Here is a 288,358-nt window from a genome sequence, read left to right as displayed (position 1 = left end):
GTGTACAATTAACAATCAAATGTATCAGCACCTAGAAACAGAGCCAGCAGGCAGCAAGGAGGGACTAGGACCACTAGGAATGCTGGATTTCCAAATAACATATTTGCAGATGCATGAAAGCAGTGGAAACAAGAACTGAATCTGCATCCAGAGCTGACCATGGGGGATAAAAAGGAGAACATGAAGGCAAAATCTTTTTTTACTATTTCAGTGGGAGCAAGGAGAGGATGAGAAGTGAATGAGACACTATTTCCAGGAATAATGGCTGAAACACTGGAACAGCTGATAAAGGAGATGGATGAGTACTGTAACCCCAGACAGAGTGAGACTGCAGAGAGATACTGGATTTTTTTATCCTGAAACCAAGAAGCAGAAACGTACTTACATTACAGAGCTGTGAACCCTGGTGTTCACATGTAACTTAGGAGACATTAAAGATTCCCTATTATAGACAGGGTTGTTTGTGGGACATATTATCACACTTTACAGGAGAGATTATTGAGACACACAGATCTCACCCTAGAGAAATGCCTCCAAATAGCTAGGGCAGCTGAACTGTCCAGGGAAAGGATCAAAACAACAACAGCCATTAGTACAGAACAAGAACGGGATCAAGTTCAGGGAACCCAGGAAGTAGGATAGAGACAGACTGACTGAGAATGCAGGTATCATAGTCTAGTGCATGTATTGTGGAAAGCAATATGAAAGGCATAAAGAAAACTGCCAGCAATGGTATAAAGGGTGGGGAAAACAGAACCACTTTCAAGCGCTGCAGCTATCCCAGAAAGAAAAAAGCAGTAGTCCATGCACTGATGAAGGATATAGATACTTCCAGTGAAGAGGAGAATATCTACAGTGTGACTTTAGCAGATTCAAAGACTCTCAGATTAAACACGCTGCAGAAGGCTGCCAGTCATTCAAGTGCCATATTTGCAACTATGCTATTGGATCAATGACCAATTCAGTTCCAGATGAGTTGTGGGGCCAGCCACAAAATAATCCCAAAAACACTGATACACAGACTAGAGAAAGGTACAAAGTGCTGGTAATGGACAATAAAACCATTTTGAGGCCAACTGGCAAATGCAGACTATTGATAAGACTATATGAAACGAGCTGTGATCGCTTGGAGTTTATAGTAGTTAACACATAGAAGTAACACCTACTGCTGGACAGCAGGGCAGTGCAAGCCATGGAATTGATCACAGTACAACACCAGAATACCCTCAGTGTGGGAGAGGAAGGAGAACAGGTACCAGGGGCCCTGTGCAGCATTCTAACAGAATTTAAGAAGATATTTAAAGGAAATGGACATTTAGAGGTCAAGCCGAAGTTGGAAATAGATCCCCATACGCAGCCTGTGAGACTGCCAAAGCAGAGTTCTATTAGCTCTGATGGATCCACTGAAGAAGAACCTGGCAAGCCTGCGAAGAGAAGGCATCATTACACCCATTGAAACTAGAACAGCGTGAATCAGCAGCCTGCTTCTGGTGAGAAAACCTTCCGGTAAAATGAGAACCTACACTGAACCAAAACCACTTAACAGAGCAGTGAAAAGAAGTTACTACCCATTACCAACAACTGAGGACATACTACCTGACCGTCAAGGGCAAAAGTGTTCACTGTTTGTGATGTCAAGACAGGGGTTCTGGGAGACTGATCTATCCAGACACCTCACAACCCTTGCTACACCTTTCACCAGGACAGCCAGGTACAAATGCCTATGTCCATCTGCCCGACCCCAGAGATGTTTGTTTGTGGCATTTGATCCTTGAAATCTGGCTAACTGTGGAGTATTAACCATTTTACTGCCTGTAGCCCATTCTGGTTTTTGTGTAAACTGAAGCAGGCACTAGAGAGGGACTCCCAGATATCAAGATTGTAGCTGATGACATTCTTATTGCAGGAGGAAATGACAATGAAGAAGCAATCTGCAATCATTATGCCAACCTGCTAAACAAGCCTCTGAATACTTGAGACAGTTAACACACAACAATGTAGCATGGGAATGGTCAGAGACCCAAGAACATGCATTTGAAAGAGTAAAGAAAATAATAAATGAGACACCAATCCTAACATACTACAGCCCTGTAAAGCAGCTGAAGCTGCAACGTGATGCCTCAGGAGGTGAACTAGGAGCAATGCTGATGTAAAGCCAGCAGCCTATTGCATTTGCACATAGAGCCCTGACAGGCTCAGAGAGGGGATACGACTCAGATAGAAAAGTTGCAGCTGGGTGTGCTATTTAGAATGGAACGATTCCATCAGTTCACTTGTGAGCACAAGGTGGAGATGCAGTCAGATTACAAACCATGAGAAAGCATCATGAACAAGCCACTGTTGAGTGCGCCCCAGTGACTACCATGCATGTTACTGACACTCCAGGGTTATGATGTGAGGATAAGGCACCGGGAGGGCAGATACAATGAGCAGTGTATACCTTCCAGAATACCACACAGGCTGCTGTATGGAATAGGAGATAGAGCCTATCAATATGCTACAATACCTTTTCATTTCTAATGGGAGGCTCCAGGCAACCCAACAAAGCACCTAATAGGAGGGGGTGCTACTGGCTGTACAACAGTTCACGCCCCTGGGCTGGCCAGTTTACCAATGCCACAGGAGGTCATCCCTCCTCCTCAGAGGGTGAGGGATGAGCTGTGAGTGCAAGATGGGATTTTGTCTGAAGCAGAGGCCCCAGGGCCAGCCTTATGGGTCGGTGACCGCCCAGGGCACTGTGGTAAGGAAGGCGCTGTGGTCAAAAGACAAGGAGCAGGGCAGGTCTGGGGTGCAAGGCCACGGAAGAGAGTTTGGGGTGATGGGGGGGGAAGGCATGGGAGCCCAGGGGTGATAGGGGGTGCGGAGTCTGGGGAGGCAGCAGGGGCAAAGAGCAATGGAGGGACAGGTGTGGAGCCCGGGAAGGCAGCAGGATCCAGGGGCAATGGGGAGAGCCCAGGAAGGCAGCAGGACCTGGGTTCAGTGGGGGAAGGGTGGGGAGCCCAGGGAGGCAGCAGGGGCCTGGGGTGATGGGGGAATGGATGTGGAGGCAGTGGGGGCCGGGGCAATGGGGGGAGGGCCAGGGGTGGCAGTGGGGGTTGGGGCAATGGGTGGGTAGCTCAGGGAGGAGCAGGGGCCTGGGGTACCAAAATACAAGTTTGCCCAAGGCACCATTTTCCCTAAGGCCAGCCCTGGGAGGCCCAGTATGACACCACTCAACAGATCAAAGACAGCAACATGGTGGAAGCAAGTCCCCCACCAACAGTGATGACACAGAAGTGGGAGATAGGCTTGAAGACTAGCGTACTTGAAGGACTATAAGGCCAAATAAACCACAAGAAGCTTGGTGGTAATAGCCACACCCAGGGGTTGGCTATGTACTAGTAACCTCTGGCCCCAGCAAGTCAGCAAACACCGGCACAAGAGACACAGCAACAAAAATTGTTCAATGGGACATTGTAGCAGCCTGCCATGGAACTTCAAGGGAGCAGCACAGGTTGCAGGAGGGATGGGTTTGGAGCAGGCATGAGGAAGTCAGTCAGTGCGCTCATGGCACAATCGCTAGCTGCGAAGGCAGCATCTCTGTGAATAGTTCTCTTAATAAAGAGCCAGTTTAGTGGCTGGTTTAGTGGTTTAGAAACCTGGAGTCCTCTCATGTTATTACCTTGCAGGCAAAACATAAAAACACTTTTCACTGTATATCTATGTGCAATAACATGAATTTGCAGGTGCTTTGTAAACACGTTCCAATCACATGTGGAGTTGTCTGGTGCTGTAAATCCTATCATAACACATTGTACACAACAGTAATCTGAGCTGTCCACTTATGTGAGCAGCAGCAGCCCAGCAGATCACAACATACTAAGCCAGAAAGAGACAGTCTCTTGACAAGCAGACACAAACAGTAAGCTTGATCCCGCAACTACTGAAGTCAGTTGCAAAACCCTCACTGGCTTCAATGTGTGCAGAATCAGACCCAAAGCTACAATCTACCATGTATCATATTAGCTGAGATCTGGTTAGCATTAATATCCAGCTTATGGGTCAAACTCTACCTTCAGATTAGTTCTCATTCACTTTAATAAGACCTGTGTGCATAAATCCAAGGGCAGAGGTTGACATTATGTGTTGCCCTCTTTAGGTTTGCTGTGTGGCAGTGATGAAGACTATTAACCTTCCCCCATATGCAGGGATTCCTCTAGCATCACATGAATTCAGCTGTGAAAAATCTTAAATGGATGAATGTAGGGAAGGTATGACTGTAGGTTACCAGTGGTCCTGAGTGTTGTAGCCAAAGGTTTCCACAAACAAAGTTCAGTTTAGGACTCATGAAAGCCAATAACAACAATACATAGCTCTTATATAGCTTTTTTAATCTGCAGAATGCAAAGAATTTTACAACAGAGGTCAGTATCATTATCCCAGTTCTTGAGATGGGAAAACTAAGGCATAGAAGGGGTGAAGTGACTTGCCTAATGTCATCCAGTAGGCCAGTGCCACAGCTGGAGGTAGAATGCAGGTCTCCTGAGTCCCAGTCCAGTGCTCTAGCCACTATACCACACTACCTCTAAGCAACAAAAATCCAAGCCACAAAAGCCCCAGGAGAGCACATAACTGCAGCTCTGGAATTGAATATTTACTCAGTACAACCCTAAGTGCAATTTCCTTCAATACATAAAAACCTAGATTATACCAGCCCTCACTAACATATTTTGCATTATGTATTAACTTCAGAAACATATAAATTAATTCCTCAGAAATCTGGCTTAATTTAATTGCATTTCTTTTTGACAGAAGTCATTTTAAAAACACTGCATGCTACATTTCATGTTTAATGTCACGTCATCATTCAACATGTATTTTACTGAAAGAGAAATTAAAACAAGAATATTAACAGAAAATTATTTCAAATTTTACCATAGGCAACTTAAAGATAGCATTAGTCACTCTTCATGAAAAAGCAGTTGGGTGGTATATGTCATTAAAATAAAGAGCCGAATTCTGCTTTCAGTTACACTGGTGTAACTCTGCTGGCTCTTTAACATAAGAACAGCCATATTGGGTCAGACCAAAGCTCCATCTAGCCCAGTATCCTGTCTTCCGACAGTGGCCAATGCCTGGTGCCCCAGAGGGAATGAACAGAACAGTTAATCAACAAATGATCCATCCCCTGTCACCCATTCCCAGCTTCTGGCAAACAGAGGCTAGGGACACCATCTCTGCCCGTCCTGGCTAATAGCCATTGATGGACCTATCCTCCATGAATTTATCTAGTTATTTTTTGAACCCTGTTATAGTCCTGGCTTTCACAACATCCTCTGGCAAGGAGTTCCACAGTAATCAAGAACAACCAATCTCCTTGATCATTCTTTGATTATTAAGTGATCCAATGATAAAAAATGTTTCACAATAGCTCTGGCTACATTAAAAGCATTACATTACACACAGTGGAGTCCCTTAAAATCTTCAGGTGAAATCTTGGCTCCATTACAGTCAATAGAAGTTTTGCCATTTACTTCAATAGGGTCAGGATTTGACCTTTGGTATTAAACATATTTATGCTATTTGTAATATTTACTGTACTTAGATTATGGTATTATCTCAAATGTCATGCACCTGCTTAAATCGTTAAATGAGATAAATGAAAAAAATTTAAATGCCTTCTGTAGGAAGCTATTTGGGCAAAATAAATGGATTTCTTCTTCCAAACAGTCTGAAAGAATGTCCAGAAAACAATTCTAGGTTCTGTTAGACTCCCATGTAAACAGTATGCCCTGCAACTTTTTAATAGTTCCTTAAAAATCTATATTCTATATACAGATGGGTTTTCTATTTCCATCCAATAAGGATATTTTCACCAAAGGAGAAACTGACTGACTGTGCAGTGAGATAGTGAAACTGACTGTATTGAAAGGGCTGTCAAATGTGTCAAGTAAAAACAAAAATAAAAAAACACAGAGTAAAATATTGTTTCCCCACTAACTTCCTTCCACTATAACAATCTAAGTGTTACTTGTAACTGTCGATCTAGGCCTGAGGAGCAGCATAGTCCAATGGAGAGGTTACTGGATCGGGAGTCAGGAAACCTGAGTCCACTTCCAACTCTACCACCGACCTGCTGCATGACTTTGGCAAGCCATTTCACCGCTCTATGCCCACTCCTCCTCTCACCCTTGGTCTGCCCTGTCTCTATAGATTGTAAGCTATTTGGGGCAGGGCATGTTTCTTGCTATAGTGTTTGCACAGTACCTAACACAATGAGGCTCTGATCTCAGTTAGGGCGTCTAGGTGTTACCACAGTATAAGTGATAATATGAAGTACACATTTTGCAGACATTCAGTATGCAATGTTCAAGTTAACTGTGTCCCTTTAGCAGCATGCCAAATAAGCAGACACAATTTGGCTGCTTGTAAAATTGCCCCAATAAGAGCATGATTGTGCTCTTATTTAAGTCCATGGTAAAACCCTTCTTTGATTTCAGCTGAAGTAAGGGGGCAGGTCCATTACTGTTAGTGACAAAATTGTCTCAATTTATAAGTATTTAGCTAATACTCAGCGGAAAAAATGCTCTGTTGTGATGCCCACCAAATCTGTGATTAATTTCTCTTTTCCCTCACAGTGATTATGTCAGGCTCTTGTAATTTTTTGCACAAGTATTTAGCTTTTATGAGCCACTTCTTTATTCTAAAATCTCAGACAGTTATGAGAGCCATTCTAAAGCAAATAGCTGCAATAATGCAAACAATTCACATCCATGTAATTTTATGGCTGCTCAGCATACTAGTCAATATGTTTGTTACTTAGAACCTTGCAAAATAGACAATGTTTATTTCCTCATGTCAGGTACTACTCCCATTGACTTCAGTGACAGTTTTGCATAAGAAAGGACTACAATATTTGGAAGATAGTATCAAACCTACACAGTACTTATGAAAATGGTGACTAGTGTTATTTCAAAACTAAATTTAAAGTTTTTAAAAAGTCCCTTACCGTAAATCTTTTTATGTAATCAGACACACAAAATCCTCCCGTGCTCAAACAAAGGGATCTGTGCAGTGAAGATTCCTGATACAAAGCTCCCATTTTTTTTTAGCCTGCGTGGCAGTAACCCAGGTAGCCTGAAGCCTTTTACTGAATTAAGCAAAGCCTAGTTAGATCTTAATAGAATTCTCTGTGTGTGATAAACTTAGCATTTCAACTTATCTGACACTACACCAGGCATTTCAATCATTTCACTTCCTTATCTGTAGTACTAGGTTCTATCTGTATCCTTGCAGCTCATTTCCTGCATCACCGATAAGAGAGGAAACAAACTCAGCAGAAGACGATGGCCAAATCACTTGAAGTCAATCAAGAGTCCTCTGCTTTATTGTTTTTGCCCAATTTAACTTTTTGTGCTTATATTTAAAAAATGCAACTTTGGTTGTAGCTGTCATTCACTAGCGTTGTTCCGACATGCAGTGACAGACATTAATGCAGTATTCACATCACTACGATTGTATCAGTACAGGTGACCTTTAGAGGGCAACAATGTCATAGGAATTGAGGAGATAAAGGTAAATTGTCAGCCTCCATATATGCATTCTAGAGAATTCCTCACACAGGTACATCCACCTGCATACATGGTTTAGATAATTTAATACCTGTGCTCAGACAAGTATTAATTTGCACCTGCAAAATCCTCCATGGTCAAGTGGTTTTACAGGTGTAAATTAACATTTAAGTACACACAGGTGATGAACTATTTCAAGTGCATTGCACCCATAAAGCAAGGACATGTATGTGTCAAGCAATTTTGTGAACACACGGCTGGTGGCCCGTAAAGGCTCGTTTAAACATTTTCCCCAAAATTGAAGTGAAAAGCACATTTATGCCAATATGCATACAAACTGAGCCCCCAGTAAATTACTGCACCTTTATTTTGTTTTAGTAAGAATTTAATAAGTTTTTAGACGGTAAGTTCTTTGGAGCAGGGACCATATCTTTTCATATTTTTGGACAGTGCCCAGCACAATGATCCTCATGGGGCCTATGGACATTATTGTCATATAAATATTAAAATAAGACCACCAGCACATTTTCACAAAAAGAAAAAAAGACATTGGAAGACCTGAGAAGAGAAGTAAGTTTTGCAGAAGTAATGACTGAAATCTACTTGCAGTTCTGTGCTGTGGCTTCATTTTGCCTCTGTTAACACAATAAATGATAGTAACTAATAGTTTTAGCTCTTTGCAGGTGTGACATTATCTGATTAAAATATGACCAGATAGATCATTGTTGCAACCACTGTTATATATTTGCAACAAATCTTGACAAAATGTGGCATGTAAGATGTCTACAAAAAGGTTATGATTTGCTGGTTATGATTATGCTATTTGTATGCATGGACCATTTTTGTATTTGAAGTTATGAATATTGGCCCTATACCTGGATTTCAAATGTTTGCTCCTGGGGTAACACCTACAAGGTAGCTAGCCAGCACATCATGAAGGGACTATTCAAATTGAGTGGCCCATCAAAGGAACATTTAACTAACAATGGACCATGGGAGACACCCGTCTACACTTAATGGAATTTCCTGCTGTGACTAGGTGAAATGCACGGACATGGGACTTGCCCATGTGCCTCCAAACTCCATCTTGTTGCTATAATTTTTCACAGTAAGAACAATGGGATTCCCTCCACATGGCAGAAGATATAAAAGGTCCTGGAAATCCTTCCATTTTGCCTCTCTCCTGCTCCAGCCTCTGGAATGTGGACTTATACTAAGGTGAGCATTCTAACCAATGGACTAAGGGCCTTCCAAGGATTTGGAAGCAACTAGAGACTTATTAAGCCAGCAGTTTATTCCATCACTGTTACAAGCCCTGAACCAAGAACTTTGCAATTACTGTATGTATTTGATTCCTTTATCCAATTTTAACTCACCTTTCTTTCTTTTTATGAATAAACCTTTAGATTTTAGATACTAAAGGATGGGTATTAGTGTGATTTTTGGGTAAAATCTAAGTTGTATAATGAGCTGGGTGTGTGATTAGTCCTTTGTGATCAGAAGAACCTTTCATTTGATGAGACTGGTTGTAAAGAACCACTCATCTCTCAATCCAGTGGTTCTGGAGGGAAATAAGAACTGGAATGCCCAAGGGGAAACTGCTTTTATGACTTCTTGTTAGCCAGTGTAGTAAAACAGGAGTTTACTTTTTGGCTGGTTTGGTATATCTTATGAAAGAATAACCACCAGTTTTGGGTTGTGTTTGCCCTATTTCTCAGCAGTTCATCCTGAATTTGGCATCCTCAGTGGTCACCCACTGAGGCACGATTACCACAAGCAATTATGTCTGCTTGGATGAGTGCATTGTAAGAAACTACTTACCTTAGATCAGTGGTTTTCAAACTTTTTTTCCTGGGGACCCAGTTGAAAAAAATTGTTGATGCCCATGACCCAGCAGAGCTGGGGATGAGGGGTTTGGGGTGTGGGAGGGGCTCAGGGCTGGGGCAGAGGATTGGGGTGCAGGAGTGACAGCTGTGGGGTGGGGCCAGGAATGAGGGGTTATGGGTGTGGGAGGGGGCTCTGGGCTGGGGGAGGGGGTTGGGGTGTGGGAGGGGGTCAGGGGTCTGGGCTGGGGGTGCGGGGTTTGGGGTGCAAGAGGGGCTTCAGGTTGGGGTGGGGGCTCAGGACTGGGGCAAGGGTGTGGGAGGGGGTCAGGGCTCTGGGCTGGGGATGAGGGGTTTGGAGTGTAGGAGGGCCTCTGGGTTTGCAGGAGGCTCTGGGCTGGGGCAGGGGATTGGGGTGCGGGGTTGGGGTGCGGACTTACCTCCAGCGGCTCCCTGTCAGCAGCGCAGCCGGGGTACAGAGGCAGGCTTCCTGCCCTGGCACCGCGGACCGCACTGCGCCCCAGAAGCAGCCAGCAGCAGGTCCGGCTCCTAGGCAGAGGCACACAAGCAGCTCCGCATGGCTCTCGCCCTCAGGCACTGCCACCCCAGCATTCCCAGCCAATGGGAATGCGGAGCCGGGGCTCGGGGCGGGGGCAGCGTACGGAGCCCTGTGGCCGCCCTGCCTAGAAGCCGTACCTGCTGCTGGCTGCTTCTAGGGTGCAACACGGTGTCGGAACTGGTAGGAAAGAGCTTGCCTTAGCTGGGCAGCACCACTGATGGGACTTCTAACGTCCAGTCGGTGGTGCTGACTAGAGCCGCTAGGGTCCTTGGGTGCTGAGCAAGGTGACCCAGTGCCTTACATGCCATGACCCAGAACTGGGTCACAACCCGAACTTTGAAAAACACTGCCTTAGATTACATTGGGAAAGAGTAAAGTAGGATCCTGATATACAAAGTGATAGTCCTTTATTAGGGCCAGTGACTACAGTGGAGATGCATGAGTGTCACTGAAGACAGCTTTTGGAATTAGCACAGGCTATGTCTTCACTGATGAAAAAAGATGTGTTTTACTGTGGGGTAACTAATGAGCATTAGCTATCCTGCAGTAAAAACATAGTGGAGACAAGGCACTGTACTTTTATCATGAGGAAAAGCTGGTGAGGTTAACCAGGGGTGGTGGGTGTCACCTATCTCTCTTGTGGTAAATTCTACAAATGTCTTGTCTTTACTTAGGATTTTCCAGCGAGGTAACTATTGCCATTCGTTATCTCACTGTATAAAAAGTCACCTTTGTGTCAGTGCAGACACAGCCAAAGAACTAACAGGTAAGGGAATGATCGTCGTGTGGTTAAAACCAAGGGACGGACTGGTCCAGGACACTTGATGTGCTGAAACAATCACGGCCTGTCTTGCAAATGGTCTGTATTTTGACCTTGCTAGGCATGTTTTTCAATTATGCTAACCTACATCAGAATAGAGGCCATTTTAACGTTCAGGTGAAGGGGATGGAGGAGACCTGCAAATGGAGAAATCGGCTTAGGGCTTTGGATGGTGCAATATAAGCTCTTGGGGGGGGGGGGGGGAGCATATCTATTGTGCAATATTTACAGTACATCTGGACTTGTGATCTATACAGCTTACTCCTGACTAAATCACATGCCCTAAGAGTCAGGAAAGATGGGCTCTGGATCTGGTCATAGACTTCCTATGTGACTTTGTACTTTATCTCTGTGCATCGTTTTTCTCATCTGTAATACTGGGTTATTAATACTTTCCTATCTCACAAAGCTTTACAAAGTTTACAAAGCTTTTGGAGATCCCAGGATTTACTATCTATTAATATTCTATATTATTCTTGTTACTATTATTAAAGATAGCACTAGACTAAAATCTCAGACCCAAAACACCACCAAAATTCAGGAGCTTCAAAACCCAAATCAGTACCTAGGTGCATATTTTGCAATCTAGGCAAAATCCAGCCCTTAGTCCTCTGCTATATGGACAGGAGAATTAGCCACCAAGAGAAGGGCTCCTAAGCTATTCTGCCTGCACAGGACAATATAGTTCGGGGGCCCTAGTACCGCACACTCAGCAACATTCCTTACATCTGCTCAAATGAAGCTCAATGTATGCTTCCCTACCCCAAATGTCTGCTGCCAGACAACACCAGGAACTCAGGAACCAAGAGGTTGAACACGGCCCCTGTCCTAGGTCTTAGGGAAGTCATAGATTGCAACCCTCACAACCTTAAAGGTGCCCTGTGCAGGTTCTCATTTGATAGGGGCCCAGTTTCCTGATAAATAGGAATTGGATGTGGATTTAGGAGAAGGCATCCCATAAAGAAGTTCGGGGACAGGATTGAGGCTCCCAATGTCTGGTTCAGTGAGGAGACACCCCCTTTTCAACTCCCCCTAGTCCTCATATTAAGAGGGGGCCGTTGGATCCAAGCAATGGGCTGGAAACAAGCTGTGGAGAGGTGAGGGGCAGGGGGCCGATGGCAGACCCCTACCAAATAGAAATGACTGTGGAAGGAATGATAACCTGCACTGTATGAGGTTATGTTGGGTAGTTCCCAGAGGAGTTAAGTTAATTAAATAACATCCTAGTTTAAACCACATCCCTTGAATCTTGTGTTTCTTCCCGGATGTCCAGGACAAATGCATCATGCTTTTTTCCTGCCTGGGTGCAGCACTGAGGAAAGAGAAAAGGCTCCCTGCATCCATACAAGATAGGACAAGGTTTTTATTCATACAAGGCAGAGTGTGTTTTATAGTGTCACAAATGATACACAATGAAAATTAAAATGCAGCTAATTTTGAGAGGGTACAAACAATTGCACTGTTGTTTTGTATTTTACAAAGATATTATATTACTTAATGTGGCACCAAAAGCATGTAAGCATCAAGCCAACTGGGCAAGCTTGCACGACAAAGAGAATCCGTTAGGAAATTTGGCAGAGAGACTGGAACAAGCAATGTTCAGCCTGCAACCTTCCATTATCTGATCTAAATACAGAAGGGTAGCGTAAAATGATACTTTACTGCAGTATTATTAATAATTAAGCATATAATTATGATGCTCAGATCCACCAGCTTTTCCACTCTCTCCTTTTTAACATTTGTAAAGACTGAACATGAAGCTTACTTTTTACCTTCTATTTGGCTCCTGTAGTTCAGACAGTTGGATACTTTACACAAAGATGCTAAAAGCAACTAACAAAAGCGGTCATATAACAATAAGAAAAGGAGTACTTGTGGCACCTTAGAGACTAACCAATTTATTTGAGCATGAGCTTTCGTGAGCTACAGCTCATGCTCAAATAAATTGGTTAGTCTCTAAGGTGCCACAAGTACTCCTTTTCTTTTTGCGAATACAGACTAACACGGCTGTTACTCTGAAACCTGTCATATAACAATGACATTCAGTTTGCAACAGAAGAAAATCAAATGATCCAGTTTGTTGTACTAGATCAGCAAACAGAATAACAGACATAAGGCCATATTTTCCTCTCAAATGCACCTATATAAATCCAGACTAATTTGTCTGGATTTACACCAGTGTAAATGAGAGCAGAATTTAGTCCTCAGCATTCATATGTAGATATTCTAAGAGTTAATTACAAAAAGCCCCATTTTAAATGTAATATTCAATGTGCAGCCAGACAGTATGTCTAGAATAAATGCAAAGCTATTATAAAAATGACAGGGGACTGAAACCTTGACAAGTTGCTTACAAATTCCTACTACTGTGTGAAATATGAAAACAAAAGTGACACAGAAAAATCAAGTTACTGCTCTAAAACAAAATATGGCCTTCACCTTTCAGAGACGCACATAGAGTCTGCTATCCTTAAACTGAAGTTTCTTTCTTTCATACAAGATATCTGATATTTCCATTAGTCACTGAAGTATGCGGACATTGGTCAACAGGGTTACGATATGCAGAGTGAAGATTAATACAGGACAAAAAAGTAGATTAAGAGGTTTGGGTTTTTTAGAACCAGATGCTGTGAGGTGCTTAGCAAGCAACTCCCACTAAAGTCAATGCGAAATGAGGGAGAATTCAGTCCTTGTAGATGACTTCCCTCACCTCCCAGGATCAGGCCCTTACCAAGCGCTGACAATGTGCTCAATGCTCTATAGACTGAGTGGGAGCTATGGTCCCTGCCTCAAGGAATTTATCATCTATTATCGTTCTTTATCTACAGCAGGTTTCAACTATGTGTAGTTCAGAGCAGACGTGACGTAACTTGCTTGCAAAGAAATATACAAGAAGAAGCTTCAGTTCTTTTGCCCATGTTCTCTCCCATAATTCAGGATACAGACCATAGGAAGGTTAGCACTCCCTGCCCAAAAACTCAAGCTCTGATTAAATATTCTGAAGCCCATATCAAACTCAAACTCAGCTTCCAAATTCTACCAACACTTACCCTTTCATTCCGCTTCCATCCACACAGACTAGAACTGGATATCAGCATATAGCAGCGTTCCCAGGACAGACACAAGGACACTCAGATGGATGCAACAAATCACTGTGTATGAGAAAACTTAAAAAAAAAAAAAAAGAGAGAGAGAGAATCAGTATCTGATCAGAGCAAGTACTCAAGGGTTTCTGAAAAGTTTTTGCAGATGAGACATCCTCTAAGAACAAGTGATTCCTGGATGTCAGAGTCTCACTATGAGTGAGCATATTTCTATAGCTGCTTCACTCAGAATGGATTAATATTAAAGGTCAGGTCTGAAAGCCTCCCCACCTAATTAATATTTATTTTACACTGTGGATCCCCTTACATAAGGAATCTTCCCTGAGGCCATAAGACTCTCACATTTTATTCCATTGTTAAACCTTCAGTATCCTGCTCTCACTATTTGCTTCACAAAGGAAACACATTAGCAATAACAGCTTCAGTGGGACTGCTTCTATTTAAGTAACTGATACCGGGACAGATTCCTCCCTGAGGTAACTATTAGCTCATGCAACTTTACACCAGGGATGAATTTGCCCTGTAGACTACGAATAGTTATAATTGTTGGCAGTTTTCTCATTCTTGAATTACTCTGCCAGTGCTCTGTATGCCAAAATGGGTGGGCATTATGTCTACAGCTGAGTAAATTAGGGAAAGCCCATCCAGCTAGCAAACACTTTAAAAAATTAACTGCAAGCATGCAAGCCATAAAAGCAGATTAAAAGCATCATAAAGGCCATATTTTCACATCTTGCTCCCGTCAAACATTTGCAGCTAATTATACATGCAAAGCAGACTTTACAAAGCAATTCCAGCCCTTATGGCCAGGGAGAGGCTTCTGGAAGCAGACCTGGTGCAATTTCACTGAGCGAGGATAGAGGGCAGAATTGGGGAAACCAGGCGGCAGTTCTGTACCACCAAATGGCACACAGCCCTACTCCATGGGAGCAATCCTCACAGCAGCAGGCAGAGGATTAAAGGCAAGTGAGATCAGGGCAGCCCAGGGAAACAGATGTGAATGGGGAGGTGTAAGGCCAGATATTATGCCACTGCACGAATCTAGTTCTCCACTCTATGACAGAAACACAAATATAATCAGGTAGAAAAGGAGTACTTGTGGCACCTTAGAGACGAACCAATTTATTTGAGCATGAGCTTTCGTGAGCTACAGCTCACTTCATCGGATGCATACCGTGGAAACTGCAGCAGACATTATATACACACAGAGATCATGAAACAATACCTCCTCCCACCCCACTGTCCTGCTGGTAATAGCTTATCTAAAGTGATCATCAAGTTGGGCCATTTCCAGCACAAATCCAGGTTTTCTCACCCTCCGCCCCCCCCCCCCCCACACACACACACAAACTCACTCTCCTGCTGGTAATAGCCCATCCAAAGTGACAACTCTCTTCACAATGTGTATGATAATCAAGGTGGGCCATTTCCAGCACAAATCCAGGTTCTCTCACCCCCTCACCCCCCTCCAAAAACCACACACACAAACTCACTCTCCTGCTGGTAATAGCTTATCCAAAGTGACCACTCTCCCTACAATGTGCATGATAATCAAGGTGGGCCATTTCCAGCACAAATCCAGGCTTTCTCACCCCCCCACCCCTATACACACACAAACTCACTCTCCTGCTGGTAATAGCTCATCCAAAGTGACCACTCTCCCTACAATGTGCATGGTAATCAAGGTGAGCCATTTCCAGCACAAATCCAGGCTTTCTCACCACCCCCGCCTTTTTTTTTCCCCCAGGGACACACACACAAACTCACTCTCCTGCTGGCAATAGCTCATCCAGCAGGAGAGTGAGTTTGTGTGTGTGTGTGTGTGTCCCCGGGGGGAAAAAAAAAGGGGGGGGGTGAGAAAACCTGGATTTGTGCTGGAAATGGCCCACCTTGATTATCATGCACATTGTAGGGAGAGTGGTCACTTTGGATAAGCTATTACCAGCAGGAGAGTGAGTTTGTGTGTGTGGTTTTTGGAGGGGGGTGAGGGGGTGAGAGAACCTGGATTTGTGCAGGAAATGGCCCACCTTGATTATCATACACATTGTGAAGAGAGTTGTCACTTTGGATGGGCTATTACCAGCAGGAGAGTGAGTTTGTGGGGTGGGGGGAGGCGGAGGGTGAGAAAACCTGGATTTGTGCTGGAAATGGCCCAACTTGATGATCACTTTAGATAAGCTATTACCAGCAGGACAGTGGGGTGGGAGGAGGTATTGTTTCATGATCTCTGTGTGTATATAATGTCTGCTGCAGTTTCCACGGTATGCATCCGATGAAGTGAGCTGTAGCTCACGAAAGCTCATGCTCAAATAAATTGGTTAGTCTCTAAGGTGCCACAAGTCCTCCTTTTCTTTTTGCGAATACAGACTAACACGGCTGTTACTCTGAAACCTGTCAAAATAATCAGGTAGGTATATTTTAGGGGGTGGAGGGGTTTTCTTGGTTTGTTTATTAATTCAGGCCATAATTTGTGGCTGCTGAAAAATTTTATTTAAAAAATATATTTTTCCCCTTTCCACGAGTGCTGTTCCTCCATTTTAGAGAAATGACTTCATTAGATCAACAAGTGTAAACTCTGAATAGTGCTATGTTCAAAAACACATACAATAAATGCTGTGCCTTGACATCAGAATACAAGCAGCAGGCCACCTAATCATGTACAGATCCCAGAATGCACATGGGTCCAACCAGTCGCATTACATTTATCAATGAAACACAATAGGAAGTAATTTGTTTTGCTTTTAAATATGCTTCCAACATGGGAGAGGCCTGATTGTAAGCACAGAGCAAAGGGGATTTGTACTGCAGAACCTGGAGTCCATTGTTTCTTACCGGCCTCAGGCTCTGATTCCTGCTGAGGCTCGGAGCCCTCCTCAGACTCATCAGGGGAGGGGTTCTTCAACCATCTCCTCTGGCTAGAGGTGCAGGATCACATGTGCCACTTCAGGCTCTGAACTGGGAGCCCTTGACTTCACCCAGTCAAGCTGCACACAGAAGGGCAATCTACAACACGCCCTCCTCGAGAAACTGTTGGAGTCTTTTCAGCTCCTGTACAGGAGCCTTAAGTGCTTTATGCCTTCCCAGCTCTGGGCTGGAGTCCGCTGAACATCCACCTGCTCCAGCCACTGTGAAATTTCCTGGCAGACATGAATGTTCCTGCCGCTGCAGGTGAAATCATGGAGCACAGTGTACTCTGACTACACATTGATCAGCACCCAGGTACAATAGGCAGGTCAGGCAGCTGCTTTCAGAGCTGGATCCATTGTCACCTGTACTGAGCTGTAAAGAGTGCAGCGGAAAGCTGTTGTGATGTAGTCAGCACAGCACACTACTATCAGTGAAAAGGGGCAGAGACCTTTATAGATTAGGTAAGGGTTAGTTGAAAGGGTTCAGGGAATGGGGGTAGAGGACTATTGAAACCTGAGACCCCGCACACGTCCCTTACCCCCATTCACACTGCAAACTGGCCACAGCCTAAGGCGTGTACTTACCTACACCCCTCAGGCGTTCTAGCTAACTCACCCTTTACTTGCCTCCAGACACAGGCCTCTGGGGTTTAGGTTTGGATAATGGGGGGTTATGGTACAACCACATGCATGGACATGCACAGTCACTAGTGTGGATGTGGTGAAGTATGTCGTTTTCTGTAATGCTCGTAACCGGAACAAGTTATTCAATAGCTGGTTATTTTTGAATGGGGAATGTCACAAGCTGTGTAAACTTCACTTGACTCTGTAAACACCTGAAATTAAACAAAATCTGTGATACTCCAAAAATAAAACAAAATGCCCCACAGTGAAAGTGTGGACACTGACCTTCTCACATGTAGTAATATTTTAGCTCATATACTACAGCAGCTCTTCTTGGTCTTGTAACAGGTTTTTCCAATGATGGGAAAGAAGAAAGGGAAATTAATTGGCTGTCATTGATGTTGTATAATAGATTTTGTATAATATCTATAGATGTTGTATAATAGATTGGGGGAGGTTTAGATTGGATATTAGGAAAAACTTTTTCACTAAGAGGGTGGTGAAACACTGGAATGCGTTGCCTAGGGAGGTGGTGGAATCTCCTTCCTTGGAAGTTTCTAAGGTCAGGCTTGACAAAGCCCTGGCTGGGATGATTTAACTGGGAATTGGTCCTGCTTCGAGCAGGGGGTTGGACTAGATGACCTTCAGGGGTCCCTTCCAACCCTGATATTCTATGATTCTATGATTTTCTCAGGCTCTCAGCTCTCGCTTGGTCTACCCTGTTCCGCATTAGGTATTCATTTCATTAACACAATCTTCTTCTGTGACTCTAGCCAGAACAACAGCAGCCACAGCAGTACACTTGGTAATGAGTTCCTCTAACTCAAATGGTCAATCGACCACAGAAGCTGTGGTTTCTGTGAATGAGATGCACAGAAGAACATGTGAAATGTCGAAGCTTGTGGAATGCTGTACGTATGGGTGGAATTAGCTTCATTAATCTCTTTACATTTGGAGCTGGAATACGGAGGCATACATACTAGGTGTTCAGTAGCACACACACACTCTCACATCCTTGACTTCCAGTTCCACGGTACTTAAATTAGTGAGAAGATGTTCTGTTGGGAGACACTAATGAGGAAAGCTGGCTGTCTTTCCTGTCACATTACAGCCTCCTCACCAATCTAGCACCCACACAATTGCTGTTGGGATTATTCTAGGGCTGGACAGCTGAAATGAGAAATCACATCTCCTCAGAATGGATCAAGGCAGTAGAAGAGGTGACATTTCATTTTCCTGGCTCTGCATCCACAGCGGGAGGTGTAAACTAATTTAGTTTGCTAGGTGGGCTATAGGAGAAGGTATGATACCCAATGTTATGGCTGGGGGTAGTGTGTAATTGATTTTGGTACTGTAGGGCTGCTGGATATCTAGTCAAAGGAGAACATCACTAACTTTGTTCAGTCTAGCCCTTGGAAAGCTTCCTAGTAAGATGTGGTTCCTCACTCTGAATAAACTGTGAGAATTATTTGAGGATCTATTTTAATTAAGATGAGCACTTCTGAGCCCCCCTACTGGTGGGTGCATGGTCATCCTAACAACCTGTGAGATGCTGAAGATGCATTAACTTCTCTGTAGCCATCTCCACACAGGGAAAATCCCCTTTTGGGGCAGAGGATGCCCAAAAGATAACAGTACCAGGGGACGCCTAGGCAGTTCATTGCCTGGGAGCCAGCAAACGGGGGAACCCCAGAGGCATCAGGAAGAAATAGCACCTCCATCCAGATGGCCTGTGTCTCACTCAGCTCACACAGGGTTTGGGGAAGGAACTGCTGCCCATTCTACAGGGGAGAATCCTGCCCCTCCTTCCAACCCATTCTATCCTGCCCTCCCTGAATGCAGCCTAATTATCTCTTCTCCAATCCCCCAGGCTTTCCTCTCTCCCCAAATATCCCCCTTCTGTTTGTCCTTCCAAGTTCCTTCTGACACCCCTGCCCCAATCTCGCCAAACATACTTCTGCCACAGAGATCTCTGAAATGTACACAAGATGGCCCCCCTCTACTCTACCCAACCCAAAATCCCCACTTGTCTCAGTCTCCTTCCCATCTTTTCCCCCTTAAATTCTCCTGTTATCCCATCCTCTGCCTCCCCACTGCCAGTTCACCCTAGCTCTGGTGTCTACCTTCCCCAAATCACCTCTTATAACCCCAGACTGATTCCCTCAGCTCTCCATATCAATACATCCTTGATCTCACCTTGCATCCCCAAGTTTCTGACTACTGTCTGGTTCCCTCCTCTCCCCAGCTCTCATTCATCCCCCACACAGCTCTCCCTTTGTGTCCTGTCCCTCCAACCCCAGTTCCCCTGAGGCCCTTGCTACATAAGCAAATTCCACAGCAAGTCATGCTGGCTAACAATGAGAACTGACCAATTAAACCCTAAAAATTACTTATTTTCCTTAGACACAAAGATATCTCAGTAAGCTGTTACACAGTTTTAATCTCTCCATGGCCCTTTAAGTCAAAGTGTTTGCCTTAAGAGTTGCTGTAGTCATAAAAACAGAACTGAGAACAAACCACTAACATCGCCTTAAAAATACCATAAACTCATGCAAAGAAACCCTGAAACTAATCATTGAACAACAACAAAGAAAATGAACAACTAGAAATAGGAAGAAAGTAAGCATGGAGAGAAAGGTGGTTGGAACATGACAAATAGCAGAAGGTAATAATTTCACCTCAGGAAAAACAAATTTGTATTATACCTCACACTTCCATTAATCACTCCAGATATATGCTCAGTGCCCCATTTTTGTGATTTTTCCCAAATTCTAAATTTTCAAGGTAATTTGGAAACCAACATGTTTAAGTGATCTCAGATGTTCAAAATGAAATATTTCCCCTCATCCTTTCCATTTACTGTGTATTTTTACTTTTGATATTTTTAAAATTGGATTTTTTTTCTGCAAAGTTCTCTCATATCAAATTTCACACATCCAATAAAGTTACTGGAAACTAACAATTTCACACGCCACATTCTCCAGTGTGTAACTGCCACCTGTTTTGAAATCATGACTACTGAACATTATAACCAATATTGATATTAAAATATGTCTTTCCTGTTCTGAAATCTGGGTATAACTTGTACTTCCTTAACCTTCACTGAACTACATTTAGCTGCACATTCATCAGCTGTGTGTGAATGCCAACATCCCTGCTTCTAAGTAACAGAGTCTCTCTCTAGCTGGTAGATAGCACAGTGAATGTTGTAAGCAATACAACACGAGTTGCCAGCTTCATAATCTGGCCGGTGCCAAGACATGTAAGCTAAACATTTTGGATAGGATGCCTTTTAGATCTTTGTAAAACAAATGGGAGCGACAATGACAGACAAATATATTGGCTAGTGATCAAACTTCTGGATAATCCTGCACCCTCTGGGACACACTTCTTCCATATCAGGACTGCTACTGAGCATTTCTGTGGATTAACATATCCCTGAATATTTATCTTAAGTTATGTTTACTACATTTCCCCTAATTTTCACCTTCCAACCAAACTCTCCATCATCGCTTCCTAGCTACCAATTTTAGATACTTCTATCTATTTAAACTGTAAGGTCATATCACTAAAAAAATACAGTTACAGGGTTATGTTTCAATGTACTCTTTGAAAAATTAAAAAGTTAACTCGTCTATGTGTAAGGCCCCCCTGACAAACCAGAAAATATATTTCCCTGCCAATTTTCGTCAATTTTTTTTTAAACTAGTTTTCAACAGATTAGCATTCACCCTGAGTAAAACTACAGGCTCAGACCCTCGAACAATCCTGGCACAGATTAAGTCCATTACACAGTCAGCCAAAAAGGGGCTTAATGACAGCTTTAAGAAGGGAAGATGCAGTTAGTAGATGCAACCAAAAATCTACCCCAGGGCCCAGTGGGAGACTAATTTGGAATCAATAAACTGGCTTGATCAAAGTTAAAGAAACTAAGGTTAGTCCCATCCAAAAAATCACAAGCGGCTTTTCTGGATAAACAACAGCTCCTTGGGGCACCAACACAGGAGAATTCAGATGTAAAGAAATCTAACATATCTTCTCATGTCTAAAATGCCACATCCAGAAAGTGGGCACTTGCTTCTCTAGGTAAATTAGAGGTCCCAAAGTGTGGGGAACGCCCCCTTAAGGGGGCATGGAGGAACATCCGGGGGGGCTGCGGCATAACCCGGGGAGGGAGCGCTACTCAGCCCCTCCCCGCCCCCAGCTACATCCCTGACTCCTGGCTTCAGCCCCAGCCTATGTGCAGCTCCACTCCCAGCCCAGGGCCAAGGCTGAGCGCAAGGCTGGAGTGGAGCTGCACCTGACGGAGGGCTTGGCTGCCAGCCCCCACCACAACCTGGCTGCGGTTCCACTCCCACCCCAGCCTTGGCCCTGGCCATGCCCAGCTCTCGGCCCTAGACCCATCCCCAGCCTCAGCCCCCTTATCCCTGTCTGCACCCCGTCCCCCAGAGCTGCAGCCCCACTCACGACCCTGGCTCGGGGGGCAGGGGAGGCAGACAGGGATAAGGGGGGTGCGACCCTCAAAAGTTTGGGGACCACTGAGGTAAAGACTCTCCTTTAATATTGAAAGCTCTCTGTATCACCAGAAATAAAGGAGACAATAATAGAACTTCATCACTTTCTGAGAAGTTAACTGATCTGACAGTTTTGGCATAGCAGGAATTCTGCTAAGAATCCAATAGACTTCCCTCACTTGAAAACCAATAGACATTTGAACAAAGCCTGCATATTAGCTATTACTTCTTTATCATTCACCCCATCTTTAATGCTGAGTGATCCTGGGTTTCCATAGCCTCAGTTTTGTGACTTTGTTTTCCATAACTGTGAAGTGACAAGGTGCAAAAACTCAACGTAGTGCATGTGTAGCAAGTTCTCTCAACCAGAAAGCATCTAATCAATCTCATTGTAACAAAAAATAGAAGTCTAATGCCCAGTTGTGTGTGTGTGTGACGTACCCTGCAATGTATTCCTGGTATTTCCAAAATCTATTCTAGCACCTACCAAAGGTATCTAAGGCAGTGAAAGAGTTCTAGTGGGACTTCTACAGACACGTCTTTCCCCAGAAAATGCAAGAGGGATCCCTAAAAGGAAGGCCATTTTCTTTGAATAGCCGCATTGTTAAGAACCAGCTTTGTCTACTTACAGTTTGGATTAGCACTAACAGAAATTGCCATCCTCTTTAGAGTCCCCAACATGCAGATTCTTCAAACATGGTACCAAGCCTCAAATGCTTTAAGGGTCTGAAGTGACTTCAGCAAGAGTTAGATCAGGCCCCAATTGCAAGCAATACAGTGTATAAGACTTCGCCTCTGGGAACGAGACCCTCCAGTGAGACAGTGTACACCTATAGGTCTTCCCCCATTAGGTGACAGTAACAGATGTTAGGAACCTTTCGAATTGCAGGTGGGCTGGTACCAGGCTCTTAAATCTGTGCCCCTTCAAATTTCAGAGACATGGTAACTGGATTCAAATCCCTGAGCCCACATGCTAATGTTTTGGTCCTACATCAGGAAACCAGTTTTGAATATAGTTGCACACCAGGTGAGCTGATTTCATTAGATTAAAAACTCTTAAGACTAATTCTGAAGATCTTGGTACCATCTAGTCTAAACCTAAACCCTAACTGGTCTGGAATCTGAAAGCTGAACCATTGCTAAAACCTAATCTGAATTCACATCTGAATTCAACTTCCTTGTCTCACCCATAACTGTAATGTCTGCATTTTTTCTGCTGTTGTCCAAAGCATAGAAATCAGTGAGGTAAAAGCAACAACATCATCACTCTGTAATTTGCAAGCCTAAACTGATGTTGTTAGGGAAGAAAGGCAGCCAAACTGCTTGAAAAAAAAAAAGCTGCCTTCTCGCCAGCATCTAGTCAAATTGACACAGCCATCGCATAGCAATCACACATCAAGATGTAGCAAAATAATCATTGTTTGAATATGATATATTCTATTTTTTAATTCATTTTCTATTTGACATATAGCAGTGTGTGTATGTTCCGGTAAGGATCAGGAGTGGTTTCCTGGGAAAACAGAGAGTACTCATATATGCAGGATCTTCACTTTACTACATTAAAAAGATACTAAAATACCCTCAGTTTAATTTCACTTATTTCTAAGTTGTTGACTTTCATTCTGCCCAAGTTGCTTAGCGGGTTTTAAAAAAAACAGCGTAGTATTTCAAACTTCATTCCTTTAGGAAGTTTAACTGTAGACACTGAGTAATTTTAATGAAAGCCCCAGCTGTCGCTAAACTATGTACAATAGACAGCTGTTCTTTCTTTCAACAGTTTCCTATGTTCATGTGTTATAATTTCAGTGACCGCTTGTGTGTTAAAGAAACAAACTATTAACATTATGAGTATGACACATGGTGCAGCTACTCAATAGAGATTACATTCTCCTGTCACCCAGTGTATCTTTTGTGAGAAAGCTATAGCTGTAATTCATGAACAATGCTATCAGTGAGAATAAAACTAACTTATCCCTTTAGAAAGCTTGATAATAAAAACATATTTTAGCACATCAAGAATTTTAAACTTTTAAGAAAACCAAACTCCTTTTAAAAAAATGTTACCTTCCAATTTAGTGTAACCTGGCACAGTGCAGCGAGGGCCATAAGTACCTAACAGTAGCACATTACCATTCATCTTAAGGAGTGATGTTACAAGATAGCCCAAAGAAATAAATGTTTGGCCCCAGAGTATAAGAGAGACAAGGTAGGTGAGGTAATATCTTTTAAGTTGGTCCAATAAATGATATTATCTCATCTGCCTTGTGTCTCTCAAAGAACTATATGGCATTGAGAATGAACTCCCTTCTCATTCCTTGGGTTGGAGAAGCACGGAGAGAGTTTACACTACCATTCTCCACCCATGCTGTACGTGCTCTGCAGGTCAAATAAAACTGTGTACTAGTGCTGTCAACTGGCACCTTTCACAAGCACTATAATGCATGTGTTTAGATAATTTTTTCTCTCACAGTGGGCCGGCTTCCGGAAGTGCTGATTACAGCTAGTTGGAACGTTTTCAACAAAATGAATTTTTGCCAAAATATGCAGTTTCATCAAAGCTGAAGCTTTTCACTGAGACAGAGCAGTTTTAATGAAGTTTTCAATGGGCAGGTTGAAAGCAAGCAGACACAGCTGGGATGTGGGAGGCTCAGGTTCAAATCCCTGCTTTGCTTGATTCAGTGATCTGGTATGAAAAACTCTTCTCAAAACCAGGCAGCAGAACAGGGAGTAAAACCTGGGTCTCCCACATCCCAGGCTAATGTCCTAACCCCACGCTACAGCTACACACTCACACATATATGCACACCCTTACCTCCCTGAATTGAAAAGCTCAGGGTTTGAGCCAGAGAGAGAAACTGACACAATTCCATTTTTGCAAAAACATTCAACAAATTTTGTTTTTGTTCCACTGCAGAACAATAACTAATTTCAACCCCCCCCCCCCCCCAAATTGCCATGAAATAGGATCATCATCCACGGGTCAGCTCTAGCACTGAGCACATGGAATGGCCGTTGTTCTCAATAGAAGTTGTGGGTGTTCAGCACTTTCCAGGATAAGGCACGAAAGGAGGATGCCAAGCCACACCAAAAAATTAATTTAAAATATTTAACAATAAGGCTTTGAAGGGTAAGGAGAAGTGAGACACAGAAATAATTGCAGAAGAGTATGACACTAAAGGCAGCAAAGGGGCCTCTGCAAGGAAAACAGCACTCACTTCTGGTTCCTAATTATCAGCTGCAGTAGCACAAGCCCTAGCTCAGAAGATTGTGGCCCTCTCCCTACTGGTGGATACACCAAATAGGTGGCAGAGAAGAATATGTAACTGGTGAAATGCTCCCAGCTCAGAAGAAGCTGAAGGAGATTGAAAAGGAAACCAGTGATGATAGTACAATTTCAAATTCAAATCTGCACACAAATATGTTTGCTCAAATAAGAGCTCTCATTTTTCCAACCACTTCAATCTTTGGGAGGTGGGAAGGGGTAAGGAATGCACACACTACTGTGCCATGCCTTTCGTGTGAGTGACATTGCTTACCTTCCATTTAGGTTCCACATCTAGTTTCATCAACTAGCAGCTACAAGCAACACTTCGTAGCAGCAGGAAAAAATCTGACTTTTTCTAATGGTAATTATTTTATTTACTGATTGTAGTCAGCTCCATCTATATTTCATAAAGCTAGACACAAAATATGGTGCATATTCCTGGGGTGCCTAAGAATTATTGGAGTACATTAGTTAAGTCAATGTGTTCTGCTTCAAAATAATGGAAGCAAACGACAAGTCATTGGAATAGTCAGTCAGAAGCCATGTTCAAAGTAGACAAGTCAAAGTAAGACAGAAACAAAATCCTCCTCTTGGCTCTCATCTCTGATGTTCTGCCCTCCCTATATTCTTGAATCATCCCTGGATGTTTAATATGAGTTCTGAAGAGGTAGGGAGAGCGGAATACTGAAGTCAAATTCAGCTGACTGGATCTGCAGGGAGAATTTGCCCTAAAATAGCTTGAAAACTTAAGAGAAATGATGAACCTATACAGTCTAAAATAAAAGTACTTACAGAGGATTAATAGTGGAAGAACAATTTCACACACTGAGAGAGTGAAACAACTTGCTTTAATATTCTGTATACTAGTTTAGTGAAAGGAATCCCTCTCATTGTGATGAAAGGCATAATTCACTGAAGTAGGAGAATATGAAGTGACCAGCCATATAAGTTCCATCAGCCTCAGTGGAGGGATCGTAGGAAAAGCTAGTACTGTTGTGCTCACTTGGGAAAGGGGAGAATTTTTTTTCTGTTTGTTCTGTTTTTTAAAAGAGGACGTTAATCTAAAAACCCTGAAGTTAAAAGTGAGGAAGTTAAAACCCTCAGACTCAGTGTACAGAAAACTTAATGAATCACAACTGAGTCACAGAAAGCAAACAAAGCAGGAAGGCAAGAAAAAGTAGCATTGTTAAATGGTGAAGTGATACAAGATTTAGACTAGAAAGGACAATGCGGGACTTCAGAGGCACCTAGTAAAACTAGGAAAATGGCCAGCATGCCAGATGAAATCAGCACGGATAAAAGCAAGGTATTACATCTTGACAGGAACCGTTTGAACTACTTACAGATTCCTGGATTCTAAGTTATTTGAAACTACAATAATGCCCATGTCTTTTTCCTGAGTGGACAGTTCATTAAAAGTTTCTGCTCAATGCACAGTAACTGTCATAACATTTGGTTTACTTTTAAGTGTAAACAATGGGATAAAAAATATGCCATTGCAACAAATATGGCAATTTCCTGCAATATTTTTGGGAGATTTACTGTATTATGTTTATGTATCATTGTGGGCCAGGGATTGTATCTAATTCCATGGGGTAGATGACCAGGAATGAAGAACAGTGATGAGGTGATGAGGCAAATTCACCCTGGTTATAACACCTCCAGAGAAGTACCACCATCATCCCGAGGGGCTCACCTATACTTGTTCAAACTGGATTCAAGAGATCAACAGACAAAGAAAGAACTTTTGAATAAATAGCCTGAGTTTAAACAGACTCAGGGCCTGCTTTCCAACCCAACAAACGAACTGGACCTTCTGTCCAAGGGGTGTCCCAATCCTTCCTGGGAAGGGTTGGAAGGACTTGGACCTACTGAGGTCCCATAAGATTGACAGGTGACCTCTGATAAGCTTTTAGCGCACATATAGAAACTTTTATTTTTATATATATTTTCTCTATAATGCTTTTACCATAAGAATAAACGTGCTTGTGTCTAAAGGCTGTGTAATAACTTATAACTGCTGGCAGTTACATTGTTCATAGCCTTTGAAGAGAAACAAAAAGTACATACTGACCTGTTCAGGCAGTCTGGCTTGCTGAGGATATCACAATGGAGGCAGGGAACTTGCAGCCTGGAAAACCCAGTCAGGAGGAAGAGAGATGTGAGTCTCCACCCAAGAGAGGTGATGGCTGAGAAGCCAAGACCTAGAGTTAGTGCCCTTGTGGGACCATAGGGAGAGAATATAGGTGCAGTTGCCCTGAAGCGTGACAGTCATTATATAGATCAGTGGTACGCTCTCATCTAGAATACTGTGTTCATTTCTGTGCACTCTATTGACAACGATATAGCAGAAATGGAACTAAAACAGAGATAGGCAACAAAGGTTACAGTCTTAGAAATATTTCCAAATTAGGAGAAACTAAAAAAAGTGGGACTATTTAGTTTAAAGGAGAGAAAAATAAAAGTGTGATTCTATTTATTCACAGTACAAGAATACGGTAACATTCAGAGAAAGTAATTTTTTTAAATGTATGAGAGAAAATGTATGTATTTTTATACTACACATAATTTGCCTGTGAAAATCATTGCCACATAGTAAGGAGGCCAAGAGTTTAGGATTCAACAAGGGATTTGACAGTTGTATGGATAATAAAAACACCTACATAAGAATGGCCATACCGGTCAAACCAATGATCCATCTAGCCAGTATCCTGTTTTACGACAGTGGAAAATGCCACAGTTACATTCTAGGCTAAAAGATTCATAAGTAATAATGATTAGCTCGTATATTAAAGGGACATAAACCCTCATCTTGCAGGGCAGAAACCAGCCATCAACTGATAGGATTGGGAAAAAAGATCCTCTATGAGCTAATTACTTAACAGCTGCCCACTACAGGATTTCTTGCACCTTTTTCTGAAACATGTAGTAGTGGCCACTACTGAAGAGTGGATTGTGGATTAGATGGACCTATGGTATGATAATCCCTAAATCATACAATAACATGCCCCTCCCATGTGGAATTTAATCTAATCACATTCAGTACCGTGATTGGGCTTGCTATATGGAAAATAACTCTCCTTAAAACGAAGGCTGCAGAGTTCTTATGTGGACTTCTTCCTCTGCCTCCTTCAGTGTTATCCAGACTACTGTTGTGTTAATACCTCCCTGAGACAGGTATGTATTATCACTGTGGTTGGAGTGGAACTGCTCTGGAGTAATTTATCAATATTATAAATTGACCTAGTTATTGGATTGTTAAATCAACAGGGCTCTTGGGAAACAAACAGGAAGATGAAACAATGATTCTAGGTAAGACAGCACCCTAGCAAACTGTTAAGGGGCAATGCAAGATAACTTTGATGCTCTACCTCTGAGCCCCTGGGGAGCTCACAAAGTGGTTTTGGGCAGCGGTACAAAAGGACCCAAGAAACTGACAAAGGACTGCTGTCTGTCTGGAAAGTGATAAACTCTCCAGGGAAGGAGCAGCAGTTTGGGAGACAGTTAAGGGAAACAGACTAACATCCAGATGCCAGAAGTTGGGGTGACTGAAGAAACTGAGGCTGCTTAGGGTCTCTATCAAAGGATGGCAAGACTCTAGGTAAGATAGACATGTGTAGACCTTTTGTTGTTTTAAAATCCTATTTTCTTATGCTTTATTCCTACTGGTATGATTAAACAATACTTTGGTTTAAGCAGGTTGTCTGAGCATTATAGTCACACTGGTCACAGACTGCTGCAAAGAACCAGCACAGGTACCGAATCCAGTTGAACCTGCTGGATAAGCATGGTTGATAGACCAGATCATGGGCTAGAGTATCTTGTGTAAAAGTATGATTCCATCCCAGAGACGTTAAAGGCACAAGGCCAGTCAGCTGGAGGGGGTGCAGTCAAAATAGACCAGAGAGGGGACATAGGTGCAGCTGTAGCCGTTACAGTGACAATCACCATTTTACAAATGAAGAATGTGAAGCATAAACTGGTTAAGTAGTTTTCTTTGGGACCTACACCAAGTTTGTGGCAACATCACATAATCTACATCTCTTGATTTTAAATCTTGTCCCCTCCCCACAGGACCATCCTAACATGTCAAACACATTTTCCTTTCTTGTTTTCAGGATCTGTCCTATATTCAACTCCTTTCCTATTAGCACAGGAAAATGAGTAGATGTTTCTGAGAATAAAACAAAATAATTCTTAAGCATTTGCACTTTTTTAAGCCATATTTGAAAGTTAGAATTGCTCTCCTTTTATCTGTGATATTGATGGACAACAGATGGTAGAAATGAGCAATGATTCAGGTATTTCTGCACTGCAATAAAACACCAGTGGCTGGCCCATGTCAGCTCATTCAGGCTCATGCTGCAGGGCTATAAAATTGCAAGATACATGTCTGGGCTTGGGCTGGGGGGGTCCTAAAGCAGGGTCCCTGAGCCCAGTTCCAGCCTGAATCCAAACAGCTACACTGCAATTTTATAGCTTTGCAGCCCAAGCCCTGTGAGCCAGAGTCAGCTGATACAGGCCAGCTGCAAGTGTTTTATTGCAGTGTAGACAGACCCTCTGTGACATAACATCACAGAAACAGTTGATGACAGTCACGCATTTTCAGTTTGGAAAGCCACTAATAACTCCCATTAACAGCATTTCCATCTCTAAACTTACAGCTAAGATAACCAAGTGCTTTTTTAAAAAAAACATGAACATCTTTGATGCACTTGCACTGAAAAAGCAAGCAAGCTAAAATGATTATTTCTAGTTCCAGTAGCAAGTACCCATGGATTTGCATTACTTTTCTAGAATTATGCTGCCATCTAGCAACAGAATAGGGCATATGCAAAGAAACCGTGAACTAGAATTTGAGTTATGCATCCATTCTATTTTATATTCTGACCCAGTAATACTGTATTGTAATATCTCTTGCAATATAAGGCACAAAGGCCAGATTTTTCAAAGGTAATTAGGCATTCTTCCACTCAATATTGCAATGCCTGACTTAAGTGCCTGAGCCACATCTGAAAATAGGGCAGAGCAGCGCAATGCCTCACTCAACACCTTTATAAATCTAAGCCAAAATGTCTTGTTTTAAAGCACATAAAGGTGTAATGATGGTTTTGGATTTCAGGGTTTGGCATAAATTTACAATTACACCGCAATAGTTTGGGACAGAAACAAGATCAATAACTGAGTAATGGTAAGTGAAGGAATTAAAGCAGATGTTAAAACAAAGTTTTCCACGACACGTTTGGCAAAGACTACAGCTCAGGGGTCTCAAACTCCCGGCCCAGGGGCCATCCTTGGCCCAACAACATCCCCAATGTGGCCCGCGGGGCTCCATCAATTTTGGGGCCGGGTCTCTGCCTTGGCCCCGCCTGCCGCCCCCGGGCGCTCCCCCACCTACGTCCCCTGGGCGATTTACAAGGGCCCGGGCCCCGCCCACCACCGGCAGCGCAGCGCAGCTGAGCAGCTTCCCGCGCACTCACTCCACGTGTCTGCTGGCCCTGCTCTGCCAGGGCCTCCATGCACTGCCCCACCCCGAGCGCCCCTGCGGGCAATGGGAAGCTGCGGGGGCGGTGCCTGGGGGCAGTAGCGCGCGGAGGTGCCCCGGCCCACCGCGCCTGAGAGCCCCAGGGGAGCCCCGCAGCCCCTGACCCCGTCCCAGAGCCTGCACCGCCACATACCCCCTTCTGCCCCCAAACACCCTCCCAGAGCCTGCACCCCAATCCCCTACCCCAGACCTCCTCCCTCACCCAAACTCCCACCCAGAGCCTTAGGGAGGTGGGAAGCGGAGTTGGGGGGGGGGCGCTTCTGGGCATCATGAGTGACATTATTGGCCCACTGGGAGGATTTGAGGACTGGCCCTGACCCTAAGCTAAACTGAGTTTGAGACCCCTGGTATAGCTACTCAAATTGGCTCAGTTAAATGTCACAGCAAAAGGGAGGTAATCAATAGGAACATGTTAAACCAATATTATTAGTTGCATAATAGGATATTATACTAGAATACTTTTGGAGTTTGCCAGCTGGAATGGTGTTTAAAAAAAAGTTTCCATTCCTGTTAATACATACCTCTTACCACAGGAATACTTACTGCTGTAATACTGTACTAATAGCAAGGGTTGATGTTACAACGTTACAGTTGTTTGTATGCCTACTTTGTTACAATATGCATTTATTATCTTATGTGAATATAACATTGAAGTCAAAAAGAATTCTATGAAGGTTAATAAGAACTATCCATTTTGAAGGGAAAAAACAAAGTAACTTAATTGAATAATGTTAGCACATTACAAGAAAATAAATATTTGTTTTACTCTCAGTGGGAATTAGGACCATGGTACCATAAAGGAGAATTAACTCAAACTGGGCCCAAAATGTGGGTATTATAAAATAAACAAGTCCAACAGAAGTGCTTCCATTTTTTAAATTCAAATTAAAACTTATTTTTTATGTTAAGACTCTCCTGTAGCGATTGCAACTTAAGTATAGAATCTGAAAGTGAAATGCACTGTAATCAAAAGTGAAACTGATTTCACTAGAATGAGTTGTCCAAACTAAGACAAAAAAAGTTAAAAGTAATGAAAAATAAATTGAACATACAAAATTCCAGATTTAATGATTTACAGGGGGATTAGTAACTTAGCTAAAGACATTTGTTAGTTTGCAGTATATTATTTAAGATGACTGTGTCAAAATATGAGAAGGGTGTGATTTAGTGGTTTGAACATAGGACTGGAAGACAAGATCTTAATCTAAATTCTTGACAATGAACTGCTGTGTGACCTTGGGCAAATTACTTAATCTCTGTGCCTGTTTCCCCATTTGTAAAGTTGTACTATCTACTTCAGAGGGGTACCCTAAGGATTAATTTGCATTCTGTAAAGTGTTTTGCCTATGAAAAGCACTATATATTATTTTCATCCTTATTATGAAATAAATACAAGTGCATGGATAGACAAGCTGTTGGCTTAAAAATCAGTCTCTGAAAGATGCTCAGTGGAAATAGGCAAGTTCTTAAATTAGTGCTGTCCCCATTAACCTGTCCTGAAGATGGATTTATTTTGAAAGCTATGATTTAAATTCCAGATCACTGCTGATTCTTTGCGCAATAACACTCTCCACTGAACTGTTGGTGAAGACTGAACATTTATTTAGTAATTGTATATAGATAAGAAACAAAACAGTCCAAAAAGGCAAAGTGTCTTAGATTTCAAACAGAACATTTAAAAGTCTGGAAAGATGGTTCTTTATGTACTTTGCTTACTGATATGATCAATACCACTGACATCAAGATAAGAATGTATAGCACTATACTATAACCCAAGAATTAGCAAGTGTCTGAAACTAATGTATGTGAAATAACAACAGTGATTAAAAGGTCTCATATGAGCTCACTCAGATATGCCTTTGTATCAAAATAATCTAAATCTAACGAAGAGGTAGGTTAAAGTAAAGGCAAAGCAAATAGAGTATTTCCTGCTTTCTGCCCCTAACTATAATTGTATTCTAAGTATCTTTTGCAGTAGCAGTAGAAAAATCGGTCACACTCTTTAAAAGAGTCAAATCAACTCATTAAATGATCTGGAAAAAGTGTGAAAACAAAGGAACAAATTTCTTGCAAGCCTGAGAGGCTCAGAAATCAGCCAAATGACTTGCCCAAAGTCCAGCGATATAACCACGTGAACAGATTAAAAAAGGGATAAAGGGTGTGAACTTCTGCTTTCATAATATACCCCACATCATGTGTCTCTTAATAATTTTATTCATTACAATGTAACAAAAACACACCAGAAGTAATCACAGAATGACAGCATCAGTAAACAATTCTGGAATTCTTAGACATTCAAATAATTTTCCAGAATGAAAAAATATTGCATACGAAATACAACTCTAAATGAGCTTTTATGCCAAGCTATTCAAACAGATTATTGACTTAGCTGTTATAGATGTGGTGAGATTTCATGAGCAACTTCACAATGCATAATTTAACAGACTAACTTCCTCCACTTTGAAATTAAACAGTTTTCTTTTTAATTTCTTAATTATGAATAGTTTTGTGAGCATCTTATATACACTACATGTACTGTCCGTTAGTCTGTCTGGTCAGGTAAATAACATGGCATTGCTATGGCTTTCCAATTAGATGAGTATATAACCATTGATGGCAGGAATACTCTCAAATAAATAAAATAAATAACTATTTTCCATGAGTATGTGTAGGAGGAACAGTAATAGACTGTTAAGCTCTTTAATATTTTCTCTTGTGCACATATGCTCTTTTAATATATCCTCTTGAGCTATTCATATGAATGATTCCTATAATTTTAAGATTTGGAAATTTTTCATTTTGGTTTTGAAGGACATTTGTAGGATGGATTAAGACTTTGCTCTAAAAGTGTTGCAGCTGAAACCTGATATTGACATTAACGATAACCAATTCAAACCAAACACTATGCTGCAGTATTTCAGCACATGCGAACTAGGCTTACATGCACAAACACAATCCAGTATGCAATCTTTGGTTAAAGCTATGTTCTGTTGTCTGTATGTGTCCAAAACCCTTAACCATGACCTAAGCTTAGCTTCTCACTTTATAAAATTAAAAATTAAAAAACTGACATATGCCACAAATCAAAGGCTTAAAAGTTTCAGCTTTGGCCTCTTAAATTCTCAAGAATCCTCAATAAGATTAGTTAGTATAGGTATCACCCCAGCTGCAAATATAGGTTAAGGTATGTGTGCTTATACTCAAACCTCTGATGGAGACATAGATTTGTCCATCTTTCATGCATCATTGGCATCTAACAGATTAGCGAGTAATCCAAAAAGAGCTGCAAGAATGCATGCATTTCTCCTTCTCATTCCAAAATTTTACCTACCAGAATCTGTGGTCTCCATTCACTGGCCACAGCAAGGTGAGACATAACGGTGCATGTCTGTCAGATTGCACAGATCAAGTTTGTCCACATACTACCAAATGTAGGAAGAGTTTAAATGAACGCAGAATGCCAGCTGTTTAATTTCAACTGATTTCATAAGTCTACAACACTAATTAGTATTAACTTTGTATGCTTTGGAAAATAAATATGACCTCCCTTGAATTATACTCTGGGGATGGGAAATGAGAAAGGAACATTGCCAGGTACTGGACAGACTGACACAAGTCTAACCTCCATGATTATCTGTAAATTGGTGGGCCAACCCACCAGCCAGGTAAGTGAAACAACACGCTTTATTTTGCTCAGGGCTTTAATAATTTAGAAACAGATTTTAAAAAATAAAACAAAGCAACTAACAACAGCCTCACTGCCTTTTAGGGTACTGTCATAGGGCTTGCCTCCAAGGCTTCACAGTCCTTTCAGTTTTCCATGCAGGACTTCCAACCATCCCAAGTGGAGACTTCCAGCTCCTCCCAGCCAGCTCCTGCTTCTTAAAAGGTGTCCTCCTCTCAGACCTTCTACTGGCAGGTGTAGAGCCCCCATTACCTTGTCCTTTTTTGACCTTCAATCTCTCCTAAGAGACAGGAAGCCTTGTGTGTATCTGTAAGGCACATGTCTAGGAAAAGATGGGTGAGGTCATATCTTTTATTGGACCAACTTCTGTTGGTGAGACAGACAAGTTTTCGAGCTACACAAAGCTCTTCCGAGGATGTGAAGAACTCTGTGTAAACCAAAAAACTTGTCTGTCTCACCAACAGAAGTTGGTCCAATAAAAGATATTACCTCACCCACCTTGTGTCTCAACTGTCCTGGGACTAATACAGCTACAACCACACTGCACAGGTGATTAGGAAAGGTTATGTGACCTGCAACTGTAGCTCCCAGTTTTAAAGGGTCCAAGAGGCTCACTGGAATCCAGGCACATGTGAACCACAACCTAGTGCCCTGCTGTTTCAGATATGGAAGTCAGAAGGCAAGATTAATTTTGTAGAATAACACACTTGGTTATGTAACAATGTGCAGGGGAGAAAGGGAGGTACCTATTCTCAAGATGCTGCTAAGGCAACAAATGCCAACTAAATGATTCAGTCCTCGAGATTTCTTTTTTACTCAGCAAAGTAATGTAGCAACATATCAGACAGTATTAAATGAGTGAATACTTTTATCTTAATTGCCCTGAATCAACTGAAAGGATAATTCACTTTCTCGTTTACATGCTGCTATTTATAAACTGTAAAAGATTAAATGAAGCTCTGAGGAAAATTTTAGACTCCCAGATTAATCCTGAGAATTCTGCCTCCAGAACCTTATTGTTCCTCTAATTATTTTAGAAGGAACAATTGTGACCTAACACTTCCATTTACTTTCATCTGAAAAAATCTGATTTTTTATATGAAGATGGGAGCTAAAATACCCATAATTGAAGAACGCAAGAAATACAAATCTGGCTACTAAGTATTTTCAGAAGATTCAGAGGGAGGGCCTAGAACTCCGCACTAAAATAAGAGGTGTACAAAAGACAGAGTTGCATCTGAAAATGTTACACACTGTAGTCTTGCTTCTCAGAAAGTAAATGTTTTCCACTGAAGGCAGCTATTTTAAACAGGCGCAGCTACATTTAAAAGACATTGCATTCCCACCCTCCCACCCACCCCATAATTTAGCAGTCATTAGCTTTAGGTTACTGCTTTGTTGATAAGTACATGGATTACTGCAGTGCATTTATTTAGATTTCAATGCACTTTAAAGTGCATTCATTTACAATGATTTGCTTCAGCTACCAACCCTAGCAGTCATCATATCATATGGAATTCCACTCAGCTAGTCTGTCTTCCCTTACTACTTGCCACTGTGGCCATACACAGATTTGGAAAGCAGAAAACGTATATGTTAAAGTGAAGAAAACTGTCTTGTTTGTGATTCCTGTATAGATCAGCAGGTTAAGTGTTGTTTCTTTAAAAGGACACCATTTTGTAATAAACAGTTTAAAATTAAAGTAATTTTCCATACATTTTACTTTTCCACTTGACAAATTTCCATTTCCTCTCCCCCTTGTGGTTCAATGGAACTGATATTAACATACCTTTTTCCTTTTAATCGTGTACCAGTATTGAAAATATCAGCAGGGTTTGGGAATTTTTTTGTTAGTAAATCTTTGTTCCCCTCTATTGGCTAGTTCTGCAGCAAGGCCTCATTAGCTATTCTTCACCATAAAAGAATATTGCAATCTTTTAAAAAAGCATTTTGATAAGGCTTTCTCCGAGACTAACAATATTAAGGGAGGTCTAACCTGAGATCTAAGATACTTGCCTGTATCCCTTGAAAATAGCCTCATCTTGAATAACACTGAGTGAAAGGTGCAAAAAATGTGAAGTGTCATTTAATGTTTCACAAAGACTTTATCATAGCTAGGAGAGAGTCAATTTAGTAGCTATGTTACTCCTGGGGGAATTCTTCACCAAAAAGTTAAAAATTCTGCACACAATATTTTCAGATTCTGCAAAATTCTGCATATTTTATTTGTCAAACTAACAAAATATAATCACACCAGTTTCAATTATTTTGGTCATTTATTTCAAAATACCTGTCAGCAAGTATGTTTGTAACAATACAGACAACAAAAAAGATTCAGGAAATGTTTTTTGCAAAGATTCCTTTTTTTGACAAAGATTCCTTACTGGGCATATTTATACAGAACTCTGAGTAATAATTCATTTAAACTACAATACAGAACCATATTTCCTGCATCCCTCAGCAGCAGTGCAAAGGCTTGGGGGAGTCAGGAGTAATGGAGGAGATGAGGGAGAGGGAAGTAATTGCTGGGAAGGAGTCTAGATTTGAACTTGGAGGGTCGTTGGGTATGAGTGGGAAAAGTATGGAACAGTTTTTTTGGGGGGAGCAGGGAGGGATTGTTATGGAGCTTCCCCCATGCAGACCCTGGCTGACCCCTAGCCTCTCCCATTCAGTCATGCACATCTGCCCTTGTCCCCGTGTGTTCCTGCCACTCCTGTCTACGTGTCCCTCCACCCCCACTCAGACATCGACTCCCTCATCCCCCTGTGGCCATCCCCATGTGTCTTTGTTCCTCCATTCAACCATCCCCGCATCCCCATGTGGCCCTGCACCCCCTCCCCCATCATCATGTGGCCCTGCACCTCCCTCCCTCCTGCCTGGTGGCCCTGTGCCTCCACTCCCATTCAGCCCCTGCCCCAGTCTGTCCTCCCCCACTAGCCTTTATGAATCTGTCTGACCCCCCAGCAGTCCCATGCTGTCTCCCCACCTGGCCCGACAGGCACTGTGAAGAAGGCAAGCTCTCTCTCTTCCACAGCTGGCTGGGAGCTGCTGCTGTTTTACTGCCACAGCACCCTTTGGTAGGCAAAAGGCAGAACCACAGCAACTTTCCAGCAGCAGCTTTTTTCTTCAAAAAAAATTTAAAATATGCACAGCTCTTTAATTATGCACACGCAGTGGCACAGAATTCCCCCAGGAATACTACTAGGTGTAAAATGAGCTGCAGCTACTCAAGTAGCACTGTAGTATTTAGAGAAACACTCTGTACTCTGTTTAACAAATGAGTATCAATATAATTAGGATGTTTTTCCAAAATCTATTTTTGACCCATAAGTTCATAGACTTTAAGGCCAGAATAGACCACCATAATCATCTAGTCTGACCTTGTGTGACCTCAGCCACCCACTCCTGTGACAGACCCCTAATCTCTGGCTTAGTTACTGAAGTCCTCAAAGATTTTAAATTACAAAGAATCCACCGTTTACACTAGTTTAATCTGAAAGTGACCCAGACCCCATGCTGCAGAGGAAGGCAAAAAATCCCAAGGGTCTTCCCAGATCTGACCCAGGGCCAAATTATTTCCTAAGCCCAGATATGGTGATCTGTTAGACCCTGAGCATGCATGCAAGACCCACCAGCCAGACACCTGGGAAATAATTCTCTGTAGTAACTAAGAGCCCTCCCCACCTAGTGTCCATCACCAGTCATTGGAGATACTTGCTGCTAGCAGTCGCAGATCGGCTACACGCCATTTCTAGGTGATCTCATCATACAGTCTACCTCCCATAAAGTTATCAAGCTCAGTCTTGAAGCCAGTTAGGTTTTTGCCCCCACTACTTCCCTTGGAAGACTCTTCCAGAACTTCACTCCTCTGACAGTTTGAAACCTTTGTCTAACTTGAAGCCTAAACTTATTGATAGCTAGTTTATATCTCATTGTTCTTGTGTCAACACTGGCACTTAACTTGACAAGTTTCTACGGATTCATATTGATCAACATCCACATGTGAATGTTACTGCTAGAAACTGAACACTCAAATGACTGACTACAAAAATATAATTTAGACTCGGTAACAGGTACCAGCTTAAGATAACAGAGTGACTGTTCATTCTAGTCCTTAGTGTTGTTGTAGCTGTGTTCGTCCCAGGATATTAAGACATACAAGGTGAGTGAGGTAACAGATGTTGGTCCAATAGAAGATAACCTCACCCACCTTGTCTCTGTTCTTTCTAGAAATACAAACTAAAGAGAATCTAGTGGTTTGCCTGCACCATAGAAAAACCTATGTTCTCTCCTTAGAAATAATAAGAAAAGGGAAAGGCTGGGAAGATCCTTATAGTGGTGCTGAAACGGGGGAGTGGAGGAGACCTGGGGGCTGTAGCCCTCCCACTTTTTAAAAGTTGACAGGTCTGGCCTGTTCACTTTTCCCCCATGGCAGACCCTGCCTGCTTCCCTTGCCCCTCCCCCTCCCCCGAGGCCTCACCCCCTGACCAGGCCAGCAGCTGATGGAGCCTGGCTGGGAAGCCCGGGCAGTTGTGGGAGCCACAAGGACCCTCTATCTCCTTGCGGTGCAAGGGGACTGAAAGCAACCCCTGGCCCATGTCCCTGTCCTCAGGGCTCCCCGCCTGGTCCAGGGCAGGTGTAGATGGAGGGTCTGCAACTCCACACTGGCTCCCCTCAGTTACCTGTGCAGCTCTTACAGCCAGGCTGCGGCTCCAAGGCCCTGTGCTGCAGCCAGAGCCGGGTCAAGGAGAACCACACAGGCACCTGTGGGGAGCCTGGGTCTCTCCACCTGCCCTGGGGCGGGGGTCTTGGAGGGCTGGGACACGAGCAGTGGACTGCTTTTGGCCCCACCCCGGGCAGTGGAGGCTTCCTGGTCCCACTGTGGTCTCTGGGAGAAGAGGAGGGGCGGGGTGAGGCCTCAGGTGGGGGCAGGGCCTCCAGGGCACCTGGCCCTTTGTCCCCTCATTTTTGGGAAGGCTCTGATGGATCATTACTAACTGAAGGAGATGCAGCTGGCAGCTACCAGGTGCAAAATGGTTACTTTAGGACTTCAGCTGTTTGACTCTGCTAAATTTAAGGAGTCTGGCTCAGAAAGGCATATCTGGGATAAAAAGAGAATACTATATAAAGCGAACTCCGTACTAAGAAGAGTTCCCATGGAACATGAGTCACCACGCAAGGTGATCCTAAAAAAGGAACTGCTTTGCTTCCATGCTTATCCCCACTATATCACGTCTATAAAATGAAGAACCAGAACCACTGATCAAAATACTGTCCACAACCATCTTCAAAATGAATAACCGTTCTTAAATTAAAAGGAAAATAAGGTCAAGACACCTTAAATAAGTCCTGTTACAAATGTACTTAATTTCCAGTTCAATAAAATATCAGAATATCAATTTATTAAAAGGTTAGATGAACTATACATATGTAAACTGTAATATAGTTGAAAAATCTGAAATATATTTAGTTCTAAAAGAAAATCATTCTTTCAGAAAGTATTTAAAATATTGCATTTCTGGGCAGCAAATCTAACGAAGTGCTCTGGAAATGGTGCATTCTCTCTGTGCGTTCATCGAGCATTAGTCTCCAAAGCATAAAGAACTCAAACGTTGACAACGTTGCTTCTTGCTGATGTGTAGACACACAAAAGTCTGTGAGCTCCAAAACAGCAGCACAGTTTTAACAGGGAAAAGCTATGGTCCTGGTTGATGAAGACAATATGCCTCCTGGGAGTCCATGACACCTTGAAAATATGCTAGCCACACTGCATACAACAAAGTCAGTTGTATGTGGTGAGTTAGAGAATAAGTCTTTGATTGATAATTTTTCTGTTTATTTCTGCCAAGGCCACTGAAAACACGAAAGCCTTTTCATCTGAAAGGTTAGCATACATGTCAACTTCTTTTTCTTGTTTCTCTGTAGAAGAAGAAGAAAAGTCACTATGAAACAAAAGCTTTTCTCCAGCTCCTGTATCAGAAGTTTGTATATAAATTACACAGATACTAAATTACTGTTATATGGGACAACATATTAGTATTGAAAAGTGGTATTAAAGATAAGCAGCTCCCGTCAGGGAAAAGAAGTCACTGAATCAACAGTCTGAAAATATATGACACAAATGCCTATTCTTCAGTGACAAGAAAAGATGACTCAGCCTAACATCATATGAATGATTCCTAACACACAAATGAGAGAGTAGTTAATGCTGCCTAATGCTTCTTCCTCCAGGTGAAAGACAACTCCCTACACGTTACATTTAAATAGCACCTTTCTGAGAGGACATAAATGATGTATTACAAAATGAAGGTTTCAACACCTGTAAGAAGTAGGGTAGTCCTTTCCCTATAGTATAGGTAGGAGAGTGAGATTCTGAAAGGTTAAGTAAATTGTCCAAGATCACTGAGCAGATTAGTGGCAGAGCCAAGAGAAGAACCCAGAACTCATGACTCAAAGCCCCATTAGGGGTTTCAGACTTCTAGTACTTCAGGAACACTAGCCTTTTCCTGACATGGGACATGTTAATACCCCAGGGAGCCTGCTTCATCCAGACAAGCCAACTGAGAGTGGAGGGGGCTGCAGGTGGGTCACTTAAGTGCAAGAGTGAGCCATCAAGGAGCTCACCTGCTGCAGCACTCCAACCTTGCAAGGCTCTCCTGTGGCACACATAAGGTCCATAAAACGAAGCTTTGTCACAGCCACCTCTTTTAATTCAGCACTCCACCCACCCAGTCTATCCCCTGAACTCCTCCCTGATAACTGCCCAGCATTACAGAAGCTCTTTCGTCAGCTTCTTTTTGTCAACTAGCCAGAAACGGCTAAGTGAGGCTGAGCAGGGGCTAACATGCATTGCAGGAAGGAGAGCATACTTGGGTAGTCTAGCACTCCATGAGGGAATCTGCACAGATCCCCTATCTTCACCCCCTCAAAGCACTCCCTCACCTGGGTCTTTCCAGAGGACTGGGAATGGGGCTCACAGCTAAGGGGGACCACCACCGCATGGGCTTAAAGTTTGGCTTATTTTAACCTATCAGTGTCCCTGTAAGTATATAATGGTGTCCAGACACACTCAGTATTTAGATTTCAGTCTGGGACCATTTGCTGATTTAAGGTCTTTTCTCCCCACTCAATGTCTCAACATTAAAGTCTGTTGAAAGCTATTTAGCAACCTCAAAGCACCTACACAACTATGCTTCCCACGTTTCACTACACAGCAGCTTGCTTAGTGAGGTACTTGGAATATCAAAAGACAGCACAGATGTTCTAATGCAAAGCTATAAGAAGGTTGTTTTAGTTAAGTACTAGCATTCAAAACACATTCAATCTTGGGAATACAAGTCACTGTAGCTGGATCCCTGGTGAGGTGAGATGCAGTACCATCTGCTGCATTCAGCTTGAAGTCAGGAACTAAGAACCAGAGTGAAGTGAGCTGTAGCTCACGAAAGCTTATGCTCAAATAAATTTGTTAGTCTCTAAGGTGCCACAAATACTCCTTTTCTTTTTGCAAATACAGACTAACTGGCTGCTACTCTGAAACCTAACAAATTTATTTGAGCATAAGCTTTCACTTCCAATGAAGTGAGCTGTAGCTCACGAAAGCTTATGCTCAAATAAATCTGTTCGTCTCTAAGGTGCCACAAGTACTCCTTTTCTTTTTGTTTCAGAAGAAAGCATTGTAAGTGCTAATTATTCTGTATGAAATACTTCTAGCTTGCAGTCATCTTTTTTCCTGTTTCACACTACTCTAACCCAAACAAGCTCAGCCATCCAAAATTGTTAACATCTTCAAAGAAGGGTTTCTGAGTTTCCTCCAACTCCTTTTTGCTAAGCATGGCAGGAGATTCAATGTATTCAAAATAAAATGTATTTGAAGTACTTCCTTTTCACCATGAACATTCACTTGGAATTCAAATGATTGTAAAATTAATTTTACAAAATTACTCTCATTTATTTACAGGCTTCTTAACCAAGTGAACATTTTTTCCAAGATGTTTTCAAATGAATAGCTATTCCAATGGAAATACAATTTTGAAGAACATAGTGAAAAACACTGCCAGATGATTCTACTATGAAGCAGTACCAATCAATGTAGAACTTGTAAGTTATAGCCATTCTTACTACAGTTTCATCCTTCTCACCAGCAACTATTGAACATTTTATAGTTGGTTGACCTTTTCCTACCTGCTACGTACAGCCTCTGATTTAGAAAAAACAATCTGATATCCTATTAAAACCTTCCTCATCTGAAGACAGTCTGACTCAGTTCTCTATTATTCACACTTGAGACTTCTCTGCAGGTATGCACAACTATTTTTGTAAGACACCAGAAATGAGAAGAAATCCTTTGCTGCCAAAATGGAAAATTACACACATCAAAATTTCAGCACACCAAAATAAAGAGAACTCTATCCTAGCTAACAGTGATCTTATAGTGAAGGGTCAAAACTGTGTAGGGCCTAGCACACTACCTCTGCAGCAATCAGAAAAGATTTTTTAAATGCTCAAGAAATATATATAAAAGAAACAGCAACACACACTCTTTGCAGGGTCTAGCAATGTGTTCTCCTCAAACACAATAAATGGCCCTGTCATTTCTAGAACCCAAATTCCAGTGAGTTTTGGATAAGGAATTTTAAAAAAAAAACAACAAAAAAACTCTAGTGAAATCACTATGAAAAAAGTTCTTTTGTTTTTACAGTGAAGACAAAATATTTAAGTTTCAAAAGACCTAAAAGGGCCTATTGCATAATATGGACTAATATCCACGTTTTTCCCCCACAGATGACATAAGATTTTGAAGTTACAACAGCACAGAAGAACAGCCCCAGCATGGTAAGCTTCCAAGAGTGCTTTTTACACTCCAGTAATGTTAAATGAAAGTTCTGGATGTTCTAAAACATGTAAGGGGAAACTTGCTCTTTCTTCCCAAATCCTCATATTTGTACGCCAAGCTTCGGGATGAAGTGTTTATGGCCCAATTGAAATCCTCTAAAAATAAAAGGTAAATGAAACGCCAACAGGCTCTTGGTACCAGCAGTTCCAAGAGGCACAGCCACAAAGCTGCACAGTAAAGGGCTGAGAAGTACTTAGAGATGTGCATATTTGATGTCTTACAGTGGTGTTAAGCATCGAGACCGGGACAGATCCAACAAGATAAATTGAGGGTGGTTTTTTCAAAGCTGCATAAGTTACTTAGGAGCATTAATTTCATTAGAAGACAACAGGACTTGTGCTCCCAAGTGACCACTTTTGAAAACCCCCACCCTCTATTACTATTATTACCAGAAATATAATATAAGACAGGTCATAAGTTTGTCAAGAAGCTCTTGCTATTTCTGTCCAATTGCTCCTTAGCAATCCTGACTGTATTAATTATTTTCTTTGACAATTAATCAGAGCACCCTAGTTTGTGACTGCAGTGAATAAGGAGTTGGAATGTGTTTTCCTCAAACGCAAGAAAACTATAAAATCGTAACACCAATTCCTTTGGCACCCTCATTTGGAGCATCCCTATCTTGTCTGAAGTACCATGTGAACCAAGAGCATCTGAAAACTAGTTGTGAGATACTTAACATACACTCTCATCATTAAGGAGAGTGTGAATCTCTGACATAGCCCAGTATCTTACTTCTAGCAGTGACTTACACTGGCTGCTTCAGAGAAAAATGAATCCATGTGGTCAGCTGTGTAAAGGTTCATCATGGAGACAGCAGGAAGAAGGAAATCCTCTCTGACCCCTGCAGACAATCTGCTTAAGCCTAGAAGCCTATGAAGGACCACTGGATCTTATCAGAAGCAGATGTTTGCAACAGTTCTTGCTTCTCTGAAGGAAATGAGTTAGCCTTGCCATAAATAACATTACCCAAGTGTTGGTCTGGATAGGAAAACTAACAAGTCACTACAGCATGAGACATTTTTTCTTCCTTCTCATAGACGTTAAGGTCACAAGGGACTATCACGATCATCTAGTTTGACCTGCTGCACATTGCAGCAGGCCACAGAACCCCACCCACCCACTCCTGTAATAGATCCCAACCCCAATTGAGTTACTGAAGTCCTCAAATCATGATTTAAAGACTTCAAGTTTCAGAGACTCCACTATTTAACTATGGCTATGTCTACACTGCACATCTGATAACGGCATGGCTGTGCAACTGCAGCCACGCCATTGTAAGGTGAGCAGTGTAGCCACTCTTTTTTGCTCCCAGCGACAAAATAAAACCACCCCAAGAGAGGGGCAGTAGCTTTGAAACCAGGAGAGTGTCTCTTGCTGCCGAAGCACTGTCCATACCAAAGCTTTTAGTTGTTAAAGCTTTTGTCGTGCGGGGTCGGGTTTTTTTTCACACCTCTGAGTGACAAAAGTTTTAACAATGAAAGTGCAGTGTAGACAAAGCCTAAAACAGGTCGCCAGTTGGATTAATGACAGCACGCCATTAAAAAAAAAACCCCAAAACCAAAAATAACTTTCCCCAAATAGGTTTTCTAATTCTCATACCTCTTTCTTCCTCACATTTTTTGGCTGAGGCACTCTTAGGTCTTCCTCGTCCCCGTCTGCTATGATCTGAATGGCTGTTAGATCTGGACCTTTTTCTGTTTTCTAAGTCTTTATTTACTGCAGAATTTATCTTCTCTCGCTTAACTCTCTCTGTTCGTCTCCTTTTGGCCTCACTCTTGTTTTCTGTATAAATGAATAAAGAAAATGTTTGCTTTTATGTCTTTGTAGTTATTCAATCTCAGCACTTTCCCCACCCCACCTCTTCCCTTAGATCTCTTAACAAGAATGATTAGTTGCCTGCACAGTAGTAACCTCTCAAGCAGTTCACAACACTCGACTGCATCTGCACACCATCCGCTGAGCTGAGAGTTGAGCAAGTTGTTCTAGGCAAAGGCACAGACATACCCCATTTTTTTTTTCATCACAAAGATCAAGTCTTAATTATGACGACATTTATGTAGCATTTTGCAATAAATAAGGAGCATCTATTAGCAATACAGTGCATAGGAAATGCTTAGTTCTTAAGTCAGTGAAACTAACTGCACAGATCACAATTTTAAAATGTTCCTGATGTATCACTTCTGATGTACTGAAAGTCACTGCTTTCATTCCAGGTGTTCCCAATTACTATTAAGAAATGGATAAAGAGGCAAACACTAAATCTTCATTTTTTGTTTTGTTTTGCCATCACTCCTGAAACCATTCTCATATTATACAATTCAACATAAGACACCAATTCAACTGTACACTCAGTATGTACGACAGCAGCACCTAGAGGCTCCAACTACCATCAGGACCCATTGTGTTAGGGGCTGTACAGACACGGGCTATGGCTACACTTCAGAGCTTACAGCAGCACTTCTAGTGCAGACGCTCTCAGCGGACGGGAGAGAGCTCTCCTGTCAACTTAACTACTCCAGCCTCCGTGAGTGGCGGTAACTATGTTGGCGGGAGAAGCTCTCCCGCCAACATAGCGCTGTCCACACTGGTGCTTAGGTCAGTGTAACTTACGTCACTCATGGGGGTGGCTTATTCACACCTCTTAGTGACAGAACTTACACCGACTTAAGCTGTAGTGTGTACACAGCCTTAATCAAGCTGCCTTCACACTTTTCACATGCTAGTTTTGGGAAAAAACTTCCAAATTTTGCACCCGAGAGCTTTTGGTATTTACCTGTTGGATGTCATTCTACTACTTTCCTTTCGTCCCACCTCCCAATTTACTGTAGACTGGACATATGCCACAACTAGATGGCAGGACATAGCTTGTGAATATATTAGACAGGAGAGCCAGATATATTCACTTTCCCACTGTAATTACACAAGAGCCTTGCATAATCATAATAAACCCTTTAACGTATCTAATTGGGTTGGTAACTAGTTTCATTTATCAACCACTAGCTAAACAATGGAAAAAACACCAATCACACCTTCCAAAACAAGTTCCACAGCCATTCCCACACTGCCTCCAGCTTGCAAGAATCAACATGTCTGACATCACCACTTTATATTTTCCTAAAGCTCACAATTGGAACATTTTCTCTTCAGATTAAATTAAAAAAACTCTCTAATCAGATCATGTAAACCTTGTAAGTGAAGAACTTCTACAATTCTAAATCAGATTCTTTGGGGATCTTCCCTGAAGGGGATTTATTCTAATGTCCTATTAGTGGTAGACAAACCATTAATAAAGAACATAAAGGAGAACATGAATCATGCTAGAACGCACATCCAACTGATTCCTTTGCATATACATCAACAGAAAACCTCGAATTTGAGAAAATACATTTTTTTATTTTACTGCATACTTTAAAAATAACATCTTAAGTAGCTTTTAGTTTAAGAGCTTCCAAAATACATTTGTTATACAAAGCATTAAATGACATTCTGCTATTTCAGGACTGATTTAATAAATTCAATGCAGCTCATTAAAAAAAATAGGAATTTACTTTTGAATAAAACAACTTCGGTCATCGAGTGCTATGAAATCTGGCTTCTCTAGACATTTATCTTCTAAGTAGGATTAACAGAAAGCTTTCCGTAGGGAGTATATTTGCATGGTGAATAAGTAAGCAGCTAACAGATAAACAATGAATAAAATGGCACGTTTCAGAGTAGCAGCCGTATTAGTCTGTATTCGCAAAAAGAAAAGGAGTACTTGTGGCACCTTAGAGACTAACCAATTTATTTGAGCATAAGCTTTCGTGAGCTACAGCTCACTTCATCGGATGAAGTGAGCTGTAGCTCACGAAAGCTTATGCTCAAATAAACTGGTGAGCTGTAGCTCACGAAAGCTTAGAGACTAACCAATTTATTTGAGCATAAGCTTTCGTGAGCTACAGCTCACTTCATTGGATGAAGTGAGCTGTAGCTCACGAAAGCTTATGCTCAAATAAACTGGTGAGCTGTAGCTCACGAAAGCTTATGCTCAAATAAATTGGTTAGTCTCTAAGGTGCCACAAGTACTCCTTTTCTTTTTAATGAATAAAATGTCACTACCACCCGTACACAGGAAGGAAGGCTGCAAAAACACCACCTTTTGTCTTTCACAGTTTGTGAAAGATGAACTTATATTCAAAGTCTGCCTTGCCCCAGTGTAAAGGAAAGAAGAACGGACAAAAGTCCAAGTTTATAATACAGGAGGCCACACGCTCTTCATTGTTTTTTTTTTTTTCCAAAGCAGAAATATGAAAGGGAAAGCCCCTCAGTAAGGTTTACCTGCAGTGGGTGGTGATTTCTCAGCACGTTTGGCATGCAAGAGCTTTCGACTAATAAATATGTAGCCACAAGGGCACGATTTGCATGCAACAGGAACCTGAAAGAAAGTGGGGAAAATAAGGTTTTGAAATATCACAAGAGTTCCTCTGTTAAGAAAAAAAATCCCAAATACAAGGCACATGTGACCTCCAAGATATTCTTCACATTTTGTTTATACCCCAAACAGTATTCCGTGTTATTGTGCATTTCATAAAGTTTCATAACAGGGTGGATTTGATTTAAATCAATAGTCAGGAAGACTTGATTTAATAATGGATTTCTACATAAAAGTGCATTCTTGTTGGTAGTTATAACTTTAATACATATTCTTCACAACTCAGAGATAGATGTGGTTTCATTTGTAGAAGGTACACACTATACATTTTTAAAGTGATTTATTTTGAAAACTTTTCAGATTAGTTTTACAGCAATATCAGAAAATGAATGATTGTTTGGTTATTTCATTTACCAAAGGTAACTGAAGCAGATATTTATGAAGTCATTGGGAGGTGAACTATTCAACAGGTTAATCATTAATATTTGGAGGATTTTCTTGCCATGCTGTATTAGGAGGAGAACATCACCAGACAGACATTTAAATTGTTTCATTTAACTAAAACAACATTATGTATTCTGAATTTTTTTCTTCCACAGCAAACATATAATATTTTAACAAACCAAGCATATGAATGTTTGAATTTAGTTAAACATTCAAGTTTTTTAAAATCAGGTTTGTATTTGTTAAAATTGTTTTTAACTAAAAGAGTTAAATGAAATATTAAAAAAAATTAAATCAACTATGTAAGCCAGGTCAACATGAAAAACGTAAAATATTGGCTTCCGCAGCTAACTCAGTTGTCTTCACCTTCATTTTTCTGTTTGGTCATAATCTGGAAAAGAAAAACGAGCTTTCCTGCTTTTTCAGGTCCCAAATGATTTCTCAATTTGGAATGAATGAATTAGTCCAAAGGAAGAAAATATTCTCTCTTTGTACACTGGCAGAAGACACTACTGCTGTTAAATGTGAGATCACCACTTCAACCGTCTCTGAATCCACTGCTTAAGTGACTTCCACCAGTTCACTGGTGTGACTTTTTTTAAAAGATCATCAGCAAACATATATTTCTTGAATGGTTCTTATTCCCAAACTGGGTCTCTTTTACGGCCTGCTGCCATTATAGGTTTATCCTTCTAGAGAGAGAATGGTATGGTAGATCTCAAATCATATGAAGACTACACTCAGAAAGACCTCAAGACTTCTGGAATATGCTGTTCAAACAGTTTCACTTTTGTTTCTACTGCCTGTCCCTCCCTTCTCACATTTATCTTCTCCTTGTCCAGATCTATTCCGCCCCCAACAATCTTCTATTCATTGAACTTTGAAATTTAGCACTTTTAGAGAGAGGTAGGGGATTGAATCTGTGTACACAAATTTGCAGAGAGACAACAGGGTTGAGGTCTGTTATTTCTCACCTCTATATATTATTTATTTCAAAACATTTTTTCTGTTAACAAGCATGTTATCTCTGGAGACACAAATCCAGTTTGAGAACTGCAAAACTAAGCATCTCTGATGGTATCTTCTAGACTGAGCACTGAGTCCCATTGGGTAGATAGAAAGATTAACCTAAATAATCTATACAGAAGCCCCTGGAGCCCCATAAGATTGGGTCCCTAATCCATGAACTATTGGAACTCATTTACAAAACTTTTCTTAAACATTACATGATTATATTGCCTGGTACTATAGTATTAGAATTTATGATCCCTATTCTATGATTAGATACCTTTGCACTATAATGTATTTTAATTAAAACTATGTTTAGATAGGTTTTTTCCTCAAAAAGTATTTTATCAAAAAATTGGATTTACATAAAAAAATCTGATTTTTTTTTTTTTAAAAAAAACACTGATTTTTATCCACGCTGTTTCATAGTAAGTAGAGGAAACCCAGCACTACCCCATCTGGCTGAATACTTGCAATATGGAAGAATTTAGAACGATATGGGAAAATTCTAGAATGCTTACAGCTACAAGGACAGTAGCGTATTCCTTCCTTATTAAAACAATGTTAACAAAAATTCTTTCCTTCAACAATTAAAAAAGAACAGAAAAAGTTACCAAAGCACATCATCTACATTAAACATGTTGCAAATCATGGCTTTAGGAGTCAATCAGGAGTGCATTGTGCTGCTTTGATTAGATCTGTATCAAGACAAAGTTATGCAAAGGACTAAAAAACACAGAGGAAACTAAAAAGATTTGGAAGAAATTAACGTTCAAATAAAACAGTGTTAACGCAGGATACCACACAAAAGAAAAAAACAAAAACATGAACATGTCAAAAACATCGAGACAAATCTCTTCAGGTTCGCTGCTGCTTCTTAAAACCATCAATAATGAAAGTATTTACTGTTTATACTTTACCCGATGCACAGGAAACCAATTTCAGTGTGCTTCTAACAGAAGAACAAAATGCCATAACCAAACTGCTGGTCCATACAAAGGAGAATTCTCCCGCTACACAGGCCACACAAACTGTGTTATTGCTTTCTGCAGCACAGCTACATTTTCTGTGCTTTGCTTCACACGTTTATAAGGACGTCACATTTAAGAAAGGTTTCAGAACAACAGCCGTGTTAGTCTGTATTCGCAAAAAGAAAAGGAGTACTTGTGGCACCTTAGAGACTAAATAAATTGGTTAGTCTCTAAGGTGCCACAAGTACTCCTTTACATTTAAGAAAAGCATTTTTTCATTACCAAACTTGAAGCATGCAGTGCAATTCTACAAACAGTTCACTTAACTAGTAAGCCATGCAGCTCATTCAAAATGTAGTTGGTTATGTTTTTAAATTAAAAAAGTGTGGAACGGAGGAATACCTCAGAATCAATGGCATGCATTATTTTTACATACAACTCACATATTTTTCTGAGTAAACCTGGCAATTATTTAAGTTTTTTATTCTTTGAAAGAAACAATTCTAGCAGGTACTTTTTCTTTTCTTTGTTTTTTTTTTTTAAATTTAACCCACCCACACAGTTTTAAAAAGCTGCATTCTTTGTAAAGCTGTCCCAGAAGTTTACAAATAAATTTTCATACAAATTTTAATCCTCTTCTATTGTGCAACATCTGATCTCATCCAGACAACTGTGAGGCAGTTCTATTAAAACTTAAAAGGGAAATTCAGGAAGTCCTTGTTTTGCTTACTTGTTCATGTGCCACATCAAAGGGGAACACATCTCTTGGAATAGCTGCAAATGTTGCAGAACCAGTACAGGGAGCACAAGATTTGATCTTTTCGTAGAGCCTACATAAATAGCTATTTTTAAACAATAACTTTTTTAGTCTAAGCTTGTTAGAGGCCAAGTGGCAGTTGGTTTCCTTTGCTGTACTCTTAGGCATCATCATCCTCATGTAATTTAGACTTAATAACTGATCACTTCTGTTTATACCTCACACTTTGATCAGGAGAAACCTCATATGAAATTTAAAAAAAATGTACATTCAAAGTATTCAAGAATACCATCCTTCTAGAGACCACTGAGCCAATACTATTTCACCAGCCCAAAAAATAATTCTCAAAACTTGCTTTCACCAAGTCTTTGGTATTAGGATATAGCTGGCTATAATTGTTGTTTTGCACATGTAACCAAATTTTGAGAAGGCGGCATCAGATGGTTATTGAAAATTAGAATTTTTTTCTATTGTATCTAGCGGTTATACTGCCTAAGAGTGGTAAAATGGACAACTTGAAACCTAAACAATTTCAAAAGAGTGAAGTAGTTTCAGTTGCTGCTTCTACCACCAGTACCTCTGCCAATTTTTGTAATTTTCCAATCATTTTTACAAAAATGTCTCTCACAAATTATTGCATAAAAGACCCACACAAACAAAAGGAAACTGATTACACAAAAGATATACTGACCATACTGAAAATGCTGTCAAATGCATAAAATTTAAAAATAATTTCTATAATTGTTCAATTATAGTAATCTTAAGTGTCACAATTAAGGGAAATAGGCAAAAAAATTCAGAGCAAGTGTGATTTTTAGATTGATGATTTAACTTTAATGGAAAGACTTTTTGTACACAAGGTTTGGCCCGCCCCAAAATCAGACTAACCTACCAGAGATTGCGTTCGCATTTAATAAGCCGATTGTCTGATAACTGTGCTGCAATATCAAGAACCAAAATAATATATTTATTTTTAGATATAGCTGAATGATTGATATCTGAAGTTAATTAAGGTGGCACAGGATTTCTATTCTACTCTGCTTTTGATCACTCCAATCTCTCTGATATTCACCTTTTCAGACTTAATCTCTGCCTAAAGGACTTTTTTTGGGGGGGGGAGGCAGGGAGTTGAGCTTAAAGGGAAAATGATACTAGATGATTTTGAATATAAGTACAGGTTGAATTTTTACATAGTTGCTTTTCAGAGAAATGCTGGGCTCCAACATCTTTGAAAGGAAAGTGCTATAAAAGTGCAAAATATGGGTTAAAATTCTGTGAATGCTTACTAATAATACATAGTGAATCTATCCCACAATAATAGTCAGAGTTTGCTGGACCATACCCTACCTACTATTCTATGCCAAATTTTCATTTAATTCATTTGCATAACAAATATTAAAAAATAATCTGTTCTTTGTTTCACCCTATTAACGCCATTTGTCTTGGGCTCCCTGATTTACTCAACTATGTGGGTTTGATTTTGTTTTAACACCACATATGGTGAGTGGTTCTAAGCAAGCTCTTACACTTAAGGTGTATGCAGTCAATATACTAAATCGCCTCGAGAGTTTGAATTTAAACTATTTCCATGAAAAGTTCCACACACACATTACTGGCAGCACAGAATTCTGGGCACGTACCTCAACACCCCTGTTCTGAGAGTAGCTGAGAACTGGTAGCACAGACTGACTGCCCAAGATGAGAACTTCCTCTATGGAAGGACTGACAGATAGCTATGGGTGACTATTCTGGGGAATATATAACCTAGCCACTTACATATAAAGCTGTGGGTTCCATTGGTGCGAAGGCAAGAATTTAGCTTCTTCTACTGTGTGCACAAGGGCTCCGGAGCATTGAGAAACAATCAGGCCACACTAGCAGCCTTTGGGCTGGGACAGCACATATGCATGTAATTCCAGGCTAGCAGCAGGAAGAGCCTAGCACAGAAATTCAATTTGGACATGCATACCATTTACTTTAAGCAGAATGAAATTAGATTAGCAGGACCTTTAAAAAAACAAAAACAAATTAATTACTTGCTCTTATAGCATCATAAGCCCCCAACAATATTAGACTGCAAAAAGTCTTACACTGAAATACCTTTATTCATTTTAATTTCTTCTTTTATCACCCAGGATGACAATTGAGCATGTTACTTGCTTCTCCCAGAAACAAAATATAATGCCAAATTGAACATGTCAGCATATTTGCAAGCAATGCTCATATTAAAATTTTGTATTAAAGCTAATGTTAAAATTATACAATACACAGGTTAAGGAAACAGTGTCTGTACATCTGGGTGTAGTGCTTAGATTAGTACAAAATCTAGTTTAAAAGTCATAAAATATATAATCTTATATAGTCATAAGTATATAATCTGCAGTAACCCAAATTTAGGTGAATAAATTTAACGATAGAGTTTAGCTATTATGCTCCAAATATTCAGGTACATCACTCATGAAAAATTATATAGAGTTGGTTGTAGAAAGCAAATATAGGAATCAGTGTAGATTGTCCCTCAGTAATTGAGCATTTAGGATAGGTTGTCCTTTAGTAGATATAATCCATCAGAGAAGTATTTCAGTTACTTTCTGATTTCACCTCTCATGACCCATAGAATCATAGGACTGGAGGGGACCTCGAGAGGTCATCTAGTCCAGTCTCCCACACTTTTTTTTTTTTAAAAGTTGAAGTTTCATTTATTAGGCAGACCATACAAAGAGATTCACTTAGATTTCTGACTCTGTGCTTGTGCCTTCAACACTTTCACAACAATCTTCCGCTCCTCAATAAGGAAAGCTTGTTTGATTCTGTCACAGACACATTTAGCACACATAGCAGAGCCTATGGCGGTTCCAATATGCTTCTGTGTTTTTGACAGCCTCATAAGGTCTTAAGGGCGCACAGCACAAACACCGCAAAGTCTTCCTGGACACACACCACATGCAGACTTTGGCGCCTTGCCAACTTTCTTAGTGTAAAGGTAAACAATCCTGTTACTTGGTGTCCGGGACAGCCTGGTCTTCTTAGAGGCTGTGTTGTAGGACAACCTACAATGGTATGTCAGATGCTGAACCATTTTTTATATCGGGTGCCAGGACTAAGTATTATTCTAGCCCATTCCTGAGAGATGTTTGTCTAACCTGCTCTTAAAAATCTCCAATGATGGAGATTCCACAACCTCCCTGGGCAATTTATTCCAGTGCTTAACCACCCTGATAATTAGGAAGTTTTTCCTAATGTCCAACCTAAACCTCCCTTGCTTCAGTTTAAGACCACTGCTTCTTCTCCTATCCTCAGAGGTTAAGAAGAAAAATTCTTCTCTCTCCTCCTTGTAGGAACCTTTTATGTACTTGAAAACTGTTATGTCCCCTCTGTCTTCTCTTTTCCAGACTAAACAAACCCAGTTTCTTCAATCTTCCCTCACAGGTGATGTTTTCTAGACCTTTAATCATTTTTGTTGCTCTTTGTGGACTTTCTCCAATTTGTCCACATTTTTCCTGAAATGTGGCGCCCAGAACTGGACACAATACTCAAGTTGAGGCCTAATCAGCATGGAGTAGAGCGGAAGAATTACTTATTTTGTCTTGCTTACAAAAATCCTGCTAATGCATCCGAGAACGATGTTTGCTTTTTTTTTTTTTTTTTTGGCGCAACAGTGTTACACTGCTGACTCATATTTAGCTTGTGGACCACAATGACCCCCAGATCCCTTTCTGCAGTACTCCTTCCTAGGCAATCATTTCCCATTTTGTATGTGTGCAACTGATTGTTACTTCCTAAATGGAGTGCTTTGCTTATTGTGCTTATTGAATTTCATCCTATTTACTTCAGACCATTTCTCCACTTTGTCCAGATCATTTTGAATTTTAATCCTATCTTCCAAAGCACTTGCAACTCCTCTCATCTTGGTAGCGTCCGCAAACTTTGTAAGTATACTCCCTATGTCATTATTTAAATCACTGATGAAGGCATTGAACAGAACCAGACCCAGATCTGATCCCTGCGGGACCCCACTTGTTATGCCTTTCCAGCACGACCGTGACCCATGGATAACTACTTTCTGGGAACTGTTTTCCAACCAGTTTTGCACCCACCTTATAGTAGCTCCATCTAGGTTGCATTTCCCTAGTTTGAGAAGGTCATGCGAGACAGTATCAAAAGCTTTACTAAAAAGTCAAGATAGAAATATGAAAGCATATCCCAAAAAGCCTAGCCTCCCAAACAAGACTTGAGGATGAACTGAAATGCCTTAAAACTAATGTAAGTCTATTGCAAGTAGAAGCCAGGCAAGAATAAGCAAATCAACAGTTAACTGTCATACAATTTAAAATTTTTCTTTATTTTTCTTTATAAAAATAGGACACTGTCTGATACAGGCCTAAAAATAAATTGGTTAGAGTTTTATAGGATCTAATATGAAATAGAAACATTTTTCAGTAAGTTAAAAAAAATTATTTTTATTTAAACATTCTCTTGTAGTGCTGTACCATTCTGCCAGTGGATTACAAAAGAGTGAAACTGAATAGTCATTTCCATTGTTCAAAATTAGTACTATGTAAACAGTAAATAGCAAAGACAAGTTAGTTAGAAATAAAATGGTAATAATCCAATTTGATTATTTTTGCTATGTAATTTTTAATGCTGTTGCAATACAATTCATCCCCAGGGCAATACATCAGTAAGAGATGATCAACTTGTGGAGCAGTAGCTCACAAAACTCCCTACAGATTTGAGTCACACTACACTAGAAATCCTTCTGATTAAGGTCTCAAACTGGTAAACTGCAGCAAAGGGAAAGAAAACTACTGAATCAGTATCACACATTTGAGAGTATTAATCATCCAAAGGCAAAATTGTATTTGTACAGTTAATAAATTGTTTAAAAGTTACTAATATCTTAAGTGTAAATAATTATATATTCTTCACAAAAACCTTCTGCATAAGACAACTCTATAATGCTAATCAATATTTCCAAACGTTCAGATTATATTCCAGATAAAGACTAGAAAGGCAAAGGCTATATTGCACTAGAACACTGGCTCAGAATTAAGCACCATTTAGAAGTGAGTTTATTTTAAACTCAGGAAGCTAGCTCATCTTTTTCATAACTGAATGCATCTGGGCCACAAACTTCCTGAATTAACTTTGCAAAGGTTCAACACCCAGTCAACGTTTTAACTCAGAAAGTCAAGAGATGACTACTCTAACTATCAAGAGCTGGAGAGTGGACAGAAGCAACAGAGAACATTAAAAACATTATATTTAGTGAGGAAGTCCTTGTTGTGGAACACATCACACAAAGCGACCAGCCTTAAGACAAGTGGAAGCAGTGTGGAAAAGGGCTGTGACCTTCTGAACTCTGTGCAACTAAATAAGAGGTAAGTCAGGATAAGCACATTGAACATGCCCTGTGCCATGCAAGGAGAGGGCAAAGCAGACTTTTAATGGGATTCTTGAATGATGATGAATTATGAGGTTAGAAGCAATTACTGAATAATAAATCAGACTTCCATTAAGAAAGGTGAACCAGGTTCTTGTGAAAACAACAAGGAGTCCTTGTGGCACCTTACAGACTAACAACTTTATTTGGGCGTAAGCTTTCGTGGGCTAGAACCCACTTCATCAGATGCATGGAGTATCAGAATCCCTTTTCCTACCACCTAAGCTGCACTGTGTTACTAACTTTTTCATACTGAGTGACTTGGACCTCATCAGACAAACAGAATCCCATTTTTGATGCACAGTGCAAAAAAAAAAAAAAAAAAAAAAAGTTCTGGGTTATTTTTAAAAGCTCTGTTCTCCGACCTCACTCTGTGTCCCCCAGCTCTCCTCGGGTCTCCTCAGAGGCACTTTTCTCAGCTTCCGGAGCACAACACTCCAGATAAATAGCAAAGTAGCAGCATGCCCCTTCCCAAAACAACCTTGTAAATCCTAAAGTGCTGCAGTTATAAACGCATCTGTCCTGAAGGGCGTTTTATTAAATAATGGAGGCGAGCGGGGATTGCAAAGGTGAGTCTCTCTCTTCCCCTGCCAACCCCTGATGGACATGTGCAGGGTGCTGCAGAGGTTTGGGATGAGGAAAGCAGCACTACGCGGGCTTCTCCCTTACAGGGGGGCTGAACGGGGCAGGCTCAGTTAATGGGTGGAAGGGGGCAGGCTCGGTGCCCCTTGCCCAGCCGAGGTCTCACCTGCTGGTCGCACTCCGGGCAGGACTTGGTGGCCATCTTCACTTTCTTGGCCCTACTCGAGGACATGCTCTTTGCTGCTGCTGCGGCTGGGTGGGAAAGTGGCCGCCCCACCCCCAAGGGACGCGATGGAAAGCGGGGCTGGCCGGCACGGCGCGCGCCACACACCTCACGCGGCCGCCCGGGCAAGTGCACTCTCGCCCGCGCGACCTTAGGACCCAGCTCGCGCCCGAGCCCGCGCCCACTGCCGCGAACTCTCGGGCCCAAGCGCTCCCGCGTTACTCTCCTCCCTGCCGTCACAAGCCACGCCCCCGACGACCGCAGCTGCAGGGCGGGATTTAACGAGACCCCGCCCCGTCAAGGGATTGGCCCGGGCCCGGACGGCAGTCTCAGGCAAGCGGGCTAATGGGGAGTGGGTACGGCGGCGCGCGACTCTTCTTGCTCTGAGGGAAGGCGAAGCCGCGGGCGGGGGGCGCGGAACCGGCCGGGGCCGTGGGTTCAGATACAGCCCATTCCCATGCCACAGTGGTTCCGCGCAGGGCGCTGCAGCGTGGCCGCTCCGGTGCCGGGGAGAAGGGCGGACGCTTAGCCGCCCGTCCAGTTCTCTCAGCGCCCGCGGCTCCCGGCCGTTGCCCCCGGCTCAGCCAGCGGGAGAGGACGGAGCGCTGGGGCTGTGGGTGTAGGCAAAGAAGAGAAATTCAGTGCTGACAAATAGCAGGGCCTGTAACCAGGGAGAACAAAGAAATCGCGTACTTGCAACACCCATTGCGCTAACGCGAGTTTAATCTTGTCTCATGAGTACCGTTGCAAAATTCCTTTTGTGTGGAGCCCGGCCAGCTCCTGTCGTTGCTTCAGGGAAGGTGTGGAATTGGGAGTCGGAAAGTGGGTCTCCAGGAAGATGGTTTTCTGAAGTGGTTGAAACTAGAAGAAAAACATTTTGAAAATCACTGCGCTGTTCGTTTTTATAACGCTCTCAGCGCTAAGGGTTATCTCCCCCGATCCTTCAATTTCGATCTTACACAAGTAACACGTCATTCAAGGATGGTCACTTTAGGCATCTTCCTTTCCCAGTTGACTGTCCGTCCCATAACTATTAGCAGCAATCATAATATGAGGGAAATTAAAAGACAAGTTTACTCTTATTTCCAGTATTAAAGTATAGGCTAAGTATGAATAAGAATAGGGGTAGTAAAACAGGAGTGGAATTAAATACACATCTCACTGAATTAAAATCTTTTATATACAACAAAAACATTTTTTAAGATTTTAAAACAGACTATACAAGTCCTTTGTACCAAGAAATCCAGAACAAGAAAACTCTGGGGGTGAGAAGTGAATTTTTATTTTGCTCTATTCTGTTTTACTTTGATGTTTCTTTCTTTATTTTTGGGTGCCTAGTGCTTCAGCCTGGGTTATGCACATACATGCCATTATACACTTGCAAATTCAAAATCGTTTCTTTTAATCCATTTCAGTCTTTTTTCTAAATATTGTGCCCGGTATCTGTAGCAAAAAATCAGTAAAATTGTCCGGTAGATTGTTTTTATATATTAGTATTTTTGAGGGGGAAAGTATAGAGAATAAGTGTTTATACCATAATATAAATTTATTGCTGACCAAATTTCTTTTTGAATAAGCTTTCTAAAACAATTTGAGAACATAATTTAAATGTTTTTTTTCACATTTGAAAACTAGGTCAAGAAATAGCTCTTAGTCTGAAACTGTTGAATTGTAAAGGGCATTTTTTCCCCTAAAAAAAGTGTTTATAGAGGAGCTCAATCTCTGGAGAGAAAAAAGGGTGATAGTGACAGTGCTGACAACCTTAACCATAGCCTTGGATGACTTTTCTATATATTGTAAAGGGTGTAATGAGGAAAGAGGAGGGAAAGTCTCCATGGAAAATTCACGTTGAACATTATTGTTTAAGTTCTACTGAAGTAGAACTGCCAACAGTATTATCGAGCTGTACTGGGACTGCAATGCTTCCACATGGGTGGCAATCCATGTATTGTAAGGCTGGCTCTGCACACAATGCAACACAGGAAATTTGGAGTTACATCTCTATTTTGGACTTTAATTCACTTTGCGTTGTCTAGATATTGAAGAAAATCTTAGGATAAAGGTGCTCTTACTAAGAATCTTATCTGTGTTTTCCTTCAGGCAGAGAAATATAGGGACACACTGGAGGATACATTTTTAAAAGCTGATCTTTTTTTGTTATTGCTAGTTTATTGCTCAGTTAAAGTAATACATTGATAAGATGGCTTGATGCAGTCATTTAGTTCCTGGTGGAAAGGAATCAATACAGGGAGTGAGGTATTTAATTATTTACCAGGACAGTGCAGCTTGTTTTTTCCACTGGTCAGATTAAAAAGACACTGTTCTTTCCTCAGACCAATCCAAACAGAAAAGGATTAGAGCTTCTGTTAACTCCTTATAGGATAGATCTTCCTACAGTTCACAGGCCTACCATCCTATCTCCTTGCTGCCATTTATGCACAGACTAGTGCAGGGAGTCGGGTGCCTGGTGCAGTTAAGCTAGTACACCATCCTATAAGGATCCCTGTTGATTCACTAAACCTAATTGTTGAATTGCTGGCAACGGTTTCAGAGTTTCTTTCTTGGGGGAACGGGAGTAGGAAGAAAAAACAAAGAAACACCTACCCTGGACTGTTAACCACAACTTCCAGACAAAAAAGAACCAACCGTAATGGTCTTCTGCTGGAAGCTCATGGATCCAGTCAAGTTCTAAAAAACCCTTTGTAGGTACTTCCATCTGCTTTGTATCTTCCTTTGCCCATGTTGTCTTTTTGGAAAGCAGATGGGCATTGCGCAGGCCAGGCGCAATGCTAAAATGGAGAGAGCAGGTATAACGGAAGGCAGGTATTCTGCTGAAGAGAGCTGTGTTCTGAGCTCAAAACTGTGAGTCTCCTGAGTTCTGATCCCAGCAATGACACTTATGCCCTTTGTGGCCTTGGGCAAGTTACTGAAAACTCCCTGCCTCAGTTTACCTATCTGTAATGGTGATGATATTCAGAGTGTTGTGAATATTAATGAATTAATGTTTATAAGGCATTTTAAATGTGAAAAGAGTTAAGAATTATTCTAATAAAAAAGGGAAGGATAACCCTTGTAGGTGGAGGCAGGGAAACTAATTAAAATTGGAACATATACTCTCGAGTAATTAAAAGAACATACATACTGTAGGTCAGCAACATATTCTTTATTGTGCATTTCTGCTAAGTACAGACTTAAAATGGCTGTGCTTACTTTTTAAGGCAGACTGTGAAAATTTACTATATGTCCTATGAAGAGCTACGCTGAATACAAGACGTATAATACTCACTCTCATAAGCAGTTTACTACTGGGTGACCTTCTCCTGTTTATTCTAAGGGAGTCCACATACTGGCTAGTTAGTACAAAGAAGATATAAAATGAAATGCAAACTATGGCTCAGGAAATAGATGGCTATCCCCACCCTTAGCAGTTATTTGAAACACAGGCCCAGATAGTCTCCTGTAACAAAGTCCACAGGAGGATTTTGGAAAATATCTGCGGGGACCCCCTTGGGGAGATTCTCTTTCCTCCCACTCACACATATACTGTTGGGGGAAGAAATTGCCCGCCCTTGTGGAGGGAAAGCTGCTGTCCTGCCCCCAAACACAGTGGGTCCATGTCCACTTTTGACCCAGCATGCCAGTCCCTGCTTCTTGAATGCATGACTCCAGTGGAGCCACACTGCCAGAGACTGAGCACAAATGTCCTGCCTGAGGGCTCTTAAAAAAAGATAATATAGCCCCCAGGTGGCCATATGGGACTGGAAATGGGGGATGACTTCTATGACTGGACTTGTTACTAGCCTGCCCAGCACCTCACCTCATCCCACCCCACCCCTTCGCTCTCCAGCCCTTCCCTCAATACAGTCCCGAAATCATGGAGAGCCTTTTATATTATCTAGAGAAGAGGGGCACATGGTGCCATGGAGGCAATTGAACCCCTCTCCCACACAGGGGAAGGGAGAGAGTTCCATACAGCCGGTAATTTCTTTTTATGTATCTTCATTGTTTACAAGGGATCTATCATAATCTGCAAGCAGTCTACAATAATGAAGTCAATGTCAAACTGAATATGTGAGTGGTATGATAAGTGACATAATACTGACAAACTGATGAATCTATTCATATTTTGTAAGATGTATGGTATAAGGTAAAATAACATAAGAACATTATAAAACCCTAAATGTTAACGTACCCAGGACCGGAATTGACTGATCTCTAGGATTAAAACACAGATTAGGGTGTGCCATAGCTATTCTAGGTCATAGTGAAGTTTTGAATCTACATTTAAAAACAGAATAGACAAAGTTTTTATGCTGATGCTGAAAATCTAGGTGATAAGCTCTTACATTATACCCAAAATACCCAGTTCAGATCCAGACAGGTTGTCAGGTCAATTGAAATCTCCGCATTGTTGCTGTCATTCCTTTAGGGATTAGTAACACTAATTTCATGGCCCACTTTGTCCATGGTTGCTGGTGTTAACAGAGACCCCTATCAGAGGTTTTCTATTCTTTCCTATTGCTTCTAGTTTTACTCAGTCTTTCCTCCTCATTCACTACCCATTTCTTATCCTTGCCTGTTAGTTGTTTTGGAGAGATGCCATGGCTTCTCCACCTCTTCCCTTTCTCGCATTGCTGAATAAATTTACCTATCCATATTAACTATCAAGTCATGGTTTTGATTATTCCCAGGTTTCAGGTCTATTAGATCATACTCTTCCATGTTTGCTAACATCTGTCTGCTGTGCTTCATGTACTGATATAAAGTTACTGAATTGCCTACCCATTCCTTGTTATTCCCTTCCTTGAGAGTACACTGAAGCACAGATTTTCAAAGGTATTTAGGCAGCTAGAAGTTAGGTGCCTAAATGTCTTTGAGGATCTGGGTCCAGGTCTCTGAGATTGACTGTTCTCACAATGCATTCAGATTCAGCCTGTAGCACGTTATTACTAGCGTAGGCCTTTCTCCATACCTGCATAAAAGGAAAAGCATGTTTATCTTTGCTATAAACTGGGATTGTAACCAAAGGCACAAATCCATGCTATGCAGACAAGAAATTTCAGAGTTTTGTTTCTGAATCAAGATTAGGTTCAATGAGCCAGGAGTCTTATGCTGCTTCTGTTACAAGAGAGATGATTATTTATTTCTTTATTTACATGAATAGAGAATACATAGCGGAAACTGTTTTGTCACACAAGATTTCAGAGTCTTTAACAAAAACAGTAGTGTCCTGCTTTGCATGAAACATTATCTACTGGAGAATGAAAGTAATACATAAATCAATATAAATCTATTGAAATATCATTTATATCAAAACAAAGCATTAATGAATGATATACAGGATGCTGATAACGTTCAGTTTACAGTTCAAAAATATCAATTCAACTATACTGTTACAAACGAAACAAAAAAACGGTTCCCTTACTCCATGTAAAGCTGCTGGTATTCATTCTTTAGGCAATTAATTATTCATTACTGAGACCTTCTGAATAATGCATGTGGTTTTCAAATGCTTTCATTACTTTCTGGCTTTCTTCCCTTTTTATGATTGTGTTCCTTAATATATTCAACTGTTTCACATTCAAATGGAGTTACATTTGTTTAATACATGGTCTAGTAGATTCTGTCTACGGAGAAAACAAATCTAAGCTCTGAAAGTCAAATACTAGCACCATTTCAGACAGCAGCCCTGGGCCCTGTCCAGCATCCAGAAAGACACTAAGCGTAACTGAACCCTTTGGCTTCAACAGGAATTAATGGTACTCAGCATATCAGTGGAAATGCTGAGCACCTTGATGAACTGAGACCCATATGAAATGTGCCTCACAAGAACTTGAAATAACAAGCAAAAAAGTGATGACACTATTTCCATCTCATTTTAGATCTCGTATGAAAAGTCTTTTCTTGTCCTTGTCTGTTCTTCTTTGTGTCTCTCTTTTATTATGTCATGTAATCTGAACACTGAAGTGTTTTGGGATTTAGAGTTTTTCCTTCCTTTGATTTATTGGAATGCTTTTATATAGAAATTTACGAAAAGAAGCCTCTGTTACACTACAGAATCTCCAAGTGTAAAAGTACTAAGAACAACACAAATCTAATAATTATAATATTAAATTATCTAATCTACAGATTAGTAAAAAGAACCACTGTATAAGTTTAAGTAAAAAATGCCTCTTTTCCCTTCCCATCCCACCTCAGCTTCGTCCCTCCAGATGAAAGAATTATTTATTATGTGCAAGACACTCCAACTGGAAACTGGCAGTTTCTCCCTCTCTCTGTGTGTTATCCCTGCCTGAGGGGAAATGATGAAGGCCTTACATTTCTGGGGTAACTTTCATAAAATATATTTCAAAAATACTCTGAAACCTTTCATAAAATATGTATACAATAAGTTCAGTTTCACTTCCTCTCAGCAGCTTTAGTCAATCTAAAAGAATTCTGTTCTTTAATACTGGTTTTCCTTAGTCCAGAGAGGGGCCTGTGGACCCATGGGATGAAAGAGTTTTAGGTTACATCTACACTACAAATTTTGGTCAACACGAGTTAGGTTGGTGTACAGCCGCTGAAGTATATATATCACTCAGCTGTGTGCATACTCAGCTGCTTGTGTTGACAGTGTGCACTAGGAGAGTTTGTTGATGGACATAGTGAAAAAAACCTCCAGGTTGCTGGTAGTATTCACAGAGCAGCTGCAGAAGGTGGAGCAGTGCTTCTGGGCCCAAGAATCAAGCACTGACTGGTGAGATCACATCATAATTCAAGTTTGGGATGAAGAGTAATGGCTGCAGAACTTTTGAATGAAAAGGTCACATGCATGGATCTGTGTGCTGAGTTTGCCCCAGCCCTCCCTCACAGCAACACCAGAATTCACAGAGGAGAAGCAAGTGGTGGTCATGCTCTATACGCTTCCAGTGCCAGATTGCTATCGGTCGGTGGGAAATTATTTTCGAGTTGGAAAATCCACAGTGGGGGCCTGTGATTGGATGTCCATCCTACACAAGGCTTGCATAGGTAAAAGGAGCAAATAACCCTTTGACAGGCTGCACTGGGAGAAGAGTCAGGGCTGATAAGTTCTAATTGATGATGAACCCTAGCTGCACAGGGGCAAGCTGAGCTAGTATAAGACCAGGAATTAGAGGACAAGAACTCCGCAGTCATCCCTGAGAGAGGAGGAGGAGGAAGAAGTCTAGGGGGCAGGGGCATGGGCCCTACCAATAATTGGCAGGGGTACAGAGCTCCACCGGGGTTGGGGTGGGGAGAGCGAGTTCCTTCAGCCCTGGGACTGCAGTGAGGGTACAGAATGTGCCCCTCCAAAAGTGGTCACATTTTTATTCCTGCACAAACCCCTGCTAGGGGGAAAGTAAGCCCTGGGATCCTGTGTTGGACAGTTGGACTATACACTCTGGCAAGAGTCTGAGGCGCGTGAAACAGCCACAGGGAGCAAATATAGCTTTGATGGTAACCTAGAGGCGGACTGGACCTAGCGAAGAAAGGGAGAAAGCAGCCCAGAGAAACAGCAACGGGGTCTGGGATTGCATAGACTGTGGCTGGTAGTCACAGCCTGTTCCCTAGGCTGGAACCTGGCATAGAGGGTGGTCCAGGATTCCCTTACCAAGCCACTGGAGAAGAGGAATAGTCTGGGCAGTGGAACAGAAGACAGCCTGAGACAGATCATCCAGTGGGACTTTGATACCCTGGAAGGGGAAGTCTACCAGAGGGCCAAGCCACAAAGAGAGAGCAATTGAATTCAGAGAGAGACAGGGTGAGCAACCAAAGGAGGAGGCATAGACTGGTCCAGAGCTAATCCCCAGATGTGGCCACAGAGAGGTGCCACAGTGGTGAGTAGTAAACCCTTTGACAGGGCCCTCCCTTGTCGTGAAAATGTGTAAGGCTATTAATGGTCTCCTGCTAAGCAAGACTGAGTTTCAGTAGTGTGCAAGAAATACCAGTGGATTTGCACCAGTGGGGTTCCCAAGTTGTGATGGGGCAATAAACAAAACACATATCCCTATTTTGGCACCAGCCCAAATTGCTACATCAACAAAAAAGATACTTTTCCATGGTTATGCATGTGCTAGTGGATCACTGGGGTTGCTTCAAAAAGTGCATGATGCTTGCACCTTTAAGAACAGAGGGGCCGTTCAGAAAGCTGCATGCAGGGACATTAATTCCCAAACAGTAGATTACCAATAACGATGCAGAAATGCCAAATAGTGATTCACAGCCCACCTCTTGCTCCCCTAGGTCATGAAGCCATAGATTGGCTATCTGGACAGTGCCAAGGAAAGATTCAACTTCTAGCTCAGTAGGTGCAGAATGACTGTGGAATGTACTTCTGGTCAACTGAAGGGACACTGGTGGTATTTACTCACTAGCTTAGATCTCAGTGAGAAAAACATCCCAATGGTTATAGCTGGATGTTGTGTACTGCGTAATATATGTGAGGTAAAGAGCAAAAAGCTGCTGTTGGGGTGGAGGTACAAGGTGAAGTGGCTGTCCGCTAAATATGAGCAGTCAGACACCTGGGCTAGTAGAAGAACCCAACATAGAGCTATGTGTTTGAAGCAGGCTTTAAAGGTTCATTTGCATTGTCTGCCACAGTAGCATTCTCTCTTGCTGGCTTGAGATAGTGTCTGTCTTGGATAATTTAAATAATGTATTTTGTGGGGGTTTTGCCTGCTGGTGTCTGTTGTGTTGTGCCTTCTGCAAATGATAAATACTGCTGGGCCTGGGGCTTTGCTTACTGCTATGAATTGTGTGGACCTTGCTGTAAGTTTATAAATATGGCTGGGTGTTTTCCTGACACTGAATACTGTGGTGCATGGTGTGTGTTTATAGATACCGGGGTGATGGGGCGGGGGATTGTTTTATGACTACTGCTGTGCATTCTGTAATATCTGTTGTGACCTAATAAAGATACTTTGATTTTCCAAAAATACCGCTTTGAGGGCAAAAATTTGGTATAAAAAATCAAAGTGCAAACACATACAATGTTATACAAACTTCTAACATAACAGGATGAAACTTTTGAAATCCCTATTGAAAAAAGAAGTAAACATTTATGTCCATTTGTGTTAACAAAAAGGTGATTTAGTATAGTACATTGTGGCTACACATACACCAATCTGGTTTTCACAGGTCAGCTAATGTGACACTTTGGTTTTCCTTGTCCACTGGCATGGAGTGGTAGGGTAAAGATTCATTCCATAATACCACGTGGTATGGCAAGGGCTGTAGGGAGCAGCGACCATGGAGTTCTCCAAGTAGTGCAAAGGACAAGCTTTGGACATGTTTTGGACAAAAGTTTTAAGATTCTACTGTATGACATTGCTGAGACATGCTCCAAGTTTAGAAAAACAAGCACAGACCAGTTCCTCAGAGATAAAAGGCAAACTGACATGTCAGCCAGGTGTCAACAAAGTCAAATGGATTATCGCCTCGTTAAGCAGCTATTCTTTGGCAGGAAGAAAGGTGTGAGTAAGAAATGTACATCTTGTCAGACAGATTTGCTGTCACCTGAACCCCAGCTGGAGATGATTCTCAACAAGGAGGAAAAGATATAAAAATAAAGAACAGAGACCCTAAATTTCCTCTCTTCCCTCATTTCTACTCACAGCATCAACAACGTTTGAAAGACTAAAGAAGGCTCATTGAACTGGGGTATTGGTCCTGGCTGAAAGAATCTAGCCAGACTGCTGTAAGCATATGGTGAGAGAAACCTTTTGCTTTAAATTCACTTAGCTTGTTAAGCGAGATATTAGTTTGTGTTTTACCTTTTCTTTCTTTGTAACCAATTCTGACATTTATGCCTCATTACTTCTAATCTCTTATAATCTATCTTTCCATAAAATACCAGGTTTACAATGGTGCCAGTGACACCATGGCACCTGGCCCGCTCCAGTTGAGGCCCCAGGCCCCACCAGTTTTTCTCTTCCCCCAGTCCCTGCCCACTGGCAGCCCCTATTGGCTCACTGGCTGGCTGAGGGCTCCTTTCCACCCCCTGGCTGGATCCCAGTGCAGCTCCAGCTCCTGGCGGTTTCTGCTGCCTGCCACTTGTGGGGGAGGGGGGCCACCTGCCTCTGACCTCAGAGCCAGGCTGCCTGGGACCAGTGGAGAAGCTGGGCCAGTCTCAGCCAGTGCTAGGGGTGGGGGGGCTTGGCTTGGCCCCTCCAGGTAGGGTAGAGTGACCATACTTCCTTACGGGATGGCCAGGGGTTCACCTGAGCCCCCCTTACCCTCCCGCCCACAGAGCTCGCCAGAGCCACTGCACCTAGGGCTGACTCCCTGCAGCTCCATGCCCTGTGCTGCCTGCAGCTGGGGCTGAGAGTCGGAACTCCGAGCCAGGCACTGGGGCTGACCCGTCCTGCTCCCAAGCTCTGCGAACTGCTGTCGGGACTGGAGCTGACCCCTCCTCCCCAAGCTCTGTGTGCTGCAGCCAGGGGCTGTGGCTGACACTACCCCTCCCCAGCCGAGTTCTGTGTGCTGCAGCCAGGGGCTGACTCCCCCAGCTCTGTGCTGCCCATAGCAAGAAAACTGCAAGAAAACCAAATTCTCTCTCTTACCACTATCGTGAGGACATGGAATATGGGAATTAATGTAGAACTGCCCTTTGCTAAACACCACTTGCTCCCCTATGTGCTCTACCATGGAAACTTGTGTTCATATGATTTGCACAGAGTACACAGACTGCTGGTTGCTCATGACAGTTGATCACATATTGACCAGTTTGCAAAAAGCAACCACCATTGACATCTATACATCATGAGCTTGTAATGAATGTATGCCATGGGTAGTTTGGTTCTGTACGACAAAAGTTTTGTATGGAGGACCAGCTACATAAGGATATTTTGCCGTCCTGTAGGGGATCACAAAACATTTTACAAATATTCATTAACTGAACATCACAAAAATCTTTGTTGGGGAGATGACGGTTATCCTCACCTTACAGGTGCATACACTGAGTTTGAGTGACTTGCCCAAGATCGCAAAGCAAGTCAGTGTTTACTTTTGGGGTGAAAACCTGACTCAACTAATGTCAATGGAGTTTTGTCATTAACATCAACAAGGCCAGGATTTCAACCCAGGACTCCAACTCCACCATATTGTCTGATAGGCACCCCTAGTTCCCCTCAGATAAAATATTTATATTTAAAAGTACATTAAGAGGGATGTACTATAGGTAGATGAAGGTATATTTATAATTATGATTATAAAACCAGCACTTATTTACCTATACTATTAAAAAAAATTACACCTAAAAGAAATTTAAGATCTTTTCATTATTCCTTCTATTTTTTTATCGTTTACTTTTTGCATTTTTCAGCTTGGAGAATAAAATGAAGCGATTCATTTTCATGTCATGTACATTTAATTACAAGTCATTTGCACTTTCATGTTAACAAGTCCTATTCCAATGCTATAGTGCATGTGTTACAAACACAGAGGATAGTATTTATTCTTAAAAACATCTACTGGAATTTTAAACAATTGAAACATTTCTATTTGTTTGATAAAAGCTTATTTTAAATCACTTATTATTGTGCAACAAATTTGACCTTAGTGTCCCTCTAATTCAATTTGAAACCTTTTATTTTAGAATGTTATATTGATCCAGCAATAAACTATTAATACTTTGATCTATTTCATTAGTAGTCAAAAGCAGGCTTCAATAAATGTTCATTTTTGGATATGTTAGTGAGGTATTGCTTTAAAGGAATGTTGTCAAAGTCAACAGGCCCCAAATGTGATCTCTCCCCTTTCAAACGATAAAAAAGTAGCATTACCGTAGTCTTAAAATCCATTTTCCACTATGGAAGAGGTCATCAGCCTGTACAAGACAGGCTACAAATATCTTAAAACATGAATGTTTGTTTGAACTGCAACCAAACAAATCCTTCTTCCCAGGAACCTGAATTCCTAACACATGGTGCTCCCCAGTGTCTCTTGTTGTTGATTTTGGTTTTTGTGGGGGGAAGGGAGAACTGTGTTGTTAACCCTAACAGCATAGAAAGTGTAGTATACAACAACAAACAGATTACAACATAGTTACAAAAGAACATAGCTAAAGAAGGTTGTGGGAGGGAGTTTATTGTAGGGACCTAATAAGCATCTCAAGGAAGAGAGTAAAAATACCAGGAGAGTCTTTGCAGCACATAAAGAAGGAACCCAAAAGAAATTTAAAGCTTACAACATTATACTGCACAGAACAGAAGACTAAATAGCCTGGTGATGTGGTCAAAGAGAGAATGAACCAACAAAGATCTCTATCCTATGGGACAGGGAGAGCAAGTGCAGCTAAAACAGAAAACCTCCTGTCTTCCCCAACAGCTTTCCTTCTATGCATCAGCTTGGAAAGAAGAACACAATCCCTACCTCCGAGCCAGGACAAATGAGAAAGGGCCTCCTCCCACATAATAGCCTGGAGAGGAACCATAGAGACCACATGCACCTGTCCACCTCCCCCTAGAAACCTCTCTTTCCTGCTCTTGCTCCCAGTCCCCCTGAAGTAAGTGGCCAAACTCCAGCTGATTTTAATGAAAATACGAATGAACCACCAAGAGAAGAAAAGAGCCTTGCCCTTCCCATCAGCTAGTAAGAATAAGCAGAAAGAGAGGAAAACCTTTCATTTTCTGAAGGGGGAGCTAGTCTAGGAGAACATGCTGGAATGGGAAAATGAGTGCCAGAAATTGCTACTGTTTCCTTGAGCACTTATTGTAATTTAACGTCCGTCCAACCTATGAGCTGGCTAATCATCATCAGCACGCGACAGATGCGGTGATATATAGATGAAACAAGAAATAAACTAGAAAGTCAAGTTAAAATTTAAACTCCAAGGAGATAGGAAGCAAGGGCTGGAGAGAGGGGATCGGTTTTTGCCAAATGGACAGGGACAAACATCAGCAGAGAAAAGAGATCATAATGTTTCTAATACGTTAAAACAACAGCATACAAAAAATGAAATTGAAACAAAAGGAGTATGATCTAATACTTTAAGTGGGGTTTTGGAAGCCAGACTTGCTTTGTAATCCTAGGGAAAGCATTTTAACCTCTCTATATCTCAGTTTTCATATCCGTGAACTGGGAATGACACTATTACTTACCCCAAATGTCTGCGTAGTTTAACGAACATCTGTAAGGGGCTTTGAGACTTTCAGATGACAAATGCAAAGTAATCGTGTTTCTAAAATGTAAGTGTCCTTTTAAAGTACTGCCTTACTCGGTCCTAGCTCCAAGATGATGCAGCAAAGGCTCGTACCAGTCTCCAAACCTACTGCTAGCTCTCATGGAGGATACCGGATATCTATGCTGTTTTTTTCTCTAAAGACGGGTGGTAGCAGGGAAATAGCTACATTATTTATTCGGCAGTCGCCACCTTTATTTAATACCATACGGCATCTTTAATGTGCATCGGCTCCCTCCACCCCACGATTCCTTTTCAGCCTACAGCCGACACAAGGAAGATACATGACGTACGCAGCCGTGCTTTGAAGAGAGTCTGGATAGGGTAGTTTGTTGCCTCATCACCTGATGCTGTGGGCAGGCGCTGTGGAGAGCTTGTAAGAACTACAAACCCCACCAAGCAGTGCGACGGGTAGTCAGGCTGGTGCAAGCTCTGTTACTTTTTGCATGCTTGGGAAGCAGGCTACTAGTAGCAGAGGGTTTGGGCGTGTGGTGGTTTGCAGTTGTGAGCTAAATGGCTTTCCCCGGGACAATGTATTAATGCAGAGATCTTTTTTGCTTTTATTTTATTTTTTTCTCCAACGCTAAACTATTGCAATGGTGGGATTTATTGATAATCTGGTGGCACTGCAAGATCAATTGTGCCTTGCAATTAAGTTCCAAGAATCTGGATGTGGGGGAGACTGCAGAGAACTGAGCATGCACTTGTAACTGTGCCTGTCCACCGGAATCTCTTGTCGTTGCACCTTTTACTTGTCTGTGTAGATTTTTAATATTTCCAATTTGTAAAAATAATATATTATTATTTGGAAGCGACTACCCGCCAGGAGCATGCATCGGTTTGCAGTGCTTGCCAAGCAAACTGCGGCAAGCCCGGGCTGTAAAGGGCCACCCTGCAGGAATGGAAGGAGAGACGTGGCTTTGCGGTGTATTGCCTCGCTGGTGAAGGGAAAACAGCACCAGCAGCGCTTTACGCAGCGCACTTGTCCGGGGAGAGAAAGACTGGTGCGTTGGAACAGCGCTGCCAAGGCCTCTGCGGTGAAAATCAACGAGAAGACGAGCCGGGAGAAAATCCTGACGCTGGAGTCCATGAACCCCCAGGTGAAAGCGGTGGAGTACGCCGTGAGGGGCCCCATTGTCCTGAAAGCTGGCGAGATCGAGAAGGAGCTGCGGAAGGTGAGGCGCGTGGCGCGGCTGGGATGAGCGCTCGCGCTGGTTCCCGGACCACTTCCCTCCAGTCCTGGGTGCCCGGCAGAGGGCGATGGGCCAGGTGTTGCTCTCTATCTGCCGGGGGCCGTGCTGGGCCAGCCCCTGGCCCCTCCTCCGATGCCGCAGCTCCTGATTGGGGCTGGGGGAACCCTGGAAGGAAGGCACGTTCCTGCACGTTGATAACCAGCGGCAGAATTAGCAAAAGAAAACGTGGTAAATATCAGACACAGCCTTTGAAGATCTCAGCGCTTTCTCAAGCCCCCTACTTCCCCCACGCTTGCTTCTCCTAACATTTTAGGAAATGGCTTTGTAACCACTTCTAGATAAGGCATTGACAGGGTGAAAATGCGGTGCGGTGAAGTTCTATATAAATGGACGGGCAGGTTAAAAATTAATACTTAAAACAATTTTCTTACCTTTGTTAGACTCTTACATTAGAACTTAACTAATTTTCGCCCCTTACCACTTTTTATTTGAAGTTGAGTGAGGGTGCTGCTGAATGAAAGCATGTTTTTGTTATCACCCATTTTTGTTAATGGATTTTGTGGGAAATGTCTTGTCATTTTATGTAACTTCACAATACCTAGAGTAATATAGCCCTCATCCTGATTGGTGACATGGATGCTAGGGCAGAAGAAATAAATAATATCAATACTTCCCCCTCTCCACTCCCCCCAAAAAATATTCAGTTAACTGTCCTTGTTCTTTTAAAATCTTAATCTAATGTAGTGTAGCACTATATGTACAAGAAGTGTTGTTATAGTTACAAAACTAGCCAGGCCTCTTTGGAGGTGGAAGAGGAAAAAGACAATAAACAAATGCTCTCTCCAGTAACATTTGTTACTGTCTCCAGCATAATTGAACAGGTCAGCTGACAAATACACTGTGAAAGTAGTATTATTTTTCTTTTTCTGCCTTGGCCCTCTAACTCTCTTTGGTGTAATCCAGTGCCCCTTTGTGTTTACACAAAAAGGTGAGTGATTAGTTTTCCCTATACAGTGGATGCATTTAAAATATTCACTCTGATTTTATGGCTACTATATGTTTAAGTGGTGTTCCCAGTTTTAAATATCGGGAATATCTCTGAAACATGTATTATCACTAGAACTGAAAAGATCTTAATCACATCCACTATACCCACCGTAGTTTTGAATACTTCAGGTCCCTGCTACTCCCTTCTTCTTTTTTCAAGCTGAAGTCATTAAGGCTATGTCTACACTACAGTTTATGTCAGATTAATTTGTCACTGTGGGGTGTGAGTAAACCAACTCCGTGAGCAACATAAGTTACACCAACATAAGTGTTGATGTGGACAGCGCTGTGTTGGTGGGAGAGTTTCAGCTACTGCTGCTCACAAGGGTTGAACTAGTTAAGCCAACCGGAGAGCTCTCTCCTGTGGGCTTAGAACAGTGGTTCCCAAATTGGGGGTTCTCGGGGAGGGAAAAATTCCCTAATGGCAGACAGAGCTGTCCCTAGGGACCCTGGGCAGCACAGGGCCAGCAGCCCGGAGCCCCTGGACTTCCAAGAGCTAAGCAGATCAAAGCAAGCATATCTCTCACACTGAGGAGATTTGAAATTCAAGACTCCTTATAAGAAATCGAAAGGGAGGTGGATATTTTTTGCTGTTTCTAAAATTAAATAGGCAGCTAGTATTGTTTTTAAAAATTATTATGAAGAACAAGTTAAGCTTTGTTGTAATGTGCGTTCTTTGCTTGGACTTCTCAAGACCTGAATGCTTGTGTAGGAGGAATACTTGTGTAGGATTTCTCTGCCTCTTATGCAGTTTGCTCCCTCTGTGCTATCCCTGCCATGCATTACATTCCAAAACATTTCTTGGGGATTGGCCTCTAAAACTTGCTTGCAGGATTCTCACCGTCACTCTGTCATACAATGGAACTCTGTGCGATCTCTGGTTTTAGGAACAAAATATAAACACTTCCAGCATATTTGGTGAGTGTATGTTTCTTTTGCTAACTAGTGTTGTCCCCTACCTTGATTATGGTTGGAAAAAGCCTTTTTATGTAACCTGGAAAACAAATGAATATATTTTCCCAGTTCTTCCATCCTTCTCTCTGTAAGCATATGCATCCATGATACACAAACTACCTGAGAGTTCCTTGTTAACATAGGAAAAAGTCATTGCTAATGGTTTTTATAAAATGTAATTTTCACCTGTTTGGTTTCTGCTTATGTGGCAGATTTTTCCATGTAAAAAAACAAGTTTTTTTTCTTTCTCAAAACAGCACAATGGAATATTATCAATGACCATCTGTATTTAGGTCCACATGACTATGCATCGGCTGAAGACAGATAAAACAAACATAGTTTACTGAGCCAACTAGTGCCTAGTGGGAAGGGGAAGGAGCAGGATATGTGAAAAAGCTGAGTAAGTGTATCTGCAAAGAACGTTGTGATCCACCTAAATATGCAAAAGCAGCTGCAGTCAACACTTTCCTCTCTTGCTGTTGTGCTCAAGTTGGTCACTTCTTTCCTTGAATCCTTAACAGCATTCTGAGAGGCACAGTTATGCACTTTTAACATCTATTTCTTAAACAAACCCCCAGCTAGTAGAATGCTGTTCTATACAAGCAGTGGGTGGCTTTTTATGAACAGAATGATAAAATCCAAGTACGATAATTTATAGTTGAAATATCTTATGTCATCAGATGCCTACTCTAAGACTATATTTGGTGTAGTGCCTTCAGTATGTGATTGGATGACTCTCAGTTCTGTTTCCTTTTCACAAAAAACACTGTGTGTGCTCTGGCCTTTTGCAAGTTTAGGGACATGGCTGAGAAGGAGCTTGGCTGATCCTCACTGCAGACAGAAGTGATGCTGGTGGGTGAGGAGAAGAAGCTTGGAGGATGTGGCAGATGGAGTGTCTTCCCCTTCTCTCTGTGTTGAGAAGGGATGCCAACCCCTTTTCAGTGAGGTTCATACCCCCCAGGCACCTCCATATTAATGACAGGTTTCAGAGTAGCAGCCGTGGCACCTTAGAGACTAACAAATTTATTTGAGCATAAGCTTTCATGAGCTACAGCTCACTTCATCGGATGCATGCAGTGGAAAATACAGTGGGGATATTTTAAATACACAGAGAACATGAAATACACCACACACACTGTAATGAGAGTGATCAGGTAAGGTGAGCTATTACCAGCAGGAGAGAGAAAAGAAACCTTTTGTCGTGATAATCAAGGTGGGCCATTTCCAGCAGTTGACAAGAACGTCTGAGGAACAGTGGGGGGGAATAAACATGGGGAAATAGTTTTACTTTGTGTAATAACACATCCACTCCCAGTCTTTATTCAAGCCTAAGTTAATTGTATCCAATTTGCAAATTAATTCCAATTCAGCAGTCTCTCCTTGGAGTCTGTTTTTAAAGTTTTTTTTATTGAAGAATTGCAACTTTTAGGTCTGTAATCGAGTGACCAAAGAGATTGAAGTGTTCTCCGACTGGTTTTTGAATATTATAATTCCTGATATCTGATTTGTGTCCATTTATTCTTTTACGTAGAGACTGTCCAGTTTGGCCAATGTACATGGCAGAGAGGTGTTGCTGGCACATGCTGGCATATATCACGTTGGTAGATGTGCAGGTGAACGAGCCTCTGATAGTGTGGCTGATGTGATTAGGCCCTATGATGATGTCCCCTGAATAGATATGTGGACACAGTTGGCAACGGGCTTTGTTGCAAGGATAGGTTCCTGGGTTAGTGGTTCTGTTGTGTGGTTGCCAGTGAGTATTTGCTTCAGGTTGGGGAACTGTCTGTAAGCAAGGACTGGCCTGTCTCCCAAGATCTGTGAGAGTGATGGGTCGTCCTTCAGGATAGGTTGTAGATTCTTGATGATGCGTTGGAGAGGTTTTAGTTGGGGGCTGAAAGTGATGGCTAGTGGCGTTCTGTTATTTTCTTTGTTAGGCCTGTCCTGTAGTAGGTAACTTCTGGGTACTCTTCTGGCTCTGTCAGTCAGTCCTGTTAATGACTGCTCCTCATTCTTAGGAAGTGCATGTGTTCAAAGTTGCCTTTTTCCCCTCCCCATCTTCTTTTGCATAAGAGGTTGAAACTCTCTGTTTAATATAAACTGTGCCATAGTTATTAAGAAGTGACCAACAGTCTCATTAATTTTTTTCAGTCCAATTACATTTCATATTGGCATGTCAAGCTGAACACATTACCAAAGTATTAAATAAAAAGCCTCTCCCTCAGGCAGTCTGTCCTGGATAGGTGTCCACTGCGTTTTGGGAGTTTTAGCCTGGTGTCTTCATCATTTTATTGTACTTTTCTGAAATGGTGGCCAGTAGTGTCCTATTCACTTTGCAGTATCATTCTTTCATTTCAAGGTTACACGCAGTTTTTCCTCCTCACTTTTTGACTGAAGAGGTTTTGATTATTTTTGATAATTTAAGAAAATGTTTTTTCTTGAACTCCCTCCTATTTTGGACATTGGAGTTCGCTTATTTTTTTTTAAGTTTCTCTTGAAATGTAATGTATGTGGGTCTAATCCTGAAGACCACTTTGAAATTCCAGCTAGAATAGAATAAGATTGCTTGCTTAGTTGTGCAGGTGGAGCACATTGTATGTGAACTGCATGGATTTCACTGGATTCCAGCTTACACCAATGTGAAAAAAAATGAAGTTTTTAATCTGTAGATAATGGGCTGTCTGAAATGTTAATTTGGTTTTTGACTAAATGGAAATATATAAAATTTTTTGCAAAAAGTGTCAGCTTTCTGCAAAAGATTTTTACTTTTGTTGAAAAACCAAACACCCCCAAAACTTTGGCTGAAAACTGATTTTTTTATTGGGAGATGCCACCAGTTTTCTATTGTCTGGGCTCCCCAGCTGGGCTGTGTCTCCCTTGATGCACCATGGTGGCTTAGCAAGCAGGAGAAAACTGTGTTGTATCATGGGAAATGTGGTCCAGCCAGGAGGACTGGGCCATTGAGAAGAGGTGGGCCATGAGGCACATGAAATGGAGCTCTCATGAGACATTGCAGTGGCATTTTCAAATAGAAATTTTTCAGATTTTGACCAAAATTTTCCGCAGGAAAAAAGTCACTTTCTGACCAACTGCAAGATAAAATTTCCATGCTTTGGGTCACGGCTACCATGTAGACCCTTTCCGTGTTTGAGCACCATTGTGATAGTGAGAGTAACTCTGCTACTTCTGGTAGTAGTCCCTTTTGTAGGAGTAGGTTTGAATTTCAGAAGGGCTCGAGGCAGTGTGCTTTCAGGGGAGGGCCTTCAACATCTACAATTTGCTTCTCCCAACTGCTAGAAATTGCTGACTTTCGAGGCCTGGTGCAAAGTTCATCTCCTCACTTTGACTTTTTCCGAGAAGACTAAGCAGCACATGGTGGTGGTATAGTGATTGGAAGAGGCAGGGTAGGGGGATTCTGTTTTGTTGACCCTTTTTAGTGCTGAGTTAGAAATGGATTTTTTAAAATAAGAGATATGATGGTCATATTTTTAAATTAAAAATTAAACAGAATATATTGAAGAGCAAAATATTTGTTGTAGAAATGCATGCTCATTGTTGACCTCTCCTACTTTTCAAATCAACACATTCTTGGAATGGAATTTTCTTTGATCTATTGTTACAAAAGTTAATTTAATACAAATCACCATTGTATTCTGAAGGATTGAGCTCAAAATACTCCCAGTGCTGAGATAGTTTCATCACTGCCACCATCCCAGAAGTCTTATTTGCAATATATGTAGGAAGCATTTTCAGACCAGGGTGAGTAAAGTTCATCCCGTTGAACTCCACAATAGGGTCTGCAGTCACTCACCTTTAAGGAGACAGCGGTGTCCCATCTGATTCTAAGCACCCAATGCAACGTACTCCATTTTAATGCTGTTTTATTGTCACCTCCCAGCAATTGCCAGTATGTGTCCCCCAGCCTCAAATACATTCCCCCTAGTTTAGACAAAGTTTCAGTGCCCCTTTCCAGAGTAACAGCCGTGTTAGTCTGTATTCGCAAAAAGAAAAGGAGTACTTGTGGCACCTTAGAGACTAACCAATTTATTTGAGCATAAGCTTTCGTGAGCTACAGCTCACTTCATCGGCTGCATACTGTGGAAAATACAGAAGATGTTTTTATACACACAAACCATGAAAAAATGGGTGTTTATCACTACAAAAGGTTTTCTCTCCCCCCACCCCACTCTCCTGCTGGTAATAGCTTATCTAAAGTGATCACTCTCCTTACAATGTGTATGATAATCAAGGTGGGCCATTTCCAGCACAAATCCAGGTTTTCTCCGCACCCTCCCCAACAAACCCAAATATTCATTAAAAATGTTATTTCAGTTCAGGAATTAAGTACCAACTTCCCTCCCTTGCTCATGTCATTCACTGATTTTTTTCTCATGAATTCACCATCTTGCTATTTGTTTAAACCCCAACTTTTCTCTTATTCTAGCTACTGAAATGTGAGGTATTATACCTAAGCCTATGTACATTGGTTTTCAGAATGTGGGGATGGGATTTCTACCACTAACCCAACATCACTGGTGTTCTGTTAATTGTGCGAAAGCAGTAACATTTTAGTGTCTAACCAATTAAAAACATTTCAAGTCATAATCTCTTGAGTCCACAGAACATGTTCCTTTTGATTTATAATTCTGAAGAGTGATTATGACAAAACTCCAGGTTTCATCTCTATTGTGCCTTAATGATGATGTATCAAAGGGGCTGAAGAAAAAATATTCTGTCTTTTTAATGATTGAATAGGTATCTTCTTCTTCCCCCCTCCCATTCCCAAATCATGCTTGATCAACAACAAAGTTTTGGGATGGGGACTACATGGCTCAAGAGATTGGTAATGGGTCCTAAAGCTTTTCACCTGTGGGATGCTGGTTTGGGTTGGTAGTGACTGTAAGTGGCTGCCTTCTGATTGCTGCTTATTGGCTAATATGATATAGGAGGGATTGAGCAAGTCCATATCCCAGTAAACATGTGTCCTCGTCACAAAAAGCACCAACCTCTTGACACTAACTGGTAGGCCAAGGGTGGGGAAACTCTTGCCAGCATTATGCATCTGGCCTGCAGATTCATTTTGTCCGGCTCGCAGCAAGTCTCCGCGCCGCAAGCCTGAAGCCTCGGTGTCGTCCTCCCCCCCCAAGGCTGGAGCCACAAGCGCCGGCTCGCCAGCATGTCTCTGCAGCCCCTAGGTGGAGGGGCGATCAGGGAAGCTCCATGTGCCGCCCCCACTGCCAGCTACGCAGCTCCCATTACCCAGGAACTATGGTCAGTGGGAGCTGTGGGAGTGGCACACACGGGCAGCGTGCACTGCGCAGAGCCGCCTGGCCCCTCCGCCTAGCGGCCGGACATGCCAGCCACTTCCGGGAGCAGCACAGAGCCAGGGCAGGCAGGGAGCCTGCCTTAGCCCCACTGCACCGCTGACTGGGAGCTGCCTGAGGTAAGCACTGTCCAGCCGGAGCCTGCACCCCAAACTCCCTCCTGCAGGTCTGAACCCCCTCCTACATCCTAACTCCCTCCCAGAGCCCGCACTCCCTCCCACACGCCAACCCTCTGCTATAGCCCTGAGCCTGCTCCTGCACTTCAAACCCCTTGGCCCCAGCCCGGAGCCCCCTCCTGCACCGCAAGCCCCTCATCCCCAGCCCCACTCCAGAGCCCTCACCTCCAGCCAGAGCCTTCAGTCCCTCCATTACCGGAGCCCCCTCCCACACCCCAACTCCTCATTTTTGGCTCCACCCCAGAGCCTAAGGGGAAGACCTGAACCTCCATGACCCACCCGCGGGGCTGGAGCTGGAAGCACCTGCTTGCCCTGCTGCAAGGGGAAGCCCCGAGCCTCTGCCCGCTGTGGGTCTGTGTGTGGCTCCCGGCTGATTTTTTTTTTTTTTTTTTTTTTCTGTGGGTCAATGGCCCCGGTAGAAAAAAGATTCCCCACCTCTATGGTAGGGAAAGAACTGAGTGGGCCTGGAGATTGAAGTATGTTTGAGGGGTAAGAGCTACAGCTCAGAATTGAAATGTGCAATCTGACAGTAGTAGCTTCTAAAGTGAAACTGTCAAATTAAGTCACACGTTGTATACAAATAGTTCTTTATTCAGTTGTCAGTAACAACTTATATTGGTTCAAGTGAAAAAATTTATATTCATTTTACTCTTCACTATTTAAGCCGTTGGTTTACTTTCTGCACTTAACTCTGTTTGGACAATGGTAGTAATGAAATCACTTCGACTTTAATAGTCCTAATTTCAGGTTTCATGTGCTGTAATGTTTGGGTTAAAAGTACTGGTGTGAATGTTTGTTTGGTAACTCCTTTTCTTTTTTTTTTTCTTTTTTCCTTTTGAGGTTTTTAAATTGCATGGAAACGTCTCTTCTGACTTACTAGCCTAATTTAAGGCTAAATGTGGGTTGACAGTGTCCTGGAGCTGTGGAAAGGTACAACAACAAACAGTTTAGACACTGACATGCAGATATATGATTTGACATTCAGAAAAAACCACAAATGAAATGAATTATTGATCACACTCAAACACAGGATGGCTAATTTAATATGAAAATTGATGTTTAGCCTAATATGTCCTGAGCAGGGGGAGAAAGCGATAGAGAAACCTCTCCCGGAGATAGCTGTTGACCTCATCAAGACAGTCAGAACTGTTCTTCCTCATTTGCCTGCACATGTTATGTAAAAGGAAGATACAGTAGTGCAGTGGTCTCCAACCTATTTACGCCCACTTTTTGAATTTAAGGGCAACCCAGGATCTACCCAGCTCACTCCATCTCCCCCCTGCCCCGTTACTCACTCTCCCCCACCGTCACTTGCTTTCACCAGGCTGGGACAGGGGTTGGGGTGCAGGAGGGGATTTAGGGTGCTGGTTCTGGGAGGGGGGTCAGGGCTGGGGCAGGGGCTTAGGGTGCAAGAGGGGTGAGGGGTGCAAGCTCTAGGAGGGTGTTTGGGTGCAAGAGGGGGCTCCGAGCTGGGGCAGAGCATTGGGAGCCGGGGGGGGGTGCAGGGTGCTGGCTCTGGGAGGGGGGTCAGGGCTGGGGCAGGGGGTTGGAGTGCAGGAGGGGACTGCAGGCTGGGGCAGGGCGTTGGGAACCAGGAGGGGGTTTGGGGTACTGGCTCTGGGAGGGGATCAGGGCTGGGGGTTGGGGTTGGCCGCTGGCCGGCACTTATCTTGGTCGGCGGCGCAGCGAAGCTAAGGCAGGCTTCGTGCCTGCCTTGGCCCCATGCCACTCCTGGAAGGGGCTAACGCACCCCTGCAGTCCCTGCGGGGGCAGGGTGCACATGGCTCTGCACACTGTCCTTCTCTGCAGACACCACCTCTAAAGCTCCCATTGGCCACAGTTCCTCGTTCACAGCCTGCGGTGCTTGCAGGCAGGAGCAGTGTGCGGAGACCCCTGCTCCCTCGCACTCCTGGGGCTGTGCGGCCATGCTCTCCGCTTCTGAGAGCGGCGTGGGGCTGTGGAAAGCAGGAAGATCGCAGTTTTCTGGGAGAGTCCCCGGGATTGACCAGTCGATCAAGATTGATGGGATTGACCACTGGAGTAGTGAAATCTTGCTTTCTGTAACACTGGTGCAAACTGATGCAGGTTAGGATGAGAAAGTTGAATCGTTTTATGATTTTGGTAAACGTTACTTGTTTGATGTTTTTCTGCATAAAATCACGTTGTGAACAAAGAGAATGTTATGCGATATGCTGTTAGTTTTACAATTTGCACAGAGACCTTATTTCCACTGCTTTGATAGTTAAATGGAAAAACGTTCTTCAGAAGAACGTGCAACTTTTAAAAATGTTCCCCAAACTTCTAATTTATTTTTCCAGGGTAATTACACCATGCCCTGATAAACACTGCTATATGTGTTCAGCAGAATGCAATCCACAAGACACAATAATTCAGTCTTCTCATGAAATATAATGGCAAAATCTTTTCCAAGTTATTCCACTATAATTTAGGAGTTTCTTTAATGGAAGGCCTAATCACATGTCCTGAGTATTGTGTTATTCCTTTATTTAAAAAATGTTATAATTAAATCTTACATATTTTTTTTTTTTATGTTCATAGACATTCCTCTGACTGGAATCTCACTGGTACATTTAAATAAAAATAATCATCTTTTGCAACATACTCCTGTTGTTTGTAGCGTAGCCACTGGCTTTTAGTACCACCAATTACCTCATCCTACTCCAGGGGACATTAAAGCTCAGCACTGCTATTTCAAGTCAGAATCCAGACTCCTCATTCTCTTTCCCCATCAATTACAGTTTTTGTCAGCTTGAATTACACATGCATAACACAAACTCAAAGCCATGCTCTGTGGTAAGCAGGTCAGGTTTTTTTGCTTTTGAGAGCTGGTTTAATAACAGAAGATTAGAATGCTAATTCAGGCCTTGAAGTTCCTATTAGTTAGGTGCCCGAGGGTGGTGCTTTTTAGGTCTTTTTTTTTTTTTTTTTTAAATACTTGGCCTCTGGGGTACCCAGCTCAGTCGTGGTGAAAATTTTTTGTCTTCTCTTCCCATTAGTTATGTAGCCTTCTCTTATTTGTGCAATCCACAACACAGACAGGCCTGGTTTATGTAAGGAATTAAAAAAAGAAATGGTTCTCTAATGTGGCACCGCTAGAGAGCTGAGACCTGTGAGAGGAGCGAGGAAGAGATGGTGATGAAGGTGAAACAATGAGAGAGACAAGAATGGGCAAAGACTGAAAAGAAGAAGCATTTGCTGATCTGGCTTCTTAAGAGATAGTGGGGATTTCAATAAAAGGAGGAGTGCTGCAGCGGTAGAAGAGGCAAACTGAACCTATTCCCAAGGAGATGACCCACAGACTGGGGAAAGGGAATGTTAATGGGGATGATGGAACCTTTTGTTTCCAGGTTGCCTGTTGAAATCCAGCCCAAGAAGGTAGCAACTGAAAGTTATTGCCTGTCATAACTTCAGTCCAGTTCCAGTCAAAACCCACCATCCCTGCAATTATCCCTCTTGTTGACAATCTCAGCAGAAGGGCTAAAGAGCAAGCCTTTCATCCCCAGATTTGAGGTGAAGCACTTGGACACTTGCACAACAGCTTATTGTGTTCACTGGTTCTTAATCTCCCCTTCACCCGCCTCTTCTCCCCCTCCCCCAAAATACCTCTTCAGTATACAGAGCTGTCAATGCAGCTTCTATTTCAAGACCCAGACTTGCACAACTTCTGGCCCTTTCTTCATTTAAAAAAAAAGGGGGGTGGGACCTTGAAGCAGAAATGGAAAAAATTACAGTTGTGTTATGCATAAATTTATTCCTGTTTCCTACATTCCTCTGAAAGGTTTCCACAGCTAACTGTTAACTCCAGAATGAGGAAAGGTGAGGGCATGTGTGGCAGACGGGGTTCCAAGGAATTGATGTTTTTTGTTGGTTAACTAACTAGGGCTCTCTCTTTACTGCTAAAGAAAGGTAGGATTTTACTGTTAGATAACTAGTGTGCATTAGCCATCCAAGTGCAAAATCACAGTGGAGGCAAGGCACTGTAGTTTTACCATGAAGTAAGTTAGGTGAGGTCAGTCATCGTCGGGGGGGGGAGGGGGGGTATAGTTGACCTTGCCTAGCTACCTCATGGTAAAAACTTCAGGTATCTTGTCTCTACTGGGATTTTACAGTGAGATACTTACTGTGCTTTTAAAAAACCACAAACCAACTCCTGCATACACTTTTTGGCAGGGAAGTCATAGCCTAGATTTAAGGAGCAGGTAATATATTTACTTTTCTGCGATTCAGACGCTAACTGCTATGAGGTTGGCTAGACCTCATTAAACTAATCTCTTCCCCTCCCTCCTGTGAAAGGTTAACCTGGGAGCTCCGCCTTATGTGAGGAAAGGCTAGTCTCTTGCACTTCACTAGATGAAGAAGTGGCTTCTGTAGGCCTCCTTTTAAAAAAAAAAAAACAAAAACCAAGGAATGCTATAGCATTCATGGATGAAAAGTGAGAAGATGGAGGGGTCTCTAGCTTGTTTGTGTTGGTCATTTGTCTTGTTTGTCAAGATGTTTCTGTTCCAGTTTTGTTAATATATGGCTCGGGAACTGTCATGTGGTCCCTTTGAAATGTGTTTTACAGCTCAGAACAAGCATAATATAGTATCTTACTCTAAGGCAAAATTCCACCTCTTACACAGTGAACCAAATCCAGCCTCATTGTAAGCAAGAGCAACTGCCATTACTGTCAGTAGGAATTTTGGCTACATTTTCCAGAGTTGATTTTGACCATTTCTTTGAGCCTTTTTATTTGTAATTTTAAACTTAAAATCAAATGAAGATGGTCTTTGTTCTCCGTAGACCTCCAGCTTATTTGAAGAAAGCAACATATTACCAATCCATTATTTTATTAGTCAGAAATGATACTGGATGCTGAGGAGCAGGAATGGATGTAATACAGATTCAGTAAAACTGCTGAACCCTAAAAATCAGATTTTGAATTATGAAGGATCTGTAATTCATTCCAAGCACTTCTCCTGTCAGCATTAAACCCAGAACGCTCTGTCTTGACAAGCAAAAAGGGTGTGTCTTTTAAATTGTGTTGACTTAAAATTTTGAAAAATGTATTCTTTGAGTCTATTGAATCGGGATAAGTTAAGACCTTCAGCTGCGTCTTCCCTCTCTACCTGTTCCATTTCAAAGGAAGCTTGAATGTTATCGTTTTCCTGTCTCTGAATGGCATCATCTGCAGTAACAGAAATCGACTAAGATCTTAAGAATTCACATGCCCATGGGGACCATTATTACCTTCACCACATCTAGTCTCTATGCTAATACCCACTGGCTTCTTGATAAAGAAATGTAACCGTAACGGTCCCGTTCATAACACTTGATGCAGATAAAAGAAGACAGTCGCATTGCCTGGTCCTACAAACCAGTGCACTTAAAGCTTTATTTTCTATTCTTTTTATCCTTTTAAAGAGAGCTCTGATTACAAGCTAGTGTTCAAGTGCTTTCCTTCTATTCTCGTAATGGATTCAATTCCTCATAGGAGAAGTATGGCTAGAAAAAGTAGCCAGCTGTTTAGATTTCACAGATCAAGCATTTTAAATGCTAGTGTTTTTACTATTAACTTTTACATTAGTTAACACCTAAAATCTCCAATCCTAGTATCTCTGCAAACACATAATATAGTACGACACATTTTCTAGCCATTGAGCTTGCAGTCTAATGAGACAAGACACAAACGTTAATTAGGCAGACAGTGCATAAATAAATAGTCAAAAGAACTAAACTTGTTTACATTTTTCCCTGTTTTTTATTTTCCTCAAGTCATCCTGCTTCCCCTCCCTTCCCTTTCTCCTGTTTGGGTACCCCAGCCAACCTGCTCCACCACTGATGACCCCAAATGCTCTCCTTTCATCCTGCCCACCTCACAGATGTAGTTTCAGGTCCAGTCTGGAGAGGAAGAAGGCGGGGGAGGGGGGCGGGAATAAGTTACAGAATGGCCAGAAATGTATAAAGGCCTTGTGGAGGATCTCTAGGGTAGATAGAGGCATTATGATCTCCATTGCATCATCTGTTGACATTTCCTGACTGGCTTCTCTTTCCCCATGGCCCGCCAGCAGGTTCTATAACTATTCTTTTACCTGAGATAATATTATGGGGCAGGTGTGTAAGACACTTGTTGCTTTTGGGCAGGATGAGTAATGCATGTGATTATGTGCAATTTAAGATTTTTATCTTTCCACAAAACTGTGTTCTGGTATGTTGGACTGCTTGTCTCTGGTCATTTGCAGTATGCCCGTGCAAACAAAACTGTCATAGAATCAAAACTCTCTGAACCCAAAGGCTCAGTCTACAGTGGGGCTTTCAGCTGCGTTATAACACTGCTTTATGAGACCTGTTTAAAGTTGGCTGTGGCTGAGCTGGGTTCTGATTATGACCTCATGCTTCGCTGCTTATTCAGACAAAACTGTTAGACTAAGAAGTATGTGGTTGGGCTCATGATTGAGCTGGCTAGTGTGGACAGGGGCCTGATGGATGTGAAATCCATTTTAAAAGTGTATTGTAGGCTTGGTGTCTACCAAGGCCACCATTTAAACTTGATTTCACCATAGTTTAGCCCTGTCAACAGAAGCTGGATCAAACTTTATCTAAAACCCAGTTGGGCCATAATAGAATCTAGCAACTAGCTATTGCTAAATTCTGTTTGTTTCGTAGTGCAGGAAACGTTCTCTTTAACTTCTAGGCATTGTTGGCAGCATGGTTCTTTAAACTTGGGTCAATACCTGTGTAGACTAGGCCTAAAAATACTTGTAAAATATTTCTAAACTCTTCCTAAACTGGCATGTAACGACTTCAGATATGTGCTTTAAAATACATTTATTTTACTAGAGTTTGTTACTCATTATGCAAGTGTAACGCTATGGAGGTTCACCCAAACCAGTAAGAGGTTGTCACCACCTGCTGTGTGACCCAGAGTCCTTGTGTGCCTGCAGCATTGGCTCAGAGCCCCGAGACCATGCTCCCAGCACAATGGCCTCAACCTGGCTTCCACCAGCCTGATCACTCCTTAGGGTGAGACCAGCCGCCTTTCCAGTCTTGATCTCCCCTGTAGTGTCCAGTCTCTCCTACTGGACCCTCACAGAAGTTAACGTTACTGCCTCCACAGAGACAGATCATACAGCCTGTTAATTTAGCTGAGGACTTTATCTTTCAGTTTGATACACAGAACTGAGATGATTTTGTAATAAAACAAGAATATGTTTATTAACAAAGAACAGATGTTTATGTGATAAGCAGGGATCCTAGTTTTCTATGATAAAAAAACCCCAAATTCTCCAATAGAAAAACATAAAAATCTGTGTTTTTCTGCGATTAAAATAAAACACTGAACTTTAGTTTCCCTAGCCACAATATATGTAGGTATCAGTAGAACAAAATGTTTTATTGTTATATTTACAATTTTTAAGCAAGTTCGAAGCCTACCACCAATGTGAAATTTGTCCTTACCAAACTCAGTGACATGGTCTTATAGGGTGATTTTTTTTTAATGTTTTCGGCATCTTTTCATAACTTCAGTTACAATTACAACAGTAACGGAGGCTGAAGTGAAAAATGAGTTGCATTAAAACACGAATCCCTATACGCCATTGAATAACCACTGTACGCCGGAAGTGGTTTATTGGAGTATGTTTAGCTATGTAAACTTAAAGCACAATCAAAATTGATCACAAGAGGGGGAGGTAGCACCCATTGTATAAGTGACACTGGAACTTTCAGTAAAATTTAGTTAATATATGTTTTTATTTTTTTCACAAAATGTAAAAACTAAAGATTCTCTGTAAAAATGCAAATTCCTTGTTTTTCCATCGCAAACAGATTTCTAGGATCCCTGGTGATAAGTAAGAACAAAAGACATAGATATGGTTAAAAGTAAAATAAAAGAAAACATGCTTTCTAGTGACTAAAACTTAACTTCAGCACGTTGCAGTCTTTGTTTAAGCCGGTTTCTCAGTTCCAGATACTCTTGGTTTTCAGGCCAAGAGGATCCACTTTTCATTAGCTCAATGGGAACTACTTTGTCCCCTAGACCAGTGATTCCCAAACTTTGACAACCTGTGAACCCCTTTCACTAAAATGTTAAGTCTCACAAACCCCCTCCTAAAAATGAATATTTCCAGGGATTTTCTCCTTTACCTCAGTATAAATTATAAAAGCAGTGATCTTGGAAATATAAAATTTGTTTTTATGACATGCTTATTACACGCTATTTATTATTAATTATTTTTTATCGTTACAGTATTTTTATTACATTATGAAAATGGCAACACTCTTCCAAGATCTCACTTTCGTAGCTTGTATCACTTTGAATAAGCCTGTTATCAGACAAGGCTCCTATGTTTCATCAAGGAGTATCAGATGTGAAACAGCATGGTGGTATTTAAGAAGCCAACTCATAAAGAGTTCCTCCTACACAAGCATTCAGGTCTTGAGCAGTCCAGGCAAAGAATGCAGTTTACAGCAATGCTTAAACTTGTTCTTCATAATAATTTTAAAAAACAATACTAGCTACCTATTTAATTTTAAAAACAGCAAAAGATATCCACCTCCCTTTCCATTTCTTATAAGGAGTCTTAAAGTTTAAATCTCCTCAGTGTGAGAGATATGCTTGCTTTCATCTGCTTAGCTCTTGGAAGTCCAGGGCTGCTGGCTCCGTGCTCCCTAGGGACAGCTATGTCCACCGTTAGGGAATTTTTCCCTGAGAACCCCCTATAACATTTCATGAACCCCCGTTTGGGAACCACTGCCCTAGACAATAGATGCTAACATGGCTCTTTGCCCTTGTTTATACTTCCCAAAGTCTACTGTCTCCGTTTCAAGAGCCAGGAAGGTTTTCTAGGGGTGCAGGCTCCATCTTCAATCATGATTATTAAAATGTTTTTTCCTGCTCATTTAGCTCTATGACTTTGTTTACCTTCTATGCAAATGTATTTTTCATTGTCCTCTGAGGTATTACCTGGCTCAGTTTACATTGTAGACACAGGAAAAGAGGCAAAATAACTTTCCTTTGTCTAGGACAGGCAGGGCTTATGCATTGCTTGCAGAGTATCTTTAAAAAAAATTTTCAGCATACATTTATAATTCTTTATACATCACCTGTACATATATTACGTGATAATACTAATAACCTGCAAGTTACTGGTTTGCGTATGATACCTTATGCAACACCTTTTATGACAATAAGGTGTTGATTCAATGAATGTGCCCAGCCTAATGGGAGTTGTGATATGGTGTGCCCTCTGCCAGTTAGTACTGAAGGGCAACTAGGGTCACAGCAGGATAGGGACATCGTTCCTTAACTAAGCACAACCACTGTTCTAGCTTAATAATAATAACAACAATTAATAAACAATAATAATTATTAGTATTAGCGGGGAAAGAGGGAAAATTTTTCCAAGGACATCAAAGTGCACCTTTTTTCTTTGAGTCTGTGCCCAGAACTACACACACATATAATTCAAATCCATCTTTTGTATTGCAAATGTGTGAGTAAAACTAGAGGCCGTGCTTTGAAAATGTGTCCTGTTTTTCTTTTGTAAGGTGCTTTGAGATCTGTTGATGAAAAATGCAGTGAAAAAGATATTACTAATTATTGTTATTGTATTATAATAAATAAGAAATAAATAAGCTATACCAGTTAAGTGGTAAAATAAATTATAGAAAAACTTGGTGTACTTTAGAACTAACAGCGCATTGTGAATTGTCTCACTTCAGGGAATCAAAAAGCCTTTTACTGAGGTCATTAAGGCCAACATTGGTGATGCACATGCAATGGGACAACAGCCCATCACTTTCCTTCGTCAGGTAATAATTTTATAAAATAATATTGTTTCTAATTCTGTTTCCTCTATAGAATATCAAAAAATTTCAGACACCGTGATTTGCTAGAAAAATTTCTTGTAGCTAGACATTTGATTCCCCCAATATGACTGTAATGCACACCTACTCAATTGTTTTTTCACTATGTTACCAGTTGTGCTTTATAGCCTATGCATGTTGCATGCTTAATTGTTTGTTTGCTTGTGTGAATGGACGTTACTTCCATACATACAAGGGATGTGACACATGGAGCTACCAGTTCAGCTTTTCCAGTAGTGCCTCTACCATCAAAACTCCAATAGTTTGCCTTCTAATAGTCCCCACTGTGGCCCTCTTTTGCATGGGTCCCTCTACAGTATTCTCCCTCTTTTATGCCCCTGAAATGTCCACCTACTGGCCCTTTGCTCACATCCTCTTCCAGCAAACCAGTTATTGGTAATATAGGTAAGGAAAACATAGACTGTGATATACATACATGCATTAATTCTGCTACCATCTCTGACCAGCCAGGATACTATGGCCCATCCATATCATCCTGGTGAATGCATGCAAAATGAGGCAGAGATTGAGACAAATGAAAGCTGCTCTCAGTAGGGACCTCTTGATTTCCCTCACTGTGGCTTAAATTTCTTCATCATAGTTTATTTCCTTTAGAGCATGGTTCCACTTCTACCTGCTGTTCTCCCTTCATTTCTTATTTAAATACCTTTAGCAATTCAAATTAGTAAAATAAAGACTGCAAAAGTTATTTCAGAGAAGTATGACTAGGGCTGGGAGACTGGGGTTCATTTCCCACTTCTTCCATAGACTTGCTGAGTGATCTTGGGCAAGTCCTCTTATCCTCACCTGTAAAATGGTGCTAGAAATAGCTATTCCTTTATCCCTTTTTCTGTTGAGATTGTACGTTTTTCAGGGCAGGAATGATCCCTTACTATATGATTGTACAGTGCTTAGCCCAGTGGGGCCCCAATCTCAATCAACTGTAATACAAATAAGGAAAAAGGAATTTGCTGCTCTTAGCATTATTAATTAGGTTCCAAATTCTGATGACAAATATGTACACTTTTTATGTTTTTTGGGGTGGGGGGGGGATTTATTTTTTATTGGTTTGAGACCTAATCTATTGATATCCTTCACCTCAAAGGAGCTAACTTTCATATTAACAACTTAAACATAACCAGTGCCATTGAGCAACTGATAGCAATAGTCAGTTTACAAAGTTTGTCTTGGTACTGTAGGTGGTTGCACTTTGTACATACCCAAACCTGTTGGACAGCCCAAGCTTCCCAGAAGACTCAAAGAAGAGAGCGAGACGGATCTTGCAGGGGTGTGGAGGAAATAGCTTAGGTAAGATTTTTATCTAGCCTCATTTGTTTTTAATTATAGGTCTGTTATTTTCTGTTTTAATATCTTAAGCTTGTGTAGTGATGGGCCTTTTAGAAAGGATGTAATTAGATGAACTTGGGTGGGGAGGAAGTGGCCCAAGAATCGTGAACGCGGAGTGTTTACAAGACTCTCTACTAACAAGATGGGGTTGATGCAGAAGATGGTAGGCAACCACTGGTGCGTAGGCACCGACTTCTACTGTTCCCGGTGGGTGCTCGTCCCTGCCCCTGCCTGCCTCTTTTCCGCCTCCTCCCTTGAGCGTGCCGCGTCCCTGCTCCTCCCCCCTCCCTCCTGAAAAGTCCTAAGTGCCACCAAACAGCTGTTTGGTGGCGGGAAGCACTGGGAGGTAGGTGGAGGAGCAGGGATGCAGCACACTCAGGGAGGGAGGAGGAGGTGGGACAGGGGGTGAGAGGAGCTTGGCTGCTCATGTGTTCAGAGCACCCACTGATTTTTCCCCGTGGGTGCTCCAGTCCCAGAGCAGCCACAGAGTCCGCGCCTGTGCACTGGTGCATGCTGTTGAGAGGTCAAGCAGTAAGCAGACTTCTCAGCAAGATGGTTATTGTATACACATTTCTGGATAACCCATTATCATAGTATATGGGCACTCAGAAAAACGACCCAAATTCTGTTCATTTGTCTAAGGCAGAGGTTCCCAAACTGTGGGCTGTGGTCCCAAGGTGCGCCACCAGTGCAACTGCATTCTCCAGTCAAACTGTTTGGTTTCAAAGATCTTGAAGCATTTCTTTGAGTGCACATTACTAGGGCTTTCTATCATTATGATTTTTTACATTAAAAGGAAAAGGAAAAGTACATACTTTATTTACAGTGTTATAGTTTATATGAATATAATAATTAGTAATTTTCCTCGAGGTGTTAATAGTGAGGCGCAGTGCCTACTGGAAAAATGTTTGGGAGCCCCTGGTCTAAGGTATATAAATTGCACATACACCTGGTTGTAAAATGTATTCTACCATTGTCCTTGTAGTCATTCTAATGACAGCTGAAATCAACCATGTTTACAAGACAAAATAACCCTAAAAGAACATGTTGAAGCTCCAAAACTGTTGTCTTGAACCTCATGTCCTCCCAAAGGCCCATGTGTGTATTTAGAAATAAATAAAAACAACTTGGGCTGTCGATTAATCACAGTTAATTCCCGCTATTAACTCAAAAAAATTAATCGCACTGTTAAACAGAATACCAATTGAAGTTTATTAAATATTTGTGGATGTTTTTCTACATTTTCAAATATATGGATTTCAACACAGAATACATAGTGTACAGTGCTCACTTTTATTATTATTTTTGATTACAAATATTTGCACTGTAAAAATGATAAACAAAAGAAATAGTATTTTTCAATTCACCTCATACAAGTACTGTAGTGAAAGTATAACTTATAAATATAGAATTTGTTGGTTACATAACTGCACTCAAAAACAGAACAATGTAAAACTTTAGAGCCTGCAAGTCCACTCAGTCCTACTTCTTGTTCAGGCAATCGCTGAGACAAACAAGTTTCTTTACATTTACAGGAGATAATGCTGCCTGCTTCTTAGTTACAATGTCACCTGAAAGTGAGAACAGGCGTTCGCATGGCACTTTTGTAGCCAGCGTTGCAAAGTACTTACATGCCAGATATGCGAAACATTTGTATGCCCCTTCATGCTTCGGACAACATTCCAGAGGACATGCTTCCATGCTGATGATGCTTGTTTAAAAAAAAAATGTGTTAATTAAATTTGTGACCGAACTCCTTGGGGGAGAATTGCATGCATGTCTCCTGTTCTGTTTTACCTGCATTCTGCCGTATATAGCAGTCTCGGATGATGACCCAGCAGAACATGTTCGTTTTAAGAACACTTTCACAGTAGATTTGATAAAACGCAAAGAAGGTACCAATGTGAGATGTCTAAAAATAGCTACAGCTCTCGACCCAAGGTTTAAGAATCTGAAGTGCCATCCAAAATCTCAGAGAGACGTCGTGTGGAGCATGCTTTCAGAAGTCTTAAAAGAGCAACACTCTGATGCAGAAACTACAGAACCCAAACCACCAAAACGGAAAATCAACCTTCTTCTGGTGGCATCCGACTCAGATGATGAAAGTAAACCTGCGTCGGTCTCCTCTTTGGATCATTATTGAGCAGAACGCGTCATCAGCATGGCCCCATGTCCTCTGGAATGGGTGTTGAAGCATGAAGGGACATATGAATGTTTAGTGCATCTGGCACATAAATATCTTGTGACGCCAGCTACCACCATACAATGCGAATGCCTGTTCTTCTTTTCAGGTGACATTGGTTACAATTGACAGGAGATAATGCCCGCTTCTTGTTTACAAACTTTTTGTCTGAGCAATTGGCTGAAGTAAGGCTGTGTGGATTGGTAAGCTCTAAAATTTTACATTGTATTATTTTTGAATGCAGTTTTTTTTTGTACATAATTCTACATTTGTACAGTTCAACTTTCATGATAAAGAGATTGCATTACAATACTTGTATTAAGTGAATTGAAAAATACTTTTTTTTTGCAGTGCAAATATTTGTAATCAAAAATAAAGTGAGCTCAAAACACCCAAAATATTTAAATGGTATTCTATTATTGTTTAACAGTGCAATTAGTCATGCAATTAATCACAATTTTTTTAATCACTTGACAGCCCTAAAAACAACCTTTACCTACTTGCGGTGCCAGTTCATTTTTGGCCATCTAGAAGCTCAGCCCACTGCTTGTATCTGGGAGGTCATATTTGAGTTACTATTTTAAATATAGGTTTCAGAGTAGCAGTCATGTTAGTCTGTATTCGCAAAAAGAAAAGGAGTACTTGTGGCACCTTAGAGACGAACAAATTTATTTGAGTCTCTAAGGTGCCACAAGTACTCCTTTTCTTTTACTCTAAATATAGTGCTCTAGCCAGGGCACAGAATCTGAAGAATCTGACAGACCCGATAAACTCCTTTCCAGTATGAAAAGAGACTAAGGGTGACATTTCAAAGTACATATTAGAGTAACTGATGTGTCTATTAATTTTTGTGATTGTAGTGCCTCATTTTTTTATTATTTTATAGCACCTACTACGATAGCAAACAGAATATAATTAGTGATTTGATTAGCAGTCAGGCACATTCAGAGAATGTCAAACAGTTCATCCAGTGTCAGTTCAGCTTTCATTTTTGTCTTTTTGTTTACATGTAGTTCATAATTTCATCTTTTTTTGTGTTGGTTTTTATGTGGTCTTCTGAACTCCTCTCCTAGTTCAATTTAGCAGATTTTTTGCTTAATGTTTTTACATTTTATGGAATTTGTTATAATCCCATATACTAAACCAGGGATTCCCATCGTGGTCTGTTGAGCACTTCTGGTGGTTCATGGAGAAGAGTTTAGACACATGGTGCCAGCTCGCCTCACTTCCAGCTGCTAAATTGCATTAAAAAATAAAAATACTTGAGTCCTTTCCTATTAGGGGTCTCTTGTGATCTCATGCTATGAAACAGTGAGCCATGCTATGAAAAATAATATGAATCCGTCTGTGGATTAAACTGACCTTTTGTACAGCATGCCTATGCCTAAACTACAAGCTGGGGAAATGTTTTGTTTTGTGGCTCATAGGTGGTTAGTCACCGAGGTCGTGGAGGTCATGGAATCCGTGATTTCCAGAGATCTCTGTGACTTCAGTCTGTGGTCGTTGGGAGCTGCAGGGTCCCACGCCGCCCACGGGGGCAGGGAGGAGGTGGCGGGGGCACCCCACAGCTCCTGGCCACTGTGAGGAGCGGGGGAACCCAGCAGCTCCCGGCCATCGAGGGCTGCAGGGGAACCCCCAAGCTCTGGGCTGCCAGGGGCCCCCGGAATTGTAGGCAGCAGGGGTGCCGTGCTGCACCACTCCCGGCCGCTGCAGGAGGCAGGGGTACCCCACAGCTCCTGGCCACCACAGGCAGCAGGAGAGACCTGGGAGCTGCGGGCGGCAGGGGTACCCCACAGCTCCCAGCTGCTGCAGGTGGTGGGGGCCCCCACAGCTCCCAGCCTTGGCCAGTGGGGGACCTTGGAGTTCCAACACCCAACCCGTGGTGGAAGCACCCAGAGCTCCCAGCCTCTGCGCAGATGCCCTGCTGCTGAGGTGTGGAGACCTGCAGATCCCCTATTATGTCACAGATATTTTTAGTAAAAGTCACGGACAGGTCACGGCTTCTGTTAATTTTTCTTTATTGTCTGTCACCTGTCCGTGACTTTTACCAAAAATATCCATGACAAAATCTTAGCCTTACTCCTAGGTAAGGCTACAATTTAGTCACAGGTATTTTTAGTAAAAGTCAATGACAGGTCATGGGCAATAACCAAAAAGTCACGGCCAGTGACCTGTCTCTGACTTTTACTAAAAGTAACCCTAACTAAATCTTACATGCTGAGGGGGGGGGTGTTGCAGCAGATGCTGCTGCTCCTAGGGGTCGGGGACAGCCTGGGGCCCTGCTTCCGCTGGTGCTCCTGGGGGTGGGGAGGCAGCCCAGGGCCCTGCCGCCACCGCTGCTGCTGCTCCTGGGGGTCGGGGGCAGCCCAGGGCCCTGCCGCCACCGCTGCTGCTGCTGCTGCTCCTGCTCCTGGAGGTGGGGGGCGGGCCGGAGCCCTATCGCCGCCACCGCTTCTCCAGGCTGGGGGCGGGCCGGAGCCCTATCGCCGCCACTGCTCTGGGTGGGGGCAGCCTGGGGTGCTGCTGCTGCTCCTGGACCGCTGTTCTGGGGCACCGTCCGAGACAAGTTGCCTGCAGAACAGTGGCTGGCCCAGGGCCTCCCCAGCTGCTCAGGTGGCCCTGGGGTTAGCCACACCAGCGGCTGCAGGAGGCCTGGAGGTCCTGGAAAGTCATGGACTCTGTGACCTCCATAAAAGACTTGCAGCCTTACTCATAGGTAGTAACAGGCACAGTGCGGCCTCTATATACTGCAGGGGCAGCTGATGCAGCTCTTAGATAATACTTCACATGTTTTGAGGAGTGTTGCAGACGCTAACTATTAAATCCTCCGAAAATCTTTGTTTTCTGCCTTCTCTTGGAGGTCTCTCTATTTGTAGAGCAGTGGTCTCCAACCTTTTTATTCCACTTGATCACTTTTTGAATTAAGGGCAACCCAGGAACTGCCCCGCTCCCTCTCCCCCCCCCCCGCCCAATCTCTCACTCTCCCCCACTCTCTCTCACTCTCACCGAGCTGGGGTCACGGGTCGAGAGGGGGTGCAGGCTCTGGGCTGGGGCAGAGGCATTTGCAGTCTGGGAGGGGGCTCTGGACTGAGCCTGGGGCAGGAGGTGTGGGCTCTGGGAGGGAGTTGGGGTGCAGGAGGGGGTGCTGGGCTGGGGCAGAGTGTTGGAGTGCAGGAGGGATTGGGCTCTGGGAGGGAGTTGGGGTGCAGGAAGGGGTGTGGGCTCCGGGAAGGAGTTTGGGTGCAGGAGGGGGCTCCAGGGTAGGGCACAGTGTTGGGGTGCAGGAGGGGGTATGCAGTGCTGGCTCTGGGAGGGGGGTCAAGGCTAGGGCAGGGGGTTGGCATGCAGGAAGGGGTATGGGATGCTGGCTCTGAGTGGGGGGCAGGGCTGGGGTTGGGGTGCAGGAGGGCGGTATGGGGTACTGGCTCTGGGAGGCGTGCTGGCCGCTTCCTGGAGCGGCATGGGGCCAGGGCAGGCAGGGAGCAAGCCTGCCATTACGGCAGCCCCACTGCACCACCGGAGATTGCACTCAGCTGGGAGATTCTCTAGGATCGACCAGTTGATTGCGATCAACCGGTTGGTGACCACTATTGTAGAGTGACCTGCCCAAAATTAGTGGTAGCATCAGGATTAGAATTCATTGTCTCCTGATATCAGTCCCATGTTAGGTCTATTAGCCTGTGCAACCTGCATGTGAAATTCTTTGTGTTTCACAGAGTATGGATGATCTTTGAAAAATGTATAGACTCTGCAGGAATCTTTTCCCAGAATAAGTGTATTTCAAAGTATTTGCAGCTTGTCAGTGTAAGCAGGGTTCTGATTAAGATTGCTGAAAGCAAGAAAGCCATCTTCAGACAAATGATCATTCTGAACATTAGCATTTTAAAAAATATAAATGACTAAGCTTGCAAAACTTACACAAATGTCAATGGATAAACAAACATTTTGTATGTTAGTGACTGGAATGTGATTCTATAGTATGGTGTGAGTTAAAGAGCAACTGACCCTCTGATTTAACTGTAACAACAAATATTTAAAAACTGGCAGCGCAGATAGAAAAATTCCAATATTCATTTTTAGGTTTTCAGAATAGTGTGTCAGTCACCAATCTCACTTGGCTGATTAGCCCACTCTAAGTACTTGTCTAAAATGAGGTGTGTACATTTGTCTGACTGGGAGCTGCCCCGCCATAGTGCTGAGGGTTCAACATTTCCTTTTTTGCTGCTTCTTCCTCTTATTTTTTGTGAATATGGCCCTTCCACACATACCTTTATGGTCTGAGGAACTGTGCTCAAATTACAGCTACAATAAAACTGGCTTCTTGAACAGGTTTGGCAGTCCAACGTGGATGTGGCCAAACTTTATTTCAAAATCAGCTTTATCTGGGCCAACCCATTCTAACTAACACTTTCCACTGTTGCTACCATTGAGGGGAAACTTTAGGGCTGCTGGTATTTTAACAGCTGTTGACTTACCTTGCTTAGAGCAGGTGTAAATGAAATGGTAGTTAAAAATGTTGTGTTTACAGTGTTTTGGGTGAAACCAGATAATCACTATACTCTTGAATGAACTGTTGCAGAAAAATGATTAAAAACAAAAAAAACCCCACGATATTACTCCTGGGGGAAACTTTTCACAAAATGATCATTCCATATGTGACCTCTCAGTCCTCATCCTCAAAGAAAACCTGCACCACACCTTCAGATGAGCCGAATCCAATTACCCCACTCCATCCAACAATCTACTTAAAGCCAAGAAGGTCTTGCAGCTTCATGGCATTGTGCTAAATTAGCTGTGCACTTACCACTTCAGCCTCCATCAGCTCTGGGCCTTATACCTTGAATTCATCTTTCAGTCTGCTGCAGGTTTATTTTTTCCGCATACTTAGCAATGGTGTATTTAGGACCCAATAAACTGCCTTTATTTAAGACAGTTACAGCTGTGATTATAAACTTCATCAGAAGCTTGTGTACCATAACCTTACACAGTACTTTTGGTTAGCCTAGCTGCTTCCCCTACAGATAATTGAAAAGCGATTTAGATTGGAAGGCAGGATGGTTCTCTGTTGTCACATGGTAATCTGAAATTAAAAGTCTTAAAAGTTTCAGCATGTTTTAAAAAACCTTTATTTTATTATTCCATTCACACAGGTTTCCTCCATTCCTTCCTCTTGTTATTTAAACAGCAGGTCATTTTAAAAATTAAATTGGTTGACCTTTTAGGTGTCGTTCAGTGAAATGGCTGGGTGATTGTCAGAGGGAAGAATTGGGTTTTTGTCCATATGGCAAGGCAAACTTCAGATAATTCATATGGGCAATCCAATATCTCCATATTTGTTTTGTCTTTCAGAGATGCTTATTTCAGGTTTACAGCCATGGCCGTGTTCCTCTTGCAGCCCTGTGAGTGTATTACCTCATTTCCTCTTTCAGAAAACTGCTGTGCTGGGGAAATAATAAAGCTCTCCTACATCCAAACTATCTCATAGACACCACTGCACGGCCCAAACCTGGGCATTTAAGATTTGCAGATTGTGTACATATGAATATCTTCTCATGTTCTCTGTTTCTCACAGGGTCTTACAGTGCCAGTCAAGGTGTAAATTGCATCCGTGAAGATGTTGCTGCGTACATTGAAAGACGAGATGGAGGAGTTCCTGCAGATCCAGATAATATATACCTTACCACAGGGGCTAGTGATGGAATTGCTGTAAGTGTTAAAAGTTTGTGTGTACATGTATATATTGTGTGGTACATTAGACAGATCCCTTAAGAAATACAGACTATAGAGCATGATTCTCATCTTCTTTGCACAGTTGTATGTCTGATCTCTCATATACGCCACGCCAGTGATCCTGATCTGATTTATGTTGAAGTCAGTTACGTTATGTGTGAGCAAAAGAGAGGAGTTCTGAAACAGGCCCATGGATACTAAAATCTTCATATGGCCGTCTAAAGCTTTTTAAGCGTCTAAATATGGATTATTAGCCATCTTGGCTTGAAGATTTTGCTGTACATGACTAAGGGCTTGGCTATACTTGAAATGCGTTGCTGTAATGCTTCAGTTAAGATGCTACTTCTGCTGATGGGAGGGGTGTCCCATCAGTGTACATAACCTACCTCCACAAGAGACAGTAGCTAGTAGCTGTATACTCTGGCTGCTAGATCAGCTTAACTGCACCACTCGGGTATGAATTTTTCACACTCCTGAACAATGTAGGTAAGCCAACTTAATTTTCCAGCGTAGACCAGGCCTAAAATGTGGAGACACTAAAGCTTAGAAGAGGATGTTATTCACTGGAGAAACCAGACCCCACAGACTGAGAATTCTTGGAGAGCTTTAAGGAAACCATGTGTTACGTAGATTCAGTGGAACCCGCACCAAGGGCCACCTTCAGTAGCCAGCCTTCTTACATTAAGCGATTCACTTTAAAGTATCCCCAAAGTTTCCAAGGCAGTTTTTGTTTGTTCTTTAGCTGAAGATCATCTCTACTAGGTAACGAGTATATGTTGATCCTTTGCATGGTTGCTGAAGATAGATTTCCTTGTATTTGCTTTGCTGTAGTGCATATTTTAATTTTTTTAATTAGTTTGCAAAACTTTTAAAATGACATCTTGTGGCACAGTTTGGTATTACAGTACTCTGATTTATAGCAGCTTCATTGATTCATCCAGTGTAATGGGTTTCCCAGACTTTGCAATTCCAGGGGCTCTACTGGCAGTGTGACAGGAGTGTGAGCATCACATGTTTTTCCATAAAACTTTATCAGATATAAATGCATATAACTATATTTGATTATACCGATACTGCCTTTGTTGCTTGTTTGAATTTGCCAGTGATAAGCCTGCAGTTGATGAGTTTCAACTTCAGCTGGCAGTTACAGCAAGAGGGCAGCTGTTGATTGTTTTTAAAGGACTCTCTATGTTGTGTTCGGCCATTGTTATGTGCTATGTAATTTTTGTTATAAAACACCTTAGCATTCTCCATCTAACAGTTGGTGTGAAATGTTTTTTGACTTAAAAGATAAACATCCTTCAGTATTCATAACTAGTAGTGTCACTGTCATGAAGGCTGGTAACTTTGTGCCTCTGTAACTGAAATTTGTCTAAGGCTTTGCGTCCCATAGAGCGGGAGAAAGTCACACAGCAAGTTGTTCCAGAATATACTGTGAATTCCGCTGTCACCTGTTTTTTTGTTTTGGTTTGGTTTTTTTTTTTCCTTTAAATTCCTAAACTTTTCCAGACTATTCTAAAGATCTTGGTCTCAGGAGGAGGGAAATCCCGAACTGGAGTGATGATCCCAATCCCACAGTACCCCTTGTATTCAGCAGCCATATCTGAACTAGATGCCATCCAGGTGAACTATTACCTGGATGAAGAGAATTGCTGGGCACTAGATGTGAATGAACTTCGTCGTTCCTTGAATGAAGCCAAAGCATACTGTAATCCAAAGGTCCTTTGCATCATCAACCCAGGAAATCCCACTGGTTTGTAATGGTTTCATTTAAACGTTTCAGAGTTTGTTTTGTTCACCCGTTTTTTCTTTTTGCTGTACATGCTTAGGACTTGCTTGTGACTTATCATTGCACATGTATAGCTGGACTTTAATGATAAAATTAGCGATTCCACTCTGAAACTTAGTTAAGCGGTTTTTAATTTACTGAGATAATTTACCAGCTAAGCAAGCAAGCCTGGGTTCAAAGAACATATAAACCCAGGTTTAAGTGTTTTGTGTGTGCATGCTAAAGAGGTTTGGGCTTACCCATGTAAGAGCATGTGTAAACTGCAATGAAAAACATATCCAAAGAAGACTAGTCTTACCCTCAGCTGACTTGTTGACAGGGGTCTAAAAATTAATGTCTCACAAATTCACTGTTTCCTATAATTTAGACAATACATCTCAATTGTGAATGGAGGCTCCCCACCCACCGCCCCCAGACATATTGTATAGAGTATATATAAGTGATTGTAATGAGTTTTATGTACCAACTTCCATAGCTTTTTTTTTTTTTTAAGGTAAGAGGGACAGCTTATTGAAGAGGTAGCAGCCTTCCTGGTTCTAGACTGAAAGACTGTGTACATGTTCTCTACTAATTAACCTGAATTGCAACTTTTCTTCTCTCACTTTAAATTATAGGTCAGGTTCAAAGTAGAAAGTGCATTGAAGATGTTATACATTTTGCTTGGGAGGAGCAACTCTTTCTTCTGGCTGATGAGGTAGTAGAGCATTAAGACTACATACCTTTCTGTGGTGAACACACCTGTAGTGCAACAGAAGCACTAGGTGCTCGGTTCTCTTCCTTTGTGCCCAATAAGTGTGATTGTTGATTTCTAACATGGAGCATGGATTCTCCCAGTGTTACCAGGCTAAAAGTTGTGAACAAAAAAGCCAGCTTCTCGGTCCTAAAGAGTTAATTTGAAAAATTTAGTGTGCTGGACTTGACCTAAGCAAAAAGGGTAGTGGCTCCAATAAGGATGTAACTCCAGAAAGAAACTGGAACAACATCCGAGTCTTGACCTACATAATATAGGGTGACATTAGCCATTGGTTTAGATAATTAAAAGGAGGGAAACTGAAGCCAGGGGTGGGGTGGAGATTGGGAATTGAGTACACAGATGAAAAACATAAAAGTTAAGAAATAATATACAAAATCAAAGTTCAATACTCTTCTTGCAAGGGATACTCAGTTAAATATACTGTAAGCTATACATTTGTTATGCTTGAAGTAACTGTAACTCCTCTTTTGTAAAAGCTTTCAAGCATTCGTACATCCCAAACTTTCTTCAGCAGCTTACATTCTGTGTAATATGCTGTCATTTATTCACATTTGGGCAGAGTGCATAATGTTTCCTCTGATTGTGTAGGTTTATCAAGATAACATTTACTCAGAAGAATGTCAGTTTCATTCCTTCAAAAAGGTTCTGTATGAGATGGGACCAGAGTACTACAGCAATGTAGAGCTAGCATCCTTCCATTCCACCTCCAAGGGATACATGGGCGAGTATGTCCATCTTCATTTCTTTATTGTATAACCTCTTGCACAGTATTTAGTAGAATAGCTTCCCCTTGCTTCTTGTCAAGCAGGATGATTTTTTCACATTAGTGAGCTGAGTGTCATCTTGTATCTTCTGGTACTGTTACCTAAAAACTAGTAAACAAGGAAAATGCATGAGTTTATATATGGAACATTGTATAACTTATGGGCTGGCCCAGTGGTTTTGCAAACTTTTTATTTAATGGAGTAGTTTTTAAAAAAGAGAGCACCTATCACAGACCTGGAAAAGAATGTGAACCAGGCACTCCTTGATCTGCACAAGCTGGCAACTGACAAGAATGACCCTCATTTGTGTGACTATCACAGACCTGCCTCCCATCCCAACACCCCAGTCCTACATTAATAGGTTCCTAAAATAGTTATGTGTGCAGCCTACCAGGGATGGCACAGTGAACCTCTGGACTACTGCCTAGTTCAAGATTCACTGGATCAGCCTGATTTTATAGAGGGGTGGATGTGTGTGTGTTCGTTTCTTTTATGGGGGGATCAGGGGAGGGAAATGGCAGCTTCCTGATCAAATGGATTCTGTTTCTGCTGTACACGTTTGCTCTGAGGAATAAATATCCATGTTAATAGCTAGACTAACCTCGTATTGAAGCTGCATATGTTAATGTCTAAACGTCACACCCAATATTTTCTTTGATGGTACTTAGCTACCATTATACCTTACCCAATACAGAAGAAGATATTTAAAAATGTAGGTTACATGTATTGATGCTAAGCAAAATGCTCATGATTAATATAAAGTTCAGCTGGATGCTCCCTCTTTTTCCTCTCTTGGGGTTCTTTTCAGTAATAAACATTCCAAATTATATTCATTTTTTTCCTCTCTCTCTCGCTCTCTATCTACTGTATTCTCAGGTGCGGCTACCGAGGGGGTTATATGGAGGTGATTAACTTGCATCCAGAGATTAAAGGACAGCTTGTTAAACTTCTCTCTGTTCGTCTCTGTCCTCCAGTCTCTGGACAGGCAGCTATGGATATTGTAGTGAATCCTCCAGTACCAGGGGAAGAATCTTATGCACAGTTCATTAAGGTCAGCTTTAATATTGTTTGTGTATTTCTTAACCCTATCCCATACATCACCAGGGTGTGATGAGAAGATACAGAAAGATCCATCTCAGCTTTTCTTATGGTAGAGCCCTGTAATAACACTGGCCAACAGGACTACAGAGTAATTTCTAATACTCTTTGTACTAGTAGCTTCAACATCTTGGTGGAGCCACAGCTCTTCCATCACACGTTTGTGGCTTTTCATTGAGTTCATCTGCTTTTAAATATAATTTCTTTCCCCTGTGGCTTCCATGGTAAATGAGGGTAGCTACTCAACAAAGCTGGCTTCTCTGAAAACTGCACAGGAAAAATGAAGCTACTAAGTGAGGGTGACTTTGTAAGTGAAACCATATGGTACCCTTATATATTGAATGCTTATTTGAACAAAGAATAGTAGCTTCTCATTTGTACAAATGCTCTACCAAAGTCAGCTCTAGTGTATAAATGGACTTAAAAATGGATAAATGTGGCCCATTATTTTAAAAAGAAGAGTTTTTACATTACATGCAAAATCAATCCCATTGTAGTAGAGATCTGTCAAACAGAAAATGCTTAGCTGGTTTTAATTGTGTGTTTTGGTGTGTGTGTGTTTTTCTTTTTAAAGACAGCTCTTTTTATCTTGTAACTATAGCCTGGTGAGCAGCCTGGATAGCTTAAGATATTGTTAATTAGACATCACTGATTTGTCTTAGGATCACCAGCCCAGATTGATGGTGACCGAAAGTCATCATCATCTGAAGAATGCTATTCTGTGACCTTTTGAAAGGAGTTTCTCAGTACTGTTCCAAATGAACAAGTGTTCCTCTCACAAAAGCCCCAGCTGGTATCCTGGTAGGTAGTCTCAGCAGAAATCCTACAAACTGAATGAGTATGGAGACTGAACTACTCTCTCATCCCTGGAAATTGGTCCTGCCAAGTCAAGCTTGAGGCATATTGAAAATACAATTTGAGAAGGCTGACCTGCTGTACCTATTCTGTGGTTAAATAGAGAATTCCAGGAATGTTGTTCTAGAACCATTGTTCCAGAACCTTTCACAAATGCTAAATTCAGAAATGTGCTTCCTTAAAAATGATACCATCTCCCCTCTACACACAGCCTGTGGACTAGGGCTCCCACTTGAATTCAGGGCCTTTCAAGGGTAGTGTCTGCAGCAGTGACTCGGCATCGGCTTTGCTACACATGCAGAACTTCCTCTTGGCCACAGAACCCCAGAAGCTCCGTTCCAGCGGTTTGGGGTGTTATACCAATTAAATAAAAACCAGCAGGATCTTATTAAAGGGAATAAGGCAAAATGCCACATTTATTGTGAATACAGAAAGAATCATAGTAAGCAGTTAGTTATAGCTATAACATGCCATTCAATTTCATATTCATTCACACACACACACAGGTTCTGCAAGGTTGTTATCATAGTTACCAGCCTTAGAGTTGCTCGTGCCAAGTCACTGGCCAGGTGGCCTGGACACGAGGAGGGAGAAGGGCCTTGTCAGATGCTCATCTGATGCTCCTGGAAGTTGCTTTGCAGAATCAGACCCCAAAGTTCTCCGTTTCTAGAGTCCATTTTTATAGGAATTTATTCCTATGCCAATCTATAGGAATTGCTTCATCATGCTGTTGCTGAATCAATCAGCAGATGGCACATTCCTGACGGCTCCATGCTGCCAGATGTTATCTTGTTCTTTGGTTCTCCCATTCTTGAGGCTGTTGGGTGGATTCCAGTCTGCCCTCGGGGGTCCTCTGGTTGTTTCCACTTGACGCCTTCTTTGGCCCGATGGACACTGGATTCTTAGGCTGGCACCTCCCTGATCATTCATTTATTATCCACACCAAGCATCCATCCACATACATCCTCTATCTCTATTTTAATCACAATTGTTAACAAAGCAAGATGAATACAACAAAACGGCAAGGAGTCTGTGTGTGCTGTTTCTGTTGTTACAAAGTATCGCTTTGAGAACAGACTCTGTCTTAGGATGTACTAACACAATTAACAGCTTGAAAGTTTCACACAGAGAGGGAGAGAAACAGTAAAAATAAGAGACCAAAAACCAAGAGATCTCTTAATTAGTAATACCCTGGAATTTAAACTATGGGGAATCAAACTTGTTAGGGGGCTTATTCCTTCACCCGCTTACTTCCCTGGTCCTTCTCGCATGAACAGAGAGCAACAATACCCGAAATCCAAAGGTGCAAACAATTCGATGTTTATTGGGGTGAACTTCCAGCAAGCATGATTCCAGTTTCCTTCCTTAGTATCCTCCTTCCCAGCTCTGACACCACAGAGCCTTACACCTGTGTCCCTGTTCCCATTCCTGCCCTTAGCCAAACATTATTCCAATTTCCTTAGCCCCATTCCCTGTTCCCATTTCCCCCTTTAGCAAAACATGATTGCAATTTCCTTACCCCCATTTCCCCTCTTTAGCAAAACATGATTCCAATTTCCCCACCCCCATTCCCTGTTCCCATCTCCCACACCCACCCACTCACTTCCTGATTGACTGCAGGCTATATAGTAAAACTTGAGTTCTGCTTTGCTATACCTTAACCAATCATTTTCCTGAAATTTAACTAACCAATCCTAACATATTGTAACATGATTATGTAACCAATTATATCCCACCACCTTAATTAGTTTACACCCAGCAAAATTAATTATACAGCAGACAGGAACAATCACAGAACCAGACAGAGATTATACAGACAAACAATAGTAAAGTGGGAACTATAATGACAAAACAATACAGAAGTTAGGATTTCACATCCCAGCTATTGATAAGTGGGTTCTTGCCAGACAGGATGCTATCAAACTAAGTTTCCTTTTACGTTTTCTAGGCACTTCCCTTTCTCTGGAGGTGATAGGCACTATCAGGACAGGATTATATTCCTAAAAGCCCAATAGCACCTTATTTCAATGTGACTAGTCTGGAATGTGAGGAGGTGACCGGTCGCTTCCCAGTTTATAGAAAAGGAGTACTTGTGGCACCTTAGAGACTAACCAATTTATTTGAGCATGAGCTTTCGTGAGCTACAGCTCACTTCATCGGATGCATACTGTGGAAACTGCAGAAGACATTATATATACACAGAGACCATGAAACAATACCTCCCCCCACCCCACTCTCCTGCTGGTAATAGCTTATCTAAAGTGATCATCAAGTTGGGCCATTTCCAGCACAAATCCAGGTTTTCTCACCCTCCGCCCCCCCACACACTTATGGCTGCCTCTGCTGCTTAGCCAAAGGCCTTAGCCTAAGAACAGGGCCTCAGACTGTCACAGTAAGAGAAGGCCCTTACACCAGCAGACAGTGATTTTGATTCTTTCTTTTATACCTCTAGAACTAGCCAAGTGATAAGAATACACCTCAATTCTTAAAGTACAGGCCTTTGCAGATAGGCCTGAATATCTACATCCTAACAAAACTCATTTGTGATTTTAATACAGAACTTCTTTAATATGATCCAGCATAACAGGGGCACTTTGATTGTATAGCACACGTCTGCAGAAAAGGCACTGAAATTACAATGATTTTATTCAGTGGGGGAAAAAACTGCAAGTCACAAAACTTGCCAAGACCAGAACAATGTTAAACCTTTGGGTTTGCATTCAGTGTTACACCAGTGTTACAGGAAATATATGCCTTTTGTCATCTTCCAGCAGAGGGTATTTAAAATGGAAGACTTAGATTTGACTAGTGAGTGACTGTTGCATTATGATTGACATCACTTTTGGTCCATTGCCATTTGTCTTGGGTATTTGTTATTGCTAATCTTTGATATATTCTATTTACCTCTTACCTAGTAAGGAGTGTTATTGCTAATCTTTGATATATTCTATTTACCTCTTACCTAGTAAGGAGTGAATGTAAGGAAACATTTTGTTTTACCAACTGCAAAACTATTGAACCAACCTACAATTCATCATCTAAGGAGAAATTCAACTGTTTTCTATTCTCCCTCCCCTCCTTTTCTTTTCAACAGGAAAAGGAGTCTGTTTTGGACAATCTTGCCCAAAAAGCCAAGCTAACAGAAGACATGTTTAATAAAGTGCCAGGAATTCACTGCAATCCACTTCAAGGAGCTATGTATGCCTTCCCAAGGATATTTATCCCTTCCAAAGCCATTGAGGCAGCAAAGGTCAGTCAGCCATTGTCCGTCTAACCTCCCCACATTGTTATTGGTTGTTATCCATGAGGGAATTTTATGCCCTGGAGTAGAACAAGTGCTTTCCAGCTACAAACAAAGACTGGCAATTGCTAAGAGATTATATCACTAATAAACAAGTGGCAGGCAGTCCTTTCATTTTCCAGTTCATTTCTGATTGGGGCTCAGTTATACCTGTGTTACTGAGACCAAAAGTGGGGTCCTTTGTGAATTTTCTGAGCTGAAATAATGCCTCTGAATGACGTAGTATATAGACTGGGCATGTTGATTTGACTAACTTAAAATATAAGAACTTCCTCCAAATTATTATTCAGGTGATTTACTACTCAGCAGATGTTTTGGGAAAATCCAGTAGGAATGTCTAATTATTTGTGCTCTGGGCAATATTGTAAGGATAGGCATGTAGGAGTTAATTCATCAAATATTTTTAATACCTTTAATCTGTTAGACACTTCAGTGAAATTGGGTTTAGAACACCAAAAAACTCTGTTGCTAGAAGTTTCTATGTCTCAGTCAATCAAAGAAGGGAGTAGTTACGTAAAGACAGAGCGACTGGCTAATTCTGTTCTGTTGAGCTGGACTGATTGAGAGCCTGCAGTGTGGAGTGGATCCATTTCACCACCAACGGGAGTTGCTGTGCATCCATGTAGTGAAGAAAATGAAAGTGCAGGAGAAACGTTTGCAAAGAAAAATGACCATAAAACTGTATTTTTTGCATTATGATTTCATGTTATGATCTGGAGATGAAAAATTACTCCAAAAATTCAGTCTCTTTTCTCAGGCTCATAAAATGGCCCCTGACTTGTTCTACTGTATGAAACTTTTGGAAGAAACTGGAATCTGTGTTGTACCTGGCAGTGGATTTGGCCAAAGAGAAGGAAGTTACCACTTCAGGTGCAGTATCTGTTTAATAGCAAATTACAGTGTATTATAAGAATCCAGTTGTTATAATCTTTCTCTTTACTAAATAAATAAAACTGTTAGGGTTCTTATGGCATGTCCTGTATAAAAACAGACTTGGACTAATTCACATTGTTTGTGATACCAGCCTCTTTTTTTTTTTCTCGGGCATACTCTATGTAGCTAATAATTATATCTAGAACAGTAGGACTGGTTTTTGCCGTGTCATTCGGCTTCATACAGTATTTCCCCAATTTGCTGACATCAGTTCCAAATATACAGAACAGAGCACAGTGAGGTGTCTAAGTGAACCCTCAAGGGATCAGAAAATACTGGTTCTTAGAAGAAGTGATCTTTAATTCTGCTGAAACCGTGGTCTACTTTTAAAATGGTTATCTTACGGTATGGCTCTATACTGAAAAGTGATAGTGAAAATTGCACCACCTCACTCAACAGTTGCAGTTCCTGTGTACCTTGAGTAATGTGTGCTCACTTTAATGAAATAAGGTGTGGGGTTTTTTTAGCTATTTTTGGGCCTGACTGCCGCCAATACTTGCACTAAGCAGCACCTTACTCTGCAAGAAGTATAGTTATCTTTTGGGAACTACTTGGGGAATACGGTGTTGCTGAATGTAAGTGTTGTAGAATCCAGACCTTTGTTAGCATTGCATAATTAGTATAACGGGGAAAATGAGCTGGACTGTATTTTGACTTGCCTGGCTCCAACAAAACTGTTAACTGAATTCCAATTGCAGGGCCAAATTTTGCCCTTCATTATACCTGTGGAAGCCCATGAAAACAATAGGGTTGCTGTGACCCAAGGATCTCTTGATGTCAAACATATGGCACAAGAGTGCATAAGGGTTACAGTTATCCCCTAGGTCTGGTATTTACATTCTAGTTTGTCAAAGAGTGTCATGTAAAATTTCTACTGAAAGCCTGTGTCACACTGGTGGTCATAATCTTAGTGAAATGTATGTGTGGATATATATTGGAAACTATATTTGTAAGGCCTTTTAGTTAAAGGCAGGTCACCCAGAAGTGTAGCATGCCTTGAGACAGATTCCACCAAACAGGAGATGGGAGACACTTATCTCCTTAGCTGATCATTGTGTATTGTATGTCTTACAATAGAAGTCTATTTGCATACTGACAGGTTTCAGAGTAACAGCCCTGTTAGTCTGTATTTGCAAAAAGAAAAGGAGTACTTGTGGCACCTTAGAGACTAACCAATTTATTTGAGCATGAGCTTTCGTGAGCCACAGCTCACTTCATCAGATGCATACCGTGGAAACTGCAGCAGACTTTATATATACACAGAGAATATGAAACAATACCTCCTCCCACCCCACTGTCCTGCTGGTAATAGCTTATCTAAAGTAATCGTCAGATTAGGCCATTTCCAGCACAAATCCAGGTTTTCTCACCCTCCACCCCCCCACACAAATTCACTCTCCTGCTGGTGATAGCCCATCCAAAGATTTAAACTTGGAGAGTGGTCAGTTTGGATGAGCTATTACCAGCAGGAGAGTGAGTTTGTGTGTGTATGGGGGTGGTTTTTGGAGGGGGGTGAGGGAGTGAGAGAACCTGGATTTGTGCAGGAAATGGCCTAACTTCATTATCATGCACATTGTGTAAAGAGTTGTCACTTTGGATGGGCTATCACCAGCAGGAGAGTGAATTTGTGTGGGGGGGTGGAGGGTGAGAAAACCTGGATTTGTGCTGGAAATGGCCTAACCTGACGATTACTTTAGATAAGCTATTACCAGCAGGACAGTGGGGTGGGAGGAGGTATTGTTTCATATTCTCTGTGTATATATAAAGTCTGCTGCAGTTTCCACGGTATGCATCTGATGAAGTGAGCTGTGGCTCACGAAAGCTCATGCTCAAATAAATTGGTTAGTCTCTAAGGTGCCACAAGTACTCCTTTTCTATTTGCATACTGAGTCAAATGCTAATGAAGAGATTGCTGGGACTTCAGAAGGCAAATTAACAGAAAGAGATAAACAGTGGGGGATGAGAGGACCCTGTTTTAGAGGTGAAGAACAAAAGACTGGGCTAGTATATCTAGGGGTGCAGAAAGATGTGTTGGGGGAGACAAGTTGCCAGCAGGCTTGATCTCATGAAAGGAGAGTCTCAGCCATGCTGGTTGAAAAACACTGTGAGAAGGAGTTGGGGTAAGCAGTACCATATTAGACATAAGAATGGCTATACTGGGTCAGACCGAATGGCCATACGGAGTCAGACCAAAGCCCAGTATCCAGCCCAGTATCCTGTCTGCCCACAGTGGCTAATGCCAGGTGCCCCAGAGAGAGTGAACCTAACAGGTAATGATCAAGTGATCTCTTACCTGCCATCCTTCTCCACCCTCTGACAAACAGAGGCTAGGAACACCATTCCTTACCCATCCTGGATAATAGCCATTAATGGGCTTAACCTCCATGAATTTACGCAGTCTCTATGCAAAAGAATAAATGGACACAAACCTGACATCAGGAATCATAACATTCAAAAACCGGTTGGCGAACACTTCAACCTCTCTGGCCACTCAGTAAAAGATGTAAGGGTGGCAATTTTGCAACAGAAAAGCTTCAAAAACAGACTCCAACGAGAAACTGCTGAGCTTGAATTAATATGCAAACTAGATACAATTAACTTGAGTTTGAATAGAGACTGGGAGTGGCTGGGTCTATTTCCCTAAGTTAAGTATCCTCACACCTTCTTGTCAACTGTCTAAATGGGTCATCTTGATTATCACTACAAAAGTTTTTTTCTCCTGCTGATAATAGCTCATCTTAACTAATTAGTCTCTTACAGTTTGTATGGCAATTTCCAACTTATCTGTATGTATATATGTATCTTCTTACTATATGTTCCATTCTATGCATCTGATGAAGGGGCTATAGCCCACGAAAGCTTATGCTGTAATAAATTTGTTAGACTCTAAGGTGCCACAAGTACTCCTGTTCTTTTTATGAATTTATCTAGTTCTCTTTTAAATCCTGTTATAGTCCTAGCCTTCACAACCTCCTCAGGCAAGGAGTTCCACAGGTTGACTGTGCGCTGCGTGAAGAAGAACTTCCTTTTATTTGTTTTAAATCTGCTGCCCATTAATTTCATTTGATGGCCCCTAGTTCTTATATTATGGGAACAAGTAAATAACTTTTCCTTATTCACTTTCTCCACACCACTCATGATTTTATATACCTCTATCATATCCTCCCTTAGTCTCCTCTTTTCCACGATGAAAAGTCCTAGTCTCTTTAATCTCTCCTCATATGGGACCCATTCCAAACCCCTAATCATTTTAGTTGCCCTTCTCTGAACCTTTTCTAATGCCAGTATATCTTTTTTGAGATGAGGAGACCACATGTATATGCAGTATTCAAGATGTGGGCATATCATGGATTTATATAAGGGCAATAAGATATTCTCTGTCTTATTCTCTGTCCCCTTTTTAATGATTCCTAACATTCTGTTTGCTTTTTTGACTGCCACTGCACACTGCATGGACATCTTCAGAGAACTATCCACGATGACTCCAAGATCTCTTTCCTGATTAGTTCTAGCTAAATTAGCCCCCATCATATTGTATGTCTAGTTGGGGTTATTCTTTCCTGATTAGTTGTAGCTAAATTAGCCCCCATCATATTGTATGTCTAGTTGGGGTTATTTTTTTCCAATGTGCATTACTTTACATTTATCCACATTAAATTTCATTTGCCATTTTGTTGCCCAATCACTTAGTTTTGTGAGATCTTTTTGAAGTGCTTCACAGTCTGCTTTGGTCTTAACTATTTTGAGCAGTTTAGTATCATCTGCAAACTGCCACCTCACTGTTTACCCCTTTTTCCAGATCATTTATGAATAAGTTGAATAGGATTGGTCCTAGGACTGACCCTTGGGCAACACCACTAGTTACCCCTCTCCATTCTGAAAATTTAGCATTTATTCCTACCCTTTATTCCCTGTCTTTTAACCAGTTCTCAATCCATGAAAGGATCTTCCCTCTTATCCCATGACAACTTAATTTACGTAAGAGCCTTTGGTGAGGGACTTTGTCAAAGGCTTTCTGGAAATCTAAGTACACTATGTCCACTGGATCCCCCTTGTCCACATGTTTGTTGACCCCTTCAGAGAACTCTAATAGATTAGTAAGACATGATTTCCCTTTACAGAAACCATGTTGACTTTTGCCCAACAATTTATGTTCTTCTGTGTGTCTGACAATTTTATTATTTACTGTTGTTTCAACTGATTTGCCCGGTACGGACATTAGACTTACCGGTCTGTAATTGCCGAGATCAACTCTAGAGCCCTTTGTAAATATTGGCGTTACATCAGTTATCTTCCAGTCATTGGGTACAGAATTTACCTGATTTAAATTGTCCTGATTTAAAGGACAGGTTACAAACCATAGTTAATAGTTTTGCAATTTCACATTTGAGTTTTTTCAGAAGTCTTGGGTGAATGCGATCTGGTCCCAGTGACTTGTTACTGTTAAGTTTATCAGTTAATTCCAAAACCTCCTCCAATGACACTTCAGTCTGTGACAATTCCTCAGATTTGTCACCTACAAAAGATGGCTCAGGTTTGGGAATCTTCCTAACATCGTCAGCCGTGAAGACTGAAGCAAAGAATTCATTTAGTTTCTCCGCAATGATTTTATCATCTTTAAGTGCTCCTTTTTTATCTCGATAGACAAGAAGACAGCTTGTTAGCTGAGTTTAAGCTTTAGAATTTGTGTTATGATTTTGTTTTATATGTAACCCTTTGTTTCTAATATTTCTGTTTTTACTATCCTATGAATCTCTGTGTTACATACATTAACTTGCATTCTCTATAAACAAATCTAAGTGCTGTGAGTTAAGTGGAGCTGTGATCTGAGGTGTAACTAGTAAGCTGTGATGTGCTGTTCCTGTGGGAACAAAGGATCTGGTCATTCTATGAGAGTCCAGTGGATAAGTGGCTGGACATTATACAGGGACGTTCTGAGGACTCAGGGGTTAGATTGTGGCTATCGCTAGCCTGGATGAGGGACAGCAGAGCCCAGGTGGACTGAGAGGGGAGTGCTTGTGTTGCCTATGGCTGGGAGAATCAGCCCTGGCAGGTACAGACAAAGTTTCCTCATTCTAAGGGCAGGTGTCCGGGGTGACTCACAAACCTGGCAAGTGTCACAGTTGTACCTGTGTAACTGAGAGCAGAATTTGTTTTGTAGAATTTTTTTACTGGTGAGAATACAAGAGCTGGAAGGAACCAACTCCACTTGCAGATAGCTGAGTTTGCAAGGCTGGCTGTTAGAAAAAACAGATTTCACATGTAAACTGAACAAGCTTGGTACAGAAACGTTAAAATAATAAACATAGTACCCCACAATGTAATTTTTGTAGTCTCTTTCCAGAAGTTAAGATTCACAAATGAAAAGTAGACTGTCTATTGGAGGCGGCACTTAATGAGGTTTTGCTCTATTTAAAAAAACTGAGATGACAAGCCCCTGAATTTTAATACACAGGTTAATCAAAACCAGGTGTTCTATGTACAGTACCTGTAGCTGTAACATAAATTCAGAAAATAAGGGAATCTTTTTAAAAGCAGGTTGCAGGAAGTTAAAAGTTCTACTTTCTGTGCACCGTTTGGGAAATATATCTCTGGGGGGGTTGGGGTGTCTGTTTCTGGTTTCCATTTCTTTAATGTTTATTACAATGTATCTTATCAATTGTTTTGCAATAGTGTTTCTTCTCTTTCCCAGAATGACCATTCTCCCTCCAGTAGAGAAGCTGAAGATTGTGCTGGAGAAAGTGAAAGACTTCCACATACAGTTTCTTGAAGAATATGCATGAAAGAGATGCAGACTCCCCCCCCCCCCAAAGCAAATGCAAAAAATGAACAATATGTGCTGAGAATGGGCTGTTCATCTAGTTAACTGCATTTACAATAGATAGAGCCCATATGTGGGTAAAACTTACACTTACCTGAACAATTAAACCTAATGTCTGGTGTGGGAGATATTGCTATACAGAGGTGGGTTGGAGGGGGAACATGAAGAGGGAAGGTGAAGAGAGAGTCTAGTAGACTATTTTGTGCCTTGATTGGAAGTTTATATTCTTGACTGACGCTTCTGGCCTAATTGGTTATGGAGGAAAGTCACGTATGAAAACTATTGATATCGTCTTCTACAAAGCAGAAATGCAGATGGCCAATATATTTGCTCAGAAACATCCATTTCCTGTTTGAGATTTTACCCCAAAAAAATCCTAAAATCTATATTCTGGGTGTGGTTGATTTATTATTGTTTGAGTATAAAGTGTTACCCACATCTGATCAAACTGGCAGTTGTTAGAATGTTCATAAAAATCTCTGGCAGATTATTTTGTGTGACTAAGTTCTATTGCATCTGAACTTTACATTATTTCTAAATAAAATCTGAGTGGAGACAGGCAGTTCTGAGGGCAGAGATAGTACATATGATGTGTTTAGAGTCTTAAGAAATTGAAACTCAGTGAATTATGACCACAAACTAGTTTAACCACACACAATTCAAGCTAGAGTAGACTAGTACGAGAGAACAATAGCATTGAGCTTTTCATCTCATAGCCACTTTGTTAAAAATATAGAAAAGCTGAGGAGTCTCCTGTTCATATATGCCATTTGTGTATATTGATTATTACAAGCAACCAACTTCAAAGCAAATGTGAACACTGTTAAGGCTTAAAAATAATAAGGTCCAACACAAAAACTTAAAATTGCAGCACCTCTTGATCCTCTGAGAATGACTCTTTGGAACTTGATGATTAGGATATTAGTTATGGGAGAATAGTCTTTCGCTTTTCTGGTTACTGGTTTGACTCTAGCCCAACTCTGTAAAGACTGAAAGATGCTTCCATCAGACAAATGTTTGTATGTAGCTTAAAGGAAATTAATTGGTGATTTCAGTCTTGTTCCCAGTGAAAGTGACTGTATTGCACAAACTACTATGTATGGCATTCTTGGCAGGGAGGTTAACGGCCAAATGGACATGCAGGATTGGGCACTCTGAATTCGAGAGGGCTCTTCCAGAACAGGATAAGGTATTGTATAGATGCTTGTACCACCTGTGCCATTCTTATTTTGTGGAGGAACAAAAAAATTTAGTCTCGAGGTAGGCTGTCAATTTGGCACCTTTTTCCAGCACAAACACAGAACTGAAAACTCCCACTACCAATCACGGAGGTACCAAGTAACTTCATCAAGTTTTGTCTGAGTAGTTTGTGCAGATTACTGTTTAGCGACAGCATCTCATTTATTCACATATTAACTTAGATCTTATTCTTTAGAAATAAATTAGAAATCTTGTTTGTTTACTGACATTATTTTGTTAGTAATACCTGGCTCAGCATGTGGTGCTAATAAGGAAGTTAAAATCTTGGGAGTTGATTCAAGTACAGGGACTAGTGAATTAACACATTGGATAAAAGGATGCGGCAGTCTAGTGTGTTAAGAATAAAGATGATTATTGGCCACATCTCTTACAACAGCATCAACTGGAACAGACTGCAGTTAGAAACTATGAAAATATCAAAAGGATGCCCTATAGGGAATTAATCAGTGACTTCCTTTCAATTGCTAGTGGACAGATATCCAAAACACAACCTCAACTGAAAACGGGACACTGGGGAGTAGTGTTATTATGGAGGCCTGGAGACTGAACTAAACTTTTAACTTTGAAGAGATGGGTCTCATCTCATCAGTTGTATCTCACTGGGAGGGTAGTCTGGAAAAGCTCGTGTTGCTGCCACCCATAGATAAACAGAACGCTTCATTTGGCATCTTTCATAAGCACTAATATAACTACAGAAATTTAAAAGTAAAAAAATGTAATAAGAGGTCAAAACATTCACATTTAAATAAAAAATTATCCAAGTAATTACATTTTTTCTTGCTGTTGAAATTAGTCCCCAAGTCAAATCTGGTTTGGGGCTCACTGCTTGGAAGTGGCTGCCATAACGGACATGTAGTTTGAAAATTCTACAATCTAATAAGGAAGTTAGTATATTTTTTTACACTTTTGTAACAGCAGCTTTTTTTCATGGGGTAGTATTTGTAGTCTAACAAACCAATAGATTTTATATTTACCTTGTGTTTACACCTGATATTCCTGAAAACAGTCCAAGGTTTACAACATACGAGAGACATTCTATATGCATGTTGAAAGCTGCTTTTTTTCCCCCAGTCAGAGCAGCAATCCTTATAGGTAAATTTTAAATCTAGGATAGTGACCTAATTTTAGTTTTCTAAACATTATATGATGGTGCCTTTTATGTTTCTGACATTGCAAGGGAGAACATTTATTTTGATGTATCTCCTAGAGAAGGGTTAGGGCTTTCTACTGTTCATCCACAATATTAGTATGTACTGTGGCAAGCTACAGTATGCAGGTACGTTTTTGTGGGACATAACTGAAAAACTGAGAAACAAAGACTTACATTTTCATTGTCTTCAATGTTTAACAGACCATCTCTATCTTTTAATGCATGTTTCTAGGTTTCATTTACCTACAGGTGCTCCTTAATACTGTACTTAGATTAACTTAGATGTATCAAAGATTTCAGAACAATAAAATAGATGTCAAAGATGTGGTAGTATTTAATCTTCTGGGTTGTTTGAAACCAAATGTTCAGTTTGTATGGTGAAATATTTATTAACTCCGTGGTCTCTCACAATAATAAATAATTTGATCAACATAATGTATGGTTGATTTCATACTTCCTCAGATACATCATTCAGTACACTTGTCAAACTTCTGTTAGCAGAGTTCCCTCTTTCCCATGCTGTAGATGGCCTTAATTAAGAATTAATTCAAAATTGAAGGGGGCTGATGTCAGAAGATAGTACTGAAGTCAATTGGCAGGAAGCAAAATTCAGCCCATTGATAGAAGAAAAGAAATCGATACAATAATTAATTTAAAAAAACCCTTAAGTATCTTTTTGAAATACAAGACCTGGGCTGCATTATACTACATATGAAACTGAGAGCAGCAGTTAATCTCCAGAGCTGTTCCTGGAGCCAAAGAAGAAAAGGGGGCTAGATCCTTGCAAGTTGGAAGAGGAATCTAAATGTGCTACTTAAGCAAAAAGCTAGCCCTTATTTCCCTAAATACCTACATGTAAGCCAGCAAGCTACAAAGTCCTTGCCTATCATCATCTATAGAAGCTCTTCAGGGAAATGTGGCAAGGGCTTTTGGAGCAGGAATTATGTTTATCATCTGTTTGTAGTGGATTTAGCATAATACCATCCTGATCCTAATGAATGATTTACTGAATAAACCATTTAAACCATCAGTTAAAGAGATGAGTCATCCTAGTACCACTTACAAATTAACTATATGCTGTAAAAGACAGAAAAAGTTCTCTGCCTTGATCATGCAGTGCAATGAGATAGACCCAGTGCATGAGAAGGAAATCCATCCATCCAGCCCTTTAAATGGATTCCTTTCTAAATCCCTGCTCCAAAGAGTGTAGGACCAAGCTGTTAATATCATGGTATACTCCAGTCTCCTAAACCAAAACAATTACTTATCTTCCTTTATTCTTATTGCTGAATAAAGAAGAAGGTGCCCTTATTTCTGCAGTTTGAAGTCTATGTTTGTAAGCTGATATTAAGTCAAAGAGGGTAGGAGGAAAAAGTCTGGCAAAAGAATTAGGTAAACAAATGTATTAATGGTATCATTGCCTGGACACCCAAACTCATAATTTTAAATGAACAAGTGCCCAATCACACACTCTTCTTTACATTATTATGTTTTCTGATTAAAAAATGAAGGTGAGGTGGGTTTATCCCTCCTAGCCCTGGGGAGGTGGGTAGAATCCCAGAGTGCCCCCCTCCTCTCGGCCCAGGCAGGGGGCGCTCCCTGGTGTGACCCCCTGCTCTCGGCCCAGGCAGGGGGCGCCCCCCGGTGTGACCCCCTCCTCTCGGCCCAGGCAGGGGGCGCCCCCCGGTGTGACCCCCTCCTCTCGGCCCAGGCAGGGGGCGCCCCCCGGTGTGACCCCCTCCTCTCGGCCCAGGCAGGGGGCGCTCCCCGGTGTGACCCCTCCTCTCGGCCCAGGCAGGGGGCGCTCTCCGGTGTGACCCCCTGCTCTCGGCCCAGGCAGGGGGCGCCCCCCGGTGTGACCCCCTCCTCTCGGCCCAGGCAGGGGGCGCTCCCCGGTGTGACCCCTCCTCTCGGCCCAGGCAGGGGGCGCTCTCCGGTGTGACCCCTGCTCTCGGCCCAGGCCGTGTGGAGCCCTGCGGGGGCGGGTCCGGCCGCTGCCCCCGCGGCGGAGGAGGGGGAGCCCCGCGGCTATAAGCGCTCCCCGGGCCGGCGGGCGCGGAGCGGAGTGGAGGTTGCGGCTTTCGCTCGCTCAGCCATGCCGCCGAAGAAGTACTTTGCCGCGGGTAAGAAGCGCAGCGCCGACTCCGGTGTGGAGACAGAGCGGGGCGCGCTGACCCAGGAGCAGAAGGACCAGCGGATCAGCCTCTTCCTCAGGGGCTTCAACCAGCAGGGTGAGGCGCTGCCCCGGACCGGGCCCCTCCCCGCGCGGAGGCTCTGGCCGGAGCAACGGGCAGCTTGGGGCTGTCCCCAGCCAGCCACTCGGGAGGGGGGCCGAGGCCGGGGTGGTGGCTGCTGGGCCTTCTCCGTTCCAGGCCCGCGCATCTTCCTCTCTCCCGTCCCGCCCGCTGTCTCTGGGGCCTCAGCCCGGGGCGGTCGGCAGGTGAGTCTCCGTGCGGAGCGGGCTCGGCGGGAGGCCGCTCTCCCGCCACGCGAGGGCTGGCCCAGGGTCTGGGGCTACCGCTGCTGGCCAGATGATTCGCCTTCCTGGGTATCGGGTCAAATCCGATCCCTCCCGCTGCAGGGCCAAACCGGAGCAAGTGGCTTCCCCTGAGCAGCGTTACTCGGGGGGGCGCCGGCCTCGGCCCGCTCGGCATGGTGAGGTGGGCGCTGTGAGGGACAGTCACGGTGACTGATGCCAGTTAATTGGTAGCGTGAGGGAGGAAGGGGGATATTGATCACACTGAGCAAGTGCATCCTTGCTCTTGTGGGGGGTGCTGCCCGTTGTATTAGTACAGAGTGGCCCACTTCCTATCCTCCGCTAGAAAAGGAGGCAGGTAGCTGAGAACAACAGCACAACTTCCAGTTAGAAAATACGACTTAAATGTTTGGTTTGTTTTCTTTACAATCCCTTCCTAGATTTCGTTCACTAAGGCTGATGCCTTTAAAGCGGAAATGGCGAAACACTTGAAAGAAAGAGACAATGACAAATGGAAACGCATTCATTTTTAAAAAATGAACAAACATGTGAGCACTAGTAGATAAAGTTTGGATTTGTGCAAACAGGATGTAGATAAAGGGAGTTAGCATCTTCGTAGAATTCATGGGTCTGTTCATGTTCTTATGAATGTGGAAACTTTGCATCTGCACTTTCAACTTAAGCATTGGGGCACAGAACTACCCTGTACAACTTCTGTTGGGATGACTATTGTCTGCAGAACGAATAAATACATGTATTTACATTTGATTTCTAACTACATAATCCATGTCTAGTTAAAAAAAAAATACATGTGACATCAGTCCTGATATGTTTCAGAGTAGCAGCTGTGTGATGAAGTGAGCTGTGGCTCACGAAAGCTTATGCTCAAATAAATTGGTTAGTCACTACGGTGCCACAAGTACTCCTTTTCTTTTTTCAGTCCTGATATGTAAGCTTGATGTTATCAGAGGCAACAAGCTGACTTATTATGCTCTAAGGATTTCTAATGAAATTAGTTGAACTAGACTTCTTGGAACTATTCCAGTAAAATCAACAGAGGCCTTCTAATATTTACTGACCATCTGCACTGAAACTAATGGGAAATGGCTACTGAAGTCTACATTTGATCAGATCAGTCTGGCAATTCAAACAACATGCAATACAAGGGTAAAGAAATATAGCTTTGGCAAATGCACAACTTACTAAATGTTAACATTTGATATTATAAACTGCCTGTCAAGGCACTTAATGACTAACCACCATTGAACAATAGCCTTCAAAAGAGGCCAAACTACTAGTTTAAGTTGCTAAACAACCATAGATTTGTTCAGCACCTTTGAAAAATCAACCCTTAGACTTTTCCTACTAGGTGTGACGCTACAAATTGGTTTGCTAACTCGTATGCAGGCAATAATAGCTTTATCATCACTCTCTTTAAATAAAGAAATACACTTTATTTACCTAAAATGTTGTTAAACTTAATTTTATGCAGTCTCTTTCCTTCCCTCCACTTAATGGCTAATGGCTTTGTAACCTTGGGCAAACTGGATAATCTATCCTTCTCTCATCTATCTGTAAAAAATGGGATGGCATTTCCATATTTTCCAGGAGTGTCCTGAGGCTTAATTAATAGTGGTGAGACACTTGACGACTAAGGTGATGAGGACATATAAGTACCTCAATAAGGACAATGCTAGTTTTAAAATGTTGAATTGTTTACCAGTTTGAGGCCAGCCAGATACTAGGAACATGTAGCATTGCATAACTTAAAATCTGCATGCTACAAGGGGCCACAACAATGGTTCCCTCAACCCACCCAGCAATATTGTTAACCTATCCAGCTATATTCTCAGCCCAGCAGAAGCAGCTGTCCTATCTTGGGGGCCTCTTCTTCTGCCCCTCCACCCCCACGAACATGATACAGTTCTGTGGTGACCTAGAATCCTATTTTCGACGTCTCTGACTCAAGGGATATTTCCAAAATACCTCTGAACAACATACTAATCCACAGAGGCCTCCCTACCAACATTACAAAAAGAAGGATTCTAGGTGGACTCCTCCTGAAGGTCGAAACAGCAGACCGGACTTCTACATAGAGTGCTTCCGCCGACGTGCATGGGCTGAAATTGTGGAAAAGCAGCATCACTTGCCCCATAACCTCAGCCGTGCAGAACACAATGCCATCCACAGCCTCAGAAACAACTCTGACATCATAATCAAAAAGGCTGACAAAGGAGGTGCTGTTGTCATCATGAATAGGTCGGAATATGAACAAGAGGCTGCTCGGCAGCTCTCCAACACCACTTTCTACAAGCCATTACCCTCTGATCCCACTGAGAGTTACCAAAAGCAACTACAGCATTTGCTCAAGAAACTTCCTGAAAAAGTACAAGATCAAATCTGCACAGACACACCCCTGGAACCCCGACCTGGGATATTCTATCTGCTACCCAAGATCCATAAACCTGGAAATCCTGGGAGCCCCATCATCTCAGGCATTGGCACCCTGACAGCAGGATTGTCTGGCTATGTAGACGGAGACAAACACCTACAAGATCTCTATCAAGCATTCTTACAACTACAATACCCACCTCCGGAAGTGAAGAAACAGATTGATAGAGCCAGAAGAGTTCCCAGAAGTCACCTACTACAAGACAGGCCTAAAAAAGAAAATAACAGAACGCCACTAGCTGTCACCTTCAGCCCCCAACTAAAACCCCTCCAACGCATTATTAAGGATCTACAACCTATCCTGAAGGATGACCCAACACTCTCACAAATCTTGGGAGACAGGCCAGTCCTTGCCTACAGACAGCCCCCCCAACCTGAAGCAAATACTCACCAGCAACCACATACCACACAACAGAACCACTAACGCAGGAACTTATCCTTGCAACAAAGCCCGTTGCCAACTGTGCCCACATATGTATTCAGGGGACACCATCACAGGGCCTAATAACATCAGCCACACTATCAGAGGCTCGTTCACCTGCACATCCACCAATGTGATATATGCCATCATGTGCCAGCAATGCCCCTCTGCCATGTACATTGGTCAAACTGGACAGTCGCTACGTAAAAGAATAAATGGACACAAATCAGATGTCAAGAATTATAACATTCATAACCCAGTCGGAGAACACTTCAATCTCTCTGGTCACGCAATTACAAACATGAAGGTCGCTATCTTACAACAAAAAAACTTCAAATCCAGACTCCAGCGAGAAACTGCTGAATTGGAATTCATTTGCAAATTGGATACTATTAATTTAGGCTTAAATAGAGACTGGGAGTGGCTAAGTCATTATGCAACATAACCTATTTCCCCTTGTTTTTTCCTACCCCGCCCCCCCCCCCCCCAGACGTTCTGGTTAAACTTGGATTTATGCTGGAAATGGCCCACCTTGATTATCATACACATTGTAAGGAGAGTGGTCACTTTGGATAAGCTATTACCAGCAGGAGAGTGAGTTTGTGTGTGTGTGTTTTTTGCGGGGGGGTGAGAATGCCCACCTTGATTTTCATATACATTGTAAAGAGAGTGGTCACTTTGGATGGGCTTTTACCAGCAGGAGAGTGGGGTGGGAGGAGGTATTGTTTCATGGTCTCTGTGTATATGTCTTCTGCAGTTTCCACAGTATGCATCCGATGAAGTGAGCTGTAGCTCACGAAAGCTTATGCTCAAATAAATTGGTTAGTCTCTAAGGTGCCACAAGTACTCCTTTTCTTTTTTGAATTAAGCTGAACTTCTAGTCAAACTGACTGACCCCTGTAAATACATGATCTTAACTCTTTAACTGGAACAAAGGTACTACCCAACATGCAAACTATTAATGCACTTGGAAGTGTATTGTACACTTAGCAACAGGTCTGTTTTTTTTTTTATTTGAAGCCAAAGACAATCTTCAAGAAATGAAGAAAGAAATTGATTCACTTATGCAAACAGCTGAGAAAGCTTTTAGAGTGGAGTTACTGAAGATGCCCGTTGCTGTCAGAAAAATGAAAAGAAAAGACTTGCTTAGTAAGTGTGGTTTTCTTGGAATGCATGCTTGTAGACAGCATGGATAATGCTATCTACTTTCATGTCTTAAGGGTAGCGCTAAACCTCCCTGTAGACCACAGTTTCTCAAATGGGTTCGTGGACCTCTCGGGGTCCCCAACGGTACTCCAGGGCTTCTGTGGGCCCTGCTCGTCTACACATCCCCTTTCCTTCCTCCCTCAACTCCTCTCCCTCCCTCCCAGCACCTACACACTGGGGAACTGCTGTATCTCCCAGAGGCTACTGAAGTGAAACCGGGAGATTTTAGGCGCCAAAAGTCCAGAGGCGCAGTGGGGGCAAGGCAGGCTCCCTTCCTGCCCTGGCTGTGTGTTGCTCCCGGAAGCGGCCAGCATGTCCCTGCGGCCCCTGAGGGAGGGCCAGAGGGTCTCCGTGCGCTGCTCCCATCCCGAGTGCTGACTCTGCAGCTCCTATTGGCAGGGAACTGCAGCCAATGGGAGCTGCAGGGGCAGTGCCTGCAGGCAGGGGTAGTGTTTGGAGACCCCCTGACCCCCCTGCTAAGTAACCGCTGTCAGAGAGATGTGCTGGTCGCTTTTGGGAGCAACCTGAGGTAAGCGCTGCCTGGCTGGAGCCCGCACCACTCACCCCCTCCTGCACACCAACCCCCTGCCCCAGCCTGGTGAAAGTGAGTGAGCGTGGGGGAGCGCAAACAACACAGGGAGGGGGGATGGAGTGAGCGGGGGGTGGGAAGAGGTGCAGTGGGGCCTGGGGGGAAGGGGTGGGGCCTGAAGCTGAGTGGAGGAGCTTGAGGGTCCCTGAAAATGTTTGTATCAAAATGGGGGTCCTCAGGTTGCTGAAGTTTGAGAACTGCTGAGTAGACTGTTATTTGCTTATTACTTTTTGATAGCTACTTCCTTGGTTGAGTTAATTTTATTAAATTTTAATTGTGATGCAATCATACATAAAGTCTAGAAATTATTATTCTGGTCAGCTAGTCTGACCTGTATAAAACAGGCCATAGAACTTCACCCAAAAACTCCCGCATCAAACCTAGAACTTCTGTGTGAGCTTCTATATATTAGAAAGACACTTTGTCTAGATTTAAAGACTCCAAGCAATAGAGCCCTGTACTATCAAATCTTCTCACCATGTAAGTGTCAAGGTTCCTCCCCCACTCTGAACTCTAGGGTACAGATGTGGGGACCTGCATGAAAAACCTCCTAAGCTTATCTTTACTAGCTTAGGTCAAAACTTCCCCCAAGGTACAAAATATTCCACCCGTTGTCCTTGGACTGGCCGCTACCACCACCAAACTAATACTGGTTACTGGGGAAGAGCTGTTTGGACGCATCCTTCCCCCCAAAATACTTCCCAAAACCTTGCACCTCACTTCCTGGACAAGGTTTGGTAAAAAGCCTCACCAATTTGCCGAGGTGACTACAGACCCAGACCCTTGGATCTTAAGATCAATGAACAATCCTCCCAACACTTGCACCCCCCCCTTTCCTGGGAAATGTTGGATAAAAAGCCTCACCAATTTGCATAGGTGACCACAGACCCAAACCCTTGGATCTGAGAACAATGAAAAAGCATTCAGTTTTCTTACAAGAAGACTTTTAATAAAAATAGGAGTAAATAGAAATAAAGAAATCCCCCCTGTAAAATCAGGATGGTAGATATCTTACAGGGAATTAGATTCAAAAACATAGAGAACCCCTCTAGGCAAAACCTTAAGTTACAAAAAAGATACACAGACAGAAATAGTTACTCTATTCAGCACAATCCTTTTCTCAGCCATTAAAAGAAATCATAATCTAACACATACCTAGCTAGATTACTTACTAAAAGTTCTAAGACTCCATTCCTGGTCTTTCCCTGACAAAGATAGACTATAGACAGACACACAGACCCTTTGTTTCTCTCCCTCCTCCCAGCTTTTGAAAGTATCTTGTCTCCTCATTGGTCATTTTGGTCAGGTGCCAGCGAGGTTACCTTTAGCTTCTTAACCCTTTACAGGTGAGAGGAGCTTTCCCCTGGCCAGGAGGGATTTCAAAGGGGTTTACCCTTCCCTTTATATTTATGACAGTAAGTAACTAGGCTTCAGACAGTTTTGATTCCAACTTCTACTTATGAAATAATAGAATCAATTCAATCTGTGATAGACAGCAGCAGTAATTTGCTGCTACAGGAATATTGGTTTCAGAAGTTTCTCTTCCCAAGTGACAGGTTTCAGAGTGTTCTCTTCCCAAGTGAAACTCTCATATGGGACCAAATAAAGACCAAATCAGGATATGCTTATGGAATCTAGGGTTAATCAAAGTGGATCTGGATGCCTAGCTTCTGCTAAAATCCCAGTCTAAAGTAGTTACAACTGTGACTAGTGCCTTAAATGTAAACTTTCCTTCCCTTTCTTTCAGTTACAAACCATGTTTTGTGAGAATATACGTAGCTCCTTTAGAGGTATCAGCACCCTAGAATAGTGGGGAAAGCTGGTATCTGAGCTGTTGGCCTTCAGAATTCAAGGAATTATGAAATGAAGGGCTTGTCCAGATATTGAATTAGTGTATGACATATTGGGGTGTAAATCTACAGTGCACAAGCTTTCCGCACACTAACTGTCCATGTGGACCCTGTTGATCTGCACCATAAGTTCCCACATGCACTGTGACCTACTCCAAAGTAGCAGCAAGGTCCACATGGATGGTTAGGGCATGGAATGTTAATGCTTTGTAGATTCACACCCCAGCTTGCTGTGCATTCTCTCCATCAAGACAAGCCCTAAAACTCTCTTTTCGGGCTTGAAATTGTACAAATGACATACCAACCCAGTCAATGTCAATTTCTTGCATCAGTTGTGCATCACAGCTTTCTCCCCAGCTGCATAACTTGTTCTCTTCCAGGCTCTCGCCTTCATCTAGAACAGGTGTGGGCAAACTACGGCCCAGGGGCCACATCCAGCTCACCAGACATTTTAATCCAGCCCTCGAGCTCCTGCCGGGGAGCAGGATCCAGGGCTTGCCCCACTCCAGCCGGGGAACAGGGTTGGGGGCTTGCCCCACTCTGCACAGCTTCCAGAAGCAGCAACATGTCCCCCCTCTAGCTCCTACACATAGGGGAAGCCAGGGATCTCTGCACACTGCCCCTGCCCCAAGCGCTGCCCATGCAGCTCCCAATGGCTGGAGACTGCGGCCAATGGGAGCTGCAGGGGCGGTGCGTGTGGACAGGGCAGCATACTGAGTCAGCTGGCCATGCCTCTGCATAGGAGCCAGAGGGGGAACATGCTGCTGCTGCTGCTTCTGGGAGCCGCTTGAGGTAAGCGCCGCCCGGAGCCTGCGCCCCCAGCCCCCTCCCGTGCCCCAACCCCCTTCCCCAGCCCTGATCCCCCTCCAAACCCCTCCGACGCAGGCCAGAGTAACCTCCTGCATCCCCAGCTGAAGCCTTCCTCCCTGCCCCAGCCCAGAGCCCCCTCCCACACCGTGAACCTCATTTCTGGCCATACCCCAGAGCCTGCACCCAACCCCCAATTTCATGAGCATTCATGGCTTGTCATACAATTTCCATACCCAGATGTGGCCCTTGAGCCAAAAAGTTTGCCCACCCCGATCCAGTTAAGCAAATAGTAGTTACTGTAAACAAGGTATGTTTGTTTGTTTTGTGTTTTTTTCCCTTGTGTAACAGACCTGCAAGGAGGAGAGGAAGCTGCTGTTGTAGCTGCTGCTGTTGTAGAGGTAAGTGTTTGTAAATTGTAGCAGAACTTTAAATATGGAAAATTTTAAATTCTTACTGACAACATAAAGGAACTTTAAAGGGAACATTCTTTGCTATTAGCTTAATTTAAGGGAAAAAAAAGTGCCAAACAAAAATACGTGGCAGGACACAATGGCCTATAATAGTGTGAAACTACTGCACATTGTATCTGACTCTTTTAGGGTAACTTACAGATATTGTTGCCACAACTTCAAGTTTAGTTATTCACTCCCATCCTGTCTTGTGCATGTGACTGAAAATGGATTTGCTGAAAGTTTCCAGCATGAGGTAAAGATTACGATCTCTGAAAACACGTTGTATAACTTCACTTTACAAACTTAGTCACCCTCTCCACTAGGCTAACATAAATGTGCATCTTGGGGAAATTTACTGATTGTACAGATTTCACTTTGTTCTTTAAATATCTTCTAGAATGACTGCTCTGTAGAGGACATTCCAAATAGCAGGCTGGTGAGGAATTGCAGCAAAAGAGGTGAATGATTTCATGGCATGGATTACCAGTATCTGATTTTATTTTTTTATTATTAATGGTATGAATTTAGTGACTGCAAAAGCAGTATTGTTATTAAGACTCCCTTTGGTACTCTGAATGTATAATTTATTACAGTAAAGCCTACATAAGAACAGCCATACCGGGTCAGACCAAAGGTCTATCTAGCCTAGTTTCCTGTCTTCTGACAGTGGCCAACGCCAGGTGCCCCAGAGGGAATGAACAGAACAGGTAATCATCAAGTGGTCTATTTCCTGTCACCCATTCCCAGCTTCTGGCATACAGAGGCTGAGGACACCATCCCTATCCATCCTGGCTAATAGCCATTGATGGACTGATCCTCCATGAACTTACCTAGTTCTTTTTTGAACGCTGTTAGCCTTGGCCTTAACAACACCCTTTGGCAAAGAGTTCCACAGGTTGACTGTGTGTGTGAAGAAATACTTCCTTTTGTTGTTTTTTTTTTTTTAAACCTGCTGCCTATTAATTTCATTTGGTGACCCCTAGTTCTTGTGTTATGAGAAGGAGTAAATAGCACTTCCTTATTTAGTTTCTCCACACCAGGCATGACTTTATAGACCTCTGTCATATTCCCACCTTAGTCGTCTCTTTTTTCCAAGCTGAAAAGTCCCAGTCTTATTAATTGCTCCTCATATGGTAGCAGTTCCATACCCCTAATCATTTTTGTTGCCCTCTTCTGAACCTTTTCCAATTCCAATATATCCTTCCCCTTAGTTGTCTCTTTTCCAAGCTGAAAAGTTCCAGTCTTATTAGAAGTCCCAACAGATATTTGGGATTGCAGGAAGGGGGAAGCAGAGTGGTGCAGCATTGTGTTGGGCACTGTAAAAATATCTGCTAAGAGATTACAATCTGAATAAAGGGTGGAAGGGAACATAGGTGAAGTGAGTTTCCCAAGGTCACAAAAGTCAGTGGCAGAGCTGGGAGTAGAATGCAAGTCTCCTGGGGAGTCCCATTCCAGTTACCTATCTGATGGACTACTCTGTCTGTAAAAGAATAAGTGATCACTCTGTATCTGACCTATCAGTCCTCATCCTTAAAGGAAACCTACACACTTAAAAGATGAGTTTGGGAGTTTACATTCATAACTTTATTAAAACCATGGTTTTTAGTCTCTAGCAAAGACACTGGATTTATGGCTTATTACAACAATCTGAACCCCACTAATCCCCTTTAGTCCTCTGACTATAAGGGTGTTAATGGGCCACTTCACCTTGAATAGTCCCTTAGAATGTGTGCTAACTACTTTTGCTAAACTGTCTGACCTTGTATTTAGCTGTGACACTCAGTACCTTTCTCAGACCTGAGCTCTGTGTAGCTTGAAACCTTGTCTCTCTCTGCAACAGAAGTTGGTCCACCTCATCTCTGTAAAAGAGTTTTTTTTCTTTAATCTCAGAACAGGTGCAGTAGAAATGTTGCACCTCTGTCAGTGTCTGAACCTACTCTGGAGGGGGGGTTCACCTCTAAGGGTGAGAGAGTCGCTTGGTATCCTTGGCATCCCAGATATGTCAATGAGGGTGGAGATCCATATACAGTAGTTATGATGTTGGGCACACTTGCAATCCACCTAAGCATTGAACTGAGTGCCAAATGGCCATCAAATGGTGCAATCAATTGCTATTTGTCTACTAACAGTCAATGTAGAGCTAAATGGGGTTGTTGTGGTGCCCATCGCTGGAGCTGTTAATATTCCATGTATTTCTAATCCACTTTGAATTCTTTTTTTTGTTTGTTTGTTTTTAGTTAAGGTAACTACAATTGTTGAATATAAAGATGAGGAGAATGTGCCTGCCAAGAAAGCATCTCAAAAGGTATGTGTTAAAGGAAAATAACCAGGGCTAGAGCTGTCCTGAAACCTGAGACTACCTCAGTTGGTCCCTGGTCAGTTGCCTGCTTGTCATCTTAAAATAAACTATTTTAAAAAAAAGAAAAAAAAGCAACTTAATTCAAAATTAGTTGTGGTCCAATATGCTTATTTTAATTAAATTTAATATAAAATCCTATTGTGAGCTTGTTTGGTAATCAACGGATGATGAATTAATAAAAGTATGTACAACAATCACCGGCTGTAAATTCAGTACTATTTAAGTCTCCTCCTGAAATTGAATAACTTTCTGGTAAGGGTCCATCCTGCTGAATCATTAGGGGATATGATGGGACTCTAAAGTCCCTAACTTGATTTTTCTGTTAAAACATAACTGTTTGATGCCCACTTTATGTTCAGTAGATACCTCCTCATATTTGAATGGGTTGTTTTTAGAGACCAACAGTGATAAAAAGCATTGCATCTGCATCAACTTATCCAATCTAACTCTGTCCCACAACTCAGGGACTTGGTTTTGCTCAATGACTTGCAAGTTTCAACTGGGCATTATGACATGGGTCTTCTCCCCCATATCCAGCAAAAAGACTTGATCTAGTGGTACAAGCATGTGTGTAGATGTGCCAAAATGGCTCATTCGAAAACAGTGTTATGTGGTGTACTGAACTGTCAAGACAAGCAAGACAGTAAACCGTTCTGTACAATGAAGCTATAGCATAGGGATTTCATGTGCCTCAGTTTACTCATCTATAAAGTGGGTATAATTCCCTATTCAACAAGGGTTTTAGGAGGTTTAAGTCTTCATCTGAAAGTCTCAGTCCTATTACATTTAATGTAATTTATTCTAACAATGCTTTATTTATTTGTTTTAAGGTGTCTAAAACAAAATCACTGGTTTCCTTAGCTTCTGGCATACATCTCAAAGAAAACCACTCTCTTTCTCGGTAAGACCATGATCTTCAGTAGTTTTTGTAATTTATTTGGACTGAGTGGCTTTTCAAAGAAGCAGCAGTGTGGATTTTTTTTTTTAACTCTGCTAAGGAGAAAGAATTTAATGAACATTACACAAGCTGGATCAGATTTTGTGATGTACTCTGCTGAAGTAAATTTGAATCAGATGACCCCCCCCCACTCCCCAAAATGGGGTGGCTGCTAAAGGGTTATAGTGCAATCCATTTGAATGTATACACTTGTGCATACAATTGTGTGTTTAATATAAAAATGTCTGGTTTCAGAGTAGTAGCCATGTTAGTCTGTATCCACAAAAAGAGCAGGAGTACTTGTGGCACCTTAGAGACTAACAAATTTATTTGAGCATAAGCTTTTGTGAGCTTCAGCTCACTTCATTGGATGCATGCAGTGGAAAATACAGTGGGGAGATTTTATATACACAGAGGACATGGAACAGTGGGTGTTACCATACACACTGCAGTGAGAGTGATCAGGTAAGGTGAACTATTACCAGCAGGAGAGGAAAAAAAACCTTTTGTAGTGATGATCAAGGTGGGCAATTTCCAGCCATTGATAAGAATGTCTGAGGAACAGTAGGGGGCAGGAAATAGTTTTATGTTGTGTAATGACACATCCACTCCCAGTCTTTATTCAAGCCTAATGTAATGGTGTCCAGTTTGCAAATTAATTCCAATTCAGCAGTCTCTTGTTGGAGTCTGTTTCTGAAGTTTTTTTTGTTGAAGAATTGTGCCTTTTAGGTCTGTAATCGAGTGACCAGAGAGATTGAAATTTCCATCCCATGATCAACCTCCGTCTGGACCAGTCCACACAAGAGATCTACTTCCTGGACCTTACAGTGCTAATAAGCGATGGTCACATAAACACCACCCTATACCGAAAACCTACTGATGGCTATACTTACCTACATGCCTCCAGCTTTCATCCAGACCACACCACACGATCCATTGTCTACAGCCAAGCTCTAAGATACAACCGCATTTGCTCCAACCCCTCAGACAGAGACAAACATCTACAAGAGCTCTTACAACTACAATACCCACCTGCTGAAGTGAAGAAACAGACTGACAGAGCCAGAAGAGTACCCAGAAGTTACCGACTACAGGACATGCCCAACAAAGAAAGTAATGGAACACCACTAACCGTCACCTTCAACCCCCCCAACTAAAACCTCTCCAGCATATCATCAAGAATCTACAACCTATCCTGAAGGACAATCCATCACTCTCACAGATCTTGGGAGACAGGCCAGTCCTTGCTTACAGACAGCCCCCCAACCTGAAGCAAATACTCACCAGCAACCACATAACAAAAACACTAACCCAGGAACCTATCCTTGCAATGAAGCCCATTGCCAGCTGTGCCCACATATCTATTCAGGGGACACCATCATAGGGCCTAATTACATCAGCCACACTATCAAAGGTTTGTTCACCTGCACATCTACCAATGTGATATATGCCAGCATGTGCCAGCAATGTCCCTCTGCCATGTACATTGGCCAGACTGGACAGTATCTATGTAAAAGAATAAATGGACACAAATCAGACGTCAAGAATTATAACATTCGAAAACCAGTCGGAGAACACTTCAATCTCTTTGGTTGCTCGATTACAGACCTAAAAGTGGCAATTCTTCAACAAAAAAACTTCAAAAACAGACTCCAAGGAGAGACTGCTGAATTGGAATTTAATTTGCAAACTGGACACCATTACATTAGGCTTGAATAAAGACTGGGAGTGGATCTGTCATTACACAAAGTAAAACTATTTCCCACCCCCTACTGTTCCTCAGACGTTCTTGTCAACTGCTGGAAATGGCCCATCTTGATTATCACTACAAAAGGTGTTTTTTTTTCTCTCCTGCTACTAATAGCTCACCTTACCTGATCACTCTTGTTACAGTGTGTCTGGTAACACCCATTGTTTCATGTTCTGTGTATATAAAATCTCCCCACTGTATTTTTCCACTGCATGTATCCAACAAAGTGAGCTGTAGCTCACGAAAACTTATGCTCAAATAAATTTGTTAGTCTCTAAGGTGCCACAAGTACTCATTTTTATAATAAATAAAAAAAAGGTCTACAATTTAAAGATTAACTAGATAACATTTAATGGAGGAAAGTAGCCTTTTAAGTAACTTGAAATGTTACAGTTAATAAGAATAACAATCTGTACGGTAATACTTTTTGCTGATTTTTACTGCTGAAAGTGATTTGCATGAATATCAGTAGTGGAATATCTATTTGAGCTACTTACAGCAAAAATGAGCCGAAGTCTACCCTACTCTTCTTTGGTTTGCGAATCGGAGGGACTGATGTCTCCAGTCAAATTGGCATAAAAATCTGTGCAATTACGTATTGCAACTGTTCACTTTTTAAAAATCTGAACGTGTCTACTAGTTCAACATACACCTTCTGTCCTCTTTTAAAGTGTACTCTAGATGCTGAATCAACTCCTACTATACATGAGAAGAAAACTAGAAAGCCTTAACTAGGTTTAGTTATTCAGATTCCTAATTTAGTATTACAGATAATCTTCAAATCCGTAAAACTAGTCAGCTCCTCAGGCAGGCAAAACCTGTTGTGTCAGTCTCTGGTGTATGGTTTTTCCCTAATGTTCAGTAGCATTTTGCTCACACCAGGTCCTGAAGCAAACTCGCTCAATTCTGTGTGTGGGGAGGGCTTCAATCCCTCGCTCCAAAATCATTTTTATGGGCCCATTAGGATCCAAAACTAGAAGTGGCTGTTCTCTGACTGTGGTTCAGATGTGGCTTCTCAAGAATTCTTGTGAGAACTGATTTTAGGAATACTTCCTCCACTTTTGATTAAAACTGCCAGGAGACTGAATTGGAACCTTCACTTAACTATGTCCAGAAACTGTGCTCTCTCAGCCAGTTTCTAATACAAATAAGCCTATATTGCTTCTAGCCCCCTCGACTTAAATAGGCTAGATTCTGGTGGATTATATCTTGCTGTGTAAAGAACTTCACGTTTGCTGTGCCCCCCCAAACCCCCCCCCTTTTTTTTAAAGCAACATTAAGTAGATAACTACAGAGTACTGTAACATTGTCTGATTTACCAGTCTTCTGCTTAGAGAATTTAAAATATCTGTTTCATAACTGGAACTCTCTAGACTAAAAGCACTGTACTGTGTAAAAGCAAATGCTCTTTTTCTGACAGATCTGCATGCTCTACTCCAAATGTGAGGCATTTTAAGGCTCCTACATCTGATCGCACAGCTGCAAACTATAAATCTGCTCCACGGGTTTCTAGAAGGTAAGCCTTTCAGGTCATAGCACAACGGATCTTTTTTTTTTTTTTCTTTTTAAACTCTCTTACAACCATATATATCTGGATACCAAATAAGGAATACTCCTTTGAACCAGACAATGTGAAGATCTCTGTAAGTACAGTGTCTGTCACTGCAGGATTTTAGGAAAGGTAGGTGGCTTTTATCTATAAAAGGGCTCCTGTTCATGGAGGAGGATGGGGGAAGAGACTGAAGTGGATACAGTTTACACTTGTGTTGAAATTCTGGAGGTACTGGCTATGTTTTCATCGTTAAGGTTACATTCTGAAGCTGGCTTAATGGGGCACAAACTACTCGCTTTCTCTACATGTGTTGACTATAGTTTACGGAAACACAACAGTTTAGAAACAAATTTTCAGTACTCTAATTTTAGCTGAAATAATTCACTCTTGGTTGAAAATACTTGCAACATTTTGTTTAAATTCATACAAATACTTCCAGTCAGTTAAACTATACATTGTAGCTTGAAATGTTCTTAAAACTGGTAATTCTGAACTTGCTTCTGGCAGAAACAACCTTCTGAAATGAAATCTTTTACAGTAAGATAGCTAAAATCAGCCTTGAAGCAACAAAGTGGTTCACAGCATTACCCTGGCCTGCTATTATTATGTCATTGTATCTAGAGTCTGTCTCCATCAGGTTAAAGATGCCTGAAACATTATACTTGCTCTCAAGTATTGGAGTCTGCCTTTGACTACAGTACAAAATAATGTTAAATACAAGGGAAATATAGGAATTCCATGACAGACCTGTCAATCACTTACTCCAGTCTCCTGCCTCTGAAAGTAGCCAACATTAGATGCTTCAGAGGAAGGTGTAAGAAACCCTGCAGTAGTCGAGTCCTGGATAATCTGTTGCTAATGTGTCTTTTCCTACTCCCTAATAATTAGATTGGCTTAAAAACTGATGCTTTACGGTGAGTGTTAGTGTTTACTGTGATAACTGGAGACTGTTCTTCTCTATATAAAATGTCCAGTCCCAACTGAAGGTTGATCATTGGCCTAGAATTTCTCAGTTGTATTGCACCCTGCCAGAATGGCAAAACATTACCTGGTGGTGCCAATAAACACTACTACTTCAAGATGTTTGCATTTTCTTTAGTGTTAGTTCTAAACAGTTTGTAGAACAAAGTAGAAAATGAGCACCCAGTAAGTGCACACATCACAAAGCTGGCTGTTACTGAATCACATTGGCTCTTATGGCTCTCTCTGTAGGACATGAAAATGCAATTTATTAGAGGTGAAACTCTGTTCTTGTATTCCACTTCTAGACTACCACAAATAGTTGTCTCAAGAACTGTACCTGTGAGAGAAAAAGTCCAAGCCATGTCACTAAGAAGTAACTCAGTGCCTCGGGAAAAAGCTGTTCCATTTGTAAATATACCTCTGGCTGATGGAAAGGTAGTAAACCTTAACTTTTCAATTTCACCTGCTTTAAATGAATCTTTCTGGCAGATACATAAACAAAGGGTATCTGGAAATTTTTTTTTCCTGTCTTTGGTAGCAGTAGTAGTTGCTAGAGTTAAGTGAGCAGCTTGTAAACAAAACGGCATTTCAAAATGGTCACTTTCTGAAATGACCATTTCTATTAACTTTCCATATTATAACAACGTAAGAATGGCCATATTGGGTCTGACCAAAGGTCCATCTAGCCCAGTATCCTGTTTCCTGACAGTCGCCAATGTGAGGTGCCCCAGAGGGGATGAACAGAACAGGTAATCAAGTAATCCATCCCTTGTCACCCATTCCCAGCTTCTGGCAAACAGAGGTTAGGGACACCATCCCTGCCTATCCTGGCTAATAGCCATTGATGGACCTTTCCTCCATGAACTTACCTAGTTCTTTTTTGAACGCTATTAGTCTTCACAACATCTTCTGGCAAAGAGTTCCACAGGTTGACTGTGCTTTGTGTGAAGAAATACTTCCTTTTGTTTGTGTTTTTTTTTTAAAACCTGCTGCCTATTAATTTCATTTAGTGACCCCTGGTTCTTGTGTTATGAGAGAGTAAATAGCACTTCCTTGTTTAATTTCTCCACACCAGGCATGATTTTATAGACCTCTATCATCCCTCCCCTTAGTTATCTCTTTTTTTCCAAACTGAAAAGTCTGAGTCTTATTAATTGCATCTCATATGGCAGCAGTTCCATACCCCTAATCATTTTTGTTTTCTCTTCTGTACCTTTTTCAATTCCAATATATCTTTTTTGAGATGGGACGACCACATCTGCATGCAGTATTCAAGATGTAGGCATTCCATGGATTTATAGAGAGGCAATATGGTATTTTCTGTCTTATTAGCTATCCCTTTCTTAATGATTCCCGACATTGTGTTAGCTTTTTTGACTGCTGCTGCACATTGAGTGGATGTTTTCAGAGAACAATCCACAATGACTCCAAGATCTTTTTCTTGAGTGGTAACAGCTAAATACTGCATTAGTGTCTGTCTAGTAAATGAGTTAGATTCTTGTCTGAACACTTGGACCTATGATGAAGGTTTCTAGGTATCATACCAATGACTATACTGACCAGGATTAGTGATGTGAAATAAGCATTTGATGTATTTCCCCTACACCTTCACAGAGCTGTACAGTCTAAAATAACTGAACACTTGGACTAAAGAAACTCTCTGTGAATAACTTGTTTCAGTCTGCACTACTGCTGACTTTGAAAGATGGGATTCTGGTTGTGAAAGTTGATGGATATTGGTTAGCTAACAAAACTGACATCTCACTGTGCCCTGGGTGTGCTGAGAACTCTTGTTCCTTGAATTATTTCCACTTAGATTTGGCTCCCTGACCAGCAGCAGCCCTAGTTTAGTGGCCCATTAACTTGTGTTCATAATGTCAGTCATAACTAAAGCCAGTGATAAGTTGGAAAGAGACATGTACAGACTAACTTTTTGGGCAGAATGTTCTTTTGAGCCAATAAAGCTGTTCACTGAAGTTGAGTTAAGGCATATGTTTATGGTTGTAAGAAAAACTGATATGGTGATTCATGTGAAACATGCTGAATAGTTTTATCTCAAAATTAATAACTTTGTGATTATGCTCAGACTCTCTGTTCTGCTGGTGAAGACCTCCGTAACATCGATGTCGAGTTGCTTAATGATGACACAGTTCAGCATATTCATAATCTAGTGGTAAGTTTACAGAACCACTATCTTGTAAATAGTCTAAGATTGCACAGCAGTCCTGGCACTTCGTCTTCAAATCACCTATGCAAGGAGCAAACTATTTCTAGTAAGGGAGAAATGTTGCTGCAACATTTTCCCCTTACTAGAAAGAGACAGGCTTTGTATAGGTCTATTATATTGAGTCCTGTCGGTGACATTGCTCCTAAAGAAAGGGCAGAATTTTTCTTCTCCTCATGTCTGCCTGCCTGTCATGTGAAGAAACTCTGCTTTTCTCACTAATATCAATGTGTCAATTTGCAAATCAAAACAAAGACAGCTGAGTTTCACATCATGTATACTGATGGAGTACATCACTCTCTGAATAAGAACTATAAGGGTCCCATCAAATCTGTACTAAGCTTGGACAGTAACTCCTCCCCCAACATTCTGACGGTGTGCTTATATACCTCTCTCCAGGAGAGAAATTGTACTCTGCTGCTAACCACCACTACTAATTTTATGCCAACTAGTGGCCATCCTCCAAGAGGTTTTTGTAATGGGGACTCTAAGACCTGGCTAGTATGTAATATTAGAAATACAGTGAAATATCCATAGGTAATGAGTACTATATGGAAAAGTGAGCCACCCTTATAGATGGTGGGACCTTACTTTAAATTATATGAATTATAGCAGACTGAAGATTTGACAGCTACAGTATTGGCATGCCTCTGTCTCTATTGCAAGCACAGGGTGGGGAGGTGTCTTTAAAAAGCTAAATACTGGGCAGCAGCTAGATGGTTCTGCCCTCTCTGCTAATCTGTACATTATCCTACTACTCTACTGCTGAAGATTTGCTCCTCAGTTTAGCTGTCTTGCAGAGTTTAATCAACTCTAGTTTTAATGTCTGCCAATAAAGTTGGTCTAAAATGGCTTTCTTTCCCCCCAGAGCCAGTTGACTGTTTTATGTGGAAAAGCAACAGTTAAACCAAGTTAATGGAGTCTACATGTGTATCTCTTGTTCTCTCAGTTGTGTATTATATAAATATTCTGTGCAATTACTGCTTGTCTGTTTTAAATGTTTACATAGAACTGAATATCTTTTTAATAAAGTTTTATACTGCATATTAAACTTTCTATGTATAGAAAGACTTAATGATCACATTGCTGTAAAATTAGTATGTTTTTACAACCTCAAAGCCATGTTACTAGTTGCTTCCTTAACTGAAAGATGAGGCTGCTTCCTATTTATGTTAGTTTAATGAAGGGACAATTTTGTATCCTTTCCAGATTGTTCATCTCTATTCTTGACCACTTGCGCTCAGTAAATTTTATACATAGGAATATATAGTAAAATACATCTGTTACATCAGAAGCTAGTTCCCATCATTCTGAAGTTATGCAGCATTAGTGCTAAGCACCAATTCAAGGTTATGTAAGGTGATATAAATTCACTCTTTTAGAACTGCTTAGACCTACCTATGTGCAAGTCTCAATTTGTAACTTGTATGCTGGGACATGCATGGAGGGTGTAATGTAAATTAAAGAAGGGTGGATGTCACTCTAAGCTCCTATTAGGCTGTCTTGGTATTTCTCTAGTCTAGCCCATAGTCATGTGACTAAGACCAGGCTACACTCAGAGTAAAACCCTAAGTTAAATGAAAGGCATTTGGGCTCAACTGTATCGATCAGTTTCTCACTAGGCTTCCCTAAATTCATTTTTGCAACTGTTCTAAAGTTTTCAGTTTCAAAACTCCTTGATACAGCACCCTGAAGCTTTACTTGTGTGTACTGTGTTGACATGAGCTGCCAGTTCTTTATCTTGTAACCCTTATTGGGTTAATGAGCCTGGAATTCGATTATCATCAACAGGATGTCATCAACCATTTCAGGTTTCCCTCTTGATCCAAAGAACAGTTGTCCCTTGCAGTCTTGATTATAAGAAGCCTCCATATTAGAGGAAGCTTTTCTTTCTGACATCAAACTGTTGGATAACTAGGAGGACAATAGTGTAAAATTAGCAGTGGATTGTTTAGCAGTTGAAGAATAAAAATTAGCAATCTTCTGAACAGTTACTTTGACAATCTATATCTGATAAAACCTTCCACTTGAGTTGACTTTCAACCAAAATTTTTTTGCATAGTAGGCCGTCCTGTAAACTTCCATTCAAGTTTGGAGCATAACTTACAGAAGCATGTTCCACTAGCTAAACTTTAGTGTTGCTTCTCACAACAACCTCGCTTGGGTGCAAAGATGAACTGGGCCTCAACACAAGGGTCTGTGTTGAAATAAGAGCGGGACTGCAGCCTGATCAGTCTTACGAGAACTCTAGTAGCTCAAAGAAAAGGAGTACTTGTGGCACCTTAGAAACTAACAAATGTATTTGAGTGTAAGCTTTCGTGAGCTACAGTGGTCCTGTAGTGGCTTTTTACGTGGGTTTCCCTTAAATGTACACTTATTATTCTGCATATTTCCTAGAGTAATTCCTTCACTGGAAATAGGTATATATTTAAGTATGGTGAGAGGCAAAGGTGTGCTGCTGGAGTAGCTTTTTAAAACTAAGGGACTTCCCTAGTACTTTGCCTCTGTTACAGATCTAGTGCTGCTCATGGCAATCTCTGTCCTCTATTGGTAGAGGATTAGCAGTGGAAAGGCTGAGCTAATTTCTCTAACTTCAGTAGCCATTCTTATGATCCTTTATTTCTGTTAAGAGCATAGGAATCTTTGTCACATTACCTCTACTTAATGCAGCTTTTGACACTTCTGCATCACTGGTGACCCTTTCCCACTAGAATCTTTACTTAAAAGGCATCTGCCTTGTCTGTCATAAAACTACATACATAACAGCTTCCCTTTCTGGTTACATGTTCCAGTTAATGAAACTAGCCTTATTTTCATCTCTCTTTTTTGCAGTGTAAAATTGCCAATTATAATCAAAGGGAAACAGTCCTTGCAGACTCTCAAACATTAACAAAGGAGAATGTTATGTTGGGAAGTTGAGAATATTAAAAAAAAATAATGGTTCTCTTGGTTAGGTTGGGTGGGATTACCATGGCATTGGGGGAAGAGTTAGTTAATTTATTATCAGGGTTTATGTTCTCCTCCTGAGTCTCAGTAAAGTTTGCAAGAGCTTCAACCTTGGCCATAGAGTTCCTATAGTTAGTGGTAATAGACTCTTTGTGTTACTATTTCACTCCTTTTAAGGGTAGTTTTCTCACACCTTTTGTATTTCCACTCTCTGAGGGCTTTTCTAAACATGGAGATTTTCCTGATTAACCCTGTAGGTGGACACACTCTGGGAATAAATGAGGAACAAGTCAACTTGCAGACAAGACCTAAGGTAAAAGGGGGGGAACTCCTTTGGAAGTCAGAATTTTGGTACTTGTGATCTGTCAAAACAATCCTACAGCTCTTGACTGCCCCATTCAATACCAGTACAAACCAAATGTCCATGTCCTAATTTGCAATACCCCCCAATAAGATGATCCAAGCCATGTCAATAATGCCATCTCCACCACCTCAAGAAGCATATAACTGTCCAAAGATGATGTATAGAACTAGGATTGCAGCTGTTCTACAGCTGTGGAAGTCCTGAGAAGATATTACCACACATCTTGCCATTAATTTCAGAAATGCAAGATCTCCTTTTTCTTAAGTTACCTATTTCAGAAATTGAAGCTATACTATGTGATGGTGGTAGGGCAATGCAGTAGGGGGAAGAGGAAAATGGATTAGAAAAAATCCTTATGCTCACAGAGGGATTGGAAAGGAGGTACAGTGAGTAGCTAGAACAGCTCAATTTTGATCAGTCTTAGTAACCTCCTAGGTGCTCAAATAGAGCAGTAATATACAGTGTACATAAGTAAAATAACTGTACCCCATTTCCCAGAATATTCTTGAAAATGTTTCTTTAGGGTTGAAAGAAGCTTTTAATCCCTCTGTATGAGGTAGCAACACGCTAAACCCTGATCTGCACTAAGAACTTAAATCAGTATAGTTTTATCTCTTAAGCATGTGAAAAATCTGAGCTGTATAAGTATACTGTTGTAAATTCCTAATGCAGACAAGAGGTCAATAGAATTCTTCTGTTGGAATAGGTGCTGCCTATTGGGGAAGTGGATTACTTATGCTTATGGGAAAATCTTGGTGTTGGCGTAGGTGTAGTTAATGTCTACGCTGAAGGGCTATCAAGGTGCAGCTGCAGCATTTTTAAGTGTAGACATACACTTATAGTCTAGGCTTACGGAGGGTGAGTTTGTGACAGCTGGGCAAGATAAAGATAAATAACTTGGCATAAATGGTGAGTAGGTCCTCAAGGTTGACACACTGTCTATGCTCTTTAATCCCAGTGGACCCTAATAAGTAATTCAGAAGAACCAAATTACTGTCAAGTGACATCATCAAGCTTGTTAGGACAGTATCCTACAACACTTATCTTCAACTTGTTTCTTTTGCAAGTCATTACCCAAAACCATATAATCAAAATGCTGCACAATTGTTGCTAGGGAAGTATATGTTTACATTTTTAAACTTGATATACTTAAACAAGCCTAAGCAAGTATTATGAACTTAAGCACTGATGTGGGAGAAGAAGTCATGTGCAGGTCAGTTCATTCTACAAAAATAGACTGCTCCTTTAAACATAAGTATCATAAGTACTACTTACTTCCCTGCATACCTCAGCACCTGGAGCTGATCAATACCCTTTTCAGTGCCTGGGTGGGAATCTAGACTCTTAAATAGCAATCATGTTCTATTTCCCTATGCTGAGTACTTGTAATGATGCTGCATTATCGTGGTTCCACTGTGTAAGCATAACATCACTAACCTAAAATAAGCAGTAAGATCATCTACACCAGGGGTTCTCAAACTTCATTGCACCACCACCCCTTTGTGGAGCCTGAGCCCTGATGCCCTGGGTGGGAGGGAAAAGGGGCCACAGGCCAAGCCCTGCTGGGGGGGAAAGGGGCTTGCAGCTTGAGCCCCATTGCTCCAGGTTGGGGTGGAGCTTGGGCTTTAGCTTCAGCTCTGGGTCCTAGGAAGTCTAATGCTAGCCCTGATGACCCCATTAAAATGGGGTCATGACTCAGTTTGAGAACCACTGATCTATATTTTTAGAATTAGGGAGATGAGTATTACAACTCAACATAAATATCTTGATGGAAGTACAAGAATTCAGTGGGGACTGGTAAAGCTAGTCTGTCCTGTCCTAGTTCTCTAATCACTCCTTCAGTATGTACTTTGGAGGATCCTCTTCATCCTTCCCCCAGTGCTTTTGGGGGAGGCATTGTGCTGTTTATCCCTTCTCTTGTCCCTTTACAGGTTCTCAAAGTAATCTCATTCAGAAACACCAATTCAACCACCATCTCTGCCTCCTGTCCAAAGTAAAATTGCACCCTGCTATCTTAATCTTTCTCTCCCCTCCCTGCTGCTACTTTCTTAATCGCTGTGGACAACACCATACTCCTGTCTGTCACCCAGGCTTATCACATAGGTGTCTTTCACTTGAACCGCTCTAGCCCCTTGCATCTAAGTCTTATTTCTTTCTGCATAACCTCTCTAAGAGATGTCCTTTTTAAATCATTCACGCAGCTAAAACTCTTCTCTAAGATCTCATCTCATAGCTTGATTACTACAACATCCTCGTTTCTGGCCTTGACAACATCCAACTCTGCTCATATTCATTCAGAATGATACTGCAAAGATCATTTTCTTAGGCTGACATTTTGAGCATGTCATCTCTCTGCATTTCTCCACTGCTTTCCTCATCTCTGTTGCATAAAAGAAGCTGCTTGTCTTTACTTTGAAGGCCCACCCTACCTATCATCTTGCCTTTGCTGTTTAGATGTTGACTCCTGCCTCTGATTAGCCTGTTGTACCAGCCTCCATTACACACACTAAATTTTCAAATGAGCATGTTCATGTTTTCTCTTATATTGACATCCTAGGTGGGAGGAGCTCCCTGTGAACATCTGTAAAACTAATTATTGTCCTTTATCCTTCTCACTGCTGTCTACAACTCAAGAACAGTTTGATGCTATGCTGGGGCCCTGTCACATTGTCTTGTGTTTTTTTTTTTTTTGTACTCCTGTGTCTGTCTAGCTGTTGTTACTACTTGTTTTGAACTTAGTCTCTGCTCCAAGGAACAAACAGTGTTTGGTTTGTACAGTGCCTCACACAGTTCAGCCCAGGTCTTAGTGTAGGACTCCTAGCTACTGGGGGAATATAAATAAATGGATCTCCCACAAACCTAGTTTTATACCACTGTATTTATATTAAGTAGGCATATTTTTGAAGATAGTTTAATCCCTGATCCTTGAATTTTATTTGGACTTCTGCCTACATGAAGACAGTTCTACAAAAAAAAATGCAATGAAAATTGAAAGTAATGATATAGTGATGGAATTGTTCTAATTCCCATCTGGTGGTTTACATACTATTCCCCTCCCCCCGGCCGCCTTACAGAAATAGGGAATGCAGTGTAGTTGTAGCTGTGTCAGTCCCAGGATATTAGAGAGACAAGATGGGTGAGGTAATATCGTTTATTGGATCACTTTCTGTTGGGGAGAATACAAGCTTTGGAGCCCTACAGAGCTCTTCTTCAGGTCTGGGAAAGGTGCATTTAGCTGTGATGCTCAAAGTAAGGTGGAACAGACTGTTTAGCCTTTAAAGTAAGTAGAACATAGTTAAGGGTCTGTTTATGCCAAGGGTTAGGCTAATTACCATATACAGTCTCTTGAAGTCACCCATCTTCAATTCTGGAAGGATGTTAAAAAAGCCTTGTTGCCACTCTAAGGACAGTGGATTAAAGACATATCCCAAGACTTGCCTAATATCAAAGGGGCACTAAAAGCTAAGAGCTGTTAAACAAGGAACAAAAAAATCCTTAATTTTGAGAATAAAGAGGATTTGTTTTTGGATGTCAAAGCTATTTTTCTAGCATCTCCATATTGAGAGGTGAAATCTTTTCACCCATGTTTAAAGATTTAGAAGGCAAGGAATTCTAGTGTAAGATTGAAACCACCTGTATGCAGGTCAACCAGTTCTTATGTTAATAAATTCAAAAATACTTTGATTAATAAGGAAAGCTGCATGCAGGTAGAGGTACTGAACACTGAAATGGCTTTTCATTTGATTGTGAACTCTGTGGGGCAGGGACAAAGGTTGTACATAATGTAGTCAAGTACAAGGCTGCAATTGTACTAGGACTCCTAGGCAGTATAGTAAAACAAATACCAAGGAACTAACCAGTTAGAATCAAGTTTAGTGTATCCTTTTAGATAAATAAAAGTGTGACAAGGGGAAAGGAGTATATTATACACCAACTGCTTTTATTTACTTTCAGAAACCTCACAAGATGGTAAAAAACTTTTACAACCACTTCTAATTTAGTCTTCTGTTGTTCCCAGTCAGCTCTAAACCCATTATGTGTGAAGCCCATTTATTTACCATGCATCTAAAATGATAGATACAGGCTATGAAATTCTTTATTCTATTGCAGCTTATGCAGGTGCAGCCAAATACCAAGCCTCAGGACAAGTTGTACACAAACTTTACAATGTAGAATTTGAATTTGAATTTAAAATATGAAACTTAAAATCTACACAACTGGTAAAAATCAAGCACAGATACGAGGACAAACTTAAAACCCATATGAAAAGGAGTCTCGTCTTCCTTTCAAGTGCTTTATTCTGCTACAGAACAGTCAAAATGAAGATGTAAGCTTTGTGGTTAGTTTAAATTATACACTCTGTAGATACTATAGACCAATTTAAAGGTTACACATACAGCAATAGATGTCCCTCGGTTCATCTGGATTGCTTATACAATCCAGCTGGATTGCTGAAAACAAGTCAGGCAAAACTTGAAAGAAAATCCTTGTGCAACATTTTAGACAAATGTTTACTGATGGGCACACTGTACCCCAGGTCCATGATGAGTGCTTTCTTCATCAGAACTATCATTGTAGGCTTCACGTCTCTGACCACCTCCTGATCCACGAGTGTTATCAAATTCCTGAAGATCTACCTCTTCTGTATCACCAATTACAGTGGGAACTTCTGGTCTAGATGGCAGAAGATCTTCAAGTTCCTGCCAATAAAAGGAGTACAGTTAGTGGTGTATCAGAAAGCATAGGTGTCAATATTTGGCACACATCTCTCCTGTGGGGGCATTCATGTTAGGTTAAGAATGTCTTACATAGTTATCATAAATGGATTAGCAATCTTAAAATTCAGCAGGTGTTTGCACCACTTTGCATTGGTTAAAATCTGTCCTTTTAACTAGTACAACTTTCTCATATAGACAAAGCCGTAAGCAGCAAGAACTGATGGGTCAGAAATCAAAACAGCAGCCACTTTCATTTGTCCTAGTAATTGCTACTATATCAAGAGAGCAGTTTTCAAGTGCTTTTATATTACACCTGCACCCCAGAACACCAACCCTCCTGTGGCTTTTCATGTAAACTAACCAACTTCAATGGAAAGTTTTAAAATCACTTGTGCATTGTAAACTACATTGAACAATTTGGCTGTACTCAAATCCAAATATAACTACTCGAAAGAAAGTGCGTGGGGCACAATACAATGAGCCCTTAAGACATCTCAAAAACACATTTTTGATCAAACTGAAGGAATACTTACTGAGAGCTTTTCCGGGCTAATCCAGTTATTTTCAGGAAACTGTACATCAAACTTTATGTAAAGATCTCCTTTTTCAAAGGGATTCCGATATTGTGGCATTCCTTCACCTCGAACTACACGAACACAACCTATAATTAAGGACAGAAAAAGATCAATCAGTGTAACGGAAACCTGTACTGTACCAGCTTTCCGTCTGACAAAGTAATATCTCTGCATTTCTATAACAGTGGCTACAAGTTGCAAGAGCATGAGAGGTTTCAGAGTAACAGCCGTGTTAGTCTGTATTTGCAAAAAGAAAAGGAGTACTTGTGGCACCTTAGAGACTAACCAATTTATTTGAGCATGAGCTTTCGTAAGCTACAGCTCACTTCATCGGATGCAAGTGAGAATAATTTGATGATACAACATTTCAAATAGTACAACCACACATGTATCTAGATAAAAATTCTTATATCAAATCACGGTTTACCTGGTTCAATTACTTTTCCAGGAGGATATTTCACCACAATCTGACGTCCATCCAGGTGTTTGAATGTGAACTGAAATCCACACAGTGCTTCAACAAGTCCTATCTTGTGTGTCATATGCAAGTCATTTCCTTCCCTCTGGAACACCTAAGAATGAGACATTAATCATCATCATCATCTTTATTCTAATACTTATTACTGTCAGATCTTTAATTTAATCCTGAAGTAATAAAATCCATAAACTATAAAATTTCTACTTTCGAAAGTTAGCATTCATGTAAAGATCAAACTACAGATCTACACCAGTTCTAGCTTTCCACAATTAAGCAGGTCCTAAGAGTTGCATGTTGTGCAATATGCAATAGTATATAGATGTTAATTTCTGCGACTCTAATTTGTTTCTAATGAATATGGAACCAGAGCTGTAAAATGCTCTATGACTGTACAACAGACTGAGTCTTTCCCTGACCCAAAGATCTTCTAATCTAAAGACAAATGACAACACAATGGAGACCCAGTAACAAAATTATATATTTAAAGACTATTTCACTTAGCCTCAAAATGTTCATGTAGAAGCTAGCTGTTGATCATGTCACTATTTTCAGATTTTAAAAAAGGGGAGAGGCAAGAAGACAGAGTGTTGTTCAAAGTCCTCAGGACTAAGCCCAAACCAGTTGTGGATAGTTGCTTTAACTCATCTATATATTCAAGCAAGGTCACAGCTGCTTTAAATTTTCTGTAATGAGGCTTTTACAGAGGTGTGAAGTGAATGAAGGATTGTTAGCCCATTGGCATGAATCCAGAAAGGTTGCTTCTTTTTCCCTTCACACCTCTATTAGAGATACCTGAAGTTGTTCACTGCTTGCTTGCTCACAACGTACAGATATTTAGTGTAACAGCATATAAAACTTGGTTCATGACTTCATCCTCAAAGTTATCCTTTCTTGCACAGCAAAAAAAGACTTGCTGGAAAGTTTTTCTCCAGCACTTGTTTTTCTCCAGCACTGTCCTTGAAAATAAAATATGGCAACAGTTTTATGCTGACATGTGTGAGAAGACAGCAGAGTTTCTTCCCAAGAGCAAGTAGTTTTTGGAACCAGGAGATATATTTTAGTCTCAGCTAGCATATCAACCATGACAATAATTTTAGTAGTTTCATTCTACCTGCAGACTCGAACACATTCAAGTAAAAGTCATTTTCTCAGCTTCTAAACCCAAATTTAAGAACCGGCCAATATCTTAGTTTCTCCCATCTTGGAAGAAGTCAAGTGATTGAGAAGCATTTTTCAGTACCACAGTTGAGCTATTCAGGCCTCAAGCTCCAAATGCAGTTTAGCTACCATGATTTTACTTAGAGTCAAGTGGCAACAGGAGACCTGTATTCACCTTTCCTCAAGCTTTTCAGTACATTTAAACTATGGTACCAAAATGATTTAATGCTTTAGTGAGCATCTCTCAAACTAGGGCCCATGGGCCCTGCTGATCAACTCCCCCTTCTCCCTCCCAGTGCCTGCTGCATGCCGGGGGAACAGCTGTTCAGCAGTGTGCAGGAGGCACTAGGAGGGAGGGAGAGGAGGAGGTGCAATAATGTCTGGGGCTGCGGCCCCGTTGATCAACTCCTTCCCCTCTCCCCAGTGCCTCCTGCACACTGTGGAACAGCTGTTCCCTGACATGCAGGAGGTGCTGGGAAGGATGGGGACTCGCTCAGGGGATGGGATGGAATCATGTCCGGGGCCAAGGGTCCTACTGACCAACTCCTCCCCCTCCCTCCCCGTGCCAGGAAACGGCTGTTCAGCAGCATGCAGCAGGCGCTGGGAGGGAGGGGGAGAAACGGGGACAGGGCATGCTGGGAGGGAGGGCAGAAAGAGGTGGGGAAGAGGAGGGGCAGGGGCGGAGAGGGGGCAGGGCGTCTGGGGGTGTGTGAAAAATTTGAATCAAAATGGAGGTCCTTGGGTTGCTAAAAAGTTTGAGAACCACTGCTTTAGGTTCCTCTCAAGCTCATATAAACAAAACACAATATCACCATTTCACCACCATACTAACAATTATGTTAGCAATCTTTTGTCCATATATTCTTAAACTGCAACATGCTTATTAAAACGCAACTGAGGACTGACCTACAGAGTTACCAGTAAACATGGTCATAGCAAAAAGGAGAAAGCCACAATATGTTTTACTGTCCAAGACAATACAGCAGCAGACATAGCTAGATCAAAAGACCAAGACTGAGAAGGCCTCTGCTTCAAATCCTGGAATTTCTGACCTGTCATTAGTGCTGGCAGTACCTGACACTTGAAGTCACATTGTTTATCCTAGTTGCCTTCCTTTCCCTTCACCCAAGCACAGCCAAGAAGTTGGGAGGAGCACAAAGTTGCAACTGAATACACAGGGAAACCAGACAGACAGCTGCAGGAGAGGCTGGGTCAAGTGCTTTGGTGTTGGAGTGCTACTCCAGCATGAATCATTTAAAGATTTTTCAGATACCTGTATTACTTCAGTTTTTAATTCAAAGCTTTCCTGATGGATGACTAGAATTTGATTACTGAAATATGTATGGTTTCAGAGTAACAGCCGTGTTAGTCTGTATTCGCAAAAAGAAAAGGAGTACTTGTGGCACCTTAGAGACTAACCAATTTATTTGAGCATGAGCTTTCGTGAGCTACAGCTCACTTCATCAGATGCATACCGTGGAAACTGCAGCAGACTTTATATATACACAGAGAATATGAAACAATACCTCCTCCCACCCCACTGTCCTGCTGGTAATAGCTTATCTAAAGTAATCGTCAGGTTAGGCCATTTCCAGCACAAATCCAGGTTTTCTCACCCTCCACCCCCCCACACAAATTCACTCTCCTGCTGGTGATAGCCCATCCAAAGTGACAACTCTTTACACAATGTGCATGATAATGAAGTTAGGCCATTTCCTGCACAAATCCAGGTTCTCTCACTCCCTCACCCCCCTCCAAAAACCACCCCCATACACACACACAGACTCACTCTCCTGCTGGTAATAGCTCGTCCAAACTGACCACTCTCCAAGTTTAAATCCAAGTTAAACCAGAACATCTGGGGGGGGGGGGGGGGTAGGAAAAAACAAGAGGAAATAGGCTACCTTGCATAATGACTTAGCCACTCCCAGTCTTTATTTAAGCCTAAATTAATAGTATCCAATTTGCAAATGAATTCCAATTCAGCAGTTTCTCGCTGGAGTCTGGATTTGAAGTTTTTTTGTTTTAAGATAGCGACCTTCATGTCTGTGATTGCGTGACCAGAGAGATTGAAGTGTTCTCCGACTGGTTTATGAATGTTATAATTCTTGACATCTGATTTGTGTCCATTTATTCTTTTACGTAGAGACTGTCCAGTTTGACCAATGTACACGGCAGAGGGGCATTGCTGGCACATGATGGCATAAATCACATTGGTGGATGTGCAGGTGAACGAGCCTCTGATAGTGTGGCTGATGTTATTAGGCCCTGTGATGGTGTCCCCTGAATAGATATGTGGGCACAATTGGCAACGGGCTTTGTTGCAAGGATAAGTTCCTGGGTTAGTGGTTCTGTTGTGTGGTATGTGGTTGTTGGTGAGTATTTGCTTCAGGTTGCGGGGCTGTCTGTAGGCAAGGACTGGCCTGTCTCCCAAGATTTGTGAGAGTGTTGGGTCATCCTTTAGGATAGGTTGTAGATCCTTAATAATGCATTGGAGGGGTTTTAGTTGGGGGCTGAAGGTGACGGCTAGAGCGTTCTGTTATTTTCTTTGTTAGGCCTGTCCTGTAGTAGGTAACTTCTGGGAACTCTTCTGGCTCTATCAATCTGTTTCTTTACTTCCGCAGGTGGGTATTGTAGTTGTAAGAAAGCTTGACAGAGATCTTGTAGGTGTTTGTCTCTGTCTGAGGGGTTGGAGCAAATGCGGTTGTATCGCAGAGCTTGGCTGTAGACGATGGATCGTGTGGTGTGGTCAGGGTGAAAGCTGGAGGCATGCAGGTAGGAATAGCGGTCAGTAGGTTTCCGGTATAGGGTGGTGTTTATGTGACCATTGTTTATTAGCACCGTAGTGTCCAGGAAGTGGATCTCTTGTGTGGACTGGACCAGGCTGAGGTTGATGGTGGGATGGAAATTGTTGAAATCATGGTGGAATTCCTCGACATCTTCATCATCTGGACTCATGGAAAAGAAGCCCTTGAGGAATTCCACCATGATTTCAACAATTTCCATCCCACCATCAACCTCAGCCTGGTCCAGTCCACACAAGAGATCCACTTCCTGGACACTACAGTGCTAATAAACAATGGTCACATAAACACCACCCTATACCGGAAACCTACTGACCGCTATTCCTACCTGCATGCCTCCAGCTTTCACCCTGACCACACCACACGATCCATCGTCTACAGCCAAGCTCTGCGATACAACCGCATTTGCTCCAACCCCTCAGACAGAGACAAACACCTACAAGATCTCTGTCAAGCTTTCTTACAACTACAATACCCACCTGCGGAAGTAAAGAAACAGATTGATAGAGCCAGAAGAGTTCCCAGAAGTTACCTACTACAGGACAGGCCTAACAAAGAAAATAACAGAACGCTCTAGCCGTCACCTTCAGCCCCCAACTAAAACCCCTCCAATGCATTATTAAGGATCTACAACCTATCCTAAAGGATGACCCAACACTCTCACAAATCTTGGGAGACAGGCCAGTCCTTGCCTACAGACAGCCCCGCAACCTGAAGCAAATACTCACCAACAACCACATACCACACAACAGAACCACTAACCCAGGAACTTATCCTTGCAACAAAGCCCGTTGCCAATTGTGCCCACATATCTATTCAGGGGACACCATCACAGGGCCTAATAACATCAGCCACACTATCAGAGGCTCGTTCACCTGCACATCCACCAATGTGATTTATGCCATCATGTGCCAGCAATGCCCCTCTGCCGTGTACATTGGTCAAACTGGACAGTCTCTACGTAAAAGAATAAATGGACACAAATCAGATGTCAAGAATTATAACATTCATAAACCAGTCGGAGAACACTTCAATCTCTCTGGTCACGCAATCACAGACATGAAGGTCGCTATCTTAAAACAAAAAAACTTCAAATCCAGACTCCAGCGAGAAACTGCTGAATTGGAATTCATTTGCAAATTGGATACTATTAATTTAGGCTTAAATAGAGACTGGGAGTGGCTAAGTCATTATGCAAGGTAGCCTATTTCCTCTTGTTTTTTCCTACCCCCCCCCCCCCGATGTTCTGGTTTAACTTGGATTTAAACTTGGAGAGTGGTCAGTTTGGACGAGCTATTACCAGCAGGAGAGTGAGTCTGTGTGTGTATGGGGGTGGTTTTTGGAGGGGGGTGAGGGAGTGAGAGAACCTGGATTTGTGCAGGAAATGGCCTAACTTCATTATCATGCACATTGTGTAAAGAGTTGTCACTTTGGATGGGCTATCACCAGCAGGAGAGTGAATTTGTGTGGGGGGGTGGAGGGTGAGAAAACCTGGATTTGTGCTGGAAATGGCCTAACCTGACGATTACTTTAGATAAGCTATTACCAGCAGGACAGTGGGGTGGGAGGAGGTATTGTTTCATATTCTCTGTGTATATATAAAGTCTGCTGCAGTTTCCACGGTATGCATCTGATGAAGTGAGCTGTAGCTCACGAAAGCTCATGCTCAAATAAATTGGTTAGTCTCTAAGGTGCCACAAGTACTCCTTTTCTTTTTGAAATATGTATGAACTTAAATTCACAATACTGCATTGTGTTTATGGAACACCAGAAAAGGAACAGCTTGCACCACACAATTTCACACAATAGTTTTATACGCTGTTTTCACAATACTGAACCATCACTTACGTTTCTTCATCTAATACTCTGAACTTTGCCAAAAATAGTTACCACATTAAAGAATGGAAAAATTCTCCTGGACTTTACTATATACTGCAACTTTCCTTAATTAACATGTTCCAGTAATTTAGCATCGTGTACTGTGTCAGAATCAGTTTTATAGTACCTAGTTCAAATGTATGAAAACCAATATTCTCCAAGGTACATACTGTGTAGAAATATGCCAAGACAGAATAAAAATGCAACTAGCCAAATGCAGGTCTACAGTTTGGGTAGAAAAGAGGAGGGGTCCTATGATGAGTGCAATATCAGCATGACCATACTACTTATCTGGGTTAATATCTCCAAACGCATTTGTCACACTTCCTAGGTTAACAGAAGCAGACAGCACAGTTTACAGCAAGTGAAGATTGAGGGAGATTCCCCATTTTCATCTGATAGCCTTTGGAAAAAAAAAACAAAAACAAAAACAACAAAAAACCCAACTCCCCCCCAAAAAATCAGCTGGCTTTATACTCAGCTTTACTTACTGCATGCCAGGGTTGAAGCAGGTGCACAACAAGGACAGGACATTCATAGTGGTAAGTCTGCCAAGGGTAACCCTGCTTCCGTTAGGAGAGTAACTTTTCATGACCATATTGAGACAGTGGGATGCTTGGTGTGCTCATCTGCATGTCTACAGACAGAACCTTCTAGCTCAGAATTATAGCAGTTACCACTAGGAACAAGCCATGTATGCTAAGTTCAGTTTCTCTCCCTCAGTTGTTCGTTTAAAGTAATCTAGGAAAGTGTATAACAGTTAAATATTTCTAAGGAAAACCCACCAACTTTACTTCACCTATCAAGTCACAAGTTACCTCATTCTCCTTTTCTTGGAGCAGGAGGACAATATCTCCCGGTTCCACTCCTGGGGCCTGATCTGCTTCTCCAGTAAATGTAATCCTCTGCCCATGTTTCATGCCTTTATCTACATGGACTTCAAGAATCTTTACTTCTTTGATCACCTTCTTCCCTTCGCATTTTTTACAACGGTCTTTTTCATTAATAACTTCACCTAGAGAAAGAAGGATTGAAAAATCTATGAATGTTTTTCTTCCTTATTTGAGGATACAGTACCACTTATTTTACCATACATTGGGGAATGTGTCCAAGAGAACCAATCTCAAATCACTTTGGAAATTTTTTTCGTTTAGTGTTATTAGTGTGTCCCACAAGGGGAAAGCTAATAATTTAATGCTATCCTAATGAGAAGAAAGAGACCCAAAAGGCACTGAGAGGCATGAGATTATCTGCCATCCCACAAAATTATTTTGAAGAATTAGAACTCAGATTGTAAGCCTGATGGAACAAGAACCATGACTTCCAATTCCAAACAGCATGAGCATTTAAAGAAAACCTGCTAGACAAAATAAGCTTTGTTTATGGCTTTTATTGCTCTTCATGAATAAAAACGGCCCCCTCCACTCCTAAACAAAAAGTTACAAGGAGTCAGGTTCTTCCTTTCCTCATTTTGCTTGGGAAACCTATGAAAAATCTTTGAGAAACCTGAATGGTAATGGGACATAACTGAACCTTAGTTTCAGTTCTCCTTTCTGGGGTGTGGAGGCTGAGTTTCAGACCATGGGGAAAGGCTCTGGCAGGAGAAAACTACACTGCTAAACATAGCAGCGTAAAAGTGGGAGGCACTGCTTGGGTGTGTAGAGAGCGGTGTAGGGTATTTACCTCTGGCAGTTCAGGTATGTAGGGCACTCTACTCACCTAAGCTGTCTCTCACCATCTACACTACTATTTATACCTGTACAGATGGTGAGAGACATCACTGTAAGTGTACACGTAACCGGGGGGTGGGGGTGAGGGTGGGAACACGGGGGAGAGGAGAGAGAAAAAGCAGCAGGTCAAGTTATAGCTTAGCGTGACACCACCATTCAGGTTCTCCTGCAAAGAGGACCTGACATTCTTAGTGTATATGTTCACTCTTAAAGCATTTTTTACACCCTGACAATCAGTAAAGAACAAACAATTGTGCTTTGCCTTTCACCTTTAACAGGAGAACTTTGCCTTCTAGAAGTCTGCAGGGTGGTTATCCAAAAAATATCCAATACTTCTTAAGAGCTTTTTTGTTTTCTAGTTTATTTGGATATACTTTTAAAGGACAGATATTTAATACGGAACTGCCTTCATTATAGTAGACCAGAATAACCAGAATGTATTGGCAAAATATCCTGTACAATCCCATCACTTCAGTTGCCGGTACAGTGCCTATTGCTTCTTCCATTTAAGTACTGCAAGCAGAAGCAATTGTTATGTTCAGATATTTAGCTACTCAGAAATTAAAGCCATACTCCTATGTGAAACAAGTGCACAGAACATTAGGATGCAGCAGGTGTGTCCAGTCCTACAGGAACTATGCATTTACATTAAATCAGGCAAAGTGACAAAGTAGCTTAAAAACAGGAAACCACACTGTTTTTCAATTCTTTGGTAAAAAGTTTGACTGGTTATAGAATGAAAACAGACCACCAAAAACAAAATTTTTATTGCAGTTCAGCATTTTCAGCTATTACGTCATAAGTAATACAAGCACAAGATTTCAGACAAATTAGTGGTGTTTTGTAAATTAAGAAAGATCCAGGAAATATATGCAAGGCGGAGGATGTTTAATTCACTACCACATATGTGCCCAAATCAGCAAAAGTAATATAGAATATAACACTACTATTTCCATCTTTCAGAAAGTTGTATATGGATTTTAACACTTGCTTCTGAAAGAGAAATAAATTGATAATATTTTGGATCGCTGAGAAGAGTGGATACAAAAATAACTGATTTTTGTATCCACTTTCTCAGCGATCCAAAATATTATCAATGATTTTTGTAGCCAAAGAACTTTAAATTAAATACAGGTTTATTTTTAAAACTCTATTTAAAACTAAATTTGAGATGACATGTAAGTTTAGGCCTAAATTTACTATAATCATTTAAATAATTTAAAATAAAAAATATCAAGCAGTATGTTTGGTGCCTAGTTTGAAGGAAAGCTTGCTTTCCTCTTCCAAACTACGAATAAAACTAGGTGAAAGAGGATGAGATCTACTAGTTCAAAAATTTTCAAGGACATGACCCCAGAAACAAATCGATTGAATTATTAACTACAGATAATACTTCCTTTGTTTAATAATTTTAAATGCAAAACTGCTTCCATTAACTTTTTTGTTATATTTCCAGCACACTGAAGGTAGTTTTATTTAATAAAGCCATTTAGTGCATTTAATTGAATTCAAATTTCCATCCAGAGATTGACAAAAGATACAAGTAAAAAATTAGTCTAGTAAATAAGAAACGGATCATTCACCATTTTCTAACATCATAAAAACTATAAATTTGAATGCAAGTTTCCTAATTGCTTCAGTGTATAGATATAGTGCATCCCCTGGTTAACAAGAAGCAGCACCCAATTTAATGGGAAGGCTATATTTAGTTGCCAATCAACATATTTCAATGGTTGCAAATAAATGACAATCACCTTCTCTTTTGGAAAATAACTCAAATGAACAAATGCAAAACATTGCTCTAAAATGCTTTGATTTAAATCAATCTATCCTGATGCTAAGTTAAATTTATCCCATAAAAGTAAATGTTTTTTTACAGTGCTAGCACCAGACAGCAAGACACTGGGGCAAGCATGTCCAAATATTTCTAAGCAGTAGCACCTGCTATTCAGGTTCCAATCCTCCCCTAAGCAGACTACAAATTTTGTTCCTGTTCTGATACATGAAGAAATATCCCTGACAGACTAAAATCAAACTTCACTAATTACAAACAAAATCTAATTCAGAAATTCTCCAGATGAGATATGACAATTTACTATTGAACCTAAATTCGAACCACATTAAATATTTTTAAAAGCACAGGAAACATTTGGCCTACCTTCTCCATTGCAATCAGAGCACACAGACTGCATCTGCTGAACCATCCCAGGAGCCAGCTGTCTGATCATGATACGTACACCTCTACCTCGGCAAGCACTACACTTCTGAACAGCTCCAGACTTCCCACCCTGACTAAATTGGAAAGTGCCAGTTAGATTATAATTGAAGTTATTTTGAGACTATATGGAAAATAAATACCAACCTTCCGTTTTACACCCCCAATTGCACTGATGCAGTGCCAGTTGCAATTAGGCTAATCTATCACTGAGATACAGAGGACAGCTCTTCAAGATTTCACAAAGAGCGCCATTAATTGCATCATAGGTTAGATTTTGGTATCTTCATGCTTCAATACTTGAACCGGTTCCTAGCTTACATGTGACGAATTACTACACTTCATGCTATATACCAATTTGAATTAATAGTTTAACACATTTAAGAGTAAAAGCAGCCAAGAAGTTCTAGCACTGTTAATGAAAAATATAAAACTTACCCATTACATGAACTACAAAGGACATTCTTGCTAAGCTGTAGTTTAGTTGTCTTTCCATTATATAGATCTTCTAAAGACACTCTAGAAAATAAAGAAAATTCTCCAGTATTAGCATTCTAATAATCACTTTGGGAAAAAGTCATTTTAATAGTCTAGTTTAGGTACAAGCTATTGTCTAAGACAATTTAGGGTAAAACTAAAAATCACAGCAACTTTCAGCCTTGTCTACAAATACTTCTGAAAAAAACAACAACCCAGACATATGTAAAAGAGACAAACAGGAAGTTTTTGAGCAAGTAAAATTCTGTACACCAACACTGTAACAAAGGCTACATTAAGATAAGCAGTTATTAAAAACAGAGAACTCAATCTTTTAGGATTTTAAGTCAAACTTTGCAGAACAGTTTCATGTCTGGTGAAATCCCATTAGAAACTATGCAACTGTAAATGTACATAATTCAAGGAAAAGCTTTAGATTAGTCAGAAGCCAGAGCTGAGGTTAGCTGTCTAGTAAAAGCCAACAGGAAACAAATTAGCCTAGTCGTCTGAAGAATTAAGAAGGGTTTAAAGGAGATCTAAAACAAGTCTCTCAGATGGGTTAACACAAGGAAGACAATTCCTAGCAGTTCTGGATAATAGTTATAGTTTAATATTTTCCTTAAGAATTCACACTAGGAGTTTAATTTTATCTTATTCATTTCCATTGGAAAAGTGTTTTTGTTGATATACTGTTGGTATGTTTCCATGACCACTTTAGCAGTCAGATTTGCTAACATTGAACTACAAGGTATCTAATGCACTAGAAAAAAAACCTAAAACCATTTGGGTCTTATCAGTATAGTTAAGCTACTTAAAAGTAATTGTCTAACAACATTAGTTCAGAATTTTGCATATTTCCAGAGACTTCAGAAATCATTCAATAATAAATGCAACTCAGTTTATTTTGAACTGCAAAACTTTGCTTCTGGTGTCAGGGTTTAGAAAGAAACAACTAAAAAGAGTCATGAGAATACAAAAGCTAATTTATAGTTTGCTTGTACAGTACTAGTTGCTAGACAAAGTAGCTGGCATGCAAAAATAAATATTACACTAAGCACTTAATGCGAGGAGTGGCCTAGCCCATAGAATAGCAGAGGTGAAGGTCAGAAAGAAGCTGGTCAGCCTGCAAAAAACAGCAGTGAAAATATGGTGTAGGCTTATGAAGATGAACAGGGATTCTAAAAATCCATTTGCCATGGGGGAAAAAAAAAAAAACACAGAATTTGCTTTTTTTACAGGGAATCTTTAGTTTTTATATTTTGTAAAAAATAAAAAACACATTAACTAAATTTTACTGAAATTCCAGTGTCACTTATTCCAGTGGTGCCCAACTTTTTACACAAGAGAGCCACATAAATTTAAGCACAACCTTATGTGCACCAAACAGATTCTACACATTTAATAACATTTCAGCGGACAGTGGGAACTTTATATTTTGTGCATTTGAACAAAATTCTGAAAATACAGAATACAGAGATATTTGGTATATGTAAGAAATACAAATTGCAATTCTATAAATTTTGTTTTATTATAGTGATTGAAGGCACTCAGACTTCAAACTGATTTAAATATTGTAAATATATATCAATAAAACTGTGTTCAAATGATATATATAGTGGATAGGGAAACTAAAGTTCAGCATTTCATTTTAATCACAGAAAAACATGGATTTTTATGTTTTTTTAAATCGGAGAATTGTTTTTTTTATCATGGAAGAAGACAAGGATACCTGAAGATGAGTAGCTGCAACTGATTTGCTGGCAGTAATTTCTGCTCTGCATAATTAATGGAAAATCATAAGATATTTGCACTTGTTTTCACACTGGTCCCAGGATAAGAGTATAAATACCTAAAAAAGTAACCCCATAACACACTCGTCACTCTACTTCCCCAAAAGATTCAACTAGTGAATACTAAGTTGTTCCATATGTTCTGACCTAAGGAATGCATGACTAGTTATGTTAAGAATATAACTAGGGAAAATAATTCTTACCAACCATTTATTAACAAGCTAATGAATGGGGCTGCAGAATTTCTAATCAACAGGATCCCAACAAAACATATAGGCTGTAGGCTCCCAATGAAATGAAAGACAGTCATTTTCAATTCTAAGGGAACTAATTCTCCATGGACCAAACTTCTAGGTCCAAATAAAACATTCAGGTTAGATGGTGAATACATATCACCAGATTACTTGGAGGCTGGAAGGCTAACATGTCCCACTGAACAACTTCAGGCATATTTATGATCAAATAATTTAGACAGTCATTTGTGCAAATCAGTCAAGAATGGGCAAGATTTAAATGTTTATAAAAAGAAGCAGAGTTTATACACTGACTATAAAGATATGGACCGTAAGACTTGAAGTTTCAACCACATGTATTATTTTTTTAAAACACTACTACCAAAGGCAACCTTTTAATGCAGGAAGATCCATTTCTTTTAACTTTTGCTGAAATCTAGAAGTAATGCTTTCTATGAATTTGAGTTGGAAACAGTAGACCTTTTGAATGAACTGAGGCCCACTAGAGCATCAATGATTATCAGACAAGGTTCACCTTCACCATATCTTTTCGGAAACTTAAGTGAGAAGAATCATAGTATCAAGATACTCACTTAAGTGGATGCATCATATCTTCTCCTCTTCTTCTACCATTGCGACTTCTACTCTGACTACCCATGAAACTGAACAATCCACCACCAAAAATGTGGGAGAAAATATCGTCCATTCCACCACTTCCACCGCTACCTTCTCGAAGACCCTGTTCTCCATATCGATCATATAACTCGCGTTTCTCAGGATTTGACAGAACTTCGTAGGCAAAACTTATTTCTTTGAACTGAAAAAGAAGTCAGGAAAAAAAGCCTGTAAGTTACTTTTACAGATATAAAAACAGATTTACTTGGAAGACAGTCACAAAGGAAATGCTAGCATCTGATTTATAGCCCCACTTTATCCTTTTATGCATGAGGGAGTGTACAACCCTAAATACTCCTCCACTTCAGAACATTCTATTGCAGTCTATATTTTGACCTTTAGAACAGGTAGATTTGGCTGTGCTTGTATGCATCCAACCCTTTTCTTCTGTTTTACCATGAAGGATGAATGTGTCATCCTCTTTACATGTCTCTCTATTGATTTCTCCTTCACTGCCCAAGTACAAACTTCTTATCTTTACCTCCAAGGCCTTGTCAAGACTGGGATTTAAGTATGTGTGGTTACCACATTAGCTAAGTATTAATGTTACTCTTAAAGTTGTAATCTAGACAAAGTCTAAGGTCCTGTCTTGATGGACAAAATGGATGTTTTAATCATGTTAGCTTAACAACTGAAGAGCCCTCAACAGTTGTTAAAACAATAACCTGTTGTAGTCTACACAGTCAACTAACATGGCTCCAGATATGCTAGTCTTCTTAAATATTAAGAGGACTTTTCCGTCATGTTAACCCAACACATTTGAGACATCACTGAAACATCTTTTTTCTTTCTCAAGACAGGTTACTTAACTAAGCCTTGCATGTCTAATCTATTTTATCTTGAAAGTGAGCCCTGTATTCATTGTTTGCATCTCTTTCAAATACCTCCACTTCCATCTCTTATGAGTGGAGAACACTTCCATGAAAGATCTGCAAAACTGCTGCCTTACTCTTCAGATCCCTCCTAAACATTCACCTCTCCCATGATGCCTCAAAGCACAGCCAGCTGACTCCAGTTAGGCAGGCGGTGAATGGAGGCTTTTGCTTACTATACAGCAACTCATTTTATGTTACTTTGTCCTTGGCCACATTTGTCTCATCCACTTCAGAGACTGTTTCATAAACTAGATTATTATTTCTTTGGGTCACTGTCTTTTTGTTACTGTGTACATGAACAAGTCCTAATATCGCAGGGCCCTGAATCTCTTGTTTGGTGCCCCTAGATACAATGGCAATACAAATAAATACATTTCAAGATAAAAAAAAAATCTTACTTTGTCTCCTGCATTTGGATTCTTATCAGGGTGGTATTCCTTGGCTAGCTTTCTGTATGCCTAATTGACAAAAAAATAAACACAAGTCATTAAGTCTGTGATGGATTCCAGGTTTCAAAATAAATCAAGTTGATTAACTGAACCTGTACTCTACAGAGAACGATACAAACATCTCCTGTAAGTGTACAAACAGCACCTACTTAAGTCAATAATCAGATACAAATATTCCAAGGTCAGAATTTAGCCATAAAGCTAAAGTCCACTAGAATAAAACAAATGAAGAGAGTCCTCTGCAATAAAACAGAAAGTACCTGATGTTTTATTTTACTGACTCAGTATTAACTACCCATTTATGGATTTGGCACATTAATGCAGTGCGTAGAGTAACTGAGGTACTACAAAACCTAGCATTTAACTGTTGATTTTCTGTATTCTGGTTTAGGTGTTACACTGAAACTGAACTCAACCAATTCTTTATACAGCATTCATTACTGACCTAAAACTGTAATTTCCAAATATGAATAAAGGGTGAGGATTACCATTAGCTGGAGGGTATGGATTTGCACACCCTAGTTATTAAACCATCACACTGGATGTAAATCCTGTCCTGATTTGTCATGCCCCTCAGAAGTCCATCAACAAAATGGCTGCCTCAGGTTCTCAACCCAACCAACCAACCCACCCACATTGATAGTTTCTTCATTCTCTTCCCTACATACTTCTCCAGAAAATTCAAAGTGGCGCTAAATCTAAGTATATGGACAGAAGTAGCGGACTCTAATCTTTTAACGCAATTGTTCTGAAAGAGTAGCACAAGGAAGTAAAGCAGGATCTCTAAAAAGTGGTTTTCAAACTGCTTCTTTCCTTTTGAACACTTCTGGCTGTACCTGAGCAACAATATTTTGCATACAGCTTAGCATAACCTACATTCCTACTACCACTTCAGCGTTATGGAGCTGAATTTAGTTGGGGGAAGTTTTCACTACACTTGTCTCAAATCAGTTACAATAGTTACTTGTGATTTAGAGGGAAGAAACTTTACTAATATAAAGAACGAGGAGTACTTGTGGCACCTTAGAGACTAGCAAATTTATTTGGGCATAAGCTTTCGAGGGCTAAAACCCACTTATTCAGATGCATGGTGCGTAGAGACTGTCCGGTTTGGCCAATGTACATGGCAGAGGGGCATTGCTGGCACATGATGGCATATATCACATTGGTAGATGTGCAGGTGAACGAGCCCCTGATGGTGTGGCTGATAAGGATAGGTCCTGTGATGGTGTCCCTTGAATAGATATGCAGACAGAGTTGGCAACGGGGTTCTATTTTTAAAAATAGAAATTTTTAAAAAGTTAACTGCTCAGAGAGTAGAGACCTAAACTTCTCAAGAACAAGAAAAAGCAAGGTGTTGAAAAGGATTTACACATGGTTTTTCCTTTCTATAGTATAGTATTACATAAAATCTCCACGTCATTTTCAACTGACCTATTTTTCTAGAATGCTGCATTTGAACTATATTTGTATTATTTTCATTTAAACTAAAAGCTCTTGGGGTAGAGAACACATTTCCCTCTTTTGTGCAGGGATGACTAGAATGATACTTACTCCTTAGGGAATTCTGTGCCAAAAAAAATTAAAATTCTGCACCTAAAAATTATGCGCACAGTATTTTAAAATTCTGCAAAATTTATTTGTCAATAAATAAATGTGGGTCGAGCACGGCAGTGAGGAGCACAGGCCACTGGCTGCAATGAGGTGGAAAGATCACCCTGAAGACCCCCACCTCCCCCGGCACAAGGACTTGGCAGTGAGGCTGCACCTGACCCTGACACAGTGCAAGGGCTGGGCCAGAAACACTCTGGCATGTAACCTCATGTGCCTCCCCATGCCTCACCTCTGTTTCGAGGGGAACAATCCCCCCGCCCGCCAAACTTCCCTGTCATTTTCTGCAGGGAAGCACTGGAATTCTGCTGGGGGAGGGGCGCTGTGGGGCATTTTCTGCAGGCACGCGGTCACACAGAATCCCCCAAGAGTAGATACTGCTTTATAACTAGAGACCCATCTTTTCACTGCATAATTACGAAATATTCTGCATTCATGCATGTAAAGAGGGGATATGAATGCTTACTGTAAAACTTAGCCAGCGTAACAAAACAGAGCCTTGATTATAACCCAAATATTCTAGAATACACTGAAAAAGTCAACTGCAAAATCCCCAGGCCATGTCAACATGGAGTATACCAGTAAAACTCACTGTGTGGACACTTTCATTCTGGTATATGTGATATAAGCAAAACCAAAAAGTCACTTTTATACTGGCATAGAAGAATGTCCAAGTAAGGGGTTATACCGGTATAGTTATCAGTTTAAAAATAAAATCATACCTTAGCTCATCCTAGTATAACATTCCTGTTTAGACAAACCTTTACTAGATCACTATGGGTATGTCTACACCTCAGCTAGGAGCAAGGCTCCTAGCCTAGCTAGACAGACTCACACTAGTGTGCTAAAGATAATAGTGCTGACATAGCTATGTGGGCTGTTGAGCCCACCCAACCTCCTGGGTCTGAGCTCAGGTGGCTAGTCTGAGTCTCTGCTGGAACCACCACAGCCCCACGGCTATTTTTAGCATGCTGGTTTGAGCCATTTAGCTGAATGGAATTACTCAAGTCCATAGTTATTCAGAGAAGTATTTTCAGGATCTGGGCCTATATTAGCATACTACTTCAGCCCTAGAAGATAAAAGATAGTACTTAGTACAAATTAATCAGCACTGAAGATTGTTTTGCCATCTCACCAGCATCATGATGATAAAGCTATTTTGCTTTGCTTTCACTTTTCTTTTCTGCTTTGGTGTAAGGGCTTGACACCAGATTAAAACAGTACCTAAATACATTGTCTCAGTTGCATTAGGGTAGCTTGTAAGTATGTTCTCAATATTTGGACACTCAGTTAAGTCTAAACTAATTAATGAGAGAGGATGCTCTTGGCACTGGTAGAGACAGTTGGCAACCTTACCATTAACTGCTAAAGTACTTTTTAAGCAATGTTGAATCTATATTTTGGACTATATAAGTGCTTTTATAGGTATTAAACAGTTGTGTTCCCAGGTTCTCCATTCATGTAACGAACAGGATACCCAAAACAGGCTTCTTTCTGTAGACTGATGATATTTGGCTGTGATCAGCTCATAGCTTCCTTTCATCAAGACACTTCCACTTTGTTGTTTCATAATGATCAATACCCATCTCAAACAAATTTGGCTATTACATGGAGATATATAGTTCACAGTAGCAGTACCACCCATCATTGCAAGCGATCACAGGCAGTGAATAGTAACTACTTCGCCAAGGCTCTAGTGTAGTTTTTAAATGATGGGTAGTGCCATTCTCTGGGGGGGGCGGGAAGGGGAGGAGTGGCTTGTACACTAGAACATTAAATGGAACCAATAAATGTTTAGATGCCAGTGCTGAGTACAGGGTAATGAAGATCACAAAGCTCTAGGCTCTTTTGTTCAGCTTCTTTGTTTATTTTCCCTAGGTGCTTTCAGCCTGGCAAAGATCAGCTCTATAAGGATGGGACAGGAAGACCCGAACGGAGCCTGTGCCGTTGCTGAAGCAGGTCAGACATTGGTACTGGCTGGAACGTATTGCACTCCAGCGGGTTTTACAGCTCAAGCCTTTAATTGTGAGGGGATCGGCCAACAGAGCACCACAGAGATCCTACCTTATAGAGGAATAGGAGACTGGGGGAGTCTCCCCCTGGTGCTCGGTTACCATTCTGGGCATCAAGTGAGGAGACAAGAGCAGGCGGCTCTAGGGCAGGGAACCCTGGCGATCCCCTCAGGTACAGCGGGGATCCCAGAACTCCTGGCTAGGATCCCCTCCTCCCACCGGCCACCTGCGCCCCAGCTCCTTCCTGCTGGATGCCTTGGCCTCCCTGCGGCCTAGTCGCCTCCCCAGCGCCGGCCTGGCGGGCAGGCCCAACCGGCTTCACCGCACGGCCTAGCCTGGAGGCCTGGACTCCAGCCGGCCTCCCGCCCAGTCTGATCCCGGCCAAGGCCCGCGACTGCCCGGCCCGGGGCCTCCCCGCTTCATCGTGACCTCCCGGCTGCCCCATTGGGGCCTGCCCGGCCCGGAGCCTCCCCCGCCCGGCCCGGTACCTTCTTAAGCTCGTTGTCGGTGGCCCCAGGCGGCACGCCCAGGATATCGTAGAGCTTGGTGTCGGCCACGTTCGCCATCGCGGAGGGACGGGGCGGCGCAGGCAAGACAGGCCGAGGGGCAACGGAGCCGGCAGCGAGGACGAGACCGGGACCAGAATGAGAGAGGCCGCCACGACGTCACTCACGTACGGATGACGTCACCGCGCCGCGCGACGCCACCCTCCTCCTGCTGCTGCAGAGCCCCGCTCCTGCCTGTCCCTCAGGCAGACGCCCCCTACCGGAGGGCCGCGTCTGCATCTCAAGGCCACGCCCCCTCCCGCCCCTAGCTTGGCTCGTGGGTCAATGCTGTGTGCCGGAGCCGGGCAGGGGCCCGTTCCCCCGTCGGTGTCCAGCTGTGGGCGCGTCGGGGTGGCACAGACAGCGCCATGGGTCCCCCTAGAGACGAAACAGACTCCCCGCCCCTGAGTGCAGGCGGCCCTCGGCTGAGAGAAGACATGGAGCAAAACCTGGAGGGGATTGTGCTCTTCTTACAGGTGTAGTGAGTAGCGCTGTGCTACACCCAGAGTTACACTCAGGAGCGTCCATTACAAAGGGGCGGTTTTAGCTGTAGAGGCGCCTCTCAAGCTTTTACCTTTCAGTATGAAATTTTCCGTGTTTGCTCAGCCCCTGATTACTTCCTTCCACATTTCATAAGCGTTATTGGAGTTTCCCCTGAGATGTGTTGAGATTTACCTCTACCCCACATAGGCTCAACAGGGAAAATGCCGAGCCATGGAATAGAAGTTCCAGAAAACTTTCGGTGGTGGTAAAAATGAATCCAATATCACTTCTGTATTTTTTTAAATCTTCAGTATTATTTAAGTTGTGTTCTCTCGTTTTGTGTCTTTGTCATGCAGTTTAAAGGAAGGGGTCTTACGTTAGGATTTTAGTAAGTTGAAAGCTATAGTTCCTATAATATGTGTGAGTAAGTGGTAAACAATGCTTGCTATTTTAGGGAAGTTTCTGAGTTAGCTAATTCTGACACATGAAGCACCATTTAGAATGGGGTTTAACCATGAGATTTGAACCATATCTGAGCTTTTCCAGGGTAAAGAGGGTTTGGATAGGATGTTGATATACATGCATTTTACAAAGGTGGGTCAGTCTGTGCTGCAAAGTTTGGGTCTAGATGTGGTCCAAATTTCTCCAAAATACAAGTAGTTCATCTGCATCACATTACATATTATAGGTGATTATATTGGATTATTATCATTTAGTGCAGTAGATTTCATTTTTTGCTGCTAGGATTGTATTTACTGCTTCAGAAACATCTTCCTAATAGTAGTTTGGTACTTTGGTAGTTATAATAACATTTGTTTTGGCACCTTGTGCAAACATTAGGTATTATGGCAATGTTGCACTGGCCCACAGAGTAATCTCCAATGAGGCTTCAACCAGACAAGTCTTCCCCCCCCCCCAAAAAAAAGGGGGGGGAGAGGAATCCTGTTAGCATTTAATGAAAGGCTTCTATCTTTACATCTTGCATAAAGACCAGCTGCTTAGCCTTCTTCCCAGGTGAACCTCTTCAGAGGTGTTTGCCTCATTAGAGTGTTCTAGAATGCAGTGTAGGGGCTAGTAGCTCCAGGAAAGGGAGGCACGTGAGGCAGCTGTCTGTCTGCATATGTGCAGAGTAGCCTTGTAAAGAGGGGTGAACAATTATCCAGCAGACCTTCTCTTGCTCAAGTTTTGAGGGAGGGAGTTGGATAAAACCTTGAGTTCCCCCGTGTCCGAAGCCTGAGGTGAAGATGTTCCTACTGGTACCTCCCCTACTGCCTAAGGAGGAAATGTGAAGAGGCTAAGCCTTCAGAAGGGTATGTAGGAAAGGGAGAGCTGAAAAGCAGGATGTTTTGTGCAACATGGCCTTGAAGAGAGGACCATAGAGGTACTTTGAACTGATTTATTGCTCTGGGGTGTGGGTATTTGGATTGATTGGCTGCTGTGAGGGAAGTGGATTTGAATTGATTCAACTGTCTGTCCTGTTCTCTCTCCACACATTCACACAATAACCTGATAGGGATGTGCCGGAAGAAGCTTCATGCGTCCTCCCCCTAGTTTAGGAGGAGGGGGAGGGAATTTCTGGCCCTTCGGTAATGGATCCTGCTTGTAGACCTAAATGCTGTCATATCTTGTTTATTATGGTGCTTTTCACATGAGCCAGCAGGGAATAATCAACAGGGAAAATGCCGAGCCATGGAATAGAAGTTCCAGAAAACTTTCGGTGGTGGTAAAAATGAATCCAATATCACTTCTGTATTTTTTTAAATCTTCAGTATTATTTAAGTTGTGTTCCCTCGTTTTGTGTCTTTGTCATGCAATTTAAAGGAAGGGGTCATACGTTAGGATTTTAGTAAGTTGAAAGCTATAGTTCCTATAAAGTTCCTTTTAAAGTGAGTCAAATGGTAGCTGATGGGGACAGGACAGCAAGTACAGAGAAGCCTGTCTCTGCACATTTGAAAGAGACATGCCTCTCCCCAGAGATATTTCCCCTTCCCCACCTGTATGCCCGCCCACCACACTGCAGACTATTTGAGGCATGTGTCTTTTTCCTTGGGAGGCCCTTGTTGCCTCCCTCCAGTGCTGCATTATGCTGTGCATAACCAAATGTCAAACTACCACATAATCCAACAGCAAATACATAGAGTAAGAAAATAACTTTGAGAGATGAAAGTGTTTTGAGCCTACTTTGAAATGGAGTAAAGAATCAACAGCCTGGATGAGCAAGGTTTTACCAAACTAAAATAAAATAAGCCAAAGGCCAAATATTAAGCAATAGCAAAGAAGGATTTCCTTCTGCTGGTATCATTGCCAGTATCTGTCCATCAGGTATCTAGGTAAAATATAAGCCATGTGCTAAATGAAAATATACCATTTATATACCCCAGGTATTGTTATCTTTGTTCTGGTTCTGTCTCTACCCATTCTTTGTGTCATCCGTTCCATCTTCTCTTTCATCACCACCCCCAACAAATTGATAGTATACAAATATAATAATGCACTGAAAGGGAAATGCATTAAAACCATAGCAGCTGCTACATCAAGTAGCTGAGGAATTTCCTTAGTATTACCTTTTAAAAAGAAATGATACAGTCTTTACCACTGCCAAAGAGGTTGTGTACAGCAGGACTCGGTTAAAATGAATGGTACAATTCACATCTTTCGGCTGTTTCAGGCTGTTTGCAGATTTAGGTAGGCATTAGGTAGAAGCATTTTTTTTTAATTAAAGCTGAGTTTCCAATTTCATCATGTGACTCCAGAAGCTGCTTATGACTTAATCTGACCCTGGCCTGTACCCAGATGCTCCTGTCCAGTTTTTACACTGAGCCCATTACAAGGTGGGACAGAACTTTGTGAGTTTAGAGAGTATGATGTGAAGGCTCAAATGCTGTAGACTTGATCAATAAGAATTACATTTGCAATTATATATTGCACCTCTGAGTCTCAGTGCCGTGGTTTAAGGAGCTCCCTGTAGCAAGGGTTCACAACAGATAACACTTTGCAGGAGGCACCCAGTATCTTGAAGGATCCCTAAGTGGCAGCATAATAAGGGCCTGACAAATAAAGGTAAAAGACAATTTTTAAAAAATATTTAAAGTTTCAAATATGGATCCTGTTCCTTCAAACACTTATACATGTGCTGATCTTTTAAGAATGTGAGTAATCACACTGAAATCAGTTGCTTGAAGTTAAGTGTGTATATAAGTGTTTGCAGGTGGGGACTATAATCCCAAATTTCAGTCAGAGAAAATGTAGCTAGAATTCTCATGGGAAGTAACTGCACAGGCAGGATTATAGAAGAGGTGACTCTATTTTGCATTCCTTGTAAACATCAAGCTCCCATTTGACTGGAGACGATTTTGTTTGAAAAGACATATGAGGTTTCTTTTTTTTTTTTTTAAATGTGCCAAGTGATTTAGCAAAAAATCTACTAGGATTAAGAATGGTTTAATGAAACTTTTTTTTTAGAATTGTTTGTATGAGAACAAGATTTATTTCCTTTTTCAAATTTTAAGCATTCCACTTTGGTATTGGAAACTGAGACATAACAGTATTTTGTTAGAGAATCAGAAAGTGAAACTGATCAGTCTTGTTCAGGGGTAGGCAACCTATGGCACGCAAGCTGATTTTCAGTGGCACTCACACTGCCCGGGTCCTGGCCACCGGTCCGGGGGGCTCTGCATTTTCATTTAATTTTAAATGAAGTTTCTTAAACATTTTTAAAACCTTATTTACTTTACATAGAGCAATAGTTTAGTTATATATTATAGACTTATAGAAAGAGACCTTCTAAAAACGTTAAAATGTATTACTGGCATGCGAAACCTTAAATTAGAGTGAATAAATGAAGACTCTGCACACCACTTCTGAAAGGTTGCTGACCCCGGGTCTTGTTTCACTGTTAAAGAAATGCAAAGTTCATAAAGTAAATAGATTGCAAAAATTGTTGAAAAAATATTTTAAAAATATTTTAATTTTAATAGTCTACAATACTACTAGTAACACATAATAGTGCTCCTTCCTTCCTTTCCCTCCCTCAAAAATGAGAGCTGATGCAGTACCTTAAGGGCCTGATTGGTCTTTGCCCTGCTCCTTGTGTAAACATTATACCAGTGCAAAGTGGGTGTAAAATGCTACCAAATTAGAATGTTAGCATTTTACATTCACTTTCTAATCACTTTGCACTGGTGTAAATAATGGCACAAGGAGCATTTGGTTCTAAATCTTATACCTATCAATAAACCTCTCAATGGAAGAAAAAAGTTTATCTCCATTCCTGCAATGATATTACAAATACTAAGGCCATGTCTACTCTATGGGTGCTGTCGCACCATAGTGTAAATGCTTCCGACAGTAATAAAAGGGGTTTTTCCATCTCTGTAAGTTATCACCTCTCTGAGTGGTGGTAGCTAGGTCAATGGAAGTATTTTTCCATCAACCTAGCCACATCTACACCAGCTGTTGGTCGACATAGTTACAGTGCTCAGAGTGTGAATTTTTCACACCCCTGAGTGCCATAGCAATGTGGTGCTAATTTATAAGTAGATCAGGTCTAATTTTTTTGGGCAGATTTCCAAGTACCAAAATAACTGATAGATTAATGGGCGAAAGAAGCTGAACACGTAGACAAAAGAAAAGTTACTTTTTGAATTCTTTATAATATTCAGGGAGCAACTAACAGGATAGCAAAACCCAAGAATTTTTAGAAAGTCTAACTCCTTTTAAGCATCACAACACACCTAAAGGTAATTATGTACTTTATTCATTAGAAAAAGAAAATAAGGGAACATCAACAAATAGTGAAAAGTGATGAGATTCTGTCTGTATTGCTTGGATGGGCTAAAGGGGGAAAGAGAGTCCAGGGGCTTCTTCCCTCTCACTCAGGACTTGTTTTCAGTGAGAGTTAGTGGGCATAAAGCCAGCGTATAAATGTACAGTGCACTAGACTGTTGTGCGTTAAGTTGTCATGTGGACCCTGCTACTGTGCACTAAAAGTTCTGTAGTGTACTTTGATATAAAGAAAACAGCAGTACGTTAAGGTGCACAACCTGAAGCAATACTCAGCAGCAACCACACACCACACAACAGAACCACTAACCCAGGAACCGATCCTTGCAACAAAGCCCTTTGCCAACTGTGTCCACATATCTATTCAGGGGACACCATCATAGGGCCTAATCACATCAGCCACACTATCAGAGGCTCGTTCACCTGCACATCTACCAATGTGATATATACCATCATGTGCCAGCAATGCCCCTCTGCCATGTACATTGGTCAAACTAGACAGTCTCTTTGTAAAAGAATAAATGGACACAAATCAGACGTCAAGAACTATAACATTCAAAAACCAGTCTGAGAACACTTCAATCTCTTTGGTCACTCGATTACAGACCTAAAAGTTGCAATTCTTCAACAAAAAAACTTCAAAAACAGACTCCAAGGAGAGACTGCTGAATTATAATCAATTTAAAAGCTGGATACAATTAACTTAGGTTTGAATAAAGACTGGGAGTGGATGGGTCATTACACAAAGTAAAACTATTTCCCCTTGTTTATTCCCCCACCTCCCACTGTTCCTCAGAGGTTCTTGTCAACTGCTGGAAATGGCCCACCTTGATTATCACTACAAAAGGTTCCCCCCCCTCCGCTCTCTCCTTCTGGTAATAGCTCACCTTAAGCGATCACTCTTGTTATAGTGTGTATGGTAATAACCATTGTTTCATGTTCTCTATGTATATAAATCTCCCCACTGTATTTTCCACTGAATGCATACGATGAAGTGAGCTGTAGCTCACGAAAGCTTATGCTCAAATAAATTTTTTAGTCTTTAAAGTGCCATAAGTACTTCTTTTCTTTTTAAACAACTTTTAATACACTATAGCAGGGTCCACATGATCAGCTAGTGTGTGACAAGCTAGTGTGTTGGAGATTTACATCCCTGCTTCCCATGCATACAGGCCTGATCTACATCTAAATATTAGATCAATCTAGTTACTTCATTTATGACTGTGAAAAATGTCATTCAGTGTGTGACTTGGTTAGGTTCGCTAAACCCCAACTGTAGACCCAGATAGGCTGAAAAACTCCTGTCAATGCAGGAGGTGTCTATGCTACAGTGGTACAGCTGCAGGGCTGTAACTGGGCTGCTGTAGCTGCTGTGGTATAGATATAGCCTCAGGTCACCCCTCCATTTAACCACAGCACTTAGATACATTTATAGTGAAAACAAGTAAAAGTTTATTTAACAAAGTATAGAGATTTGAGTGAGAGCAATTAGGAAACAAATGGTTACATATAAAATAAAATCATAAGATGCATTCTAGAGCCTTGACTTAATTTCAGTATATTCTCATATCTCATAAAGTATTGCTCGCCAGTGTTTTCTGGCCAGACAGGCCGTGGTCCCTTGTTTCTGAAACAAGCCACCATTGTCAGGTTATCTCCTAGGTGAGGGCTAGAATCTTGTTCTCTCTCTTCCCATTTTTTTTTTTTTTAATGCAGTTACAGACTATTGTGTCTTCCCCCAGGAGGTCTCCTGTTCAGAGTCTTATTTTTTGGGTTACTTTGTCTTTGCAAATTCTCAGGCTCGCACCAGGCAAAGACATTAAACACAGGTAGCCTGTGTCCACGGATGTTCATTGTTCTGTAAGTTGATGGATTTATTTCAGAGGCTCACATGGACTCAGATGACAAGCTTTACTTTAACAGTTTTGGAACTTCTTATTTTACGTATCTCTTTCAACTATTATGACAACCAGTGAGCCACTGGCTCTTGGTAGAGATCTTACATGCCTCCCTTACGTGAACTTAATATGTGCATATCTGACCCAGGGGATCCCTGAAAAACTCTTTGTATCCCTCTGCCAGGTAGCACCAAGGTGTTCCTGGGTCACGCTTCTGTAACATCATGTGGAGCAACTACTTATAGGATCTAATCCAGAAACAAAATATGCATGAGAAAATTTAATACAAAACTAACTGCAAATGAACAAATGTGGTGGTGGTATTTTTTTAAATTTGCATGTTCACAAATAATTTTAAGCAGAAAGGAGGACTACATTCATCAGATAAATTATTTGCAACGAATAACTCAGCCCACCCTGTTAGACTTCTGGAGGCTGTCATCCCTGTGGGGCTTTAAACTCTGGGCCAAGGTCAGCTGTATTCTCCTTCATACAGCTTGCATTACCAATGGGGATTATACTAGACAACAAGTCTTAAATAAGGTTATAGTGAGAAATAAATAACATTTTAGTTAAGACTTACAGTATGAAACAGTTGAAAACACTAGTAATAGAGCTCTAACACAGGGCTCAAAATTATCCATGCAACTGGTGTGAAATGGTATTGCCAAATTTTGTAACTTTTTTTAAATTATCACCTTTAGCAGTTTACGTGGGTTGTTCTATTAATCACTTTTCTGTATAAACTTTATTCTCTTATCTTTTCAGAGTTTGCAGCAACAGAATTTCTTTTGTTTAAGGAAATCCTCTAGCATTCCCACACTACGTAAACATTTGAACTGTAAGTACCCAGTCTTTTAATATTTTTCAACATTTTGGGATTACAAAAAATTGTCTGTATCCTTGGAACACTTTATTTTAACCTAATGTCCTGTGGATCCTGGTGCAACTCTTTCCTTGTAATTCTAATTAGGGGTACCACTGTTTCCATTCCTAGAAGAAGAATTTCAGATTGTGATGAGGTGCTCAGTATTGAAGTGTGTGTGTGTGTGTGTGTGTGTGTGTGTGTGTAAAAGTAGAAATTCAGTACACATATATAGCCCCTGTCTTGCATGTGTGCAAATATCAGAGGTTGCATAAACATTGGAGTTTGTACATTCAGAAGTCGGGTGAATGTACGCTTTTGAAAAATCTGTCCCATTAGATATTGTATTCTGCAGACCATACAAACTGGTTAAACTATAAAGGGAAATATTCCCATTGTTTGTTTTGTCTGAGGTTTATTTAGTCTATTATTTAATCTAGCTGAATGCATATTCTGAACAAACAATTTTCTGTGTTTTAGAGAAGCATAGGAAGGATATTTTCCAATGATACAAGGGAGTATCATAGCAATAATAAAATTTCAAACTTATCTAGCCTAGGGGTTCTCAAACTTCATTGCACCGTGACCCCTTCTGACAACGCACATTACTACATGACCCCAAGAGGGGGGACTGAAGCCTGAGCCAACTTGAGCTTTGCTGTCCTGGGGGTGCCAAAGCTGAAGACTAAGGGCTTCAGCCCCAGGCAGGGGGCCTATAACCTGAGCCCCACTGCCCAGGGCTAAAGCCCTGAGGCTTGGGCTTTGGCCCTGGGTGGTGGAGCTTGGGCTTCTGCCCTGGGTGGTAGGGCTCGGGCTTCAGTCCTCGACCCCAGCAAGTCTAAGCCAGCTCTGCCGACCCCATTAAAATGGGGTCGTGACCCACTTTGGGGACCCAACCCACAGCTTAAGAACCACTGATCTAGCCCCATTCTTCCCAAATTATTTCATAGATATATAATACTGTATAAACTGTACATACATTAAGGCGTGCAGTGTTATACTAGGATCAACACAGCTACATTAGAGAAACAAGGTGGGTGAGGTAATAGCTTTTATTGGACCAACATCTGTTGGTGAAAGAGACAAGCTTTCAAGCTTACACACAGCTCTTTTTCAGGTCTGGGAAAGGTATTCTTAGGCGTGGTCTAACCTAAAAAGTTAGGTTGTCCCAGCTGTGTTGCTCGTGGATGTGAAAAATTCACATCCTTGAGCAATGTAGTTAAGCTGACCTAATCCCTGTGTAGACAGTGCTAGGTCACCAGAAGAATTTTTCCATTGACCTTGCTATCACCTGTTGGGGAGGTGGATTAGCTATGCTGAAGTGCTGCAGCTGTGCCACTGTAGAGTTTCAAGATTAGACAAGCCCAAAGTGTCACAGCTAAGTACAAGGGTAGAACAGATAAGGGGATACATGTTCAAGAAACTATTCAAGGTGAAGTTGGCAGTTAACACCTCTACAGTTGTAGGACAAAGGAAGGTTAGTAGGTTACAGATTGTTGTAATGAGCCTTAAATCCATGATTTTTTGGTATCTAGCAAAGTTATGAATTTAAATTCTTAGATTCATCTTTTGAAAATGTTGTTGTGCAGGTTTGAAACCTGCAAGGGTCCTACACATGCCTATCACAACATGTGGTGTACCTCATCCAGTGCACTAAATGCATCAGCAACCTCTATGTAGGTAAAAAAGAGACAATTACTACACTCTCAAATGAACTCACCCAGAAAAATGATAAAAGACAAACACACCGTTATCACCCCATGTGAGTACTTTTTACAAATGAGCACTCCATATTTGACCTCTCTCCTCATCCTCAGAGATAGATATTATGGGATGTCTTGTTCCTAACATGATAGTGCTGCCATCTGCTCCAAAAGCCATTCTCACCTTTGTGCAATGTGACTGTGAGAGAACCTGTGCAACAAGCAGACGCCAGTGCCGCAGGGAAGATTTGGTATGCGCTAATGCATGTAACTGGGACAGTGATGAGTGTAGCAACGGAGTATTAAACACAACAGACACGCACTCTGAGGAAGAGTAGAAATGTTTTAGCTATGTGCGAATTACTGTGACTATTTCTGAGAGTAAATATAGCTTGAAGGGGTGTTGTGTTAGACAATCAGTAGTTCATAGTTGTATGCATGGGTTACATAAGAGTGCATGGTTATACTTTATTCGTACAGTATGGTCAAACAAGACATTCTGCAGCCCTTCTTCTAAGAGTCATTATTGTTATATAAGTAGTTTACATGTACTGTCATATTCAGTGATAGTAGGATGATAATTACAGTTGGACTATGTGTGCTTTAGACTTATTCTTCAGCCAAGCAGATAACATCAAAACTGTATGTTTTATAATTAGGGGGTAGGGCCTGTTTCTATGAATTATAGCCCTTTTTGTTCATTTTTTTAAATGAATTTTTTTGGATTGTGTGCCCAATAATGTTTAAACATTACGTGATATAGAAAAACGGCACCACTTTCAGCATCTCCATCTACCCTGGTGCTGACTGCCAGATATGTGCCTAGTGCAGTAGCAATGAAATTTTCTAGCTAACTAGAAACTAAGATTTCTAATTAAGTTTACCCCTTAGTGCCCCAAATGGGTTCAGGCTGGTAGACTAAAACAACAAGTAGGGAACGGGGTAGATGCCCCTTGGTGATAATGGGGTATTGTGAGTATACACATCAGAGGTGCCCTGTAAAATATTTCTTTTGTATTAGGTCTACAGGGCTTCCTAGGCTCAGTTTGCATAGCTTTTATCCAACCAGAAAGGAATTTTTCACTGCTTGGGGGGGAAGAGGTGGAAGAGGGGAGAGCATTCCAGTTTTCCTTAAAATTCAAGGTAAACACAATATTTCAAGATTTTGAGAAACCCTGATTTCTCACTGCTTTCACCTGCACAGCTCTGCTGCTAGAACAATTCTCATAATTTTACTGATAGGGTATGAGAAAGTAGTAACCACTTTATTAGAAGTGGAAGGACCTCAGTAAGCAATTATCAAGCATTCAAATCTTTTGTCATGAAAGCTTTCTGAGGAGTACTGTCTGTCAAAACCACTAGAGATTGAGGCATTCTTTAGCAATAATGTGTCTAGGGGCAAAACAGTTTACTTAAAATTATTTAATTCAGTCGGTTCGAGACTATTGTCAGCAAATATTGCTTTACTGGTATACGAAAATGAGCAGAGAGCCTTTTTGCTGTCTTCTTTCAGTCACAAAGCAACAATTTTGACTTCTAGAGTTTCATTATTTTCTGGTGAGATGATCCAATAAAAGTCCTGTATTGGATACAGAGCTCCATGTACTGATACCTTAATGTAGCGTGTAGTCATGTTGTAAGACGGTTCCACTCTGGAAAACTCCAAGCCAGGGGCAGCATTCCTCTAACCAATTAAGAAGTGGTGTTTCATAGCTGTACCCTAAAGGGCAAGTTGAGGCTCATGCATGAATTCTTTATGAGCTTATTGAACCCCCCCCCCACACACACACACCATTGACACTGTTTTAGCTCTAAAGGTTACATTGTGATTTGGACTTCAGCAGCAAGCAAGACTGTATCCCACAACAACTGTGGTACTAACCTCTGCAGGAGCTGGTGCTTTAACATCTCTCTCCTGGGTTTGCAGAATTTCAGAAATAATTTTTAATAACTAATATTAGAATGAGAATAAATTTTATCTGCAGTTTATTTTATAATATGAGCCATGTGTCTAAAGCATTAGATTTACCCCCTTGCTCTTAACTGCCACCAAACCTCATAGCCTTTGTGAGCAATACATAACTTATTTAAAAAAATCTTTACTGCTAACCCCCCAAGTAAAACAAAATAAGTCTGCAGATATTCTTTATCATTTAAAACAATGAACTACTAGTTCACACATCTGTTCCCTTTGTGTTTTCTGAGAAAACAAAAAATAACGGTGTTAACTTATATATCCTCACACTTTTCCTTGACTAATGAGTCATTTTTGACCTATAGTGTATAAAAAAGCCAGAACAGAAAGTCTGTTTTGTACTGTAATGACCTTCTCTGCAGTTCCGGAGGGAAAAAGGCCTGCAGCAGACCTAAAATGAAATCCTTTTTCCCACCAGCACAAAACACAATAAACTTTAATAAGGTCAGACAGCTAGCTATCTTTTCAAATAGTAGCACAGCTTGGTTTTCAGACCCACAGTTTGTTGCATTCTTCATTTCAATGGATGGCAACAGATGACTGAGAGAATGCAATGAGATGGTTCTTTCAGAAGGTCAGGGATTCAGAAGATAATTTGCTCTCGATCTACAAAAGGCTGGTTTCATTCACAGACATGAATGCTACCAGCTACGAGTTTTGAAGACTCCTTTTCTAAGGCTGTTATGGTCTGTGGTCCATTGCATTTCTAGGACCATTTAGGTGGCAGGTCGTGCTCTAGAGAATTTTCCTCAATCACTGCCTCTTGCTGGATGCTGGAATTGTTAGTTTAAAACACTAGGAATGATGCTCCTTTTCACTACAGTATTATAGTGGCTGCAGCCTGTGCCACACCACAAGGTGTGTAGGAATGGCAGATGAGCCCCAAAAGAAGAAGGTGGCAAAGGTTTCCTCCTCTTGCTAACAAGCATCAAAGAAGTCTTCTGCCTTGTAGTCAGCCTGCAGCCAGGCACATTAATAGGGTCTCAAGCCAGTCTGGGATTGTTTAAGACCATCTCCCTTGGACGTGCAAAGAAGCTCCCTTTTCCCCTTGCTTCAGGAGGCTGAAAACTGCCCAGGGCTATTTTGGCAGCCAGTGTTCCTGATTACAGACCTTGTCTCCCACATTTACCTCCCAGGCCAAGGGATAAGGATTCAAACCAGGGAACCTGCAGACACCTGACAACTCCCACCAACCTCCTGGCCCTGCACCCTCTAAACTTGGTAGACCGTGTTCATCTGGGCTACTACCTGCTGTCCGTTAGAACATCTTCTGGATTCCTCTGTTAAGGTTCTCAAACCAACAGAAACGAGTGTCATGGGGCAGGCACCCGAAGGAAAAGCTGCAACTCATCCCCTGGGATATCCACAGACAAACTCCTAAGCTCCCAGCCATTAGTTCCATCAGGACAAGAAAAAAGATCCCAAAAGACACAACATAAGGGCAAAAATATCGCCTCTCCTAAACAGTGGGCGGTGTATTTCCCACCCTCACCCCCCTGAGTCTGAGCCAGAGAACTCAGCTTGAGGAAAAACTGCCCACTGTCCCTCAAATTAGGAAATGCTCCACAAAGGAGTGAGGATGGTCTTTTTTTCTTGGATTTCTGTAATGGGTGATGTGACCATGCTTAAAGTGATTGATATAAGCCATATCTGTGTGAAAGTGATTTGGAAGACTTCCTCATACTGACCTTATTAAAGCTATTTGAATTCTATTGCCTCATAGTGATGGGCTCTTATCTTTCCTTTACTATCATGTTTCTCTTTTCTCCCCATCTTTCCTCTTCTCTTGTCACTAAAGGGGTGACTTTCCCTCTGTCTGTAGTCTTGAAATTGACTTGGGGAAAAACTGAATCAGAAAATACTGTGAACTCTTGCGCTTTGATTTTAATTTGGTTGTTGTCAACCTTCCCTTGATCTTGCCACCAGAGGGAGCTTTTGTTTGCTAAATAATTTTACACACACACACGCATGCACACACACACACACCTTAATGTCAAAAAAGAAAGAAAGATCAGCAATTATTCATCTGTTAAAATTGAGCATTCTGGTATTTTTGTCATAGCTGATAAATTGTCTCCGCAGCAATTTAACCCCCCCCCCCCATACACCTAAGAACAAAATCTCATCTGTTACATCAAATTAACTCTGGAGTAGTTCCACTGAAATTGGTGGGATTTCTCTTCATTTATGAAAGTGAGATCAAAATCTGTCCCATGATAGGTGGTCAAGTAGCTCTGGCAGTACATTACATTGTATTGTGCAGAAAATCTGTGTTTGGATGCAATCCATCACTCCTATCTTTGAGCTGGCACGGAAGATAGTAGCAAGAAGAATAAGGTCAGAACTTCAAAAAATCTAAAGAATACAAGCTAGAACCCTATAGGTAAGATGTGGAAGGAGAAAATTTCCTTGATGAACTTCAAAAGATAGGAATTGGGGATCTGAGATTGACTGACTGATCTTTGGTATATATTTTGCAATAAAACACAAATTCAGAAATGTGCATGTGCAGTAGCATACAGTTCAAAGGTGCCCACACTTTGGGTACCATTAGGCAAGCTGCTAATGCTTTTTAATTTTTTTTGCTTTAGTGTAAAATGTAAGCAGGGATGTTGTTTCAGGGCTCCTGAGTGTAGCCAGGGCATGTAACATCTCATCCCCAGATACCTTTGTTAGACCCTAATGTTATACACATACATTTGGCTCCCCTTCAATTCCAATTCAGTCATTTAGGGAGTGGGAGGAAGATTTGTCAGTCACTGACACAGGAGTGGAGAAGACTCACATCTAGGGGACAAGGAAGGCCCCTGAGAGGAGGGCTTTAGGCCTTTTGTATGTAAAGGAGAGAGGAGGTTGTCAGAATTTGAGGAGACTCCCAAAATAAGGCTGGAAGAGCCGTAGCTTAGGCAGTTGGTAGGCAGTCCAAGGAGTTGGGAAGTCCTGGATGGAGAGGAGAGGGGCCCTGGATGTTTTACTTTGCATAAGATTGGACCTTCCAAAAGAGTCAGACTTCTTGAGGGAGTCTGTCACCTTATGTTCTCTTGACAGTGAACCTGAACCTTTCTGTGGACTTTATTCCAGTGTTCGAACATGCACTAAATAGTTCAGCCCCATAGAGTGTCAGCAACTTTAAGTGCTCTAAACATTTTTAAGCAAGATTAAATTAGTCAGGAGGATTATCATGTATGGGGAAGGATTATGGTAGCTAATATACGTGAGAATCACATTATAATTCCTTTTGCTGCTTGTGGTGGTATTTTGAGGTTTATTTTCCCCCAGTTGAAAACCCAAGAGGCACATTAAAAATTAGAGAAAGAAATAGCCATTCTCAAAATGGGAGGAAGATTTATCAATGTTTCCATTACAAGGTGGATGCCAACAACCACCTACTGGCTAGTTGTACGAACATCCTCTACCAGCTAGTTGAGCTATTGAGAATGGAGACTGTGTTCCATTCTGCCATCCTAAAGTGTTTGGGGAAATATCTTTTGATTTGTTTCTGGTTTTATTTAAATAAGGGGGAGAGCTTAAGGGTCTGGTGAATGGAAGGCTGGGGAAGAAAGTAAATTTCACACTGAGAACTAAAATCTTTGACACAGGAGACCCAAACTCAGAAATGATCCCAGGACTTCCGTTTGCTAGGCAACAGACAGAGGTGATCTAACTGGCCAGGGTGGTATGAATATCCTCTTTTTTTTTATAGTATTCCAGACTGTTAGGGACCTTTGTTCTGCCCTTTTAGAGAAGTAAGCACCATAATTGTAACCATATGTGAGTGGGAGAAATGAGAAGGAAATGGTATTAATAGCTCCAGAAAATAAAAGCTGCTGGGAGAAAAGAACCCCACTCTGTGGAAGGTCAAGTGTGGGATCATAGAATTTAAGGAGCTACTGAGTTCTGATCCTTCAGTTAGGATGTTGAGCACCCATCCTGAAAATAACATTTCTTGCAAGTGTTTGTTTCCAAAATTGTTAATAAAACAAATCCATCTTAATGTGCCACTAAATTTTATCACCTCAAGAGTGATGATAAAAAACAGTTTGAAACATGGTAAATGGAGCATAATAGCCTTTTTACTCTTCTCTCCATATTCAGTTACAGGTTATAAATATCTTATCTTCCATTTCCAAGAAAAAAATAACCTAAACAATTATGGTATTATATCAGTCACATTTTTGTTGTCTGTTTAGCTCACAATTAAACTAAATGTGCCCTTTGATCTATCACAGTTATCTTTTCAGTGCTAATTCACTTTATAGTTTTTTGTTTTTTTTTAAACCTGGGAAAATTATATCTTTTTGTAATTTAGTTTTCACTTAGTATGTGTGAATCTTCAGCATCCAGATACTTTAAATTGGCTTAGCCACATACTTTTGTTGGTATTTTGGCTTTATTCACCAAAATAATTAATGAAATCCCTTTTGAGAGATATTTAGGAAAATTTTTTTTGTCATGGTGGAACTCCTCTTATATGTTAGCTTAAAAACAATTTTGCCTGTCCTGTACTGGGTGCTGTTTTCATCTAAATTACACTGTGAAATTAAGAAAGTTAGGGTTTTCTATTCTTTTATAGGCTATATATGTATAAAGAAAACCAAGTAAGTCCAAACATTGCAGTTGTAATTTAAAATATTCTAATGAAATATCTACTAGCTGGGTGCTGGACCAGCAAAGGACTATGATGGGTGTCACTGAGATCTGAGTGCCTGAGCTGTAAACACATTATCCATCTCCCTTAACAAAATGGTGCATGTTAGACATCTGGAGGGAATTAAACCAACATAGGGAGGATACAATAGTTGTTTACATATTTCTAAAGCCAAGTTTACCCAAGGTGACTCCATTTAAATCATTGTGGTTGTGTCCACTTAGGTCAGTGGTGAATTTGCTCTCTAGAATCTACATTTTGGAGTGTCCTTACAGGATGACAAATTTTGTGAGTAAATTCTGGTTCACACATAAGCAGGTTAGCATGGTCACACTATATGCATAATAATCGCAAGGGATTTGCATGTCAGTTAAAGCAAAAGTTATCTTAGTTGAGCCAACAACCTAGAAAAACTCTCTGCATTTTGCAAAAAGAAAAGGAGTACTTGTGGCACCTTAGAGACTAACCAATTTATTTGAGCTCATCCGATGAAGTGAGCTGTAGCTCACGAAAGCTTATGCTCAAATAAATTGGTTAGTCTCTGAGGTGCCACAAGTACTCCTTTTCTTTTTGCGAATACAGACTAACACGGCTGCGTCTCTGAAATATCTCTGCATTTTATATTTCTCTCTGGTACTGCTACAAGATGAGGATCCTCAAGGACTAGTCTTTCATCTTTAGTAGTTTGTCAGCTAAAACCTGCCTGAAGTGAATTTTGTGATAAAACTTTAGCGTTTGATGGCCCATTTTAATATCCCGAACCACACAAGTTGTCAGATGTTTTAAACTCTATGCAGGAAATGTCTACAAGTGGTGTAGCAGATCAGATCAGGCCCTTAGTTGTGCTTGCAGAACTGTGAGGAAGGATCCTGGTTAGCCTGTAGATTATTACTTTTTATGTGCATTGCTATTAATTTATTACCTTATTAAACTTTAATAGAGGTTGGCTGCTAATGCAACAGAAAAAACAACAGAATGCCAATGGCCTCTAATTCATTCAGTTCTATTAGTTAAAACCAAAACCAATCACGTTTAATCAACAAGCTGATTTTCTTCAGTCAATGCAATTACAGTACATGGATTTGGCACATAGTCAATTAACAGAGCAGCTGGCCTACAATGACTGTATTGATAATCTCTCAAATAAGATGCCCTGGCAGAGATAAAGCCTCATAACAATAAATATACTGCTTCCAGATGGTGAAATGAGTAATGAGCCCGGATGCCCTCCAGCACTGCTCAAGCCTGCAAATGCTCTACCTTCAGCACTGAGTTTCTTTGTCAACTGTGGGAACTTATGGACAGAATTAGCTAAATGCTCCAAAAGGAAGCATCTAAACTGTTAGTGTGTGACACAGAAGGGTTATAGACTGGCATTTCCATAACCCCCAGGGAAGTTCCATTGCTAGTGTCAACCTGACAGAGAGGGCAAAGAGCCTAGCTGTGATGCAGCATCAAAGTGAGCGAAATCAAATAATAATTTCATCCCTTGCTGGCAGAGTCTGTGACAAAAGAAGTGTGATGTGACTAGGGGAGATCAGTGGAAGAAGGAGCTGTCTGCAATGAAATGTTTTAATATTGCTTTGGCAAGGAAATGTGTAAGTTCAGAGAAATAAGGTTTAAAATAAAAATGATTGCATAAAAATCAGAGGATATTTTTCTGGTAAATATTTGCTCACCTTCAGTGTTCATTATAAGTGAAGTGTTAGTAGTACTGGCCTGGAGGAGGTGCTGTTCCGAGCTTTCCCATACATATGCTTGCGAAAACTCTTTTTCTGGCCTGCAATGCCTTTGCTTTCCTAGTTCTGTGCCTATGCTGAGCAGGGACAACCGATGTAGCCAATGTGTGGTGGTTCGGAGATTTGGACAAACATCCACTGGCAAATAGACTGAGACCAGATTTCACTTATGGGTTCCAGTCTAGGTTAGCTTACATCTCTAGAGTTATACTAATGCATTAGCCAATTGTTCCAAGAATACTCATTACAATGGATTGTAAAGTAATTTAGAAGTAAGACTTGAGGCTTTCTAAAGTGTGAACAAACACCGACCTACCCGATCCTTGGGTGTACTAGACAGGAAAGAGAGCATAGGGAGACTGTTCCATCTGTGCAATTGCAAGAGAGGATTCTAAACTCAGTGCTTATTCGAGCCAAAATGGATACAAATTGATAATTCTTAAAAATAAATAAAAGGATTTTTAAAATCAAAATTAGTTTTTTTTAAATGTGCCTATTTTAAATTTAAAATAGGCAACCTGTGTTAAGCCCTAAATTTAGTATAATCTATTTAAAACCATTTAAATTAAACACAAAAAGTAATACTAAGTAGTACATGTTTGCTACCAAGTTTTAAAGAAAGTCAGACCACTGGGCTGGTGGAAATCACTGACTGAGCACCTGGAACCAGATTTTATTGAAGTGCTAAAGCAGCTTTTGACAGCAAGTAACCTTTGCAGACAGAATATTTTCTTCATTTTAGTTTACTCAATTAGTTCAGTTCAATGACTAGTTAATTCAAAGTTAAAAAATCAATTGAGATTTGAAAAAGCAGGAAATTTATTCCAAGAATAAAATAAGAGAGAAAACTAGATGTGAGGATAAGATCTGCTAATTCTAAAATTTTGAAGGACCTGATGACCAGAAACAATCAGTTCAATTCACTAGCTACAATTAATTCATTTAGAGTTGCCAATCCTCCAGGATTCTCCTGGAGTCTCCAGGAATAAAAGATTAATCTTTAATTAAAGATTGTCATGTGATGAAACCTCCAGGAATACGTCCAATCAAAATTGGCAACCCTAAATTAGTTTGCTTTTATTAATCAATTTTAAATGTAAAACATGCTCTAATAAACTTGTTAACACTTTTCTTATGTATCAAGCATGTTTAATTTGATAAAATATTTAAAGTGCTGGTTTTGTGCATTTTTAATTTAATTTGAATTTCCATTCAAGCAAATCACGTTTTTTTTTAAAAGTCAACTAGTAAAAAGAAATGTATCATTCCCCATTTTGTAACATTGTAAAAATCAAGAATCTGAATACATGTAAGTTATACAGTTGCTTAAATAAATGTGTATAGGTATCGTGTATCCTCCCAGTGAGCAAAAAAAGCACCAAATTTAGTGTAAAAGCTGTATTTAGCTGCAAATCAACATATATTAGTGGTTACCAAGCAATGAGAATCAACTTTTCTTTAGGAAAAAAGTTCAAATACAAAACATGATTAAAATCGATGATTTAAATCAAGAGGTTTCTTTCTTGCTGTTTTAAATCATGATTAAAATCAGTAATTTAAATCTTTTTAATTTAAATCCCATCTTTACCTTGATTAGAGCAAGGGGATAAGAAATGACTGTCAGTGTAATAGTCACAGGGGACCCTGGCAGCTCCAACCAGGCCATTTAAAAGTCAGGCCCCTCGGCCTCAGCCCCACCCCAGAGCCTGCACCCCTAGCCAGAGCCCACACCCCAATTCCCTGCCTCAGCCCAGAACCCCCTTCCACACTCTGAACCCCTAATTTCTGACCCCACCCCAAAGCCCACACCACAACCCTCTGCCCCAGCCCAGTGAAAGTGAGTGAGGGTGGGGGAGAGCGAGCAACCAAATGGGGGGGGCATGGAGTGAGTGGGGGCGGGGCCTCTGAGAAGGGGTGGCGTGGGGTCTTGGGGCAGGGGCGTTCGGTTTTGTGCGATTAGAAAGTTGGTAACCCTATGTATATCACAGGCCACCAATAGCACCCACACGCTAAATCCAAAAACCAGTAAGATGACAATAAGGAGAAACCCTTAAGTCCTAAATCCTCTGGCCTGTCCAGAGCTATTCCTTTTTAAAGGAGACTTGTGAATAGAGTACCAGTGTGATGTACAGTCTGCATCCATTGGGGACATAAAAGCTCCCTTTCTTAGGTATCCAAAACACCTGTTATGGCTACTGTGGTTTAAATACATGCTTAAATCACCAGTCAAAATTCAGTACACAAACTCCACAAAAACAAAATAAAAATGGCCATGCCAACTTTAAATCCACCCCCGCCCCCCCAAAAAAAATCAAATGGAAATGAATCAGTAACAGATGTCTCTAAAACGTGCCAGCCATCTTGCATTAGCCATTTTCATATTACACAGATGCATACTTACACACCTCAGCTTGCTCTAGGATGCTCTGGGACTCCAGTCAAGAATCCCATTCATGGGAAATGCCAGGAATGTGCATGAACTCTAATAATACTGAACATTTTAACTAAAAATTGTGAAACAACTAAAATTCACATTAAATAAATGAAGGCATTTCATCTATACCGTCACATGAACCTTTAAAATTAGAATGCTGTGTCACCCCATGGCAATAAGTTGTTTTTTTCTCTCATAAATTATTCTATATATTAAGTATTTATGATATCCATGGTAGAAGAGATCTGTATGTACAATATACACCACTTTAAGTCTTGTTAATCATCTTAATTATAGAGTCTGCTTTCCTCTCATAAAAAAGGCAGAGTTGTATTACTTTTCACAATCTGTCCCTATAAATTAACTACCTCTCTGTTTTTCCCATACATGTCTTTTACCATGCTGCTTTTTTTACTTATAAATAGACACTGTCAGATTTGTGCATAAGTAATTCGTCTTTTATTTAAGTACAGAACAGTTTTGGACATCTAAAAATCTTTACATATTTCATTTCAGTATATTATGGTACACTCACATTCTGTAAAATCTTCCAAACAAAGCAAACTACATTGCACGAGGCTTAGTGACTTGATAATTGTCTTATTAACCTGCAAAAATTAAGGCACTCTGAAAACCAAAAAACCTAAGCCATGATGCTTTATCATCTGTTCACAGAAATAGCTTAGAAACTAATCATCACCCAGACAGCAAAGCTATGGAGAAAATTCATTAAGAGATCAGATTTTATGTAATTTAAAATAGGGCATTAGCAAATTGAGTCTTTTATGTACACTGTTATCGTGACCCTATGGGTAAATATCAGAAAAGGTTTGTACACAGCTCCTGCATTTGGGGATTCTGTTCTGCTCTCATAAAAAGGGAATCTTAGAACACCATTGGGCTTTTTTTTTTTTTTTTTGGTCAATAAAATAGGGGGTTTTTTTGGTGGGGGGAGGAAGGGGGACAGGACGTGCCCAGCAGTACATTGTGTATTCTATTCTTCCTGCTCTTGTACTAAGGGAAATAGAACAGTTATTGAATCAAACTTTTTGTTCTGTCTGTATAAAATGGACAATTGAGAGGGGAATTGAACTCTCCCAGACCTGGACAGTTTCAATGCTGATTCAGTGTTATGAATGATTGTAGACTGCTTTGCTTTTCTGTGTTTAAAAACCCTTATATATCAAGCTTAGCTCTGTCCAATGGGACAGAAGAAACAGTCCCTCCTCCCCTCCCAGCAGCAATATATTTACGGCCTAAAAATGTTCAATTGGAAATTCAAAAATGTTTGTTGTAACTGTATGCGTAATTTACATATATTATTGCTGCAGTTGCACCTGCAAACCTGATGTTTGCATGTGAATAGCCAGTTATACTACTAATTATTGGTTAAAAATATTTTAAAAAGTGAAGATTAAGAGACTTTCATGATCAGATTCAGTTTTCCCTGAATGTCACATTTGGTCTTCAAATATTATGGAACATAAAAACGGCTATACTGGGTCAGACCAAAGTAGCCCAGTATTCGGTCTTCTGACAGTGGCCATTGCCAAGTGCCCCAGAGGGAATGAACAGAACAAGTGATCATCAAGTGATCCATCCCCTATCGTCCATTCCCAGTTTCTGGCAAGCAGAGGCTAGGGATTCCGTCCCTGAAAAATCGTTCATTCTTCGTAGTTCTGCTTTATATATTTAGTGTGAAATTCACTCCTAAGCAGAAAGTCCGCCCAAAATTTATGCACCACGTAAATTCAATTTAAGCCCTGTATGTTGCATGGGCCTTATTCTGGCAGTCTGCAAAGAGGTGAATTTCGCCTTAAGGACCTGATTTTGCCAACCTTAATTTGGAGTCAGTGAGCTCTTCGTGATGTAAGGTACTACTTTATCTGAATAAAGGTGGCCGAATCAGGCTCCAGATTATTTCATATTAAGTCTGTGTTAAGATTTTTAGTAATGTACAACTAAAGGATACCTACATATGTCAGTTATCCCCTGCACAAATAAGTTCATAGCCTAGCCACTAACCAACTTGTAACCCACACTTAAATAAAACAGCAACAGACCATGTCAAGCCAGGTAGATACCATGCATAGATATTAGTTGTAACTATTTTTCTATCCCCGATATCCATAAACTCATTTTTATAGCTAATGAACCTTTAAAGAGAACTTATCTTGTCTATGCCCAATGAAGAGGCTAAAATCTTCCTTATATCCTAGGCTAATAAACAGACTTACTTAGGAATTACCATACTAGATCAGACCGATGGGCCATCTAGCCCAGTTTCTCATCTCTGACAGTGAATAGCACCCAGATACTATAGAGATAGTGCAAGAAACCTCATAGCAGGCAATTGTGGGATATTTCTTTTAACAAAAAGTCTCATTATAATCTCTAATAGTTAGAAATTGGCTTACAGTGTGAGACATGAATGTTTTGTCAGTTCTGATACACTTATTTTTTAGCACTGACTAATATAACTGGGTATTCTTGTTATCCATATAATAGTCCAATTCCTCTTTGAATCTCGCTAAATTGTTGGTCTCAACAGTATTCCATGGCAATGAGTTGTAGAATCTATCAGTATTGCAAATTACTAAATGAAACAACATTAGTAGACATCCATGTAGGGCCCAATCCTCCAGTCCTAATGCAAATAAAACTCATGTGGGCCTTTTACCTGCATCAGGACCACTGTTCCCTCTTAGCTGTGTGCATAAGCACGTGCACACACATACTAAACCCCACGCACATGGTGAAACACTGTGCGCACAAACATTTGCACAGAAGCACAACAATTTGCACAGAAGAAATTTTTTGCGCACATGGCCTGTCAAAAAGAGGGAACATTGATCAGGACCCAGGATTGGCCCCAAGAGTTTAAATGAATCTTTTTCTTTTCTCGGTTATATCCCTGCCCCTTGATTCAGTGCAACACTTCATTTTTTTTGGTGTTTGATTGTTTGTTTGTTTATGGATATCTTTAATAAAGTCTCTCTCTGATCCACACCCTTTATAGTTTTGGCATAATCAATATATGGTTACTGCTGGTTTTGACTGGCTTTGCTGAAAAGCCAGCAGTTATTCCCCCACGCCAAAAAAACTTCCATGAAAACAAACAAACAAAATCCCCACCATCTAGAACAAAGGAAAAGGAGAATTGGTAATGCTTTTGCAGTTACGTTTATGCAAAGGCTTGTCTGCCATCTGCTGACCTTCTCCAGTGTGGTGATGAAGATCATTTTCCCTTGCAATCTTCTTCAAAGCTTGACTGGCTGAAAACAACAAGGTACTCATCTTTGATCTTGGTAAAAGCAAGTTGTCTCTGCTGATGCCTCCTTGCTGATGAGGTCAGCGAGAATGTGAATGTGATTTTGTTGTTGTTTTAAACCAATTCAAGGTTGCATTAATGAACAGGCCCCAAAAGCCTACTCCTAGGGGGTAGCTATTTTGAGCATGTTATTTAGGAGATGGGTAGACTGCAACAAGGGGAGCCAGAGACACAGGAAGACCCTAAAGAGCAGCTAGCCAGCCAGCACTGGTCACATCGTTGCAGCAGTGCCAGTTTGCATAGGAGAGGAGCTACAGCTGTATGTTTAGTGGAATAGCAGAAAGTTGGAGAGGTTTGGAGTGAAGAGACTGGTTGGAGGGAGGAACTTCAGAGCTGGCTAGGGGAAGATGACAGTGTGGTGAGTGCACTGCAATTTTGGGTGCATCAGAAAACAAGGGGATTAAAATGTAAGGGTTAAGAAAACAGGATTGGACATTGGCTTGACCCAATTCTGATTGTACTTCCAAGTTGGTTTTGATAGCAGATGGCCTGATCATCCCCTCCTATTGGAAAAGACGTAGGATGAGAACTTTCTAAAAAGAAGTCTCCATGAGGATGTATGGTATGTTGGGAGCTAAGATTTGACTCTCCACTGAAAAGCCACCCCAAACCTGGCACATCCCTTAGGATCTGCAGGAGGCCCTGTGCCAATGCAGCAGCATTGGTCCCAGTCGCCCTACTGTTTCCTTGGCAGCGTGGCTTCACTGGAGTCACAATACCAGGAACTTGCTTTGGTTGTAGTTTCCCCTGGATATCCTGAAGGTCAGGGGAGATTTCCAAAAATGTTAATACAGCCTAGTGCTTGTATTAACTCGTCTTTGTAACTTCCATGGGGTTGGAGGGGGATGATATCCATTTCCCCTGGTACTGAGGTTCAAGTCCCCTTCCACATGTAGGAGTTAAGATCAGCGGTCCTCCATACATAGGTCTAAGAGTACAGGATTTGACCCTGAGCAGGAGGTGTTTTCTGCGTAATCTTCTGGTAGATTTACAGTACTTGGGCCAAATTGTGGCAAGTGCATAATGACTCCCTCAAATCATGTCACCCACATGGTGTAAAAGCTGTGCTAATGTGCATCCATTATTCTTGCTGTGAGAGGCCACAACCCCATCACATCCCACAACATGCACAGGAGGCTATATGCAAGAGCTAAAATTTTGCTGGGGAGCCTGGACTGTGATTTTTTTTTTTTTTTTGGTGCGTGTGCAGGGATGAAATTGAGCAACTTTTGTTATGGTTGTGTTTTTTCTTTTGTTTTGGTTACTTTGCTGTGCACACAGCCAAAATTTGTCCCAAGAACAGCCTGTGTTATTGCTTAAGTAACTGAGCTAAACCGCTTTTCTACTGCGGATTCTCTTTCACTTCAAAGTCTCCAAGTGACAGAGTGATCCTTCCTTAACTTCGGTTCTGCTTCAGTTGAAAGATCAATTTCACTTTTGTTTTATAGTCATCATTATTTTCTGCTTCCAGTGCACTAACACTGTGGCATTAACTTTCCAACACTGCAGAGAAAAAAATCTCTTTTCATTAACATCTCTTTAAAAAAAAAACCCTGAAAATATCTGCAAAATTTTGAAAAATCTGAACCTTATTAATATTAGGGTTCATAAATATGATTTAAAAAGCAAAACAACCAATCAAGTGAATTTTGAGTAGAATTGGTCCAATATCAGAAAACATTTGCTAAATATGTTGTTTGGTCAATTTTGCCATTTATTGTCAATTTTATAATTTGAAGAGTACTCAACTCTAATTTTGAGTTTAAATCTACTTGACAGAGTCTCTTAAATGTTAGAACAGGTAAAGAAAGAATAAATCACATGGTGATAATATTTTACTTTTAATGGAGCACGGGCATTGTTTTCAGTTCTGTAAGGCTGCGGGAAGGCAAGCCCAGGGCAAGGGGTTTGTCTTGTAGGGAGGTTTCCTGAGCAGGGGTAGGATCCAGGGACGAGGAGATCTGTGGAATGGATTGCTGCATGGAGCCCTCCTCTCACAGGACATCTGAGTTGGGTCAACTGGGGAAGAATCATGGGAAAGAAGTGAGTCTGAAAACTCTCAAGTAGATGGCTTGGAGAGTTGGGTTCTGGGAACAGACTGGAGACGGAACTCGGGAGGATGAGCTGGAAATGATGTCTCTGTAAGGGGGCATGGAAAACCACTGTGATTCTGTTATATCCTGGGATTTTGGGAAGTGTGGTTTTATCACAATGATTCTGCAGATTATATCGTGGGTACATGAATAATTTATGCTTAAGGCGGGACTTTGAATGAACACCAAGAGAGGTTGTGTTCCTTTTTATGGAGGGTAAATGAAGGGGAAACTGAGGCAGATATAATGGTTGTGCCAAAGCCTGCCACAAGGGGATGCTTGAGATAGGAGAGCCATCTCCTTTGAGATATATGCAGGGAGGTTGTGTGAAAGAAGAGCTAGACGTTAAGGGATACGTAGGGTGTGTAGGTCCTCTGCATAGGGTGAATTTCATCCTCTGTATATAAAGAGGATAGCTTATGAATCTAATTATCGCTCTATTCTGGTTTATAATGACGTCAATTTGAGTGTGAAGTTACAGAGGAACAAAGTGAGGACCATAAATCTTCACTGAAGAAGAATCCTGTGACTTCTCTGGTGTTAGGAATGTTTTTATCACTCAATTATTCTTCCTTAATTTGCAATTTTCAAAAAAGACTTGAGAAAACTGAAAGGGAAATAAGAAAGTATGTACATAAGGTAAAAGAGCAAACTGTGTCTGAAAGGTCTTCCTGTCAAAAGTTCAAATACGATGTCTGTTTATGGCATGCAGTTTTTTTTAAATGCTCAATCACTTTATGCATGGAAGTAGAATAATTTACATGAGCAAATCTCATTTGCATATTCTGCTCCCTTTGTCTGCAGATTGTTTATGCTTCTATCACTTGCATGCAGGTGAGAGCAAAGAATATTGCATGTGTACACAAAACTGTGTGCCAACAAATAATACCCACATTTTGAAAATTTGGTCTTCATTATCATTTTATCTAGACATTTGCTCACGAACAGGTGCTGTCTGTAACAAAGCTAGTTTTGAAGAGAGATATTAATAAAATATTTTGCTGCCACCACTCTCTCATTGAGGTTATATTACTTATTCAATAAAGAAAATTCCCTGATCCTTCTTAGATCACTCTTGCAATGCAGCATGATATTATTAATGATCTGGATGATGGGATAGATTGCACCCTCAGCAAGTTTGCAGATGACACTAAGCTGGGGGGGAAGTAGATTCGCTGGAGGGTAGGGATAGGGTCCTAGAAAAATTGGAGGATTGGGCCAAAAGAAATCTGATGAGGTTCAGCAAGGACAAGTGCAGAGTCCTGCACTCAGGACAGAAGAATCCCATGCACCGCTACAGGCTAGGGACCGACTGGCTAAGCAGCAGTTCTGCAAAAAAGGACCTGGGGATTACAGTGGATGAGAAGCTGGATATGAGTCAGCAGCGTGCCCTTGTTGCCAAGAAGGCTAACGGTATATTGGGCTGCATTAGTAGGAGCATTGCCAGCAGATCGAGGGAAGTGATTATTCCCCTCTATTTGGCACTGGTGAGGCCCCATCTGGAGTATTGCATCCAGGTTTGGGCCCCCCACTACAGAAAAGATGTGGACAAATTGGAGCGAGTCCAGTGGAGGGCAATGAAAATGGTCATGGGGTTGGGGCACATGACTTACGAGGAGAGGCTGAAGAAACTGGGCTTGTTTATTCTGCAGAAGAGAAGAGTGAGGGGGGATTTGATAGCAGCCTTCAACTACCTGAAGGGGCGTTCCAAAGAGTATGGAGCTAGGCTGTTCTCAGTGGTGGCAGATGACAGAACAAGGAGAAATGGTCTCAAGTTGCAGTGAGGGTGGTCTAGGTTGGATATTAGGAAACACTATTTCACTAGGAGGATTGTGAAGCACTGGAATGGGTTACCTAGGGAGGCCCAGCTTGACAAAGCCCTGGCTGGGATGATTTAGTTAGTGTTGGTCCTGATTTGAGCAGGGGGTTGGAGTAGATGACCTCCTGAGGTCTCTTCCAACTCTAATCTTCTATGATTCTATAATATGGAGTGGATATCACAATTAGCTGAATCATTTTCTTTAAAAGAAAAGGAGAACTTGTGGCACCTTAGAGACTAACAAATTTATTTGAGCATAAGCTTTTGTGAGCATCCGATGAAGTGAGCTGTAGCTCACGAAAGCTTATGCTCAAATAAATTTGTTAGTCTCTAAGGTGCCACAAGTTCTCCTTTTGTTTTTGTGGATACAAACTAACACGGCTGCTACTCTGAAACCTGTTATTTTCTTTAAAGTTTACCCTAAAACTAAAGGCGACACTTTATTGCCAAAGGGCATGATGAATACAAGGGAAATATGCAGTATAAATACATTCTAAAAAGTGCAAGCATGTGTGACTGTTTAAAACAACCAGGAAAGGATTAATAATTGTGTACCTCTCACATGAGCCAGCAGCAGGGGATTTAAGGGAACGGTGTATTGTCCTTCCACCAGTGAAGACAGGCAAGGGTCAGGGAAAAGCCTCTGGGAACTGCAGCCAGGCAGGGCAGGGAAATTGCTTTGTTTTGGTGTTACTCATGAGTGCTCTGTTTAACCAATAAATTGTGTCCTAAGGCAATGGCATGACAGTGGTTTGTTCCAGGGCTGATGAGAGAGCCCACTAGCCTATGCCATACCTAATAAATATTTTAAAAAGTAGAACAAATATAAAGTATTGTGTATTATATCAAGCAAGGAAACAAAACAACCTTGGTTTTCAAAACGTATATGCATGCCTTGTTTGCATGTGTGCTTACATGCACTAATGCCCCTAATTGGTCATTGTGAGACCAAAGACTGTACAATGGCAGTAATTATACAGGTAAATTTGGGCAAATGCATGTACATTTTTTTCTGAATTTGCATAACTATTTGAAAATTAAATCCTCAGATCCATACTGAACAGCAGGATTCTTTTAAAATAAAGTAATATTATATGTAAGGCTGCTTCAGCAGGTCCTTAACATTGCCTAAAATACTAACTGCAGGTGAAAGTAATTGACTTGTCATCTTTTCCCACACTATATATTTCTCTGAGTAATCTGACTACCTTTCTGTCTGACCTTCACCCCTTGTCTCAGATCCAAAAGACGGCCCCTTTCTTTAGGGCTCCCGAAGGACTGATATCTAGCAGGCCTCTCTTCCTCCTGTTAACAATGTTCCCTGGGTTTTCCAAGCCTCTTTCTTCCCTTTGCCCTCTCTCTGAGCTGTATTGGTGGCACGTGGACCTCAATACAGCTCCGTGTCACTCGAAAACTGGCTCAAAGATGCAAAATCTGCATACTGTGGTTACCTTAGCAACCCTCCAGTGTTATCCCTTTGGAATTTCCAGGGCAACAGCGCTTCATTCCCTCTTTCATTAAAAATTTGTTTGTTAGTTCAGTGTCTCAGTGCACTAGCTTTTCACTCTGGAAATATGGGTTCAAATCTATGTCTCAAAAGAACGTGTGTTCGGCTGTCTTATACATCCTTGTTCCTAGTGGAGAAAAATATTTGCTCACATCACAAAATCATTTGGTTATTTGGAACAGTCTTGTACAATTGGCAGCCTCTGGTTGTCAGAGCTCCAGGATCTGAAATAACATGGATTTTGCAGATCAAGATTGAGATGCATGACCACAGCTTGCAGGGGAAGCTTATTCAGCACCTGCCTGCCTTTTACCTGGTTTTAGATAATGTGTTTACAATATGGTTGTTGGTCCCAGCATATTAGAGAGACAAGGTGGGTGAGGTAATATCTTTTATTGGACCAATTTGCGTGGGTGAAAGAGACAAGCTTTTGAGCTACACCGAGCTCTTTAAGAAGCTTGTCTCTTTCACCCACTGAAGTTGGTCCAATAAAAGATATTACTTCACCCACCTTCTCTCTTCAGATAGTGCTGTTACTTCACAAGCACTCTGTTCTCCCTCAAATCTTATCAAACAAAATAAAAAGATCAAATTAAAAGATGATAAAGGAGAAGTTCACCTTCTCTGTTTAAAAAAAAAAAAATGCATACAGAGAACCTTTGTTTTATTTGTGTCCTTTTGAGTCTGCAGTTCCATGCAGGACAATGAAGCTAGCTTTGTAAGAAATCTTGGTCTGGGTGTAGGTATAGTTTTAGAATATAAACAAAAAGTATCCGAACACTTTCCATACAGATTAATACCTAATTTGTAAGATTTGTTTTTCCATCACAAATGTCTGTGTGCCAGGACCAGTGATTTGACAGCACAGTATTCAATATCTAATAAAATATATAAATAGTGATGAACTGAACTATGGGTAGGGTTACTATTAACCCTGCTTGAAGTGTCTACTCTAGGAGACCAGCAAAATGTGATTGCATGGGTAGAGGCGTTTGTTTAAATAAAGTTCAAACAGAATTGTAAATACTGGAAACCAAGACCGAGTCAGAGGTGGCTCTGAGGGAGTACGTTGCTGCAGTTTACTTTAGGCATAGTTAGTATACAGTCTATAGAAAGAGAGAGCACAGGCCAGAATATGCAATGCACATTTTACATCGTGCTCTCCATCAGTAGAAGATGCATGGGAGCTGCTAGGTTTCCTGAGAAACATGAGGCAGAACATTGTTTTATGAGCCTACCTCACTATTTCATCTCTTCTCACTCTGTACTTTGATTTGCACCAACTGAGTTTCCCAAAGGATGATGATCTTTGTATTTTTCTGTTTCTATGTGGATTGTGATAATTGGCATGTTCTCCCTGAGTCTGTCTGCCGTATGTCCTGGCTTTTCCTTCAAGTCACTCTTTAAAACACATTTCTTCCAGGGAAGCATAAAACTCTAGACACTGCCTCTCTTTTAAAAATAATAAATAAAAAAAAAATCAAAACCAAAAACTCATCACTAATAAGCGGCTTGCTGCATCTCTTATGCTTTGCGTTCATTCCATTTCCCATCTCTTGTCTCCTCATTATCTATTTAGACAGCAGGCTCTTTGGGACAAGGACTGTTTTTGTCTGCAATGCATCATATATGCTTTTGCTGCTGTGTTAATAACTGTGAAGCTGCTTATATTACTGGTTACGATACCTGGTTCCACAATGCACAATCTCGAAAGATGTGGCAAGCGTGCTGTGCTAAGATAAGGATAATTCTCCTCCACGAATTCATAAACCTGGATCTGTTGTTTGAAATGAGAATGATACACCACTAGATGGTGGTCTGTGCCGTGTCTTCATGTCTGTGCCAAAATAACCCTAACTACATTGCTGTGAAAAGAAAAGGAGTACTTGTGGCACCTTAGAGACTAACCAATTTATTTGAGCATAAGCTTTCGTGAGCTACAGCTCACTTCATCGGCTGCATACTGTGGAAAGCACAGAAGATCTTTTTATACATACAAACCATGAAAAAATGGGTGTTTACCACTACAAAAGGTTTTCTCTCCCCCCACCCCACTCTCCTGCTGGTAATAGCTTACCTAAAGTGATCACTCTCCTTACAATGTGTATGATAATCAAGGTGGGCCATTTCCAGCACAAATCCAGGGTTTAACAAGAACGTTGGGGGTGGGGGGTAGGAAAAAACAAGGGGAAATAGGTTATCTTGCATAATGACTTACCACTCCCAGTCTCTGTTCAAGCCTAAGTTAATTGTATCCAATTTGCAAATGAATTCCAATTCAACAGTCTCTCGCTGGAGTCTGGTTTTGAAGTTTTTCTGTTGTAATATCGCAACTTTCATGTCTGTAATCGAGTGACCAGAGAGATTGAAGTGTTCTCCGACTGGGTTATGAATGTTATAATTCTTGACATCTGATTTGTGTCCATTTATTCTTTTACATAGAGACTGTCCAGTTTGACCAATGTACATGGCAGAGGGGCATTGCTGGCACATGATGACATATATCACATTGGTGGATGTGCAGGTGAACGAGCCTCTGATAGTGTGGCTGATGTTATTAGGCCCTGTGATGGTGTCCCCTGAATACATATGTGGGCACAGTTGGCAACGGGCTTTGTTGCAAGGATAAGTTCCTGGGTTAGTGGTTCTGTTGTGTGGTATGTGGTTGCTGGTGAGTATTTGCTTCAGGCTGGGGGGCTGTCTGTAGGCAAGGACTGGCCTGTCTCCCAAGATTTGTGAGAGTGTTGGGTCATCCTTCAGGATAGGTTGTAGATCCTTAATAATGCGTTGGAGGGGTTTTAGTTGGGGGCTGAAGGTGACGGCTAGTGGCGTTCTGTTATTTTCTTTGTTAGGCCTGTCTTGTAGTAGGTGACTTCTGGGAACTCTTCTGGCTCTATCAATCTGTTTCTTCACTTCCACAGGTGGGTATTGTAGTTGTAAGAATGCTTGATAGAGATCTTGTAGATGTTTGTCTCTGTCTGAGGGGTTGGAGCAAATGCGATTGTATCGCAGAGCTTGGCTGTAGAAAATGGATTGTTTGGTGTGGTCAGGGTGAAAGCTGGAGGCATGTAGGTAGGAATAGCGGTCAGTAGGTTTCCGGTATAGGGTGGTGTTTATGTGACCATTGTTTATTAGCACTGTAGTGTCCAGGAAGTGGATCTCTTGTGTGGACTGGACCAGGCTGAGATTGATGGTGGGATGGAAATTGTTGAAATCATGGTGGAATTCCTCAAGTGCTGCTTTTCCATGGGTCCAGATGATGAAGATGTCATCAATATAGCGCAAGTAGAGTAGGGGCATTAGGGGACGAGAGCTGAGGAAGCATTGTTCTAAGTCAGCCATAAAAATGCTGGCATACTGTGGGGCCATGCGGGTACCCATAGTAGTGCTGCTGATTTGAAGGTATACATTGTCCCCAAATGTAAAATAGTTATGGGTAAGGACAAAGTCACAAAGTTCAGCCACCAGGTTAGCCGTGACATTATCAGGGATAGTGTTCTTGATGGCTTGTAGTCCATCTTTGTATGGAATGTTGGTGTAGAGGGCTTCTATATCCATAGTGGCCAGGATGGTGTTATCAGGAAGATCACCGATGGATTGTAGTTTCCTCAGGAAGTCAGTGGTGTCTCGAAGGTAGCTGGGAGTGCTGGTAGCGTAGGGCCTGAGGAGGGAGTTTACATACCCAGACAGTCCTGCTGTCAGGGTGCCAATGCCTGAGATGATGGGGCGCCCAGGATTTCCAGGTTTATGGATCTTGGGTAGTAGATAGAATATCCCAGGTAGGGGTTCCAGGGGTGTGTCTGTGCAGATTTGATCTTGTGCTTTTTCAGGGAGTTTCTTGAGCAAATGCTGTAGTTTCTTTTGGTAACTCTCAATGGGATCAGAGGGTAATGGCTTGTAAGAAAGTGGTGGTGGAGAGCTGCCAAGCAGCCTCTTGTTCATATTCCGACCTGTTCATGATGACAACAGCACCTCCTTTGTCAGCCTTTTTGATTATGATGTCAGAGTTGTTTCTAGGCTGTGGATGGCATTGTGTTCCGCACGGCTGAGGTTGTGGGGCAAGTGATGCTGCTTTTCCACAATTTCAGCCCGTGCACGTCGGCGGAAGCACTCTATGTAGAAGTCCAGTCTGCTGTTTCGACCTTCAGGAGGAGTCCACCTAGAATCCTTCTTTTCGTAGTGTTGATAGGGAGGTCTCTGTGGATTAGTATGTTGTTCAGAGGTGTGTTGGAAATATTTCTTGAGTTGGAGATGTCGAAAATAGGATTCTAGGTCACCACAGAACTGTATCATGTTTGTGGGGGTGGAGGGGCAGAAGGAGAGGCTCCGAGGTAGGACAGCTGCTTCTGCTGGGCTAAGAGTATAGTTGGATAGGTTAACAATATTGCTGGGTGGGTTGAGAGAACCATTGCTGTGGCGCCTTGTGGCATGTAGTAGTTTAGAAAGTTTAGTGTCCTTTTTCTTTTGTAGAGAAGCAAAGTGTGTGTTGTAAATGGCTTGTCTAATTTTAGTAAAGTCCAGCCACGAGGAAGTTTGTGTGGAAGGTTGGTTTTTTATGAGAGTATCCATTTTTGAGAGCTCATTCTTTATCTTTCCCTGTTTGCTGTAGAGGATGTTGATCAGGTGGTTCCGCAGTTTCTTTGAGAGCGTGTGGCACAAGCTGTCAGCATAGTCTGTGTGGTATGTAGATTGTAATGGTTTTTTTACCTTCAGTCCTTGGACACTGTTACTGAGGTTGTCTTGAAGTTAACCACAATAGGCCAGAATCTGTTCTAATTTACACCAATGTAATCTGGAGTAATTTAATTGGATTTACATCATACCTAGATCAGAATCTAGCCTAGTAATTGACTGGGAGAAACTATGTGAAAAGAAAAGACACATGGAGCCTGATACTACATTCACTTAGACATAATTCTATTGAACTCAATGAAGTTACAATGGCATGAAACCAGAATAGGTGAAAGAAGAATCAGAGCTCATGATGTTGGGGGTCGGTATTTGTATCAAACATTTTGGAAATGGTGTAAATGAGCAGTTAGGTTTTTTTTGGCAGTACAGTCCTTGAAATGGTGCCAGGGTTGATGAGAGCCTGAGATCTCCTCCTGCTAATGCATTGGTTCAATTCAGGCTTCCTGGATTTGTCTTTAACCTGTGATTTCAATTCTGAACATACAGGCCAAGATCCTGGGCCTCACCCTGGCCCCTTTGTAAAGCTGCTTAACCAACTAGTGGAAGATCCACTCCACCCAGTGTGTGGGAATCCTGGGGCGATATAGAGCTTTCTGTGCTGACTCTTACCACCTCCCTCACAGTCTCGAACATAGGAAATGTTTTGGGGCTGTACTACTTCATTCCAGTAATCCTCAGTTCACATAATGGCTGGCACGAGTGGCTGTCATAACTTGGTCCCCAGTATTGGTTGATATAAAGGTGCCATTAAGTCCCCTTTCTCCTCTCGGCTGAATGACTTAGAGGAGCGTGTCTGGAGCTAAGGATCAAGCCCTCAAAGTATTTGAGAAGCATAGAGGGAAAATCTAGTATCCTGGCACACAGTGCCCATTGGCACTAATTCTTAAGTAGGTTCCTGAGTCACAGTTCATCAGGAACGTACATTGCAATTCTGTTCTAAATTCAGCTTTTGATTTTATAACAATACATAAAATTAAAGCCCTGTCGTAGCACAATAAATACTAAGGTAAAACAAGAAACTCTGACCCTGAAGCAAAACCAAAAAGTTAAGAAGATAATTCTCTGCTTCACCAGCTCCTCCTTTAAAAAAAAAAAAAATCAATCTGGACACCTGCCGTGGGTAGTTGCCACCTGCTGTTCCCGTTGCTTTATAATGGTTTCTTGGATAGCTATTAAGCAGATATTGTAATTACAAGATTATCCAGAATCCTCAGTCGTTGGTAATGCCATTAGCAGTTACCATTTTGTCACATTTATCCCAAGTGTTCTCATGTTGTTATAATTGCTGGGTTCTATAAACCCCCGTGGAGGAGCAGACAACAAAAGAATCATATCAGTGAAGTCTCAACATGGCACAATTCAAATAGTGATAACATTGGCACTCCCCTGCAATGGGAGGCACAGAAGAAAACAAAACAGTAATGTGGGGCAAAAATGCTCTAAAATCGATGGGAGAAGAAACTGTGGTTCCACACTATTCTCCCTTCTGTTTTCAGAGACTGCTGAAGCCCCTCCTTGTGCACTCTCCGGGGTAAGCTAGTGGGAAGTTGATGCCACACACAGGAGCAGGTGGAGATGTGGAACAGCCTCTTTCCCAAATATGCCCCTGCTTTTGCTGAGTTCCACCCTTCCCGCAATCTCCTTACAGAAGGAGAGGAGTCTTGGGGATAATATTAATAAGGATGGGCCCAAGCATAAAGCACTGTAGTGCATGCTCGCACTGGAGTCAATGGCAGTTTTGTCTGCCAAAGGACTTCAAGGTAGGACCCAAAGAGATGCTATGAACTGGACAAAAGGAATGTAATGATTAATGATTGTAAATACACAATGCTTCAGTTAAATACCAATTATTCTAATATTTTTTATATATATGCAAGAATGTATATGAGGACATTTCCACTTTGAGCTTCGAACAGCAAAGCATTGGGGTAAAATGTTCAAAAGTGCCCAAGCGACTTAGGAGGTTAATGGCAACATTTTAAAAAATGTCCAAATTCCATTTTCATGAGGTTTAGGCTCCTGCGTGCCTCAGTCACCTTTTGAAAATGGGACTTGGGCTCCTGTGTCATTTAGACACTTTTGAAGCTTTCACCGTTAATCTCTGCTCTTGGGATTTATGATATCAACTGAATCCTTGTTCGAATATCCATTCTTATAGTAATCATTTTTACTTCTGTAGCCCCTTGTGCTGAATTTTACAAAATTTAATTAAGCTTTGCCTTTTGAGGTAGTATTGTTATCCCCATTTTATAGATGGGTAAATTAAGAGCTTTGTCCAAGGCTATGCCATGAACTAGGGTATGTTTAGTCTAGGAAAAAAAGCATTGTTTTTTTTAAAACCCTAGGAAAGACAAGATTGATTGCCTCAATCAGCTAACAGGTGCTACAATACAGCTTGCATGTCAACACTGTCAGGTTTTTAAAATGTTAGCGAACAGTTTTTTGTTTTGTTTTTTGTTTTTAAACCAACACTTTTATTTTAGCCTAGACATACTCCCAGGTCTGCAATTATGGGTAAAACCTAGGGTTCCTGACTCCCAGTCCCCTGCTCTTTCCAGGGCGCAGCACTTCCTCTGAGATATGTTACCTGTAATATTTGTGACAAATGATTGTCACGGTTCCTGGGTGGACTGTGTTTCAGACCACTTTTAGTTCCTCTAGAGCAAGGGTGGGCAAACTTTTTGGCCCGAGAGCCACATCGGGGTTGCACCACTGTATGGAGGGCTGGGTAGGGAAGGCTGTGGCTCCCCAAACAGCGTGCCCCCCCACCCTCTCCTACTTCCCGCTCCCTGACTGCCCCCCTCAGAACCCACAACGCATCCAACCCCCCTGCTCCTTGTCCTCTGACTGTCCCCACCCAGGACCCCCGCCCCTAACCACCCCCCGGGCTCCACCCCCTTATCCAACCCCCCCGTCCCTGAGTGCCCCGCCCTCCGGGACTCCCACGCCTATCCAACCCCCTCCCCGTTCCCTGTCCCCTGACGACTGCCCCCCCCCAGAACCTCTGCCCCATCCAACCGCCCCCTGTTCCTAGACTGCCCCCTGGGACCCTCTGCCCCTTATCCAACTCCCCCTGCCCTTCCCCCCCCCCTTACCACGCCGCTCAGAGCAGCAGGAGCTCGCAGCCCCGGCTCCGGAGCCAGCCACGCTGCCCGGTAGGAGCAGCGGGCCAGAGCGCTGGCGGCGCAGCAAGTTGAGGCTGCGGGAGAGGGAGGACCACAGGGGAAGGGCTGGGGGCTAGCCTCACCATCCAGAAGCTCAAGGGCCGGGCAGAATGGTCCCACGGGCCGTAGTTTGCCCACTTCTGTTGTAGAGTGCACCCCTATGAGTACAGGCCTCACGATCTTCACTCCTCTCGGGGCGGAACCCTGCAGTTAACCATTCTGGGACAGGATTTCTGGGTGTCAGCACCACTCTTACCCAACTGTGTTAATGTGACGGGCCCAACTGGTAATGTGGCTCAAAAAACAGTAGAGGAGCAAAGAGATTCAAAATAAAGCACTATTTATTCTTTCCCCCAAAGATGCAGAGCAGAGGATGAAACAGCAAAGTTCTGTACACATTTTCCCCTTCCTACATCTTAATCTTTCCTTGCAGTCATTCGTAAGTTCCCTCAGCCCAGCTAACCCTCATCTCTGGCTGTGAGAAGTGCACTGTCCTGCCTGCAGCCTGTTCTTTGACTGTGTTTCTGTCAGCCTGGGTGTCTGCCTCAGTCTGTCCACTCGTACCCGCTTCTTCCTGATGCCAGTATCTTTAAGGTTTAGGATCCCTTTTGTGCCTTGGCTTTTAGGCCTAGGAAGAGTAAACCATGCTAGTCTGGTGGAAGCCCAGGAGGGGCATTCCCCAGTTAATAACTCCACTAACTACCATTGCTCTCTTACTGGCAAAGATAAAGCTCCTTGTTTTGTTTCCTGTTTGCTTCCCCCTTAACAGTCTATTTTTATTTGACTCCTGGCAGTCAAGCAGGTTAATATCACACAGATAACATGGGGGCACATTATATTTATTAAAAAAAAAAATACACATAACTCCCTCCTTCTCCACAGTGATTAAAATGGGAAACTGCTGGTCCTGGTCTCTTGTACTCTGGGCTTGCAGGGCAGAAGCTGGGAGTACTGCAGAGGCAGTCCACTTAGCCCCAGAGGCAGAGTGTGAGCACTCAGGAGAGCCTATGTTGCCTTATTTAGCACCAACTTTTGGCTAATTAAGAAGCAGCACTGGGAAAGGGAATCCCATCTATGGGCTGGATTCTTGGTTACTGTGGGGCAGGGTCTTTGGGAAAGAACATCTAAATAAAGCAAGGGGAAATGGTGAGATCATTCAGGCAACAAGAAGAATGCTTGGTAGCCTGTGGCTCCCAGGGAGAAAATTGGGAATTGCTAAAGGAATTTGTCACAGATGATCTTGAAATTACAGAATAAATGGCTGTTCATGCCCAGTAAGATGGAAGTTCTCTATTTCTGTGATGGAAATGTAGCTTATATCTGCATGATCTTCAGTGTAACTTCCCTGAGGTTATGTCCAGGATGAATTTGGCCAATTAAATGAATTTGCTTCCTATGAAGATGGGATTTCTGTAAATTTATGCATTGCTGTAGCATATTTGAAAAAGTAAGTACTTTGAAAAAAAATTTCCTGTCCAAAAACTATTAAAGACTGGTTTCTGTCAAGTATTTTAATTGAAGGTTTAACTGTTATGTATGATAGATGCCAGCTCTCTGCATAAATAACTCCTGCTCTCCTTACTTAAAAAGATATGTAGGCATTTGCCCCATTTGATTGACAGATTTCTTAACAGATACTGAGTAGGGTTTTGATTATGAGCAGTGAAATGATACTGGGATTGAATTTTGTGTTCTGTGCATCAGGTGAAATATCTGTAAGCAAATTAAGGCCTAGTCTATGAAGAGAACAGATTGCAAGAAGCACAACAAGCTGAATTTCTGACCTAATAATTTTAAAATAAGTACTGAATTAAAGAGAAGGAGCTGGAATCTGTCCAATTTTCAACAGAGGAAAAGAACTAATTTTTCCTCTTATCTGAATAGATATTTTTTGAAGACGTTTTTGAAGCTGTTTACTTAGGAAATAAGCTTCATTTGACAAGGTTCCCACAAATGTAGTCTATTAGCTTATGGAAGTTTATAAATAACATGGCTGACCAAGGACTTTGATTACGGAGAAACAATAGAATTTCAGTTCAGCTATTTACCAATTAGCTAATTAAAATAGGGTCTATGACACTGCAATTTACTCTTGTCAAGGTTCCTCCCCCACTCTGAACTCTAGGGTACAGATGTGGGGACCTGCATGAAAAACCTCCTAAGCTTATCTTTACCAACTTAGGTCAAAACTTCCCCAAGGTACAAAGTATTCCACCCATGGTCCTTGGAATGGCCGCTACCACCACCAAACTAATATTGGTTACTGGGGAAGAGCTGTTTGGACGCGTCTTTCCCCCCAAAATACTTCCCAAAACCCTGCACCCCACTCCCTGGACAAGGTTTGGTAAAAAGCCTCACCAATTTGCCTAGGTGACTACAGACCCAGACCCTTGGATCTTAAGAACAATGAACAATCCTCCCAACACTTGCACCCCCCCTTTCCTGGGAAATGTTGGATAAAAAGCCTCACCAATTTGCATAGGTGACCACAGACCCAAACCCTTGGATCTGAGAACAATGAAAAAGCATTCAGTTTTTTACAAGAAAACTTTTAATAGAAAATAGAAGTAAATAGAAATAAGGAAATCCCCCCTGTAAAATCAGGATGGTAGATATCTTACAGGGTAATTAGATTAAAAAACATAGAGAACCCCTCTAGGCAAAACCTTAAGTTACAAAAAAGATACACAGACAGAAATAGTTATTCTATTCAGCACAATTCTTTTCTCAGCCATTTAAAGAAATCATAATCTAACACATACGTAGCTAGATTACTTACTAAAAGTTCTAAGACTCCATTCCTGGTCTATCCCTGGCCAAGACCCAGCATACAGACTGACACAGACCCTTTGTTTCTCTCCCTCCTCCCAACTTTTGAAAGTATCTTGTCTCCTCATTGGTCATTTTGGTCAGGTGCCAGCGAGGTTACCTTTAGCTTCTTAACCCTTTACAGGTGAGAGGAGCTTTCCCCTGGCCAGGAGGGATTTCAAAGGGGTTTACCCTTCCCTTTATATTTATGACAACTCTGAACTCCTCTCTCACTTTTAGTGAATTTGGCTTGAGAAGCACTTAAGGACAGCTCACTAGCTACATAATGATCCTTATATAGACAAGAACCTCCGGTCACTTTCCTTTTGTCCCTACAACACAAACAATGCTGCTAAATTTAGTTGGTCTTATTTCCACCCACAATGATTTTTTTATTGGGTTTTCAGGTTATACAGACAAGAAATATGTGAAATCTAAGAAGGTATAAGAGATGGATAAAGCAATATAATTATATATATCAGGCTTGATACTACATATCATCATACATAAAAAACCTAAACATTTTTATGTAAGTCAAAGCTGAAGGAGAAAAACAAAATTAGATTGGGAAGTAAAAATTGCTCACCGAAGTAGAAGAATATAAGCATAAAATAAAAGCCTAAAATAGAGCTAACAAAAGTAATGGACTGCTATACTGCTGCAACTCCATTGGGATTAATGGGGTTTCTTCACTCCAATGGAGAAGAGAATTTGGTCCATAAACTCTGTCACACAAAGAGATGGTCCCAAACCAAAGGATCCCATATCAGAACTTCAGGTGGTTCAAATTAAGGAGTCAACACTAGATTCAAATGTCATGATTAGGACTAAGCTGTATGATGTTCTGAACCACAATCCCTAATTTAAACACTTCTGAATTTGGTGAGGGCATATTCAAAATCCAGACCTGAACCCAGATCCAAATTTGTAGTATGGGCTTGCTGCTGATCATACCTTTATGTGAAACAGGACTACATTCTGTGATTATTTTACTTCTGCAATCCCAACTATAGCTAAGGAAACAAGATAACATCAGTATGTTTGGTAGACGGCATGAAAAGGTTGTTTGTTGTCCAGTGTCCACACCTTGAGCATTTGGCTTGTACTATAACATGTAATATTCTTTTACCTTGTTCATTATTTGACAGCTGTATATTGCTGTCAGATTTCCAGAAGCTTGTGTAAGTTGCAAGTGTAGTCTCACTCCACAGGTGAGAAAATTAGTGTAGAGTCTGGCATGTTGGCAGCCAGAAAGAAATCTATATTTTCGCTTTGTGCGGGTCTGAAATGCTTGATATGCAAATATATAGAGAGAGTACTTATATAAGGCAAGAGTATGACAAGATAAAGGGTTCCAGTGACATAGTTAACACTGCTCCCTGGCATTCCCCATAGTCCTTTCCTCCTCTCTTGCCCTTCTCCAGCATTATTTTGGCTCTTGTGGTTTCTTGCAAACAATGCTATATTTTAAAACAAAAACCACTAAATAAATCTCTTCCTTCCATTTTGAAGAGCTCCTCCATATTGTGGATTTTGATAGTGCTTTAACTTTTAACTTCTGTCTGTAATCCTTCTACCTTTAAGGTAGCCATTTCAAATCTAGCCCATGTCAGTGGAAATTTTACCATCTGATGAGCGTTCATTTATGTATGTGAGATGAGTTGGGGGTTCCCACGGATCCATAGGATCAGTGCTATGCCCCCAGATTTTGAACAGTTTCTAGGAGAAATGTCTTCAGTGTGCCAGGCCCCACAAAGTGTCATTTTTCCTACAGGATGAACCAACGGGCTTCACTGCCTCCTTGGACTGGACCTGTGAGTCTTCAGTACCCCTGCTTCACTTAGTGAGCTCTGTTCAGCGAGTGCAACTGAGGTAGACTCCTAGTAGAGACTTGTGAACAGACTGCAGCACTTTCCCTACTGTGCTCTATGAAGGCGGGTTTAACTCACAGCGCTCTACGTCTGCAAGTGTAGCTATGCTCTCAGGGCGTCTGGCCTGTGAAGATCATTAGAACCACATTTAGGCAGGCACAAAATCAGTGTAGTTATCTGATAACACCATGTTGGGTGCAAGAGACATATTGGGAGAAGGGTGTGTGGCTGAGGTGTTTGCATACCCTGGGTATTCCTGGCTGCTGAAGTACTGTATATGTGAGTGTTCTTTCATAATAAGAGGACTGAGAATCGGGATATCTGGATCTAATCCTAGCATTACCACCGACTGGCTGTGTGATCTTGCACAGGTCACTTAACTTGTCTGTATTCAGTTTCCCCAGTTGTGCATGTGTGCCTGTTTCACTGACTGTCCTAAGCTTTATGTATTAATGTTAATATTGTACATGGTTTAAGATAATCAATGGACAGGGCTATTAAGTGTAGTGTTTTTATTGTAGATAGTGTGAATTCCACCTAAAGAGCTAGGTTAAAAATTTACCTTTAGTGTTGATGTGTCATCATTCTTCCATCTCTGATTCCAGTGTGGAAATGGATAATGTTGTGTGAGACCTTTTGCAAACATCTACAATCCTTGGTAGTTTCTTCCCACATAATGTGATGTCTCCCTTTCTCAAGACATGCTGCTTTAATTGTGGTTGAAGGAGGTAGTGGTGTTAATAATTTAAAAAACATCCTGAGGATGTTTGTTTAAAATCTAGTTACCAGTCAATGTAATGGTCTTCTTAAACAAAGATTTTCAAGGAGATCTAGTATGGCTTTGAGAGCTGCTTCTGTGTAATGATCTACTCGACAGATTCCAGGCTTGTGGCAGTTAGGCTCATAAAATGGAAACTACTTTTGTGCATGTTCACGGTGTCATACATATGACCCATTACTCTGGTTTGTATTTCTTCATTATTGTTTTTTGGATCTGTTTCATACCACACTGACAGCCATACATTTTTATGGCAGCAATTGAGAATCTGCATAGGTTTATTTGGAGCTGCATTTATGTTAATTAATTCTTATTTTTCTCAACATCCGGGTTCTGCTGGAACTTTTTTTAAACTTGCATTTATATGCTCTCGCTGGCAGTGTGACTGTCTCTGCTATCCACGTGCAGATGGTGCCAAAATAAATCTTAGTTCCTGCAAACTCTGTAACAGCCCACCTTGTGTTCTATGACTCCTTGGCTAGTCAAACATCAGACTTTCTATTATTTTTCTTAAGTTGAAGGTTGACTAATTTCTCTCTGAGGACTGGTATATTTCTGGGCTGTTTCCTTTGATGATGACGGTATTCTCCTTTGCAATAATTTCTGAGTTGTTTTATTTACTAAGTTGTAAAGCTGTGGTTCTCCCTCTCAGGGACTTCTGCTTACAACCTGTTATTTCAGAGTAACAGCCGCGTTAGTCTGTATTCGCAAAAAGAAAAGGAGTACTTGTGGCACCTTAGAGACTCACCAATTTATATGAGCATAAGCTTTCGTGAGCTACAGCTCACTTCATCGGATGCATACTGTGGAAAGTGTAGAAGATCTTTTTATACACACAAAGCATGAAAAAATACCTCCCCCCACCCCACTTTCCTGCTGGTAATAGCTGTAATTGTAAGGAGAGTGATCACTTTAGATAAGCTATTACCAGCAGGAGAGTGCGGTGGGGGGAGGTATTTTTTCATGCTTTGTGTGTATAAAAAGATCTTCTACACTTTCCACAGTATGCATCCGATGAAGTGAGCTGTAGATCACGAAAGCTTATGCTCAGATAAATTGGTGAGTCTCTAAGGTGCCACAAGTACTCCTTTTGTTTTTGCGAACCTATTATTTGTTTTCCATTTGGAACAATCGGACCTTTTTATGTGCCTTCACCCTGTGCTAGTCAGATTGCTGTAATACCTTTCCTCACGCACTTGTTGTTTGTGGAGAAGTCCCCTGCTGGAATGCTCCCTGGAGCTAGGATCACTGAGCACATTACTATACGCTGAGAGAACTCCAGAGGCATCTTCCGGTGCAGCAGCACAATTGTATTCCTTGTCTTGTGTTACTCATACAGCACAAGAGGCTGAGCAGGCTCATTCTGAAACTCTTCAGGGTCACGGGTGTGTCCTTGACTCAAAGGACTTTTCCACTGTCTGTTCAGGGTAAGGTTGTGGATGACGCTTAGGCAAGTGAACAAAGTGCGGGAGAAGGTCCAAAGGAACTTTCTTTGCTTACACCTCTGCAGCCTCATTTGCCTCAAGGAGGCATAATACCTCCTGGAGCTCCTAGTGGTGCAGCTCTGCACTGTCTCCACTGTGGGCCAGTGCCTTAAAGACACGACCTCTCAGCTGAGAGTAGCATTTAGGGTGAAATGAGTAAAATTCATCCCTTCTGTAACTCTTTAGTGAAACCAGTGAAGTTACACCGAGGGGAACATGACCCACTATGATTTGCTTCTTTAGCACCTCATCTTTTGATGTATGCTTACTATGAAACTTCAGATCAGTGGTCCAAATTCTGCTCTGATTTATATCCCATGCGATACACCTTTGTGACCACACTGACATTATTGGTAAGTGAAGACAAAATTTATCCCAGTTGACTGGCTTGTTAATTTTACATCCAGTCTGGAAGTCCTTGTGCCAAATGTTGGAGTGCTTGCTCAGTTTTTATTTGGTTCTTAGGCAAAATTTCAAGTAAAGCCAATGGGAGTTTTGCTGAGTGAAAATTGAATCAAGACCTCTGGATTTAGCCTCACTGATGTTATATATGCTTTAAAATATTATTTGGTTTTACTCTGTTCAGAGTGCTTCCAATTGTTTACATGAAAAGTCCTGTAGAAGTGGGAGTGTGGTATGATGCCAGAAATATAGTCACATTTGCTTTTCTTAAGTTGACTTTTTTTCCTCTCCCAAATTTTGACTGCCACTCCAAAATAAATGAAAAGAGGAGCAGCTCTGTAGGAATCTGAGAGCACTGAATAGGAAAACTGTATTACCTCATATAATGCTCCTCATTGATTGATATTTTAGTTATCTTTTTTATATGACTTAATAACATTTAACATAGTAATTAAAATTTAAATAATACATTTTCCTGCACAGCCATCTAATCTTCATTAAAAATGTAAAGATCAACTAATAACATTTTGGGCATTAGACTGATTACCATGGATTCTAGAGTCGCAGTCAATTAGTTTATCACTTACTGAAGTCCTAGGATATTTATATATGCTCCTTGCAGTTTATAGAAGCATCCTTTGGATGTGTCGATTCCCTTTGTTGTTGGGTAGGTTAGGGTAGGTTTAGACTTCACAATGCCAACTATGTGGGTATTGGTAGTAAAATCAGTAGATTAAGAAGGATAAGTTGTTGTTTTTTGCCCAGTACAGTCACTGGATGAGATTCTCTGTCTGTTTTACATTGCTTAGGCAATGCAAAGCAGCTGGAAAGCTGCCCTAATGGAGGCAGCTAGGAATTCATTGTGCATAGGGGATTTTCCAGATGGCCTAGCTAACTTTGTTACATGTTCTTAGCATTCCAAAACATAAGTGGTTTTCTGGGAGCAAGCTTGGTGGTAGAGAAGACCAGACAGAGTGTGCTATCCTAGGTTACTGGAGCAATCACTAGATGTGTTGGAGGCCATGCTGACCCAAGCACTAGGTGGTGGAGCCAAAAGCTACTGATGCTCCCACAAATGAGGATCTAGCCAATAAGAATTCTGTGCTCTTAGGTCCGTACCAGAGAGTTAGTGCTGTGGGTCGAATATATAATATAGGATTAAAAACTGAGTCAGTTGCCAACTTGGAACATGTGAATTGGTGAATCAGTGTTTTTAATGACAGCTCCATAAACAATGTACAAATGAGGATGATTGATAATCACATTTAGAGCATCTTCAGTGTAGATCTGGATTCATTGAGGTCAAAATTAAAGGAGAATTGTGCAGTCTGTGCGGCACCAACTACTCTATCTTGCTGCAGCTAATTGCTGCAAATAGAGGCTTCAGAAGGATACTCGAGTGCTTTGTGCCATTGATTATCTTTCAGATCTCCGCTCTAAAGTGTAAAAACCTTAAGTATACATGCGGGAGTGTTTAAAGAAGCTGAGAGGTAGGAGCTTATTTGGGTTAGATCACTGTCATGTTTTTACTAATTGGTCTTGTCCTACTTGTTGAGTTTCTTTTTTTGAGACTGTGTCCAGGAAGTATCTGACTTGTAGGTACAAATAGGAATCCAGAGATGGGAGATTACAATTTAATTCTGAGCTGCTTCAATATCAGTAGATATTTGCCCTGGAAAAAGTCTGTAAGAATCAGCAGATGTTCGTCATCCCCTTATTTGAAGCTAGCACCTTCCAATCCTATATGAAAATCTGTTGTCTGCATATTCAGGTACTCAGTGAGAATTCTGGCACTATGGCAACGTTCTCAATGGCCCTTTATTTCATATTTGCAGAATGGGCCTTTAGTAGATTATTATGTGATCTCCTGAGGGAGCAAAGTGTCTTTACATCAAATCAGTTTGGAAAGAATAAAAAGAGATCAATATATACAGTATGCTCCCTCTCTCCTTTCCCCTATGGTACTGTGGTTTTGAGTCTATAAAATGTTATCATTTCCAAACGTAACAAATTGCAGTTGCCCCAATTATAGAATTTCTAGTTGGGGAGGCTAGTACTGGAGACTTGTATGGCCATTTGTTTTTATTTCTTGAATCTCAGTAAGCTGATGCTCAGTCTCTTTCTATGTCATATAAAATTGCTGAATAGCCTGTCTAGTTCTACTGCCTATTTGGTATAAAAGAATACTGAGAAGACTTGTAGGAAGAACAACACATAGGGAAGCATACTAAGTTTGATCAAATAGACTCAGGCACATATAGTTAACAGTAAGAAATGCTATCTTTTGAAGGCCTTGATGTAAGGTAATTAAAAGCACGTGCAGATTTTTTTTTGTTCACAGAATATCAGGGTTGGAAGGGACCTCAGGAGGTCATCTAGTCCAACCCCCTGCTCAAAGCAGGACCAATCCCCAATTTTTGCTCCAGATCCCAAATATTTAGTTCAGTTGAATAAAGTGATGTCAGAGTGGATAAAAATCCGTGATTTAAAATATCTGATTTAAAAAAAACAATTAAATTAAATAACTTATTCTTTTTTAAAATTAAATTTGAAATTAAAAACCCATCTTAAGGCCCAAACCTAATATGCTTTATTGAAATAATTTAAATAAATTAATTTTTTTAGCATCAATGAGTCCTCCTCCAAATTTTAATGAGTTAAAGGTTTCTGCTTTTTAAAGTATATACAGAACCGTCTTTTATCTTTTGATGTCAACTCAAGCTTTATAAATATGTCACAATGTCATATACTGCATTAACTCTTTACATCAGAGCCAGTACTGGTATTTACATTTTTTCCAAATGTAAGTACTTTCAATCTGTTTTGTGCAGAAAAGTTTTTGCCTTAATTATTTTGGGTTTCAGTTAGCAGGTGCAGAGACAATACTTTCTTCATTTGCACTAGTTCACAATTGAGACACTGATTGGTAGTTGTAAAAGCAGAAATACTTTCCCCCCCTCTCCAATCTATGGATAAAAATCAGTTGGAAGAGTTTCAGAGTAGCAGCTGTGTTAGTCTGTATTCGCAAAAAGAAAAGGAGTACTTGTGGCACCTTAGAGACTAACCAATTTATTTGAGCATAAGCTTTCGTGAGCTACAGCTCACTTCACCTGCTAATTCTAAAAAACTTGAAGGATATGGGTCAGATTTCCAAAACTATTTAGGCACCTGAAGAAGCAGATAGGCATCTAGTGAGATTTTTCAAAAGCGCCTAAGCAGGTTAGCTGGAAAGGAAATTAGACACCTTACCTGTTTTTAGGCACTTCTGAAAATCCCATTAGGTACCTGCTTGTATTTTTAAGCACCTAAATATCTTTGCAAATCTGTCCCATAGTGATCAAAAACAATCAGTCAGTTCAGTAACTACAGTTAATACTGCCTTAGTTTAAGAAATTAGTTAGTTTTAAATGTGTCATGTTTTGATAAGCTTATTTTTTCTTATTCTTATTCAGCACATTTAAGCTAGTTTTATTTACATAATAAAAACAAATTTAAAATTCTATTTTTAATTTTTAAATTGAATTAATTCCAGTTTCCATCCAAATGCAGCTTGACACAAATTATGAGGAGCAAAAAAGATAGCTGGTAAATCAGAAATGTGTCATTGACTGTTTTTTAACAGTGATGGAAGTTGGGTGGCTCTCCACAAGAATGTCTTTGATCTATGGGCAATCACACCATGTCATTGAAGCTGTTGAGCTTGAGAGCTTGTTGAGCTTTTGGTTCAGGCTAAATAAGAGAACAATTAAATGTCCCTTTGTTTAGTGATAGCTGAAACAATGGAAATGACCTCCCATGGACTAGACCATATGCAAGAATTGGGCAGTGGATGAGCCATGGGGTCAAGGAGTTTTCCTGCAGGCCCAAGTGCTAATGCAGGCTGTGTATTGATTTGATTGCAGCGGTGTGTCTATTTCTGTGTGAACTGGAAACAACCATGAAGCAGAAAACCAAGGAAACAACAAGAGAAGCTTTTGTAGTGTGACCTTAAGAGAGAGATTTCTGAGCAGAGCGCTGGCTAGAAAGAAGCTTAGAATTGTGAGCAAGAAAAGTGCTTCCTGTTGTTTGAGTCCCACTGTGTTCAGGGAAACATGACTTTTTATTACAAAGAATGTACACACAGGATTGCATGAAAGAAATACCTGATCCTTATCAATTTTTCCTCCTAATAGAAACCCAATACAAGACCCACAATATTGGTTAACCTTTCAGGCCAAGTAGGGGGTAACAAATATTAAAAAAGCAAAAATCAAGAATCTGAATAAATGTGTGTTGAGCTAACTGCATAAATAAAAGTGTATAGATATACTACATCCTCCTGGTTAGCAAAAGTACCAAATTTAGTGTAAAGATTACAGATAATTGCAAATCAACGTGTTTTGATGGTTACACCAGTGAGAATGAGCTTTCCTTTAGGGATATAAAAAGGGCAAATGCAAAACAAGATTAAATTTGATGATTAAAATAAAGGTTATGTATTTGCTAATCTGAATCATGATTTAAAAGGGTGATTTAAATCAGTCCACCGTGGATGATATGCATACTTCAGGCATTACTCCTCTCTTTGTTCCACTGCTGTTAATTGATCTGAAGTCCATTCACCCTTTCATGTGGTTGTTTTGTGGAGACTTGCAAAGATGTTTTGATTCATGAAAATGTGCTGTCCATTACTGTGGTCTAATTTAAAATATCTTGGTGATCAGATCATTGAGTTTTACACACAACTTGACTGTGTTCCTGATATGTCCTGTTGGTTTAGATCTGTGAGTTTTGATATCATAGACAGCAGAGTTATCTTCGGAAAGGATTTCATACAGTATTCAGAAAGTTATTTCTGTGGTGTAATGTTTGGGTATTAAAAAGTTAGCATATGAAATAAAGGTATTTACTGACACTGCTTAGAAGGTGTGCAGCATTATATGATCTCCCAAGTGTAATCTCTTACATTTTTGTTTAGTTCTCCGTGGTTTTGCTTACTTTTTGAGCCCTTTTTACTTTCCTGACAGAAGAGCACATCTAAAAAGTGACAGATTTCAGAGTAGCAGCCGTGTTAGTCTGTATCCACAAAAAGAACGGGAGTACTTGTGGTACCTTAGAGGCTAACAAATTTATTTGAGCATAAGCTTTCGTGGGCTACAGCCCACTTCATCGGATGCATAGAATGGAACATATAGTAAGAAGATATATATATACACACACAGAGAAGGTGGAAGTAGCCCACGAAAGCTTATGCTCTAATAAATTTGTTAGTCTCTAAGGTGCCACAAGTACTCCTGTTCTTTTTATCTAAAAAGTGATTCATCGTACTGCAACTCCGTCTACAGACATCTTTTTTTTTTCAGTGTGATCTTGTCCATATTGTTTATCTTTTGTACATACAGTGCTTGAGCTATTTTCTTTTGTGCAGGATTTTCCTTTGTGCAGGTGCAACTATATTAAACTAAGTGATCCCTTTATTGGGATAATTGAGAATAGGAAGGACAAGCTTCCCTGAATCACATCCCCTTCACAAACCTAGGAAAAACAGAGGACTGCCGCTGTGCAGGATGTTGAGTGCCTCTTAAGAGGAACTAAGCAATCTCAACTTCCATAGACGTCACTGGAAGTTGAGGGTATTCAACACCTACCAGGATCAAGCCCTTGAGTAGGAAGAATAATACCTTAATAGCTAACTTTAAGGGAAGTTTCTTCTTTATTGAAAATTTGTTCTTTATTTAATCCTCAACCCTTGTTTTTTATTCTGTTGACAGAACCTTTGGTCACCGTAATCCGTAAGAAACGCTAATCCATACTAGTCTCTGTTATTTATTTATTTATTTATCTCCATACAGTTCCCGTTTGACCTGTTGTATCTCTGAATTTAGCTAAGTCATAAAATATGAATTCAGAGCTCAATCTGTTGAGCTATCTTGATGTGTTTCCCCTGGTTTGCTATGAGAGCAATTCTTGGAATTTGAGCATTTTCTGTTTTAGGTAAATTCAGTACAAAAAGTCACCTAGAATTTCTTGGATTTTGTTTTTTGCTGCTGAAATAAAAAGCTGAAATGAGGATGCAGAATTTAATTAAATATACAGGACATTTTTGCCTAACTTCCTTAAGAGTTATACACATCTGAAGTCAGAATTTCGACCTATCTATCTAAGGGACTTGCTACAGGAATTGTAGAGACATCATGCATCTGAGAGCATCACAATTTTTAATGTATTTATCCTCCCTATATATCTGTGAGGTTGGGAATTATTCCCATTTTACATGGGGCATCAAGGCACGGAGAGGGTAAGTGACATACCCAAGGTCACACAGGAAGTCTGTGGTGGAGCAGGGAATTGAACTTGGGTCTCTTAAATCCCAATTTAGTGTTCTGTGCACTGGACCATCCTTGCATTGATTGCACTGGGACTTGGCTGCACATTGGTGAAACCCATAGCCTTTTCAGTTGCTGTTTTCTCTATACGTATTGGGGCAGCAGTGTGATATGGGGAGAGCAATGAAATCTAAATTCTGACTCCAGCGCTGACATGGACTTGCTGTGTGACCTTTGAAAAGTCAGTGCCTCCGTTTCCCCATCTGTAAAATGGGGATGATAATACTAGCCATACCTTAAGGGTGGATTGTGAAGCTTAATCAGTTAGTGATCAGTTACTTGTGCAGTCTCATTGAACTCAATGGGGGACTACTCATGTGCATAACTGCTCAATAGTCTAAGAGAGTCACAATAAGGCCCTTAGCATTTGTGAAGCATGTTGAGATCCTCAACTGGAGGGTGCTATAGAAGTATTAATTTATTATGATTATGTACCCTACATTTGAACATTGCAGTTATCTTTTGTTTTTAGTTCTTCCAGCACTAGCAATGAATGCAGCAGAGAATCATTAAGGGATCATCTTGCACTGCATGTGATATAATGCTATATGAACTGCTTTCTTCTCTTATTTCCAGTTCCTCAAATGTACATGGGTATGGGAGATAGTTAAAAATCATTTTTATGCTAACCTGTTCATCTGTTCCCTTGATATCTATGAAAATATGTCTGTTGTTAAACCCCTTGTTGAAAGGATTGGGAGAGAAGCTATATATTTTAGAACTTGTAGTCTCTCTTTCTCACATTTAAAGTAAAAATGCATATATAACCTTTTGAGCTTCCCATTCTGTCATGGCTCGGAATGATCAAAAATGGAGTTTGCAGCCTTTGATCTCTCTCTTTTTACCTGCTTCTGTATCCAGCAAGTATAAATGAAATCTGTTTCCATTTTCTCTGATTTTCTGCCTAGTTTTCATCAAAGCTGACTTCTTCTACTGGCTTTAAACAAGTCATTATTTTGGTGGGGTTTTTTTTTCTAAAAACATGTCATAGGTTGTTTTCATCAAGAAATGGCATTTATCTTGTATAGCTCAGTAAGTCTGGTCTTGCAAACTACCTTCTCCCTGGCATTGTTCCCTTCACTTTCCACCCTGTAGATGAGTCACTGGTCATACACAGAAAACAGTTTTTAGGCTCATAATACATAATTTGCAGTCACTGGTACATGTAGCAGTGATGGGTACCTCATGCTTTTGTGACAGTTGCTCTAAGCTCCACTTCCTTATTTTATGCTTTCTTAAGAGACCCTACCTTCCGTTCAACTGGGCACTGCCTCTTTCAATATAGAACTTGCTCCAAATTCCAATTTCACAATCAGACTTGAGATCACAAGACTGAGGTTTAGAATAGCTCAACCTCCATTGTGGGATAGAGCTTGCCTACTTAAATAGAGGTTGGGCACCAGCTGTTAGTGCTTGAGGTCTTACTCTTATGAACTAGTGCTGTTGCCTGGAAAGGTTTGGAACCACTGTCCTAATATACAGTAAACAACCAAGATTGTCCTGAACCAAAACCTTAGACTTAAACATCCCCTGTCCTGGGGAAATTCTGATCCAGATCAGAACTTTCCAGTTGGGATCCATCCCTGATAACTATTAAAGCAGGTTTATGGTCACACATATGTTTCCTCAGTGTTGCTGCACATGTCATCAGACTTCAGTTATTGCCCTAAAGTTCCAATGATCTATGCAGCAGAAGCAGATTTCACTCTGTAAATTGAAAACAAGCTAAAAAGCACAAAATAACTGTATAAAAATAATGTACAGGCTTACCAGAATTTACTGTCTGTCCCCAACATTTTCAGTCTCTTGGCTGGTACCAGCCTCTCCCCTCCTACTATCAGTGTTAGGAGTGGTGCCTCACGAAGGAGTTCACCATTGCCTTCTTTCTGCCAGGAAAGGGCACTTAAATTCGTCATCTGAACTCCATAAGAGACCCATTTGCAGAAGCTGCTGATGGACATGCTGAATCAGCACATCCCCCACCAGGCCACTCAGAATACAAGCCTGTGTTCGCACCTCCAATCTTTGAGGCTGCACTTGTCCACCCATGGGACACTTGGTGGGCTGTGAGTTGAGTGCCACTGAAACTTCCCTCTGGGCAGGCTTTTTGCCTCTGCATGTATAGTTCCCTCTATTATCGATTCTAAATTTACTGCCAATCAAATAGTCTCTTACTTTTCATATTATGGGAGGTGGTGAAAGAAGGAGGAACAGCTTAGATAGGGAGAAGACCTTTCTGCTTTTATATCTGTCAGGATCCCTCTATCATTTTCTGTTTCCAGTTTTGGTTGGTAAAGAAATCCCACCATCCTTCTGACCACTTTGGTTGTCTTTCGCTGGACCTCTTCAATCTAATGCATAAAAGAGCTTGTGTTATTGAATACTACATTTCCCCCCCACCCCCCCTGCTTGAGTTTATCAGTTGTGACTTTGCCATCTAAGATGGTGGCATATTGCAGGCTCCCATCACAGTATCAGTAGAGATGGTATGTAGTAAAGGCTCTTTTCCATTTTCCCCCACCCCTACTTTTCCCTACACGGTAGAAAGCTTTCTGTAGTAGAGAGGAGTGAGGTAGTGACAGCACTTGTCCCAGTGACAAAAGCAAGTGCTCAACAGTTGGACGAGGGTATGTTACCAGAAAAAGATCTGTTCTTATGTATGTGGGGAGTCATACTCTTGTCCCACTTTTCCCTTAGTGTCAGTAAATCGGGGACAGTTATTTTGAATGTGCTCCTGAATTCACTATTTCACCCCTTGTGTTTTTCTGTGCTATGGAAATAGTGCTCGCTAGTCAAGATCAGTGTGTTTCAGAGGAGAATTTTATGGCCAAAAGTTTTCTTTTCTTTTCTTTAAATGATGTGAATGCACTTTTCCAGGAGCATGATGCATACTAAAACTGGAGAAAACAAGTAGAATCTTTTCAGCGTCTAATGTAATGTGTGAAAGGAGGACTGCCTTGCTCAGGAAATGTTAAGTACTGTCAAACTATTTGTAAAGTAAAGGGTATGTACACAGTGACAGTTAACATTTTAACGCTGTATCTTGAAAACATAATTATGACTTTTCTTATGGGACTAAACATCTGCTTTAAATGTCAGCACTACAGTAAATCTAGCACTTTGAGTTAAGGTTATAAATATGAACCAAAGCTGTAAACAAAATGGCTTTAAAACGTTCTCCTTGCATGAGAATTTTGCAACCAAATGCTTCATCACGCTGAGTTGTTTACTGATGCTATTTATAATACATATGCACAAAATGTTACATATGCACAAAATGAAAATAACAATGAAATCTAAGCTGAGCAATGTGTCTGATATTATTTATATTGCAGTAAATTAGTATGAAGAAAATGATGCACAAAAACAAATGAGATCATTTGCTGTTTCATCTAGAAAAATGATAATAGTAAGCACAGTAAATTGCAAAGTGCTTTTACAAAGATGAACGGTAAATATTATTATTACTAGCCCAAGGTCACAAAGTGAGTCAGTGGCAGAATGGGCAGTAAAACCCAGGTCTTTGGACAGCAAGTCTGGTGCCCTAATCTAGTGGATCATGGCTGCCTTCATCTAGCTCTGTTCAATCAGAGCTACCTTGTGACTTGATTGCAGTACAGCTTTTATAGACCAATTCAGTTATGCACACAGAGCTGAATTTGAAACTTTTGAGCCCTCTGTTAAAAAATTCAACGACATGCTGGGCTTCTAGAGGTGGATTTCTGGAATTCATTGATGTTACAAAATCCCTGGTGGGTCATCCTCACTGCCCATTCACTTACTTGGTGCTGTGGATAGGTGCCAGAAATTCCGAGCTTCACAATGCGGCACAATGTTATCAGTCCCTGTCTGTCTGTCCCCTGCTTATTGCCTCTCTTGGTGCCTGTGACTTTTCCCAGGGAAACCTGGGGTAGTGAGGTACCTCACTTCCACCCGCCATTAGTGTGAGGAAGCCTTGTCTGTTTCTTCTGTGGGTCAGCTCTCCAAATCCAGCAGACTTGGGGAACACAAGCACTTCCCTCCAGGCCTACACAGGCTGTGCTCGCTCTCTACAGGTTAGCAATAGGGCATACTTCAGTCCCCAAGTTCTCCCAGTATCTCCCTGGAGTGTCTTTCCCCTGTTCTTCTGGACACTTGCAGTATTCACAGATTTGCTACTCCCAAAGAAGCAGTACACCCCAGCTTGCCAGTCACAGGTGAGATCACTGCTCTGCTTACCACACAGCACTTAGACATGTTTGTAGGGAAAATAAGTAAAAGTTTATTCAACAAAGTATAGAGATACAAGTGATAGCAAGTACAAGTCTTAGAAAGAAATAGTTACATATGAAATAAAATCAAAAGATGCATTCTAGAACTTAGACTTACTTAACTAGATACTTTCATGTCTTATAGAGCAAAGCTCACCCAAAGTCCTTCCAGCATTGTACAGCCAGGTTTGGCTGTGATTTTTTCCATTCAAGACACAAGTCACACTGTCAGCCTGTCTCCTCAGTGTCTGCTTGCTCCCCTAAATGTCTGGGTGTCTGTCTGCTCTCCAAGATTATATCAGAACAATCCATTGTCCTTATTCATAAACAGAATGCCCTCTTGCTGGTTGTGTTTTCCTGTATATTCTTTTCTTTTATATTTCCCAATCTCTGAATCAGCCTCTGGCTCAGAATGTAAATAGGGCAGTGTTGTGAGGCTCACTGTACACAATGACTAGACAGGGAGATAAGCGTCTGCTACCCTCTGCGTGAGAGGAACCTGTCTTAGACATGTCACGTCCTGGTTATTTGCCTTAAGAATATAATTTTTCACTATAGACACAACTCCTTAAATATTATCTGTATATACATGTAGCAATGATTATGCTGATGAGTGGGCTACTGCCTCTTGGTAGAGAACTCACATGCCCCCTTTTATGAATTATTATGCATATATCTGACCCAGAGGATCCCTGTAAAACTCTTTGTATCCCCTGTGCCCTCTGCCAGTTGGCACCAGGGGTTCCTGGGTCACAATGCCAATTAGGGCTTTTCAGGAGCTAAGAGGGAAATTCTTGATATACCTCTCATCCCCACCAGCATGCCAACTAGGGAGTAGAAAAGGAGAATCTGATTTTGCTCACTTACACCAGTGTAAATTAAGAGCAAGTCTAGTGAAGTCAGTGGAGGTATATAAACATACAACTTCTGTAAGTATGGTCAGAACCAGGCACAGAAGGCCCTCTTACTCTGTACTGCCTCTCTCCAGTTTGTAGCAGGAATACATTATGTGCAGTAAATATACAGAATTTTCACCATTTAGGTGGGAAACTGCATGTGCATAACTGGAGAGTGGATATAATGTGCCTTTCTCTAAGGCCATGACTATCTTCTGCTCTGCACCTCTCACCAAGTCATAAGAAATCAGAGGAGGTGGGAATTGATTAGGCTTGCCACACATCTCTCCAAAGGTCTGCAGTTCTGAAAGGACATGTTTATTTGAGGCATGACTTCCTTGTCCCTTATATAAAGCTCTAGGACAGGTCAGTGCTTGGAAGGGTGAGTTGTGTCCACTCTCCCATTATGTGAATGCTGCTTCCCCACCTTAAAGGATTTTTCTGGTTTGCATAGTTAGATGCAATAGATGTCTCTTTATACAAGGCTACTCCTTTCCAAAGATTAATTTTAAAGTCAGTTGACTTGTGTGATGTGTAAAATTAGTAAAATATAACTGTTTTATCAGTATTCCTAACTCTTTCAAATTAATTAACTACAAATGAAACCTATTAAAACCCAAACGTGTAGTCATAATGTAAACGTAATCAGATTCGGCACATTTCTCCATATGCTTGAAATGATGGGTTATCCAAACTGACCTGTTGGGTTATTAATTTCCTGGATATCCAGATATGTAGGTCTTTACTTCAGACAATAGACTGTTTTGCAAAACATTCGAGACTAACCAATTTATTTGAGCATAAGCTTTCGTGAGCTACAGCTCACTTCATCCGATGAAGTGAGCTGTAGCTCACGAAAGCTTATGCTCAAATAAATTGGTTAGTCTCTAAGGTGCCACAAGTACTCCTTTTCTTTTTGCGAATACAGACTAAAATGGCTGTTACTCTGAAACCTTGCAAAACATTGTCACTTCCTTCAGGAGGTCAGTTATATCTCCTTTGGCAGATTTCTCACTGTTAGGAAACCATGTTTTTGTTGTAGGGTCACTACAAAAACTAATTTCCCCCTACTGTTACTCACACATTCTTGTCAACTGTTTGAAATGGGCCACCCTGATTACACTGGCCTCATTACCACTACAAAAGTGATTTTTCCTCCCTTGGTATTCTACTGTTGAGAATAGCCCAATTCCACCTTAATTGAATTGTCTTATTAGCACTGACCCCTCCACTTGGTCAGGCAACTCGCATTTTTTTCATGTACTTTGTATTTATACCAGCCTACTTTATGTTCCACTCCATGCATCTGATGAAGTGGGTTTTAGCCCACGAAAGCTTATGCCCAAATAAATTTTAGTCTCTAAGGTGTCATGAGGACTCCTTGTTGTTTTTGCATGTTTTTTCTGACTTCCCCAGGAATAGCTTGTGACCATGGATTTTAGGCACTTCAAGGATCCCTGCAGAAAATACATTTAAAAGTGAGTGAAAAGGTTTAATACTGTATATAGGAATTAAATAATTCTGAAAACACATAACATTGTAGATACTGTAGGAATGGTTTTTTAAAAAATCAGATGATAGAACAGACACCCAAAGGGCCACATTTTTGAAAGTAGCCCTTCTCAGTTGCATGTGAAAATTTCTCAAGAAGTCTATGGACACACTCTTACCAGATTGCGTGTCCTTATTTGTTACACGAATCCAGGTTTTTGCATGCAGAATTTCAAAAGCCTTCTTTTGAAAATTTGATGCAGGCTTCGTCGGTTTTTAATTTGCAATTCTTCCAAGCTCCGCAAGAGCAAATGGAAACAATGTCTGCTGCTATTTCGGAGTCCTTCCAGGTTACATTTCCTTCCAGATAACTAAAGAGATCATCTTTCTCTTTCTCCATCCATTAAAGGCCATAATGCACATTTTTTGCAGGCACCACTTAGTTGGTTATTTATTATTATTAGTTTAGTTAGTTGGTTATTTATTTATTTATTATTAGTTTAGTTATTTTAAAATATAGCCCTAAAAGTTATGAAGTGTCATCATAATAATTACCCCCTCTATTGATGGGCAGGACCAGACTTTAGCAGAAGAAAATCTAGCAGCTGTGTGGGATCTGCAAAAATGGCCCTATATCCTCCCCTGGAGAGGGACTGGAGTGGGAAGCAGATAATGGCCTGATCCTTCCTTCCAGCTACATGGGCTTGTTAATTACACCAAATACAGGACAAGCGAGAGTGTTAGGCTCTGGTCAGATAAAACAAGGTGCATAGACAGGAAAACCCTGTTACTGGTAGCAAAGACATCAGATCTGTTCTCAGAGATAGCAGGACCCTAAGAGCAACCAGGCTTGGGTAGAATGCTGAATCTGAAGCTTGTTCTCTTTTTGTTTGTTTGTTTGAGTTACGTGTAAAGTCAAACTCCATGCAGAGAAAAGTTTGATCATATACATCATGTGTACACTTCATTGGAGGCAGTGTCCTCCATGTTCACAGGGACTTATTTATTTATCTAAATAAGTACAGTACCTGTCCCCCTCACGGCCCCCGTACTGCACCTTCCCCCTTGGCCCTCTGCCGCGCCCCCCCCCCCCCGCGGGAGGTGCGGTAAGGGGGCCATGAGGGGGATGGGTCCCCCTGCTCCCGGTGCGACTGTCAACCGGGGCGGACTGTCCTCAGTGCGCCCTGACTGGGCCGCGCCAGGGTGTCCGGGGTCTGCAGCGATGTCGGCAAATGCTCAAATAAATTTGTTAGTCTCTAAGTTGCCACAAGTACTCCTTTTATTTTTGTGAATACAGACTAACACAGCTGCTACTCTGAAATCTGTTAAAGAACAGAAAGTCAAAGGAAAGAATATATCTACAGAAGAAGCAGACTTGTCTATGACTGCAAGGAAAATACTCATCCCTTCATCTCTTCTAAATAACATCAGAATCCCAAGGGATATCAGTTCTCCAGTTTGATGTCACAGAATAAAACCTTTCAATGGCATCAATATAAGAAAATTAGATCATGAGATGGGTGATAAACTCTACTGGTAACAAATGTGGCAAACATTGCTGTAAAACAGTGCAGTGTTTCAATGACACTGAAGTTATTTGGATTATAGCAAAAGAAGCCTGTTATTTCCAATTTTCAGCTTTATATTGATGCTAGTAAGACTTATGAGTATTGCCTTGGGTTATAACGACAATCGAATTTTTCACCCCTTTCACAGTGTCATTGTGCATCTGATAGTTTTGTAATTTAACCTTCTCTCTCTTATCCAGCTATGCTCAGTCTGAAAGGGTTCTACACAGTAGATATAAACCACAAAATCAGAAGTGGCATTTTTCTCATATAGCCTTCCTGTGGCTGCTGGGGAAAAAAAGAGAACCTTGTTTAATTTGGTTTGCTAAATGGCCCTTCAGTGAGGAATGCTGCAGTGCTAGACATTAGCTATTAATACTGGGACAAGGTCTTCCTTTAAGAAATCAATAAACACATCTAACCTTAATAATCAGGTCTGCTTGGTAATCAATACAGTCACTTACATAATATATTACTGTTCATGACAGCACTGCAGATGGCCAGACTTGTCTAGAAATCTCTGAGCATGGGTGTGGATTCCTGTTGGAGAGTATTTTTTGTTATGCTCTGTGTTGCTATTCTCTGACCCTAATTCTCATAAAGGGCCCAATTCTTCTCTTGAAGTCCATAGGAGTTTTGACAGTGATTTCAGTAGGAACAGGAACTATGTACTGTTGTTATGGGTGTAACATACAATACCATGAATACTAAATAAAATTACCATAAAAAGAAAACGGCCATTTTAGAATAAGAGGAAAAGAGAGAAGACAGAGCTAGAATGAAAGATGCAGAGATCTGTTCATCCAAAACTTTTAGAAAATGCCTAGTGCAGCCATTTATTATTTTGTACATTGTTTGCGTCCTTCAGTAGTGGTGACTGTGCTCTGTCATCCTTGCTGTGTCACACAGTAGCCTCTTTAAAACTTGTCTCCTTTGTGAATATATCTGTTTAAATGTCTAAAAAACTAGTAGGGAGGAAAAATACCAACATTGACCCCAAGATGTATTTGGGTATTTGGTATGTATGACTGAAGCTCAGAACTGTCACACTCTTTTGCAGTTTCTTAGTCATGTTTGCCCCACCCTCCCATTCAACTTCCAGTCAAAGCTCTTCCCCACTAATGTTCTTTTACCGTCAGCATTTTGTAATATTAAGATAGCTCTCAAAATTCATTGAAAAACGGATGGCATCTTGTTTACCAAATCAAGCCAGATTTGTACTTTCCTTCCAGTTGAAAGGCAGCATACTGTACACTCTTTTCTGTAATAACACTCTCCATTCACAAAAACTTCCTCTGTTAATTACATGGATCCACTAAAGAGCATCAGTTGTGTACAACAGCACTGGACTAGTCGAGCCAATTTCTGCTCTCACTGGGTTTAAATCTGGAGTTAGTTCAGACTAACATTGGTGTGATTGGTTTCAGAGTAGCAGCCGTGTTAGTCTGTATTCGCAAAAAGAAGGGAATACTTGTGGTACCTTAGAGACTAACCACGCATCCATGATGCATGCATCCGATGAAGTGAGCTGTAGCTCACGAAAGCTTGTGCTCAAATAAATTGGTTAGTCTCTAAGGTGCCACAAGTACTCCTTTTCTTATTGGTGTGATTGAGGTCAAAGTCAGGCTACTTATCTTTACCTCCACTGGAAAAACAGAGTTCTCTGTGGACCTGCTTTTTCTTACCAGTCTGCCACAGTCATTAATATTCTTTATGGAAAGTCTTTCTTTATTACTACAGTACTTATTTTTCCTCCTTTGCTAAAAATGTACAAATGTAGATCTGCTATATTGCTTATTTTCCATCTCCTCACACTTTGTTTGTCGGTCGGGATTCTAATGCTTTTAATTTCCACAGTGCTGCTGCCTGAAGCTATTGCCAAAATGCTGCACATACAGGCATTACCCCTGGAGATGTCAATGATGTAAATTAGCTGGGATACTCATAGCTTCTAAAAGCTCTTATGCTCAACAGGGCATTTGCTGTCCTGCGAAGGTGTCATTTCTTAAGTCACCAAAGACAGTTAGCTTTGCCTTTTATGATATAATTCACTTTCATCATTGCATGATCCCAGGATGACACATACAGTCTGTTGTGTCCATATTGCTTAAGTGACCACAATTACGATGATACAGAGTTCATTCTAGGACTGTACTTAGCAAAAGTACTGTGTTTTCTGGTTATTGAAATCTAAAGAAGTGTAAAAAAAACTGTAAATGCTCTTGTTTCCTTAATCATTGATTTATGAATACATAAAATAACAAAAATCTTTGCAATTCAAATAGTTCAATTTCAGTAGCTGTTAGAATGGCAAAAGGGTCATTTTATTTAGCTTATTTTCAGTCTTTTTTTTTTAAACATTTCATTTCTGCTCCTTTTCCTGCAAAATATAGCACCAGATCCTTTTATCTGACTGAGCTGCACAAGGCTCTCGGAGGAAGTTAAGGTTGTTTTAAGTCACTTTTGTGACCTCTAAATCCTGAGGCCAGTCTGTGCTGGTCCATGGCATGGTACAAGTTAGAGCAGGCTAAGGGCTTCTCTAATAAATGTTAGCTACTCACAACCCCTTGGGGGTCTTTCCAGTTGCCTGGGATCACCAAGGTTGGGGATGTACTGCTTCCTCCTCCTTTATTTTATCCCTGGAGAAACAGAGACACAGAGGCTGGGATTTTCATGGGACCTAAGCGAGTTAGGAATCAAAATATCATTGAAAATCAATGACAGGTTTCAGAGTAGCAGCCATGTTAGTCTGTATTATATAGCAGAGTAGCAGTATATCAGAGTAGCAGCCATGTTAGCCTGTATTCGCAAAAAGAAAAGGAGTGCTTGTGGCACCTTAGAGACTAACCAATTTATTTGAGCATAAGCTTTTGTGAGCTACAGCTCACTTCATCGGATCCGGATTATTTTACAAGGGAGTAGCATTCTCGAGCAATTGGAGAAGAGGCAAGAAATCAGGACCTTCAGGGGTTTTATTCTGGGCTTAGCTGTTGACTTACTGTGAGACCTTGGACACATCTGGTAACCTTTTGTTTGTTTCATTTTGCATAGCTGTAAAATGGTGATGATAATTCTTCCCTAACTTACAGGAGTATTGTCAGTTTTTAATATTTAGAAATAAGATACTGTAACCTTTTTGAAGGCTACATTGTTGTGTATGGGAGAAGGAATGTTTGAAAAGGACATACAGGATTAGATCGTGCCTTTCAGCCATGGGCATTGTAAACAGCAGCACAGAGCATCCCATGGGGAGCATTGGGAAGCAGTCTGCCTAACAGAGGGAAAATGCATCCTGGAGCTCCCCGGCTTCACTATGGGGAGAGTGATTTGGTATAGTGCTTTTAAAGAGTACGGAATACTCCTCCGCTGGCCAGTTCCGCTAGCTGGATTCTTGTGAGGGAGGAAGGAAACTGAGTCAGGGTTTCATTCCACTAGCTCCATTTCTGGTGAGTTGCTCATCTGGGGAGCAAGTTGGTAGCAGTCTTTGTGCAAACCTTAGCACAAAGACTGCCATTTTGGGCAACCCTTATGTTAGCTGCACAACAGGGTATCCTCCTTCCCACTGTATGGACACATTTAAACCTGTCTGCCTTCCTTCTGGACTTTGACCTAGGATTTTAGATTCACTAGATTATTCCTGAGAGAAATTTCTGAAACTTTATATAAAATAGGAACTGCATAAAAATAATGGGACAATTTCTGCTTTCAGATGCACCAGTAAATCCAAAGTAAATCCTTTACACCAGCCTATCTGAGAATAAAATTTGGCCCATTGTCCTTTTAAAAACATCTTGTCTTCACATTTTCAAACAGCTTATCATTAAAGAAAATTCACTTACTTTTCAGGGAATACTATTATTTATGGTCAATATAGTATCTCTTGAGGTTTCCTTTTTCTGTCCCATGGGGCAAAAAAGTAACACTTTTGGGGGAGAGTTTGAAATGACTGCTAGAACTTAAACTGATAATTGTGAGGTTTGCTATACTGAATTATTTTAAAACTTACACCAGTGTAAATTAAGAGCAAGTCTAGTGAAAACAGGTGTAGGGGTTGTTATCCCCATTTTGCAGATGGGGAAATTGATACAGAGAGCTGCCCAAGCCCACACAGTATGTCAGTGGGAGAGTTGGGGTTTGAATGCTCAGCCCTGTGATCATTCATGCCTCTCTCTTATTGGTAAAGAGAGAGCTAGAGACTGTTAGAGGAGAGGAGAAAAAGGAATGAGAAAATAGATGACTGATGTATCCGTGGAATAAAAATTGCCTTACAGACTACAAGCTGCCCTTGGCCAAGGAAACCATAGTTTTTTGTCCATATTGTTTTGATAGACTTTGAGGAAAGTGTGTGTGGGGTTTGGTTTCTTTAATAAGGTGAAGCTCTGGGGCAGGGATTGGTGTAGGGTAAGAAGAGTGGATAGAGAAGAGACTGGATAACCTTAAAGCTGACAAACAATCAAGGAGATGGTGATAGTTATTGTCCCTCAGCAACCAGAGCAACGTTTCACTGGGGATGGATATATGTCCCCTATGGAACTGGGGGAGAGGAAGATTCCCTAAGAAGTGTCTGCTGAGTTGTAGTGAGACAAACCTTGGGAATCTGTGGAGAGTTATCTTGAATAAGGACTGAATGAAAACGGAGTTAAGGACTCAGGGTTTGGCCAATGAAAATAAAAGCAAATGCCAAGTAGGTGACTTTATTTTATTACTGCATATAAAGTAGCATACAGATTTTAAAATCCACTTGGAATTAAGTGAAATGGAAAGGGACATATGGAAAGGGACATGGAAAGGGGGATCTCTCTTCCTGTCCTCCTATACACATTTTCCTCACCCTGTCCTTATCTCTGACCTCTTTGCCTTCATACCTCTTGGAAACTACATGGTTGTGGCTTTCAAAGACATTTTCCAACTGTTGCATCATCTTAATGTGTGACTCAAAACCATCTGTTTTATGAAATGATGTGATGTATCCATAGATGCCATGTTAGGCTCTCTTCCGGGTGCTTGGTAAGCAGGCTTTATATGAAATATGGTCCCTTTGTGATGACAGAACATTGCAAAGGGGCCATAGCAGGGTGAAGAATTTGGTCCAAGAGTTCTATTCCCAGATTTGCTATTAACATGCAGTGTGACTTTGGGTAAGTCACTTCAACTCTCTGAGCTTCAGCTTTCCCAGCAGTAAAATAGATATAATGATGCTTACCCTTCTTTACTGAAGCATTCTGGGAGCTATGGATGAAAAACACCATGCAAATGCTAAACATTGTTCTTCTTATATATCAAGTTACACTGTTAGATGTTAAAAAGGAAAAATCTCTCACAAGTAATGCAGATATAGTTTGGTTCAAATAACAGGGGAAATCATGATGAAGAAGAAGCTGAGGTTTTCAGTAAATAGTGTCTTAGTTCAGGTCTGGACTATTGCTGGCAATTTTTAACAGCACTTCAAATTTGTTGGTTTGATACTAATGGATTATAGTCCTGATTAACAAAAGCAACCAGGAGGATTTTGTATGTGACTGTATTTGTCAGAGATGATCTGATGGCAGCATATGGCCATTTGAACATTTGAACAGTTTCCTATATCTTGGGATGAGAGCTTTTATTAGTGTTGACTGGCCAACTCCGTAATATATTTATTCCAGTGGCTGTAAAATAAATGGTTTGTGACTCTTTGCTAAATTAATTTTTTTTCTCTTAGTAATGTTATCTATTTTTTTATTCATTTTCTGAAAGCATGTAATGTCGTTTTGGTAGACATGCTGTGAACATAATTGTGTATGTTGCAGTAACTGTTCCACTTAAAAAAAACAACAACAAAAAACAGGTGTTAAAATATTTCAGCAGCACATGGTGTTTGTGGTGAAGTGATATCTTATACTTCTGAAAAGAAATTGGCTATATTTCCATGTTAAAATAGATATATATACCGTATTTCCTCATGGTTCTTTGTCATATTTCTCCACTCTGCAATTGGTGTGCAGACCTGGGAACGAACTGATCTTGCCATTTGCCCATCAGTCCTAGTTGTTGTTCCCTGAGTTTAAAAAAAAAAGACTTGCTTGATGATGATATTTGTTTTGTAGTAGCACACAGGAGCCCCAGTCATGGACCAGGACCTCATTGTGCTAGGTCCTGTACAAACACAGAAGACAAACACAGTTCCTTTCCTGAGATTAGTTCTTTATCAGCTAGGCAAGGATTAAGATAGTATTCTTGTGCTCAGGACCCCACTGGAGCAGCAAGTCAGCAGTAGAAGGCAACATTAGAAGAGTAGAAGGCCCACACTGTTTGCTGCTATCTTAGATCCCAGGGAGGAGGCAGAACACACTAGAGCCAGGGCATCTTTTTCAATTTCTCCAATTGTGTCATGATGTGACCAAGAGAAGGGGAGGTGGTGAGTCATCCAGGATGCCTGGAGAGTCAGGTTTTTGGTAGATCCAAGTTATTTATAGTCTGAATCAATCCCTGGTTTTAATGAGGTCCAACTTGGGTCACCTCTTCCTGGTACTTGCTAATCTCATCTCATTTTTGGCTCTAAAGCGCTAGGCCAGGATTTTCCAAAATGGGTGCCTAAAGTTAGGCTTCTAAGACGGAAGCAGGGGACGGATTTTCAAAGTGCTTCACTACCCAGCAGGTCCCTCTGACATCAGTGGGAGTTACTCCTGTCCCTTCAGCAAGAAAGTAAGGCTCCTTAATATTTAATGTTTTAACTGCCATATTAACCTGTCCTATTTAATGAGCTCTTCATGGTGGTATCTAGTGCCAACAAAATTACAGAAAGCAGCAACGGCTAAGGACTCTCCTCTCTCTGGTATGATGCAGTTGGGAAGTATAAGCAAGTTAACAGTATCAGATGTTTTGTTTTTTAATTGTGCATTAGTTACTCTCTTCTGGATAGAAGTATTGCCAGGTCATTGAAATTGTTCAAAGGACACTCTGTATTTGCAGAAGCAAAATATAAAATTAATGTTACCGGTCTGAGTAGAGTCTTCTTGAGCTCATCCCATGTTGTAAGGGGGAAAGGAAGGGCCAAATCCTCCTCAAAGGCCTTTCAGGAATGGTTACTGGTAAACTAACAATGTGTTAGAAAGGTTTCACAGAATGTAACTGAATGCAGGTTTTAGTCCTAGCTGTTTCCACTGTGCCACATTTGGACTGTGTAGGAAAATTTTCCCAGAAGTAAACTATACAAGGTCTTAGGCAGTAAGTACATCTCATTCTGCTGACCCAAGCGAATGCCTGAGTAATAACTGAGCAAGAGTTACATGCCCAAGACAGATTATTCATGCATGACCTCAAAAGATCAAACTAGCTGCTGTAATCTGTCCATCATTCTTGTGAATGACATGCTGGATATTAACTATTGATGAATTCTCCATCCTTGATTGGCATTCAGGTTAGGTTTATTTTTGTCTATGGTGAAAGAGGCATTCCTTTTGCACAGGTCTGAACTGCTTTCTGAAATAATGTAGCTGTGGCTGGCTTGCAGTTATTTGTGTTAGATGTACCTTTGGCTGCATGCTGCAACAAACCATCCATTCCTGCTGTGCAGAAGAGGCATGAGGCAAAATAGTACAGGTGCAAAGGACAAAAGTCAGAACAGAGCTCTTGCTCGGGAGTGTCTCTTAATTATCTTGTTCAGTACTTAAGCAGTGCACCTTTAATGACATGAAGATTTTCCTTTTACGTTTTTATCCTGCTGGGTAATTTTTATGGTAATAAGATAAATGTTGTTTTTTAAGGTCTGGTATTATTTTATCTAAATCTTTGTGATTAAAACAAATAACTTAGAACAAGATGTCAAAATACATAGCTGGGAGCAATGCCTGTGATATCTTAGGCCTTGTCTACACTGCCACTTTATAGCGCTGAAACTTCCTCGCTCAGGGCTGTGAAAACACCCCCCCGGAGTGGTGCACGTTTCAGTGCTGTAAAGTGGCAGTGTAGACTGTGCACAAGTACTGGGAGCCACTCGCCTCGTGGGGGTGGGTTTTTTACAGTGCTGGGAGAGCTCTCTCCCAGTGCTGGTGCCACGACTACACAGCCACATTAAAAGTACCCATTGTGTTCTGGCTCAGTTAAGCCCCAAAGGCCATCTCCCCCCCCCCCCCCAAAAAAAAAGTGTTAGGTCACATTAAATGTAAAGTGTCCATAGCCGCAGTTTCGTGAAGGATGTTGTCCTACTATTTCCAAGCCCTAATCTCTGTTTTGAGCCACAACTCACTGTTTAAAAGGAACACATTAGTAGCTAACACTTTTCACCAAGAATTCCCTGCTTCTTTTTTCCTAGCTGCCTCTGCTAGTGACAGTGTTTTTCAAACCTGTTTAGTTCACAGACTAGGGCAGTGGTTCTGAGCCTATTTACCATTATGGGCCGCAGCCAGTACTACCTGTATGGTCCTGAGGATGTTACATGGCCGCAGGTTGAGAACCATTTGTTTAGGGGCTTGATCTTTCAGTTGGGAGCTGAGTGCCCTGTATCTCACTGGAGACAACACACACCTCACAGGATTAGGCATTGCCTTTCTGTGTCTATTTTGTGGTGGTGTCAGATATCCCTATAAAATCTTCTAAGTAACTGGATGCACTTAAGTGTTTTGGTAAATGCTTCTCAAATGATCAGCAGATAGTCAGACTTTAAAAAATCATAAGTAAGAGGAAATATTCAGAATAATTAATAAATTATACACCCCTTCCACCCTTCAGCTTTGTGAGTACTTGAAATGTGGCTCAGCATCAGAAATTTTGAAGATTGAGCTCCTCTCCGATAAAATAAAAACACAGTAAGAGCTGACGCTGGTGTAAGTCTTTCCATTCAAAGATCCAAGGTGCATAAACATATTATGCAACCCATGAAGCAGCCCTAACATACCACACTCATGGAAAAAACAGGAAAAGTAGGGGGAAGAAAAGAAGAGAAACTAATATCTGTTTTTGTGTGGCATTCTGGTGTACTCTCCCATCCTAGATGGGTTTGATGGCCACACAAAAGGACACAGGGAGTGTGGACTTCTAATTGTGTGAAGCCCAAAGGATCTGTGAGGAATCCTGGCTCCAACTCTATGGGCCTGGTCTACATGAGAAAATTTGGTTGGTTTAACTACATTGGTCAGGGGTGTGAAAAATCCACACCCCTGAGCTGGGTAGTTACGCTGACCTAAGTCCCCATGCGGACAGCACTAGGTCAATAGAAGAACTCTTCCTTCAGCTAGTTACCGCCTCTCAAGGAGGTGGAGTACTTACGTGGCTGGAAGAATCCCTCCCGTCGGCAGAGGTTGTACCTACACCGAAGCACTACAGCTTTGCCGCTGTTGCGTTTTAAGTGTAGACAAGCCCATAGAGTTTACTGCTCTGCCCTTCTCTGCTACTACAGCTGACTCTACTTCTAGGGTGCTGGTGGCCCTTGGTCCGTGGCTACTAGCCATGGAATTCAGTGGGCTTTGTATTAGGCTTTAGCACCCCCTTCAAAGAGATGGGGGAAGGAGAAAGGAGTAGAATCCACGCTTTTGTTTAATAGAATTATGGTTTTGGTTATTCTGCTATGGCTGCCTAAGGCCTACAGGCAGGCCTATCAATCGGTTAACTGATTACAGCATATATCTATTTTGTAATTCACACCTCTGAATAATTCATATCTTTAGACATACAAGGATGGGTCATGACCTGTGGGTCTTAGTCAGGTAAAATTCTCCATTGACTTAAGTGAGGAATTTTCCCTGAGTGAAGCCTGCATGATAAGGCTCTGTCTCTCTAAATTCATATATGTGATCTGCTTAGAAAGAAGACCATTAATCTGGAAATATTTTTTAAAATTCTACTCCCCATTAATTCTTCACAAAAGAAGAAGCAAAAGCTTGTGGGCTGCTTTTTAACTTCAGCTCCTGTGTCTAGTGGTGTTGCCATGGAACAGTTATTTGCCTTTAGTTGTGTTTCCTTAGGGGGAAAAAAAGGTTATTGAAAAGGAAGTGTTTTTGTGTTCTTGTTTCTCTTGTTGTTGAGCATTAGCATTCACCTGCTGTACAGTACTAGCTCTGTGGGTGCTGCTGAAATGTTGTCATTAATTCCTCCTGGTGTTACACATCTGGCATTCTGCCTAAATGCAGTAATATGCAGAAGTGCAGACTTCGGTGACAAACTAGCTATATAAATCAGCATTCAAAATAGGGGTTATATAAATACAATCATAAACAGTGCACAGCATTTTAAATCAACCCGACCTTTTTGTTTGGAGTTTTGTGACTGAGAAATGTGTATGAAGTACATTTGCTTTAACAAAAGTCTTTCCCCTTTTATTTAAGCTGATGTCAAGACCTGAAGCAAAATCACTTTGAGATGTCAACATGTAGAATGAATTCCTGTATGTGTTATAAAAAAAATTCGGAATTTTCACTTTACTAGTTTCATAAAAGACTGTGTTTCCCAAACAAAACTGTCTCCATTTCCACTGTGATGAGCAAAGCAGTGCAGGCTTTCTAAGCTTGCAGAGTTGATCACTGCTCCAGGGTCTTTCAAGAAAGAGTATAACTCAGCTTTCTGTTATCACTGCATTATTCTAACCAGTTTAAAATCTTGATTATTAGCATACAAGTGTGAGAGCCTGACCTAAATGGAGAAGTGGCTTGGAGAAAGTCACAACCTCTGTGATAGAAACTGGACTTTTTTTAAAGCCTACACAAAATATTTTCAAATCTGAGATTTTTTTAATTAATTTATGTTGCGTTTGATTTTTACATAGACCTTCTGTAGTGTCACTGTAGCTTGTGGAGTTCTATTCACAATCAATAATAAATGTTAAGGACTAGAGAAGATTAATAAAAATCTTGCACAGGTGCTGCTCCCTCTGGTAAGGGCAAAATAAACAGAATGTCTTTGCTCTACCAGATTAATTTGTTTTCTATCACAACAGGAAAAATAAAAATGATTTGGCTTCATCCTCAGGCCCTGACCTACTCCACTGGCTTATTAAACATACAGCAGACCCAAACAGCAAGTGCTATTCGATATGTCCCCTCTCTTCATGCTAACTACAAGTTTCACTACCATGTTTAAGAGACCTGGCATTTATTTATTTTTCATTTTATTTCTAAGAATCTCTTTTACCCTGGTAAATGTTTTCACAAGTTTTTCTTCTCCCCACAAATCAGTCTTTGAACCATCTTTTCAGGTACTAATCCAGTAGTAACTGAGATTGCTATCCAGTAAACAATTGGCAGCCTCAATTTACTGGATGTATTGACAGTGTTTAATGAAGTGAGGGAACCTAACATATTGCTTCAATAGAATTGCATGCTTTATTACCTTCAAAGTAATGCCATTAGATTCAAGGGAGAATTAGCCATCACCTCAGAAAGGACAATATCCGGTGATTATGATTTGTCACCTAGTTTGCATTTAGAATGAAGCATAATCTAGTTTCACGCCTCCTTAGGATTTAACCTTCTTAGAAGTTCAGGCTGGTGGCTGGCTTTGCCAATAGACCTGAAAGAAGGTTCATGCTTTGGATTGTTGTAGTTTCCACAGTCTAGTGCTGTAGAAGTTGAATACAAGTGTTTATGTGGAAATTGTCTGCTTTCTTTTTGACTTGTTCAGATGAGCCTGGTAGCACAGAACATGGACATAGTATGCTCCTAAAATAAATAAAACACTTGCATATTCAATGATAAAACTATTTCTCCATAATACAATTCCAGATATTAACTGTCAAAGAATTGATTCATTTATTCTAATTTTACTATATTCATTTTAGATTAAGGGGAGACACGCTCTTGAGTCTCAGTTTACCTTTCTTTAAGAAAGCAAACCATTTTAATAGGAAGTAACCCCTGGGAGCTCTGACATCTGGAAGGGCTCACCTGCTCTTTATCTGACATCTGGGGTGGGAAGGTGATTTTGTGTTCCGAAACCAGAATTTTAGCATGGTGGTTTTAAACACTGTGACAAACACCTGAAAAGCTGTGGTGCCCATTACATGGTTCAACTGTTGCACCTCCATTCTTGCTCCCCAGACACCTGTGCAGGAAGGGTGTACCAGGATGGGGTTCAGGGCCCGTGAGTGCACTCCATGTCTTTTTAGCATGTATATCTTGATCTGTCTTCAATCTCTACCCATCCTTCCAGCTCAGATTAATGAGTAATCTGTAGGTGGAGATGGGCATAGGGGACTGGTGTTTTGCAGGTGCCCTAGCCTGGCCAGAATAAGGGTACAGTCTAAGGCTTTGGACCTAAAGCAATCATCAGAATCTGTGTTTTTGAGTCAGGGGAGTGGAAGTGCAGAGAAACTGCATCTTGTTCATTATCTTTCTAACTGCTGGCAGCATTGTCAGTCTCAACCATTCAAAATTCATGTCAGACTCTAAAATACAAGATTGGTTTAAAAATTATGAATATTGCAAGAATGTTTTATTTTTTAAATTAGCTTTAGATTTTCAGAGCCTTTAAGGGGAAGCTGCCTACCTTCAAATTGTACATGAGCATTTAAGATTCAAAGAATGTGGGTCTTTTTGGTCACTGCTCCATGGGGGAATACACTAACCTTCTCCTATCCCAAGAGGTGGGGCAGCCGTCATTCTACCTCTTTCCTCCTCCCTTGTCATGGTTGTGTCTCTCTCCCTTTCCCACCTACTCTTCTGCTACACTTAATTCTTCTTCTGTGTTCCCCGCCAGTCCCTAGTCCATCCTCTACAGTCACCTGCCATGTTTTTCCCTGCTTTTCCGCTATACTACCCCTCACATTCCTCTTTACCCCCCGTCTTCCCTTCTGTGGCTTTATTGCGGGGTAGAGAGTGAGGCTATTTTCTGTCCTCCTGACAACTGACCCAGCTAGGACCCAACCCTTCTCAAGTTCAGGTAAAATTGCAGAGGATTGCTTCTAAAATGTGACCCAACTGAAGTGGTTTTCAGAAACAAACCTTTTGGGCCAGACTGTGAGATTTGAGGTCAAGTAACCTGGGCTGTAACAGTAGAGGTGGCAGAGGGAAATTCCATGTATCTGCAATCTAATTTCTTCAAATTGGTACAGGTCTCCAGCCCCTCTGAGTGGGTGTTCCTAGGGGGTGGGAGCAGTACATGCTGCTCCCTTCACACCAGAAGTGACATGCAAAGGGGTTGGAACAGAAAAGAGAATCTGGCCTCATGCATTTATGTCCTACTCTACCCACTACCCAGCAGCAGCTCCTGGGCACAACCACCCTTACAGTTATGGAACAGGAGCCAGGAGCAGTAGGTGACCGTGGGGGGACAGCTACCAGCCAAAACCCAGTGACTTTTAACATTTATCTTGCAATGTGTATGTGCTATGTACCTGTTCGTTGGTTTTTCACAGCACTTTTCTCTCGCTGGTCAGATCTGACCCATAAACAACATGCATTTCTTTGATTAAAATCAACTGGTAGAAATGACACGTCGGTAATAAAAAGACATGAGGTCTTCACTTTGTTTGTCTCCAGGCTTGACTCTCTAGGATCAAATAGGCTTATAGAAATTAAGCTGTTTTATCTGCTGTATTTTGGATTATCAACAATGGCTAGATAAGGGAGAACAAATTGAGAATTCAAAAATGATTGTTAGTGGTGATATATAAAGCAGATGGAAAACAGATTTAGTTAAGCTGATTCTGTAAAATGGAGTGTAGCAAAAGAAACTGAGTGAAAATAGCCTTTCACAGCTACACGCATTTTGTATTGGAGTCCATTTTTATCAGCATTTATCTTCTACAGGGACAGTTAAGGGAAGAGAGAAGCAAAAACCTTGCAAATATCACTCAGCTAGCTCATAAACTGATAACACAATCACATTCAAAGCAGGAATAGACAGATGACAGATTTTTTTATAGATAAACATATATAGTATTAACATATGTAAATTAAGTAACTGTTCCAGTGGGTTACAGTTAGGATAGTCTTAAATGTTTCTCACTGTAACCCCAAACCATGTAAAACGTCTGTACGTTTGGCTTTGTGAGGGATTGGAACCTTTTATTTGGTGAAATGAGCAAGCACTGGGGTGATGCATGGATTTGTGTTGACACCAGGTGAGAGCAAGTGGCTTTGTCTGAATTTTGGTATGAGTATATTTGAATATGAAAAGCAGAGTTGAAAATAGAGGAGGCTCAAAGCTGAATAAAATGTTTGCATGAGGCCTGAATTGAAGTCTCTCATTTTCACTCTGCTCTGGTCCCAACTTCATTCTGGCTTTTCAGGCACCAGTGAGAAGTACTATTTCAACATTGTTGGTGAAGCATGTAGGCAGTAGAGCATGTGATGTCTGCAGCATTTCAGCTATATAGGAAAGTTGAGCAACAATGTATGATTTATTAAAAGAATAAGTGTCTTTTTCCTGAGTCACTGCTGATACATAGGTCTTTGTACAGTTAGGAAAGTCACTAACAGATGGATAAGGTGGGCTTTTCAGTACATAAAAATGATGTGAATTTTGGCATGAGTTTTGTTCTCAAAATTTGTTATGCAAATGATAGCTCTACCATCACTTCTTTTTAATTGTGTGTTGAATTTAGATGACAATATGTATACTGCTTCTTTGTCCTTAGTACACTTTATGAAGACCACGTTCTTCCTATAAAGCAAGAAAATGTCATACTTTTCCTGTATAAATTAAGATTCCTGTGATCCCTGAAATGCTGCAGCATTTTAGAGCCAATCTCGGTGTCATGATGAATCACAGCTATATACAACTCTAGATACTTCCCTGTACCCCTTCCAAGAGTCTTGGATTGTCCCTCTTATCTCATATTTATTAAAGGGTAAAAAATTGTAGGGCCAGTTAACAAGTAGTAAATCATGCAGCAGACAGTAGCATTGTGATGTTTAAGCTATCTCAGTATCAAGGTATAGATTGGGGTGGCCAAATTGTAGCTCACAAGCCACATACATCTCTTTCACAGTTAGCATGGCTCATGGAGCCCCCCTCTGCCCAGGCCCCCTCCATTCTTCACCTACCAGACTTGGGCAGGGGAAAGCTTGGTACTTCCACCTTGCAGCAGGGTGGTGGGGTAGGGGATTTTGCTCAGCAGATGCCTCCTGCAGGGCAGAAGGCCCAAATTGTGGCAGGCGTGCCCCAGCTCTTGCACTTCTGAAGATTGTTGTGTGCAGCGTGGAGGGTCAGTAAGTTTGGCTACCCCTGGAATAGATGGCAGTATCAAAAGTACCACTACTCAGTAAATGTTGGCTTTTTAGTAATGACTGCCTGGGGAAACACATCTAGCCAAATTCTGACCTGGTCTACACACATGAAACATACTGAGAACAAATCAAAATACTGCAGAAATGAGTGGATAGGAGAAAGGGTGGGAACAGTGCTATGGGCTCCTTGAAGTTTTAAGCACCCAAAAGATTGTGTTTTTCTATTAAAGCCAAAAATGACTTCTAAAATGCATATCACCAATTACATCTGGGTCTAAAATCCTAACAGAGGATGCTGGATTCTCTTTTCAAATGGCTGGTCTTAGCATTTCTCTTTAGTGGCAGTGTTTTGTTTCACGGGAAATGGAATTCAGGATGAGAATTGTTTTCTTGAGCTGAAAGTCTTACAGATAACATTTCAGTGAATGTCTGCACACTTTCATTTACTGTCCATGTATATTAGGTAAATTAAGCTGATTGCATTGCTTTGATAGAGTGGCATGTACCATTTTTAACAGATGATACAAGTAAGTTGAAGTTGTTCTGATTCTTGGGTTTAGTAATAAAGCAAACAGAGAAGGAGTGTTCCTAACTTTAAATAAACCTCATTGCTATAAAGGGACAGAAATAATAGTTTTGTTCCCCACCATCAAATCATACCTGGTCAGGAAATCAGCAATTAAAGTCTCATTTGTTTTAATCTTAAAAAGGAAAAATAGTCTGTTTTATACACATGCCCAGCAACTGATATGTCCTCGCAGTGCAGAAACCTCCAGTAACTGAATTAAATTTCATTGCAGTCAGCACCAAAAAAAAGTTTGATTTATGTCTTTATGTACATTTAATACAGAATATGTCCAGTAACTGAGAACTGTAAGGTCACATTTAGTGAAAGAGTAACAGTTCCTGTGTTTAAAAAAAAAAAAAAAAAAAAAAAAGGCTAAGGTATGTTAAGTATTCTTTACAAGTTACAATGTACACATCACTCACTGCCTGTTATTCAATGCTGCTAATGGGGACACTGAAAGAGGCTTACTGTACATGTGTTAAATCTTGATTTAATAAACAGTTTGTATTAGTATCAAATTACATCAAAAGAGTCTAAAAAACCCATGATAATTATTTTACAAATTGTCTTGTGCAGTAAAAAAAAAGTCTAACCTGCAATTTAAAAAAAGTATGAAATGTGCATTTTTGCAGCATGGACACAAGTGCTAGAAAAAAGTGCTAAAAAGCTCATTCAGTTACTTTGATTTCTCTTTGTCCCCAACAATTTCATACACCTTAGTTATCACATAGATCTCAAAGTGTAACACATAGCAGGCTTCATCCTGTGCTTTCTGTGCAATTCAGACACCCATTGAGTGTATCCAGCATGGATTTCAATAGGGAGGGTGCGCTGCATAAGGAATATAGTACTAGGATCACTACAGGAGACAGAAATATATAAGTCAGTCAGTCAGCGGAGTTTCTTTATGCAAGTAACAGGAAAAAACAGAGAGCCTTAGTTATACACCTGTGAAATCAATGGAGTTGCATGGCTTTAACACATGGCAGAAATCAGCCCACTTTGTGCTTTTGAAAATCTACCATCTTCCTGAAAGAAGCTTCTGTGTAAAGTCTGTATCTACCAAGACGTACTTGAGAATTGGGTTAAATTTTAATCCACAACCTGCAAAGGCCATATATTCCCAAAGATATTAAAATGAATACTGTATAGCCAAGATAAAATACTGTTAGAAGGCAATAGACCATTTCACATATTTCTCACGGAACACAGAGACTAAGGAAGCAATATAAAAACTAGTCAAGATGCAACATAACTCGTCTTAATTGGCATTTACCAAAGTAACTCTAGCTGCAATTTGATAAATATGCTAACAGACATCTGTGTCAAAATATGTGGTGCCTTTTACCACTTTTACTTAAACTAGTTGGTCTGAAAACTAATTATTTAACAAAGGAAGAGAGAAATAATATGAAAGGGAGGGCAGAAAAATAATCTAGTCATTTTCACATTTAGTTAAAAATATTCTTGATAGTTCCCATGCAAAACCTTCTGTTTTGTTGCTCAAGCAAAGTGGCAGCTTATGGGGGATGGGTGCAAAGTCCACCACTGCAACAATTATTGGTTATGAAGATCTTTCCTTTTAAAAAAAATTGGATACAGTAAGCTAAAAAGTGTGTGTACCTATACACACTACATATGGTGTATTTTTATATAGACACAGTGTGTGTCAGATAAACACACACCCACACATACCAATTTTACCTTTAACAGGAGATTAAAAGTCAATAGATAATGAGCCTTGTGCAGCATCCTCTCGTCCTCTCACATAAATTTCACAAGGAATCTCCTCCATCACCCTGTCTTCTATTACCTGCTCAGGGCAGTCATGGGCCTGTTTAAATGTGTAACTACTTTTCTTGAAGGTGCTATTAAATGTTTTCATTGGCTGAGGTTGTGCAAAATCATTGCGGAAAGGAAGTTCCATGGAACTGAGATTGGTCCTGCTTTGTTTTATACTGGAAGCTTGAGAGCCACAGTGATGGTCATGAATACATCTCGAAGCAATAGAGGAGCGTCTCATTTTCTGATAGTTCTCAAGTTCTTCTGATAAGTCAGCCAAGTCTGTAGAAATCTCTTTATCCCTTAATGAGAACAGTTCATAATGTGGAGGATCAAATACTTCTTGGAAGCCAGCTTTATTAAAAGCAGTTTTGCAGGCCATAACCTTTTTGCGAGGCTGCTTTACTTGCACCAGAATTGAAATTATGAGAAGAACCAAAACTATCCCTGAAGTAATTCCAATGATGGTTCCATGAGTTTTGGTGATTTGTTCAAACAGTCCAGTTTTTTTCTTCTCTGCAAAAAAGAGAGGGGGTTAGCTTTTGAGTCTATCTAAAATGTCTGATCAGAAATAATTCAGTAAAATTTCAGGTTTGATTTCGTATGCAAAGATTTAAGATAATGAAAAGTGTAAATGATAGAGCGGGTCATACGCTGATGTCACTCATATGGGTGCAAATGTCTATTAACTATTGGCTCCATTAATGGGCACTGCATCCCTGTGAGGGAGAGCAGAATTTGGCCCTGTATGCTTTAAGTATTAGTCCTTACTCAGACAAAAATCACTGGTTACTCTGGAGTTTTGTTTCATAAGGGATAAGCAAGAACCGCAGGACTGAGCCCACTCAACAGCATGTAATTTCAGGCAAGTTTTCGATGCATAGGACCATGCTCTGCTCTCATAGAAGTGTGTGCTATTTTCCTGGAGGTTCGCACAAACATTCATGAGCAGAATATGGCCCATAGTTTTTGGGGAAAGAGAAGTTACATTAGAACAACCTTAGAAATGTAATGGACTTATAGATTTGTGGGATTTGCCATACTGAATCAGTGCAATGGTTCAGCAAATCCAATACCCCTGCCTTCAGCAGTGACAAACACCTGATACTTCGAAGGCTGCTGGGATCCTCCCCTAATCCAACAACATACCTATTTAATTGGGATGTGGGTTCCTTCCTGACCCTGTGGTAATTAGTTTACATTCTGAAATCTAAAATTTGATTAAACAGCATATCATTACTTTAGCTTGTATAGCTACAAATGCTCATACACAAAGGGCCCAATCCTGCATCCATTGGTGCTCATGGCAAAACTCCTATTGATTTGAATGGAGGAAAAACCAGACCCCAAATTTATCTAGTCCTTTAAAAAACAATATAAAAAAAATCCAACCATACTATTTATCTTGCCTTCACTGGATGGCTTCATAACTGGACTAAATTGTACCTACATATTGCATTGCAAGTTATTTAACATTCCACATCATAAGATCAGTTTAAAAAATAATTTCTTGATAGCACTTCCTATGGAAGTACACAAGATGGCAGTATCTGATTACAGCAAGTTTCCCACACGTAAGAGACAAATTTTTAGCAATATTTTGCTCTGGAAAAAGTATTTGTCCTGAATGACTAAAAGAAATTTGTATGAATACAACAGACTGTTCATTAGAAAACAGTAAAAATATTTACTGCTTTCTGGGTTTGGGTTTTGTGTTTTTTCCTGTGATGCTAGGTATTAAGAATTCTGTTCATGTATAAAGCTAAAATATAATGGGGAATGTAGTTGAGCACACAGTAGTTAAAAATGCTGGGCAAGATGGTATTGCTTTGTTGCTATATATTTAATAAATAAATCTCTCATATTGCAGTAGGTTTGTGAAGCATTCTAGGAAAGGTGTATATTTCAGAAAAGCACCCATAGTTCAGGAAAACATCTCAGAAAACCATTTCTGATTGGAAATGTGTATTATACTTGCACAGGCAGAGCTTCAGGTGCAGCAAACTTGATTTTTATTATAGAAACTTGGGAGCCACTGATCAGTTTTGTTAACCGTAATAAATAAAACAAAGATGCTGTGACATGATACATTTTAGCTTAGTAACTACATTTATATATTCACACTGTAACATAAAGGGGCCTCCTTCAAAAAACAAGGATTTTTCCCTCAAAAGCATCAAGGTTTAGGAATAGATGGTAGCGGTACAAATCAGGCAAATACAGAAGCATATACTTAGTAGGCCCAATGTTCTGTGTAAAGTTTAAAATATACTTTGTGAAGGGCATGTGATGTTTCATTTATAGGGCAGGTACATTCTTCAACCCTGCTCACAGGCGTCTTGGTTTTAAATTAAAAATTTGGAACATCTCCCTGAGTTAAGTAGAATAGCTGTCTTCAGCACATTTGCAGGAAAAGATGTTTTATGACTTTCTTAAATGAAAGGCTAACTGACAATCCTGGATCACCAAGGTTATGCTTTGCACTATATTCACCTTTGCAATGATTTTCATCCCAAGGGTATGCACAGTTTTGAATGCCATTGCAGACCAAAGAATTATTGATGCACATGTTGCTATGGCAAAAGTAACTGCTGCCTGAGCATGGAGCTGCAGGAGAGAAGGAAAAACAAGTTATGAGTTGCCAAGAGCTCACAGAGTGCACAAAGTCTGTGAAGAAACTTTATATTTCTCAATATGCATATTCGTTCTTTCACTGACTGATCTAAGATTTCACATTAAATGAGTTTTCCTGCATATCCCTTATTAAGTAGTTTAGTATACGCCCATTTGGGGTTGCTTCTGGATGCACAACTGACACTATGAACAAAATAGTACTGATCCAAGTGGTTAGCAATAAGAGCCATACACTGGTTGGCCACCCAATGCATGTGATGGAAAAAGCTTCTATAGTCTTAAATGCCTGTCTTATAGCATTATATTGCATTCTGAATTACTTGTTGATTATTGAGATTGCAGTGGTGCCCAAAATGGTCATATGCTTTCCAAACTCACAGGAAGTCAGTTTCTTCCCTGAAGAGTATACTTCCTATCTATACAGAATACCATAAGTGCATCATGCTTTACAGATGAATGAGATATGACAAATTCCTGCTCTGAAACATTAAAAATCAAAGGGAGACGCGGTGTAGATCTGAGGCAGCTAAGGTTCCTACCCTTCTTCCAGCACTTCCAGAACCTAGGCTGTTAAGTGAAGGTCAGATTCCATTTCCTGCAGACTGGGAGGTAACAAGTTCCCCAGTTAAGGTCCCTTTCCTAAGAACTCTCTTCTTTCTCCTCCTCAGGAATTCAAATCTTGGCATTTTCAAAGAGAACATCTCTGCTGATATCAGCCATTGAGACAGTCCATATGAAGAGAGATGTAGCTTGGCCTCAAGCCCTATAGAGCTTTGTAGATTAAAGGAGATACCATGAATAGAATCCAAAAGCAACTGGGAGGCTAGTATAAAAAATACATTATATAGCTAAAGTGGCAATCCATTGGTAACAATAATAAATAGTAGCATTCAGCAGTTCTATACTGCCTGCCCTCTGATGATCTCCAAATGCTTTATAAACGTTTAGAAATGCCTGTCAGGTAGGCAGCAGTAGTGTAAACACTCTAACAAACCTGCCACCTGTGGCTTAATGGTTATTGCTATACTGTATACAGTGGTCATTTGGACCTTCATGGTGAAAGAGGTAAACTCCTGCTCATGAACGGGCCTTTTTTATTAGAAGATAATAGAGGGTTTAAGGAAGAGCAGCCTTTAGCTGGCAGCTGTTTATAAGAAATTTGAAGAAATAAAATAACTATACGTTCTCTCTAAAGAGGATTTTAAATTTCTATCATATTACACGCCCTTGACATTAGAACAGTGTCAAAGCATCCATTTTCATTAAATAAATATAATTTTCGCATTCTTTCTGCTTTTGATATTCTACCCATTATACAGTTTTCTGTTCCATTTTTCTACATCAGGGTAGTATTTATACACTAGAGATTTCTGTAAGTCAGTTACATATCAGCATTGATTTTAATGTAAGGACAGTGGTGTCCAGGAGAAGGTAGTGGCTTGTTTTGCTCACATGCCAGTTTATTACATATTTCCCAGATGATAACTCATGCTTGAGCATCTGGGGTTCACAAATGCTGAGGTGAACCCAAGAGGTAAGTGATGGAGAGGATGGCAAGTGGGAAAGGGATAGAGTTCTGCCATGTGTTCACATCAGTTAAACCCCTGGACCCTAATTACTTCAGCTGGAGTTTTGCCTGAGGAATTAATGAAGGTTTTAAGCCTATATTTCTTAACCCTCTAAGTTTGCCTTCCTTAAAACTGTCTTTGTACTACCACTTCACATGACCCCATTTCTTACTGTGCTGAATTCCACAGGCTCATGCGCACTGCTTCTGAGCTTTATTTTCATGTTATCAATCAGTTCCTCTATATTGGAAAGAAATAGATCCATAGAGGATCATCTGTTTGTAGTCTCAACTCTTTGGATCATAAAGCTTTCGTCATACATAATTTAGGAACTTTAGAAAATGCATGTTACCCAATTTTTATGTTAATAGTAATGATATTTAAAAATACTGAAATTACTGTTTCACACACCTTCCTTGACTGGGTGTTGCAAAAATTTAAATATCTGGAAAGTACTTTGAGATCCTTTTGAAGAACAGTGCTTTATAGTATTAATAATTCATGGAAAGTTGTGGAGAAGAGTCACTGTATAAATTAACAATGAGAGGCTTAAGGCAGTAGAGGCGGAAGGGAATATTTGAGGTATTGCCTTTTCAAAGCAACTTCCACTTATCCATTTAATTTCTTTTTGCTATTTAGTTTGAATGTATAGTGATTTTGAGCCAAATATGCAAAAGAGCTGAGCCACCCAAGTGTTAAGCATCCAAATAAGTGGCCACATTTTCAAGAAAGTTCTGTTCCCATTTAAGTGCATAAATAAGGGTCAGTTTGTTCTCAATGGGAGATGCTGGATGCTGAGCTCTTTTGAAAATCTGGCCATTCATTTATTTTAAGTGCCAATAGTGAAGAATAAGATCAAGGTTTTTGCCTGCTCAAACTCTGGCTGCTTCTTTAACTACAGAACCTAAGTTATGAACACCAGAGTTACGAACTGACCAGTCAACCACACACCTCATTTGGAACCGGAAGTATTCAATCAGGCAGCAGCAGAGACCTCCCCACTCCCCCATCAAAAAGCAAATACAGTACAGTATTTGCTTAAAACGTAAAGGGAAAGTTTTTAAAAAAAGATTTGACAAGGTAAGGAAACTGTTTCCATGCTTGTTTCATTTAAATTAAGACTGTTAAAAGCAGCATTTTTCTTCTGCAAAGTTACGTGCCAAAGCTGTTAAGTCAATTTTCAGCTGTCTTCAGTAAATGTAAACTTTTGAAAGAACAACCTCCATTCCCGAGGTGTTTGTAACTAGTATTTAACTAGTTACTGTTTTATTGGAAAGAGAACCTGTTCTCATGCTGGTGCCCAAGCCACATCCTTACATGCCCTTCATCTTGAATGATAAGGAGGATAAAACTCATGCAGCTATAGCCTTTATGAATATGACACTGGATCAGCTACTGTTCTGGTTGGAAACATGGAGGTTAGACTGGATAGAACCAAGCACTGAATAGCACAAACAGAGAAGGACCTTAAGTGATTCAGACTGAGAAATGGGTGCATATCCAGCATTTCACATAGCATATATAAAGAGAAAAAATCTGCCCATTAGAGTGGAAATGTTGGAGATCCAGATCAAAGCTACACTATTAAGCTTCTTGGACTGAGAGCACATGTGGATGGAAGAACTGACTAGATTTTTTTTTTTTTTATATTTAGAAGAGATATAAAATTGATCACCTACTCCTGCAAGCTGTAATTTCTGGAACACCAAAGAAACATTAGTTGTTGGATAGAACTGAGTGCTTTCTGAGGGAAGAATAACTGTGTGCTGGAAATGGCCCACCTTGATCATCATACACATTGTAAAGAGAGTGATCGCTTTAGATAAGCTATTACCAGCAGGAGAGTGGGTTTGTGTGTGGGGGGGAGAAGGCCCACCTTGATTATCATACACATTGTAAAGGGTGATCACTTTACATAAGCTATTACCAGCAGGAGATTGGGGTGGTGGGGGGAGAGAAAACCTTTTGTAGTGATAAACACCCATTTTTTCATGGTTTGTGTGTATAAAAACATCATCTGTATTTTCCACAGTATGCATCCGATGAAGTGAGCTGTAGCTCACGAAAGCTTATACTCAAATAAATTGGTCAGTCTCTAAGGTGCCGCAAGTACTCCTTTTCTTTTTGTGAATACAGACTAACAGGGCTGTTACTCTGAAACCTATGGGACATAGCATCAGACCAGGAATTTGATGAAAGCTGAATTTTTTTTTTTTCAGTAATACTTTCTCTCAGCCATGTCATTTTGAGGTTGACTATAAGGTGTGAAATTTGACTTTGTTTGAAATATACCTGGATGATTTATTTTAAACAAACATTCTTTCCTTTTTCCGTCCCTAGATTATTTTTAAAGCATTTTGGTTTTGAAATATGTACATTACCAAGAACTGAGAGAATGTCTTGGCAAAAGAAACTAAGCTCTTTATTCTTCCAAGGAAGATCAGTTGAGTACCATGCCGTTTACTGCAAATGGAGAAGGGGAAAGTCTTTTGAATGAGAATTTAAAAACAGGTTATGTGGACATTGAAGACCTTGACATTTTCCTCAACAGTAGAGATCTGCCCTAATGTACTTGGCCACAATTTCAGGAGACTCCGCTAATGATATTGGGCAACCAAGAGCCTGCTTACCCCTGTAAATGAAATTGATTTTTCATGACATGTTCAGTTTTCAAGCAATTATGAATGAACTAGGAGCCCTAGGTCTAGTTCACTGGTTCTCAAACTTCTGTATTGGTGACCCCTTTCACACAACAAGCTTCTGCATGCAACATGTGCCCCCCCCCAATTAAAAACACGTATTTAAATATTTAGCACTATTATAAATGCTGGAGGTGAAGCAGGGCTTGGGGTGGAGTCCAACTGCCCTGCTTCAGCAACCCCCCCACATGATAACCTCATGACCCCTCAGAGGGTCATGAGGTTGTTTGAGAGCACATGGTCTAGCTATCATCATCATAATACCAGGCTCTTACATAGCATTTTTTATCTGAAGATCTTAAAGTGCTTTACAAAGGAGGTTAGTATCATTATCTCCATGTACAGTGAGTGTTAATACTTGGTACACTGATTCTTGTGGCAGAATGTTGTATATGGTAGATGAACACTGAATAGCATTTAGCTATGTTCGTTACCTATCTTCAGATAGTTTAACGGTGCTTTTCTAAAAGAGGATGATGTCTCTCTGGATAGTTGCTTGTTTGCTGAATATGCTAATGAAAATGCCTTCTGTTCCTTTCACGAACTTAGGCCCAGATTGTGCTATTTAATGACAGGGGTGGTATATAGCCATCCCACCTCTCAGAGAACTAAAATAATTATGCCCCAGAATGCACAGTCTCTCCCTTCGCTACCAGATGTTCTGGGGAGTTTTTCTGCACCCAGCCAGCTTCATGGACTGGTATGGAGAAGGTGCAAGACTGACTTCTCTCTGTTGCCTCTTTCATTCCAAAAGGAGATGGTTTGTAGTAGCACATCTGCCTGGACGGAACACACAGGCTGCACTCTACCCTCCCCATCACTTATATTGGAAAGTTGTCAAGAAGGGCAAAGGAATTAGAAGGCTCCTTGCAACCTCTCTTTGCTGCAAAAGGGGCAAGGACCAACTGGCCCCATCAATATATTCTCTTCTAATAGTACTAGCAGTACCAAGTATAATACTTGGCTATCGATTCAGGTTGCCTAACATTTCCTATTATAGGACTCTGTTTTCAGTAGCAAGTAACTGTGCAAAACCCAACTATCTGAGCTGAAAATTTTCCATGGTGGGTGTCTGCCTCAAGCTGAATTTTTTGAAATGTCAGCCACAATGGTTCAGTTGTTTCCAAGAAGATGACAAAGTAAAAAAAAATATAATTTGTCTGTTAAATTCGGAAGGATTTCTTCCCCTTTGAAATTAAGTTTTTTGGTGGTGGCCTTGTGTCAGGGATGCGACTTCTGCCATCCCTGTGAAAATCTGCCCAACTGCTAAGTCTCTGAAAACCAAAAAAACCAAACCCAGTTTGTACATTCTCAGTAGAGACTTAGATTACTAAACTGTTCTGTCCCTACTGCGTATGCTCCCAGCTCCTAGTGGCTGACTGGACTGCATATGCACCATCCCCACAAGAGTGACTGAGGATCCTTCAGTCTAAGGCTACAGGGGTAAAGCTGGACTTTCCTGGTAATTGCTGCTCCAGGCTTGGAAGTAGCCAGGCACTGGAACTGAGAGCAGAGAGCCATAAGAATACTCCTACACAAAACTACACTGAAGAATGTTATTCAGGTTGCAAAAGCAAGCACTCAAAAGTTAGGGAACGCCAGATTTAAGGTTTCTGGTACACAAGTGTCTTTTATTACATGATCTTTTTTTCCACAAGACCCCAGCTTTGGGGTAGAATCAGGGTTGTGTTGTAAAAGCAGCTTTTTTCTCTATAGGACCCTCTCTCATTTGTTGATTAAGTTGGAAGGTACGTACCGAATGAGAGGGAATTACAGGAAAAGAAAGGTGGATCTCATGGTTAAGAGAATGCCATGAATGCCACTCTGGTGGACTGGATTTGATCCCTGTCTCTGTCACACAAAGTTCCTATGTGATGCTGGACATGTCATGTAAGCCAGAATTGTTCACAGGCAGGTCACTAATTAAGAATTCCTCATTTTCTGGATGCCCCCACTTGAGACTCTGGGGCCTGATTTACAGAAGTGACGCTTGTTCACAACTGCAACTAAAGTCAATAGGAGCTGTGCCTGAATACAAAGTGCTTAGTACAGTACTCTAGTCCTAGGCATTTCACAGTCAGCACCCAGACCTAGTGGATAATTTTGACCTTTAATCTCCATGAGAAAACAGACTACAATACTAAGGTTTAGGGCCACACACTGAACACTGAGGAGAACACAATATTGAGATATGATCATTCGGTGCACTGAATAAGTGGAAAAAATAGTATGTAATCACTTCATTAAGATCATAACACATATGCACAGCAAGGCTAAATTAAGGTTTCACAGGCAACCTTTAATTCTGGCATTTCCTTATTTTTGAGTGCTTGACTTTGCAAACTTAAGGTTCTTTTAGTATAGGTAGTTGTGTTCATAAACTGTATCAAGGGAAAAACCAAAACACATTCTATTTTATCTCATCCCCTTTAGCCGAGTTACGCTATTTCAGTCACGTCTGCAATGGGTAGTTGTGAACTGAATATGTCATGCAGAATTAGTTCATTTATGTAAACCTCTTCAGAAATATTGATTTTTTTCATGGATGAATTCATATAATTACAAATCAGTAGCTAGGTAGAAGAGAAAAAGTGCTCAATGATCTGAAAAAAGAATAAGCACATAATTTCACTATTCTGAGCACTGAAGTTTGCTTATAACAAGGATATTTTAAAAATGATTTTTTTAAGATGCATGAAATGCCCTGTTTTATTGGCCTTATTTTTTTAAAATCAACTCATTATCTCTCTCCTTTTCCTGAGATATCAAACCTCAAGCTGCGAGATAGGCAAGAACAACTGTACATATCTTTACAGATTTGCTTTTGGCAAAGATTTTTTGATTAGCGATCGGCTTTTTCAAAGAGAGGAGTCTGTCTTTATACCTGTTCATCACTTCAGCTTGTTGGAGAAGCAAGAATGGAAAAAAAAAATCAATATTTATAATATGAACTGATAGTTTGACCTGTAGAAACTAATCTTATAATGTCAAAGCTAGAGCATAGCCTCACCAGAACTACCATTATTATTAATCATTGTAGCTGAGGAAGAAGTGAACTGAAGAAAGCAAAACAGCTTTTGTAATTTTGGTTAGCAACCAGTACCTAAAAGTGGTAGTTACAGAAAAGGAATGGAAAAGTATTAAAACACTAGACAAGTTTCTGGAATATCATCTGTAGTTGTTTCTTAAAGTAGAAATATCCTATTCTTCTTAAAAATCACCGTCACAACAGAAGGATTGTTTCAGGGCAAGTAAATTTTTATATGAGTGTATAACTTGAACTCTAATGTTTTATGAAACAATAAAATACCACTATAAAACAGATAAATTTAAAAAAGACCAACCCTGCAAGGTGTTGAGCAGTATCACTTCCAGGATCAGGCAAAGAAACAGCAGCATTGTCAATTAGTTTTGCGCTCTCTCTACAACCAAACCTGTACAATATCTATTATTCAGGTCACATTAGTTGGAAACTTAACATTAAGAAAAACGCAAGAATGATTGTGCTAGTGTCAAATGGCAGGCATGCAATAAGCAAACTCTGTGCTAGGTTTCCTGTGCTGTTCTTCCAACATACCTCATGCCTGCTCTACAGTTCCAAGCTCTGGCCTCTCTTGTAGTGAGCCTGCCAACTGTTTCAAATTATCTGGTGTGATATGGATGTGTGTCCACATGGGAACAGACTGAGGCTATGCAACTCATCCAGATTAGGGGTAAAGTATTAGAATAAGGGGTAGTATATTAACCTACTATTAAATGTTGTCCCACCTAAAACATCCTTTTAAAACATCTTGAATCATAAGTGTCGCAAGCATCAAACTTTTTACATGTAATCCCTACAGAATCTCAGAACAGCATTCACAATCCTGGTCTTAACCTATGGAGTCCTTAACAGATTGGGACCTAACTCACTCAGAGGCTCCCTCACCATCCAAGAGAACTTTGCTCCACAGGCAACGCAGCAGGGGGAATCCAGATTTAGGTTATCAGATGGTGGGGAAGAGCAGGACCCTGGCTATGGAACTCCTCGCAAGAAAAGGCTTAGCATCTGAAACTGGCTGTTACTGGGTTCAAATGTAAGGCAGGCCTTTATGAGAAAATCTTCCCCTAGGAACAGTGTCCATGAATAATAATCAAGTGAGTATTTTGTTCCCCTCTGACTAGGGGGTGTGTGAACTGAGAATCAACTTTTTTGTTATGCCTGGTGCTCATACAACACAAAGCTGATGCTTTTTCTGAAATACATTCAGCGCTTGGCCACTAAGATAACGGAGGATGTACTTACGATCAACAAATGAAGTGAACAGCATTCTGAATCTGCTGAGTCTGCTACCCTCATCTGCCCACATCCGTACCACTCCTGTTCCTGTCTGCAGCATCACATCGTTTGCTACTGTGCTGCAAAACTTTGCCTTCAGGTTTTCAATGGAACTGCTTCCATCATACACAGCTACAAAGTTTCTCTTGCATTCATTTGAGTGCTCCATTTGGTAGTCCAGGAATCTCAAATAAATCTGTTTAAAACAAAACCCCACAACCTCTAAGAAAAGAGAAACAGAATGCCTTAGTAATAAAACACGACAGAATTTTTCTCTTAGCCTCCCAGTAGACCTGGATTACACAGTATTCTGTCGTCCTTATATAGGCACGAAACTCCAAGTTCACAAACTCTCGTATTGTATGCTTACAGTTTCAGAACCAGTGATTCCCTCACAAAATGACATCATTATGGAATATTATTTGCAATTATTTTATCCTAAGTATCAATAAATGACAAGAACTTCCCAATGAAAATTGACTAACTTGTTTTCTCTACATAAGCTTACAAGAAAAGCAAAGCTTGTAATACAAAAAATGGTGCAGGCTGAAGAGAGCTGCATTCAAGCACATTCTAGAACAGATGTAAGCAATATACAAGAAGAATGCATGAATTTATTTGTCAGGATTTTGGGAAAGGCTTTTTTCTGTGGAAGGTTTCTGAACTTTAGAAAGACTGATTTAAAAAAACAAACCAGAGAAATCTAGTTGAAGAATCCTAAAGTCAAAAAAAAGGAAACACAAGTCCTTAAAATCAGCATGGAGGCAGACACAACCTAAATAGAAGCAGGAATGCAAAACACGAACGATTAGAGTTGAAGGGTAAGATTCAAGAGGTTATGTGAGCCAAACTGGTATCCCTCAGAGGCTGGAAATCCAACCCAAAGACAAGAATGAGGACCATATATTACAGCAGACCATACATAATAAGGAATAGGAAGACTAAGGTGGAATTTGAAGTGCAAATAGACAAATTTTAAACTATTTGCCTTCAGGTGCATCTGCAGCAGAAACCTGTGAGCCTTTGTAGATTTGCTGAACTTGCAAGGAGTAAAGGGAACAACTGAGGAGATTTCTGGGCATGAGCTAACCTCTGCTTGATGTGGAGTTAGAAATAAGCTTCTCATAGGGACAGGCTATTCCAGAACTGCCCACTTGAGGTTGTCACCTTTCTCTAAGTCGTCTTCTGATACCAGCTACTGTGATAAACAAATTACTTGACTCAGATTAATGATCTGATCTGGTAGAACAATTCTTATGTTTCCTGAAATAAGTGTGACATGATTTTATAAGTAAAAAAAAAACGTTTATTTGCATACAAATCTTTTAAGTTTCTACATCAGAATGACAAGTTCCTTTGAAAATCCTTCTTTCCCCCCTCCCCAAAGTATTAAAGGGACTAGTGAGAGTCACTTGGACTTATGCTCCTTAGTTATTTAGTGCTTTTAAAAACTTCATCCTTAAACCATACTAAGAGCTTATCTGCACAGTGAGCAGCAAACCAGGGTGTGAATGTACAGGACACGAGCTTGCCATGCACTAAGTTGTTGTATAGACCCTGCCACTGGGCACTAAAAGTTCTGTAGCGTGCTTTCACATATTGCCGTTTGTTTTGACATACTGCCATTTCAAACAAAGTGCGCTACGAAACTTTTAGGGTATGTCTACACTACAATAAAGCACCAATGGCTGGCCTGTGTCAGCAAATTTGGGTTTGGGGCTATAAAATTGCAATGCAGATATCCAGGCTTGGGCTGCAGCCAGGGCTCTGGGTCTCTGCTGCAATTTTATATAGCCCTACAACCTGAGTCAGCTGACACAGGTCAGCTGCAGGTATCTTATTGCAGTACACTAAGGGTATCTCTAAACAGTAGCAAGGCCCACAAGCAACTTAATGGGTAGCAGGCTAGTACGTATTCCCCCTAGCACCCTAAGCCATTGCAACTCCCAGTGTTCTTCACAGGCAAAATGCTGGTAGTATGCCCCTTACGCACCATGTTTGAAAGCCAATGTCTCCCATATTTTTTTTCCCCTTAATGTGAGAAAATACTCTCTCTAGTAGTTTATATCTGAAACTTTTTCACTGTAACCTACTTCAGTCTGTGCTCAGTATTGCAAATTGTAAAGTACCATTTAGGTGAGTGTTTCATGTCTCTCCTCGCTGTCCCCCATTATTACAGCAACTGTAGCTTTTGTTGACTTCATATCCCGCTGAAGTCAGACAGAGCTGCAGGAGCTCTCAGCATTTAGCTGAAATATGTAACTCTCATAACTATTGCTTAATTGGATTTTTATTCCTGCTGTGAAACTATAATGGAAGGAATAAAACATTAATACTCAAGCTAGCACTCATGTTGCACCCTTGCTCTGTGCTGTGTACACAAATCAAGGGCACAATTTTTTCCAAAAAGTTTCTGCTCAGTGAAAGATGCATCTGGTTTCTGTGCCTACTGAAAGGAATTTTCAGGATTTCTGCTGCCCACAGAGAAGTTAATACTATTAGAGGCTTCCTCATTAGAATGTTGATTAATATATTATAGAACTTTTCTGAATCCTTGAAGGTTATTTCAGAATATCAATGATGCATAAGCTTTTTTTAAAGTCTTCAATGACTGTCAATTTTCAGATTTATTTTTTATTGCAAAAAAAATAAAATCAAATTTGGGAAATTGAAAACCTTTTTTCTTTTTCTCATAAAAGGACAAAACACCCAAGGCTGCTCCATACAACTGTTCAATGTCAGAATCCTGTCAAAACCAGAACTCAGGAGACCAATTTTTAGCACAACAGTTTAAAAATAAGTGTAAAGCTCAAATCATTTAGAAAAATAATCTAGTCTCAAGAGCCACTCAACTACAGAACTGGCTTTAAGCAACATTCAATAATTATTAAAATAATTTAGGCATGGAGTACTCCAAATAGAAAACAAGACAAAAATGATTTTTGAAAAATCATTTCTGGAATGACAATTTCTGTAACTCACTCCAGGATAGAGCTTTTGGGAGTTATGAGTCACTTCCTCAAAACGTGCAATAAAGTTATTTTTTTCTGTTGTTACCCGACTCTCTTGTCCCCTATTATTCTTATGGTTTAGGTAGTTATTTTTGGTACTATTTGGGAAGCTGGAGAACTAGGGCTGTTGGAAAATTTTCTGTCTAAACTGATTTTTCAACTCAATTAAAGAAAGTGTCTGTTTTCTGTGAAAAACTTGAGTTTTTGCTAAAGGTTTCAGCCAAAAAAAAAGTTTGTTGAAAACCCAAGTCCATTTTTTTGGGGGGGAGGGAAAGACACCACCCATTTTCTGATCAGCTCTACTGAAGAATATTTATATCTCTTGCATATGTACCACAGAAGATATATTTGGCACCCTGGGTCTCATCCCACAAAGTGCTGGCTACCCTCAATTCTTCTGGGAGTTGAGGGTGCTCAGTACCCTGAAAGGTCAAGCCCCCTTGACCTTCAACAACTGGTTTTATTTCCAATAGGGTAGAGAACATTTACTTCCTTTCCCTATATTTTTTTTTCTTGCATCATGCTATTTTTTATCCTATCACAAGTAGGCATGCAGCATAAACAGCTATTACTTACCCTATAGGAACTGTAGTTCTTCAAGATGTAGTCAGTGTGGATCCCACTGTAGGTGAGCTTGAGATAGGATTCTTTAAAAGTGAGGATGGAGGGAGAGTCATGGGATCCACACTGTCTACATTATCTTGAAGAACCATAATTAGTGTAGGCTAAGAAACTGTTTACAGCTTGAACTGCACTGAAGGGAACTAGTAAGCAGTATCCCCATTCCCCTCAGGATAAAGTTCCTGCTGCATCTATTGAACAGTAATTGTGTACTGCTCTCCTGAACTTGGCATCTAACCTACCAGCTAAATTCCAGCAAGGTCAGTGGTTTACTCCACATCACTGCATTGCATATAAAATTCTGATACTTATACATTTCTGAAGCAGGTGGAGTGAGCCTTGATGTTCGGTGGGTGAGGTACACCAACTGTCTAACAGTGAGATTCAAAATAGTTAATTCAATGCAAGTCATTGTGATGAGATTACCTTGGCTATAGCCAGAAAGATGGGACAATAGTCTGATTGCTTCATTACATTGACAGGAGTAAACCAAAGTCCTGGATACATTTAGTGTGTGCAGCTTTTCTCCTGTGTTGTGTGGTTTTGGTTTGAATTAATTTTGGGTGATGTCTTATTAGCATTATTTCGCTCTGAAACACTGCAGTAGGTGTCTAGCCATAAGCGCCTGAAGCTCACTTACTCTGCTGGCTGAAGAGATAGCCACAAGGAAGACAGTCTTCTGAGTGAGGAGCATTCTGTGAGCTCAAAGTGGCCCTCATGGACTGATCTAGCAGCTGTAGTTTGAGCCAAGTGTACCTGCATTTATAAGCCCTGGAAGAAAAGGTGGATCACTTCTATGCAAAAGAGACATCGACCTTGATGGAGATCAGTCAGTCATAAGATGGCCAGGGTCTGAAGTCCATCATGAGGCATGGCTGTTGGTGCAACGCACTTTGCCCCTCTGCACAGGAGGATTAGCATTTATATAAATCTCCTTCCATGTTTTGAGAGTGTGAAGGTAAGATTTCTTCATAAATTTGGTGAAAGAAAATTTTAGAATATTGCAGCTTGGACACTCACCGGGTTCTGTCTCCCTGCCATGTTGAGTATGAGAGCTGAGGGAGGGACACAGCCACTCCACCCTTTATGCCCTCTTACGGGAGGATGAGGAGGCACAGGGGCTGTGCTCGACCCTAACTGCCACGGCTATTGAAAGAATCCAGTCTTGTGTGCATTAGGCACAAGTACAGCTACAATGACACATACTCAAAGAAGAATCTCAGAAACAGTTACTTGGTTAATGCATAAGATGGTAAAACTTCAGTGACACACTCATATGTAGTAATCCACAAACTGAATATATAAGATTCCCACATGCTACAAATGTGACCCATTTTAGAAAGGAGGTTCAATGGTATATGTCTGTTAGCAGGCCTGATTCTTTTCCCACTGAATCCCATGGCAAAGTTCCCACTGACTAATTGGAGTGGAATAGGACTCTGTTTCTATACACAGACTCCAGTTCTGTAGGCACAGTATAGAGGTTCTATAAATTCCCGATTTTGCTCACATATCAGGTAACAAACATTACCTAAGACTACCCTTTGTCTACAGCTAACTGTACCCATTAAACTGGAGGCCAAGTTGCAGGCCCTTTAAACATGTACCCATAAAATTATCAAAGTGTCTGAACATTATAAATTTCAGGTCCGGGAACAGTAGCTGCATCAATGGACCTGCAGTTACATTTATTTCGGAAACAAGTATCTATCTTAATTTCCTCAACTGCCAATAGCTAATTAATTTAAATGAAAGTGAGACATTTTGTAAATAATTACTAATGACCATTCCCTATTACTAATGGGCTTTAGAAGCCCATTATATATTTAATGATATAAATGGCCTTGCCTTAGCATTTGGAGTAGCCTTAATTGTCCATATGCAGTCAATTGCTTGTCCAGGTTTTGTTTTCTCTTCTTGTTCTACTTGACTGGAACGTACTATTCCATCAGCTCCTGAAAGCTCAAACTGGCAGTCTAGAAAGAACATACAACTTGCTATCAAATGCAACATGAGATTGATTAAAAATTTCATGTACAAATAAATTGGTATTGTAATACTAGACCTGGGATGGGATTTAAAATACCTCCTAGGTAAGTGAAGTCTGGATCTGCAACAAAAGAAGTCACAAATCATTGGGGCTGGCAGTTGGGAATCACTTCAAGGTTTAACACAATCTAGAGACAATCTATTTCCTAACACACCACAAAATATCAAGTGCTAGAACAGATATTGAATCAATGGGAGAGATGTGATACTCTTGTTACCTGAGGCTTGATTCCATGATACATGACCATACCTCACTAAGATGGTTTAATATTTCTAATATAATGGAGGTGGTTAACACCACACTAGAATTTCCTTTGTTTTTTATTCCCACCTAATCCTATAACCTGATCTGCACTGATGGATCCCTGCACCTGCGCTGGCTTACACTAAAATCAACAGAGCTCCACAAGGGCACAGGGATATACCTGTGCACATCAGACTGCAGGATCAAAGGGTATATAAATAGTTCTGTACAGCATCAGGTAGAAGAGGTTTATTAGTTCAATTTGATGTTGCAAGATCAGAGTTCTGGAATTACTAGTTACTCAGGAACATTACAACAAAGGGTAAACAAGCAACAAGGACCAAGATTTTCCCTTGGATACACACGTCTCCCATTGATGTCACTGGTAGCCACAGACATGCACCTAAGGACATAATTTAGCCCTAGGTTTCTCTTGAACTGTGTTCTATACATACCTGCCTGGAAATTGTACTGCTAATGAGTTCAGAGCAGATTTTTCCGAAGAGGTCCACAGCAGAGGAGCAACAGAAAGCTCCAGCATTTGTCTCTTCATTTCAGTGGAACCAGAATTTGGTCCAAAATGAGCATGCACCATTGCATGTGCAAGCACTCACATTTTCATGAGCAGTTTAGTATTTTTCCCCACACACAACTCAACAGGTGAGCCTTGCAAGTTACATGTGCATGTGTTGCACAGGTAAAACCTGAATTTTTGTACACCAGTGTTCCAGTCCACAAACAGCTCCACAAAGCGTGTGGGCAAATCTATTATTATTATTATTATCATCATCTATTATAATCTATTATTATTGTGCAGATGCTAGTGTTTGCCCATGCAATGGCTGCATGTCCATTTTGGACCAAATCCTGCTCCCACTGAGCTCAAGGCGCAGAATTTGTGTGGGCCTTTATCTATAAGAGGGATTTACAGTTAAACAAAAAATGCATGAATCCTGATTGACTTAAATACTTAAGACAGTTCGGAAAATTCCATCCTTGCCCACTACCATTGAGCTATATAGTCTGGCACATATGTTCACTGTAGGGAAACCTCTGCAAGTCAGAGTTTCAACCTCCTTTCTGAATTTGCTCTTCCTTGTGAATTTAAGTCAATTACTTAGTGTCATTTAAGTGTTTTGTGAGGCTTAATTTCTTTTTCTGATTTTTGTTCATTGTCACTGGTACTTTAAATATTTAAACATGTTGTGAAAATGTAAAAGAATGAAAACAGAATATAATGGTTATTTCACAGTCATTACCACCACAAAAATAAATATGTGCGTGGCAGATTTAGAATACAAGCCCGAGCCTTGCTAGCACTAAGCTAACTTGGTTTTGAGAATGACATATTAGTTAAATTGCTTTGGAAGGTAGCTTGGCGCACACATCCATACAACCCCTGCAAGAACATTTTAGCACATCCCACACGGTTCCCAAAGGTTTAGTGACCCATGCTAATCGGAACAGCACGAGAAACTAAATCCACAGAAAAGTGAAAACAGTTCTGTTGAACACTTGTACTAATGTATAATATTTTCCTATGATTCTGGAGATGAAGGGCATGTCTGGGAAAGAGAGGGAACATAAAGCAGTTACACCTGTGTATATAACACTTGTCGCAATAGCTGACATTTATATTTTGCTTTTGGTCCCAAAGGATCCTAAAGTGCTTATAACTATATGTACAGTATCTAAAATACAGCCACCTGGAGCAGAGCATTCTGCACAAGGACATTAGATCAAATCCTCTCTCACCAAAGGTGCCATAGGAACTTTATTTCCACACAGAGCAGAAATAACCTCTTTTTTTTTTTTTTAAAATGAGCTTGCAACCAGAATATTCCTCTTCTCCGCCCTGCCCCCATAATGTGCTCAAATCTGCCTCAGCAGAACGAAGAGCTGAGTCAACACTCTTAGGATTTGAAACCACAGTTCCAGAGAATCTACGTATTTCAAAAGCTGATGCTTAGCCCATTAAGCCATTTTCTCCAGCTTTGCATGCCTGAGATTATACCCTAGTCCAGACGTGGGCAAACTACGGCCCGCAGGCCGACCCTCCTGCCTGGCCTGGGAGGTTAGTCCCCAGCCCCTCCCCTGCTGTCCCTCCTCCCCCACAGCCTCACCTCGCCGCACCACCGACACAATGCTCGGGGCGGTGAGCTCCTGGGGCAGTGCAGCTTCAGAGCCCGGCCTGACTCAGTGCTTGGTGCTGCATGGTGGTGTGGCTGGCTCCAGCCGGGCTACAATCAACTGGTGCTCCAGGCAGCGCGGTAAGGGGGCGGTGGATGTTGGATAGAGGGCAGGAGAGTTTGGGGGGGCATGGACAGGGGTCCGGGCAGTCAGAGGGTGGGGAACAGGGGGGTTGAATAGGGGTAGGGGTCCCAGTGGGGGGCAGTCAGGAAGGAGGGGAGATTGGATGAGGTAGCGGGGGGGGGTTGAATGGGGGCAGTGGTCCCGAGGGTGGGGGGCAGTCAGGGGACAGGGAGAAGGGGTGGTTGGATGTCGCAGGGGTCAGTCAGGGGCAGGGGTTCTGGAGGCGGTCAGGGAGAAGGGGGGGTTGAATAGGGCAGGGCAATCAGGAATGAGAGGAGGGGTTGGATGGGGTGGTGGGGGTCAGTCAAGGATGGGGGTTCCAGGGACAGGGAGGGGTGGATGGGGAGAGGGGGACGGGACGGACGGGGCAGGAGTCAGGGGGGACGGGACAGACGGGACCTCAGGAGGCGAGAAGCAGAGGAGGGTAGATGGGGGGGACGGGGGGACACACATCAGGAGGCGGGGCCACGCCTGGCTGTTTGGGGAGGCACAGCCTATCCTAACCGGCCCTCTATACAATTTCCGAAACCTGATGCGGCCCTCAGGCCAAAACGTTTGCAGGCCCCTACCCTAGTTGGTACATTTGGTACCAGATTCTGTTTGCCTCTAGTCAGGGGCACACAGCTCAGGATCAAAGAGGGTGTAGGGAAGATGCATTGGCACAGGGAGACAGCAGAATCCATATTCTTGAGCTCCTTGAGTGCAAGCTGCACTAATCCTATCACTTTACATAAGCAGGGAAGGGGAGAGAACTATGGCCCATTGCACACAGATTGAGCTACTGGTCTGAAGCCTGCAGAGGGACTATATGCTACACATTAAAAGGATGCAGCAAGTAGGAACATGATTCTTCTAGCACTTTCAGAGACAGTCTGTATGCCTCATTACAGCTGCTGAGGTAGCCCTTCCATGCTATATCCTCCCTGCTGTTCCTGCCCCATGTAAATGATGGCTTAGAAGCCACAACATGGCCCTAGCTTTTGACTAATATGATGCATATTGGAGAAAGCAGCACAGTTTAAACGCTAACCTTGCTACCCTCTTTTAAGCCATCTTAAATTTCTTTATCGTGTTCAGTTTCTTAAACTGTGTTTGTGAGGAAGTTCTCAAGACTGGGTTAGCTTAGTGCTATTACGGAAAGTGATTGTGTGGTAAATAAAACTCTTACCATTCTTAGAGTTGTTAGATAGGCTGTATACAAGCTGTGAATCAGCAATTATGCTCTGTTGTTTCCAGGTTCTTACCATGATTTACAATTGCTTGTGTAGACAGGGCTACAGACTAATGCCTTCCATAGGCATGTTGCCCTCTTTGGAAAAAAATACATATTTACACTATTATACACGTATGTTTTTCTTCACAGATTAAGGGGGCTCTGAAAAGGACCACAAATGGACCGACTGAGGCATCCTTACAAATGTGGATTTTTGACCAAATGTTAAGAACTCTTGAGTCCATGTGAAAACGTGTCAGATCTTATTATGAAGCCCTGAAATAATCAATAGTGATTTGATGGATACCAATTTTAATATGTTTAAAGAGTTACCACATAGTCTCAGTAACCAATTTTCAAACATTAGTTCAGTCCACTTAGTATCTCTTTAAAACAGAAGACATGAGATGGGCATAGTCCACATCACAGACTAAAGGACTAAATCGGTCAGGTGCTGTGCAACCACTATGAGGTGTTGAGCACCCTCCACTCCCAGACTGGCTATGCCTAGGATTCTTTGTGCATTCCTTCAGTGCTATTCTAGCACCCGTGCTAAAAAGTTTGGAATGGTAGTGTAGACTGGCTGCTGATGTTTTTGACATCATCATGTCAAGCTAACATAGATAATATGGTGGGGAAATTTCCAGCGGCTAGTTTACACTAACATTCCTACTATAGCACCCATAGAGCTGTGCTGGTTGTAGAACAACTGTGGGAGAATTCCCTAAAACCCTCAGCATTGACCTCTTTACTCTGAAAATTAGGGCCTGTAATTTTCCACCAGGTTTAGCTCCCCCAGTTTCAGCAATAGAGGAAGCTGTAGGGTTGACAGTGCTCAGATGTTTTTAGCCACCATGTTATCTAACCCTGCTCACAGCTATACCAGTCACGAAATACAGCTCCAAACTGCCAGTATAAACAGCTACTGAGTTCATGGCAGTAGATGGAACTGAGATTTTAAAGTCTTGAATTCGTACCTTGATATTAGTTTGAAATTCTGTCTGAGCAAAAACAACAACTAGACAATGTAAGAAGCTATTTAATAAGGTATCTTTACCTGGTATAAACGAGTATTTTGCTTGAAATCCCTCTCCTTCTAGCTCCTCATCCGAAGTAAACTTTATCCACATAAACCTCCCTGTTGATCTAATTAGTGCAGGACTTTTCAGACCACAGTAACGATCGATGAGAGGGGAAAAACCAAAAGGTCCATCTCGAACTTCAAGGTGATCAAATCGACATTCAAATGAGGGTTCTATGTAATAAGGTTCATCAAAGGTCAACTCAATTCTTTGGCGTGGAGCAGCTACAACACAATAAAAGTTTCAACACAGTATTAATTGACAATGTGTGAAACACTGACACTGGGCAGTGAAATAATGAAGCAACAAAACCCCAAAAAAGTGTAAAAATCAGAGGCATGTGACACTTCTCAAAGTCAGTCTAGTAAGCTTACTGAAGTAACTGACACCCTGTATAATTAGAATGCCTTCTGCATAATCAGGTAACCTTTGCATTTTTTCAGTAGGCTGTAAGGTTTTTATTATTTTAATACAAACATCACAAAGACCTCTACCCCCCACAAAAAGCTTAAAATTATCACCTCTAACATACATACACAAAACACATTTTAACAGCCTTAGTATTAAACTACAAAAATCAAATAAGTCAGTATTTTACAACTAATGGGGAGATAACACAGACAAGGCAAGGAGAGAAAGGGGAAAAAGATGGGCGGGGAGGGAGTCGAAAAGGAGGTCTTGACTGACGGCTGGGTCCTTGGTGTTCATTAGTCAAATGTTTCTGAAAATGAAGCCCAGATTTCTTCCAACTCACTGTTTTTCAAACTCTTCAACTACATGGGTGGAAGGTGACTCTCAATAGTTCTTTTCGTAACTGAATCTTTACTGAGAGTTTAAATAGCACCTACAATATACACCAGGATGCATATACACATTCATTATTCAAATGTGGGTGTCTAAAGTTCGACACCCAGGAACTTGATCTAAACCCCGATGGAGTCAAAGGGAGTCTCCGACTTCAATGGGCTTTGAATCAGGCCCTTCATCAGGCATGAAGTGCAAGTACCCAAGGTTCTTTTTTGTGCCTTTCTTGTGGCGCCCACCTACTCTGTGTATAGTTTGAAAATTCTTTGTTCTAGCAACAACACTGTATGGAATATGGGTGACCATTTATAAAATTATTGATACCAATATCACAAAGTTGCAATGAATCTTACAAGATATGCCATGTAAGGTTTCAGTGGAAAAGTTATTTGCTAAATATGATAATCTTGTTTATATGTATATATATCATCTTTGTATCCTGAGTTATTATAACTTAATATATGAGATATATTTGAATCTCAAATTTGTGCTGTGTTTCTGGGTGACACCCCAGACAGATTGGAATCAGCAATATCCAGCCTGCTTCATGGCTCATCGAGGGCAATCAAGAAGAAGCCAGGGGCTACCTACACCTATGAGTCAGCAGGACATGTAGGAACATGCCTGTGGACAGGGGACTCCATGTTCTTTTCCATGCCCATATGCTGTGAGCTTATGTTTGGGATAAAGGATATACAAGCCACATGGCAAAGGATATAAAATGGAGAAAATGCAGCTGCCTTTTTGTCTTCAATCCTGCTTCTCACCTCTGGAGTAACTTCTCTACAAAGATCAATATCATCTTGGTCCTTTGAATAAAGGACTGAGTGACCCATCCAACCTTTGGATGTGTTCCAGAGGGATTTCACAAGCCAGCCAACTCACCAATGCTGCTAAAAATCTTATATATGGACTCTGAAGTCATATGTATGTATCTGATTGCTTTCCATCATTTAACAACACTCCTCTTTCCTTTCTTTTATGATAAGCTTTCGTTTTAGATAGTAAAGGATTGGCTAGCAGCGTGGTATTTTGGGTAAGATCCAAACTAGTAGTGACCTGGCAAACTAGTAGTGGCTGGCCCTTTGGGGATCAGAAGAACATTCTGTATAGTGAATAGAGTTTTAAACAACTTCTCACTTTACTGGACCTATTTGCTGATTGGGAGCCAGAGATTGGGATGCAATAAAGAGGGCTGTGTGATTTAAAAGATTCTTGATAACCAGCGTGATGGATCAGGAGCACGGCGTGTAACTGGTTGGTTAATCTAACGACAATGTTAACCACCAATTTTGGGAGAATCTGCTTTCCTTTTTGCAGCCTGCCCTGGGTATTTTCATTGTGGGCTAACCTAGGCACCTCAAGTCACACTAGGTATATACTATACCAAATTAATCTTTTAGACTTTGACTTGTGGAGTAGAGAAGCAAGGAGCTGCTTTAACATCTACCAGCTGGCAGTGATACCTAAGGGACTATATACCACCTGAAAATTGCTGGAGAGCATTGTACTCGCCCATGCCTCCTCCACATCCTTGCACTGGGAGCTGTAGGGAGGGAGGCAGAGGAACCAGCTCTCTGCCTGTTGGGAACTCCCTCATGCCAGGGAAATTTCCCGCTAGGAGTCTGTGGCCAGTCTCAGCACATTCCACGTGGCCTGTGCAGGGCAAAGGGATCAGAGCATGGCAGAATATCTGCCTCAAAGTATATTCAGTCATAAATAAGACACAAAGGACCATAAATGCATTCAAGAGAAAACCAAATATACTATACTTATGGCTAAGACACCACTGAAACTGAAAACTCACCACAGGATATTGTAAAGGAGACTTGCAGTGACACAGGAATACTTAGTTTCATCACTAGAGGTCTGAGGACAATCCCACTGAAGTCAGTGTGGGGGTGAGTGGGGGTCCTTCTATGGACTTAACTGGTTTTATATGAATCCCTATGAGAGGAATCTGTTCAGTGTGGCCCAAGTCCTGCAGTCCTTATTCAGCAAACTCTCACTGCAGTACATTTTTTGAGTTAATGGGATTTTTTTTTTGCCCCGTCACACACAACCTTAATGGGGAGCTCAGCCACACTGAAGCACCCTAAGTCTGCAAATGAACAGGCTACAGGACAGTCAGATGCGTGTCTCCCTGCGGATACAGGCGAGCACAAGGTCAGCTTTGAGATTCTGTGTGACACCGAGTTGGATGAAGATGGGGATAGATACTGTCTTTTTGAAGTGGTGGAGATGGCAGAGTGTCCCTTTCAGGGTGCATTAGTATTGTAGATCAGTGGTCTCCAGAGTGGGGTGTGCAAGACTCTCCCTGGGGGTGCACAGCAGGGGGAGCTCAGTCTTCGGCGGCACACCGGCGGCAGCTCGGCTCTCCCTGCTCCGTCTTCAGCTGCAGCTCTTTTTTTGCTTCCCCAGAGCTGGCCCTGGAGGTGCGCGATTCAAAAAGTTTGGAGACCCCTGCTGTAGATGATGTGACAGTGGGGAGGAAAGCTAAAGACTTCTCCTTTAAACTTGTTATTTCTATGCTTTCAAGGATTTGGGAGGGACCTGATACATCCCTAACTGTCACTAAATAAGGGCTTTGTGTTAATTCATAAATATTTAAGTATTCCAGGAATTTGTAGTTACTGTTTTGCAGCCCAAACGCGTCCCCTCCTTACTCAGCCTAACATCTGCAGAAGCAAATGAACATATTACCAATATCGTCCAAGTAACTTTACTTAATATAAACAGAATAGCAGAACAGTTCCACTTCCTATACTTTCAACAGTAAGAATACAATACACCAAAGGAGGAAGAGGATGTTAGTACCTTCCAAAATGTAGATACACTCCTGGTTTGGTGGGTACAAATTAGGATAGTTTGGTGAAGCAAAATGGCCTCCATTGCTTGTCCGAACCCAGTTGTCACACTGTGTAGATGGTATGTGATTTACTCCAATATTCTGCCCACCTTTAAAAAGAAAAGTCACACTTGTATACTACAAGAGACAAACAAAAACCATCCATTTGGAACAGTATATCTTAGGGTGTGGCACTAACTGTCAGAGGGAAGAGACAGCTGGTGCTACCTGCAGATCCTCTTAGACTAGCCAGCTGTCCCTATTTAGCAAAGGGATTTTATTTCTGTAAAAAGCATATTATAGTTTAGCAGCATGGCAGATCCCACCCACTATTTTGGAATATCAAATCTGCATAGTTATTACTGAGAAGTGGTAAGGAACCTGTGATAAGAGTTAGAATCTTGAGTACATTCTTCTTTTCAAGTCAGTCACTGTGGCATGCAATACTGCTATACTCCTTTACAATGAACTAAAATGCTACAGAAAAACCCCCCACTCAATATTACCACCCAGTTTTCTTTCACGCTCATATGCAAGTTTGACCCATTAAAGTTAAAGGGCAAGGCTTAGCAGGACTGGACCCTTGATTTCTCTGTTCACATTACTGCTGTTGGCCTGATTCAGGATTGCACTCAAGCACATACGCTTGAATTAAGACCTTCATCTATAGTATGTGGTTCATTATAATATTTACAATGTTTAAAATAGTTCTTGCTAAACGTGGCAGTGTTAATAATAAAACAAGTTGAAGTAATATTGCACTAGTGTCGAGAGGGTATGGCTACACTACGAAGTTAGGTCGATTTTATAGAAGTCAATTTTTAGAAATCGATTGCGTATGTCCACACTAAGCACATTAAGTCGGCGGAGTGCGTCCTCACTACCGTGGCTAGCATCAACTTACGGAGCAGAGCACTGTGGGTAGCTATCCCACAGTCTCTGCCGCCCATTGGAATTCTGGGTTAAGCTCCCAATGCCTGATGGGACAAAAACATCGTCGTGGGTGGTTTTGGGTACGTCATCAGTCGCCCCTCCCTCCATGAAAGCAACAGTAAACAATCGTTTCGTGCCTTTTTTCCATGCAGACACCATACCACGGTAAGCATGGAGCCCGCTCAGCTCAGCTCACCGTCACCACTGCTGTTATGTCCTGGGTGCTGTTGTCAGCAGACGATGCAGTACAACTGCTAACCGTCATCATCCATCGCTTCCGCAGCAACTCTGCTCTCCTGCTCTTGTAAATGAACTCCATCTCAATAGCAAATTTCTCCATGTTGTCATCATCCACTGCAACTCTGCTCTCCTGGTGCCATGAATCCACCTCGCAGGTCCTCTTGTCGTTCTGTATAAATATCTCTTCTTGTGGCATCTGTCGTGATCCTCCGCTTCCGCTGCAACTCTGCTCTCCTGCAGACACCATACCACAGCAAGCACGGAGCCCGCTCAGCTCACTGCTGCTGTTGTGAGCATTGTAAACACCTCGCGCATTATCCTGCAGTATACACAGAACTGGGCTAAGAGATGCCAGCACAAGGACGATTTTGATGAGGACATGGACACAAGACGTTCCTGAAAGCATGTGCTGTGGCAATTGGGACATCATGGTGGCAGTGGGGCAGGTTGATACAGTGGAATGCCAATTCTGGGCCCGGCAAACAAGCACAGACTGGTGGGACTGCATAGTGTTGGAGGTATGAGATGATTCACAGTGGCTGCAAAACTTTCGCATGTGTAAGGCCACTTTCCTGGAACTCTGAGTTGTTTTCCCTCACCCTGAAGCACAGGAATACCAAGATAAGAGCTGCCCTGACAGTTGAGAAGAGAGTGGCGATAGCCCTGTGGAAACTTGCTACACATGACTGCTACCAGTCAGTCGGGAATCAATTTGGAGTGGGCAAATCTACTGTGGGGGCTGCTGTGATCCAAGTAGCCAATGCAATTATTGACATTGTGTTATCAAGGGTAGCGACTCTGGGAAATGTGCAGGTCATAGTGGATGGCTTTGCTGCAATGGGTTTCCCTAACTGTGGTGGGGCGATAGATGGAACGGATATCCCGATCTTGGCACCAGACCACCTTGCCAACCAGTATGTAAACTGCAAGGGGTACTTATCAGTGGTGCTGCAAGCACTGGCGGATCACAAGGGATGTTTCACGGACATCAGCATGGGATGGCCGGGAAAGATGCATGACGCTGGCATCTTTAGGAACTCCGGGCTGCTTGAGCAGCTGCAAGAAGGGACTTACTTCCCAGACTAGAAAATTACCATTGGGGATGTTGTAATGCCAATAGTTATCCTTGGGACCCAGCCTACCCCTTGCTCCCATGGCTCATGAAGCCGTACAAAGGCAGCCTGAACAGTAGTAAGGAGCAATTCAACTATAGGCTGAGCAAGTGCAGAATGGTGGTAGACTGTGCCTTTGGATGTTTAAAAGCTCACTGTGCTGTTTGCTGACTAGGTCAGACCTCAGTGCAACCAAACATTCCCATTGTTATTGCTGCTTGCTGTGAACTCCATAATATCTGTGAGTGTAAGGAGAAGACGTTTATGGCGGGGTGGGAGGCTGAGACAAAATCGCCTGGTGTCTGATTTTGAGCAGCCAGACACCAGGGCTATTAGAAGAGCACAGCAAGGTGCGCTGTGCATGAGAGAGGCTTTGAAAACCAGTTTCATGACTGGCCGGGCTTTGGTGTGACAGTTGTGTGTTTTTCTCCTTGATGCAAATCTGCTCCCTTTGTTGATTTTAATTCCCTGCAAACCAACCACCCTCCCCCCTTCGAAATAAAGTAACTATTGTTTTGAAACCATGCATTCTTTATTAAACAAAAAAAGGGAGATAACTGACAAGGTAGCCCGGGTTGGGTGGGGGAGGAGGGAAGGACCAGGCCACATTGCTTATTGTAGCCACACTACAAATCAAACTGTTTTAGTGACAGCCTTCTGTTGCTTGGGCCATCCCCTGGAGTGGAGTGGCTGGGTGCCCAGAGCCTCCCCCCACCACATTCTGGGGCATCTGGGTGAGGAGGATATGGAACTTTGGAAGGAGGTCAGGCGGTTCTACAATGGATGCAGGGGGGGGTCCGTGCTCTTGTTGGCTTTCCTTCAGCTGCACCAGACGCTTTATCATGTCCGTTTGCTCCCCCATGAGCCTTAGCATCACCTCCTGCCTCTGCTCTTCACGCCCTGCCTTTGCTCTTTGCGCTCACTTAATGCTTTCCTAGCCTCTAACACTGAATGCCTCCATGCATTCAGCTGTACCCTATCAATGCAGGAGGACTGCATGAGCTTAGAAAACATGTCATTGTGAGTGCGGGGTTTTTTTTGTCTTCTAATCTGCGATAACCTCAGGGACGGAGATGATAGGGGGAGCCTAGAAACATTTGCACCTGGCGGAAGATAAAAAAGGAGAGTAAAATATAAGATGATACATTTCTGAGAACAAAGGGGAGACTCTTTCACAGTGAATCAAGCAATTCACAGCAGACAGCACATGTTCTTTACGTACAAGGTCGCATTTTGCCTTTTATATTGAGCACATGCTGGTATGGGGACACATCACACATGGCTGGGCAACAGAATTCAGTTTCCTTGCAGCCACGGTAAGACAAAGGGTACGTGGCGTTGGCTTCTTACGCATAACATGTGGGAATGGTTTCAAACTTCAGCGCCATCCTTTCCCATAGCAAGTAATGGGTTGGATTTCACATTTAAAAGGAGGGGCTGCGGTTTTCGGATGGATGTGCAGCACACACCTCCCCACAGCCCACCGCATGGCTATTCTCCGGGATGATCCCTTTTAGCCAAGCGCAAACAGCCCAGCATGAACGGGGTCCTTTTACTGTTCCCTTACAAAAAATCACCCTATTTCAAGCAGGTGACCATGAATGATATCGTTCTTCTAAAGCTAACAGAGAAAGATATAGACTGAATGTTGCTTCAATGTGACCAAAACCCAGGACCATTTGTTGCCATGCTTTGTGCTGCAATGATTCCAGAATACTTTCAGAGTACCTGTACCTCCAGGAGAGCTTCATGGAGATGTCCCGGGAGGATTCCCGCTCCATCCCCGGACATGTGAACAGACTTTTCCAGTAGCTGTACTGGCCGCGAAGGCATCCCAATTCTTCAGGGCAAATCAAACATTAAACACTATTGCTTTTAAACCCTGTACTGTAGTTACAAATGTGCACTCACCAGAGGTGCCTTCTCTAGCTTTAGGGTTGAGGATCCCGCCTTCGGAGGGTATTGGCTCCAGGGTGATGAAAAGGTCCTGGCTGGCGGGGAGAATGGATTCACTGCTTGCCTGCTGTGCATTCTCCTCATCCACAAAATCCTCCTCCCTGTTGCGTGAGACTTCCCCCTTGCAGGTGTCCACAGACAGTGGTGGGGTAGTGGTAGGGTCCCCTCCTAGAATGGCATGCAGCTGATCATAGAAGTGGCATGTATGGGGCTCTGACCTGGAGCGACCGTTTGCCTCCTTTGTCTTTTGGTAGGCTTGCCTGAGCTCCTTAACTTTCACACAGTACTGCTGTGTGTCCCTGTTGTGGCATCTCTACACCATGCCCTGTGAGATTTTGGCAAATATATTTGCATTTCTTCTTTTTGATTGGAGTTCGACCTGCACAGATGCTTCTCCCCATACAGCTATCAGATCCAGTGTCTCCCTTTTGGTCCATGCTGGAGCTTGTTTGCGATTGTTGGGGGGACTACGTGGTCACCTGTGCTGCGGAGTTTGCCACGCTGATCAAACAGGAAATGAAATTCAAAAGTTCCCAGGGCTTTTCCCGTGTACCTGGCTAGTGCATCAGAGTTCAAAGTGCTGTCCGGAATGGTCACAATGGAGCACTCTGGGATAGCTCCCAGAGGCCAATACTGTCGATTTGCATCCGCACTACCCCAAATTCGACCTAGCAAGGTTGATTTTAGCACTACTCCCCTCACCGGGGAGGAGTACAGAAGTCGATTTTAAGAGCCCTTTAAGTCGACGGAATGGGGTTGTTTGTGTGGACGCATTCATTTTAAAATTGACCTAATGTGGCTAAATTCGACCTAACCCTGTAGTGTAGACCAGGCTTAGAAAACTATGATCCCTGCCCTGAGGTTAATTGGTTTGATAAATTAAGATACCATACCAGATCACTCCCTGGAGCTATGCACACAGAAGGGGCCCTCCAGGCATAGATGTCCCTGCCACCTCTCTACCATCTTAACACCATGGATATCCCTTGGTGGAGTTTAAGATCCGCAGGCTTGGAAAGGGTAGGGCAGGACAACTGGGTTTCTGCTAGATCCTCCCATTCTCACAGGGGAAACAACCATAATGTACTTATGCAACTTTCCCTTATACACTGGAGAACTGGGCTTTTGAGGGGGATTCTATGGTGAAAGGAGTTCCTAGCAGCCTCTAGTAGGTCCCTCCAAAATAGATAAGAATCTTGGGAGAATTCTGGAGACTGAATTCTGCAGAAGAAGTCAAAAGAAATTCTGCAAGTGTCAACTCAGAGAAATTCTCTCTCTCCTATGCAGGTTATTCCAATCTAAGGGAGAAACTGGCTTGTAAAGCCATTTGCCTCTTCCCTACCCCCAAATGGGGATTATCTCCTAACATTTTGAGGGAATGCAGACATATTAAACAAATTGGAAAGGCTTGCTGACATACACAAAAAATGGAGGGCTCTGTACTGTTTTGTTCTACCTATAAGGACTGAACTGATCTGGATATGAAAAAGATAGTTGGTTATTTGCAGTTAACTATTTTTTATTTTCATTAAGAGTTGTATTCATTTGGCAAAATGAAATGCAATAAATAAGGAAAAATATACATAAAAAACTGAAGTAAATCTTACAAAGTGAAATATCCTAATGAGAAAGCATTTTGGATTTCCCGTATCTACCTAACTTACTTTATTTACAATTACAAAAAACAAATTTCTTTTAAAGAAAATCTTGTCAATACTGTACCTTGTGTCTTCTGTGCCACAGCAATCCCTTCCACTACAAGTATTGTTATTAACAACACTGGTGAGAGAAACAGAAAAAGACAGACATCAGTAATAAAAGCAGAAGTCTTTTTCTGCAGCCCTTACTCAGGCAACACCTAAATGAATCCAAATCACGAGTCAAAATACACATACCGGTTTATTAAAAGCAAATCAGTTATTTTAATTCCTAGGAAACTTAGTGCTCGTGAAAAGTGCTGGATTTACAGTCCTGAAGATAAAGGACTTTAATCTACTTTTGAGACAAAGAAGCTACTCAACATTCAGAGCCCTAGGGATGTTCCATATAGAAGTAGAAATTGAAGCATCTGGTATTTTCTTTGACAAAATCTTATTTACACGGAACATACAAAATCCTGCTCCTCTGAATGCAGGAGGAATCAAGAACACAAACCCCAAGCCTCTGTTGCCAATATCAGACCCAAAGTACTGTTTAGTTTTCCCAGGGTCACTGTGCATACAGGCTAATGCTTGGCCTTCTTGCCTCTCTCTGTTCTAGTCTGTTCTCAGTTTGTGTATTCTCTCAAACCCTTCCCTGCCACACACCCCTGCTATTCACAAAGCCCAGTGGCTATGGGCTAGTTTCTGGGCAGACTAAGGGTACGTCTGCATTATAAAGAAAAACCTATAGCACCAACTCTCAGAGCCCAGCGCAATTGACTTGGGTTTTGCTATTTTTTAGCCCCACAGCTATGTAGATGTTCCCACTCAGGTTGGCCCCTGGGCTCACCCACCCATCACCATCAGCAGATTTCAGAGCCCAGGCTCCAGACCAAGTGGGAACATCTATATTGATGTTTTTAGCCCTGCAGCTCAATTGACTCGGACTCCAAGGTTCAGTGCTCCAGGTTTGTTTGTTTTTTTATGTGTATACATAGCCTAATATTGAGCAGCATGGTGTTACTGTGTTTGGAGGACGGATTGCAATTATGCCACTATAAGGGCAGCCGTTTCTGTCTAAACTAGCATTAATGATGCACAATACAGTGGTACAGAGTTTTACTCTGAATGGGTGCAATTGCTAGAGCTCACAACCTTTGTGCACCACTGCAAGCACTCATATATGCTAATAAGTTGTGTTACTAGTGTGGCAGATGCTTGCACCATCAGCCTTTTCAAGTATAGGCTTGTTCCATGTTCTCTATTTGTATAGCCCCCCCAAATACAACTGTCGGATGAGGTCACCTTTGCTTCTCAAATTGCTTGTCTGTGGTCTTTAGGCTTTTCCCATGCATCATGTGAGTTGCAGCATGAGCATCAACAGCACCTATGGAAAAAGGATTCTAATCCAGGTCTCTGAGTGAGGCCTGAATGGGGCTTTGGCCTCAGAGTGGGAGAGGTCTGGAGTTTAAGGCTAATTTACCTCACCTGGGACAACTCAAGAATGGAATATTCCTAAACATATTCATAGGCCACAAGAAGTAAAAGTAAAGTAAAACCAAGCATATTAGAAAAAGTGAGGGGAAAATATTCCAACCAACCAACCATTAAAAAAAAACAGAATCATCTTTGGGCACGTATACACTAGAAATTTTTGCCACCGCAAATTACATCATCTTAAAGTTGCAGTTAGTATACCACTTGTGCATGTGCATACTTAACTCCTTGTGTCAGCGCTGTGTGTACTCACCAGGAGTGCTTTGTTGATGAACAGTGGATACGTATCAGCACACTGTCTTCTGGGAAATGTTGGCAATGCAGGGTGGGGCAGAAACGAGTCACACGGATGACTGGGAGCAAGGGGTCAGTTTCCTAGCATGCAACTTTCACCATCCCAAAATGTCATCTATATCCATGATATTTTCCCCCTTTTAAAAAATCCCAAACACTTGTGTGACCATTCTTGCTATCCGCCATTTAAGACCGACGCATAAAGTCCGCACAGCTCTGCATTAATGTCACGAGCGTTGCAAGCACAAGATGCACGATCCTCTAGTATTGGCAGAGCTGCAACAACAGAATTGGGGGGGGAACATGACAGTTTCATGGAGGGCAGATGGCTGTGGGACATAGGGAGAACCAATTCAAGGTGGTTGTTGGTGTTTCTGGAGCAACCGCAGGTGGTTGAGTGCTGCTTATGGGCCCAAGAAGCAAGCATTGACTGGTGGAATTACATCATAATACAGGCTTTGGATGATGAGCAATGGCTGCAGAACTTTCTGATGTGTAAAGCTACATTCCTGGATGCATGTGCCAAGCTCACTCCAGCCCTCCCGCACAAGGACACCAGAATGAGAGCGGCACTGACACTGGAGAAGTGACTGAAAATCCCACTGTTGAAACTCGTAACACTGGATTGCTACCAGTCAGTGGGAAACCATTCTGGAGTTGGAAAATCCACATGGGGGGTCAGTGTCATGCAAGCGTGCAGAGCCAGAATTCATCTCCTGCTACATAGGACTGAGATTCTCAGCAACGTGCAGGACATAGGGGATGGATTTGCAGCAGTGGAGTTCCTGAATTGAATTAGATGGCACTCATATCCCTATTTTGGCACCACACTACCTTGCCACAGGGTGCCATCAACAGAAAGGGCTACTTTTCTATGGTTATGCAAGCATTGGTGGATCACCAGGGATGCTTCACCAGCATCAATATGGGTTGGTCAGGGATGGTGCATGACGCTCACATGTTTAAGAACTGTGACTGTTCAGAAAGCTACCACCAGGGACTTGCTTTCCCAACCAGTGGATTATCACTGGCGATGTTGAAATGCTAATAGCAAACCTGGGGGAACCAACCTACTCCTTGGTGCCCTGGCTCATGAAGCAGTACACCAGCCACCTTGACAGCAACAAGTAAAGATTTAACTCTGGCTCAGCAAGTGCAGGATGACAGTTGAATGCACTTTCAGTAGACTGAAGAAATGCTTGCATTGTTTAAGATCGATTCTCAGTGGAAAAAAAACCCATCCCAATGGTTACAGCTGCCTACTGTGTCCTGCATAATATCTGTGAAGCAAAGGGAGAAAGTGTCACTTCAGTGGAAGTGGAATGGCTGTCTGCTGAGTTTGAGCAGCCAGATACAAGGGCTACTAGAATAGCTATATTTGGTTGGGGAGTCTTTGAAAGAGCCCTTTAACAGTAAGCTACAATAATTCATTGTGGTGTATTGTGCTCTACTTGTCCCTGCGGTTTGATGACTGGTTAGGAATTGTGTGGATCATGGGGCAGATCTATGAATATAACAGAATCAAGGCACCTATTAATTTTTATGGTGTACATTTAAGATGGTATTTGTTACTGATCCTACGAGTTGTGTCATACTTAATAATTAGAGCGTTCTTTCAGTACTGGTAGACATTCTGCAGCATATGTTGGGAATGTATAAAGATTAATTCTTTTCCAAACAATAGAATTTTATTGAGTAACAAAAACAGGGCAAAAAAAATTCTGTGCAAGTTAAAAGCAAATACATTAAAACTTAATAAATGTATGGAACAGAGCTAAAGAAGGTGAAGGAACATTCATGTCCATTTTAGATACACACACTGATCTGTGAGAACCCTGGTTGCAGTATGTGAAGTCAGCATAGTCACAACAGAAAGTGAAAGTTAAGATTTAGAACTCCATTCCCTTACTCCCTAAAGTTTTAAATTAGACATGCTTATTGACACTTCTGTGACTGTAGGGCAACGGTACTGAATACTGGCACCATTTTCCATGGGCGGTAGAAATTTTAGCTGATACCTTACTCGACGGTGACAAAGGCACAGAGAGCACAGCTGCTACTGGCTTCCAGAAGGCACCTGCGTCCATATGTTGCTAGCCCGTTTACTGCAATGTTGCCCAAAGTTATCTCCAACTGGCATGGGAATGCATCCTACTGAGGAGAGAGAATAAGGTAGCCATCCTTAGAAGCCTGAGGGAGAGGATTGCAGAGTACCTCCATGAAAGTTTCATCGAGATCTCTCAGGAGGATTCAAGAGATATCCCTGCATACATAAACAGCTCCGCATGGCCTTCCCTCTAATTGTACAGGGGACTGAGAAGCAGATAAAAACCTCTACCTCTCTTTGTTTTGGTGCTACCTCTTCTAGTAGGAGTAAATTAATTAAAAGTTGATAGCTGTGTCCTGTTAAGTTGGGGATGCCATCAGCATAGGTGCCAACTCTGGGGGTGCTCTGCACCCACCACCAGCCAAGCTCCCCTCCCCTACTTCCTCCTCTCCCTCCGCCTGAGTGCCACATCCCCACTCCTCCGCCTACCTCCCAGCATTTCCCGGCCACTGCCAAACAACTTCGGGGTAGGGTGGGGAGAAGGAGCGGGAACGTGGCATGCTCAGGGGAGATGGTGGGAAGAGGTGGGGCTGGAGCTGGCATGGTCAACTGGGCAGTTTTGTGCAACCATGGAGGGCTTCTAAGATGTGCTCTCCAACCTGGGCAATCCGGAAAAGGCATTTTAAAAATTCATAGGGTTTTAAAGGGTGGAAGGAAGGGCTTCCTGTATCTGTGACCCCTCAGCAGCAGAGTTGACAATTGTGACAAGAGCAGTCAGAGTCAAACATTGTGGGACAGCTGCTGGAGGACTGTTAGGGTCAACATAGGTAATGCAGAGTCTACCCTCGCACTGCATCAACCTCAGTACATCAACCATGGCTCAATGCCGCTTGAAGAGGTGGTGTTACTGTGTTGCCGTAATACGGCACTTACATCAGTGGGAGACAAATTTAGGTATATGCATGTGCAAAACTAGGTTGACGCAAGGCAGCTTATGTCAAACTAACTTTGTAGCACAGACCAGGCCTCAGTCCTAACCCTGTGTAGTAGCTCAGCCAACCGAGGCATAATCTCGCCATTCCAGAACAATGAATTGCATTTACTCAGAGGTTTGTCATCTTTCATGAGGCTCTCCCCACCACCCTCCTGTCAACATACCAGCAGCTCAGTGGCTCACACTGAATCAGCCTTTCCCCACCTCCCCCCTGTGATTTTCCCCACATTGTTTTCTACACAGCTGCCAGTTGTAAGCTTTGAACTCTTAGACATGGTCAGGGTGGATTTGCATTGGCATGTAAGCTAGGAGGTCATAGATCATATTCACACAGATACCACCTGAATGTTAGCAATGTAATCTGTCCCCAAAGCCTGATTATAGGTTCTGATTTTATTCAGGGTTATATGCATCTCTGCTCTCCATCTCCTATCACTTCCCATAATAATTTACCTATACAGGTACCTGCCTTCCCTCACAGACACAGTTTTTCCCCCTGCTGGGCTGGATCATTACTGTGTAGCCTTTTGTGTCCCAACTGATTTATGAATCTTTCAAACGAGGGTACCATTCCTAGAGGCATCTCTGCCTCCCCTGGATTAATTCAGTCAATAGGACAGACTCGTCCATAGCCTCCAAATCCCCATGTGTACAGTGATTCCATATTGTCATTAATATGAATCTATAACAAATATAATTTCCCAACAGACGGTATCCCATATGTTACAGATGGTAACAGCCCTTGATCACAACTCATCTGCCTTGGACTTGGAAGAGGCATTATAGAGAAGAAAGTCTATAGCCCATTATTGGTCCCCAGAGCCAAGTTTTTCCACTAGTTAATTATTTAAAAAAAAAATTAAACTCACACACAAAAAAAGCTGTATTTTTGACATCTTAGTTTTCAGAGTCTACGTTGTCGATCTAATGGTATTTACTATCTCTTGTACAGGACAAACTCCATTCTGTTTTCATATCGTTTGGGTCTTTTTTTTATATCTTTTTAAATTGTGAAACTCAAGGACATGTAAATGTTCTACAGAGAGACTAATGATAATGCATATTTTTGTTCCAGATATATATTTGAACTCTAACCTGTTACAATTTTCCTCCACAAAGCAGCTTGACAGCTGCTATAAAATTATCTTGATTTTGATAATTTCTCTTCTATATTGTCTATAGGAACAGGAGTGCTAAACTGAACTTGGCTTGTATCTCTGTATTAGGTGTAGTTCCACAATTCCATGTTAATAATATATCCATGCTGTGCTACTGAATTTATGGTCTCCTCTAAAAGATGCAGCATGTCTGAGCTTCTGCTGGGTAAGGATGCAGCAATCTCAGAGAAATCGATTTTACCCCAGTTTTTATAGCTTTGTACTTCTTCCTACAACGCAAAAATTGGACAGAGTTTTTTTCAAAAAGAATGAATCACATATCATTAGAAAAATAGAGACTTTTCATAATTAATTCAGTATTTCAGACAGCCAGTTTCTCTCTTTTTAGGTACAGATATCTACTATGGCTGTCACTTTTATTATACGCCTTTCCCCCAGCCTTTAAAAAAGAATCAGTGGGTGTCAATGTTTATTTCAGTGGTACTTGCTCAATGCCTCACTTGCATTCTGAATGAAGACAAAACTAGGCTCTATATTTCAGTGCCACTATCCAGTGATTTCCCTTCTTTAAAGGGTGCTGTTACAGAAACAAACCTCCTGGAGGATTTAAAAAATTTGATTGGTTTTCACTACAGCTCATGCTGATTCTATAAATAGTTGACAGCTCTGTGTGCACGTGCGTGTAAGAGAACAGGGCACATATTCTGCAGAACAGCATGAATAAGTAGCAAATAAGCTGGCAATTACAGCAGAAAAGTGGGTTAGACCAGCAGTTTTCAAACTTTTTGAGCAGAACCCTCTCTTTGAGTTACAATTTTTGGTTGTGCCCCCCCTCAACCCAGACAAAACAGACCCACAACCAGGGTGGCCCACGAAGGTGAATGGGGGGGTGGATGTGGCACTCCCTCCCCAAGCCCCACAGAATATTCCTCTGTGCCCCCCTAAAGGGGCACTGGGTGCACCCCACACTTCAAAAACCTCTGGGTTACATAGACATTTGCTTGCATTTACTTAATATAGGGCCACACTCCCCCTTTCCATTCATTCCTTATCCCTTCCTATCTTTCTTTCCTACCTTCTTCCTCTTTACCCTTATTCCTTTCATCTCTTGCTATCAGAGACTCTCAGTCCTTGCAGATGTTTACAAGGCATCCTTTCACTGTTCCTCCTACCTCTGGTAATTATATAAGGGAGAAGGAGCCTCAGAGATGGAACCACGTCGGCAGCGAAGACCCAGTTCTCTCAGGCAGCAGTTCTCAACTGGGGGTCTGCAGCCCCTGGGGGTCCGCAAACTGATTTCAGGGAGTCTGTGAAGCAGGGTCAATGTTAGACTGGCTGGGGCCCCAGGCAGAAGCCCCGAGGCCCTCCCCCCGAACCTGCAGGACAGAAGCCCCAAGCTAGAGAAAATCCAAGCTCCTGTTGGAAGGGGCATTAGTGAGATAGATCGTTCTGAACTAGTCTCCCAGTATGGCATTTAGGGCTCAGAGCCACCATTTGGAGAAGATCTAAAGAGGTCCTGACTACTTGCATTAAAGGTCTCATGCCATCTTCCAAAAACAAGGCAGTTAAATTCCAATTTATCAAAGATAACAGTCATTACACTGTATCTGACTGAAGTGCCCTGCTTTTATAATAGGACACAGTATTATTCTTTCCTTCCTTTTTTAACCTATTATGTAGAGTTGCTCTGCACCAGAAAGAGCTGCATTTCAGTGGGAGTGCAAAATTAATTCATTATAGTATATAACCCCAAATTCCACTCTGATGCACACTGTACAAGGGAGTAACTGTCTACAAATACTGGGTGTATGTGGCTAGTGCATATGATTAGTTTCTCCACACCAATTCAAGACCACATTGTACAGATCTCAAGGATTTGGTTTTTTAGACGGTCATGGTTGGTTGTGGGACACCTAATAGAAGAAAGTAGGGGATGGGAGGCAGCTGCTTTAGGGGATGCTCCCCTGATAACCGTACAAATCTTTAGTTAGTAAAGATCAGAAAAGTTAATGCTACTTTGAGACAGCATCAATTCTGCCCCATGATGTGTAAAACCCAAGAGAGGCTGCTGGGGAACCACTGGCAGTATCGCTATTGAGCCAGCCACACTTCCAGTGGGGAAGAGAGGACTGCAAAGGCACTTCCATTGTACATGGATCTGGCATTTTCTGCAAATCTCAGTTCCCTGGTTGTGAAAGGCCATGTTGCCTGCTCATTCGACAGCAGGAGTCACATCATTACCAAAGGAGAAGACAAGTAATAGATCGCACACATTAAAAAAAGAGGGCTGTGAGCTTTTGTTTTGTTTTCCTATCACTACTTTTTCTTTTTTCTCTTCTTCCTGACTTTGCATGGAATCATTTAGCCACTATAGCTTTGGGATTCTTCAGCAGAGAAGGCATTATGATATATATTTTTATTCATTACTACTACTCAGGTTTTTTAACAGGCCTGTGTTGTGTTATCAAAATATTCATCTGAAATAAATTTTAAAAATGCATTGTTGGAGGGGGAGGGGAATGGCTTCTTTGTTAGCATTTTGTTGAATCATTTTAGAGAATGTACAAGAGATGAAAAATACAATATTTGTTTCTTTATTGAAGTACAGAGAGTTAAAGTCACAAGCATCTGGCATCTTTGTATATTAAAAATAAAAATGTAAGTAACTCAGTTTTGCTCTAAAATAGATTGCAAGAACAAACTGAGTACTGAAGGACAGTGCTTAAAGAGATATGAGTGCATTGGGCACTTGATTTGACATATGCCTGTTCCTATCTGGTGAGAAGCATCCTCCTGATTCTACAGGCACAGCTCCGCACTCCCATCTGCTGCATGGCATATCTCACCTCTGTGTTTACTGTGTGCTCTGGGGATTTGCACATACAGAGCCAGCAAAGAGCAGAGATGAGAATCTGCCATGTGGCTCTGAGAGCAGAATCTTACATCAATAATGTCAATGCGGAATCTGCACATGCAGGGAAATCTGAATATCAATCTTGAGAGCAGCCATGCAGACCTGAGAAACAGTATGGAAAAATTCTATTTTTAAAAGAAACACTTTGTCACTTATAGATATAGATAAAGAATATTCTATCTATCTAGTGGTAGTCAGGATCCTAGGGATAAGAGTGATGCAGACACTGCTTACTGAAGGGTTCACTGTTTTATCTCCGCGCTAGACCTTCTGTGCCAGGAAGTACCAGATATACATATAGCACAGACACAGTAACTGGTGACACACAGGTCATAGATGTTACAGAGAGCCTTGCCAGGAGGTCTACTATTCTCTGACAGATACAGCAAAGAATAGCACATGCTTAATCCTAATGGAAACCACTTCTCCCCCTTTGGGAGCAAAGCTTTTGCATATACATAAATCTAGCTAATTTGGTCTGTGAAACTAACATTAATCCTAGCACGCTGTAACTGCTAAGAGGACTACCATAGCACACACATCCATTGATTTTTCTATCTATGTCCAACATTAATTTTAGCTGTTAACGTAGTGGGGGCATTTACTGTACACAATATCCCTTCTCCTTCCCTCCTCTTCTCCTTGTAGTAGCTCCTAGAAGCCCTAACCACCATTCGTCCCATGGTGCTATGCACTGTACAGATACCCAGTAAGACAGTCCCTACCTGGAGGGCATACCGTCTAAATAGACAAGAGTCCAGGGGAAGGTAAACAGACACACTGTGGAGTTTGATGAACAGATATCCTGAACACGTGGTCATCTCTTTTCCTTTCAGAAAGTTGGTCTGTGCACAAATGGCCTGCTTCATGCTGTGTTTAGCTCAGGAAACGGACAAGTGGTAACATCTGGGTCAGTAAGAATTCCCAGTCTACTGCCTCATAATTACATTGATTCTTGTGGTTTACCTAATGCACAGTTTCCCCATTTTCTTGTGGTCTCACAACATATTGCAAGCTGTTGAATGAGTAGGCATCAGAGCAGGTGACTAGAGTTTACCCCATGAGTAAGTAGCTCTAGTGGTTTATATTGGTTTTCTATGTTGCACAGCTCTTTGTGGCAAGGGAATGACAGAATATTGTAGTAGTTGAGCAGGTGTGAACCAGGGGAAGATAAGTCTTTGCTGGTTTGTCATTCACCTCTGCCTCGAGCAGGAGTGGGCAAAATATGGCACACAGGCTGGATCCTGACCATCTAACATTTCTGTCCAGCCCGCCAGGCTCTTTGGCTGCCCCCTCACGATCTCCAGCGCAGCGGGGAGCTCAGGCAGGCTGCCTGAATGCCATGGCCCCAATGGGAGCTGTGAGGATGGTGCTGAGGGCAGCGCACAGAACTGCCTTCCTCCCACCACCAGGGGTGCACAGAGACATGCCAGCAGCAGCTGGCCACTTCTGGGAGTGGCGTGGGGCCACGGCAGGCAGGCAGCCTGCCTGAGCCCTGTTGTGCTGCCAGCCAGGAACCACCTGTGGTAAGTGCCTCCTGGCCAGAGCCTGCTCTCGCACCCTCTCCCACATCCCCAACACCCTGCCCCAGGTCAGAACCCCCTCCTGCACCCAAACTCCCTCCCAGATCCCACACCCTCACCTGCACCCTAACACTCTGTACCAGCCCAGAGCTCCCTCCTGCACCCAAACTCCCTCCCAGATCCCGCACCCCTCCATTAATATAGTGGCAATGTGCGGCCCATGATGACTTACCAAAACTCGTGGAGTGGCCCCCCCCTGCAAAAATTATTGCCCACCCCTTGCCTAGAGCAAATCAAGTTTTCAGACTTTTTTTTTTTTAATTTTATTTTGCACTACAAAAGCCTTATATCAAAAGTGATCTTCATCAGCTTGGAAAGCTACTAGCACCTTCCCAAAATGCCAACTTTGGCAAGAATAAGGCATGCCAGTGAGATGTTTGAATGCACCCAGTTTTGTACATACTCATGTTGCAGTTACATGTCACTCCAGTTGTTTCCAGGATAATTCCTCTCAAGACAGCTAGAGAGGCAAGTGGGAGCTCACTGAAAGCAAGTTAACTGGTTTCAGGGAGTAAATACAGTTCTCCCAACCTCCTTTACTCAAAACCAGTGGCAGATCAAGCCATGCCTGAATGGATAGACTAATCCACATTTCTAATGGTCACCTTCAGTTTTCCTCAAGAGGGACAGCAAAATTTCTTACTCCCTCCTCCCCCAGAAATACACAAGCAACTGTAGGGTGCCTTGTTGTTTCAGTCAATGCAGTCCTGTTTACCCTTGACACATCCACAAGCATATCCTCTGTTGGAAGAAGAAAAACGTTCAGCTTCCAAACATGGGCTTTATTTTGTGAATGCATTTTTGTTCATTGTTTCTTCAGGCTGCCTGTGGCAGTGGGCTGCTGGGAAGGCTGCATATACATGATGTGCTGGCAAGGGGGCCCCAGAAAATTACTTGTTAAAATTCTGCCATCAAATTAAAGGGATGTCAGGGTGGTTTCCTTGCTGTTGATAGAGTTTACCTGCTCTCTGGCTATTGCTAGAAAGGACTTATTCCTGGGATTCCTAAAAATACTTCTGAAGAGCATGTGTTTGATTTACCATATAAAGCAGGAATAGAACAGATTAAATACCTGACATTTGGTACAAAGACTAACAGCGGCTTGGAGAAAGACATCTTTCTGTTCCCTCCTATTTGCATCCTCAGACTTTTTCCTTTACTATCAGTATAGTCAGTATATATTTCAGGAGGGGGAGTATGCCCAACACATTTCCAGCAAAGTCCACATGAATAAATTTGTTTGGGAATTGCTGTTGCCTCACACCTTGTTTGAGAACACGAGTTTGTCTAAATGGAAAAACGAATGATTTTTCACAGTCCCTAACTCCTGCTCTCCATGAGCAGACAATGGTCCTGGTTCCTGGGTATTATCATAGGCAAAGGAGGGAATTTTTGTGATGGGCACTTATTAAAACATTGGTTTTAACAGTACCACATATCAGAGCAGGGACACTTACACAGGGTCTGTCCTGTAAGAACCAGGAAATGGAGTGGAGTTTATACCTGGTCAAATAAATGGGGAAAACCTTCACAAAAAACAGTTGCTTTTTTTTTTGTTTGTTTAAAATTTCATTTTAAATTTTTATTTATTTTACCAGTTCCAATTAAGCTAGTCTTCAGATCTTAGGATATGAATAATTGCTGGTAATACACTGAGACAGGCCACTTACATGGTATTCTATCTAATTCTGCAGATACTTAGAGACAAGCAAATTGGTGGGAAGTTGTTCTGCATGGAGGAGTGTGGCAGCAAGCTTATTTATAAGGCTCCCATCCCCATAGTATTTAGGACACCATATATAAAAAGAGCATGTTTTGTTCCAAGAGGACACATGCAATTCAGGGTATGGTTATTTCCTTAAATTAGATTATTTTGTAAGTAAGATTTTGCCATTTCAGGAACAATTATACAGTTTTCAGTAGTAATTGCTCCCAGAAAAGCACTATCTTCCACTGCACTGAGCTACGCAATTGAGATAGGTGAATATCAGACAGATAGAATGAGAAGCTGCATTTTTTAATCCTTCTGTAAAGTCTCTCTCCATAAAATAAATTGGGGAAAAGAGAAATAGAAAATCATGGCTTTTTCATTAGTTAAATGATTATTTTTATTACGTATTTCAAAATCTCCCTTAGCATCAATACTAGATCATTCTCTGTTCTCATTACAATTGTGGGGGCATGGATCAGCATTCACATCGCACTCCCAGTCAGTTCCCACCTGGGCCAGGTTGGAAGTTAATAATCCCAACAGTGGACCAAATTCGGTTATGAATCCTGGTCACATGCCACCCGAGGCACGTTGTGCATATGCTAAGACGACTACAATTGTGCAACCGAGTCACACACTGAATTTCTATAAATATAAAGAAGTTCTCAATAGTTTTGCTGTAAGATTTTTAACCAGTGCCTGTGCAGTTTTAGGGAAATTAGTAAACCAAATAAACCTTTGATTAAGTTAAACTACTATAAGAGAGCAATATCCTTCATATACTTTTAAGCTTTTAAATGCATTAACAACAAGAATGAAAAATACCACCAAGCACATGTAGGCACAAATAAAGCTGCTTTTGGGGCCCAATCCTGTAATTCACCTCCTGCTTAACTCAGTGGGACCTGCTTGGTACTCAGCATTTTTAAGCGTTGCTGCTGAGGTCATATGCAGTTCCCATTATTTAAGTTCAAAATAAAGTTTTGTAGTTTCTTGACTGCCCTCATTCTGAAATTTCCTTCATTTAACTTCACTGGGCCCTTGTAGCTCTTACTTTGATTTATAATTGGACAAATAACAGTCTCTATATCTTTAAATATTATTTTCTCTACTTAACTTCAACTTTATTGGCTCATTGTAGCACCTTTTGAATCTGAAAACAGCAAGGTGGGATTACCAGCCTTAAAGTGGAATAAAGCATTAATCTCTGTTTATGGGTAATTAGGTATTAAAAATTATGCCAGAATGCAAATGATGGGCTGGGGAGAATGGCAGTGTTAATCACACCAATGTGATTTTAAGGTCCATGCTCTTGCAGCCTGCCAGAGATGGAAGTTAAATACTTGTGCATCTCTGGAAAACTGGGAATGCCAACTTTCAAGGGGTACAAATGTTCACTTCTAGCTCTGCTGTTTGAGAAATACCAGACCAGAAAAATCCCACTGATCCCTCTGGCTAGCACTGTTTTTTCCACACTATTCCAGGATTTAAAATTTACCAAGTACAATCATCAATTCATAATTTTATGTCAGTATTTATGTTTTTGGGTTTTTTTTTTTATTTGAAGGGGTTTGGGTTTTGTTTGTAGGGAGTGTGTGTGGTGGGGAGAGATGCATGGGCTGACCAAGGGAACAAAACCACCCTTAATCTGCTACGTTTCAGGGAAAATAAGATGCACTAAAACTAAAAAGATAGATATATTTAGTTTCAGGTTCTAAAGGATGAAGGAATCATGACCTTAATTATAAAAAGAGGCCTATGTCTCCCCCCGAGAAATTCAAAAGAGTTGTAATATGCTATTTTAGAGTTTCCTCCTGCACTTGACCAGCTATGTTCCACGTACTGCACGTCAATCAAAATGGCTAGACCAGAGCATTTGAAGATCTCATTGAGATACGGTGAGGTGAAAGCATGTCACTTTCTCAGGCTAGTGGAGTATATAGGTTCTCAGATAAAAATCCCATTGGGAATTGGAGTCTGGTTGTTCACACAGAAGTAGTGTGCATCACTAAGAAAACAGGTCAGCATTGGTTGGGCTCCACTTCAGCAAAGCCTGCAGTGGTCATAACCTTAGCATTATCCTGCTCCACCATTTCTTCCAATAAATATTGGCTGTCACTTGGTGGAACAAGGTGGGAGCATATTAATACCAGCTGCCTCAATAGACATAAGAATAATCTTCAAATCTTTTACTCAGTATTGTGCGTAAGTGGCATTAAAATCAGATTTGGGGGTTTATTTAAGTCACAGCCTGCATTACTGATAGTGAAGAAAGTCCATACAGTAAGCCCTGAGCAATCAGAATAAGATAAAAACTACAAACTGCATGATGGCCCTGATTCTTCCCTCAGATTTGCAACCCAAAATTTGTTTGATGGCTGACAGCAAAACACTTGTGTGTTTCACAACGCCAAGAACAGAAGAGCAAAATGTTCTGAAATGTTATAGAGAATGATTTGCCACTGAAATACCGTGAGATCCGATGGAAGATACTAGTAATTAATATATGTTCAAAGCAGGACTCTCCCTCAATTTCAACAGGAAGTTCTCTTAAAAACAAAAAAGATGGCAAGACGGCCCAGTATTCTCACCAATCCAAGTAAATATTTTGCAAACTTTTAAAATCCCTTACAACATGCAACTTAAAATAGTAAAGATTAATTTGAGAACTGCTCATAACAGTTCACTTTTAAAATTAAAACTATGTGCCTGTTTATAGGAACCTCATTTTTAAACTTTGTATTATTAGATGTAATAATCTGGCTATAGAAAGATTTCTTCTGGAGAGGACAGAAGACAGCACATGATGTCAAGTAATCAGAGGCAATTTCTGGAGTCAGGGATGAACAGTGTATTTAGAATTAAGAGCTCACTAACATTTCAACTCTGTGCAGTTTATATATTTAACTGAGCATATTCAAGTCACAGACACCAAATAAAAACCTCTTACAAAAGAAACTGAAAAGGGTCTTAAGAAAATCTTATAACAATCTACTGGAGACTCTGTAGTGTTTATAGAAGATTGTAGACACACACACGTCTTAGGAGACAGTTTACACCCACACATACACAGGAAGTGCACCCACTCTACACATGCAGGATTAATTGCATTTGGGGAGTATAATTCAAGAAGCATTTATGCCAACTGTATTTTATGAACACAGTTGTCTTTGAGAGAATTTAAAAAAAGTCACTGAAACAAAGATTTTAGATTGAAGACACCCTCCTTTGCTGTCTAGCAACAGCAGAAGAATGTTAATGTAATAATTAAAGAAAATACATTACATTAAAGACAAAACATGATACTTGCAATAAATATTTACCTAGATGTAGAGGTAAGTGAATGAGAAATAACTTAGTTTGCCAAAACAACTGTAGTGTAAGAAAAAGAACTGCATGTGATACGCATGTATTTTGGGTTTACAACAGACTTCTTTGCAACTTTCATATCATATAGATCACTACACAAGAGATATTACTTTCCACCTGCACTATCTGCCTTTGTGTTTTACCCTGTTTCAAGCAAGCAAACATTCCTAAACAGTATTTCCTAACAAAATGTTCTATCATTTAAACAAAGGATCAAAGGCTCCTGGATGGTTCAAATCAGCTATTGCTACAAAAGATACAGAATGCTGCAAATTATCTGTGAGGCAAAGTTAACTGTCAGGTCTGGCTTCATATAAAATAAACCTTCCTCCCCCCTGTCGAGATACATAAGACATGCTATCACAGACACTGAGATGCTCAGATAAGGAGCCTGGTCCTAAACCTTTACCTCTGAACATGGAGGAGTAAAACTGAAGAGAAAGCCAAAACGAAGGTGGATCAGGAGGCAGACAGAACTGGGTAGTTTGTGACACTCTACTGATTGTGTGTTATTTTGCTAAAACCAGATCTTGCGCTAACAAGAGTGATAAATACCTGACCAGAGACACACAGCGTGTTGGAGGGTTAGCAAAACAGGAGTAGTTTAGTGGGAAAAGGAGGAATATGGAGTTCTTGATTTTCCTCAGATCCATACTGTGCATTTCAGCAGTCACTGTTACCATAACCGTCCCTCTGGTCACCCCCACACCCACCCACTCAGCAGAATAAAGGCAGCCGGCATCTGGCAGGGCTTCTGGATGTGTCCATACATGGTCCCTTCCCCACCACTCCCTATCCTGTTCTCATATAGCCACATATTCAGAAGTGGTCACTCCTTTGGGGCCGTCCAAGCTCCGACCGCGGGGCCCGATTTTCAGAGGTGCTGAGCACACACAGCTGCCCCCAGCTTCAGCCGGAACTGCAGGCACTCAGCACCCTGAAGAGCCAGGCTCTGGTGTTTCCCGCCGGGCCTCCAACAGCAGCAAAAGCCACTAGGCTAGGGGTGCCCTGAATACTCAGCTGTCCGCCCACCTGGGCTCAGGACGAAGCCTCACCCGAGCTCGGAGAGCAGGTAGCTGGACAGGGGAGAACCAAACGCCCGCGCACCAACCAGCGTCCGGAGCAGGGTCTTGCTCTGGAGCGGCCGCCCAGACCCTGCTCCCGAAGAGGCGAGGAGGACTAGAGCGTGCGCAGCCGCCGGGCCCGGGGAGCCGAAGGAGAGGGCGCGGCCGTCCCGGGGGTTGGCGCAGGTGCCGCCGCCCGTCCCCACGCTCTTCCCGCCGCGGGGCTCCTACCTTCCAGCACCGAGCAGAGTTTGTCCAGGGCCATCTTCTCTCCCGCGCGGGGCGGGGGCGGCACGTCTCTGCCGCTCCTGGCCCAGGACCGAGCGCCGGGGTGGCAGCGAGTCAGAGGCGAGGCATAGCCACGTCCACGCGGAGCCGGGGGCGCCGGAGCGCAGCAGCGGGGGAGCTGCCCGGTGGCTGGTGCAGCTAGGCGGGTTCAGGTCTCCGCCCTGGCCATGGCCGGTGCCCCGGGCTCAGGGGAGCCGCCCCGCTGGCAGCGAGCTCAGCCAAACCCCTCCGAG

The 288,358-nt window shown here is 41.4% G+C and overlaps 5 protein-coding genes and 1 pseudogene across 17 annotated transcripts; 2 read left to right on the top strand and 4 right to left on the bottom strand.

The window, feature by feature from the left end:
• Positions 1 to 39,775: 39,775 nt before the first annotated feature.
• Positions 39,776 to 57,351, bottom strand: C12H16orf87 (chromosome 12 C16orf87 homolog). 2 transcript variants are annotated; one of them, XM_077830761.1, is made up of 5 exons: positions 57,074 to 57,351; positions 52,659 to 52,889; positions 47,609 to 47,705; positions 44,891 to 45,073; positions 39,776 to 40,314 (listed from the first exon to the last, which is right to left on the bottom strand). In XM_077830761.1, the coding sequence occupies exons 2-5, from the start codon at positions 52,677 to 52,679 to the stop codon at positions 40,196 to 40,198; spliced, it is 420 nt and encodes a 139-aa protein (XP_077686887.1). In that variant the 5' UTR covers positions 52,680 to 52,889; positions 57,074 to 57,351; the 3' UTR covers positions 39,776 to 40,195. The 2 variants fall into 2 exon arrangements, with proteins under 2 accessions (XP_077686887.1, XP_077686886.1); XM_077830760.1 differs by lacking the exon at positions 52,659 to 52,889.
• Positions 53,562 to 54,373, bottom strand: LOC144272837 (large ribosomal subunit protein eL34 pseudogene; annotated as a pseudogene).
• Positions 57,352 to 70,746: 13,395 nt separating the features above from the next.
• On the top strand, positions 70,747 to 116,250 carry GPT2 (glutamic--pyruvic transaminase 2). Of its 7 annotated transcripts, XM_077830755.1 has the most exons (14): positions 71,505 to 71,731; positions 73,762 to 73,904; positions 79,842 to 79,931; positions 80,872 to 81,086; positions 88,725 to 88,814; positions 90,068 to 90,176; positions 97,970 to 98,103; positions 99,637 to 99,880; positions 100,531 to 100,610; positions 101,259 to 101,395; positions 102,311 to 102,485; positions 106,482 to 106,637; positions 107,446 to 107,558; positions 113,314 to 116,250. In XM_077830755.1, exons 4-14 carry the CDS (start codon positions 81,081 to 81,083, stop codon positions 113,402 to 113,404), a joined length of 1,335 nt encoding a protein of 444 aa, XP_077686881.1. In that variant the 5' UTR covers positions 71,505 to 71,731; positions 73,762 to 73,904; positions 79,842 to 79,931; positions 80,872 to 81,080; the 3' UTR covers positions 113,405 to 116,250. The 7 variants fall into 7 exon arrangements, with proteins under 7 accessions (XP_077686878.1, XP_077686881.1, XP_077686884.1 ...); XM_077830758.1 differs by lacking the exons at positions 79,842 to 79,931; positions 80,872 to 81,086; XM_077830757.1 differs by lacking the exons at positions 71,505 to 71,731; positions 80,872 to 81,086 and having other exon boundaries at positions 73,891 to 73,904.
• A 1,551-nt stretch (positions 116,251 to 117,801) lies between these two features.
• LOC144272755 (borealin-2-like) lies at positions 117,802 to 268,114 on the top strand. 6 transcript variants are annotated; one of them, XR_013347667.1, is made up of 13 exons: positions 117,802 to 118,083; positions 122,221 to 122,349; positions 126,004 to 126,053; positions 126,505 to 126,565; positions 128,345 to 128,412; positions 129,297 to 129,367; positions 132,574 to 132,669; positions 133,974 to 134,103; positions 135,755 to 135,841; positions 139,096 to 139,151; positions 162,747 to 162,827; positions 171,357 to 171,429; positions 260,782 to 261,702. XR_013347667.1 is itself a non-coding variant. In XM_077831063.1 (10 exons), exons 1-10 carry the CDS (start codon positions 117,948 to 117,950, stop codon positions 136,806 to 136,808), a joined length of 876 nt encoding a protein of 291 aa, XP_077687189.1. In that variant the 5' UTR covers positions 117,802 to 117,947; the 3' UTR covers positions 136,809 to 136,929. The 6 variants fall into 6 exon arrangements, 1 of the variants encoding a protein (XP_077687189.1); XR_013347668.1 differs by lacking the exon at positions 260,782 to 261,702 and adding an exon at positions 245,065 to 245,314; XR_013347666.1 differs by lacking the exons at positions 139,096 to 139,151; positions 260,782 to 261,702 and adding an exon at positions 266,451 to 268,114.
• DNAJA2 (DnaJ heat shock protein family (Hsp40) member A2) lies at positions 143,122 to 163,558 on the bottom strand. Its single transcript, XM_077831062.1, has 9 exons — positions 163,369 to 163,558; positions 159,207 to 159,266; positions 157,852 to 158,075; positions 155,197 to 155,277; positions 154,702 to 154,835; positions 151,632 to 151,828; positions 144,923 to 145,067; positions 144,454 to 144,581; positions 143,122 to 143,902 (listed from the first exon to the last, which is right to left on the bottom strand). Exons 1-9 carry the CDS (start codon positions 163,444 to 163,446, stop codon positions 143,714 to 143,716), a joined length of 1,236 nt encoding a protein of 411 aa, XP_077687188.1. The 5' UTR covers positions 163,447 to 163,558; the 3' UTR covers positions 143,122 to 143,713.
• On the bottom strand, positions 239,897 to 288,102 carry NETO2 (neuropilin and tolloid like 2). Its single transcript, XM_077831423.1, has 9 exons — positions 288,069 to 288,102; positions 271,329 to 271,385; positions 265,335 to 265,475; positions 261,689 to 261,937; positions 256,899 to 256,922; positions 256,661 to 256,788; positions 251,148 to 251,376; positions 242,455 to 242,568; positions 239,897 to 240,477 (listed from the first exon to the last, which is right to left on the bottom strand). Exons 1-9 carry the CDS (start codon positions 288,100 to 288,102, stop codon positions 239,897 to 239,899), a joined length of 1,557 nt encoding a protein of 518 aa, XP_077687549.1.
• Positions 288,103 to 288,358: the final 256 nt, after the last annotated feature.

Source organism: Eretmochelys imbricata, chromosome 12, assembly GCF_965152235.1.
Source record: "Eretmochelys imbricata isolate rEreImb1 chromosome 12, rEreImb1.hap1, whole genome shotgun sequence".
NCBI lineage: Eukaryota > Metazoa > Chordata > Testudines > Cheloniidae > Eretmochelys > Eretmochelys imbricata.
Note: the sequence above shows the minus strand (reverse complement) of the source record. Positions and strands in the feature narration are given on the sequence as shown.

Bases quoted from the DNA above. Each gene is read 5' to 3' on its own strand.
- C12H16orf87 (XM_077830760.1), bottom strand. From the start codon at position 57,139: ATGTCCTCGAGTAGGGCCAAGAAAGTGAAGATGGCCACCAAGTCCTGC. The intron at 45,074-47,608 runs GTAAACCTTACT...TCATTTATACAG, and splicing joins GAAATCACCACCCACTGCAG to AAAACAAGAGTGAGGCCAAA. The intron at 40,315-44,890 runs GTATGAGAATTA...CTTCTTCTACAG, and splicing joins AAAATGTGAGGAAGAAAGAG to AGAAACAAGAAAAAGAAGTT.
- GPT2 (XM_077830752.1), top strand. From the start codon at position 71,141: ATGCATCGGTTTGCAGTGCTTGCCAAGCAAACTGCGGCAAGCCCGGGC. The intron at 99,881-100,530 runs GTTTGTAATGGT...TTTAAATTATAG, and splicing joins CAACCCAGGAAATCCCACTG to GTCAGGTTCAAAGTAGAAAG. The intron at 101,396-102,310 runs GTATGTCCATCT...CTGTATTCTCAG, and splicing joins TCCAAGGGATACATGGGCGA to GTGCGGCTACCGAGGGGGTT.
- LOC144272755 (XM_077831063.1), top strand. From the start codon at position 117,948: ATGCCGCCGAAGAAGTACTTTGCCGCGGGTAAGAAGCGCAGCGCCGAC. The intron at 126,054-126,504 runs GTAAGTGTTTGT...AATATCTTCTAG, and splicing joins TAGCTGCTGCTGTTGTAGAG to AATGACTGCTCTGTAGAGGA. The intron at 128,413-129,296 runs GTATGTGTTAAA...ATTTGTTTTAAG, and splicing joins CCAAGAAAGCATCTCAAAAG to GTGTCTAAAACAAAATCACT.
- DNAJA2 (XM_077831062.1), bottom strand. From the start codon at position 163,446: ATGGCGAACGTGGCCGACACCAAGCTCTACGATATCCTGGGCGTGCCG. The intron at 159,267-163,368 runs GTACCGGGCCGG...TTTGTCAATTAG, and splicing joins CCGACAACGAGCTTAAGAAG to GCATACAGAAAGCTAGCCAA. The intron at 143,903-144,453 runs GTAAGTATTCCT...TTTTATTGGCAG, and splicing joins TTAGCCCGGAAAAGCTCTCA to GAACTTGAAGATCTTCTGCC.
- NETO2 (XM_077831423.1), bottom strand. From the start codon at position 288,102: ATGGCCCTGGACAAACTCTGCTCGGTGCTGGAAG. The intron at 256,923-261,688 runs GTAAAGATACCT...CTTTTGTTGCAG, and splicing joins AAAATACTCGTTTATACCAG to ATCCAGACTTCACTTACCTA. The intron at 256,789-256,898 runs GTATTTTAAATC...TGTTCTTTCTAG, and splicing joins AGACTTCACTTACCTAGGAG to ACTGCCAGTTTGAGCTTTCA.